The 204,384-nt window shown below is 42.0% G+C and overlaps 2 protein-coding genes and 2 long non-coding RNA genes across 17 annotated transcripts; 2 read left to right on the forward strand and 2 right to left on the reverse strand.

The window, feature by feature from the left end:
- Positions 1 to 9,180: 9,180 nt before the first annotated feature.
- BTBD16 (BTB domain containing 16) lies at positions 9,181 to 37,439 on the reverse strand. Its single transcript, XM_081863730.1, has 17 exons — positions 37,150 to 37,439; positions 36,324 to 36,390; positions 34,092 to 34,251; positions 31,096 to 31,213; positions 30,097 to 30,173; positions 29,850 to 29,993; positions 29,393 to 29,515; positions 28,668 to 28,782; positions 27,345 to 27,414; positions 26,311 to 26,441; positions 21,725 to 21,844; positions 15,471 to 15,562; positions 12,695 to 12,777; positions 11,463 to 11,540; positions 10,721 to 10,819; positions 9,521 to 9,709; positions 9,181 to 9,406 (listed from the first exon to the last, which is right to left on the reverse strand). Exons 1-17 carry the CDS (start codon positions 37,266 to 37,268, stop codon positions 9,338 to 9,340), a joined length of 1,854 nt encoding a protein of 617 aa, XP_081719856.1. The 5' UTR covers positions 37,269 to 37,439; the 3' UTR covers positions 9,181 to 9,337.
- Positions 37,440 to 44,971: 7,532 nt separating this feature from the next.
- On the reverse strand, positions 44,972 to 202,284 carry TACC2 (transforming acidic coiled-coil containing protein 2). Of its 13 annotated transcripts, none has more exons than XM_081863629.1 (25): positions 202,104 to 202,284; positions 197,956 to 198,068; positions 185,996 to 186,071; positions 176,746 to 176,963; positions 175,076 to 175,201; positions 164,082 to 169,679; positions 162,867 to 162,977; positions 145,045 to 145,170; positions 127,385 to 127,525; positions 94,119 to 94,267; positions 86,438 to 87,758; positions 80,591 to 80,651; positions 78,657 to 78,864; positions 72,041 to 72,102; positions 71,673 to 71,788; positions 69,923 to 70,079; positions 69,413 to 69,553; positions 66,762 to 66,851; positions 58,035 to 58,178; positions 56,659 to 56,735; positions 54,522 to 54,565; positions 48,324 to 48,484; positions 47,917 to 48,023; positions 46,778 to 46,898; positions 44,972 to 45,490 (listed from the first exon to the last, which is right to left on the reverse strand). In XM_081863629.1, the coding sequence occupies exons 3-25, from the start codon at positions 186,026 to 186,028 to the stop codon at positions 45,425 to 45,427; spliced, it is 9,378 nt and encodes a 3,125-aa protein (XP_081719755.1). In that variant the 5' UTR covers positions 186,029 to 186,071; positions 197,956 to 198,068; positions 202,104 to 202,284; the 3' UTR covers positions 44,972 to 45,424. The 13 variants fall into 13 exon arrangements, with proteins under 13 accessions (XP_081719755.1, XP_081719749.1, XP_081719754.1 ...); XM_081863623.1 differs by lacking the exon at positions 197,956 to 198,068 and adding an exon at positions 189,898 to 190,072 and having other exon boundaries at positions 202,104 to 202,283; XM_081863628.1 differs by lacking the exon at positions 197,956 to 198,068.
- On the forward strand, positions 145,053 to 175,060 carry LOC309342861. Of its 2 annotated transcripts, XR_014157017.1 has the most exons (3): positions 145,053 to 145,172; positions 151,776 to 152,952; positions 174,246 to 175,060. It is a non-coding gene; the product is annotated as an uncharacterized lncRNA (long non-coding RNA). The 2 variants fall into 2 exon arrangements; XR_014157018.1 differs by lacking the exon at positions 174,246 to 175,060 and having other exon boundaries at positions 151,776 to 158,250.
- On the forward strand, positions 193,729 to 195,808 carry LOC309341855. The gene is made up of 3 exons (XR_014156595.1): positions 193,729 to 193,869; positions 194,229 to 194,375; positions 195,031 to 195,808. It is a non-coding gene; the product is annotated as an uncharacterized lncRNA (long non-coding RNA).
- Positions 202,285 to 204,384: the final 2,100 nt, after the last annotated feature.

Consider the following 204,384-nt stretch of genomic DNA (forward strand, 5'->3'; position numbering starts at 1 on the left):
TGAACCATAAGAACTGATTTTTCACTGTTGCTGAGCATGTTTCAAAGCACACTGTGTTGGTCAAAGGACAGAAGATACCATGTGGTTGCAGTGCTTTCATTTATTAGGTCAAATTACATTAGGGTAGGAGTCTGCATGCTCTCTTGCATAAGCTGATGCAATAAAATGTATCAATGTTTAAACAAGTTCATAACTGCAGAGAAGTCTGAGTAAATATAATTTTAAAAGCTCTCCTTTGTTCTGTGTTTTAAGTCAGAAGTATAGTAAATTCAGGCATTACCTCATAAAGCTATGAGAGACCAATAATTGTTCTTTCCAATGGTGTCATAAAACCACTTTTACAACAATCAATTTTTAATTTTGCTTCCTCTGGAATATTTAATATTGTCCACTGTGGTGTAGTGGTTAAGAGTGGTAGACTTGTAATCTGGTGAACCGGGTTCGATTCCCCGCTCCTCCACATGCAGCTGCTGGGTGACCTTGGGCTAGTCACACTTCTCTGAAGTCTCTCAGCCCCACTCACCTCACAGAGTGTGTGTTGTGGGGGAGGAAGGGAAAGGAGATTGTTAGCCGCTTTGAGACACCTTTGGGTAGTGATAAAGCGGGATATCAAATCCAAACTCTTCTTCTTCTTCTTCACTGTGCAGTAGGGCTCCCCCACCCCCTTTTCAGGCTTAAAACAGGGGGGGGGGATCTCTAAAAGGCCTCTTCTATACTCAGCACTTGCATGAAAATACATCTTTGTTGTAAGGAGGCTTTCAGTAATCACACTTCATAATGAAACAAAAGCTGTAATCAGAATGCAACAATGAATGCTGAAGTCAGCTGTGAACAATGGTTTGCAATTACCATGGCAACATTTTCTACCAAACCCATGAAGGGTCATAGAGTTTGCTCCTTTCTCTGTGAGAAAGCAGCTTTTCATGCATTCACAATTATTCAAATATTTTAAATTATCTTTCAGTAAAAGCCCCAGAGTCACACCATCTAATAGTGTATCATGATTCATGAAGAAGTGACGAAACTTTCACCCACAATGTCTGTCGTGTGCCAGCAAAACTTGCATTGTATAATTTACACAATGGAGAATGCAGTACTCTTTCATAGTTTGATTACCGGTACATATAACTCAAGTTTGACAAGGCACCATCCTGATTCCTAAAGAGTGCCTGATAATGTCTCGGCAGCTACCATCGTGGCTGCTGATCTTTCATTCCTTCTGTGCACATTTTGTGAAATGCTCCCATTTGACTTGATTTGAATGTACTGTTCTGTTTCTGTTGAGGATGTCTGGGCTGCCTCCCTCATTTCACACATTTACAACATTTACTGGACATGTTTACTTAGAAGCAAGTCTTACTGAGCTTTCTAGTAAATGTGTTTTGGATTGAAGCTGTAGGCTACAACCCTATGGTGGGGGCATGGGCGTAGCCAAGGGGGGGCAGGGGGGCAGCTGCCCCCATCTAAATCAATAAAAATACATGGCAAACAGAGGTTCTGCCTCCCCCCCCCAACAAAAGGCCTGCCTCCCTAACAAAAACCCTGCCTATGCCCATGGTGGGGGGGAAGGGAGATGACAAATATTTAACCCCCCCCCCAATTTTATGTATCATTGGAAACATGTGGAAGGAGCAACTTAGATATGCACACAACCGTGTCTAATTTCCCCCTAATTTGGGATTGTGTCAAGGGACTGGGAGACCTTTGGATCTAAGCTGCTTCTTGGCACACCCATGGAATGTGGGTTGTGTGTTTTTTTTTACCCTTCTGACATCAGAACTTCCAACACTGGGTTCAGCAGAGCTTCAAAGGGTTCAGCGACTGAGCCTCTGACATCTCTATTCTATGGTTCCTGTGGTCCCCCACCGCATCCTCTAGGGGCCATAGGATTACACCCTGAGAGTACCTTTGAGCCCTCTCACAGTTTTCATTTTTATGATTCTGCATATAAGGAATGTGATGGGACCTAAGCAACTGGCTGTTTTTAATATACCATGAGAGCAGTGGTGCAGCTCAGTTACTTTTAGAATATCACTGGAGGCCTATTGGGTCCTTTGAAATATTTGCAAATGAAATTACAGATAGCCTGACGCAGAAACTGATGAAACACTCTATATTTATGCTGAGACCTAAATATATTCAAGCTTGTTACAAGACAGATTTGCCTCCAGGTGAGCTTGCAGGGCAGCTACAAATGTTAATACTGTTGCACACCACCCCATCTCCGAGCGGGGTCAGATTCCAAGGCTTCCAGGCATTTACCCAGAGTTTGTGTTTCTTTTGGAATGAGGAAATCTTTGTGATATATATAGTTTATTTACACATATATACAACCTGAACCTGCGATGGAGGGCTTTGCAGCGTTAACAGCCCAAGACGGCTTTACTTCGCCCAAGTCTGGATTCAGACAGAAATCAATCATTTCTCTCCCCCGCCCACACACACCCTGCTTCTCATCTTGCTGCTTTCCTTCTAGCTCACATCATTCCTACCCTCAGCTCTGGCTTTGTCCTTCTAACTATCCATGAGTTGAGGGAGGAGGCAGTGGCGTAGCGTGGGGGATGCAAGGGGGGGCTTGCCACACCGGGCGCAACATCTGGGGGTTAGGGGGCGCAAATCCACGGGTTAGGGGGCGCAAATCCACGGGTTAGGGGGCGCAAATTACTTGCCTTGCCCCGGGTGCTGACAACCCACGCTACGCCACTGGGAGGAGGCCCCACTCACTTGCCACCTCACACAGAGCCACTCGCTTTGTTCCCCTAATGGCCCACCACCTCACCAGGAAGCTAGCTTGGCTATTCCAAGAATTAGAAGGGTCTCAGCACGCAGCCTACTCCCCAGCCCACAAACTCCTAACACTGCTTTCTTTTCTTTTTGGCCACAGAGCACTGACTCGATCCCATAGGCTAGCCAGTTCTTAGGAGCTCTTGTTTATTTTTGTGGTGTCATGTACCACCAGGGGTAGGAAATAATAGCAGCTTATTCACTGTTGCTGCAACATGCATCTGAGGAGCACACTTAGCAGTGCTTTTTTTCTGGGGGGATGCAGGTGGACGCATACCCCTAAACACTTTGTGAATCTAAGTTTGGCCTCGTTGAGGGGCAGTATTTCAATATAAGTAGGAAAATGAGAGTACCCCTAAACATTTTTTTTAATAGAAAAAAAGCACTGGATAAAAGCATAAACTAACACCACTGCACTTCCTTCCCCCATAACATAGACATTCGTCTGGTTACTTTTTTGTTCTTCTGAATTTTGTATTCCCTTTGTTCCTTTCCTGTTGTTCGGAAATGTTTATTATTCTATACAGTACGATTCCGGTAGGAAGAGTATACATAGTAGCTTATCCTCACACAAGCAACTGTGACCTTCAGCTTAGCCATGTTATTTGTTTTGGATGGGAGGAGCGTTGCCATGTCATTACAGGTAAAGGGCTTCCCCAGGTCCATTCTTTTCAAACAATGACATTTCCTTGAGTCATTTTATGTCAGTGAAGTTCTGCTTATGGCCATTCTTTCTTTCAGCTCAGAAGTTCCCTCAAAGGGCACAGTCAATTCAGAGCCTGATATATGTGCATTTATATCCCATTGGTCAGGTTGCCTGCAGTTTTGGGGTTGCCTACAATATAGTGTTTCTTTTGTAGCAATATTACCACTTCCCTAACACTGAAACAACAGTATTTTGGGAAACAGAAAAGTGTGTTTACTTTTCCAGTACCACGACCATCAAATCATCTTCTTTTTATTTAGCAATCACTCGTAGCCGAGTAAGATTGTCTTCCATAAACACAGTTTTAGCAATGAGTCCGTAAGTGACTGTGGAGGCCAATTCTGGATCCATACGTCCTTCCACAGTGGGGACATTGGTTTCCAGGTGGGAGCTGACCATGGTGAGGGTTTGCCAAGCGTGTCTTCCTCTTAGCACGTTTCTCCCTTGCGTCCTGAGTTCAAAGCCCATGACACCTTTGGTAAAGGCTGTTCTCCAATTGGCGCACTCGCAGGCAAATGTTTCCCAATTGTTGGTGTTTATACTACATTTTTTTAGATTTGCCTTGAGACAGTCTTTAAACTTCTTTTGTTGACCACCAACATTACGCTTTCCATTTTTAAGTTCGGAATATCAAATATTATGACTCCAATAAAATTTTGCTTTTGGTTTAGTTAGTGACCAGCAACACAACTCCTCTGTATACTTGCACATTCCATTTTATGACCTTTGGACATGATCCAACCAATGTTTAAAAAACTGCTGTTAATACTAAAAGGCTCTGGTGTGTGTACAGTCTTTGTTGTACATCTCCAGAGATTAGAACAGCATAGGTGAAAATGGTTCAAAGAACAAATAATTTAGCACTGCAGTAAGTGTCAACTCTCTGTTACACAAAACTGTGATGTTCTATTATTACTATTACTATTACTATTATTATCATTCATGTATTTGACAGGACTTGTGCCATGGAATGGTATTAGGATACCTGCAAAGCTCATGTCCTTTGGATGAGAAACACTGAAGTTGCTGGCAGCCAAATATTGAGTGGCTGTCCCTTTGAAATTGATGGGGAACAACAACAACAAAAATGAAGTGGGAAAAAAGAACAAATGCAATTTGTTTTAAACAATGGAAACTTTTAAAAAAATCTGCTTCTGTAACGTACAATGTAGTTCTTAAATTCCACATTAAAAGCAACCTATAAGGCACTTAACATGCCTCTGAAAAATAAGGAGCAATACATTTAAATAAATGGCCATGTTCTTACCTATGATATCAATTTTATAAGGTTGTAATTGTGATCTGAGTACACCCTGACAAGTTTATAAAAATCCACCTGGCTTTTGCAACAAATATGACTCAGTGAAGGTGACTCATGGTTCAGTTTACCAGTGTTATTTTGGTGATAGACAAGGGGTGTGGTTTACCACAGCAGTTGTGAAGGATATGCCCCCCCCCCCCCGGCACACAATTTTATACTTTAAATGGTGCGATCCTATAAATGTTCATTCAGAAATAAATCCCAACGTGTTCAGTGGGGCCTTACCAACCAGTAAATGTGCATTATGAGGTTGCAGTGGGAGTTATTTCTAAGGGAATGCAAAAAGGAGAAACTACGGTAGTTCTCAAAAATATCAACTAATAAAACGAACTCAACATGTTTCCAGATTCATGCTCCTTCCTGACGTGCAGTCTTAAACTTTCAACTTTTATAGAGCAGCTGAAGCAGACTGCACCAATACTGCTGCCTATTTAGTTCCAAGCGGGCCTCAACAATTTGACTAAGGTTTAATTTCCACACAACCCCAAAAGGCAGTATATGAGTTTATTAACTTAATATATATTTTGTCACCACAGTTTCCCTGAGAAAGAGAATAGAAACAATAATGGAAATAATGAGATTTATTTCTGCAGAAATAAATTTATGACATCAACATTTTTCCATTTTGTTCTTTTCTTTTGGTGAAGCTCTGACATTGGGACTGAACTCTTTGTTTGTTTATAAATACAGAAATATCGTTGACAGCCGCCAGCAATTACATCATGTTTCCTATATTCACCCACACTGACATACTGACCTATGCTTCCTGTAACACCCACGTTTTGACTCTGTGGGTATTTGTATTATTAGCAGATGCAAATTGTGATTCTGACCTTTGCTGTTCTTGATGTGCATGTGCTTAAATTTAAAGGACAGAGTTGAAATTTGGTGGACAATGCAGGTAAGGGGGTTTTGGGTTGTTGTTGTTTTTTTTGCAGGATTTGTGATTCCATGCTGTTTTTCTTCTTTCATCTTTTTTCCTGGTTAGATTTCTTGAAATAACTTCTGTATCTTGAACTATAAATTATTAAATTTATATCCTTCACTTTTCTCCAGGGAACCCCAGGGTGCTTACACACACACACACACACACACACACACACACACACTTTTTAACAGTAGGACAACCATTTTACTGCCTTTGCACTTATTTTAGGCTTACAGGCAACTGTGCTCTGTCCTCACAACTGACCGCATGTAAAGGATTGTATTAATTGGCCATTAGCTACGGTTCTCCAAATGAAATAGTGTGTTTTACTCAGCCTTCCTGCACATTAGCTTCCAAACTGAGGTTGCTGCTCTTATCTAATGGGCCAGGAACACTTTGATATTTTACAACAAAGTATGCTTTATTCAGCTGGGTCATGAATAAGCACCAACCACAATCTTCTGTATTTTTCTGTAACAACTCCACAGAAGCGCAGGAAGGCAAACTGAAGCTTACAAGGCAGAATAATAAAATCATAGAACTGAGGAGTTGGAAGGGTCATCTAGTCCAACCTTTGCAGTACAGGAATCTACACGACAGGTGACCATCCAGCCTGTGTGCTGAAAAACCTCCAATGAAGAACAGGCTCTGGTGTGAGTCTGTTCCACTGTCAAACAGCTCTTACTGCCAGAAAGTTCTAGATACAGGTAGGTAGCCATGTTGGTCTGACGCAGTTGAAATAAATAAAAAAATTGTCCAGTAGCACCTTAGGTCTCTAAGGTGCTACTGGACAGTTTTTTTTCATTTTGCCAGAGTGTTCTTCCTGATGTTTTAGTCAGAATCTCCTTTCTCGAAGCCATTGATTTGGGTCCTGCCCTCCAGAGCTGGAGAAATCAAGCTTGGTCCATATTCCATGTGGCAGCCCTTTAGATATTTGAAGATGGCTATTGTATCTCCCTCTCCGTCTCCCCGGCTAGACAACAGGCCTGCCACTATGTCGTTGCTTGTATCAGCAATGGCATGTTAAAAGCAGGCACACATGCTGTGTGGGGTGGCAGAGAACAAGAGAGTGGATGCCACCTCCCAAAATGACCTTGACAGTCATTGACAAGATGACTGGTTAAAGCAGCTTCCAGGAAAACTTTCACAGCCCTGAAAATAATGAACCAATTTGGCCACACCGTACAACCAAATGAAGGCAAGGAGATGTGCTGCCAGACTTTCACATGCTGCCTTTCACATGCAGTGTGACAGAGGATAGTCCTCTGTTTGAATGACTTTTAAAGGACCTTCCTTCATTTCATGGTGCCTTCCAGATGTGGTTGGGCCCTTGACCAGCAAAGTTGGAAGTTGTAGTCCAAAGACAAAAGGAGGCAGCAGGGCTGGTAGCCACCCTAGTCACGCACCCATCCAGTTCACGTAAAGGTAGTGGGTAGGAGATCTTATGGGGAACATCAGGTTCGCTCCCGTGGGGAGAGTCTGGAAGAAATACATAAATGAACCCCACAGCCAATGGTAAGAAGCTTATTTAGAATTTTAAAAATCAGGAGGACAAAAGGAAGAAGCAGAACACTACATTAAGAAACCAAAAATAAAGGAAACATTGTTCATGAGAAAACCAGAAGCCTGTTTGTAAGTAGCAAGGTTAGGTTGGATAGCTTTGAACCAACAGGCTCCTTTTATTTTCCTCATCATGTTTTGTTCATTTGTCCTCTCTTCCTGCTTTATTCTTAATAAAACTTCATGCAATTTGACTGTTGGGGTCTAAAGTAGGTTTATGCCAAGCATTCTTGTGATCTCCCGTGTGCCTTGCCACTGGAAGCATACTATGTGGGTGAAAGAGTGGGATTCCAAGGGGAAACAACAGGCTGTGTTGAATTGCAGGGCGGGAAAGGCACCTGGGTGCTAGGCCTGTTGTTTCTGATAAACAGAGAGGGATTTAGCTGAGAAGTGCAGGGTGTGGTGTCTCCAAGTCCCTTTGGAAGCAGTTGCTTGACCTCCCAGAATTCACCTCACCTGGGAGTTGTCGGGTTTAATAAGGAGTGTGGTTCGGGTTACAACTAGCAACCGGCAAGGCTGGGCATAAACAGGCTCTCCTCGTCTCCCCCTTCCATTACCGGAATAACTAAAGGTCCCTCCAGAAATCCCTTTTCTTGTGCATTCAAGATGATTTATGCTCCTGATGCTATTGGGGCAGCTATATGCAACCCTACCTTCCACACTGTTTGTACCTGCAAAAGTTCTGAGGCAGTCATGCTGCTTCATTTCCAATCAGTGCACATCTCATAACGTGCTGATGATATCCTCAAACTTTTTATAGCACACTGTCAGGGAACTGCCATCAGGGCCGGAGGGAGAGAGCGGCTCCGGAGGGGTCCCAGAGAGCGTCCCGGGATGGGGAGAGGCAGCCCATCTTCTGGGAAAGAGAATCAGCGTAGCACCAGTGGAGAAGGGGGGCAGATGGGGGAATCGGTGAGGCGGTCCCATGACTCCTTGCCAGGGACCAGCGGGGAGAGTAAGGGTCCTCCGCTGCCTACACCCTCCTTGCGCAGAAGGCTTCCGCGCAGGGAGAGTAGGAGGAGACTAGGCGTCAAAGAGCTTCTTTGCTGGAAGAAGTTCAAGAAACGCCCACTGACGGATTCTGCCAGCGATTGAGGCAGCCATGGGTGAGTGGCTGTCCAGACAGAAAAGGTTCACTCAGGCAACCCAGCCAGGTGTTGCACCGGTTTACGCACGAGGAACCCCTAGAACCATTACACACACCAATGTTCTGGTTTGTTCTTGTCCTCTGGACAGTGAAAATGTGGTAGAACTGGAGAAGCATAAGAGAACTAAAGCAGAATACACCCACCACTATTGCACTGTTACTGTTTTCAAGAACATATTGCAGATTACAATAAAACACCTACCTGGTGGGGCTCTACAGGCAATTTGAGATAGAGCAAGAGCAAAGCTATAAGGCCATACATTTAGATTCTATCTCAGGATTTAGACAATGTTGGTGATTCTGGCAGAAGAATTTAAGTATAAACTAGGATTGCTTGGGGTGCTTGATCTCCAGTTTCCTGGTATGGAGGTGGCTCTTGCTTTTATTTGTACAGTAGCCTGTGAAATGGAATGAGGGCTAGACTAGGTGGGGTTACCTGACACTTTTATGTGAGCAACATTAATGGCTTCCCGAAATCAATAACGACTAGATGTGCTGTAGTGCACCTGGCTGAAGGCCAGCTGGGGAGAGTGGAAAAAGAAAGCTCTCTAAAATGCCATACACACGGCTGTTTGCATCCATGTGGGAGTAACGGTTTATGCCCTTCATTTGCTAGTGGGCACCAGATTGGTAATTTGAAGCTACACCTAAGCAATTGCAATCTATTTGCAGCATTTGCCACAGGAAACAAGAGTACAATGCAAATAGGGATTAATGTCTAAATGAGCTGAGCATGAGGGAAGGGTGCAGTTTATTCTCCTGTTATGCGAAATGTGATCACCTGCCTGACCAGTGCAAGCCCTTAGACGTATGATATTAACACTCCTATGCATATGCTAGGTGTCAAAATGAGTCCTTCAGCAGAGCTGCCCAGAGAGTGCTTGCTGTCTCTTACGATGTTGGGAAAAGAAGAGAAAAGGTCACGTAGATTGGAACCGATGGTATGCATGCTTTCAAAACCTGCGTTCAGAAAGAGGCAAGAGTTAGCACTCAAGTTTCTATCTATGCTATTTTGGAAGTCAATGTAACAATTTTGTTTTTCAAATGTACAAAGTGCTCCCTTCCCTGACTTACCATGCTTTTACAGCTGGGCTTCTTAACTCCAAACCTTTGAGTAAGTCTCTCTGTAGTGAACTCTTCCCATTTCCCATCTATCTGACACTGTGCTTTGATTTCATACTTAACTTCACGTGTCTCCTTTAAACTGACAGGACTCCGTTCGGCAGTAAAAAAAGATATAATTGGATCTGCATGTTTGACTCTCTGAAATGACACAGAGTTAAATTGATATTTGTCAGCGTCTGTGAGCTGAAGGTACTCAAAAACCTCCACCAAGAAAATCCTAATTCAAGGTACAGTGGTACCGCGGGTTACATACACTTCAGGTTACAGACTCCGTTAACCCAGAAATTTTACCTCGGGTTAAGAACTTTGCTTCAGGATGAGAACAGAAATCATGCTCCGGTGGCGCGGTGGCAGCAGGAGGCCCCATTAGCTAAAGTGGTGCTTCGGGTTAAGAACAGTTTCAGCTTAAGAACAGACCTCCGTAAAGAATTAAGTACGTAACCAGAGGTACCACTGTAGATCAATCTCTTTTTACCTAACTGATCTTCCTAGCTCCCATTGTTTTTCCTTTGGGTATGTACAGTACACATTAGTAGCTGCACAGGCAAGCAAGGTGGCCACTCCCATTCCCTTGTGCATTTCATGTTGCATTTGCTGTACACAACTAGAGAGCAGGTGATGGTGTCTTCATATTATCTGATTTGTTTACCTGCACATGTGGAATGGCTGTCTGAACTGTATATACCTCAACTAAGCTGTGACTTGCATTTTCAAGTCGGAAGGAAGTTGGTTTGAGGAGAAAGCATCCAATAGGAGAAGCTGCAGGATACATAAGAGTTGAAGCTAATGCCATGTGTTCTTGACTTCAGACACCAGAGGTGCGAGTGCAATGGAGCTGGAATGGCAATATATACATACCCTTTGTCTACACCTGCCGTACTGCTCAAGTCTACCTGACTATTAAAGGGGTAGGATCCCTATACTCCTTGGCCACCCTAATGGGGAGTTGCACAAGAGCACTTCTGCCCAGTTTTGCAAGTCAGCCTTAACACTATTTCCCTCCTCTTTATAGCAAAAAATGCCAGTGACACAATCTTCCTTGTGGAAATTTATTGTTTTCAGGGTGTAGCCTAGTTCAATGTTTTATTCATCTCCCTAAAGATTGATGGTGGCCCAAGTTAGAGAGAACCACAGAAATGCTTTTCTTACCTGCATGTAAAAACTGTAGGCTGAAGCATCATGTTTTACTGCTTTTATCTCAAAGAAGAATCCATAAATGGAAATTATTTCTGAATGGTACCTTGGCTCCTGAAGTAACCAAGAGATTATTTTTTAAAATAAAAATAAAAATGCAGCTTTATCCCAGTTGATTTCAAAGTTATGTCAGCAAAAAGATCTGTAATTATTGTGAGAGGGCCATTAAGAGAAGTCTGGATTCAACAGAGCAGCTGACCTAGTGACCTCTAAGAGGAAGGACCGTGGGAACCTCACAAAAGACTGAACGGTTGCCCATTGCTTGCAAGTTACTCTGTAGGTATGGACAACATTCACCTCACTAATTCTTGCCACAATTTTGCCTTCCCATCCCCCCAAGTTCAGTCTGTATTCATTCATTCATTCATTCATTCATTCATTCATTCAATTTATATACCACCCTTCCTCCTGAAAGACCCCAGGATGGCAAACACATCAACAATTGGAGGAAATGGTAAAAATGGTATAAGAACAGTTTAAAACGTTATCTCGGCCAGTGATTTCAGAGCTGACAGCAACAGGATCTTTCAGCCAATTTTAGCATACCGGTATATATTAAATCCTTTCTCTTTCTTTCTCTCATATTCATGCATATCCCTCCCATCGTCATGTTATGTTATGTGAAATGTTTTGCCAGCAGACGGTCTCCTGCCCTCCATCCTGTGTAGAAATTCTTCACGTTTTAATAGTGACCTACCTGTGTAAGCACCAGACCAAATCTCACTGCCTGAGTGTTAAAGTCTCTCTGAAATACCATGTCACCACCATTCTCTAGCTGAAAGGAAAAGAAAACTTCATATAGAGTTCAAGAGTTCAATTTTTTTTCAATAAAACACAGGTGCCAATTCAGTGCTTTAGCCTAACATGGGTGGTTCCCATGTCTAGGAATTAGGTATACAACCTGTTTTGAAGGGGTTGTAGTACTCCCCCTGAAGGAACAAGCTTGTTCTCAGGAAATGCTCCTGGATTCCAGCTAGACACTGGAGTATCAAGAGGATTCTGTGGCCAGGGATGCCAATGCCCAGCTTAGTCTGGTTCATCAACTATGACAGCCTGGACTCAGTTGTCCATGTTATGGTGACTTCCTGCCTGTACTACTGCAATGTATCCTACATGGGGCTGCCCTTGAAGATGGTGTGGAGGTCGGAGCTAGTACAGAATGTGGTGGCCAAGTTGTTCAGTGTGGCAGTCTGAGAACTGTGGCTGTTTGAGGGGAACAGAGTCTCTGAACAACCCTCGGCTTCCCTCAACAAACTACAGTTCCAGGATTCTTTGGGGGAAGCCATGACAGTTCACACCTGGGACATCATGGTTTTAATGCATTCATTTTAACAAGAGATGTCCAGGGTGTGAACTGTCATGGCTTCATCATTACTGATTCATCATTATTTCCCTTAAACAATGTTAGAAATTAGGTCCATGCTTCTATGTACACTTCTCCATTGTGTATCTGTTTTCAGTGTCCGACCTGAATGAAAAGCCTCTACATACTTCAAAGAAGGCCTGGATTTTTATAGACATACCTTATTTTTTGCTCTATAAGACACACTAGACCATAAGACGCACCTAGTTTTCGGAGGAGGAAAACAAGAAAAAAAATATTCTGAATCTCAGAAGCCAAAACAGCAAGAGGGATCGCTGCGCAGCGATCCCTCTTGCTGTTCTGGCTTCAGAGAAAGCAACACAAAGCCTTTTCAGCACAGTGAAAGCAGCGATCCCTCTTGCTATTCTGGCTTCTGGGATAGCTGTGCAGCCCGCATTTGCCCCATAAGATGCACACACATTTCCCCTTACTTTTTAGGAGGGAAAAAGTGCGTCTTAAAGAGCAAAAAATACGGTACTAGGAAAATATAGCAGAGAGGAAAACTGTGAAGTTAAAAAGAACTAAAATCCCCCCATTTGCTCAGTATAGTAAGCATACCAACTCACTGCATGGTAATGATCAGACAAGATCCTCGTCAGCCACGGCAGAGGAAGGAAGTTAATTTCCCAGAGTTCCTCCAGATGCCTGCCTTTGGGAAGAAGAGAGGAAAATGAATTATTATTAAATTTCTGGTAATCAGAAAACAATAAAGAGATGTCACTGCACCTGCTGAGTCTGATATTATTGGTGATGCACTTGCAAGGCTTTGCAGGCACAACACTAAAAGCAGGAAGAGTTTTTGGAAAGGGGAGACGCAGCAAGAATGCAAAAGGGAAGCCCAGGCATGTGAGGTGGGATTTTAAGGCCACACTTTGTTGAAGAATATGAGCAGCTAAGAAGCTGTGAGGTCAACGCAGAGAGAGGAACTGATGAATTTGTCAGGAGAGAACGGGTTGCAGAAAGACAGAGAAAGGGGTGGCCCTGACCACATCATCATGTGCCCCTTCAATGTATCAGCCTTATGGGAATGCAAACCCTCAACAGAAAAAAGAATCCTACCCCTGGTATGAGGGATGCGGGTGGCGCTGTGGGTTAAACTACAGAGCCTAGGACTTGCCAATCAGAAGGTCGGTGGTTTGAATCCCCGTGACGGGGTGAGCTCCCGTTGCTCGGTCCTTGCTCTTGCCAACCTAGCAGTTCTAAAGCATGTCAAAGTGCGAATAGATAAATAGGTACCGCTCTGGTGGGAAGGTAAACGGCGTTTCTGTGCGCTGCTCTGGTTCGCCAGAAGCGGCTTAGTCATGCTGGCCACATGACCCGGAAGCTTTTAGCCGGCTCTCTCGGCCAATAAAATGAGATGAGCGCCGCAACCCCAGAGTCAGTCATGACTGGACCTAATGGTCAGGGGTCCCTTTATCTTTACCTTTACCCCTGATATAAATCTATCCTCTCCCATCCACCTGTCTAGCTATGGCACCACTCACTTAGTTCAATGACTACTTTGTCCAAGTTGACTCTCCTTTATACTTTCTGCACAGTGCCACTTCCTGCTTTTGCTCAGCATTCCACCAAAATTAAAAACCATCAGATAAAGTTTTCTTTTTGACAACCATGCACAGATCCTCAATTGTTTCAACAACTGGGATGTTTGCAGGGGTGCCATTCTTCCTTCCCTGTGCTTCTGCAGGCCAGACACAAATGCCAAGAATCAGGTTTAACAACATTTGGCTGGGTTTTACATTAACCTGCTTTTTGAGATGCTCACAGCACAATGAGGAAGAAATTAATCTGGGCTCTTGTCTGTGCTACTGCTGCCGAAGAATGCAGTGCTGTTTGCGTATAGCAAAGTATGCATTTCAGTTTCATGGCCAGAAATGGCTTTGCATGATGTCATCACAGTATTCAGGCTGAAAGAAGTCAATGTAACATGGGCTTGCTATTGAAAGCAGCTATTGTTCCAAAACAAATGTACTGACAAAGTGGGTGAATCAAAAAGATTTCTTGTTAAATGTGGTTTCTTTTAAAGGGCGCATGACAATAAGCTTCCATTCTTCTTTCCCTCTCACATTGCAAAATGTACAAAAAGTGCCTTTCACGTAGTTGGTGCTGGATAAGCATTAAATAGTGAGAGGCATTACAACAGAAAGTAGAAACGTCAATGTCTGCACTTGGTTAATGCTTTTATTAGGACCAACCAACATGTCACAAAAATGTGGCAAGCCTTTGAGTTCTCCAAAACTCTCCAGGGATGGCGAGAGCCTTCTCCCATCCCTATCACCTGAACCAGAGCCTATCAGCAACCTTATAAGTTGTGATGAATTGCTACGCGGCAGGCGAAACCCAAATGTCAACAGCCAATCAGGCACGTGGGGAAAATTCCTGCTGTGCCTCTGTCCCAATAACAGACGACGTATGACGGCATAACAAGGACAAGCGCACAAGTCCTAAAAGTAGGGAGAGGTGGGCCAGTGTTCCGAATGCACGCGCCGAAAGAGGAAGCTCTGGGTCACGTGCATGGGCATAAATAGGTCCCTCGAACCGTTTGGACTGCGTCCCATTGGCCAGATTGTACCCAGCTTCGAGGGACCTACCAATTGAGTGTTGTGGCTGTCCAATCGGACCCACCCACAACACAGGGTGTTGGTTTTCCAGGTCCCACCGCAGTACGTACCCTCTTTTAAGGGAGGACCCAATTTCTAGTATCATGGAATGTTGAATTTGTTTCAAAAAAGAGATAGCTGCAATGGATTTTGCTGAAACGAATGGAGGAAACACATAAAGAAAATATGCATGGAATGTTTTGGATACATGCGTGGTCTCCAGTGCTACATCTACTCAGAGTAGACCCAATGTGCATGGCTAATTTAGTTTAATTAATTTCAGTAGGTCTACTCTAAGCAGACCTTAGTTAGAAATGACTCTCTATTTGCAGTTATATACATGCATATACTAGTAGTTTTGTGTCTGTGTGTTATATGCGTGCATGCACGCACGCACACGCACACACACTCCTTGTGCATTTCCTCCAAGTATTTAAACCGTCTTATTGCAACTAAGCCCAAGTATGTGTAATGGAAGTAATCACATGCTCTTCCCCTGTAAACTCCTGCTTCCAGTTCCTTCCTCTGCTCCTTCCTATATCTCTATTTTAAGATTATAAGCCCCTTGGGATAGAGACTTCTGAAACCTGTTATTTGCAAAGTGCCATATGCATATGTAATTTTATATTAAAGAAGGCAGAGCAGACCTATGGAGTGGGGCACACAAAATTTGGGAGTGCATTTTGATTTGAAAAACTGATTGTGACAGTAGGTTTAGGTTCTAAAGAAAAAGTAAACTTACTTGAAGTGATGCCATGTAAACGGAGGGACTGAAAAATAGCTATGTATCGCTGTCCTACTTCCCTTTCCAGGAAGGCACATATCTTGGGTAAGCTAAAAACAAAACAATGGAGCAGAAAACTTTGTTTAAACCCAGCATGATTTCCTATCCAAGCTTAGTATTGCTACAGCTATTATTCATTTTCTACATGGAAAGCATCTGCAGACATTACAAACGCAAATAGATTATTATGTGAGGTTTCTGTGCACATGTTGAAATGCCAAAATGTGTCACTGCAATGAGTTATGCATGTGATTCTCATATGCAAGGCAAGTGAGATTCTACATGCATTTATTTCAGGCTTTGCCCAAGACAAAACTGATTTCCTAGTATGGAAGATACCAATGGTAATGCAACAGTAAGAATTAACTCTGTATTAAAGTACCATTTTTATATGTAACTGTGTATTTTTGTAATATTTTGTTTTAAGTGCCTGTTGTTGCTTCAGCTGTTTTGTACACTGCTTAGAGATATTTTTAATATATTAAGTGGTAAGGAAATTAAGTAATAAATCAATCAATCGTTTCCCCAGGTAGGTTCTCCAAACATCTACCTTGATGTTATTCTTAATCAGGACTCACTCTACCCTGTCTTCTCCCCACCCTCGCCACAGACACAAACACACTAGCTTCAGTCATTTTTCTTCCCCCTGCCCTCTTTTCCACTGAGTCTGCAAAGAGATCAGAAGTTTTTATTCTGTTTTCAGCTAGCCACAGTTTAGCGTTACATTCACTCTGAGGTACAGTGGGCAATTGTAAGTGTGGTCTAATGAAATAAGCCAGCTTCATAAACCAATCTTTGAGGTTGGCTTGGTTCAGTAAATCATGGTTGTCCTGGTTCAGACATAACAATAAACTGTGGTTAGTTAGAAATGGAAGGAAATGTGTCTGATCACACACACCGTGAAACATGAGGGGAGGTGTGCAAGCTCAAAGTTCACCTAGACAGGCTCATTTAATGATAAACCATAGTTTATTATTACGTCCAAATGTAGCCAGCATTCAAGCATATGATTTTACAGTTGGGGGTGGGGTGGGGTTTTTTTTTTGTTTGTTTTTTGCACCTCAAAGTTTTATATGAGAGTGACATACAAAGAAGAATTCACTAAAAAACCCCAACCCTCTGAAAGGTTATATGAAAGGTTTCTTAGAGGTTGTTTCAAAGGTTGACTGCATTATTAACAGCCGGAAATATCTAACCAACCATTTAGGTTATATAATGATTAATAGGAAATAGGAGCTGTGTGAGGCCAAATCCTTGCCAGGGAGGAGGAAGCCAGGAACACAGAGCTGGTAGACTAAACAAAAGGCTTCACTGATCTAAGTGGAGTCCTCAGGTAATATTTGATAAACAATCCAAATTTTTCCAAATGAGTGAAGCAAGCCAGTGTCATTGCTAGTTTTCTGTTTTGCTTTGTATTGATTTACACAAACTGGTCCAGGCTACCTTGTTTTTAAAAGTGCCTAGCATTAACCATTCCCAAGAATCCATCTTCATCTCCCTAGGGAAGTGTCAATTATAATGTTTCTGTCATTATGCTTTTTCTTATTCTACTGGGGAAGACATATAATAACCCTTGGTGGCAGAGGGAAATGCCATGCCATGCCATGCCATGCCAAACAAAACAAAACAAAAAACCCACCCCCAAATCCACATGCAGATTACAAAGGGGAGGGAATCCTGAAGCTGGAAAATTTGGCTCACAAGGTGGCATGTCCTACCCTTGAAATTTTTGAGTTTTGTCTTTGAACAGCTAATCCCCCTATGCTGTATCACAAGCATGTCTACTCAAAATTGAGTTCGATAGGACTTACTCCCATGAAATTCTGCACAGGCTTGCATCCTAAAGGCCCTTTGAGCCCATTGAACTAGTTCCACAGTTTGGATCCTGCCTAAATCTCTGCCCATTCCTGTTTATGGATCTTTGCTGGACATTTTTCTCACTACTGTATACTTCTTTTCATGGGTATTTCTTTGCCGAAGAACCAAGGTATCCCACAATAGACCCAACTCTAAATCACAGTCATTCATTAAGGAAGCTCTGAATGAAACGACTCCTCAACCCCCACCTTCACTCCTGGCTTCTTTTTCAGCGTTCATTTGCAACAGTGCTCTCCCTAGATACTTTGAATACTTTATTTTTATAGATGCAAGGCAACCGGAAGTAAGTTCTCTGAAATCGAAGCAACCCACACCCTGCCTTTGAAAGGTCAGAGAAGAATCAGATGCCTGTTGCTGCAGTTCACTTCCAAAGCAGAAAGGAACTGCAAAGTGGTTTTTTCCTCTGCTTTACACAATAGATCACTTTCAGCGACTTTACACAGAAAACAGCTGTTTTCTCTGCACATTATATTTGAGCTGAATGCACTACTTAAAACACACAGGGATATTCACATTCTAATTATTGGAAGGCACTCTCTTGAGTAAGCATATTTGAACTAAGCATATTTTTATATGAACTATTTGAACTAAGCATATTTTAAAAGACTTATTTGCCTTCTAGAATACCGCTGTGCCTCTATTCTCCATTATCTTGCAGTGTCCAAAAGTTTGTTCAAACACTCAAAAAGTTAAGGAATGCTTGAGCACTGAAATACAGCTTTATAATGTTATTTCAGTTTATTTCAGGAATTTCCACCCCACACTTCAGGTAACAGACTGCTCCCAGCAGGTAACAGGGTAAAATATTTAAACAATATTAAGTACATTTGTTTGGCACCTCACTTCCCATCTGTGACTGAACCAAGTTCACATTCACAAAGCAAGCTTCCCTTAACCTCTGCAGAACCCTACCTCTCCTCCCTGAAATTTATCCCTAGGAATTGGGGGATATTTGGGAATGGGTTATGGCATGAGTGTCTATAGATTGCATGTTTGTGTGTGTGGTGGGGAGTTAGCAACTTAAAACTCATATGGTTGGAGCTGCGTGGTTAGTGTCAGAATAGGACTTTTGGGGGGGGGCAGCTATCAAAGTCCCATTCAGTCATGAAGCTCACCAGCTGACCTTGGGCCAGTCACTATCTCTCAGCCTAACCTACCCCCATAGGGTTGTTGCGAGGATAAGTTGAGGAGGTGGTTAACCAAGTACACCACCTTGAGCTTCCTAGAGGAATGTATAAATACAACAAACAAACAAACAAACAAACAGATTTATACAATTATGAACTGTTTGGAGAAACCCAAACCTTAAGCTCCCTTTGGCTGGTGGAATTAGCTTTATGGTTCTTTGGACAATGGCCAATAACTGGGAACTGGCAGCCGTGTAGAGATTCTCCTACAGCTGCATGGGTAAAATGTATGAGGAGTGGCTTTAAACTAGCTCAAAGCTACCTCATTTCTGGCTGGTGCAGCTGCCGAACAATGCTAAGCTTTGTGCATCTGCTTCTTTTGTTGTTCTTTTCTGGAAAGGCACGTGCCAGCTCAAGGGATTCCCCTTGATTTGATTCAGCAATCCTCTTTAGCAGACTATTTTTGTGCAAACTGAAAACTGTGCTTGGAACATTTGCACCTGTTAAATTATAATAAATAAATACCACTGTGCTGATCGTAGGATTTCCTCCCTTAAAAAAAAAGGAAGATATAAAATGGTCACACTTACTAACTTGCTGGATTGGGCTTTCCAGACCTACTATATATGACTGAAATCCAAAAGAGAGATAAGCCCATTTTCAGCCCAAGAAACCAATGTGCTAAAGCATGCATAACTCTTGTGTTCAACTGCAGTCATCAGATGCAAGTAAGTCCCACTGAAATCAACAGGACTTACTTTCCAATAATATGTTTAGGATTGGGGAACTATAAATGTTGTGTACTGAGTTGAATAGGATTCAGACTGCAGCAGTCTGATTGGTCCTAGAACAATAGGATTCAGAATGCAGCAGTCTGATTGGTCCTAGAACAATAGGATTCAGAATGCAGCAGTCTGATTGGTCCTAGAACAATAGGATTCAGAATGCAGCAGTCTGATTGGTCCACAGGAGCCACCCAATCCAGCTCCAGGTGGAAGTGAATCTGCAACCTGATTAGCCTACATGTGAATCCCGGAATTAGCCAATCACGTGGGTCCCATTGTGTAAATAATGTATATAAAGCAAACATTCTGGAGGAACTTCCATTCCTCCTCACTACTATGAGCTGAATAAAGAGCATGAAATCCACACTCAACTCCAAGTATATTTCAATAATTGTCCCTGTTTCAACACACCCTATTGGTTTGATTCCCATTCATCATGTTTAAAGGGGTCTCACTGAAAACTAGATAACCAACAGCGGACTTCAAGTTCCAGTGTGTCATATTGCTTAATGCACAAATGCAGCACGCTCCTTTTCTGTTTCCAGATGCCAAAGATAGCAACAGGTTACATAAAGTAATCTTCAACTAAATAAATACAGATGTGTAAATGACAAAACATTTTAAACTGAAGGGAACTTAAGTAGGAGTGTTAGAACAGATTTAGTGCAAACTGGGGGTGTAGCTAGTTAACTCTGCAACTCCTGACTGCAAAATCATTGGGAAAACAGAATGCTTCAGCACAGAGGATGTTGCAAAGCGATGCATGTTACTTTAAATGTGAACAGCGTAGTTGTAACCTGGCATCACACTCAGCTTGCACATGTGTGCATCGTAAAATTTCTCATTTTCCACTAGCTTTTCATATAAAAAGTATTTCTTGGGTAAAACTAGTAAATACTGATTCACTCACAACTCATTTCCTATCTCCTGGTGAAACGAGAGAGAGAGAGAGAGAGAGAGAGAGAGAGAGAGAGAGAGAGAGGTTGATTCCAAGCGGGGAGCTCCATTTTGAGCCAAACAGTGTTTTCTTTATACTGATAGATGACTCATAGGAAAGAATGTCTTATGGGAATAGTAACAACAACAACAAAACAGCAATGTCAAGAAGATCTGTTTGAGGACAGCGGGAAGAATGAAGATAATGAAAAGCATTTTCATATGAGAGGCTTGAAATCCATTTGTTGCTTATTATTTCAGTCTAAAAGGTGAATGTGGGGACTACCTCAGCCAGTGTATTGGTTCTCCTGACTGACCCCCTCCTCTCTTTCTTCTCCGAAACCTCCTTCTGCACCCTCAAAGCAGTTTCCAAAATATGTGATTGAATCCCACCCCAAAACAGTGGCGCCTAGAAGTGCTTAGTGTCATCAGCTGCTGGGTTTTTCCAGATGACCTATTTATTGAGCATTCATCCTCGTTCACCTGGACAAAGTGTATGCGGAGGTCAGATTGTATTTGGTCTTTGTTGAGCATTTGTTCTGAATTGTTTGTGTATATGTCTTCCTGTTAACTACTGTTCATGCCACACTTTTCAGTGCATTTCCTCATCACTTTCCTAACCAGAGGAAATCTTTTTAAGTGGATTTGTTAGGCTAGGGCAACAGAGTGTTTTCATTCACTCTAAGGGTGTGCACATAGAACATTTTATTCTAAAATCAAAGGAGACTAAGCTCTTGGTTTTGTTTTTTCTAGGTAAGCCACACACAATTTAGGGCTATTGCTTACTTTTTGCCCCTGAAAAGCACTTCTTGGGAAACTGGTTTCATACAAAATAATAAAAGCTCATTGCAGATTGATTCTGCATTATCTTGGTCTATTTGAAGATAGAGGTAGGCAGCAGGGCAATGTGTGTATCCACACCTGTCCAATGAAACTGTGGATGGGTGTATACTATGATGCAATCACCACTTCCTTCTTCATTCACCTGTGGTATGCTCAGTGATGGGAAGGTGGATAATCTCACCAAGGTGAGGATTTTTATATACGTATCCCAAAAAACACGCCAACCCTTGTGGATGGCAGCATCTAGAATTAATCTAGAATGCAAGCAGCATGATGAGCTTGAGCATAAATGATTCCAGATTGAGAAAAACTACATTTCCGTGCCACAAACAGATTAGTACCTACACAGCCTAATTATGCAAACCTAAACTTTTGGTAGATGCTTGAATCCCTCCTGCAAAATACTGACTGTTGAGTGGGGCCCTCAAACTCTCTAGTTGTATTTTTATATTTTGGGGTTTATCCCCTCATACATGTGTGTGTTTAATGCTGTTTCTTTACCATATTGGAGGACAGTGTCTGCAGCTGAAGACTTTCTGCTCCGTGAGCGATTTTGCTTTTAGACTTTATAGAAATTTTAAAATATGTACAGTTGATATGAACAGGTGTGTAGAGTAGGGATTTTAAAAATACATTTAATTACCTGCTAAAATATGTGAGGACAGTATCGTAAGATGGAATTATCTGAATTTTGGGGTTCTGTTGTAGGAAGACCCAGCATAGTGCAGTTCGCAGGAGATGAAATTCATTGAAAGTAAATAACCTGCAAGGCAAAACAAAATCTTTATGAACTACCAGTTTGTATGGTGTCTGTATTTGTCTAAACAAATAGTTACATCATTATTTTTAAGTGTAGATATTAAGTGTAAGTTTAAGTTATTTTCCTCAGATGACCATATTTTCCTGTTTTGCTTATTTTTAAGAACTGGATACAGCCACTTCAAGTTAGTTTAATTTACTTTAGCACATTGATCAGCATGTCATCAGGCATATTTTTTAACTGCAGTTCCACACAGAACACTTGACATGACATGTAAGTTACAAGTCCCCAAAATGGCAAAAACAACCATTTCAGTAGTATTGAAAGACACAAATGCTCAGTTTTTCATGGGTACATTTCAGATTTCTGTTGGGACCAGGACAAGATGTAGCAAAGTCAAAAGTCCCAAGCAAACCTTGGCTACATTCAAAGTTAAATTGTGAAACATCAGTACAATATTAATATTAAAGGTGCCCTTGCAGAATGAGATATTGTCTGAAACAAAGACAGTGTGTGTCCTGTCACTGACACTGCATAGACACTGTTTTTTCTCAGGCCATTGGGTTTCCTGTACTTCTGCTATTGGTTTATTCCTGTTTCATGCAATGATGCACCTGCTTTCTTGGGTGTTCCTGTGTTCCTGACCTTGTATTTTAGGTCAGTGTTTCCTTTACCTCTCCAGTGGCCTACCTGATGTTCAGCCTATTCAGTTTGGACCTCTGACTTGCAAACTTCATGGTTTTTGAGCTAACATAGTGAAAACCCATTTTCCTGGCTTCATCCATCTACACATTAGGGGCTAGGAGATGTTCAGCAGAATCTTACTTAACTAGACAGAAGCTTTTGAGAAAGTCACATGGCAGCGAGGAAACTTAAGGACAGCTCTTAAAAACTTTTGTGGGAGGAAGCTAATTGCTTTCCAAGAAGGGCAAAGTTAATGAACTGCTCAGATAAGACAAGAGTCTATTTAAAGACAAGAAGCATGGAAAATGTGTCTAGCTTTCAGCAACATTTTGGAAGTAAAAGCAGGCAGTCTTTAAAAGTCATTGGGAAAGGGATCTTTGCAAAAAGCAGACATTCTGTCCAAACACTATAAATAAATCTGCAAAACAAGGAGCTTATAGCTGCCCCTGGGAGCCACCAAGTGTTTTAGCGGAAGCAAGAATCTAAAATGGATGGTGGTGGGAAAGCAGCAATAATTTATTTCTCACCCCTTCATCAACCCTCAGTTTTGATATAGCACAGCTCTCGGATATCTGATTTTGATTACCTTCAGGAACAAGGAACAGATCTTCTCCACTGCCCACCCACAGATATTAAATGTGCCCATAGGTGTGTGATCAAGTGGGAACTAGGAGAATGACCTTGACAGTGGGATCTAGGGCTGGAAAGGTCTGTCGGTTCTGGTTCTCTCTGTTACTCATATAAGTTATAACTTAAATGTTCCACATTTTGCAGCAATTTGCCTTAAAAAACATATTAGTGTGAATTTCTCCTAATAAACACATTTTAATACGCAGTTTTGAGTAATGTATACATTTTTTGAAAGCAATCCTCCCTAACAGACTGCATTTTTGTATGTATTTTCACTCGTATCTTCATTTCCACACACACTTTCCTACTGATATATGCATTTTTGTAATCATTATTTGCTTGGAGAACTTCATGAAATTTGAATAAGTGCATGTATGTCCCTGTTTACATATTGTTCTGGAAAGTGCAAATTTTAGAAGACTTTTAGAAGACACCTGAAGGCAGCCCTGTTTAGGGAAGTTTTAAATGTTTGATGTTTTGTCACATTATTATTATTATTATTATTATTATTATTATTATTATTATATTGGGAGCCACCCAGAGTGGCTGTGGAAACCCAGCCAGATGAGTGGGGTATAATGTTGTTGTTGTTGTTGTTGTTGTTGTTGTTGTTGTTGTTATTAAATTTGATAGATTTGACTTTAAATGTCTACTGAATTTCTCCTCCATCCCTAGTGGGTGTACATCTATACTGGTGGCAAAAGGTCCCAGGACCCCAGAATCTCCAGGTTGTGCTGGGAGAAGCTCCCTCTTTAAAACCCTTGGGAGTTGCTGCCAATCATTGTAGACTACTGTGCTGGATGGACCAATGGTTTGACTTAGTATGAAGCAGCTACATTCTTACTGAGTTCCTATGTTGCTGTGATAGCCTTCCCTGTAAAACAGCACAGGAACTGGCACCTGTGCTCACTGCAACTGAACTGTCATGATGATCAAGCGTTCTTTGCTGACCCTACATCTTATTTTTTTGGGGGGGGGGTATTTGCTAATATGCACTGTTTGACTCCTATCTAGCTCCAGACCTCCATCACTAGAATAAAACAAGGGCAGACACAGTGTTGCCACATCTGAAACATTGTCAAATGTACTGTAGTTGTTTTGACAAATGCACATCCTTCATTTCAGAAGCTCTCTGGTAGATCACATGCTTTGCATGCAAAAAGCCCCCATTGCCATTTCTGACAAAATCTCTGGGCCTTAATAATTATGTGATTAGCAATCACACTGTGTGCTTAAAAAAACCAAAACAAGGTGAATAGGGACAATTGTTCTCAGGAATGCAACATGCGAAGACAAAATATTTAAGCCTCCCCCACACCACTTCTCCTATCGGTGAAAATTGTGCCTCCTTCAGTGCATCAATGAGCATTAGGGGAAAAACCTTGCACTGGACAGCCACTGCCAGCCAGGACTAGACAGTGGACAGAGGTGAGCCAAAGATCTCAAGCAGATTCAAATGATACCTGAAATCAGAGGAAACCTGTTGAATCCACATGAGAAACCTTTAATGCCCTAGCAAAGCTAAGTCACACACAGAAAATCTAATTCACATGGCAGGCTCTTACTCCCAATGTGACATGTCACTGATGTAAATTCCCAGTGTAACATGTCATAGGCGTAAAAACAATCTGTTTTGCTCAAGTTAAGTAAGACTTTCCCCGGAATTAGGTTGCTGCTTCATAACACATCCGCTAGGACAGTGGTTTTCATAAGAGAGCAATTACAGTGGCCATAAAACAGAGAACTTCTGGTCAAGTCAATATTAGGTTTCATTTTAAAAACAACTTGTGGAGTGGCAGAATCCAAAGAAAACCAACCGTCATGTCTGCTAAATCCTTTGCTCACAAGAGTCAATAGCCTTCATCTGATGGGCATGTTCCCTCTGTACTAAAAGTTCCTTCTCCAAACAAAGGTTGCACCTGATCATTCCTGCTTACCAAAATGAATGAGGAAATAGCATCCATCAAATCTGAGATTTTGAAAAGCGAACAGTCCTTCACAGCACATAGCTTAGCACCTGGACCTTTCCAACATATTGCTTGGGAAGATTAGGAGAATGACTGTTTATAGACCTCTTAAGAAATGATGGTGGACAGTCAAAAATATTAACCAATTATATCTATCAGCAGATATTTATGTGGATGGGAGGTTTAACCCTTTCCTCCCCTTTCTGTGGAGGTGACCGAGAGTAAACTGGAGGCCCAGCCAGTGCCAGCACCACCTCCGTCTCCAAAGACAAGAGAGACGCCGACACCAACATGAACAAACCTCGCAGACCCAGCCCACTCAAATGAGTGCCCATTTCCTTGTCCAGTCCCAAGATGCCAACCACTTGTTGCACTTTGAGTTGTGCCTGCCCTACTCTTCAAAAAGAAGGTGCAGGGAGCTTGTTGGATCAATGTCTTAGCTTGCACTTAGCCACATGCTTATACCTCTTATGTACCTGCTGCACCTTATAACCTGTGCCTTGCCTATGTCCCAACCTGTTTTATCCATTAAAGCTATTGGATGGGAGTTCCAGAACTGGGAGTTCAAATTCCTCATCCAGAGCCAAGACACAGAGAGGCTTATTCACAGTGGCACTTAGCCTATCAAATGGCCTATCCAGGGAGGTTCAGATTTATAAATGGGCTGCTATATTTTCACTGCTGAATGGGGACCTTTTGATTTCTCCTGGATTATTTTTTTTGAGGAGAGAGGGAGTTTTATGCTGCTTTATCTGCTGTTTTATAACTCTTGTTGCAATGTGTGCATATTATTATATTATTTTAATGTGAAAGCCACATAGATTTTTTTTATCTGAAAGGGAGGAGGGTTATAAATATATGAATAGTATTACATAAAGCCCCAAAACACTAATGCCTATGATGTATATAATATCTGGCAGAAGGCAGAGCTGCAGAATATATATTGGCAGGACCATATCTATTCCCGATATATACTGAATTGCTATGAAAGCATTGTATCCATTTGCCCTCCTCAGAACTCCTGCTCTCCATTTTCATCAATGAAAAGAACCCAACTGACTTGTGATCCCACTTCCTGTAGCTTCCTAGACAACAGAATCCTTCAAAGACCTGTTTATTAAGCCTTCGTTCTGATTTGCCTGCACAAAACCTTCTTTTATAGAACAAAGTATAGCACGTCCCTCTGACCTTGAAGATCTGATCACTTTCTGCAGTAGTTCCAGGGGCAGCTGCCGCAGGTGAATCTGAGAGCCAAGCTGTGCAACAAGGTTCACCTCTATCCATCTTTCACATTCGGTGATCAAGGTGGGCTGCTGATACTGATTTCAAGGGAGGGGAGAAAAGTGTCAAAGAAATTCTGAACTCTGGGACCATCTTGTGGTGGAAACTGGAAATGGAGACATCATATGCAGATTGAAACTAAAAGCACGAAAAATATTGGATTTTAAGTGCACACCTAAAATGTATAGTGTGAATACGATTAAGTCACATATTGTACAGATTTGCTGCTGTCAGGGGCAATGCCATTTGCTGGGAATCTCAAGTACGGAGGGTGTTTTTACAGTCCAGTTCCGCTTGGAGGCTTCCCTAGGGATCTGGATGACCACTGTGAGAAGAACAGATTGCTGGATTGGGTGAGCTTTGGCCTGATCCAGCAGTCTCATCCTAAATTCTTATTTTCCTGCTGAGTCTGCACTCAATGGCAAATCCGGTTTTGTTCCTCTGTCACTGTTCTGCAGAAGATTACCACCTTCTGTCTTGGAGACAGGCCATATTTCTTTAAGAACTTCCTTCCTGCGCCGCTAAAGGGGTATTCAGACACCCACAGCCCACGCACCTGGGAGGGAGGAGAGAGAGATTGTGTCCCCAGTGGCTACACAGTCAGTGCAAACATGTAGCCTCCTTTTACATGAACACTGAACATGGAGCTCTCAGTGGGCATGGTCAGAGGTCGAAGTGAATGTGTGTGGCAAATAGTGTCCTATCAAACCTCCATGCATGCATAGAAGCAAGTTGTCTGGACACCGCCCCGCCCCCCCAAGAGGCAATCAGAGGGTGAGGGAATGAGATCAAGAAAACAGAAGCCCAGTTGCTACAGAGAAACGACAAGCCCTGCACAGAGGGCTCTAGAAAATGGCAGAGGTGCAAATGTCAGCAACAGGAGGGTCCATGAACATTCACCAGGCTCAGTTAAATGCAAATCCATCAGGTTTACAGCTCACCTTGCAGCCAGCGGAATAATAGCTGCAGACACTGGCTGGGCAAATGCTTCTTCTCATAACCTGCACACACCTTGGGAGGAAGGAAGAGAGAGTTGTGAGCATAAGGGGAGAAGAAATAGAGAAAAAAGAAGCAGGAGAGCAATTCACCAATCTCCTGGGCAACGCTTCAGCAATATCATTGCTACCACACCTGGGTTCTGCCCCCAACCCAACCCAACCTAGTTCAAACAGCAGCATCTTTCCCAACAGTAGTGCTGTAGGAAAGGACCATCTTAAAATAAATATTTATATGGCCAATCACCAAACAATTTAATTATTTATATGGCAAAGCCCTTGATGAAGAGCAATGTTTGTCCCCAGAAGTCCAAAATGGATGTGACCTATATTTAAAACAATCGGAGGGTTGGTACCAATATGACTTGCAAATAAATAAAAACACACAAAAAATGAAGCAAAATTAAAAATCATTCTGTGAAATTCAGTATATGATCTTGTGATTCCTAGGCAACACTCCTTACTTCCAGATACTCTGCTATGCATTTTGGAAAGTTGTTTGCCTGTCTGCTATGCGTTTGGGTATTGTAAGAAAATTCTATGCTCAAATTCTATGCTCAAATTATGTGGATATGTCTATATGGGTATGAAAAAGAAATATGACTGTGTCCTAAAAATATGTTGATTTCATCAGCTACTGAGATAAAATGGTCTTTGCCAAGACTTGCATGTCAAGCTCAGTCAGAACTCTTTTTTTTTTTTTAAAGGCAGTTTTAAAAATATAGGCGACTCTTCCAGTAAAACAACAACCCAGATGATTCATTCCACATCTCTTGGCAGGCTCAGGGCGTCAACTTGTGCTTTTGCCGGGTGACAGGAGGACATTTTTCTACCATTCTCTCACTCTAATAATGCCTAATTTAGGATGGTCATGCCAAGAGACACAGAAAATTCTGCCAAGAAGAAATGCTATAACGTTGGCTTTGAACTTGGGCTACAGAGAGGTGCAAAACACTGTTACATCACCGGAGTCACTAATAATGGCCAGAGGTCCTGCTCGACTGATTTATTTGTGCAATGTGACTAGTGCCACAATGCTCTGCAGAGCAGCAAATGTCTATGCAAACAGTTGGTAGGGAGACCTACAGCTGAGTTGCGCAAATGTTTCTTTGTACATGACTTCCAGATGCACAACACCAGATGCTTGACAAAAACCGACATTTCACAGAACCAAGTCATGAGGGAGGGAGGCCAGTGTTTTGTACTGTTATACAACCCAGTCCCCACAGCTAAAGCCAATGACAGGATGGTGCACCAATGTCTACTTACTTCTGGAACAGGCTAGGGAACTGTAATACCTCTGCAGTAGCCAGGACTCCCAGAACATCTTCTTCATTCACTTCGAGTTCAGAGTTGTATAAATTCTTGAGCGCAACAGCAAAGGCTTCATTCACATCAACAGGAGATGCAAATAAAGACATCAGTAAATTCATCAAGCCTTAAAGGCGCAGGGCAATGCTTCCCTCTTGTCCCCTCATCTGAATTCCCATACAGTGAAATGGCAATACTGTGCTATGGACTTAGCATTACCTGTGGGCCTGCCCCCTCTCCCTATAACAGGCAAGCTGTTCAGTGTATATAACTGTAAACAGCAGTGTAATACCAAACAAGTTTAGGTATTGGCAGAAGTGGCCAGCCATTTCTCGTGAGCCCTCTGTCCTGTCCCCTCTGTTGGACCACAGAGCTGTGACCTTCCCCACCCCCTAAAGTAGCCTGCTACTTTCCAGCATGGTGGAGGATGTTGATCTGTCACCAGTCTTCAAGCTTTCAATGGAGCCAATGTGGAAAGGAGCAGGGCACCAGCTTGTCCTCCTTCTCAGTCAGCAAAAGGTATCCTGAGCCACTCCTGCAGGTGCCCTAATGAGACTCCTCACCTATTTCCTCAGCTCCTCACGTAGCCTTTCAGGGCAAAATCTTAACACCTACCGAAAATGGCCAACCTATATTGTTTTTATCTGTAGCTAGTGTCCATATCGAAAGTAAAAACAGATTACCAAATCGAGTGACATCTGGATCATTAACCTCCAATGCAATTGTGACTCTAGGCATCGTTTTCTTCTGTTTGAGTTCTTTGCTTTTGTGCCTATTCAAGAGACGCTGCTTATAACATCTGGTTTCTGCCAAAAGCATGAGAAATGAAGGAAGACTAGTATGGGATTTATGTCATGAAAGACACAATAAGCATAATTATGTTCTTTCCACCTCAGTTTTTCTAACAGAAAAAGGGAGGGGGAGTGCTGCTGAGTGGTAGTTTTCAGTTTTAAATTTTTGTAGTCATGGTCTTTTTATCGTTTGTTGTTCTGGATTGGAAGCCACTTTGGACAGGCATTTGCCCAGAAAAGCGGCCTAAACATATTTTAAACAAACACACACAAAAAAGATGTGACTTATATGTCGGGCTCGATCGATCGAATGGCTGAATAAACACATCTCTGGAATGGCTTCCAGTACCTTTTTCGACTTGGGGCTTGCTTTCTGTTATTTGTAAGTCGCATTTCTGAACAGCCGCAGCAAGAAGCTGTGAGAGGACCTGAGATTTGAAGAAGTACATGCGATGAAGTTCCCATTGGAAGCCCAAGCACTCCAGGGTTACATCTGAGGGCGGGGAGAGAGAGACAGATTGGTGAAACTGGAGCTGCTTCTGTGGAGACGACAGGCCACTTCCAGCAGCCTGTGGGCCTCAAGCAGTGCTACCCACCTGCCTCCATGCCTTCTGTGATCTTTTGCGTGTAAGAAAACAGGCTCTCATTTGGAGTTCTGTGCAGGGATGAAACCCTCAATGGAGAAAGAGAAACAAGAAGCCAAGATTTAAGTCACTTAGAATTGTTCCGTTTTCATGCATATCAAATGGTTGCATCTGTGGTTACAAAATGCCAGCTAATCGACATGTTTCAGTGAATTTGAAAGGAATGTTTTCTTTCCACTGAAAAAGGCTTCCAGATGTTGGTACGCCTTCCAGATGTTGCAGACAACAGCTCCCACTTTCCCTGACCATTGGCCATGCTGGCTGGGGCTGATGGGAATTGTAGTCCACAACATCTGAAGGGCACCACTTGGGCTACCGCTGCTGTAAGTTGAAATGTACTGGATGAGGTAGCAGAGGGAGGCACTACAAACATAGCCCCCTGGCAGTTGAGTCACTGCCACTTTCTTGTGGGGAGAAGAGGGAGATAATTGAGAAGTTGGCAGATCAGCAGAACCAAATCAGTGCTCCCACTGGTACACCCTTGATGAGACTTCATTGGCTCTTGCTGGTGCTGTTGTATCGGGGGGTGGGACAGGACATTTATTTATTTAGTAGCTTTATATTCTGCTTTTAAACTTGAGACCTCAAAGCAGCCAACGACATTGATGAAACTCAACAGCTACACCAAGTCTCGTACGCTCACAAAACAAAACAAAACAAAACAACCAGTCCCACAGAAGGCAGATGACCCTGACTAGTGGGAGAGGGAAAAGTTGAATGGAGCAGCCCCGGGTGCTGCCTCTGCCTGTCTTCCTCTCTTTCCTCTTCCTTCCCACAGGGCAGATGGTGTCTGTTGGGCCTGTGGAGGGGTGGGGAAGTTCCAGAACACATGCATGCATGCACACCATTTATTTGTTTACAGCGGAGATGCAGGTGGTTGACAGAATGGGGAAATTCCACTTTGAAGGCCGTTTACCAAGTTTCAATATGTCAGGAGCATTTGGCAGTTACCTGGGTCTATGCTTGTGCTTTGGAGTGCTTGGCAAATGCTTCAAATCATACGCATTCTGAAAGTCTCCATTTTCCTTCTGGTCCTCTCGTTCTGCACTCACAGACATGGGGGTGTCAGCTGGAGGATTAAAGAAACAAAACAAAACAAAAATGCTATGTATTTTTGCCCATGGAAAGCAAGTATCAAATGGTTCATATTATAGCACCAGGTAGAGACCTTCCTTCCTATTGCCCAGGCATTCTAGTGTTTTCACATCGAAGATTATTTGTGTTTCTTCTAGTTTTGTCTTCTGTCGTTTGGGTTTTGGCTTTTATCATAGTTATTTGCTGGTTTAAAACTGTGTCTATATATTGTATGTGTGTATTTCAATTCACACTTTTGTATACCATCCTGAAATAGTTTGACAAAACATGGTTAACACATATTTAAATAAACAGGGTGGAGTCCAGTTTAGTACAAATTGAATGATGAGACTTCTTATTCTACTCCCCCTGCAGAACTCCCAAAAATCTGCTTTGCAGAATTGGGAGACCCTTGGGAACAGGGTGTAGGGCTGGGGTTGGGCGAAGAAGAAAAATGGGAAGTCCTGTTGCACAAGTGGATTTCTGCAGGTAAGCAAATATCATAGGATGTCACCCATTAATACAAAAATTTCATGTATAGAAAAGGAAAGGTAAAGCAACTGCTTGACATGCTTGGAGTTTAGGAATCTATTGTAGGATTGTTGAGTTGGAAGGGCCTACCTGCCTGCCTGGGCCACCTGCCTGCTCTTCTGTCATCCAGGTTCAGCTCACGTGTCCGCCGAGCTCCTTACAATTTTATTATATAGTAAGATATATAATATTTCTATATTTGACATTTCCATCTTTAGAGATCCTAGAGCAATCTAACATGTAAGTGCACATCAGAGGAAGGGAATCTCTTTCAGCTCAAGGGCTGCACTCCCACACCAAGAACTTTCCAAAGGCCACATGCCACTCGGGGGCAGGAGCAGATACAAAAAGTGATTGCAAGTTGAGGTGGAGCAACAGCTATGACTTACTTTTGTGCAGTAAGCTACATTCCACACACAGAAAGGTCAGCGATGTCTAGATACACCCACCCACCTCTTCATCCAGGGAAGCAAGAGGCATTATTGTAGTTCACGAGCACATTATAGCCACGCAAAAGCACTTAGGGATGAAACTGGTATTTGGTGAGATGCGATCCTGAATGGATAGGCAATGCTTTATAAAAGGGGTGGAGAATCTTTTTGGTTCCAGGGGCTTTTTATTAGTATTGGTCGAGCCAAATTGGACAGGTGGGCAGGGGCAGTGACTTGCCAATCACATGGTGTCATTATCAGATGTCAAGGAAATAAACAACTATCTGACTTTTAGAAGACAGCTGAAGGCAGCCCTGTTTAGGAAAGTTTTTAATGTTTGATGTTATATTGTGTTCTTAATATTCTGTTGGGAGCCACCCAAGAAGAGAAGAAGAAGAGTTTGGATTTGATATCCCGCCTTTCACTCCCCTTCAGGAGTCTCAAAGCGGCTAACATTCTCCTTTCCCTTCCTCCCCCACAACAAACACTCTGTGAGGTAAGTGGGGCTGAGAGACTTCAAAGAAGTGTGACTAGCCCAAGGTCACCCAGCAGCTGCATGTGGAGGAGCGGAGACTCAAACCCGGTTCCCCAGATTACAAGACTACCGCTCTTAACCACTACACCACACTGGCTCTAGAGTGGCTAGGGAAACCCAGCCAGTTGGGTGGGGTATAAATAATGAATTATTATTACAGTGGTACCTCTGGTTACATACTTAATTCGTTCCGGAGGTCCGTTCTTAACCTGAAGCACCACTTTAGCTAATGGGGCCTCCCGCTGCTGCCGCACCGCTGCCACACGATTTCTGTTCTCATCCTGAAGCAAAGTTCTTAACACGAGGTACTATTTCTGGGTTAGTGGAGTTTGTAACCTGAAGTGTATGTAACCTGAAGCGTATGTAACCCAAGGTACCACTGTATTATTATTATTATTATTATTATTATTATTATTATTATTATTTGGAGGGGCAATGCATTTTGAATGTGAATAAAGGTTTGGTGTGTACTCAGCCTTTGAGTCTTTCCTGGGTAGTTTCTTCAACATGACCTGTCTATCGCATTAGGTGGAACCTTTCCTCTAATCCCAGTCCCTGGTATTTGTTCTGGACCAGGAACTGAGTCCTGAGTAGATGAGACTCCCAGGGCCTCCCTGCCTGCTCCACATTTCACACAAATTAGGGTGATGACAGAGAGGCTTTCAAGGAATGCAACTGCAGGGATTGGATGTTCTAGTGAGAGCTGCAATAGCATGCAAAGAATTATGGAGAAAGCCATCCAGGTCAGAGATAGGCAGCAAAGAAGGCTTCATACTCCAGAGAATGTCATAGCAGCAATAGTGGAATTTCATATTTCTGCAAATTACAGAGGATTTGGGCCCATTCCAAAATGGACCTGGGAATAAGATGTCAAAATCTGAACCTCACCCAAATACATATAATTTATGTGTACACACATACATATAGAATACGTGTCTGTCTGGGTATGCCAATGCAGTAGACTTCAACAGTAGACTTCAATGTATATCAATTAAGAAAGAGAGAGAGAGAGAGATGATTAACAGAATAATAAAATGTGCTTCTCTTTACATTTGTATACTTAAAGATACAGGGCTTGTTCAGTCAAGTTCTTACAGATGCATAATCGCTCTCTAGTGGAAGAGTTTGGAAGTGCTAATTCCAATCAGACTGCTCAAGAGATTAATGCTACAGACTTGTAGAATACAGGTAGATTTAAAACAATCTTGATTCTAGAAACTGACACACTGTGGAATTACCTTTACTTTTCTATGGGCAGCAGTGCCCTATTTTCAACCTTACCAAGAAGCTCAAAAGCTTTCACAGTCACCCAGCAGAAGCAGAAAGAGAGGGTTTCCAATCAAACAGTTAGTCAATGTTCTCAGTTATGACCATACCTGATATCATTCTCATCAAGGTCTCATTGAGACCAACCCGGGTGGCCTTATTCGCTTGTGAAATTCCCAGGAGGTCACAACTTGGGCTGAATGGAAATTGCCAGCGATTGGTGAGCCCGGCTTGCTTGCGGAAAGAACGATTTTTCAAAGGTCCTGCAACCTTAAACAAAGACATGAATGTCTGTGGTGTAGATGGTTAGAGTGTTAGACTAGAACCCAGGAGACCAGGGTTCAAATCCCCACTTATACCTGAAGCTCAGCTGGTGGCCTTGAACTGGTCGCTGCCTCTCAGCCTAACCTGCCTCAGAGAGTTGTTGTGGGGATTACCGGTAAATGAGGAAAGGGAAAACTATGAATGCCATCTTGAGCTCCTTGGAGAAAGGGTGGGATCCAAATGCAGTAATAATTTCCCCATGCCTCATAAAAGGTATAATGTGAATAAATAGCTCAATGGTGTGAGTGTGTAGGTTGCCCTCGTGTCCTGTTGGTTTGTAAGGCTATAATTATGCTATAAGGCTATACATTCCTTTCTCCCTAGACGAACTGTCAAGAAAATACAGTGGTACCTCTGGTTACAAACTTAATTCGTTCTGGAGGTCTGTTCTTAACCTGAAACTGTTCTTAACCTGAGGTACCACTTTAACTAATGGGGCCTCCCGCAGCCACCGTGCCGCCACCATGCAATTTCTGTCCTCATCCTGAGGTAAAACCCGAGGTACTATTTCCGGGTTAGTGGAGTCTGTAACCCAATGTGTTTGTAACCTGAGGTGTTTGTAACCCAAGGTACCACTATAATCACCTTCATTTGGGCTTGAAGGAGTAGATACATTAGAGGAATAGGAAGAATGAGATGAATTACTAGTAGTATCCAGGCTGAGAGCCCACACAGCTGAAAGAGGTATCAAATCAAGCTGCTGTCTATACTTCAGTAAGTGATCATTTTAAAAAGTACACCTTTCACCTAAATTTGACACCAAAATATTGCCCAAAGCAATTTGAGAATTCTCCCTGAGAGTGGAAGAGTTTTGAAGGGAGCTAAAAGAGTTTCAATGGGACTTGTACAATTTCCCAGGTGATATCAACAAGCACACCTCTGCTTTGTAGAATTAATATTATATTGGTCTCTTTCTTTCTTTTAAAATCAAACCAAGAAGGCCCCCAAATACCTCATCCACCCACCATTGAGCTGGTGAAGTTCTACATGGATTTTTTGATGAAAATTTGGGGTAGGGACAAGAAGTATCACAAACCTGTCTTCAGTCCATCTTTTTATCTGCTGCAGCATAATTTATTGTCCTTGTGGTGTTGCCATTTCAACGTTCCCCCCCCCCCACACACACCAAAAAAAAACAAACAAACCTCACCATGCAATGCACTCCTCAAACTGCCAGATTTTGATCCGTCAGTCAGCTGAAATGGCTATCAATTGGGGGTTTTCTTCAGAAATTATAATCTGGTATCTCCTCAAAGGTTAGCACTGTATCTCCCATATGCAGTCTGTGTTTACATCAGCCCACCAATGGAATGACTTTTATGTGAAGTTGCAGAATGTTAATAAACATTCTCATTTCTAAAGGTGAAAGGTCATGTATAAAATATGATTACCCCACACAACAGTCGGTGTGAGAGGAACTGAAAGACCAATTTGACCAGGTCAAACTTTACAGAGGACTTCAGATCAGTAGAGGCTGTGAGCAGCTGGGTGGAAGGAAAGATGAGAAGCACAGTCACACAGTGACAAGTGGGAAGAAGACCGTGGATTAAGAAACAGGAACCTGAAGGAAGCAGTGGAGGAAGCCAAAAGCATGTCAGGAAAATCTCAAATGAACATAGGGGAGGAAGAGATGCTATGCTACTGGTGGGAACTGGGGGTAGAGAACACTGTGGGATTCTCTGCCTTAAATATCATAATAACTTGGCTGGCTCTGCGCTGTGACTTGGAAGAAGGATGTGGCACCATTTGCCACTCTGCCTCATGCAGCAAAATGTCTTGAGCCAGCCCGGCAAAGAACCTGGGAGGTGATGATGAACCCGAAGTATTGTCTGTAGTATGCTCTAGCAAGACTACGATTATCTGTGTTTCATTAGAGTTGTAAGCCAAAGTCCATGATTTTACAATACACAGACCTGTAAAGTAAGTTAAACCAGTAGCTTAGATTGGCTAGCCAGCAGCTTTGTTCTGCTCTCGAAGTCTTAGTCATCCAAAGCTATCATAAACACCCACACACCTACCTTAGCTATCTCCTTCTCATTTGGTGAGAGTCCTCCCAGAGACACATAGGGAGCTGAGAGCAGGTAACTGGAGGTGAAAAAGACAGCATCAATTTTGTATGCATTCAGGAAGAGCACAAAGACAAAACTAAAATGTTCCTAATGTCACATTGTCCCTTTTTCAAGGAGGAGTCTGATTCTTTTCTTTCATGTGTATATAGAAAAAAACTAAGTCACCATTTCCCTTCCTTTTCTTTTCCCAACTTGCAGTATATCTTAGTTTTTGGTAGCGGTAACTAGTAGTGTGCTGCCCAAACTTCCTTTGGCTTTTATGGCAATGGTGGCATAGTTTTCTGTGGGCATGAATTGTAGGTGTTTGTACGAGAATGTTAATGTTTTATATGAATTTTTATTGGTGTATTGGTGTATTTTTTGTTTTTGTTTTTAAATGACAGTTAGATAACTAGTGACTAATAAATCTAGTAAAATAAAACAATCATAATCTGAGTAAACAGCAGTAGCCAATGACATGCTGTCGCCCCACTTCCTTTTAGAACACAGCCCATCCCTTCTAGAATGCATCACATGTTCTGGAATCTAGAAGCAAAAGAGGTCTCTTTAGCTATTTCCCTTCACCATTCAGCAATACCACCCATTATAAATATGCAGTGCTTTTCTTCTAGAAAAAATAGGTGCCAGTACTCACCATGATGTTTTTATGGTAAACGCCACACTTTTAATCAGTGCTTTTCTTCTAGAAAAGAAGGTGCCAGTACCACATACCTTTGAGGACCCCCAGAAAAAAAGCACTTCAGATACATCTCTCAAAACGTTAGCCACTACTTACAGGTGTTCTTTATTATCTAAAGCAGGTGTTTCAGGAACAAAAGAAGTTAGCTGAAGCAATTCCAGGGAATGTCGGGTTTTCCCATGGAGACGCTTGTAGCGAGTCATTTTTGTGGCCATGTTCAGGAATGCTGCTCTGGATTCCTGTCAAGACTCAGTGAGAGATGATTAGGGGCTGCTGAAAGAAGGCTTATAAATTCCTTCCCATATCCCTTCCACCTTTCTCCCAGAAAAAGCATGACTTCAGGCCCTCAAAAGCAGCAACAAGTGGCAATGTCTGCATACATACAGAACACTGTTATGTCATCTCATTACGACTGTGGCATCACAATACGGGCCTAGGATATCTTCATTTCTGGATCAAAACTAGGGGAAAGTGTCTGCAAAAAAATACTTTTCAGAGGGAAGTATGTTGCCATGAACTGGCAGGGGAGGAGGAAGACAATCCCAGCAAACGATGTAGCTGGGACTGGGACACACTGGGGCAAGCTGGAGATTGGGGAAGGAGGAGTTGATGTAGGAAGTACTCATGGGATGATGGAGGGCTTGGGGTCAGTGCACAGGAACCAGAACAATAGGACCCATCACCAGAGCCAGAGGGGCCCCTGTCTCCATGAACACAGTGGGCTCTGAGGTGTAGGGAGCAGCAGGCAGGGCACTCCAGGAGGCTGAGGCAGGCAAGATGTGTGATTCCTCAGCTGGAATAGGCTCAGAACAGGTGAGGATCACAGGTCTCATGAAGCCCAGATGCTGCAATCAGCATGCAAAGTACAAAATGGCAGCAGAGCTGAGGTGCTGGGTCTACTCAACTGTCCATGTTGATGGAACTCAGCTTGGATGCACCAGGATATCTGCAGGACTTTGGGCACGTGGATTGACCCTGAACTGGGGACTTGATATACTGACTTGCTGCCAGGTGGACCAGGGGTTCAGGACAGTGTGGCATCTCCCAACTTAAATTCTAGACCCAGCAAGCATGTGCATCCAAGCAGCCAACCAAGCCTCCTTAGATGTCTGCCCCAGGGACTACAGTCTCATAGTCCTACTTGCCAGAGTACCTGTTTCAGAGCATGGGGCACTTCTTACAGAGAGAATTCAGTCCCTTCTAGCTCGGACCTTTGTTGGAACAAGTTCATCACATTGAAGTACCAGCTCTAGTCAAATTGGCTTCTGTTCCCAGCAACCTATTACATTGACCAATGACTGCTATCTGAGTGGCCCAAGACAGCCGATTTTCACAGGAATTTTGCCTTGTACTGTGGAGGCTCACCTGAGGCAACAGAAGATCACCTTCCTCTGGAAAATTTCTTCCTTTTGCACTGGAAAGGGCACCTTCTAAGAATCTGAGGTTGGGTGGTGGAGGTTGGGATCTTTCTTAGCCAAACAACTCTGATACTCTTCCGTCAGAGATTCGGCAAGCATCCTAAAATTTCCAGGCATCACTTAGGCTGACAGGCCTCCTCAGTTGATTAAACTTTTAAAAGATGAGTCTGTCATTTTAATGAGTATTTTATGTTCTGTTGAACTGCATATTCTGTTGTACCTTAGCTTGATATCTTATATCTGTGCGTGGTCTATAAATGTTTGTGTAAATAAAATTAGAAAATACACTAGGAGGGTTAGGCCTCCAGGGCAGTTTGGTTTAGGAGTACTTTAGGTAGCAGAAGCCATGCAATTATTAGCATTCTCAGGTCAGAAACTGTACAGCTACATTTCATTTCTATTTAGAGAACACATTTATTTCCACCATAAACAATAATATACATAGGCATAAAGTTAACGCTTCAGTACAGATGTGCCTTTATGTAGAACTCTACCCAAAGGGAAGCATGGCGGCCAATACACACAACACAATGAAACCATGTCAAAAGGAGTCAACGATCAAAAGCTTTAATAAATGGCTGTGGGCTAATCATAGGGGCACACAAGGTAACTGGTAGGTCTGTTCACAAGCACAACTCTATACATAGAGCTAGATCTTCCCTATGAGGGAGGGGAGAGTGATCTTGTGCTTGAGTCAGGCATCTGGTTGGTTGCTATGAGAACAGGAGGCTGGACTAGGTGGGCCATTGGCCTGATTCAACAGGCTCTTCTTATGTTCTTAATGTCTACTCAGAAGCAAGTCCTATTGGATTTAATAAGACTTACTCCCAGGTAGGTAGGTATAGGAATACAACCTAAGAAGCCTAGTGACCAGAAACTGTGTCATTGCTTAATCTGGATTTGCAGTTTCTACCCTAGGGATCATCCTAGATAAAGCTGTACTCCCTTCGCCCATCATGTTTTCGTAATATCCATCCAATGCCACAAGGCCATTTTAAGGACTTGATTTTCCAACAGTCGGCTGTGAAATATGCAGAATGGTACCAAAGCTACTCAACTAACTCTATAAAATCAGGCTTTAGGTATATTTTCAAATCGTTTTGTTTATTTCTTCTCCACTAAACCATTCATCACAAAGAGTTCCTGTTAGGAGAGTTCCTTGAGAAAGAGTTCCTGGAGGAGGATTGCTAAGCACTATTGTTCCATAAGCAAATTTCCTGACATTGCTGGTCACACAGAGGCTCTTCACCATTGTCAGATTGTAAAGCTTCACGTACATCATTACAAGGCTGCTGTTGGCAGCTATGTTTTGCTTGTTTGTGGGATTAATTGCCAAATAAAGCCCAGTTCATGAGAAATGTTCACATGCTGAATTAACAACAAGTGAGGAGGGGGGGGATGATGATGTACATAATGTTGGTGAAAAATTGGGCTTATCAGCCCAGCCCAGTTTACACATCGATTCAGCTCATGGGTTTTTCTTATGGACAGAACTAACTCTAACTAGATTATCTATTTTCAGTACAATGCCATTTGCCGGTCTCCCCAAACCTGCTCTTGCATTATCCCAACATAGAATCATATTAAAACCAACAATATGGTTGAAACACATCTGGTTAAAACAATAGCATTGAAATACTCAATGACTGAAAATACATAGGATTGAGACTGAACTGTTTCAGGGTTTATGTCTGCTTTTCTGTGCCCTCCGCTCCAACCAACATCTTTAACTGCCACTGATTTTTTTTAAAATGTAATGTCCTATGGTCATAGGAGTGCTCATTTGGGTTTCCTGATATCAATCCTTCAAATACAGTATTGTAGCTCTGGTTGAATAGCTTCCTTTCCATCTTCCGTTCCTGTTCAAATTCTGTTCTTCCGGGTTAAAAAAAGAAGTGCCACAAGAGAGCAGAAAGAAGTAAAGAGAAGTAGCAGGAGGAGGGAATATGTCTTGTGCCCAGGCCTTTGGCATTGCAATTATTTGAATAGCAGCAGTGGACACTCACTCCGGGTGCCCGTGAACCTTCCCTCCGCGCTCGCTCACAGAATGACCTATACGAACACGACTTCATAATGCCACCTAGAAGAGATTCAGAGACAAATCCAGAACATATTACACCATCCATGCTTAACTGCTTCTTTATCTTATTAGCTTGAATCAGAACATCTAGGCTCACATCTTCAAACTGCTTATCCTAGGTGAAAGCACTGCCATTTTAAGGAACATTAAGGAACATTTTAAGGAATGTTACATTGATTTGGCTTTATAGAATGCATTTTATTTTATTTGTCAGTCAAGAAGTATAGCTACAAATTTACATGCCTATTAGAAGCATCTAGACTTCCCTTTATTTAGTTGCCATCCAGAAAAAATTATTGTGGATGTTAGAAAAACATAGACTGATGTTCTAATCCCAAGTTTCTGCTTGTTCCTATTCTAGGCTTGAAGCCTAAATAGTTCATTATTAATCTTTGCTTCATTGCTGGCTTTTATCTCATAGAAATATTGATAAAGGGTGACAATGACAAAATGCTAGTTCACCTGCTTTAGTTTCATCTCCAGAAGAGGAAAGAGAGAACTTTAAGGAGCTTAAGAGAAAGCAACCTTGGTTGTATTGCTGGTATTGTTTATACTGCTTGCTAATATGATATGATGAACATGTGATGGAAACGTTTTTCAGGCTTCAGAGAAGATAGATCAGACAGAGAACTCAAACCTTGCCTAAAGTCAAGTGTCTTGTCTGTGGAAACTCATTGTTTAGGAAATGCTGACATGTAAGTAGGAAACTGAACTTTAAGAGTAAATTCAAGAGACAATAAATGAATGTTCCGAAAGTCCAAAAGGTTGGTATAATCAGGAAAGAAACATGAAAATAAACCGAATACTTATCTTAATTTGTCATAACCTGAAACAAAGTAACTCAATTGTTGAAGTGTTTATCAAGGACCTTTTAAAGAAAGATATTACTAGCCAAGTTCACGAGTTTAAAGGTATATTAGACAGAAACTACAGTTTTAAGTTCCCCCATCTGAACTTCCCTGACTTTGGGTGTGCAGAGCTCCTACAGGCGTCTCCTCTTCTCCATTGGAACAGCTGAGAGGGACATCATTTGGGCAAGATGCTTATTGAAAGGCTAGCTCCAGTTCCTTAGGAAGCTTCTGAAATGTGCTTGTGATTATTTCAACTATTACTGAGACTTTTGGAAATATTCTATGCTTTCAGACTATATCTTGGTATCTTGTCAATATTGATAGATATCTCCAAATTAATTAGTTAACATCAAAGTAACTTGATATAGTAATCTTCAGGTAAATTAGTTAACATCTCAAGTAACATCAGGTAAATTAGTTAACATCTCAAGTAACTTGCTATATTATTATCTGTGCAATACCTGCTAAAACCCACAGGAAATACAGACCTTCAACTATAGCACATTTATCTTTCATCTCCTTATAGTAGAAAATCTAGTTATACTTCTGATGGCATGAAAGTTACTCAGTTACCGGTAATTGAGAGTACAGTATTTAACAAGATAAGGAAAAAGAACAGAATAAAGACAACATTCCCATAAATTTAAATTATCTGGATTAAACGGCCCTTCAAAATTAAGGATTTTAAATGCTGTATTTATGGATATTTGAAAGTTCAGTACAAAAGTGGACTGAAATGTAATTTATCAATAATGTTAAAGATAAAATGCAAATGGATTCTGCTTTCTCTGTGTTATGGCCTCTCCCCCCCCCCCCCCCCCTTCTGACTGGCAAAATTCTCAGAAGTTTCCATTGCTTGAAATTAACCAGAAATAGTTTTGATTATGACCATTATACAACCACTTACTTGACTGTCCTCTTATGATTGCGCAGGCATCAGAATTCCCTGGACATTGCTCAGTACCTTGTCTGTTACATTCTTCATCACTTGTACCTACACACGTATAGCATTGCAGTGCTTCGCCTGTCATCAATTAAAAACAGATGAAGGCCTTATATGCAAAGAACTATGGAAAATCAGCTCTGATCTCAGCTTCAAATAAAAAGGGCAAGTTGACTTATATTTCACACAAACATTGCCAAAGAATAATGGAGAATCTAGTAAGAAGTCATTGTATTGGGTTTTAATTCGTGTGAAGAGGCAGATCAATTCACAAACATCTTGGGCTTGTTTCTATTTACCCCACACTTAACAGAGTTAATATATTTGAGAAGTGTGATGTCTACTTTGCCTCCTAATAAAAGTGAGATCTTGCAAGAAACTTTGAAACAGTAGCATGCAACTTTTACTATTCACATTATAATGCCAACCAGGAAAAGAAGAGAAATTACGAATTCCAAATCCTGTAAATTTCAGTTTCAGCAAGGTACTGTACTACTTTCCCTTGCTCGTGTCTGCAAATCTGAATGATGATTTAAAAACTAGATATTCAGCATCTAAAGAGACACATTTTCAACATGAATGGTTTCCGAGCTTCACTCAGAGGAGGGGGTTGTTTATCTGTTGTAGCAGATCAGCAACAGGAACAACCCTGTGAAAATTTAATGCTGATATTTATTTATTTTTCATTTATTAAATTTGTAAACTGTACTTCATCTGAAGGTCTCAGAGCTGTTCACAGCATAAAATATGCAATAAAAACTTAAACAAGAACAAAACAAAACAATAACCGCCTGCTCCCACAAGCACATTTAAAAGGATATAGGATGTTAATCAGCCATATGCATTTGAAAGATAACTTAAGCAACCTAACTAAAAATTGATTCATTCCCAAAGATGTTCTAGCAGGCACCAATTAAATATACATCAAAGAGCTGGCCATTACTGTAACTATTGCATCAGAAAGCTATGCAAAAAGTATTCCCTAGTATTAGCAAACCCCCATTCATGGAAGCAATTAGTGCTTTTTTCTGGGGGTACTCAAGAATATGCAGTACCAGCACCCTTTTTCTAGTTGAAAAGCATTGGTGAAAAGCATTGGTGGTGCACTTACTGTAACATCTACCGGCACCTTTCTTTTCTAGAAGAAAAGCACTGGAACCAACAAAATAATGCATCTGAGATGAAGAAATGCTAAATGTGCCAGGTACCATAAAGCAGAGAGAACAAATAGAGCAAAATGACTTACTTTGGATGGTGAAAAGCAAACTGAGGAGGACCAAGCTGGCAAATGGCTTCATCATGGAGAGCCAAGAAATGTATCATTAGACAAAGCAAACTGTTTGTCATTAAAGCTCTAATGCTTATTCAGCATAGTTAATCCTCTATAGAGGATGATGTCGAGGATAAAGAGGTGTGCAGAATGCTGCTTATCTAGTTCTTCCCAGTTGTCCTTCAAACCAGATGTAATTCTTCACTACAACTTTCTCAGGAAATAAATTTTAATCATCATCTAGAAGAAAATGTTTTATCTGCCACAACATCAAATAAGTCTATAATTATATTTAATTAGAAGCAAACCTCATGAATGTAAACTATTTGATATCTGTTTTCCTATTACTCAGGGATGGATTGGTGGAGATTTGTCTTTCAGATTAAACTGGAAGTGGGGAAGACTTTTTCAGATTGAGGGCTGAATTATTCTGTGGGGCCAGACCCACACACAATCCCACTCACTTAACATACACATGGCTGCTTGTATCCAATGAAGTCATCCCTGCCTGCACACTGGGACTTTCTCTCCCTGCAAACCACGCCCTACCCCAAATGTGCTTTGAGGGTTCTCCCAACCCTCTGGTGAAGATGCAGGGGCCAGTGACAGGACAATTTCATTGGCTAGAAGAAGAAAAAGAAGAAGAATTTGGATTTGATATCCCGCTTTATCACTACCTGAAGGAATCTCAAAGCGGCTAATATTCTCCTTTCCCTTCCTCCCCCACAACACACTCTCTGTGATGTGAGTAGGGCTGAGAGACTTCAGAGAAGCGTGACTAGCCCAAGGTCACCCAGCAGCTGCATCTGGAGGAGCGGAGACGCGAACCCGGTTCCCCAGATTACGAGTCCACCGCTCTCAACCACTACACCACCCAAGCTCTCGTTCTCCCACCGCTGTATCCTTTCCCACAGAGGATAGAAGTGACCTTACAACAAAGGTAGCTTCACTTTGTGAATCAAAGTGGTGATGATATCAAAGATACACAGGTGGTAATTCTAGGAAGTTTCAAGTTACCTGTGAAAATGCCACTGCAGAAGTCTTAAAGGCAAGATAAGCAAGATCAATGAACAGTGCTGGTCACCAGATCAATGGTTAAACCCCTAAATATATTTACTGCTTAGCCTCTGGGGATTAGTGCTGCTTCTTTTGGAAGAAAAGAAAAAAAGGAGTCTCATCTCTTGAATATATAGAGGACTTGGATGCCATGCCGTGTGTTAAACATGTGGGTACCCCTCCATCAGGGATCTAGAATTCCATTTAGAGCACGCACACAAGTAGTGGAATGAAGACACACCTATTACCAAGTTGGAAATGAAACTTCGTTGATAATAACGACTTGATGGGACAATCCCCTTCGTTTTTTAAGTTTTATTTTTATTTTACAAATCAGCAAATGCAGATAAAATGTACATTCCTTAAGGCAAGAGTCCCCATGCAAGTAATACACATTTATATTAAATCAAAAAAAAGAAAAAAGACATCCAACATGGGAACTCATGTACAAAGGGAAAAGGCTAGGATGAGCAACTGCAATTTATTAAAGAATCTGACAAATCTCCCTGATACAGGAACTTTTTGAGATCAACTTGCTATGAATTATTCTACGGAAAAAAATGCAAACAATAGCAAGGAATCTGATAGTCTTCTTAGTACTGCATACAATCAAATCAATCATTATTAAGAAAGAAAAATCCAGTAGTGCATACAAAAAAGTGAAAATAGATCCTGTTCACATCAATGTGTGGACATCAGTGTGCCAATGGTCATATTGCACTCAAGGTTGAAATCCAGGATTTTGGTTAAAAGTTAGCTTTTCCCCATTTTGGCAATCAGTTCATCGCAAATCTTCGTCAATTCTTCTATTTCTTTATTCTGAAAAAAGAACACATAACAAAGCAAGGAAACATTTGTTAGTGAAAAAGCTGTATTTACATTTCGAGTAGTCACTGCACCAGTGGAGAAGTTGATGATGGCGCTGGGAGCATAGTCTCAGCATGGAAAGAAGGGCACCATGCATTTGTCATGATGTCAATATGCGACCTTTCCAACAGTGAAACAGTAGCAGCTGCTGCTGTATCAATGCCTCCAAAGGGACTTTAGGCCAGGAGTGGGCAAAAGGTAGATCTCTGGAAGATCTGCAGACGATTGCTGCAAGATTTCTGACTCCCAATTGTTTAGCAACTGCAAAATGGCACTTTTTATAAGGTTGCCGAAATGAAGAAAGTGAACCAGGAGTGGACTTTTGTGGGAAAGGACTGTGAGCTCCAGTTTTGGTCTTGTAAACAAATGTCTAGGGTCAGAATGTGTTCAAAGCACATTTAATTCTAACTATGTATCTTTTGCGTTTAGCTCTGTTTGGTGGATCTTCGGCTTCTTGTCAAAAAAACCAAATTAAGTCCAACAAGCGTCAATTTGGCTCATCCATGCTTTTGGTATGTTTTTATGACAGGATCTTTACTTAAAGGTGCAAGTCTGTTCAAGGTGTCAAGCTCAAAATGCAGCCTGCAGCTTTATCAGTTTTTGTACCTGCAAAGGGAGAACTCTACAGTTTTAAAGCCAGTGATTAATTTTATGCAGCCCTGTCTCTAAATAACGGGATCTATGCAGAGCCCATTTGGATTTTTAAAAAGGATTTAAAAATAGCTGCCTTTCATACTATATCCATATACCATATGTGCAATCCAATTGTTATGGTCACCATGTGCAGTTCATATAATAGGCATATCACTTACAATAGGAAAGCAGAATTTTTCCAGATATTTTAACTTGGCATTCAAAGGTGACTTCTTGTATTATGTGATGGCAGCCTACACGGTACATACGACCCATAAGAGATTCCATGGACAATGATGATAAACTTAATATGGCGCCCTTTGATCCGGTGAACTGTGAGCTCCAGCTAGGTCTCTGTGTTCAATACATCATCCTATAATTCACAATGGTCAAATCCCGGCTCCAGTTAGAATACTCAAGCTGGACAACAAACACATTAACTACTGGATCATGAAGTGTGACATCAGAAAGAGTTACTCAGTCGGAATTCTCCTGTTCTTAATTTGTTTGGGCAAGTAAGTACCACATCTGACTCTAGATGCACAGATACAAAACACAATACACCCTCTAGCAGCAGCTTTATAAGACAATTCACAGGGAGTTTACCTTTTGTTCCAGTGTTCTTTCCAATGCATCCACCTTCAGCTGCTCTTTACGGAGACTGGCTTGGTAAGCTGCCTGTTCTTGTTGAGCCTTGCCACGGACTTGTGCAATTTCAGCATTGGCTCTGTGAAAACACAGCTCATTAAGAATGCAGGCCATGGAGGGTTTGCCTTGCTTTTTGTATACACTCTCAACATTGACACATGGAGGCTCACTAGTGGGTCCATGTGCCTGCTTGCCCTTGGAAAAGTCACACTTGAGAGCTACTTAAACATGACAACATTTCACGCACAATGTTTATAATGGAGGGAGCTGGAATTTGCATCATTGTGACTCATAACACACAATCATGAGTCAATCTGAAATTTATAATAAAACAGGGCTGTGGTTATGCAGTGATCATACTACGCAAATACAAAACTTGCCACTGAATGCAGAACTGAGTTTGCACAATTTGAAAAAAGGGATTTTTTTGGCTGTGAAAATGGTCCTTCTAATCATGGAGACAATGTCTAGTGAAACCTTAGAAGCTGAAGATGGAACAGAAGGCAGAGCAGGAGTCACAGGGATTCAGCAATATATATGGACCTCCTCCACTCATGACTTTCAGAATAAATAATACAAAAGAGGCAAATATATGAAAATTAGCTGAGGCTAGAGCAGGGAAGGGGAACCTGTTCAGGCCAGATTCTTATCTCCTCTACCCTTCGTGAGTCAACTGTGACAGATGAGCAAGGTTGCCAATCAGTTGACATCATAATGACATCAGGTGATGATAGTTGGAACTTCAAACCACTATGCAGGGCTTGCAAAGAGCTGCTGATCAGCAGGCTTGAAGTCATTGCCTACCAGCTGTTGGGTGGCGGCTTCAAGTCCTGCTTTCTGCCACAGGTGGCTGTGTGATCCAGTTCCCCACAGGGAACTCAGCAGCACAATCAATCTAGCTGCATCTCCACCTGCCCCACACCCGGCAGCACATACAATGGTTTTGGGGGGTGGGGAAGAGGCCTTGTGGATCAATTTGGGATCAATGTCAGGCCAAAACTGGCCTACGGGTTGGATATTCCCACCACCGGGTTAGAGAATTAGACAGAAGCTTTTGGTTGACAGACCAGGGCTCCTCTCATCCACTACCAAAATACCTGTCCAGCTTTTCCTCTGCATGAATTTTGAGGGCTTGGTATCGCTGCTCTTCTTTTTTTACTCGTGATAAGTACTCTTGTGCGCATTTCTTTAATACTTCTTCATTCTTAAGTGAAAAGAAAAAGGAGAGTTAATAGGAGGGCAAGAATTATTTTACTGGATTTTTGTGATCAAACTTCACGGCTTGGAAGGCAAGTCCCTTTCCCCTCACCCTCAAGCGCACCTCCAGTCATTTCCATGGAGGAATTGTGATTTGCACACAAAACAGGGATGAAAATCAGGATGTCAATTAAAAGGAACACAGAAGCCACTGGGTGCAATAGACCTCTCTATCTGTACATCTTAGTTGCATGTGGACCTCCAGGCTGAGGCACAAGTCTACAAGTATTTATTCACAGTGACTTACCTTCCTAAATCCTTCCAGAACCTCTTTCATTTTTTCATATCTTCTAAAGAGATCTGCCAGTGATTTTTCCACAGAGTTCAGATCTGATAATGCTTGCTCTTTTTCTATAATCAGCTGCTGGACTGTGTGGTGGGACATGGATTTTTCTCTCTGTTCATCCTCTGTGGGAGACAATTACAGAAGGATCACAAGTAAGAATAATGAAAACTTTTTACTTGGTATTATCCACTGTGCTTCATAGGGAATATTAAACATTAGCATGAGATACTGCAAGAGCATGATAGAGGGGACATAAACTGGGCTCCTTTGGGAGGGAAGACTGGACAGAAATTTAATAAAATAAACTTGCATTGGAAATTTCATCTAACCAGAAGGTTGTTTTTAAATTTTATTTTGTTTTCTGATGCAAGAACTAAATTGACCTCATTTCTCCTCATGATACATTCTAAACAAGCGTTTCTCAATCAGGTGCCCTCAAACTGTTTTGCACTATAACTCCCATCAGCCCCAGTCAATGACCAGGGATTATGGGAGTTGTAATCAAAAATATGTGGTGGGCACCTGGTTGGGGAAGCAGGTTTTAAACAAAGTGAAGAAGTGCAGTTTGGCTTTTCTCCTTTGGAACAGAAGCAGGCACTAAACACAACAGAAATGTTTCTGCCTGGGAATTGCCTTCCGTTCTCTAAGAAACTTGCTTATTCCAATGCAGTGCAGTTATTAATTCAGCAATACTGATTAGGCTTCCTGTTGATAGAAAATGAGCTCAACTTACATCAACCTGAGGCAGCAAACTTAGAATTATTACGTTCGTGGAAGTGCTAAACACAGCAAACAACACACAGATCTTCACTTTTAAAAGTGGTTGCTCCAAACAAAATAACAACCCCCACCCCAAACAACACTATGCACAAGGTTGTTTCCACCTGCCACACCACACCCCCTTGCCCTAGAAGTCTTCATGACGGGACTGTTACTATTAACTATTGACTTCTTAGTGTTATATAGCATATTTTTTTTACCATGGTCACCATATGATCGTACTTAGGCTGTTTATTTTCTGCAAACGCTTTTGAGCACAAATGTATCCGTGGAAAAAGTGGTAAGTAAAACCCTCTATGACTATGATTGCCAAAAATGGGATATACTTCCTGCATCTCAGAATGTGGAGATTTGCACTCTCTTTTCCTACACTTCTGGGGAGACATCGAAAGTGGGAACTCAGACACCAGCACTAACTACAATGAAATGAATTTGTTGTCCCTGCAACTAAAGCTTGTACATCTCACTGATGGATATTCCAGCTGGCTAGAACCCAAAGAGGAGAAACATGTGCATTAAAGAAGGTTATATGAAATTGGTCATGGGTGGAAGAAACAGTTTCTGTATATAATTTTATGTACCGTTGCCACTGTACACACGCTGAAAACGCTGAAACACAGTCTGCTGGTAATGACATATTTGTCGTTATACCCTGTTTCGGAGGTTAAAATGAAGCCTGCTATCAGAAATCTGCCAATCCTTTCAAAGGACATTGGCTATCATTGCCTGGTATTTCTAAGCAGATACGGCAAATACACAGAAAAAGAAAGAAAAGGAAAAAAGAAATGCCATATGCAGGTGCCAAAGTTGGTGAAAGCATTACTTACCAGGCTTGCCTTTGTTTTGGAATTGCAAGCAAAGAACAAGAAGCAACAAAAATGGAAGCAAAATAGGAAAAAAAATCAGGGAATTTAATCAAGAAAGCAGAAAAAACTTAAATGCAACAATCTGTAACGCAAAGAGGGCAATATCCCCTTATTTCAATGTTGAAGAGGTAAATAGCATAATAATCTTGAATGAATGAATGTAGTTTCAATTGTCAATTGAAGCAATGAGAAGCCAACATGTGAATGAATGGTTCAACAAGGGAGCTGTGGGGGGTCTGTAAACATGAAAGCATAAGAAATGGGGAGGGCTATATATGGAATTGATACTGGCAAAACGTTCAGTGCAAGGGGCCATTTGAAAAAAAACTTGCATAATCTGTGGGTGAAGTGTTTGCTTTCAGATTTGGTGATATTTTACTTTGCAGACTCTCCTGCCAGCCTGTACTTGGCCTGTAGAATGCATGGTGCCCACAATATTGCAAACACAAAAAACAATGCAACACAAAAATTAATTTTGGAATGCAGATGAACATGCAATAGGGGCTGAAGCAGAGGCACATTGAAGCGATTTAACAAAGGAGATTATATGAAGACAGACAAGATCTGAAAGGTACACACCAAAGGATACTGAGGATATAAGCTCCTGCCTCACAGCTCCTATTCATAACTGCAGATATATTTTCATCTACATTTCTGGTAAGAGTTGCAGTACTGTGTTCTCCATTAGTTAAGACACTTCTTTAGAGCTTTCTCAGAACTACTTGACCCAATTCAGTATTATATTGAAAGGGATTAGCAAAATACAGTCACAGCTGCAGATTTATAAAGAGCTCAGAAGGGTCTCTTCAAGCTATAAGTGGAAACCATTCTGATGAGCTGTTTTTTTTTTTCTTACTTTTCTTCTGCAGAATACTAATGTATGTAACTCCATCATCTGTATACTGCAAAATCAATATATTTTTATATACACACCGGGTGATCTTGCCGCATGTCTAACCAAGCAAGCCACCAAGTAAGCAAAATTCCCCATTCCCAAATTGGAATGTGAAATCTTCCTGTTACAATATAAAGTAGGAATGGGGGGTACCTTTGGCCCTTCGGGTGTTGCTGAACAACAATTCCCATCATCCCCTGACCACTGGGGCTGATGGGAGTTGGAATCCAATAACACCCAGAGGGCCACACGTTTCCCATCCATAATATAAAGCATCCTGCCATAGCAATTTTTAAGCCACCCTAACTTTTAAAAATAATAATAATAATTAATGTTAGTACAGTTTGGCATCTTGGGCATTGAGTCTTGAAGCCACTGTGGAACATGTGAAGATCAAAGTCATAAGGAGTATGTGCCAAAGCATTTCTGATCTCCATGAGCTGGCTTATCCTGTCCTTGGCCTACATTAGTTCCACCTAGGGGACTAGTAAGGAGGATGCAATGCACAGTGCACAGTATTAGAAGCAATATTAGCACTGGTTTGTAGAAGGTTTCCCCCTCTCTCCTATATTTCTTCTAGGATTCACCATCTACGCAGACTCTCAGGAACCTTTCCAAGCACATGCCTCTCTGCTCCATCACACACCTAAAGAAATGGATAACTTATGTTCTCCACAAAGAGCCACTTAGAGGAGAGGGTTTAATTTATGTGATTATTCCATAGTGTCCAAAGGCAGGGGAAAATGTGTCTTGGGACATTTGCACAGAAATAATGTAATTTAAGGTGTATGGAAGAGGGGACACACACTCACTTCTACCATGTGACAGTCAGCCAATGAAGCTTATGAACTCTACCTGCCTACAATAAAAAATGGCAGCAAAGTCCACTTTGGGTGACTATCACAAAGGTTTCATCCCAAGTTTGCATCTTCACCAAAGCACTTGAATCCCTATGGATACAACCCTATGTACAGTACGTTTCCCTGGGAGTATGTGCCACAGAGCTTAGTGGGAATTAGTTCTTAATAAATATGCCCTGTAAATTCAGTCTGTAGTAATTTCATCTTAACTTGAGGGGGGGGGGGGACAGAGAGAGAGCAGGGCTCAGTTCAGATTCTGTTGCTCTGGTGATGAAATTGTATATCTTTTCAGAAAAATTAACCACCAAAAAAACACAAAGCTCTTGAGTTAAAAGGAAGAAAGGGAACAAGAGTCCTGACTTCAAAGTCATATCTGCAGTGAATAGTTCCGGTATCCACAGCACCAAAGATGACACAAAAGATCATATGAAGCCATATGATCAAATTCAAGTGCTACAGTTAAGTGGGTTTGGCTTTGAGCACTGCTTATAAGGAAGGCAATCCAGGAATTATACCTAGCCAGTCTAAGTTCTTCAGAAGAAGAGGATGGTACAAGTGTAACAGACAAAATAAATGAAGCCTTTTGAGTGTGGAATTTGGCATCAGCAAACTGTTCTAGTGACTCATTTCTGTGAAAGAGAATAGACTGGGAGATGCCAAATGGAATAAATTCATCAGAAACTATCAAGGTATGTTTCTATCTATCTCTTTAATTGGGAAAAGCTAGAGCTAAAAAGCAAAATGCTAGTGATGAGCAATTTTTAGGATGTTATGAGGGACTACCATGCTTCACAAGCAGACACAGATGTGTGCAATATGCATTGGAAACTGCTAACAATAAATGTATAATGCTGATGCTGAATGATGTTGACGGAGGACAACAGAAGAAACAGGCCAGGAAGTATTATGAAGAACAGACAGACACAAATTAACCCAAACAAGTATGAATATCATATTTTAAATCTATAAACATACATTTTAATGGGTATATCAAACTTACCCATTACAAATTTGTAACTGAACTGTATGTGCACATATGGTACTACATTCCAGAATTGTACTCTGTACTCTGAATAGCTGGGCTCTGCTACAGAAAACAAACACTTAGTACTCCTCAGTAGACTGAGCTGTGCTAGTCTGTTTTATTTAAACCTGGAAGTAGATGAGTGGTTGCTCCATTGCTATGTTAATATGATCTCATGAATCTACAAGATTCATATTAGCACTGTACTCACCGGGCAGCTTTTTAAAATTGCAAATATGTTACTTGGGTTATGGGAAAGAAAGACCAGAATTATATGGCTTCCAAAAACAATGTACATATTTTAAACCCTTCAAAGTGATGTTCCTTTATGTGGCTTTAGTCTGTTATTCCAAATGAAGAGAACTTTGTTTTTAGGGACTTAAATAATACTTCCAAGCTGCTGATAGTCTAAGCCCAGCAGCATTTTTAAGACAAACTACCTTATAAATAATAAGAATTTATATGCTGGAGCTTATGCTCTACTAATAACATTTGTCTGTCTTAAAGGTGTTACTAGATTCAATATTATAAAAAGTCTAGTGCATTTCAAGCTAATGACTGACAAATGTATGCCACAGAGTTGAAGAGCTTCTGACTAATGGCCAAGCTGGTTTGGAACAGAGTTTCTAAAAGAAATATCAATGATGTCCAGGAGTGTTAAAACATTTTCAGATCTAAAATTTTATAAACATTTATTTGTGAAATATTTATGTAGGTATTTGAAGACAAAATACTGGCCTGCAATCAGATAGAAAGGGACTTTTCCTTTTTTATTCTCTTATTCTTTTGCAGAGTGAAGTTTGTTAACTAGACATCTGCCTTCTTACGCCCATGTTGGGTCAACTGCCATTAACAAAGTTGGCTTAGATCACATTTGAAGTACCACACATAACTATGGCATCTGTCCAGATTTCCTTGGGAACATTCTAATAAAAACCAGCTTTCAGATGAACAAGGGATTGGTAACAATCGCCAATACCTTCTTTAGGAAGGACCAAGTTTTGTGCACCAAGTTTAGGAAGGACCAAGCTTTGTGCACTAGATCATAGACTACTTCTGAGACTCTCAGAATGAAGTGGTACCTTTAGGAAAAAGAGCCATAGATTCTGTTGTGCACACAAAACTACTTATATTGTGCCTGAAATAGTGCCTGGAGTACTTAGGATCAGATTGCCAGTTGCTAAACATTTCAATATCTAATCATTTGTTCTTGTTTGAATAATTTCATGGATCAGCGTAGCCCATGTGGTGCTCTCCAGATCTTGTTGGACTACAACTCCCATCAGTCTCAGTCCCCTTGGTCAGTGATCAGGGATGATGGGAGATGTAGTTGAACAACATTCAAAGGGCACCATGTTGGCTTGCCCTGCTACAGATCACCCATGGAGAAGTAAAGACATCACCTTTCGGCAGGAGTAATTAAGCAGAGAGCTTTGCCATTCTGATAAAAGTAATACTGAATAATGAAAGGACTTTCTGAAGATGGAGCAATAGATTCTATCAAAGATGCCTAGGCAAAATCAAAGTGATGTGACCAGCTATGTTTCAGATCTCTGTTTCAGGAGAACGCGAGACTGGTTTTCCAGGGCTAATTAGTAGATTCTGCCCCCCTAAGATACCGTCACAGTTATTGCTTATTTTTAAGACTAAAGGAACCCAACTTTAAATAAGTTTTTATATTCTCTTATCAGAATGAGGACAGAGAAGTTCATCTTTCATGACACCACCACCTACCTATCATTTGGGCAATCGTCTTCTCATACTCTGAAACAATTTTCCTATACAAAAAGAAGAAAAGATAATGAACATACATGAACAGAAATTAATTTTTGCAATGGCATCTCTTAAGGAAAAGCTTTATTAAATACCTTCAACATACTTAATAAGATAAATGTAGCTGAGTAACAACAGGGCAACACTCCATCAAAGCTTAATTGATACACAGCACAGCACACAGCGTGGGGATATTAAACTCATGTCCTCATCAAGATATGCAGTGTCATGTATTGTGGCCTGTCTAGTATTAGATTAGCCTTCAAATTGGTGCCCTCTGGATGTTTTGGACTGCAATTTCCATTTTTTCCAGCTGGCATCTGGGAGAGTCAGTGAAGGGTGTGCTAGATACATTCCCTCTTTTGCTGTAGACTTGATCAAGGGGTTAGAGAACACATAAGTTATCTTCTTATGAGTAGGCTTCCTTGTCAGTCTTTAAGAGACCCTTTTGAGTATCTTACTCAAGGGGACTAATAAATCTATTACTGAACAGATGGAAAGATATCTGAACGTCATAATTTTTAGACCTGCCATGATCGTTAGTTTCCAGCTTGCCATTGTTAATCATCGGTTCTACTGAGGATTTGATTTTTTACTTTGCATATTGTTTGATAGATTGTAATAAATACTTGATTGATTGATTGATTGATTGATTTGATTGATTCTTTGCTTCCGTAGTCCAGATGGGCCATACACAAATGAAGGCCTTTATCAAACTACAGCTGACTGCAATCTTGACAGGCCTGTAATATGGAATATTTGAACTTGCCAAAATTTGGAAGCAATCTGCTGGTTAATTTTTTTGTTATAATTAATTTTGTAAGCATCATCACTCTGGAGCAAAGTCATATCTACCACTCCTCTGGAACACCAAGTGTCTAAACCACAATAAGACTTTTGAAGCAAGTCATCTACACAATCTGCAGTGATGATGCACCAAAGACTTCATAATTCTACAACACTTTTGGGGATTGATCCAAGTGTATTAAAAATCAATGAAGGTTTTGTCAAAGGCTTTAACCAAAGACAGTTTGTTCCCTTTTGCTATTCCATATGCCTAACTGGTGAATTCTTAACATGCAGAATACAGTTCCTCTTGCCAGGAAGTGCATACTTGCAGAGGGGTTGTTGCAGTAAAAACAGCGGCTTGCCTCATATTATACCAAATCTTATATACTAAAAAATAACGAGGACTTACATTCTTGTTTGGGGGAGAAAAAAAAATAATAACCTGTGATGCCATGACAAATCCATAATGTTATAATTTTATGAAAAAGTCATAAAGCTGTCAAGCAAAATGACAATTTGAAAGGTTTGTCCTCATTTTAAAAACACACTCGCATCCTATTACATCCTCATTTTAAAAGCACACCTTTGCATCCTATTTTGGATTTGTTCTCAAAAAGAGGCTAGCTGGAATAAGCAGATTAAAAGTGATTTAGGAAGCTGATCCTTGCCTTTCCAGAGTGAAATCAGGCTAATCAAATGTGACTAGCCTTAGTCTGTTATGTTTGAGTGATGAGTCATAGTTTGCCAAGTGAATATTCAAGGCAGTTTGCACGTCAATCTGTACTGCCTGGTAAAAAAATAATAACCTGATGCTGTTGGGAATTCAAACCCATATTAGGCATACTCTGTGAATGTGAATATTGCTGGCATATCTGCAGGAGATTCTAACAGCTAACTGCAAAGGTTCTCAAGAATCCCTTGCAAAAGGCATTTTTTCTGGTTTGTGTTTTTTGGTTCCTGTTTTTATTGTGCATTTTGTGTTTTTATTATTGTATCTTTATGTGGTGAACTGCCCTGAGATCTATGGATGAAGGGTGGTATACAAATTTAATAAAGACATAAATAAAACAAACAAATAAATAAATAATAAAACAGTACAAGACTAATAGATAGGATTAAGCGGTATTCTGGGCATTTTGTTCGTTGTCTCCATGTTACTAAAGATCTGATGCAAAAAATAAATAAATCGCAAACAATTTTGAACAGCAAATAGCAGCAATGTAGAAATGCTGTTTTACGTATGGATGCTTTTGTATGTTATAACAGCAAGTCTTCCGAAAGCACAGGCATAAAAAGAATAAGAACACACCGCATTTCCATGACTTCCCTCCTGCTCTCTTCGTATTTGTCTTTCCATTCTGACACCTCTCTTTCCTTAGCTATGATCTGTTACAAGAGGAGAAAGAAGCCTGTTAAATCATCTTAAAGGCACAAAGCATCTTGCCATGTAACTTCTTAAATCATTAAGAGAATGGGAAGATTTTCAAATAAAAATGTTTAGGCATTTCCTGCTTTTACCGTTCCAGAAGATGTTATGACTAAGCAGAAATACCATATTGGCCTGAATATAAGCCACACCTGAATATAACCTTTAAAATGGGGGGGGGGGGAGAAAAAACACCCGAATATAAGCCGTTCCATTCCTCACTGCTCCTGGCTGCATACTGGGCCGAGGGTGTCGTTGCCGGCAGCCTTTCCCTTTCCTCGCTCTCTCCATTCCTGACCTTGGGATAGGATGGGGGACTACGTGCAGGGTGGACACCACTTTACTGCACTCCTGGTGCTGTTTGTCCTGCGCTCCTGGCTGCATACCATAAGGTCACAAATATAAGCCACACTTTAACTTTTCACGATCAGAATTTGGGAAAGAAGTGAGGCTTATATTCAGGCCAATACGGTAAAGTGTGCCAAATCTATATCCGGGTTTTGCTCTAGCCAGCAAATTGTCACAGAGATTGGGCTGGGATCTTTCACTATTGTTGTACATGTAGAAAACTGGTGTGAGCCATACTGACACCTTCATTTGGACTCCCATTCTAGCTAATATACAATGCTGCTCTAATCTTCTGAACCTTCTTGTTACCTTTTTCAAGCATACATGCTGTATCTCACACCATCAGAGAGAAAATTGCGCAACTGTCGCTCCTCACTTTCCTTTTACGCATGTAGCACTGATATAAGACAATCTGCTTGGCTAAAATTTGGCCAAAGCTTCCAAGCGCATAAATCCAATATGCTAATGAACATGGTGCACCTGCTGTATACGTTTCTCTCCTGGCTAAACAAAATAGTTGTTCAGAGATACATCTCATGCCTCAACTGTGTAAGTTTTCCCCCACAAACAAAAAATTATCACCCAAAATTTGTTGGGGCCAGCTTTCTATTATGCAGAGCAGAAAAAGGAACACTCCAGGGTTAGGGTTAACCATGGGACATCATGCTGAACTGGAGGTAAGGGTGTTGAGAGACAACTTATGCCTAAGTGGAATTATTCATTGAAACATTCCACTGTGAACCATGGTTAGGAAGCCGCTGGCATTACAACTGTACTAGCCCATTGCTTCAACACCCTAACATAGTCATTCTTTTTGCACACAGGTAAACCTCAGAACAGCTGCACTTAGGAAGGCATACTCATTAAAAAAACAAACAAACAGAATTTTATCATTTAAGATTATGGGTTACCTCCTCTCTGGCAACTCTCAAGGCAGAATCCAAGTCTTGCTGCTGGTAGAGCAAACTGGAGTTATTCTCTCCCTCCGAGCTGCTTATCCGAGAGTACAGTGCACTTTTAGAGATGGAGACATCAGCTGAGATGGCAGGGTCTCTCTGTTCATTAAAAAAGAGAGGAATAGCATTGATCATTAACCATATGCTCCACTAGTATTTCAGGTATCCATAGTTGTTTTTTTTTGGGGGGGGTGGACAATGAGGAAATGTGAGGTTAAGATGAATGGGAAATGTTCATCTGTATATAGCTTAGATGCTGCAATACAGATGAGAATGGAATTGAAAAACAGAAAGTGCATATAGAAAGGTGTAGTCAATGATATTTTACTCAGAGTGGACCCATTGAAATTAATGTCAGGGACTAATGTAGGTCCATTACTTTCAGCGAGTAAGAGTTTGTTGACTACAGCTCACTGTGCTATTCCGTTCATTGTATTTTCTGTTTTTATACTTTTATATCTTTTACTTGTCAAAGCCCTGGTAATAATTGAATGGCTCTGGAGTAATTATTGAACATAGCAGAGGCTACTGGAAATTCTGATCTTTCTAGATGAAGCACAGTCAGGTTGAAAAGTTCATCAGTGCCTAAACATGAGCACCACACAGTCTTTCTGCACAAGGGCCAGTTGGAGAACTCAGTGTCCTGGGGTTTATGCCTCCCTGCTTTTCCAAGTTCTAGAGTCACAATCTGCTGAAATTCACTACTTCTCTCCTAAGATTGTTATCACCCCTTTAAGACTGTTATCATCCCATGCCACGCCCAAGACTGGCACCTGCTGAACCATGCACTACACCAAGCCAAGGCAACAGAAGAACAAATGCACATGAAAACTAAAGTGAAAGCTTCTGCATGTGAAGATAGGCTAGGGTCAGAAGCAGAGAGGCCATCAGGCTTTCCCCCGCTGGTCTGCCCAACTCTTCAACATCTTTTCTTTTTTCTTTTAAATTTTCCAGCTTCTGCAGACGAAAATAGCAGCAGGATTGTCAGACATGCAGGCATGTTTGCCTGGAAGCAGTCAGGTTTTTGCTAAAAGATGTATGCATGCAATGTCATAAAAGCAAAACAGTGATAAGACCATCAAAAGCCATTGGCTAAGATAGTCTAGGGATACAATACTGATTACCAGGTTATGTCAGAGAACGTATGGCAACCCATGTCCGAAGGATAGATTTTGGCAAATTTCCATAAAAATAGCATAGAGCGAGGAGACTATTCCAATAGCTTCACTTATTTATTTAATGAAGATCCAAATATTGTTGGACTTCAGCCCACAGCTTTTATATACCCCTGGTATAAAATAACAACTTATGGTTCACCGTTTTTCATTTTAGTATTAAACTTATTATCACTAGCACCACTAGAGAGCAGTAACTTAAGGAAGGTTCTGCAGATGGGGATCATATTCGCAGACCACATGAAAAGAGAATATGATCACAATACTTATTAGGTAACTCAGCTGTACACAACAAATTCACAATATTTATGGATGATCATTAAGCATGTAAGCAAACCAAGATTAATCTAGAGTCAAGCAAGGTAAGTTTAACTGGGAAACTATAAGCAACAAGAGCTATTGTGTACATGAACATACTAGGAGGCTGGCTGAACTATTTCTTTGCATAGGATAAAGGAATTTAGAACTCTTACTTTTGTTTTTTGGGAACCAAACCTGTTTCTTTTCCACTGGCCACTTTTCTTGTATCAACACTGAGAGCCTTATACAAAATAAGAGAGGCAGATGACCAAACCCAGCAAGGCTACTTAGAGCTAGATATATAAGAGACAGGAATTTTAGTTCATTTCCTTCACTCTGCAAAAAACTATTGTGCAATACCTTGAAGGCCAAACTCCACAGGATGCTAAAAGCATGTTTGCATTTAACAGCCAAGGTTTTTAAAAATGCAAATACCATCAGCTGGATGGAAGCTGATAATTATCAGGATATCAGAAGGCCTGGAGGGGAGACATAATCCCTTCCTTCTCTGCTTTAGTGCTGGCACAAGACCTTCCTCTGAAGCTGCAATATGCCCTGGGAAGAAGACTCCCACTGGTGCCAATGCTGTGATTATCTGCCTCCTCCTCACATGTGCACAAACCTGCATGTTAAGTCAAAGACACATTTAGCATCACATCTAGTTCGGCCCTTAATCAAAGGTCCTTCGAATGCCTCTGCTATAGCAAGAATCTCTCTTACGCTGTATTCAGAATTTGTTAGTAAGGCAGGGGTGTGATGTTTTAAGGTACAGTTTCTTAAAGGTAAAGTGACCCCTGACCATTAGGTCCAGTAGTTGCCGACTCTGGGGTTGTGGTGCTCATTTCACTTTATTGGCCAAGGGAGCCGGCGTACAGCTTCCGGGTCATGTGGCCAGCATGACTAAGCCGCTTCTGGCAAACCAGAGCAGCGCATGGAAATGCCGTTTACCTTCCCGCCAGAGCAGTACCTATTTATCTACTTGCACTTTGATGTGCTTTCGAACTGCTAGGTTGGCAGGAGCAGGGACTGAGTAACGGGAGCTCACCCCATCACGGGGATTCGAACCGCCGACCTTCTGATCGGCAAGCCCTAGGCTCTGTGGTTTAACCCACAGCGCCACCTGCGTCCCACATTTTCTTATGAACTATTAATTTACAGTATCAATATCAACGAGAAATTTAAGTATGACCACAATTCCTCTCATGGAATTTGAGCAGGTCTATCAAAAGAGCAAACCATATCAACAATGGCCTATCTGAACTTTGATTCACAGCGTGCCTCATCCAACAAGCCAATGTATTTCGGAAGTGTGCAGCAAGGCCGAGCAGAGCAAGAAGAACATAGGCTTAACCATTGTCACTTTTTGTTCCTACACTAGCTGATGGCTAAAAGGTGCTTGCTGAAGGAAGCAGGCCATTAGTCCAGGGATTTTCCAGGCAATTGTATTCATTGTAGATGAAACAACTAAAACATACAGCTCTATGATATTCTAGAAAAACTCAGTCTAATTTCTACCCTCTATCGAGCAGGATTAATGTTCCTGCAAAGTCACCCAGTAGATCCTATTATAAGTAATCTCCACTTAGCTACTGTAAGACACTGTAGCTTCCAAAGGATTCACCCATTGCTTCTTTAGTTGACCTTGGCAATGGTGGCATAAAGTGGAAAGTTAACCAAAAAGTGTGCTTCCTATCCTAAGATGACATCAGAAGAAACTATCAAACTCAGATTAAACATGGGGACTTAAACTTTCCAGCATCAAATTTTCTGGATTATCCGTCAAAATCAGAGATCTAACATCTCTTGATTGCACTTAATTAGCTGCTCCTCCAGTTTCCCCATTATCATGCTAATCCACCCAGGAAAATATCTGAACATTTCATAACTATGAATTAAAAAGGAGTTTTGAACTTTTAACATTACAGAGAAAAGTATTTCAAATAATGTTCAGCGTAACACTTAGCAGTGGCTTTGCTCACACATAACAACGCAGTCAGCAGAGCATGAGACTCTCAGTCTCTCAATCTCAGATTGGAGCCCCACACTGGACAAAAAGATTCCTGTATTGCAGGGGGCTGGACTAGATGACCCTCATGGTCCCTTCCAACTCTGCAATTCTATGATGCTATGATTCTATGACTAAACAATGGATGCTCCTTAACAGCTAAGTGTTAGGTTCAATCCAGAAGCCCTGGTTTAAAAGAAACCCATGCATCATTCCCCCCATTATGTTTTATTGTAATTTTATTGGTGTTAGCCGCCATGAGCCTGGCTCTGGCTAGGGAGGGCGGGGTATAAATAAAAAATTATTATTATTATTATTATTATTAGGCATACTTTGAAGTTGGCTTATTATGAAACTGACCATAATGTGGTTTAAATTGAGATTCCTAGCCAGGGCCGGATTTAGGTTTGATGAGGCCTTAAGCTACTGAAGGTAATGGGGCCCTTTATATGTCCAGCTGTGCTTTGTCAACAACAAATTGTCACTGTTTTTTGTGTTGAATATATGCTATATGGTAATCTATGGACCTAATAGGTATCTAAAGCCATTTGCACATAACAAAATATGTATTTAATCAAAGTAACTGTTGAACTGAAACACAGTTAAGAAGAAGTATATTAATAGTGAAATACTTTTAAAAAATTTTTTTTGGGGGGGGCCAAGGGAGTGGGGCCCTAAGCTATAGCTTGTTTAGCTTATACGTAAATCCGGCACTGTCTAGCTCAAGTATAACACTAAAGTGAGATTCTACAAAAGTGAAAGTAAATTCTTTTGAAATTCTCCCTTTGGGCATGTGGGTAGAGGAATAAGGAACTGTGTGCATGTTGAGGCTCATCAACATAGCACTAAAATATTGTTTAGCATTATATGCAAAGCTGCCTAATGTTATATTAGTAAACTAGGGCTTCGAGCTTTATTTGGTAGATTATTAAAGATGGTCCTTCTTTCTAACAAGTGCATGGTTTTGATCCTTAAGTTTCTTACATTTTGCTAAAGCTCTCAAATGTAATTAACTGATTAAAAGTAAGATCATTAATCAACCGGAATCATTTAATCACTTGGCAGCTCTGCTGTGAACACATTCCACTATAGGTGCTTTCTAATGCAAGGTGTTTATGTGTGTGTTAAAGATGGCAAATTCCAAGGCTAATCCTCTCATAATGGCCTGGTTTTCACATCTCACTAAGTCAAGCCATGCCTACTTGGGACAAGATCATGGCTGCTTTACTCCTGGTCATTCCGCTACCATTTAGATGAGTGTGTGTCTGATGGTCTAGCTCTCTCCAGAATAAGCATGAGCTGTAACCAATATATGTCTTATATTTTATGGCTCATGGTTTGTCTGTGAAAACCCTCTAAGCCAAACCATAGCTTAGCTCAACCCTGTGCAGCAGCAGAATGACTGGGGAGATGCAGAGAAGCAGTAATTTACTCTGTGGGAGCACATACAACTTGCTCATTCATGCTAAGCCATATTTGGTTTAGCATGATGTGTGAACTAGGCCACTGCCCATCTTTTACAGCAGAAATAAACAATACTAGTGCGCATTAACTAAAAGGAAGTTTAAAAGAGTACTTTTGAACCTCAGTTATGGGAGGGACACAGTCATAATTCAGATAATCAGAAGTCCAGTCGTACAGCAATGCTAATTTACATGGATCCATATGAGCTGGATCTAGACACATCAAAGCAGCGTTTCAGTTAAATGAGTTGTAAATTTAAACAGGGAAAACAGGTAGAGAAAAATGGGACTCCAAGGCACCATCTGGTGGCACAATGCTATATTGCACATACAAGGCATATACCGTATTTTTCGCCCTATAGGACGCACCGGCCCACAGGACGCACCTAGATTTTTTGGGGGGGAAATAAAGGGGAAAAAATTTATTTCCCCCCCCAGGCGCGGGGCTGGGGCGGGGCAAGCCCGAGCTTCCCCCGCCCCCAGAAAGGGTCCAAGAGCGATGGCGAAGGTGAGTGCACCTTCGCCATCACTCCCGGAGTTTACGGGGCTGGGGGTGGGGGAAGCCGGAGCTTCCCCCGACCCCAGCCCCCAGTACAGGTCGGAGAATGGCAATGGTGCACGCACATTCGCCATCGCTCTGGGAGCTTGCGTGGCTGGGGGGATAGCTTCCTGAAGCCTGGAGAGCAAGAGGGGTCAGTGCGCACCGACCCCTCTCGCTCTCCAGGCTTCAGCGAAAGCCTGCATTCGCCCCATAGGATGCACACACATTTCCCCTTCATTTTTGGAGGGGGAAAAGTGCATCCTATAGGGCGAAAAATACGGTAAATTGTTTTTCCTTTCCCAATCTAGCTGAGACCATGGATACCAGTCTAAATGCAAGATGCGCATTAAGCTGGAAGAGATGCTACCAGATATCAGATCTTCAGTATTAAAAAAGGATAACAATATCAATTTTACCACATCCTATTTCCTTGCTCTATCATCTTGCTCTACTATTTCTTTTTTACTTTGCTTAGTGCTGACAATGTACATAATCTTGAAAATATTTTTTTTTGGGGGGGGGGGGTTGTGGATACTATCTATCCAGTGCTTTTTTCTAAAAAAATGTTTAGGGGTACTCTTATTTTCCTACTCGTATTGAAATATTACCCCCTCAATGAGGCCAAACTTAGATTCACAAAATGTTTAGGGGTATGCATCCCCCTGCGCCCCCACCTGAAAAAGCACTGTATCTATCTATCTGAATGATCTAAATGACTATTTATCAGTTCCTCTGCTGCCACCTTTCCCTCAAAGAGAATAAAACATTCCCAATGTCTTCAGAGTTCAAGAACACTCAGAAAGTTTTACCACTTTCACTTCAAACTGTCCTTTCAAGCTTTTTGACTTACCGCATTTTTCGCTCTATAGGACGCACCCGACGATAGGACGCACCTTGTTTTAGAGGGGGAGAACAAGAGTAAAAAATTCTCCCCCTCTCTGCGCAGCGCCCCTTCAGCGAAGCGGCAGGAGAAATGGAGCCCCTTCCATTTCTCCTCCCGCTTCGCTGAAGAGGCGCTGCACAGCTCTCCCTCTCCTACATTGCCTTCACCTTCAGTGAAGGCAACCCAAAGCCTCTGGAGCGCAGCACTCCCTCTGCGCTTCTGAGGCTTCGCATTGCTATCGCTGAAACTAAGGAGCCTGAATTCACCCCAAAAGACACACACACATTTCCCCTTAATTTTTGGAGGGGAAAATGTGCATCTTATAGAGCGAAAAATACAGTATCTATTTTGCTCCCCTTTTTCTAACCACAAAACGGCTGACTTACAATTTTGTTCAAATGGAATTTAACATGCAGAATTATTAGTCTTTTAAAATAATATGGGTTCAGTTCCCATGCACTTATTTATACATACACAAATTTCCCTAAGTAAAGTAATTTTTAAAACCCTGTTCATAGCATTCTGCAAAATAAATCAACCCAGCCGCACCATAAACTGATGGAAAATTTGCCATTGGTTTTAATAAGAAGGGGATTACACTCATTGTGCCCACTGAATCAGCAGCTGAGCTTCAGGTTATGTAATTAGGCTGAGCAATTCATAAAAATGGGTTGTGGGGGGGATAAACCTTGCATTTGCAAATCAGCTTGCCCGTCCAATCCACACAAAGTGCAGTTATAGTGCTATGGTGCAAGGGTTTTTAAGATGGCTAAAATCACCTTGCGATTGGCTCCACAGCTGCCCCGTCCAGTTGTGTACATGTGGTGCATGCGTGCTACAAAACAAAAATGAGTTCCAAAAGCAGATGCATACAATATGCTCAAAATTTGGAAATATATGTTTCCTTTAGGGCAGAATATCAGCTAAATGCCATATGCAGCTGGCAGTAAATAATAAAAAAAGGGACTGAAACCACACACGTACCCCGCTCCAGTCAAACCCCATGAGCTGTGACCTTTGCATTAACACCACCGCAAGGGACCCTGCAGAGCAGCTGTGCACATCAAACGCACTCCTTAAGAGCTAACATTTCACTCTAGTCGAGACCACATGCATCACAGAAGCAACCCCACACCAACATGGCAACAGCCAGCATGCTGTAGGCGTTATCAGGAAGGAAACACTTTAGATCGCAAAGAATAAAGAAGATTTGTGTGTAGGGAGGTTTTCTCCCCTTGCTTAGAAGCTGTCAATTCTCCTCCCCCTACCCCACCCTATTTAATTTTATTTTTAGTCCTGTTGCTTAGAAGGTTGAGATGTGGTTTGGCTGAACTTTTAACCTTCAAACACGTAAAGCAAAACGGGTTAAGATGTTTAAAATCACTCCTCAAACAGCAAAAATGCTCCCCCATGCAGTTTATAGCTAACTAAGCACCAGCCCTTGGGGTTTTATGTATTCACTGCTTTAGACAAAATCCTGCTTCTATAAAACAAGCCTCAGGGCTCAGTTTGAGTACAGATATTGTGCCTGGCTATTACTAATGCTATTCATTCACAGATATAGACAATTAAATTTTAAATTAGAATTTAATTAGAGATGTCACCTGTTTTAAGAAATACACTGCTGGACACGGATGCTTAAATTAGGTGTCACACTTGCAGGACATTTTCAAACAATAAAATTCTATAGTGAATGCCAAAAATTTGGTGAATCGTGGCCTACACAAATGAATGCTAACAATGCCAGGTCAATTTTGTGGTTGCTTAAAAAAAGAGCTACACGTTTCCCCACTTTTGGACACACAGAAGTGAGTGCTATCACACAGTGCAAGTTAATTGTGAACATTCATCAATATATCCAAGTTCTGGACATTCACAGCATTCGTCTGCAATTTTCAAGATTTCCACGTGAAAGCTGACTTTCACCAAATTGTGGGATATTGGTCCATTAGGCGTATTTTAATTGAATTTACTGTTTTGATTAAAGCCTCCAAACTGTAAACTGTGCCGTGATACTATAATAGTTAATTGACCAAGAAATCCATTAATTTGTGAAAACCAAAGCAGACTGATGGCCAAAGTTGTATCTGTAGCCAAATACACGATAGTGATATTTAAAACATATCTGCAAGTGAAGGTGATAGAATTTGGGATTAGAGGAAGACTCTTGGCATGCTTCTTGATGTCCTCCTAAGTACGAAGGTGCCAGAAACATCACGCAACACCACTCAGAGAAACTTTTGTTAAAAGAAAACGCATTTGGGTTCCTTAAGCTGTGATCAGTTGCACACAAACTGCAGGCAGGTCACAGATACCTCCGTATCTGAGGAGCTGAAAGAAGCCAGGGTAATTTGTCTGGCTAGCTTCAGGGCTTCTATCCTCATTGCAGCAAACTCTAACTCCTCCTGTCAGTGGGATGGTTGTGAGCGATGCACAGGGAAAATGCATTAAGAACATGACATAAATGAATGTCCACATTCACAAAATGAATGCCATATATCAGTCTGTTACGATCACCATTTGGGGACAACATAGACATTAACTCAGGGTTCGACTGAAACATAAGCAGTACGTGAACAAGTACTTCTAGCAAAATAGGGCCAACAAATGCTTTCTGGTTAAGAAAGGAACATTAAAAATTACTTAATGAAACAAAATTATTTGTTTTAATCTATTTTGTATTTCTCTTTTGCAGTTATATGTTGCTTTCTCCTTCCATCACTCATAATTCAATTGCTTTCAGTTACTTGAAAAATAAACTAGAACTGAATGATAAAAATTATCATACATCTTGAACCAGCCTTCTCCAACTTGGCGCTTTCCAGATATTTTGGACCACAACGTACATCATACCTGACCATTGGCCATGCGGACTAGGACTGATGGAAGCTGTAGTCCAAATCATCTGATGAGCACAAGATTGGTGAAGGATGCCTTAAGACCACTCACTCCAATTTACTTATTAGAAAATATTGCTAAAAGATTTACACGCTAGATAAGGTGGCATGTGCTACTCCTCTAGCTGTGCAGTACAAATCATTTTGCAATAGTTTCACCCATACAAAGATTTACTTAGAAGCAAGTCCCACTGAGCTCAGTGACTTACTCCTAAGGAAGTGTGCCCAGGATTCCAGCCTTAGAGAATCACCCTCACAAGACTGACAAGAGGTGAGCCACTGAGGCAGTTCTTGTTCCTGTGTGTGATCCTTTCTACTGGCCGTAATAAGTGAGTACTTAATTCTGCCTTGCTTTATCTGGATCTTCATTAAGAAAGTATGCATTTAAGCCCAAAGCTAAGTGCATTTGTGGAACTGACATTTTAATTTGAACTGCAATTCCGCAAGTTTGCTGTTCAAATACATTATAAACAGAAGGTGATGTGTTTCCTCCTCTTTCTATGCTTTATTTGTACAAGACAGAAGTGTTCTCTGCGCATGTGTATTTCACAGTGCGCGCGCGCTGAGCATTTCCCTACGCAAATGACTGTTCCTAATGTTTTGAGGATTGGTCGCCATGCCTTTGGCTTTACATGTACCCTCTTCCACATTGTGTTTAGAACTTCACATGTGACACGGGAGTATACATAAGCATGCACTGCATGCATGATTCATCAATAAATAAAGGCAGGAGGCAGACCCAATGGGTTAGGATGTACACTTATATGGACATATATGCATACAGTTGTACCTTGGTTCTTGAACGCCTTGGTACACGTACGTTTTGGCTCCCAAACCCCGAAAACCCCGAAGTGAGTGTTCCAGTCTTCAAACATTATTTGGAAGCCGAACGTCCGACGCAGCTTCTGATTGAGTGCAGGAAGTTCCTGCAGCCAATCGGAAGCCACACCTTGGTTTTCGAACAGTTCCGGGAGTTGCAGTTTGACAACCAAGGTAGCACTGTATACCCAGTTCACACACTGGGCTCTAAAAGAGGGGGGTGTACAGGTGTGTGGGTGTGTTATAGACTGTAAATTGGTCTGGAGGATATTATTTTTATCATCAGGGACATGACTGGTTCAAAGTCAGTTTCTTACAACTGAATCCTCAACACCACTTTGTGAAACCATTTGCCTCCTGCAAAACTCCCCCCCCCCCACTTCTGTATGTGTGATAACTTTAATGAAACTTGAAGGGCATGTGAGGATTTGCTTCTGGATCTTAACATTAAAATCATCATGAGGTTGCTGAATATTGTAAATTCTCACTCTTATTAATCATTTTTTTTATTGTACGGTAGCTTTGTGCAGGATTCTTGGGTAGTTTATCAGTCTCCTGACTTCTTGGAATGCCTGTTCAGACAATGCTACATCAGGATTATCTCCAGAGGACTTTAAATGAAGTGTGGCTGGCCAGGAGTCTTCTGGAGGACTGATTTCTTTCTATTTTTTTAGTTAGACGTGTCATTTATTATTATTAATAATAATAATCTTCCACTGCTCTCTAATAATAATAATAATAATAATAATAATAATAATAATAATATGCAGTGGAATGCTTCATTGTTCTGCAAACAGTCTTCTGGTCAGTCACACTTTGTGGAGAAACCCCTGAAAATTGTCCTGATGTAATGCCATCCAAACAAGACGTGTAAGATGCTGGAAGATCAATAAGACAATTGTGAACCTGGCACAAAGCTACCGGGGGGGGGGGGGAATAGTTAAAAGCAATAGTATACACCATTCAAACACCTGATAATGATTTTAAAGTAAGAGCCAAACCCCTGCATGCCATTCCACCCACACTAGCATGTGACCAAATTTCTCGTGCGGACTTTCATTTTCTTTTTGCCCACCCCTCACATGAATGGTTAAAATAATATCAACAAAAAATATATATTAGCATAGCACAACTTCTCCTCGTAGGCTTGCAGAAGGTTTATGCTGCACATCCCTTTTCAGACAGAGGCATTAGCCTTTTACTGGCATTTACAAACACTGAAGGAACACTGACAGACTTCCATTACAAACCTGAAGTTTCTGAGCAAATATTGGGGGGTTCTTTTCTGCTAAGTCAGGCTCTAGATATTGAAGCTGATCACACACTGAAGGTGGATGAGATATCCTACTGAGAAGGGCATCAGCAGAGACAAAGGGGTCCTCGGGTGTGGTCTGAAGAGCAAGCAGGATACAGAACAAATAACAAAAACTGGCAGAACCACTCACGGTTAAAGTCATGCACCAGCTTTCATCAATATATGCTTAATCTCTAGGGAACTACCAACAAAATCTGTAGTAAATAATGCTTTCCTTCCACCATATTACAAGTGCTGGCATTTGCCCCCAAAAGAGAGCGAGAGTGAGAAAGAGTATATAACAAAAAACTGAACATTTGCTGTGAGTTCTTGCAGAGAGAGAAACAATAAAAGTTAATATATCTTAAGCAATTAAACCCTTTTATATTTTAAAAGCGATGGCCTACTAGGATCTGCGCTCAAGCTACTTTGCCCAATATACAGGGCATACAATCAATCAACTTACTATGTCAATGTTGTTTGGAGTGGGCTCCAGTTCTTTTGTTTTTGATTTGTCAGGTGGCTGTATTGATGTCTCTTGGCTCGCAGCCAGTGATCGTGAAGCTGGATGTTGTAATTTCACTCCAGAGGACAACTGGGCTTCAGTTTCTTCCAAGCTTGACCTGAAATACAATAAAGAACCATGCTTTCAGTTTGCTAGCAAAACCGATACATAGAGCAATGGAGAGTTATGCCTACCTCACAGCCTATACTTTTGGCTTCCAGTACATTTCCGGGCACAATTCAAAGTGTTGGTGCTGACCTTTAAAGCCCTAAACGGCCTCGGTCCTGTATACCTGAAGGAGCGTCTCCACCCCCATCGTTCAGCCCAGACACTGAGATCCAGCGCCGAGGGCCTTCTGGCGGTTCCCTCATTGCAAGAAGTGAGGTTACAGGGAACAAGGCAGAGGGCCTTCTTGGTAGTGGCACCTACCCTGTGGAACGCCCTCCCTTCAGATGTGAAGGAAATAAGCAGCTATCTTATCTTTAAAAGACATCTGAAGGCAGCCCTGTTTAGGGGAGTTTTAAATATGTAATGCTGTATTGCTTTTAACACTCAATTGGGAGCCGCCCAGAGTGGCTGGGGAAAGTCAGCCAGATGGGCGGGGTATAAATAATAAATTATTATTATTATTATTATTATTATTATTATTATTATGCATTAAATCACATTCTAATCCGAAAGCTCTTATTAATAATGATTAATTCTTATTAATAATAGTAAACATCACATACAATGAAACAATTACTTGCGTAGGGTGGTTGTCACGGCTACATGGTCTGGTTCCACATGACACTGATGGATGACTAGGGAACCACACAGGTCAGAAATATGACCCCAGCAAATATATGGGGAACTGTAACACCGGCACAGAACTATATTTGTTTCTTTATAAAAAATTATATCCTGCCTTTCATCATAGCTGGCCTTGGGGCAAGTGAAAAGAATCCAGAAAACAATAATATAGAAGACATAGTCAAATCTACTCATATTTTTAGTGGGGTGGTTTGAGATGGATCTGCCCTTTTATATGTAATATGGATGAGCATTTTAGGATCTTATGCTATTCTTGTTTTAATACTGTGTTTTAACTTTTGTTTGGTGGCTGGGGCAACCCAGTCAGATGGTCAGGCTATAACTACTACTGCTGCTGCTGCTGCTGCTGCTGCTGCTGCTACTGCTACTTCTTCTTCTTCTTCTTCTTCTTCTTCTTCTTCTTCTTCTTCTTCTTCTTACTACTAGTAGTAGTAGTAGTAGTAGTGCCCTGCCTCCACTATCAACAACAACACAACAACAAGGTAGAGAATCATTGCTAGTAGCCTTTATAACCTTATCCTCTATTAATTCATCTAATCCAGCCTTTCTCAACCTGTGGGTCCCCAGATGTTGTTGAACTATAACTCCCATCACTCCTAGCTAGCAAGGCCAGCACTCAGGGATGGTTGGAGTTGTAGTCCAACAACCTCTGGGGACCCACAGGTTGAGAACCACTGAAAAGCCATCCAAGCTGATGGCCATGACTGCATCTTGTGGGAGCAAGTTCCATAGTTTCACTATACACTGTAAGAAGTAGTGCTTTCTTTAATCTGCCCCAAATCTTCCAATATTCAGCTTCATTGGCTGCTGTGTGCACCATCATGTCCATAAGAAGGCCTAGTTCTAGTTGTGATGATTACTACAAGTAATTGTTCTTTTTGATTATGCAGTGAAGTACCCAGAACAAGGAGTTGTAGAGTCTGATAATCGGACTGGAGGAGACTTGACTGGACTCTCCTGCTGTGCATCAAACATAAGGTACAAAGATTGCTTTGTCTGAGCGTCATCATCCTGCTGTCAGAAAGAAGAGAGAGAGAGAGAAATTACAGTGCATCTTCTATAAACCGAAGCTTTCAGCCACCTCCGTACCCCAAATGAAAAGTGATGAAGTGCTAAAATTTCTCTCCCAATTTTCAGTGATGCCTCAAAATAATTAAGAAATAAAACTCAAGTTGTTCAGTTTGCTTGAATTTACATGATCCATGAGACTGGGGTGACTGTGTTCATCTAGGAGCTCAAATAAGAAATCCACAAGTGGAAACTTACAGGTATGGAGGAACCAATCTTCTCCATATATTCTATTTCATAGGAATTGCCATACTCCAGATCTGCAATAAATCGAAAAGTGTGCTTGTTATGGTGGTAGAAGTACTCTTTGAGACAATAACATAAGCCTAGAGGCTTGCCAGCTGATGCTTTCCTAATGAGCACAAAAATCAAAATTGGCAGATACAACTCAAAACATGCGGAGTATTGATCTTTGCCTGCATATCAATCAGAGCCCAATGGCACAAACAAGGATTATCCAAGTTGTTCATCGTGTAGGTCCTAATGTTAGATATCTTCTCTTCATCCCCTGCTTTCTTCTTCTCTGAAATGACCAAACACTTAGATTTTATTTGCCCAGAGTGCTCTTCCCCTCTCTTAAACCATTAAATTAACAATGATGTATACTTGATTGAACTTTCTGTTCTGTACGCTCAAACGGAAAATCATATTCACAAGCTGATGTATTCAAATTATGTCACTTCTATAAACTATGGGGCTTTTATCTAGGAATTGTGGTCCCATTATTATTTCTCTTTTGACATGAAAATGACTGAAGTGATAGCCTGTGAACACTCTAACATGGCAAAGGACCACAGAACAGCCTGGCTGCCCTTAATAATTATGTAAGGCACGGGCTTTCATGTCCTTTCAAAGCAATGTTTTTAATAGGTGCAATATATCAATCCAATATAAGGCAATGCCATAAGACCCACATATTCAACAGTGGGAGGAGAGGTGTGGAAAGGAAATATCTGACTGATGCATGGAAACAGAGTGATTGTGCCAGGCTTAGAGCCACTTGTTACTTAACAATATGTACCAACCACAACTTCTTTATATTTCACTATGACCGTCATTTAAATGAGGACGTGCCAATTAAGATAGATTGTACATATATTTTGTTCTCAAGTATATATCTTTGGAAGCAGGAACACCTTAGAATAGTGGCAGATGGACTTCATAGTTGTGAGAGCTACTTCTCAGCCAACCGAAGTCCACCAACTAGAACAAGGTGCAAAATAGGAGCTCAAAAACAGACAGGAATTGCTTGCCTGATGGGTCAGAGCTGCAACAACATCATATTCTGGTTACCAAGAAGGGGAGGGGGACGCAGTGGCAGGGTCAGGTCTGTGTGGACACACTGGTTTGGCTCTGCCACTGACCCACACAAACCCTAATCTCACTGCTGCCTCAAGCGTTCTCCTTCCAGTAAGTGGCAGAGACACTGCTGCTGGGAGGTTATTGTTGCTGCACAACCATCACCAGGCGAATCACTCTTGGAAACAGTTACAGATAGGTAGCCGTGTTGGTCTGCCATGGTCAAAACAAAATAAAAAAATTCCTTCCAGTAGCACCTTAAAGACCAACTGAGTTAGTTCTAGGTATGAGCTTTCGTGTGCATGCACACTGGTATCTGAAGAAGTGTGCATGCACACGAAAGCTCATACCTAGAACTAACTCAGTTGGTCTTTAAGGTGCTACTGGAAGGAATTTTTTTATCTTGGAAACAGTGTGCCTCACAGGACCCTCTCAGTCCAGCTAACAGTCCTGCCACACAAAAATCCACTCCTAGTTTTCTCCTATCTCAAAGTTTTCTTCGTCTCAGGAAATAATTTAGAAGAGGGGTGAAAAAGTATTCTTGTGTTTGCAATCAGGAGTCAGAATCCTCACTGGACTACCACAAAAATCACACAGATCTACCTAACATTAGATCTTGATCTACATTCTGCCCACTGGAGAACTACCAGTGCTATTAGGAACTTCAATTCAACACTTAAAAGGGCACAATGTTAAGGATGAAGTACGCAGTGGGACAGCTGAAAGCACAAGGAGTTTGTTTAGCAAAATTACATTTTTGGCAGCAGGACTCAAATCTGGATGAAAATGAGCCCTGTTCAGATGTTCATCATGGGGCATGATTAAAAGAGGAGGAAAGAACTTGGAGGAGGGCACTAGCTCTCCTCCATATGTTCATTTCAGCCATATTAAGAATGCCTGAAGAGGGTAGTCTTGTTTGGTGGTAAACATGGATCTAGGAAGCCCAGCTACTGCCAAACAAGCTTCAAGGCAATGGGGTGAGGACAAGCACGGGAAGGGTTCTTAAACATTACCTTGTCCGCCATTTCCTCTCTACAATGTCCAGCTTCTTGCCCCTCAAGTATGGTTTCTAGATGCTTGTTTGCCACAGTGAAGGCAAAGCTGATACATGGGAGATGAAGGATTGGCAAAGGTGAAGAGCTAACCATTTCTCCTACGGATCTGCTGCTGAAAAACCCTGAAACCACACCATCACCCTACGACTTTTCAGCTGTTCAGCAGAGACTGTCTTGCTCCATCCCACTTTGAATTCCACAGCCTAATTCTAAAACAAGCAGCTAAAACCTGGGAGAGGAAGTCCCATTGTATATACGGTTAGCCCTTATAAGTAAATAATGGGCCTCAACAGTTTCCAGCCATTGTTTGGAAGCACATTTCCCTGAAATCAATGGGAATGACTTGTTTTAAGTTTAGAGCAGCAGTGAGGTTTGAACTGTGGTCTCCATTGCAAAAAGTAAGCTTGCATATTCTCCTGCAAGCGAACAGAGTCCAGCATATCACTCTCTAAACACTATGGGGTTCCTTGCATCACAGAATCAGTTCCATACTGGATCTACAGGGGGTCATGTTTATGCCAGGAAGACACCCTGAAACTGCAGATGCACAGAATTATGGCTGGCATCCATCAGCAGACCAAATTTATTATTACTGTACTCATTTCCGAATACTTTCGTCACCATTCATGACACTATTTGTCACTTTGAAACACATGTTTGGGAAATCCAGATGCTGTGCTATTTCATGCTTTCCCTAGAAACATTTGGTAAATTGCTTGTGTTTCCTCATGCAGGACACTTCAGTTCTGTGCTCGAGTTACAGAAAATCACACATGGCACAAGTAATTGCACGCTCCTATAATTCCAACCCCTAATTTGCCCTGACCATTCTTAGGTTTCTGCCTTTTAAAGGTTCACATACATAAACCAGGTGTGAAACGAAAGTCCCTGACGGATCTGTCCAACTCGAAATGACCAGGATTCATTCCCTTCCCCCAATGTGTATCAATGACCAGCAACAAAACATCTGCTACATTAAAAGCACGAATGAAGATTTTGACCACAATCTAGCAGTACTGATTCATATGTGGCATTCCATGGACACCACAGGTTTCCTGTTCTCATTTGTGAGCAGCAGAGCACTCCTTGTGCGAGGGGGAGAATCCTGCTTTGTGGTGCAATTTCCCTTTGCAGAAGGGAACAAGAAGCCATTGCATTCGGGGCTCTGGATCACATCCTTTGTCTGAAACTTCCACACATTCGATCACCAAGACGTTTCTGTTAATTAAAGGCCTTCCCTTCCATAATCTCATCTAAATGTGCTAATTATGATATTTTGACGTGAGAAAATATGTCAGCTCCATACGCTCAACGCACGGCAGATGAAACATTTCCTGAAATGTTAAATGCCAACATGGCAGTGGTTAAAGCTTGAAAGATTCGACATGGATTTTATCTCTCATGGAGAAATTCACACTTGATCTAGTAATAAAATCCAGATAGCTGGCAAAGCTATCATGGTTTGTGTGTGTGTGTGTGTGTGTGTGTGTGTGTGTGTGTGTATACAAATGTACAGGGATTTTAACATATAAAATAATTTTAAAAATTAAAAATGAAAGCAGATATTATTTCAAAAGCAACTTTAAGGTCAAGACTAAAAAAGTCAACCAGTTCTGAAATAAGCTGCAGACTTGCTTAAGACTATTCCTTTTCTTTTTTTTAACAGCAGTCTTTTGGGGACCTCTTCTAATTGCCTCTGACATCTTGTTATCTGGAAGACACAGCTTTCACGCCCTCTTTGGGTATATACTATTATTACATCAGTCTCAGTCCTTGCGCTGTCTCACCGTAGATGCATAAATCATCTCTTCCGGGTTTGGGGTTGATGAGTATTTCATCTTACTTGATTCCGGAATCAATTTGGCAATTCCTAGCTCTGAAAATAAATAAATGGCGCACCCTATTATAGAAATGGCTTGGGATTCGCAGAAGATTCAAATGCTTAATTATCCTGAGTAGCCAGATAAGAAGAATTCTAGTGGATTAGCAAATAAACAAACAAGGTGACAAGTGTCATACTCAGTTCATGACAAGTGCCTATTGAAGGTAGCCTTTGATATCAGAAAGATATTCAAAGAAAAATCACAGGTGGTGCAAATGATAGTCGCAGAAAGAATCCTTTAATTACTCTGAAAACTCTCACTGTAGCATGAAGAGGAGTCCAGAGGGAAAGTGTGATTATATTTAAATGATCCCAATAGAGGAAACATTATTTGCTGTAATTAACAGGTAATCTGGGCCACATGTTACCCTGTAGACACAAGAGGCAGGAAAATTAGTATGTAGAGTAACTCTGGGTGCCAGTCTGTTTTGAGTTCAAATCTTGTGTTAAATCATTCTAATTCTGATTACAATAATCTGTTTTTCTTTAAGGAAGAACCTGCATTCTTTCTTTCTTTTCTTATTCCAACAATATTTTAAATTACAACTTGAGTATAAGCACCTCAGTCTACACTCATTTCATTCATCACAGTTACATCCTTCCTTTCTTCCAGGGAGCTCAAGGTGGTATGTGGGTTCTCTTTCCCCTTAACCATATAATGCCCCATAACAGCTCTGGGAAGTGACTGGACCAAGGTGACCTAGAGAGCTTCACAGCTGAGTGGGGATTTGAATCTGTCTCCCTGATCCTGGTCTGACACACAAGCCACTATATCACACTGACTTTCCTTGAGAGAGCAAGACCTAGGGAAGCAGAGTACGGCAGCTGTGAAGGGAACAGCTGGGTGAGACAAACAGGGACTGGGGGAAGCCTGAGGTTACAAGCCAGTTGCAAGCCAGATATATCAGAGGGAATGTACAAGTGCTGCATGTTACAAAAGTGACTCTGTGATGAGAAGGGTCCTTTCCACTCAATGGAGTTGAGGAGCCACCAGGCAAAATCTGAAGTTAAGCTACCACTATGGGGTCCTGAGGGCTCTCAGGATGGGTGTGTATGTTATTGGGATTAAGAAATCTGACAAAAGAGCAGGGCCTTCTTCATGGTGGCACACTCCTTACAGGACCAATTACTAAGGCAGCTGATCAGGATTAGGCCTTTCAAAAATTAATTAAACCTGGTTTTCTTCCAGAAGGTATTTTGGCTGTGTGGAAGAGATACTTTCAAGGCTGTTGTTAAAATAATTTCTTAATACTGTTTTCGACTAGCGTTATAAAATGACCTTAGTTAGTTTTATTCTTCTATTCTACTTTCATGGGGTGCTCTGGGGACCCTTCAGAGCCAAAGACTGTGGTAGAAATGTAAGAAACAAAACCAAAACACAGTGAATTGTACCTAAGCACACTGAATTGTAAAGAAACAAAACCTGCCCTATTTATAGAAAAGACAGCTGAGTTTATCAAAATACTACCTACAGCATCCTTTGTCCACCTGGTGCCCTCCACATGGCTGGGGCTGATGGGAATTTCAGTCAAAAGCATCTGGGAGGGCACCAGGTTGGCAAAGCCTGATCTGCAGATAGATGTCTATGTTTATCCATGTGAATGGTCCCTTAACTCAGTCAATGTTACGTTGTTTTACAGGGCAGAGGCAACCCCCCCTCCAATGCTATACCTGTTATTATCCAGCAAAAAACAACAATCCCATTTTGTTAAACTGTTCAGTGTATATTTCATAAGGCAGGGATCAGGCAGACACACAGAGAACCAGTAACTGACACTAATATTTTGAGAAGCATAAAGTTATGAGTAAAGAAAACTGCAAAACACGAGCTGCATTTATTGTCCCAGTGATCACAACACAAAGATTCATGTTAAGTAAGTTAAGCACAAATTTATATGTCCCTCTTTATTATGAGCTAATTGGGTTAAATGCACTGTGTATATCTGGTTAAAGACTATCAGGCTTCCACAATGCTTAGATCCTACCTACACTTTCATCATAATCTTATGGCAGTACTCTGCACATGAAATGCTGCATGGTTAACCCTAATACACCCAAGCTTACATAGTGCACCAGGGAACGGGTGCTGTTAAATCTTTTCTCCCTCTTGTACTATCTTCCAAACACATTTTTAATAATATATGTCCGACGACTGATGCTTACAAGCAGTAGCTAAAAAAATCCCAAGAGCCGGGCCAATTAATGGAGCATAAATATAAAAAGCAGAATGTGAATGTGGGAGCTCCAACAATGCTGCAGGAAACTGCCTAGAAATAAAAGATTTCATACAATTGCTACCAAAGCTAATTACAGTTTGTTACTGACGGCAGGAGTTTTCTGGATCACCTCCAAACATCCCTATGCGGAAACCATATCAGGCAAATAAAGCACTTAAATAGAAGCGAGGCAGTGAATTAAGCTAGATATGCTGGAAGACAACATTAAATGGGATCATTCAACCTGCACTTGAGCAAAGGTAATCAAAAGGCACATTTGCTTCCTTCATCGCTCTCCACATCTGTTTGTTTTTCCCATCTTAAGGAGGGGAAATTGATTCCACCTCATTCTGCCAGCTTACCTTCTGTAGGAGAGCTGAACTTGGTTTCATTTACAAAAGTCGACAGATCCGAAGGCTGGGGATAATCCTGCTTGTCAGAATCTAGATCCACTGTCATGCAAGTCCATTTCTGGTTGCCCACTGAAGAGGCCAGTTTCTCTTCATCTGTTGCATGAACCACAGTGGATACAACAGAGGGTGTTTCGGTTGTAGGCAGTGGCGTAGACTCCTGAGAGTAGGGGGAAGAAATGTTAAATAACTATTGTGCTGTAAAGAAAGAAACAATTGTCTCTCCTCTTGTATCTGGCTTCCTTTTACTTTCTTTTTAACTACTTATTCAAGCTTCATAGAGCCTGGGGCAGTGATGGCCAAACTTGGCCCTCCAGCTGTTTTGGGACCACAACTCCCATCATCCCTAGCTAACAGGACCAGTGGTCAGGGATGATGGCAATTGTAGTCCCAAAACAGCTGGAGGGCCAAGTTTGGCCATCACTGGCCTAGGATTTCAGCCCTTAAGACACTGTGGTATGGACAGAGCCAGCTCAATATATTTTGCTGCCTGAAGGACATGATGATGTCACCTCCTTGTTCCATATACAGAAGCCAAATGGAGTAGAAGTTGAATCCTATTCAACACAGCTGATGGGAGAGTGCCCTCCATTAGTACCTGACACAGCAGGCTAATTCAGAGGAGCACGAACAGGCTGTACAACATATACAGCTCTGTCCTCAAACACAGGCCAGGGGGCCTTAGGAGGAACAGCAGGAGGGAAGGTCCACTATTGCCACTACCATATGCTGCCTGAGACAGTTATCTCACCTTGTCTAATGGAGAAGAAGAAGAATGGTAGGGCTACTCCAGGCAACTAATATGAATGGACTTTGTTCTCCTACAGATACCTGAGAATCATTACTTCAATCAATGCCAGGATAAATGACAGGTGAGATGAAGCGGGGCATCATTTGTTTTTGTGATTCGTTCAACTATGTTATCTAGTGAAGAATTCAATTCTACACAAACTTACTTAAAAAATAATAATCACTTGTTTTAGACCACTCCATACACAGAAGCATGGTAGTCCCCTTGTAAAAGAACAGGGTTGATGCTTCCCCCAATAAGGGAATTTTGCTATGCCACAGAACACTCTCACAGTTTGTGGTGGCACCGCAATACTTGCTTTATGAAACAGATTTTGTTACAAGTTGTGACAAGTCCATCAGTTGACTGTGTGAATCATGACCAAGGGCTCAGCAACAGAAGAACTAGGGCAATATGCAGTCGGTACTGGGGCACTGAAGAACTTTGGAAGCCTTTCTCTCTGTCAAACACTATTTCCATTTAATTGGTGACATTTCCAAATGATCTAGTCTGCTTGGGATTCCCCACTCTTTATGGCATCAGGTGTCTTTTGGCTTTATGGTACCAAATATGGAAAGATGCCTTGCAATCTAGCTCCTCTGCATTTGCTTTTCTTTTAGACTGCTTTTCTATAATATATTTATTTTTTAATTTGGTCTCTGGAGATGTTCAGCCTTGCTATGCCATTAAGCAAGCTAATCTGCAAATCATTTGCATTTCTTCCCCTTAAGTGCATTCATGTTTACAAGGTTTTAAATGTCTTTTTTTCAAGTTTATCAGAGTAAAATCAACTGTACCAGAATCTGTTTCATTTGTTTTTCATTTTTGCTTTGAATACCTATGCTTGAAGTGTTCAAAAGCTTGGATTACAGGTTTTGACTGCTAACTGTTTCAGTAAAAAAATGTGTATTTCCATTTTGTTATCAAAAAATTATATTAGGTCTGTGATTTTACTTGAAGATGCTGGTTTACTTTCCTTACTGAATGAGTCCCCAAAAGAGAATTGGTTGCCAGACAGTTATCAGGAATTTGCACTGGACCAGTGTTAACAAAAAAAATCATTTAAATAAAAAAAAAGCTTGTCAGTACTCTTTACCTGTGAAGGTGCATCAGACAGCGGAGATCTTTTCGGTGACTTTTTCACCCTAAAAGTATCACTGGAAAGAAAATGGAAATTTTGAGTATGGTGTGCTGCAGAAAACCAAGAGTGTTTAAGAACAGTGCAGAGTTAAAGAAAATACCACCATGTAAAGCTCTCCTGCTGCAGAAAGCTTAAGCATTCAAGCATCAAGGAGGAGCATGCCATGACCCTCCACTTTTGTGTCATGCACTTTTGGATTAGTCCACAGCATTCTGAGCCAAACATTGCTTCATAAAATGTTGAAATAATGGAAACAGGAGCCTTCAATTACAGCAGTAAGAATTCGTGATTTTCCAACACAGCAATTCTGCAAAACCTGGGCCAACACTTACAATTTGATCAAACAGCAATGGATTAATTTGCATCAGCATCCTGTGCTAGCAAACATACAGCTAGTTCTTTTCTTAAAAAACAAACAAAACAAAACTATCCACCCATTCTCTGTCTTCCTTAGTTTTGTCCCTAAATCAATCTGGCCAGAGTTCACTTTTATTCCCACTTAACAGATGAGGAAACTGAGGTTGTGAAATACTGAAGGCCATGGAATTTGGTCGTGACAAAGATGAGACAATATCAAGTCTATATCAAATATCAACTCTCCAACCCTGGCTGTCATGGATATTTATTTATGAATCCCTTTTTATAGGTGGCAATGTTTTCCTTCACTAAAAAATCGACTATAATAAATACATATATCTAATTTACCTGCTGGAATAACATGTTGTTCCAGCCTAAAACAACTAACTGTGTCACCTTACTCATCTTCCTTCAGCAGGCACTACACACATAAGCTTATGAAGAGGGTAGTCCTAGACAGAGCCTAATCTTTCAAGTGAAGACAGTGCTTAAGATTCAGGTTTTAAGGCCAGCTTTTGTAACAGGAAGAGAAAAGAAGGGAAATTAACCAGGTACTATAGAACGGTCATACATACATCACTGGCTGAGCAAAACTCAGCTATGTCCCACTTAGTGGCAAGCCAAGGGCTTACCTGGTTGTACATGACACACACTGAATAGCAGTGCATTACTTATAAAAACATATTTACTACACCTCTTCACTGTCATAGAAAGCAAAAAAACAAAAACAAAAAAACTCACCTATTGTTCTTCATCTTTAAAAAGTGTGAATGTGCAACAAATGCAAAAAGTGTGATTTGCCATGGCTCCATGGATCAAGGCAAGTCATTGTGGTGGATAACTGGCAGAATCCAACCCCCTGCCTAATTTGCAAAGCTGTGACACGCCATTTACGGCCTGCTAACTACACAAATAAAATTTTTAATAATTAAACTGGAAACATGGAACGGGGGGGGGGGGGTGAGTCATGAGTTTATTTAACAGGAATAATTGTTTTGTTCAAGCTTATCCACAAACATGCAGCTTCCCTTTCATGTAACAAATGTGATGCAAACTGGTAAAACCGTTTAAAACAGTTTAATTGATTCTGAAGCTATGACGCCCAGCAATACCGAAGGAAACCCACAACCCAAATTAGCAGAAATGAAATGAAATGAAATGAGGCATTCCTGTCCATAACAAGCACATTTAGGGTTAAAATTACTTACAACAGAGAACATACAGACATCACATCTTCAACCATCCTAAGACAAGTAAGACAAAAGAGAGAGACAGACAGACAGAAGGAACTGACTGACACAAAGGAGACACTCTATTAATTGCATTTGTGGAAAATCACCATGGGTTGTTTCTGCTTTAGGAAACCCACACCTTGCCCTAAAACATTGGTAGCAAACCTTCCAAGGTCATAGATGAAATCAGGTGAACTAAAACCCCTGTTAAAATGCTTAAATCTGATCAATGAGGCTTGTTGTTCTTGGATTATGCCCAACATCCAGGGGTGGGGAGAGAATGAGAGAGAGTCTTTCCCCTTTAATCCAAATGCTTTCTTCTTCCATAAAAACTACTTTTCAAAGCTGATGTCTATCCCTGCCACTTCAAACACTAGCAGTGGGTTACCTTCACATGGTTCTGGGTGGCTTAGCTTAATTGCACGGGGTGCATAAATGAGAAAGGGCACCGATAAAATTTCAGGGAAAACAAATCGTGGTACTTTGTTGCCATTGACATAGACAAGCTATACTTGTAGAAAGCTACAAAAGGGTGACAGTTGCAGTCACTTGTAACTTTCTTTTGAGCCGAGCATTCAGAGGGTGTGGGAGATGCCCATAGGCTGTTTTCCCCCCTCTGCTCAAGATTATCAGAAATGCTTTTCCTCATGCAGAAGCAAGGAAGCTGGGATGAGAATTTTGAATTGGGGGAAAAGATTGCGTGGGGAATTAAGCAGATACACCTCCCCCGCTGCTCCACTTAGGATTGCAACTTCCTTTGGTTATTTCCCCTTTTTAAAAAAGAACCCATTAACAGGAAGTTGCACACAAATGAGAATTTACTTAACCCTGCATTTAAAATATATATACACAGACACAACACACACCTACAAACTAACATACTTATGAATCAGAAATAAAGAATCTGTGGGCCCTCCAGATGTTGCAGGATGGTACCTCTCATCATTGTTGACCAATGGCCATGCTTCCTAAGGCTGGTGGAATCCTGCTGCACCTAGAGGTTCTCATCCCTGTTCTAAATCTTCATAGGCCTTAGCTACTGTGGAATTTGAAATCTTGACAGCTCAACTTAAAAAACACACACACACACAAAACCAACTACTGCATTTTTTGTGTGACAAAAGGTGTGAAAATACAGCTTTACTCTCCTCAGCACTTGTCAGCCTGAATGCCATCTCTTTTCAGCAACATGATTTTGAAAGCTGACACCACTCACATCAAAACATATGTCCCCTGAGATGCTTCCTTGCCATCAAACAGCTTCCTAAGACTGAGATCTAAAATGGGGCACTGTTTTTGAAGCTAGATCAGCCTAGATGCTTTAAATTTTGGATAAAGGCCATTGGATCCACTATTTAAAATGTTTGAATATTTAAAGTAGAAACATACATGTAAAATGTCCTCAACAGCAATTGGCTGATCCCTTAACATTTCTTTTCTTTCTTTTAACAGTAAATGTAAATAGAGCATATTTCACTTTGTTACTTGTAAGGAAGGTAGCTGGTTATAACTCCAACTGCTGTGTCCAAGAATGATGCACAAAAATCAGTGAAATATGATATGCACATATACTTTTATCTTGATTTAGCTACACTTCTGGCATACTTGCAAATTGATGGTTTACCTATTTTAGTTAACAGCTTCCTGTCTTATTTTTCCTGTTTAAACTGGACAAAGATTGCAATGAATTCTTCAATAGCTCTTATGAGACACAGCTTGCAAACTTCTCATTCACAAACATACATGACTTTGCAGAGTGATCAAGCAAGGTTTTGTCTGGCTGCAAATCCTCCTCAGTGCTGTTAGCAGGAGGCAAATCTTGGTGAAACACAGAGGTTAACCCTTTGGAAATGTAAAATGTCACAAAACATAAACTATTGTATATTTTGCATACTGTGTGTAAGAATAGAAGCTTAGTGTCACAGTGGGATTCTGTAAGCAACAAAAAATATTGATAGACCCATCTCCTCACAGAGGCAGTATGAGGTTAGCAACATCAAATCTCCCAGCTGTTAACACCAGTGAACTAGTCTGACATTTGGCTTTTATTTGGGAGTCAGGGATTACTTCCTGGTCCTTGTCTACTGCTGTATGGCAGCTTCAATGGCTAGTCTCCCTGTAGTTCTCTCTTTTGGACAAAGCCGAACACTGTAATGTGAGCTAAATCCACACTCAAGATCCCTCAGGTCACCAATTCAAGACCCACTGTGGAACAATTGTTCAAGCCCCTCTAAGGAAACGTAATAGCTACAACATTCAAGGTGTGTGGCACTATGGAAAAGAATTAAAAAGAAAGGTTGGGGTGTCCCAGGAAGGGTGCCATTTATCTTGCAAGACCCTGGAAACAGCAACCTTAAAGAAGCTGTATTCTTGAGAAAACAATAGGTTGCTCTCAAAACTGTCTAACACTTCTAAGTAGGATGCACAGTTATCTCTATGGTGGACTCAAATGGGAAAATGAGCTAAGAATGGTCACATAGCATGGTCTGTTGCAGTAACCAACTATATGAAAGCTAATGAGGAATATAGGGAATCTGGTCATGGTCTGGGTAGGAGATTTCCCCAATGTACCCCATCTTGCGTTCCAAGATGGAAGAAAGGTGAAGCATAAATGAAGTAAGAGTTAAAGAAGGTCTCACCCATAATCACACCTTGTATCTTGTAGAATAGCCTTGTACCATTAAAGAAATCACATTCTTATCATACTTTCCACTTTACCAAGCCCAAACATATATAATCCCAAAATATTGCTCAGGCTTTATTTTGACAACCAGAGAATGTTTTGTGCCTGAGGAGTTTCAGGGAATTCAAGGTACTTTTGAAATGTCATAATGTTTGATGCATAAGACCCTGCACACGCCATCATCTTCAAAAATCAAGGTTGCAGTCCTTTACACACTTAATCCCATTGAACTCAACAGGGTTTTCTGCCCATTCACATTAAACCATAGTTTAAACTAAACCATGGTTTAAAAATGTGATGTGCAAACTAGCTATTTCTCTTGCCAAACACACTATAATACAAATGTAATCACCAAAATGTTACCAACAGTTTCATATTTCATTAATAAAGGTAAAATCCCCATCTGAAACAATATCCTACAGTCTGAAGTGAAACCTCCAGGAAGTATTCCTCCAAACCACTAACCCAAGAGCAGCTCTACTTAAAGAATGGCATGAACTCGCAAAACAGAATAAACTCACTTCAATCGCATTTGTGGTTTCTTGGTTAAACGATACATCTCCACACAATATGGCCGCCACTAAAACAAGCAGAACTACTCTGGAGAGAGACTGTCTTTTGATTATGTGAACAGCTTCCTTCAAGTTCAATTCTGCATAAATTTTATCCACATGATTTAAGGCTTTACAGATTAGCCCTTAATCCCGAGAACAGTTCTTATTATTCCACTGAATTGATAAACTGTATCACATACCACTGCCACATGAAATCTGGAAGAAAAGTATATTTTATGAAAAATTATTTGAAGGTCTTTGCTGAGCATGATGGGATTCTGGAAGAAACCCGTCTGAAAAGTATTGAAATTATCTCAGCTTTAACTGCAGGTCTGAGTACCCATCATTCATTTAAATGAAGCAATTTCTGCCAGACACCTTAAATCTCATTGGACACAGACATAGTTAAGGAGACAACTGTTCTCTGAAGTGGAACACCTTACACATTTGGCAAAATTAAAGCCTCATTTCTACATGCTGTGAAATGAACAGGGGTTGAGTTGCCAAGCCTTATCAAAACCAATAGAGGAAGACCATAAAACAAAAGAGAACAAAATCGTAATGCTTCCAACACCAAAGATTGCTAGAGAAGGAGGTGCTGAAGTAGCAATGAAAATAGTTCATCACTAGTTTTGTTCTCTTGTAATATACTCATAACACAACATGGTGCATAAATGTAAATACAGTCATACCTTGGAAGTCGAACGGAATCTGTTCCAGAAGTCCGTTCGACTTCCAAAACACTTGGAAACCAAAGCACAGCTTCTGATTGGTTGTAGGAAGCTCCTGTCAGACGTTCGGCTTCCAAAAGAACGTTCAAAAACCAGAACACACACTTCCGCGTTTTGACCGTTCAGGAGCCAAGGCGTTTGGGATCCAAGGAACGACTGTATAAGAAAGTGTAGAAGCACTATCATTTTGGCGAGGGGGGGGGGAATCTTATACGGCATATGAATTTTTCTACATTCTGACTTACGTCTTGAGTGGGGTCTTCTTCTTTTTTGCTGGTTTATTTAGGCTGTCCCCTTCCATTCCATTGATCTCGCTGGCATTAGCTGGTATCTCAAAGGAGGCTGGAGACTTTGTGGGAGAGCTAGCTACCTTCAAGGAAGGCTTGAAAGGGTCAACAGAGTCCTCACACACATCTGGATTGAAACTGTACGCCGCTGTTGTTTGCTGAGGCAATTTAGGAGAGTCTTGCATTTTGCAAGTGGAAGAAAACGGGTTGAAGTTGGGATCATCCCATTTGTCGATATCAAAAGTATAAGAGCCTTTGGGAACAGGAATCTCATTTGGATCCACAGGGGCCTTGGTTGGGGTGGTGGGGGCATTGTCAAGTTTCTCCCCAGCCTTTTTAGTCTTTGGCCTCCGCAGTGGCATTTTGGCACCAGGCTTTTTGCCCACTTTTTTGGGCAGAGGCGAGCCTTCGTGTTGCTCTTCGCCGCTGCCTTTTTCCTCAGAATAATCGAATTCCAGCCTCACAGATAAGCCTTTCACTGGAGGATCTTCCTGTCCCCCAGTGTCTGATGGGGTCACCTCCACAGCTTCCAGTGCCGTCGTAAGAGGTGGAGGTTTCTTGCTAGCAGGAGGAGAGTCCTGTATTTTGCTGTCTCCAGCACCAAATGTGCTAATCTCATCAATGTTAGTTGGGTCAAACGGACAAGCTGCTGCCTGGGCCTCAGAGGGCTCCTCTTTTTCGGCAGCAGTTTGGACAGGCTCTGGGCACTCAAGTTCTGTTGGCCCCAACCTCTCCTCAGACACTTTTTCTTCACTTGAGGCAACGGAATCTTGGTTGATGTCAGATGATTCTGGCTCTTTCACCGGTGGGACATCTGGAGGTTTTTTGGCCAACGGTTTTTTCTTTAAGGAAGCTGGCCTAGGCTTCTTTGTGCGCTTAAGAGTACTGGAAGCACTGCTTGAACCGGTACAAAACGTATCTGTTGCTGAACCTGCTGCCTCGCTATTGCCAAGAAAAGATGATCCATCAAAATCACCAGCTTGCAAGCTAAGGGACCGAGACAAAGTCGACCTGGAAATTGGAACGGAGTCTGTGGATTTTCTTCGAACATGTGACTTGGTGTCACAGCTTCTTGTGTCCAGAGAGCTGGAGTCAGCAGTTTGCAAAGAATCTGCAACTTCGATACTATCAAAGTCTAAGTTGTAAGTTCCGCTACTAGCGATGGGCTTGTCCTCATCAAAAACAGTAGAAAATGAGTGGGGAGGAGGATGGAATGGACTTTCTTCGACCGATTCGCTATGTGAAACATCAGCTACTGAGACTGTATCCGAACAAAACCCTAGGGGGGGGGAAGGAGAAAGTGATCCGTCAGGAAGGTCTAACTTCAAATAGCTATTGGGTAGGTACACTATTATCTCTACACAATCATATATTGTAGCCACACCTCCATGGGCAGAAACAATTACATTTCTACTTCCATTCTACCACCAAGCAGAAAATAGGGCATAAAGAACAAATTTCTAATGGTGATTACTAGCTGTCAGCATTTGAACACCCAGTGGATAAGATGCCCAAGTTTTCCCTTCAACACTCTGGCAATTATTTTACTCTGCATGGGGTCCAAGGAAGCCCATTGGACCCCATGCAGAGCAAAGCCAGAAGAGTATTAACAACTTATTTCAATATTCCAGTAAGCAATTGTGGTTATGTGAATATAGCTGCAGATTAAACTTTCGGTTTCATTTATTTACATGGAAAAGATGACAAAACTTAGATAAATTTGAGGGTTAATCATAGGGTCTAAATTCAACTGAAAGAAGAGAAAAGGACAGATGGAAGTTTTAGCCAGGGCACAGTTTGTGGGCAGATGAAACAGCAGCAGTCTTGCTAAAGCTCAGCAGGTCTAGGGCAAGACCTAAGCTAAGGGTTCAATGCCACTTTAGAGTTCCATGATGGATGAGAGGTGGCATAAAAATGTACTAAATAAATTAAGTAAAATGCATGCAACTGCCTGTCTGCTAAAATGGTTTGCTGCCACTTTTATTCATTCACAATTATTGGCAGCTTAACACATGTTTCTTAAACAATATCTTAAACACTGCTTTTCTGAAAGTTAGGCTACAAATGGTGGAAGCCTCCATTTGAGCCAAGACAAGCTTGAATTGGGGCCTGATTCAAATTGGGGCCATTTTATATGAAAGATTTGGAAACACACCCATCCTGCCCCCCCTTTTGAAAACCTGCTCAATCGTTAAAAACATTATTTGACAAAACAGCCATTATTATAATATGAAAGATGAGTATTAAACACTAGTCATTTTCTTGCCCAGACTTGTTACTTAATTAAGTCTTCCCCCTTCAAAATTATTTCCAAAAGTGTGATCATCAAAGAAAAAACAAGAAAAAACTAGTGATTAGATTAGTAGAGTATCTCATTCCTTCCCCACTGTGTGAAGTATATTTAAGAACCACAAAGCTGAATTATGGGATAGATGAGACCTATGTGGAATCAGTGTATATATTTTAGGAATTATCAGGTTCAGAGTCATATTGAGCAGCTTTTGCATACTTTATACATCATGTTCATAAGAACTAAAGGCCAACAGAATGTCAGGAAGGAAGCCTAGGCCTCCCTCTGAGAGGCTAGATCCTCATTTATTTTTTAAAAAGAATGTTTTAAATCATTTCCACGGGATGGTTAGGGAAAAACAAGCCTTAAGTCTTGCATTTTACTCCTGGATTGTGCGTATATACTAAGATCATAAACAGAGAATTTAGCAGGAAGATAAACACAAAGAAGATTTCACAGGGCTGAAACTGATGGAAGGGCACAAGTCATAGTTATCGGTCCAGACAATGTGGAACTGCTGTACACATGATAGCATATGTGAGAGGGACAGGAACGCTGGAATTTTGCTCAGAAAGATGCCAAACTGTGCACTCAGAAAAATGTGCCAAACTACACATGAAGCGCATGACATATGCATTTTTGTGTGTGTGCAACACACATTTGTACATTCCAAAATACAGAAGCAGTTGTTGTAAGTTCACATTATTCTGCACACAAAAATAATCCAAGTTTCCCATCAAATGAATCGTTAATAGGGTTGGTGCGGCTTGATGCAAGGGTGATTTTCCCACTCTGAGGGTTGTGTTTGGCTCTGCTCTTGTTGTGTGCTTTTTAATTAGAGTTACTCTTGCCAGCTGAACTGCTGTTCATTTTTCACACAATGAGCTCATTTTTGGACACTGATCCAGCTCCTGTTAAGGAGACCCTAACAGATCTGTGTAGCTGCTCTGCTTTAATTTAAATGTACACAATGCAATGCAGCTCAATTTTTAGCATACCCACAGTAAGGCTACAGACCTTGGCCCCAAGTAAGCATGCATGGGATTGTAATCATGTAGCATGATCCTAGACACACTTACTCAGAAGTAATTCCTTCTGTGTTCAATAGAACCTACTCAAACAGTGAGGCCTTGGGCTACTATCCTATGTAGCTATCTATCTGGGAGTACATTTACTGAATTAAATAGGATTTATTTCTAAGGAGATATGCATAGAATTGTGTTATTAGTAAAGCAACACAATTTGAATTATTTAAATCAGGTACAGTGGTGCCCCGCAAGACGAACGCCTCGCAAGACGGAAAACCCACTAGACGAAAGGGTTTTCCGTTTTGGAGGCGCTTCGCAAAACGAATTTCCCTATGGGCTTGCTTCGCAAGACGAAATGTCTTGCGAGTTCCTGCGGGTTTTTTCCCCTTCCCCCCCTTTTCCTAAGCCGCTAAGCCGCTTATCAGCTGATCCGCTGATAAGCCGCTTATCAGCTGATCCGCTAAAAGCCACTAAACCGCTAATAGCACTAATCCGCTAAGCTGTCAATGGGCTTGCTTCGCAAGACGAAAAAACCGCTATACGAAGAGCCTCACGGAACAGATTAATTTCGTCTTGCGAGGCACCACTGTACATTGACTTAAATAGTGCTCTGGATATGGAGTGGGCTAAACAAATATTAAATGGTATCAGCAGTCACGACACCTGTGCCAACCTCCCAGCTGCTACAGTGCTGCTGCTTTCTAGGATTGGAATAGGGTGGGGAGGCAGCAAGGGCAGGAGAAGACCAAGTTATAGCAATGAACACTTGTGCCCAGTGCCTTCCTGGTGCTCCTCTCCCTTTGCTGGCCCCCTGCCCCACTACAGTCTGGGCGAGTGGGAAGGTGGACAGTAGCAAAGACCCACCTTCTGGGCAACTACTTCTTTCCACATGTTTGCTGATGCACTCAAAAGAACTTTTTAAGGCAGGACTTCCCCTTGTAGAAGCCTTGATGCTTTTCTTCAGCAAGACTTGTTCTTTGATACTTGATCAAAGAACCTTTAATAATGCTCTTCACCAGTTTACCAATAAAGGATGTTAGGCTAACTGAACTGTACTTTCCTGGATCCCCTTTAAAAAATCAGTGTTGGCTACCCCGAAATGAAGACCAGTTTTAAGCTACATATTTTTGTTAGAACATAAGCAATTTAACACTTCAATTCTTTAACATCCCTGGGTGGGTGTTTTCTTTATTTCTGCATTATTTAGTCAGCTGACGCAGGGGTGCAAGCCCCAAGTCCTGAATCACTAAATGTCTTTTTAGCCTCGCTCCCTTTCTGAAATCCATCCGTTGTGGCTCATACATTTATAACTTATCTTCTCATGGCCAGAAATGTTAGGAGGAACCTTTACTGAGGATAATGAGTGAATTAATATGTAATGGTATTTCTGGACAGCAACTTATCAGCCTGGATAGCTCAGTTGGTTAGAGTGTGGTGCTGAAAAAGCCAAGGTTGCAATTTTGATCCCTGTATGGGACAGCTGCATATTTCTGCATTGGACTAGATGATTCTCAGGGCCCCTTCCAATGCTACAATTCTATGATTCTGTGATTAAGCCATAGTTTAACATAAGCTTTGTCCTTGGCTTACCACTCATGGTTGGTTTGGAGGAAACAAACCCTGATCCTGGGCTTCCACAGGGCAAGCCAGACTGTGGCTTGTTTCCTCCCTTACACAGTCAGCAGCGTGAGAAGAGCGAAGCGTGTATATGCATTAAATCATACTTTTTGTTAAACTATGGATTAACCTAATGCAAGAGTGAGTGACAATTTTGGCATGGCAAGCCAGGTCCTTTTCACTCCTCTGTGAGCCAACTTTGACAATGGGTGGAAACTATCCTCCAGACGATCACCCAATGACCTTATGACATCAAATGGTTGACAGGTAAGCTGTGCTGCCCTACCTGTCCAAGTCCCTTGCTCAGTGCTTTCCAACTGCCTGACAACCAGCTTAGAGAGCACCAAATTTGGCCCAAACCAGCTGAGTGGCTCCCCATTCCTGCCAGATGAAACAGGCAAAAATGTGCCTTCTCAAACCATTCCCCCACACTCGCAACAGGTTACTCAAATTATTACTAAAAAAAGAAGATACAAATCGCCCAATTCTATGTCATCTACTAGCCTATTACAGAGTCATTCACGGTGTACGTAACTACAGCTTTAGGAGTGCATGCAAGGCTTAGAAAATGTGGGCTTTTGTTAACTATAGCATTATGACACCACCGTAAGAACCCTGTGACATGTATTAATGTAGAGAGGAAAATCTGGCAGAAGGGCTATTGCAGGGAGACTCAAATGATCAAACAATGCAGCTTTGTGGCTATAGAAAGCTTCTTTACACCCTAGCCTTTTGACACCAGAACTGAGTCAGAAATGAAAGGAATGTTGCCCTTTAACTTCAAAGCAGACTCAACAAAGGCATTTTGCTGCTCATGACATTTAATTGCAGAGGCTGGAGTTTTGCTGTTGCATTAAGGAACATATACATCTTACACATAGAGTCTGGCAAAGACCATACTAGACTTTGGGAACTGAGATGGTCACCAAGGCAAAAACATGAGTTCGTCAAATGCTGAAAGTACAATTTATATTTCTCACTTTCATGCTAACTTTTGTGGTGCCTTTTTGCATCAAGAGCTTTGCAACAGAGCTGCCTTCAACGTGTGACTCCAAGTGGGCATGCCTGAGATTAAGAGTCTTATGCTGTACTGTCTGCGCTATTTAACCTATTTAACCAGTAATAGGAGATCCTCCAAAAGGACCACAGGTAAAGGTAAAAAATAGGAGTGTTATAAAGCATAACTGCAACATGAAAACATTGTGCTTTGTAGAGCAAGTCCAGGCTACTTCCTTTATCTCAGGGGAATTTTCAAAGTATACAACTATGAATATAGCACAGTGCATTATAGTAACTACAGGCAGAGGCACCTTCCCCTAAGGGTGGGTAGGTGGAATGAGAGGAGAGGGGGACTGAAGAAAAAGAGACAGAGGGGAAGCAAAAAAGGATGTGAAGAATCAGGGAGTTTAGAATGAATTACAGTCTAGTTCTGTAATTAAAGACTGCACTCCAAATCCTATTTAGCATATGTGATCTTCCTTCCTCATTTACATTTCTCTGGCAAATGGGGGAAATTGACTTCTTTTTTGTTCAGATAACAATAAATACAAAGCTACGTGAAACAGGGAAAAGACAAATGAAAAGCAGGGGGTGGTATGTACATCCTGCTGGAAAATCCCAATAGTAAAAGGCCTCTTCACACTTAGTATGTTTGCATGCCACCGCTGCATGTCTTTCTTGTAGTAATCATATAAAATGTGAACAAATGATGCTGACCCTTAAAAAAGCCTGTGCACACGCATCAAGGAGATGTGACCAAATCATGTACAGCTGCCTGCTTTGACTAGTTTATCCTGACTTCCTTGAGCTTTATGGGGAAAACTAAGGATATCTGACTAGGACCATTAGCCTTCTCCCATATCCCAAGAAACTGAGATGTGCACAGACATTCAGCGCTACCTTCTTGAGTGGCTTCTACTGATATCAGAGGTTTGCTGCTGGAATAAAGAGCTCAACAGGGGCCCCACAATTTCTGGTGCCTTATCTTTACAGCCACAGCTTGGTCGTTCTAAGTAGGAGATACCAAAATTACTGTCCTGAGACTTCGCAAGTTGATATAAGCTTGTACAACACACAAAATACTAGTAGTGTGGTTTGCAGACGCTGTGCTGCAAGAAAATATGCAGGGACTGACTCCTTAGCCTCTATTCTGTATATCTACTGAACAAGCCAAGTAGTGAGTAGTGAGTGGGGTCCTATGGTGGATTAAAATAGTATAATAGCTTAGAGACCATATAGTCACTGTGGCACAAAAGGGATGGGAGGAGAACTCCAGTTCAACAGAAAAACCAGCAGCTGGCTTCATAGTGTTACCCTCAGGGGTGCAGCATGAACTCAGGTTTCAGTTTCTTTTAGAAGGGGTTCACAGAAGGTTTGTGTCAATTTTGTGATATATGGTTTATTTAAACATATATACATATATACAGGCTGAGCAAAACATGGAGGTTTATACCATTAACACTCCAACAGATCCTCCTCCACTATTGGATTTTTTTTGGGGGGGTGCTACCCAGCTCCTTCAGAGCTCCCAAGAAATTTTACAGCTCTGATCCTTTCCTTAGAGACTGTCTCCAAACTTAAAACGTGCAGCTTCATCTCAAAAAAACCACTAAATGACATCATCATTTGCAGGAAGCAAAGGGAGCTATGCCCTGGTGACCAAAATACTCTGAGAAGCCCATCCCATGCACTATATAATTGTTACCTGTGTCCTCAGATGGAAGCTGAGGTCTTACTTCCTGTTCCTCTATGTCAAACACTGCAACTTCTGGCGGTGGTTGTGGTAGCACGGGTGCAGCCTTCACGGGAGTTGTAGATTCTGGTGTCTCAAAGGCTTCTTCAGAGTCTGAACTCCTGGACACAAACAAACAAATACAGGTGTAAAAAAAGAAAAGAGGGAAAAAGGGACATACAGGCTACTTCTTCAAAATCACCTGCACAAAACAGAACACAACAAATGATACTTGGAAAACGCAGAGAGCTCTATTTGAGGCCAGAATACCTCTGCATTTCTCAGAGATATTGAGCTTCCTTTTGCAGCATGATTTCTGGAACAGAATATCATGTTTCCAGGTTCACCCTGAAGAAATACTGACATGAAAGATGTCATGGCGTCACAAAAGCAAACATGCACACAGGATAAAGAAAATACTGCCTGGAAAAGCCTGCCTTTTCAACATAAAGGAGGCTTCAGCCCAGGCAAACTAAAACAATGCCAATGGGACCTTTCAATGAGATGTTGGAATTTTCCTTGGCACAAGCGCAAGCAAACCTAATAAGGAAATACCCTTAAGAGAGTTGCATAAAGCTCTTTTAAATCCCGGTTCAATCTACCTTGATATGCAGCAGAGTGTGAGTTCCTACAAAACAAGAGAACACAGGCTTTGAGTAACATTGGGTGCTGCCTAGCCTTTCAGATGGGGTGGGGAGGCACCATTTAGGGAGATGGGGAATTCCCATTTTTCACACTAGCCTCCTTACTTCATACCACAAATGCTATCTGTATTTCCAGCTCACTCGCAAGTTGTGTACTATCAACAGCTATTCAGGCAAATTAAACAAATTCCTTTCCTTAAACTGGGAGAGAGGTGCCTGATTGCACTGGTGATACTGTAGTTAGAATCACAACAAATGCTATTAATGCATGCAGCTCTTCTATAATGAAACTTAAAATATTTTCAAATGCAGATTGATGGATCTTCCTGAATCTTGCTTCCCCTCCACCAACCCTCCTCCTGCCAAAACCTCTGTGCCCATTTCACTATCTGAAATGATACCCCATCTCCCTTCAGAATTCAATCATTCAAGGTCTTATTTTTAACCTATGTACCTTGCTATACAGTTTATCCAGATCACACTTCCACCAAACACATTGTCCCAAACTTAGACTGTATACACACCATATGTTTAAAGCACCCCCCCCCCAAAAAAGAACCCTGGGAATTGTTGTTTACCCCACAAAGAACTACAACTCCCAGAAACCCTAACAAACTACAGTTCCCAGGATTCTTTGGAGGAAAAATGTACTTTGAGTGTACCGGAGGTAGGCAGCCTAACAATAATAATAATAATTAGTAACAATAATCCAGAAGGAATAGGATGACAGCAAACAAGTGAAACATGAGGATGCAAAGTGGAGCCTACGTTATCATATGCAAGGCAGAACAGAAACATTGATATAATAAAGATGTGATGGATTAATGGGAATGGTGAAATACAAGTCTCAACTGAGTCTCTGCTGCGTAACAAAATTTAAATAAGCAGACAATCGATCGAGGATGTAGTCTTTCTAGAATTAAAGCTGAATGGATCTTGTTTCCTTTAATGAACTGGAATGGGATGGGGAACACTGAAATACAAATATATATAAATGGAGATTATATATATATATATATGGATATTTTTTTAAAAATCCAGTCAAACAATGTAGTACACTATTGCCTTGAAAACTGCTTAGGCAAGCATTTCAGCTAGTCAAATGGCAGCTTTTCCTTCTGGCCTTTGATAAAATGAATTTAATGGTGTGACAGTTTCCTGAAAGACAGGACTAGGGCTGACTTGCCTATTTCCAGCGATTCGCTGCATGGCTTGGAGACTGTAGTCTCCGCTGCTTCTCACAGCTGTCCACATCCAACGCGTCCACTGCATGGGGGACAAAATTTGCCATGAGGTGAAAGCCATTTCCTCCTGAGGAAGCAGTCTAGAAGCCGTCCAGATAGATGCACAGTAGAGAAGAGGAAGGTCTTCCCTGACTTCGCCAGACTCAAAAGGAAAACGCACAGATCCTTGCAAAGCAGCAAATTGCTAGATTTACAAGAGAGGGTTTCCCTTAAAGCAACGAAGTGCAACTGCTGGATTTGCATTCCTATTACATTCACTTAAAGCGCTTTCTCCATACAATAAAGCCTGTGTGGGCTGCGGGTGAAAAGCCCCCAGTGTTGCTCCTGACAGCTCAAGTGGTTTGATGGACCGGATTCGCTTCTGTTATCTCTGCAGAATGCCAATGAGGTTTTAGTCTTCCTGACTACAAGGGGAAACAGCATGCAGCTGCTTAGAACATACCTTTCTCTCTGGAACTTATTTGCCTATTACTACACCTGGAGGCAGCCAAATGATTTCTACTAAATACTGTTCCCCGGTTATTATTTTTCTGCCAAGCTTGTTGCAAATAAAGTTATCTCTAGCCAGGGACGGGGACACCAACATGAACAAATGCTTTTGACAGAAACACTCTAGCAGACTATTATTGCTTCCCCAAACACGCCTTTGTCTGCAGGTTCAATCTACGTCTATGAAGCGTGCAAAGGCATCAGTTACCTTTTTTATTGTTATTATTGCTTCTGACCTATGCCCATCCCCCGCCCCACTTCCCAATGCATTAAGGCTGTGAATCAGTGTAACAAAGGACTTCTGTAAAAGAAAAATAAAATCCACAGGTCTTGGCAAAGAACTCCTGTGGGGGCATTTCAATCTCTTGAAATATCACGGGTGAAAACCATGTTGACTCTAGCATGATTGGGATTCACCTCGCTGCCCTCCACTAAATCAGGAAAAAGAAAACATTTCTGCTGGAACAGGGGGGAAAACCCTACATTGCTGTAGCCAATAAAAATAGTTTTTTTTTAAAAAAAATGCAGTTTTCATTAGGGATGCTTCAAATATGAGTCTCCAGCATACATAGGCTGACCAGCTCAATATCCTGTTTCAAACACTTGCCAGTGATGTGTGGCTCAAAAATGGCACATTTATGTCACCCTTTATTTCACCAAACAACTTTGTCTAGAATTTGTTTTTAAGAGGCTGCAACATGTCTGAACTGTCCAGTCATTGTGCTCTTACTTGTACTGAGGACACGCCACAAAATCCAACTAACATGCCTGAGATGCATTACTTATTCATGACTCTTTTGGCTCCTGAAAGCTTGGGCCATTCCCTCCCTCTCCAAGAGCAGTGACAGCATGAACTCAGCAGCAGCTCTATGAAGAGGCAAGGTGAAAATGTTGCCTCAGATGTCAACACTGTCCAATGGCGCACAGCTCTCCACCAGAAATCAAACAGGCACAAGACTAAAATTCAGTTGGTGGGTAATGTGGAAGGTCACCATTTAGATTTTCATTTAGTTTACTTAAAATCAACTATAAAATACAATTCTGTTCCAAAAATACTATCTAGCTATCTAATACATTGTGTATTTATACAGACACATGGTATGACAAATGGTCCAACTTCTTCCTAGCAGCAGCACTTTAATGCATTTATGTATTTTAAAATATGCTTATGCCATTCATCAAAATGGTGTGCAGAATGGTTTACAAAAAGGTATGGTTGCGCTGGCAGGGGATGGAGGAATATCACAAATAAAATTTATAGCAGATAAAAGAACAGAAGTAGAACTTGAAATGTCTGAGTGAATAAAAAATATTTTCCCTGGAGTCCAAAAGAGTGGTGTTAGCCCCCAGGTGTGCCTCCTTTTGAGATGAAATTCCACAGCTAGGAGGCTACAGCTGACAAACCTTTTCCCTAGAGGACAATGCTGGAGGAACCTGGACAAGGGCATTGGCTGGTTATGGGAGAAGGTGCTTCTTTATAGGTCTGCAGTTGTTTAGGACCTTTACAAGCTAAGCACTGGCACCTAAGGGACACATTCACTTGTGGGCAACCTTGGGACCACATGGGTGGGTGGGGCCAGAAGCAAGGTGGGTGGCACAATGGATGCAACTCTCACCTTTGTACAGTAGGTTACATTCCAAGCACACAAAAATCTGAGCCTACTCACACTGCCTTCCATCTACTCAAGCAAAAAGTGTTATTACAGATCAGTGACACATTACAGCCAGTCAAAAGCACTTGAGGTGGCTACATAGTATTAGCTCATGGATAATCATGGCTAAACTATCTCCGTGCAGAAGCAGTTGCAGCTGGTGGACCAGTTATAGCTGCTAAGGTGCTGTGTGCCTCAGAAGCTACAAAGGACCTCAAGAGACAGAGCAGGGTCTAGCCGAACCTTCAGGTAGAGGACCTGCTGTTTCAGGGCAAGGTAATCCTGCCCAGATATGGAAGTCTTTGGTAGAGGCACGCATGACCAGGTCAGGTAACAGATTTCACAATTGTCTGCACAGCAGACATGTTGACCAGCATAAATTTATTTATGTTGGGTGAATTTTCAAGCAAACGTCTTGTATCAGTCTCTTCTAGATTGTGCCCTAAGAATTAAGTATATGAAGAAGTCGTCCATGATCCTTGGTCTGAAAACTATGAGGAAACATTCCTGACAAATATGGGAAAGCTGGATTAACAGTGACCAGGGTGCTTTTCAGCTTTTAAAATCCTATCCAACCGTCTTGTTTGTTCATTGCTTTGAAGATCAAGAACCCATGGCACTATTATAACCTGAGTGTCTGGAAACTGAATGGTTTAACATTAAAAGCTGATGCACAGAACAGCAGCAGAGACACAGAGGATTTTAACATTTCAGAACACCTTTGAGAGCTCCCAAGTATGAATAAAAGCTGTGAACACACACACACAGTGTTAGCTCTTTTTTAAAAAAAGGCTGACTATTTGACTCTGCCAAACTTAACTTCTGTATGGCAAGCACTCCTGTTTCGCTTGCTCTCTGCAGCTTCCTTTTTGCAATAACCCTATATCATCTGTTAAGAACTGAAAAATTGGATCACCTCAGAAAGTTATTACTCTTTCATCCTAGATTTTCTCCAGAGAGAGATCAGGAGCAGCCCTCAGATTTGTATGCTTTCCCATGCTATAACCCCATTTACATTTCCCCCCACATGGAAATAGATTAACACTCAACTAGGAGTTCACATTCTGAACTACTGAAAATTAAACCCAGGCTCATTCCCTACCCCTCCCTGGAAACAATTGGGCAGGGGGAGGGGATAAGATCTATGTAGGTTATGTGAAGTACAGTAGTCTAGTAGAGGATAAGAGACTGAGCTATGAATCAAGAAGTCCCATGTTCAGATTTTGCCTCCACCATTTATTCACTAGGCCACCTCAGACAAGCCTCACTCTTTCAGTCTCATCAGCAATATAGGAGATATAAATACTTAACCTTACAGGGTTATTGCAACGATTACACTCAAATAACACATGTGAAGGATTTGAACACTTGGAAATGTTTAGAGGGACGCGATGGCGCTGTGGTCTAAACCACTGCGCCTTGTGGGCTTGTAGATCATAAGGGAAGCAGTTCAAATCCCCATGGCGGGGTCAGTTCCCGTTGCTCTGTCCCAGTTCCTGCTAACCTAGCAGTTTTAAAGCATATCAGTGCAAGCAGATAAATAGGTACTGCTGCGGCAGGAAGGTAAATGGCATTTCCGTGCGCTCTGGCACTCGTCACAGTGTTCCATGTGCCAGAAGCAGTTAAATCATGCTGGCCAAATGAGCTGGGAAAGCTGTCTGCAGACAAACGCCGACTCCCTTGGCCTGAAAGCAGAGATGAGCACCACACCCCACAGTCGAATTCAACTGGACTTAACCATCCTGGCGCCCTTTACTTTTACAAATGTTAAGTATATTATATTTTAATGATTTCCCATGAGAATCTGTGTTGCTGGGAAAGTGCTTTAAGGGCCAGAATCCTATATGTATGAGGAAATGGAAAGCAGGGAAAGTTCAGTTTATAATGGTACTGGCAGATATCTGTTCTTGTGGAACAACCAAGCCACATTCCTTATGCGCAGCTCTAGCTCTGAGAACAATCCTATCACAAGCATTTTCACTGATTTTCGGAAATTTAGAGACTATGGAGTATACTGGCATTCTGTCTAGCAAGGGAGAGTGTTTAAAGTCCCCCCCCCCCACAAAGATGGATATTTTCACAGAAACTAAACTTCGTCCTTTCTAAGAATGAAAATTTGCATGAAACCCTGGTCATCTCACCCATGCTGAGTGATACAATTGCTCGGTTTGAGGGTTCTTGGTTTTTCCTCGCCGCTGTTGTACAACTAGTTGAATCCTTTAATTGCAACAGATACATTCTTATTCAAAAGTAATAACTTGCACAGTACACATCTGCTGTGCACTTGGTCTGTGGCACACTGTAATGACTGGCACTATTCTATTGAGCACACTAATCTTTTGAAATGTGTGAGACTGTGTTCATGCGGAGGCCAGACTAGATGGCCTAATTGTACAGGGCTTGGGGTTGCTGAAATCGATACAAATTAGGTCAGTGACACAAGCAGCCAGGATGGTAGATGCTGGGGGGGGGGGGAGCCTTGAAGAAAAATGTTATTGAAAACGTGTAATAGTAAAGTGGTTCTTAAAACAAAAAAAGTTTTAAGAATTCTCACTGCTGTGCCTTATCGTGAAGCTATATGCTGAAAACCCCTTTCCCTCTAATCACATTTATTTCCTTTTAAAGTATTTGGGTCAGGAATATTAGCATGAGGACAAAGAAATTCATTCAGACGTTTTAGTATCCTGTTGGGGCTATGAGGATCAAGCCAGGCAGTGTACATATGGCTTTTACAGTGTGACACAAAACACATTCCTTTAGTGTCAAAGCCTTGTTCACCTTTTAGGCAAAAAAGGAAAAGGGGGGGGGGAAGACACCTTACTGTACAAGAATAATATGCTGAAACCCAGTCTGTGTCATGAAAATACATAGCTCCTTTACTCCAGTAATCAGCTGTATATTAATATTTTGTTCTTAAGTTAGTTTAAGACCGTCATAGAAGTACAGAGTTGAAAGGGATCACAAGGGTCATTCAATCCAACCCCCTGCAAATGCAGAAATCTTTTGCCCAATGTGGGGTTCAAACCCATGACCCTGAGATCAAGAGTCTTGTGCTCTACTGACTGAGCTATTTGTCGTACAGGAACAGGAGCACAAGGAAGCTGTCCTTTATCAGATTATTGGTTCATCTAGCTCAGTACTGTCTACAATGACTGGAGCAGACAGGGACCTTTCCCCAGGTCTACCTGGAGATGCTGAGGAATGAATCTGGGACCTTCTGTTAATTTGCCCATCTAATTATTACTATTGCCATTTGTATTCTGCTCATCTTCTCAGAGAAGCAATGGATTACATTCAAATCAGGACTCCATCATGATGCGTGAAGCACGATATACATGTTTTTCAAGCTGTGTATCACATGCATTGGGCTGCTGAGGTATGCAAGGGCTGCCTGATCTGACCAGCTGTAATTGTAAGTAACTCCAGCTCACACCACCAGGGCAGCTGCACAGCAACAGGAATGCACATCAGAGCAGAACTGAAAGAGTCAGCAATTCAGTTATGGGGAGATGTGGCAGCCCAGCTCTGTTGGACTCAGAAAATCCATAAGCTCAATAGCTTTGATGACTTCCCAAAATAAGTTGTGGGCATCTGAAAACCAGAATGTCAACCTGGCCCCATCTTAGCCATCATGGTGAATATGCATCCGGTTCCCTACAGGGAGAATTCTGGAATCCAAAACCCCTTGCAAGGAAAAACACGCAGACAGTGAATTATGAGTCTTAATTATGGGGTGGTATCTATTACTCATTTCTGCTGCATCTACTTTGTGTCCCCATCGTGCACCAAATTGTCCATAGCAGCTGCATCATAAAACAAGACTACAATCCAAGTCTATATTTATTGGATTCCTTTGTCAGCCATACACCAAGAAAGAGCAAATATTTCAGTGTTCCCAACAGTACCCAAGCTCCATTATAAAAGCTGGCCTTTCCTACAACTCTAGAGAGAAATAACGGACAAAAGGCAATAAATCCTGTTGTCTTATTCTCATTTGTCACTTTCAAACTTGATTCCTCCTAAAGATGCATAAATTAAAAATGGGTTCCCAGAATCCATTACAAATAATGTTCAGCCTGTGTTCATCTTTGGATGTTGCTGGTGAAGGGTAGCAATATATGCAACAATATGATAGTGGAGAAAGAATTAAATGCAGAGTTGACATTTACAGTGACAACACCTGATTTAATGTTGCATGCAGTTCCATTCTTGTAGCCCAGAAGTTCAGAGTTTTTGTGCTTTTTTAAATGCTATTGGATTAGGCTCTCCAATTAAAAAGATGCAGGCACACAATTATTTATTTGAGAGAAACAATATATAAAAATTTACCATCCCAATAGTGATGCTGTATCCCTTGATAGAGCAATATTTACCCTGTGACATCCTTTTTCACCTCATGATGAGCAGAAGAGCTGACCTAAGTCTGACCTATATAAACTGATGGATCAGTAATTTATCAGGTGCCATTTAAAGCCATGTGATTAACTCATTCCCATTCTTCTTGCTTGGAACTGCCTCACACCCACCTTTTAGCAGCCACCCTCCTTCAGAAGTCGGGGAAATATATTCATTTCACCATTATGGCACAGGAATCCATTTGGCCGATAGGTCCTTCGGGGCATTTTTTTTTTTTTTTGTCTTTACTATTAACTATTAATGGCCTGCTATCATACCATTGTAAGGCTTTTCAGTGACAAGATCATCTATCCTATGATTAAATCAAGCGTCGCAATGAGCCCACACTGTGAGTGGGAGACAGAACTGCAAAGCCAGCCACAATGTCTAGACAATGGTGGTAAGAAAAACAACAGCAGAAAGGTAACAAAGGAAATGCCTGAGCTTGATGGTAAAATTAAGGAGTTTTTTCAAATATTATCCATGCTCATGCAATTCCTTTCCATTGCAAGCAAAATCATTGCTGGGTTTTGTACATTTATGCATTTCCTTGGCAAAATAAAACATGGCATTCATGCATATTGGAATCCTACAGTATTTGTTACATACCTCTCAAATTGTGTCAAAGCTGCCTAAAAATGGAGTTGCCGGAGTCGTTTTGCTCAAAAAGAAATTAAATTTTAGGGCAGACCTTTGAGCAATGCTTAAGGCACCTGACTCCCCAAATTCAAGAGAGAATTAGGGGTGCATCATCCAGAAGCCATGAACACAGCAAACTGCTATTTACAGGTAATAAGGTGAAACTTGTTTCAGGAGTATGAGGTGTGTTTTTTTAATGACATTGTTATGACAAAGATGGCACCAGGTGATCCATCCTCTGACGAGACACATAATTCATTCAGTGAAACACTTGCAAGCTCTTCTTAGACCCAGGCTGCAAGTCTGTTTATAGCTTGCTTTCTTACCAGTTTAATTGCTAAAAAGCAGCTGTGGTTGATCTTATCAGAGAACAATTTCATTATGGTTTAATCTGGTCAGCGGGCTTCTCTCTAGCCATGAAATACAGGCACTCTGGTATAACAGGCCTTAGTATAATTTCCCTGCTTCTTTTCTTTCCAGAGCTATATAGCATTATTTGAGCTGAAGATATTTATATCCTATTAGCAGCTTCAAAGAATTATGACACTGCATGCTGGGTAAAATGCACACCCAAGTACATTCGATAAAGTCTCCAGGGGTATTTATTCTTATTCTTTTAACTCCAGTTATCCCCCTACTTTTGGATTTTCCCAATTACATTTTAGAAGCTTTATTTTAAAAGGACATATTTATTAGACTTATCACAACAAAGCTAAATAATAAAAGGCTCTTTCCCTTCTGTTGTTTCCTATGTCTGATCAAAATAATAATCAGGCCTATCTCTGTAGTCCTGGGTTTAAAAACTGGCACCATGAAATGCAAGAAGCATGTGCTTCCATTTAGCACATAACTGCCCTTCTACTACAAGTTAATCAGTCCAAAATACCTACCACACCCTTGGTCATATTCATAGAATTTAGAATCCACAATGGGAAAAGGACAGAGAAAACCTCATATCATTACCACCCTTAATGCATACAATCCAGGTGGCTAAAGGGCGGTAAAGCTAAAGGGACCCCGACATTAGGTCCAGTCGCAAATGACTCTGGGGTTGCGGTGCTCATCTCGCTTTACAGGCCGAGGGAGCCGGCGTTTGTCCACAGACAGTTTTTCTGGGTCATGTGGCCAGCATGACTAAGCTGCTTCTGGCACAATGGAACACCGAAACCAGAGCAGTGCATGGAAATGCCGTTTACCTTCCCACTGGAGTGGTACCTATTTATCTACTTGCACTTCGTGCTGTCGAACTGCTAGGTTGGCAGGAGCTGGGACCGAACAACAGGAGCAAACCCCGTTGTGGGGATTCAAACCGCCGACCTTCTAATTGGCAGGTCCAAGCGGCACAGTGGTTTAAACCACAGCTCAGTAAGTAGCAAGAAACTCTTCAGTACTGAACACATTGAATGTTTACACCGCCTCTTTTTTCTTTTTTTTTAGACAGGAAATAATCCCACAATAATCAGCCAACCGTAAGCAACATCTTCTTCGGTTCCCCATCTGTTCTAAAAATGGGAAGCTCCTATGTTTCATAGCAAGCTGCTGCCAGAGGCTACCCATGCTTAGCTTTCATAGGCAGTCTTCCCAACCAGGAAGAGAACATAGGAAAGCAGATCCTGGCTCTCCTGCTCTTTCGATAGGCTCTTGTGCTAGGAAACATCAAGTTTTCAATGTCCAAAGTACATGAGGCATTAAAGGTGTGATCACATTTAAACATGTTCAGGGGTTTTGTTTGTTTGCTTTTTTAAGCAGCTGCTGAGCAGGGAGATGATCAGGATCTGGAGCATGATGTGTAGGAAAGAGAAATGCTCCACTCGCTCCCACCCAAAATTGTGCTATTTCCCATGGTGAGGAAGCTGCAGGGGTGGTTTTAATTGGATTTTATATCCCGCTTTATCACTACCCTAAGGAGTCTCAAAGCAGCTAACATTCTCCTTTCTCTTCTTCCCCCACAACAAACACTCTGTGTGGTGAGTGGGGCTGAGAGACTTCAGAGAAGTGTGACTAGCCCAAGGTCACCCAGCAGCTGCATGTGGAGGGGCGGGGAATCGAACCCGGTTCACCAGATTATGAGTCCACTGCTCTTAACCACTACACCACACTGGCACAGGAGGAAAGGATTAAGCCCATGTCCCTAGACATCAGTCACAATCCTGTTCATGGCTCTTAAGAAAGAAAGAAAGAAAGAAAGAAAGAAAGAAAGAAAGAAAGAAAGAAAGAAAGGACAAAATTTAAAAAATAATAGACAAAAGAAAGAATGAAGACAGACACAATAAACCATACACTTAACATTATGTGTAGTTTGGGAGTAACCTCCCCACTGCCATCCAAGACCATAAACTTGGTTCTTATGGCCACTTCTATAGCATCCCTGCTAGTCCCCATATACAGTGGTGCCCCGCAAGACGAATGCCTCGCAAGACGAAAAACCCGCTAGACGAAAGGGTTTTCCGTTTTGGAGGTGCTTCGCAAAACGAATTTCCTATGGGCTTGCTTCGCAAGACAAAAATGTCTTGCGAGTTTTTCCGACTTTTTTTCCTCCCCCCCCCCCTTTTTCTAAGCCGCTAAGCCGCTTATCTGTTTATCCGCTAAGCCGCTAAAAGCCGCTAAGCCGCTAATAGCGCTAATCCGCTAAGCCGTCAATGGGCTTGCTTCGCAAGACGAAAAAACCGCTAGACGAAGAGAATCGCGGAACAGATTCTTTTCGTCTTGCGAGGCACCACTGTACAAGCTTTATATAAAAAAAACCCCAAACTCCTCACCATTCCAATGACACTTTACCCATGTCTTCCATTTCTCAGTTGAGTATGTAGTTCTGGCAGATGTATCTGTCTGGATCTGGAAAAGCTACAGTGAATTATGTTTCTGGGAGTCAGGAGGTTGAGAGACCACATTCCGATCCCTTGTTCTTTGAGACTTGCTGGATAATGATTCTGTGTTTTCTACAGAGACCAAAAGGAAATCCTCTCTAAATTCATTTCAGAATGTGTTCCTTTTAGGAAGTATGTAACTACAGAAGGGTGTAGCTTTTATCTGTTTTTACAACTGCCTGCAAAATTGAATTATCTTTCCCTTGGAAGCAGCCAAGCAATTTGTTTATTTGAGATAAGGCTGAAGCAGGGAGCATGGCAAGAAGTCTCTTCCCCTTTTGTCCATTAATTCCCCCACCGCAGTTTGCACCTGCATTGCTCCCGCAGTAAGTAGCATATCAGGTGACTATTTAACAGCTTAAAGTAGAAAGCAAAATGTGCAGGGCTTGCAGTTTTCCATTCTGAGGGGAAAGGGGGCTCTCCTCAAATAAATCAAGTTTTACTGAGATAGGAAGGAGAGGCGTATTTTACTGCAATGCAATTATATTAGAAATAGCACTGGCTTTCTTGTGCTCAACAAAGCAACACAGGCGCTGGTCTCCAGAGAAGGCTTTCTATATAATTTCAGCATAAATATGCTTGCGAGACATGGAGATATCACAGCTACCCAGAAAAAAACAACAATCAAATTCTGCAATTAAACTGATGCTTTCCCATCTATAAATGATATTGGGGGTTTAAACTGGTGAACTCAAGGCCATGTTAATGTGCCGCAGAAGCAATTTTTAGTAGTACTCCCCCCCCCCAGTACATCTGCTACAATGCAACAGTGCATTTCTCTCCATAGCCAGCAGTTTGAGAAATAGTACGCTTGCAAGTCCAAACTCTGAAAGAGCTCCTGTATCTGTAATTGTAGCCTGCAGAAGAAAGAAGTGTCTTTGACTTTTGGAAGGGTGCCTGGCAGTGGTGGGGAATGTTGGACCCCTCAGTATTGGGGGGCTGGCCCCCTCTGCTTCAAAATATTGAGGGGGCTGAAGCCCCTTGAGCCCCATATACCCAGACCCAGTGTGGTGTAGTGGTTAAGAGCGGTAGACTCGTAATCTGGTGAACTGGGTTCGCGTCTCCACTCCTCCTCATGCAGCTGCTGGGTGACCTTGGGCCAGTCACACTTCTTTGAAGTCTTTCAGCCCCACTCACCTCACAGAGTGTTTGTGGTGGGGGAGGAAGGGAAAGGAGAATGTTAGCCACTTTGAGACTCCTTAAAGGGAGTGAAAAGAGGGATATCAAATCCAAACTCTTCTTTTTAACTGGCCACTTTTTACCTGCTCTTAACCAATTAATAGACATATTTTTACCCTGCTATTGCTTATTTATGTTTACTGTTGTAGTAACTGGTTACTTTTAATATATATACATATTTCTGTTGCTTTTTATTATTGGCAATGAGGATATGACAACTTTAACGCATAGCAATGTGAGTTACACCCTATCATGTAAGCTACTTACTAATACAGATGAAAGAGTATATACAAACCAGAAGTCAACAGAATTGTTTTTCAACAGTCAGGAAAATCATTAATAACCTAAAGTAGGAAAGGCAGAAAACTGAAAAGTAGGTATGTTTTTAAAATATGCCTGTGCCCCTCAGCTCTAGAAAGCATCTTGATTGCAGCTGAATGCTTCAGGAAGCGAAGGAGTGACTTTGAAATCTCAACTTTTTTTGTCACCTTCCATGCTGTTTCAGAGTCTGTAGCCTCTAGAACAGATTGGATGGTGCAGGGGAGGGGGTGGTAAAAAATCTTCCCCAACTGCAGACAAAGAAGGCTCCGCTGGATTGAAGAGGTTTCCATGGGTGGAGGAACACAATTAGATACAACCCTACGTTTCAGTTTTTCTAGGATTTCATGCCATGCTTGCTTTTGAGAGACAGGATGCTATTTGGATTCCATGTTGCACTGCTCTTATTAAACAAACTGAGCCCTGTTTAAAAGCCATTGAGCTGAAATACTCAACACATAAGTGGGCCATTCGCACAAAACACTAAGCCATAGTTCAGCATTAAATGCACAAACCTCAGGCTCATGTGCTGGCTCTCCCTTGTGGCTACACCAGAGGAGGACAGGTGAGTGGCAGTGTGCAAGCCTGAGACTCACACAGATAATGCTAAATCATGATATAGTCCTGGCCCAATTCACATGTCACGTTAAACCCTAGTTTAAAAATAAACTACGGTTTAATGTGAACACCCAGCATGCTGCTGAAAAGTTCTTGCCCTGCTCTTTCCACACTCTTGCACCACCAGGAATAAAGGCAGATTCTGGATTGTTGTATCATCCAAACCTGGCTCCTTCTTCACGCAAACCACAACTAGTAACTGAGGGATGTTTTTGCTTATGGCTTGTGGTTTATTTGGAAATAAACCATGCGTCTATTTCTGGACAACAAAAGAAGCCAGACTCTGGCTTGTTTGCCAGCAATGCAAAAGCGATGAAGGACCAGAGGGATAACTTTTCAGCTCATTCACATCGAACCATACTTTGTTTTTAACTTTGTTTTTAATATGGCATGTGCACTTGGTGAACCACTACTTTCTGCTGCTCCTGTGTGGTGTTATTTGTTGACAAAAATTCAGGCGCTATTTAGATCCATATTTCAAAAGTCTGTTTGGGAAATTATTCTGAGCACTGCAGCATAAGCAACGCAACAGAGCTGCCGTGCAAATCTCCTCATGGCATTTTTCATATTTCCTGTGTTTGTAAAGCTGCAACAGTATACATGTGATTTCTTAAAAAAATTCCAGATTACAATTTGATAGGGCTGTTCCAAGTTTGGCGAGTTTCCTATATTTAAATCACTTCAGTGTGGGGGGAAATAGTAGCAAACACCTGGTGGCATGGATGGTTTTATTGGTATGCTGTCTTAATATATACAGTGGTACCTCTAGTTGCGGACACGATCTGTCCCGGGGTGCCATATGCACCCCGAAAAGTACACAACTAGAGAGGCGCTTCTGCGCAGAACGCTTCTGTGCATGCGTGTGTGGTGAAACATGGAACTATACACTTCCGGGTTTGCTGCATTCGCAACCCGAAAAGCCGCAACATGAAGCAAACACAACAAGAGATATGACTGTAACATACTCCTATCTCCAGAGAGGCGTTTGTGTTTATGAATGCACATTTAGCTATATTAATAAGATCTGATAGTTCCCTAGCAGTGGGACTACCTCAACCATGGTTTCCTTGGTCTAGTCTAGCTGAACTAAAGTTTTATAGCTTTTAAAAATAATAATAAAAATGGTTCACACAAACCCATGTCAAACTTCTGTATATTACATTGACTAAAGACCTGAAACAAGAACAACTGATCAGCCTACAATATGGGACTCCTAATTATCTCAGTTGCCGGATGTGTCTTTGTCATTAAAGCCGCAGACACAATTTCATCAACAGACATTCATCTTGATGGCAGCGTGACAACAGCTGCAACAATGGACCACTGAAAAGCCATCTCTCTCTAAAATATGCAGCACATCTGCAGAAGTCTCTTAAGAGATGGGAGGAAATAACCAAGCTATATTTAGAATATACATCAGTGTCCAGAACAAGAAAATACTCACCAGGAGGATACTTAACCACTCGTTCTCCATATCTTTACAAAAATAATATTCAAGGGCCCTTGAGTCACAGCAGCATTCTGTTAAATGAACTGCAACAATGAATCAGATCTCTCTCAGGATCTGCTTTTTCGAGTTTTAACCTAATGTACCTCTTAGGCCTTCTGCTTCTCAGCCTGTTCCCAAAACAAGAGGAATTTGAAAGAGAAAAAGTTTGAACCTTTCACAACAGAATGAAATATACAGTGCTAAAGTACACCGACTAATTTGCACTCCTTTGTAAGAGCTAAGAAAGGCATCTTTTACTGACAACTCTGACTTTACTTTTCCCCATACCCAAAACACTTGCAGCATTACAGGCAAGAGCACTGAACTAAGATGGACAGCTGTCCATGGGATAACGAATGGGATGCCTAGTTCCACCTCTGCTATCTTAATTTACCTTGCCCAGACTCTCTTGCCACTGACATATCTGTTCCAGAAACAAGCTGCAATCTTAGTTTTAGATATATTTGTAACCACACGTAGTTATTAGGCAACCATCTAAGCCTGCCATCAAACATTCCAATGGAGGGAAAGCCAGACTTAGGTTGTGCTTATACTCCACTGAAATAAATGGGCCATTTCGCTGTGCCTAAGGAATGGGGAGTGGGAAATTTATGGGAATCAGGACTGGGGAGGGAAAGAGACAAATTTCGTCTCCTCTGATTCCAATATCAATTGCACACAAACACCCTGCATATTAAAGGAAATCAAGAGATGTAGATGCCTTCTGCATATTAAGTGCTTAACTCTGAAGTGTCTGCCCCAAGGGGCAGGAAGAATGGGATGCAGTAGTGCTGGAGTAGGAGATGATGATGATGATGATGATGATGATAATAATAATAATAATAATAATAATAAACCACTCACAAGAGCAGGTTGCATTTGTGTTTTTCCCCCTCTTCTGTTGGCCACAGAAAGTGGCAAGTTTTGCTCCCCCCCCCAAAAAAAATTATCCAAATTCAATTTCTCACATAAACATAGTAAATGCAACCACAGCCAGCAAGTGATGTACTCAATGATCTTTAGACTTTTGGAGGCGGGGTTTGTTTCTACAAAGAAACAATGTTCAATTCATTTACAGATGCCTCTCCACTAGTCTGGAGTAACAAAACAATTAGCAAATGCAGCAATGGCTGCTGGGTTTTTTTTACTAGAATACATGAAAGCCCAGGCAAGGGGTTTCTTTGATCCTAACTGCGCTGGAACTAAACCTCATTGTATTTACCACTAGGAGCCTTGTCAAGCTGTTACAGAAGCTTAAAACTACCCACAGGAGGGCAGACTTCCAATTTTAGATTTTAAAAAAATCATTTTAAAAATCAGAGAGAAGCTTAACAATCAAAAAGATGTGCCCTATTGTCATGGTTCCCAAGACTTCCCTTATCTTGAGTTCCAAGATCATAACCCGGTAGACCCTGTATAACAGAAGTTCGCTTTTCTAACAAATTATTATTGTTTACTTCTCTTATGAATTTAACCCATTAATGGATTAAAAGTTAACCCCTGTACTCCAGTAGTAAAGTGAATGACAGGGAGAGTCTTATTATGAAAATGCAGAATCCTCATACATGGATGCTGAAAATAGTAACTGAAGCTTAGCCAAAATGTACCTGAGTCCTATGGCATGTAGTGACTTCCTTACACACCAACAATAACAGTTATGGCATTGAAGTAATTGTATAAATCTGACTTTGGGAGAAGGATTACATGAACAACCCCTTTATCACGATGTAGCTCAACAGTGCCACCTGGAGCTTATGAGATTTTGGACCTCTACCTTTAAGCATAAACAAGCACATTCTGGCATTTGTCTTTGAATAAGCATCCAGGAGGAATTCAGCTCTTTTACACAATGGTCTGAACCGGTCAGGAATTTTGTAATGAAATGTAATGGAAGTGGAATGAGCCTCTTGGTAATTTTCTGGTTGGCCAAAGAGAACATGGACATCAGAGATGGGGCTTCTTTTGCCATTGGGCCAAACGACAACGCACCAAGGTCTGAGCTCAGATAGCTCAGTTAGCAGAGCATGGGACTCAGGCCCCACATGGGGGGCAAAAGATTCCTGCATTGCTGGGGATTGGACTAGATGACCCGCATGGTCCCTTACAACTCTGCAATTCTATGATTCCATTTCCCATAAATAAGGGAGGCTTTATTCTCAGTCTTCCTGGAGAAATCTGATCTTATATACAGTGGTACCTCGGGTTACATACGCTTCAAGGTTACAGACTCCGCTAACCCAGAAATATTACCTCGGGTTAAGAACTTTGCTTCAGGATGAGAACAGAAATTGTGCTCTGGTGGCGTGGCAGCAGTAGCTAAAGTGGTGCTTCAGGTTAAGAACGGTTTCAGGTTAAGAACAGACCTCCAGAACGAATTAAGTTCTTAAACTGAGGTACCACTGTACATGCTTTAAGCCACCCAGAGTGGCTGGGGAAACCCAACCAAAAGGGTGGAGTATAAACAACAACAACAATAACATCAGGAGTCTGTATATGAACAGTTGTCCATTTAAAGGAGTCATCTGCTTGGTCCAATTCTAACTTAAAGATCCAGAGTCATGAGAAAGGCAGGCAGAGGCCATTTTGCTGCCCCATCAACAATTACGGTAACACCTGGAGAGCAGACTGAACAGGCACAGAGGTCACAGTCTTCCCCACTATGGTGAGATGTGCTCTATTTCTAATAAAATTATAGGATTATTTATAAACTGGATTTATTAGCATATGCAACCTTTATATAAGTGTCTACCTTCTTTTGTCCTTTTTTTTTGTGATGCAGAAGTGGTCAGAAATGAAACTTTCCTCTTGGATAACTCTTGGCAGTGGACACTTACCCTAGGGTGAAGTTTGTTTTTCATAGGGCAATTGCCACAACAAAACTTGTCAGTTATGCAGCATTCTGGGAGACAGGAGAAAACGTCATGTGCATGAATGAAAAAGGCACAGGAATCTGCATCACAACCAGAACCTCGGGAGTAGCAAGAATGAGACAACTTGATGTATCAGAGTTTTCTGTGCACAAGCTTTCATAGGGCGGTTGAATAAGGCAGCTCTTGTGTCATGCATATTGTGATTTATCTAAATGGCTAAGATAAAATACTCCAGCCCAGGATGACTCAGGAAAGCCTTTAGATCAGTGGTTCTCAACCTTTTTTGGGGTCATAGAATCCTTTGAGAATTTGATAACAGCTGAAGCCCATCCATAGACCACAGGTTAAGAGTGTTTTTAAGAACAAATGTATTTTTCTATACTACATAGATCAGATGTTGGACTACAACTCCCATCATCCCTGACCATTGACTATGCAGCTGCAGCTTGTTCAGAGTTGTAATCCAACATCTGAAGGACCATAGGTTAGCCACCCTTGACACAGAGGTGTCCTTTAGTCTAAAATCAAGACTTCAGCTTTTGTAAGAGGGCCTAAATAGATTCAAAGGTGAAGAGAAAACTTTCTTTCCCTCATGTTGAGCATCATGCTTTAGCATCACAATATAATTATGATTTGTTAAGAGATGTAAATAGTAAAAATGAGGCTGCTTTAAAATTCCCAGCGCTTGTCATTATTTTCGGATATACAAGAAACCAATTACTTATTATAAATAGCGGTAAGGTGTTGTGCACTGAAGGCTCTACACAAACATTAATAAAAACAGCGGTCTTTTGACTGCTGCCCTCATATTGTTCTGGTGCTGAACACATTCATTCAATATGGCTTCTGCTGGCAGAAGGCGTCAAATAAGTATGTGAGCCTTTCACTGTGGAGGAAGCCCTTTGATAAATACTTCTCAATGAGTTCCCAACACAACTGCTAAATTAAGGATGAAGATGAAAAAATGTTGACCTTCATTCTGATTCTTTACACTGCTCAGAATAGGCTTATGCTAAAGGAAAGGATTTCAAAAAAAAGTAGCAGTAGTAATTTGGCACATTTAAAGTTACACAGACCTTGCTGAACAGCTACAGTACTCCAGTCAGGCTGTTATCATCTTGCCTTTAGGATACAACTGCACAAACAGTATCTACCAGTACTCCCAACTCTAAAGATTCTTCCCAAGTACCGTGAAAAAGAAAGGAGTCAGGTTTTTTAAATAAAAAAAATGCAATAAAGTAGGTGTTTCACTTAGAATGAATTGATTGAGCTCATCTTTGGCACCAGGTGACATGGATTAAGACATCGCCCCAAAACAATGCATATTGAAGATGCACTAATTGCAGGACATACTGAGTAATCCAGGCCTATACACCTGAAACAAGAAAAGGCCCTTCTAAGAAGTTCAATTAAAAACCAGAGTCTGGTATATTTGATTAGATTTCAAGCGTTGGAAAACAGATACTTGGCAAAATGAACTGATAAATCCATACGTGTGTGTGTGTGTGTGTGTGTGTGTGTGCCCATCCAAACTAAAGATGACAAATCAATTTAAATTCTAGGAAGTATAAGCCTGCTTTTATATTCATGAACAAAACTCTCTATTTTACCCTTGCTGAGAAAGTTGAATATATCATTTTGAAGGAAAATCAGAAATTGTAAGGTGTTGAAAAAAAAATCATCCACCAATGATCTAGACACATGGGATGTGAATGGAGAGAAAGCTCAGGGTGGAGGGAAGGAAAGCCCTGGAAACACAGTGAAATCAACCTACATGCTGTGCATTTTAAATAGAGGCATTTTTCACTGAAAATGGTGATGGGCTTGATTGATTATGTCTGCAGAATGTATAAGAAGCAAACAAATGGGTACACACAGCAACTGCACTGAACAATATAAAAGGACTCAAGATGCATTCCTCCTACCAAAATTCCTACATGCTACCCAAGCATTTTTAAAAATTAATTAAAAAAAAAATCAGTGTTGAAACCGGATGAAACCTGAGCTGTGTCTTGAATCAGCCAGAATGCAGAGAATTACACAAAGACTGTCAACGTAAGGCAGCCTCTTTAAACAGATCCCTATAGCTACTCGCTAACGTTTCAGTCCCTGCTGCTGTACTGGAGGAAGGAAAGGTGGAAAGCAATTCCATACTTACATGGCCTCGGATGGCTCCCGAATCAGGCTACTTGTCTGTGCCTGCTGCAGAGACTGAGACCCTCCCATCCTCAGCGTGCCCTTGTGCTGGAGCTAGCAGCAAGCCGGGCCAGCTTCCTTCTTAATTCCACCAGCAAAAAGCCCAGGGAAATCGGACCGTAGAGGCTGCAATGCTGCAGTGCAGATGAAAACAGCTGCTTGCATCAGGGGCAGCAGCAGCCGACACACTTTAAACGGCAGCTTCTCTTCTCTGAACTGTTGCCAGGTTCCTTTCCTGACACCCCCCAACTCCCCCCGTCCCCGTCCCCTGCTTCTATTTTTCTTCCTCTTCGCTCAAAAGAAAATCGATTGAGAATAAATAAATGTGCCGGCTATTGTGTGATGCAACCAGCAACGTTGAGGCTAGATACTGGGCAAGTGTCTTTTAGAAAAAACAAGGAGGTCTATGGCTATTCCAAATGGCTTGAGAGAGATGGGGGGAAGAGAAAAAGAAAAATTAAGACCCTCCCTTTAAAGCACACATTGTCAGCTACTGTGGATCCCTAAGGACTCTCAGGCAGGACCATTGCATTGTGTTGACTCAGCTGATTTGAAATGCAAATCTGTTTGCATGCCACGTCCTGCATGTGCCTCTCTGTTTTGACAGCAAGCACCCGCATATATTTCGGAACAGTAAACAATGGAGGAGATTCATATGTAGGATTGTTTAAAGCCTTGTTTCCCTCCCCGCATTTTCAAACAAAAGAGCTCATCCCTCTTTCAGGAATGGAATCTTCCACCAGGAAAGTAGGGAGAACATGAAGAGCCAAAGTAAACAAGGCAATGTGTGAGTATAGAGGGGAGCAGATTGGTACAGAGATATTATTATATTTAATCTTGCTTAAAGGCGAGATGACAGGGTGACAAGGAACTGGGGCTGCGGAGGGGGGGAGATACTGAGTAAGAAGATTCACTGATGAATTAATCTAGTGAGTGCAGTAGCTGGATAGTCAGAAGGTTATGAGAGCTGAATCTTTTAAGAGAGCAGCCTAATTTCACAGAGACCATGACCGTTTGATTATTGTTTCCATGCTTCTCTCTCTCTTGTCGAGTTTGACAATAGAAGATACCACTGAACATTTCATGCTACCATGTCTGGCCAAATAAAAATAAAAATCAGGTTCTTCTTCTTCTTCTTTCTTCTTCTTCTTCTTCTTCTTCTTCTTCTTCTTCTTCTTCTTCTTCTCTCTCTCTCTCTCTCTCTCACACACACACACACACGTTCATATATTGCAGAGTAGAAAAAATATCAGAGGCAAGCTGATTAATTGACAACTCCAGTGACAAAGCACAGATACAAACACAGCATAGGTGCAGCAAATTTGCTAGAGAGAGAAAAAAAGGGTGAGGCACACTGAAATAAATCCCCAAACCTTCTAGGTTTAGAAGTACAACTTGAGAAGCTGTCTCAGTCCAGACACCATGCCAAATCATAGTTAAGGAAACTTCAACTACAGTTTTAAACTATGGTCAGGAAACCACTACCAACAAGTCTGATGTGGGTCAGCAATCTATCTTTTGGACTTCCTGCTTCAGTTGCTCAGTTTTACTTCTATGAAGCATCTGAATCAGAGAACACCTGAGACCAAACAAGTTCTAGAGCAGTGTCTGGAGTAAGTGATGGGCTGGGTGAGGGTCAATAAACAGAAGACCAAAGCCCTGTGGGTGAACAGTGCCCAAGTTCAGGAAAGTGGCAGGTTCTCTGTTCCTGATGGGGCTGCACTCTCCCTGGAGGAATAGGTACGTAGCTTGGAAGTACTCTTAGATCCATCACTGTCGCTGGACCCCTAAGTGTTCTCAGGGGCTAACAGTGCTTTTCCACAACTTCAGCTGCTATGCCAATTACAGCCTTTCCTCAACAGGAATAGCTTGGCCACAGAGCTGCAGTCCTTGGTAACCTCTAGACTGCACTATTACAAGTCTAAGTGAAGCTACCCTTGAGACTGATTCATAAATTGCAGCTAGTGCAGAATGCTGCAGCCTGACTTTTGACTGGAATAGCTGCACATCAGCATATTATACCACATGCTGAAAGCTATGCACTGGCTGCCAGTACATTACTGACCTAGGTTCAACATATTACTATTAGCACATAAAGCCCTAAATGGCCAGGGACCAGGTTAGCTGAAGGACCACATTTCTCCTTTATACACCAGCCAGAACACTGTGAGTATCTGGAGAAGTCCTCTTGACTGTCCCAGGTAGTTTGGTTTCTAGGTGAATGATTTGGAACTTTATTCCTACTGAAAACAGACAGGTGCCTACAATCTCAATATTCCATTGCCTGCTGAAAATATATCTGTTTCACCAAAGATTTTTGAAGAATTAATTTGATTCAGTTGTTCAGTATTTTATGATGTCATAATTCTAAGATTTTAATGGTTTGCCCCCCCATTTTTAAATGGGTTGACAGCTTATATTCTTATGTACGAATAAAAAGTTATTGTTTCTGCTCTACCTTTAGGTCCATATGCTCAAAATGGGCCTTTAGAAAATTCCACTATCAGAGGTTGTCTCATCCTGCTTGTTACAGATAAATTGCAATACTGAATAACCAGTTGGTGCTTATTTCAGTGTCAGAAGAACTTACAAGTGCATAGGGATTAATGAAAGAGGAAGTATGGATAAACCTTATCATGTGCAAAAAAAAAAAATATTAGAAAGGATGAGAAGGTACAATAGTGTAACCCAAGTTGTATTCTGTAAAGGTAAAGGTAAATGACCCCTGGATGGTTAAGTCCAGGGGAAAAGGTGACTATGGGGTTGCAGCGCTCATCTTGCTTTCAGGCTAAGGGAGCTGGCCTTCCCTTCCTTCCACAGCGGTACGTATTTATCTACTCACACTGGTATGCTTTCGAACTGCTAGGTTGACGGGAGCTGAGACAGAGCAACAGGAGCTCACTCCGTCATGGGGATTTGAACTGCTAACCTTCCGATTGGCAAGCCCAAGAGGCTCAGTGGTTTAGACCACAGCACCACCCGTGTCCACTGGTAGTCCCCAGCAGTGGAACCTAGGGTCCAGCACATAACATAAGTCTCCCATTTAAGACTACATGAATAAAAGCAAAGAGCTTATATTTTCTGGCTAGTTTCATCAAATCTATTACAAAAACACACCCAAAATAAACCACACTGGTTTTATTCTGCGGGGGAACAATCCTACTCTCAGACATGCATAATTTCCCTATAACAAGAGGTTCAAAAGGCCCTTAGAGAATTTTACTTTTCAACCCCAACGTGCTTGGATATAGCAGAAAAGGATGCAGTTATAGTCCCATACAACATAAATTCCACACATCAAAAAACAAAACAAAACTATAGCTTTCTAGCATACACTGCTAGAGCAGAAGGCAAAACAGGGCCACTCCATTGTATTATTGCATATTGTTCCTAACTGAAAACAGCAACATAAACATTGGCATGAAGAAAAACATATTCTACAATCTTCCTTTTTCACGCCCATTTTCAACAAAGCGCTACCAGTACCATTTATTTGCCCTTAAACCTTCTATGCCTATTGATGGCGATGAGGGTTTTGTTTGTTCCTTTTGTTCTTGTGCTTAATTCACAAGCAACACACATTCTAACTGAAAACACATATGTGTCATGCTGTTATTAGTAAATGGTCTACTGGAACAGTTCTTTAGAGCTAGGTCTAGTTCTTGTGTAACACACATTAGTAAAAGGAGAGAGAGAGCTGAAAGAAGAGAAACAGAATCTGGTTATCATGCAGCAGAAAAAAATATTTGCTCATAGTCTCTTCCTCCTCATCCTGATTAGAGAGGAGGCCAGCTCTATACCCAGTACCACCAAAGAGCTAACAAACATCAGATACAGAAATCTGACAGGGATAGTCAGGGTTGTTCATATGCATTTATGGTAAAACAAATGGAAGTGGGGAAAGCTGCCAAAGCTTGCAATGAACAATACGGCAAATACAATTCATAATATTCTCTTGTCCAGCTAGGTTTGGCTACCAGTTGAAAACCATAAAGAAATCATACATTATTTCCAGAAAACTGTGTTCAGTTACAAGGATGAAAGTCTACAGCCAGCTTGATGCAGGAAATCTAACTATTACAATGGTACCCTTCAGGACTTAAAACACGAATCCATGAAATTGCCACGTGGAAAGAAATCTAATAGGTCGTGTCACTTGCTGACAGAGTCCCCTAGAAGATTGCCACCGCTCCAAGGCAGGTCCTTAACCTGAGAAACATTTTTCAACACTGGAGTTACCACAAACTGCAAGAGAGCTGCCAAAACAGATGCCCACAGGTCTAAATTTGTTCTGCTGGATCATGCCTGGCCATTAAGGAATAAAAGTGAGCTCAAAACATTCGTTTTATAGACTCAACAGTTATACCACCAATATTGGTGCTTGTCTTGTTTGCTGCAGCCTTTGACCCTCTACTTTGTGCTTCTCCCAAACGTTGTTTTGCACATCCCTTCAAACCTGACAAATGGGCTTATTTTCACTGGGTGCATTGCTCAATACTAAGAAACAATAGGCATGCTCACACCTGTCAAACTAGGATACATTGCACAAATGTTATGATCGACAAAGTCACACTCTCATTCCCAGTGATCCCACCACATTCTCCCAATACTTGTTTCAACGTAACTTTGGGAGCTAAGGTTGTTGTTCAACCTTTATCAATGACTAACAACAACACCAGAGGGACACTGTTAATATTTAAAATAAACTACCATCCCAGAGTTTAAACATTTTGCCTCTTTGTGTCAAAGAACAACCCCCCCCCTTTTTAAATATCTGAAGGCTGCTGTCACATCACCCTCAGAGCCAAATTATATGTGTCAGTGGCATATCTGTAGGTTTAAACACAGAACTGTCCCAACCGAAATATGCACTGTGGGCTTCCACTATTTTAAAAAGAAGTCTGCTAGTGATGACTGCAGAATGTGGTGTGCAGATAAGCCCTGCAAACTTCTCCCCTTCTCCACAGGCTACCATATCAGAGATCAATAGATGTACACAACATCTATTAAAATAGATGGCCATGGATGCAGAAAAGCAATAGTTCCTAGTGATACAAAATAGATCAGCCTTTACCAATCTGGTACCCTCTAGAAATTGTGGACATGGATCAGTGGCCATGTTGGTTGGAGTAGATAACAGCTGTAATCCAACAACATCTGGAGGGTACCAGGCTGTGGAAGACTGATATAACCTATGTTTCTATTGTACCAACTCTAAATTATTTTGTTCCATTGTTACTCAGATCAAAAAGCTGCAAAAAAGGGAGGATTCTAGCAGCATCAGCAAGAACACACAGAGAATGATACCGCCACAACACAACCTTCAACCATTTGGGGAGAAGCACCTGCTATCTGTCACAAGAGACCTCTAACTGAATTCAACTCTAGTGAGAGATGTTTAGTTCTAGTTTTTGGGTTTTTTTAAAAAATCATGTGTAGTAATGCACCAGTTTAGACTTATGTCCCCAAGTCACAGCAAAGTAAACAAGACATGTGAAAATGATGCCTTCCGGACATACCTAGTGATTTCAATCTTCCAATGGAGACATTTTATTAGTTACAAATGAGAAAGAAAAGGGATGTTATTTTTTAAGCACTGCTGTTTTAATTGCAGGTAGATGACTCTTGTAAAATTGTTCCTTAATGAATGTTATTATTTTACATTATATATGTATTCACTCAATTATTGCAAACTGTTTCATGAATACTCCCCTTAAAAAGAGGGGTCATTAAAAAGGATCTCTGTGCTCCTCACCAATTCTGTGGGCTTTCTCAAACCCCCCCCAAACCATTTGAGGGAGGTGGAGTGGCCCAGGGTGTTGCGCAATTGGAAAGCCCTGTGGCACACATTTAACTTGCATGGCCACAGTTTAGATGGTAGCTGGCTAGCCGCAATCACACAAATTGAATGCATACAAGGCAGAGACCTCTCGCATGGACTTTGGGAGGCTCTTGCAAGATCTCAGATGGTTCTGTGAGATCTCACGAGAGACTCTAAAGCCCATGCAAGAGCCTTCCAGAGCCCAGGAAGAAGCCAGTGCTTGCAAGGGAGGTAAGATTTGTTTGGCAAGCTGGTTTTTGAAAAGGTAGAGATGCACATATGGGGGGGCATTACAGGGTTTTTCAAACTACAGTGGTACCTCGGGTTAAGAACTTAATTCGTTCTGGAGGTCCGTTCCTGAAACTGTTCTTAACCTGAGGTACCACTTTAGCTAATGGGGCCTTCTGCTGCTGCCGCACCGCCAGAGCATGATTTCTGTTCTCATCCTGAAGCAAAGTTCTTAACCCGAGGTCCTATTTCTGGGTTAGCGGAGTATGTAACCTGAAGCGTCTGTAACCCGAGGTACCACTGTATATTGAACTTAGAATTTCTTTCACTGCCATAGAACCCAAACCTGGGATGAACTGTCCCGTTAATAATTCCCCCTTGTCAGCAGTCCATTGACTGTTTCAGTTTTCTTCCCCCAAATACTTTTGCCACACAGAGCTTTGGAGTTGGTAAAAGATTATGTTTCCTGTGTCTAGTTTGAGAGAATCTTCATGCCAACTCCTTACAGAGTTCTTGTTTCAGTGGAGTGGGGCGCATTCAACATGGAGTCTATCAAATGAAAATGCTTCTTTTGTAAACAGTTTAAAAAGTATTTTAAACCGATGGGTTGTTGTTTTTTTGCAAACGTTCAGATCTGACAAATGGCTGATGTGGATGGATCATACCCTGAATTCAGCGTATGCAATGCCTCGGAATGAATTCTGTACAGTTTCAAAGAATATAAATATCACATTCTTTTATCCAAACCTTCCGTCAAAGAGCTCAAATGGCATAGATGGTATCCCTTCCTCCACCAGCCCTACCCTCTGCTCACTAGGTCACTCAAAGAGCTTCATTTCTCCATGATAAAAACAAAGAACATTGTTAAAAATGTTAAGAGTGACACTAAGAGATACTACACACTGTACAAGAAATTATTGACCGGTGCTGTTGCCCTATTCAGCACCACTACTGCTTAATGGTATTTTTAAACCTTGCTAATTAATCAGGGTCATTAACAAAACAAGATGCCTCCGCACACAAAAACTATCCAGCCTTCTGCTATTGAATACCTGGAAAGAGTGTCATTTCATTACTGATATGGAGCGGAGAATAGAAACAGCAGCCCTAATTATTCAAGGCATCCTTTTGTACCTTTCCGTTCTCTTTAACCTTTGATTATTCCCTTGACATGGTAAAAGGGGCAGGGAATCAATGTGATTTTTGGAGTGAAGTCTTTGGGATAATCATTGTGCAAACAAGAAATAAAAACATGAAATAAACAAGAAACTGTGCAAACAAGAAATAAAAATGTGAATGAAAGTGCATTTAAGTGACAATCTGCAAAAGATTCCTTTGTTGCTAGTAAGATCGCCTGGCTGAATTTTGAGTTTTGCTACCCATAGGAGGAAGGATGTTTTATTGTTTCATTAAATTGGATTGGTGAAGACCAGGGATTAAGGGGATTGTTCCAACATTGTTGGAGACCTTTTTATGGCTACCAGAGGCCCAGTATTTCAAAAGGATATATGATCATTCAGATTGCTTTCCCAATTCCAGCATTTATCTGAAACGGAGACCGCACAGCTGTTGCACTGCACTATGCAAAAAGAAATGAGTGGACTTTACAAGCCAGTTTCCCAGAAGAGGGGATATTAACTGCACTGACATAGTATCTTCTGCTAAGATCACTAGCTCAACATCCTTGCCTATTTCCCATGGAGTTTCTTTTCTTCAAGTCCACAATCCTTGATTCAGTAGTGTGTGGGGAGAGATGTGGTTTTGGACACATGATCACCATGACTGTTTTTTAGTGGTATATTACTTGAAGTGTGTTACCAGAAATGAGTACTTCAAAAACGCTACAATATGTGGACAACTATAGCTGCCGTAAGTCCAGGAAAAGGGGCTAAATCCATAGTTTCTGTTTTCATGCAATGTTAAACTTATAAAACGTGCATGTACGCATGTGTGTGCACATGACGATGATAATCATTATTAAATCTATATAGCTCTTAATTGCCAAGTTGGCTTTTAAGTGGTTTACAAGTATAGATCAATTACAGAAAATACAAGCAGACACAATTCAATTGAAATAATTTCAATAAGGTATTAAAACAAATTTCTACAATTCACAAAAGACAAGAGCAAAAACATCAGTTTAAACTATTCAAGCTGGATATTCAAAGAAAGGGAATGCTTGTCTAAATAGCTGTGTCTTCAAGAGCCAGCAGAATGCCCATACTGATGAGGCCTCTCATATTTCCGCAAGGACAAGGTTCCAAAACACTGGTGCCACCAGTGGGGGGGGGGGGAATCCTGTCTCTGGGTTACCACAAACAGACAACCATCAGGCTGAGGAGAAAGGAACCAGGTTCCATTTGTTGATCTTAACGTCCTTACGAGACCACCTTTTAAAACAAGAATTTATTGTCTGCTTCTGAGAGGACAAGCTGAGGGGGCTTAATATAAGATGAGACGTTCTCTTCTGACAGGCATCCCTATCATTTCTTTCATGATTTATACATGTAACCAAATGTGGCTTCACACACATGTGTATACATGAACAAAGACATGTGTTTCTCACAGCTCCCCTCAGTGCACAACTATGGAAATTCTAGAGTTAAGCAAACCTGTAGTAGTATGTTGGAAACATAAGTATAATCCTGAAAAGAAACTGACCCAACTAGACAAATAGCATAATAGAATCTTAGGTCAATACACCCCACCCAGACCCATATCTGGCAGAGCCCATTTAAAATAAAAATTACAGCTTCTATGGACACAAACCATTGATGTAACTCTCTTTCACACTAATGCAAGAGTCACAAAGGCAAAGCTCTTTGGGGATGGGGCTGCTGCTTCTAAGTCTCATGTAAAAACCCCCACTACCACTATACTTAATATATGACTATAAAATGTCTTCAGAATACGAAATAGTTTGCAAAAGGTTATCCCATTCACATGCCAGATTGCCCTAGTTACAAATGGCTCTAAATGTGAGACATCTACTTTCTATGCAATTACTTTGAATTGCTCATTTGACAGGATGGGGAGCACTTCCACATTTTTCTGCGAAATGCGGAATCTTTACCAGACAACTTTGATTATAGTGGCAAATAATCATTAGGCTGTAATGTATTTGCTTTTCATGAGAGTGTACAAATGTTATTTGATATTTTCACCCTTTGGGAAATCCCAGTGGGGGAAACTACACACACACACACACATTTCATTATCATCAGTAACAATCTGGCTCAAGAAAGAATGCATACCAATATATCTCTTCATTCAAAAGGAGATTATTACTGGCATGACTTTTATCTCACTGAGATCTTATAGTACGTCCAATTAGAGGGGAGGATGCTGACTGTGCCCTCTCTCTCCTTGCACTTTCTATATTTGCATCCTCATATTTTTTCATTCTGCAATTACTAATCTGTCAACACTGAGGGGGCCAGGCCCCCTGCCAGCAGATATTGAGGGGTCGAAGGCACCTCGTCCCCCTGGAGCTGGCATGACTGGAGGTGGGGGTGGGCTTAGAGAGAGCATTCTCTGTGGCAGCTCCTTGTTGCAGGACCCCCTCCCCACAGAGGTGCGTCTCGTAACTTCAAAACACCGATTTCGGCAAATGCTGAAGACACACTTTTTTACCCTTACCTGAGATGTGTATTTTTAGGGTTTATCCTATTTTTGTGGTTGTAAGTTGTTTTGAACTGCTTTTAATATTGTATTTTAAATTGCTGCAACCTGTCCAGGGACCTTAGGATGAAGGGTGGGTAATAAAAATAAAATAATAATAATAATATAGCAGCAAAATATTTCAGGCCAGCCCTGTGTAGTTTTTGTCCCTTTCCTGTCTTGTTTATTGAGAGTGTGATGACAAAATGATGGTTTCTAAAATAGCATATAAGAATACAAATATTAAGAAAATGCAGGGGTTCCTTCAGGCCTAAATGGCTGTGAAACTTACAAAAGCTCAACAAATCATTTAATCCTGCCACCGCTTTTGAGATCACCATATTCTTTTCTCCTACCTATTGTATGCATTAGATCACGAAGAGGGGAGAGAACGAAATCCAGAGCGATACACAGCAATCTCTCCAGAAAGGCACTTGTGTAGAGGACAGAGTATTAGCACTAAGTGCTTGGAAATACGGATCAATTCCCTTTAGAAAAACGACACTGGCAATGAAATCCAATAGAATCCCCCATGACGCTGTCGCACTCTTCCCGCTAATGTAGAGCAACATTAAGCACAACATGACCGAGAACAAGCCACTGGTGTTTTCGGTCTGCTACAGCGCATTTCAGGGGACAGTTTTAACGCATACTTCACATAGTCAACATCATTCATGCAGCCCTGAGATATCTGACCTCCTGCTGCTATTCGACGAATTGGAAGCAACGACAACCTATCACTTTTTTAATGTGCGATTTCCATTTCTGCTAATTGAGGCATGATAGATGCATGCATTTCTTGCAGATTCTGGCAACACATAGGGCAGTTGTCACAAGCTGCCAGCTTGAATTGGTGGGGTGGAAGAAGACATGTCCTCCAGGGAATGCGTGGCTCAATATTCTCCATTCCACCGCATGACCTTTCCATTAATAGGGGTGTGAATTCATAAGTCACATAGCCGTTAATCAGCATCAACACTGATGTTCTCTTTATTTATTTTTTTGCACCTGACACAGACGTGAGCATGTGTCTCATTTCAGCCTGGTTAAAGGGAAAATTATAGTCAAAGCAAAGCCCTTTGATTCCGGATTAGAAAATCTTTCAACACATCCTGATTCATAGCTGGCTTTTGTGATCACAGAAAACATCTGGACAAGGGTTCCATGGAACCAAAATGAATGGCTGTGTCGGCAACTGATGTGATGTAATGCTGAGGTCCTGCATGTTTGGGTTATAATTTGTACTCTTTGTTAGATAAAATGATTTAGGGTGAGGGCGGGGAGAGTCTATTTCAGTGAAATTTATTCCAGGTGGCATATATAAACAAGGGTAACAATTTCAGATTTCAGTTGTTAACTGACTGCTAAATAATTAAAATATGTTTTTTTTTAATTTGACATCAGGCTTTGAAGGTTGCAGTCCTAACCCCTGATTTATGCTGCTGGCGAATGCCAGTTGGCACGGATAGGAGGCTCTTCCATGAAGCTCCCACTGCAGCTGTGTAAAGTAAGGCATTGTGGGGGGGGGTGAGGAGCTGGGTCAACTAAGGATCTGCTACATCTTGGTGGAACGCTCTGTCACAAGAGACTAGGGCCCTGTGGGACTTGACATCTTTCCGCAGGGCCTGCAAGACACAGCTGTTCTGCCTGGCCTTTGGTTTGGACTCAATCTGACCCTTAGGTTTCCCTCCCCTTATGGTTATGATCTATGGGCTACTTTTAAAATGAGGCTGCATTTTAACCTGTATTTTAAATTGGGTTTTTTTATTCCTATTATGTTTTTATTGTAATTTTACTGATGTTAGCCCGGCTCTGGCCAAGGAGGGTATAAATAAAAAAATATTTATTACTACTACTACTACTACTACTACATCCTAAGAGTTCAGTTTCTAGGGAGAGTCTCAATTTAGGTCCCGCTTCTGCAGCAGTCTGGGCTTGGCATAGCACACAAACCATCTAAAAAAAAAAAGCCCCAAACCTCTGCCCTAATGGCTCCGTTTTGCCCTGCTGCTCCCCAGTTAGAGCTGTGATTGCTCTGCTCATAGGTTTTTCACAGTATTAACTGTGAAATATGGGGTTGCTATTTTTTGAGCACATTACACAGTTTATTAGTTATTAAACTGAAAGAGCTTCACTGTTGACAAGAAAACTCTTCTTTAGTATTTTTCTTTCCTGCAATCTCTGCAGCAGTAATACCATCTATTGCAGTAATGCAACAGAATCAAAATAACAACAAAACAAACAAGTTCAAATCCTATCAAGGTTTGTAATCATACAATCTTGGCAATGCATTTACTGTACATGAACTGACTACAATCATATTCAGTTCCCTCTCTTCTTATTGCTAGAAGGAAGCCCATAGCAATTTAATCCCACAATACAAACCATCTGTTTGGAAACAAACTTGTAGGAAACTTCATCTTTATTTTTAATTTTAATTTTATTCAAGTTTGGCAGAGGAGAAGGTAGCCAGGGCGCTTGTGAAACCAGCACCATTTCCTTTGGTCTCAGACCCACTGATTAACATTTGAACCAAAGTTAACAAACTTTAGTCAAATTGTCTGCCATCTACATCTATTAAAATGCATATGATTGTTAAGCATTGGCTATCATCTTGAGAAGGAGAATTCATTTCTCCGCACTTGGCCAGCCAGAAAACCGTTCAATATCTCAAATAAGAATACGAATAAGAATCATCCTAGCGTCGCAGCAATCAGACCGCTGGTATATTTGCAAAGCTAAGCAGGGTCCAGGATGGATTCAAATTGGATGGGGAACCACCTGTTAAGATTCCTGCATTGCAGGCGGTTGGACTAGATGACACTTCCAACTCTACAGTTCTATGCTACATGCCATCATTTGCAACACACACACACACACACACACGAAGTTTGGCTAAAGAAATCTCTGCTTCAAGGGCTGCACATTACCTCTTGATTTCTTCTGTCAGGCTTCTGCATTCTTGGGGAGGCTGCTCTACGTTGGTAGCTGGTTCAGAAGTCAAGGATCTTAAGTCAGGAACAGATGTGCTGGGGCTATTCGTCTCTTGGCAACTACCAGGCTGGGAAATGCTGCAAAATAATTAGTCATTATTATTATAAAAAAACAGTAACATATGTAAAACATAATAAGTGCACATATGTTTTCAACTCTACGGGATAATACCAGAGAAACTAGATTAACATTGATTCCCATGGTTGGCACCCAGTGGAAAGCCTTAGCCTGATGCAGCTAACTAAACAGATGGTGACCTAAACAGAAACTTAACATTTATTTCTATCCCACTTGAGTGTGTGTGTGTGTGTGTGTGTGTGTGTGTGTGTGTGTGCATGTATCTCACTGTTCAATGTGAAACAAAACCAATGGCACACAAACACAAACTCAACCCTCATGATTAAAAAACCATCAGTAAAAATGTGCATCTCAGTTTTCTTTATGAAATAAACTCATGACAGCTTACAGAAATAACAATAAGCAAAATAAAACCGTTCAGTTTATGATAAAAATAACCCATATTGTTTAATTTATTCTCATATACAACTGCAGGATAATAATAATAATAATAATAATAATAATAATAATAATAATATCAGTATAAAAACAAGGAGACAGAAGTTTAAACCCACACTAAAACATCACAAACTAATATGCGTGTTTCAATAGGAATTGCTATATACTTTATTATTGTTGCATTTTTTGGATTATAAACCATATGGAGTTCCATTGACAATTAGATGGTCTTAGCACTACACCTGAATGGCTGCTGTAGGGTCCAAGAGAAATCAGCAAGATTGCACTCCTGCTGTCTATTTCTTGGTACAGGTCATGTATCAGAGCAACCAAGGCATTTGCAGTCTCAACATCCAGGCAGCTCCCAAACTGCAAAGGGTCTAAATAATCAGTTTCATCCAGAAACACTTGGATTAATGAACTTGATTCACATAGGTCCATTAATTTCAACAGGTCTACTCTGACTACAACTTTGTTGACTGCCACCCCAGGATCCTAAGTAGTGTCGCTACTGCCTGTTTAAAAGCAGCAGGAATGACAACCTCTCTGAAGAAGGCACAAAGTATTTCTGACACCCACTGAGTTGTAGTTAGACAGGATGCAACCAGGGTCAAAAACACAAGTGGTACCCCAGTCCTGTAACAAGGTTATCCACATCCTCAGGCTGAGAAACTAAAAGGTACTCATAAAACCTGACCAGATGGTACCATCGTCACATCTGACTCTAGTAACTGTGATGTCCAAGCGCGGGAGGGGGGGCAATTTATCTGTACAGTACAACATACTGCTAATTGTTCACAGAGGGCTTCGAAGGATTATGCTAATTACCTGTCAGGAGTCAGAGTCAGGTGAAGGTCAGCAATAAAAAAATTACACGTATCAGTGCAGCTAACTCTTTATTCAAAGAAATCAAAACAATACAGGCCTAGTGATCCCACCAACTCTTCCTAGGAGGTCTTGTCCCAATGAGGCAGTTGTGAGGACTGAAGGTCCCCGCATTCCCACAGCTGCCTGTCCCCTCGTCTCCAGGGTTTTTTCCAAGCAATTGGAGACTGTGTCTTCATGCAACCAATCTCTCTCCTCTGCTCTTTTCACTTCTCTGCATGTTCTGGGAGACAAGGGGAGAGGGGAGCTGGCTGCGTCAAGAGGGGGATACTCCCTGGATTCTGCAGCAGCCTATTTCCTCTCTGTCTCCTGGTGCCCCTCCTCTCCAGCCTCTTCCTGTTCACTAAACCCTGTTGCCTCTTCAGCTTCTAACACCTGCTCCTCCCAGTCTGCTCCCTTTTCTCCCTCTGACTACTCATCATTGTCTCACTACCAATCCCCTGGCCCTAAGCCTTCTTCCCCTGGGGGTTCCCTTGGGCGTTCTCTAACTGGTGCCTCCCATCACTCCTCTGTCAGTCCATGACATTACCTTTACGGTGAAAAGTGTGCCATCATTAAAGAAAGCTCCTCTGGCCAACACTGCATCTGCGCAAAACTGTCAGAAAAAACCTTGTCCGCTGCTATCACCATATAGACTCTTGCCCATTCTTCCCCAACCTAGTACCCTTCAGATGCTTGAGCAGTTGACTCAAGTATTTCATTGTCCTAAGCAATTTAATATACCAGGGAGTTGCACCAATTGCAGAGTTTTGGTGATGATACCTGGAAGTGATCTGTTGCAAAGGACATCTTCTCATTCCAGAGTGTAACCAGACCATTGACAGAATTGACAGACTTAACTGTGGGAAACAGTGTGAAAGACATAAGGAATCCATCAGGATCCATAAACCTTTGCCCTTGAGAAAGTTGGGGTAGCCAGCAGCCCACAAAATAGAAGCCCATCCCCCCATATATATATATATATATATATATATATATATATATATATATCCAGAAAACAAGAGTTTGGATGAATACGAATTCTTTATGGAGCAGAGTCAACTATATTAAGAAGACGCTAACATCTGAATAATTTTAAATGATGGCAATTCTTCTAACACTTCTCCAAATAACTGTGGGATTGCATTGTTCTACAGTTCCCTGTTCCATATGTACTTCAACAAGGGAAAACAAAGTTTTTCAGGTTTCAGTACAAGACAGAAAATGGAGTTCCCTGTAAATGAGGCTTTATAGGTGTATTTTGATACTTCAATTTGCAAGAATCAAAAGTGTGAAAATGCCTCTATTTGTAGGTCAATGAACAGGTGAGTACAGGTGGAGAGAACGCCATGCATGCATTTTTTGTTATAGGAGTGCCCTCTATTGTTCAGAGAGCAAACATCACCCTGTTGATAATTTGTAGTCTGGTCATTGCAGCAGTTGTGGGAGGCTGAGCGACAGCAAAAAAAGAAAAAGAAGGAACCACAGGAAACCACCATCAAATGGGTAAACAGAACAATCCTCTTCCACTTAGCTTAAGAGCAAACACTCTGAACAGAAATGTGCTGTGACAAATATGACATTCAAACATGGGCAAATTCCAGAGGGGAAATAGTAGCAGAAGCAGAAGAAAAAGAGTATTGTGTGGCACCTTGTTTGTGGCACCATCAGGAGTTTTACCTAATGGAATGAGCTAGTCTGGGCAAACTTTGCTTGCCTGACATTACAAATCATTTAGGAATTTGAAATCGGGGTGAGAGGGGGGCATGGGAAGCCGCCTATTTAATTCTTTTCAGGACACAAAACTGTCAGCACCATGATTTATGCTCCAGAATGGACATGTGAAGTTTATAATGTGCATACTCCTTTAAAAAATTCAAAACAGTGCACCAGCACATATGGCACGTATAATTCAACTCATGAACAAAAACCCAGCTTGTTTTGCTCTCTCCATCTCAAGACCACCTGTGCCACACAAATGTTCTACCCAACTCCAAGGGCAAATTGACCATGATTTACGTAGTATATGGGCATTCTGGTCCGCCTTGTCCCTGATGGTGATGGTTCATTTGTAACAGATAGTAGAAATATAAAACATATGCAGATTTGCATATCTGCATACATTTTTTTTCCTTTTGCATAACTGACTATGCACTGAATGTTTATATTTTGAACTAGCATGGAACATTCTTTTTTATTTATAAGGAAGGCTATGATAGAGGTAAGACTACAGTTTCTCCCTCTCAACCATGGGAGCTAGTAACCTGCTTCTTAAAAAATGAAGAGAGTCTCCAGAGGGCAGAATTACACTGCAGAGAACAAAAGCCTCTCTGCATGTATGTCAAATATGCAGAAGGAAACAACACATATAGCCCTGTTATCTGATCTGCTATCTATTATAGCAAAGCAGGGGCAGCAGACGTGCAAGAGGCTGCTATTTAACATCAGACAAATGGACAGAAGGTTTCTCTGAAATATATTTCCTTATTATATACCACTCTTCAGAGTGGGCAAAGCATGCTTTCCTGTAGGTGCCTTTTGAATTCTGGACCTTTAGGTTGTGCTGCAGGCATGGTTTATCTAAACAGGTTTCAGGGATAAAATTTTGTGTACAAATCTTTTTAAAAGGTTACAAACTAGTGTTTGGTGGAGTAGGGGAAATATCCATCCTTCGTCACCAGTGATGTTGCAGGCATTATCCAGCCAGGTGCTTGTGAGACTCAAAACAAATCTTCACAACACCAACAACTTTGATACACTTCAACTCAGTGAGATGGTTCAGAACAAAGGCCAAACTATAGTCTGTCACGATTTCCAAACTGATACATTTTGACAAACCCTAGTTATCAAGTGGCCTCACCAGCATCTGAAACTACAATTTGACACAGATTTGCAAATCACAGTTTGAAGGAAGTGTGGTTTGGGATTATATCCTAACCAATAAATAATGGTTTGGGACATTGCCTCACACTTAGAAGCCACGCTTCAAGAGCGCATCCAGGAATTATTAGGAAAGGAAGCGCAGGGGGTGGGCGTGGAAAGAGAGATGGAAACTGCAGAAACTATGGTTTGCCTATACAGTATGTCTAACCATTACGGGGGGGCCACTAGGGGCGCATTGGAAGACGGCCAACAATAACATCTCTCCGACCAACACGAGGTAATTATGAGGCTTTTATGGGAGTATGCAGCCTCCCTTGCCCCCCCCCCCAAGGGAATGGGGGGGACTGCCCTTGCCTGCTGTGCCCATAAATCACCCCTGAACTCGAGGGGGTAGGAGCACTAGGCAGAAAGCCCTTGTGTGGATTTCGGCTCTCCTGGACGCTGTCTCTGATCGCGTCACTAGCTGCAGCAACTTGATAATAAATAATTAGGAAGAAGCAAATGCACATATTTCAAGTGAAGAATGGGGAGTAAAGACTGCTAATTGAAGGGACCTCTGTGAAAGAAGAGCGGCGGGTTGGATCAACAGGAATATATCATGAGAAGACACATCAAGGCTCGGTATGTTGGCAGTGGGACTGGATGGGGGGGACTTTTTTTTTCTTTCTTCTATGTGATTAACCAATAATCCCCCCCCCCCCCATAAATCAGAAACGTCGCTTAAATGACCTAAGCTGGATGATTTAAGACTGTGTGAAAATGAACTCTAACCAAAAGCATGTTTTAAGGAGATCGAGGAAAGTACAAGAGCTTTTGGGATGACGCAGTAAAAAACAGCGTCCCCATTTTGGCAAGTTCTGTTGAAAGATTTACGACTCGGGAGGAGGAATGGATTTGTTTTCATACTGCGGGTGAACCTCCTCAGAGGACTAAAGAAGGCGACAAATTTGTGAAGATTAATGATGGAAAGAGTGCTTTTATTTATGGAAGCGATGATATATGGAAACCATCTCGATATGGTTCTTGAACGAACGGAAAAATTCACACAGGATTACAATTGGTTTTTATCCGGCTTATGGAGATTATTAGAAGAGGTCACAAAGAGAAAGAAAAAATATATGAAAATAACAAGATGAGATGTGGGAAACAGCAAGATAGGACTGGATAGAATTATGAACATTATTTGGACAGATTTGTGGACATTAACGCAGCAGCAAGAAGATGATTGGATCCCCTTCAGAACTTGAAATATGGGTACCCCCAACAAAAATTTAAAATTCGGCTTTGTAATTTGGAATTTATGTGATGTGATTTGATTTGATTTGATTTGATTTGATTTGATTGGTCGGTTAATAAAAATTATTTATAGAAGTATGTCTAACCATTACATGTTTTGAAGTCTGAACTACAGTTTCTGTCAAACTGTGGTTGCACTATGTCTGGAAGGGCTGGTTCAGATGTAATGGAAAACATTACATAAGTCACAGAATGCTACAGGCTCGGCCCTCTGTCTCTTTTGTCATACAAGAGATTAAAAACACCCATTTTCAATTTTAAACTAACCACAGCTCCCCATTGCATGTGAACTCTAGTTAACTTCAACAAGAGAGGTTCACACCATGGCCGTGTTCACCATCTAAAGTGGCTAAGCAGAGTTTTGATGCAGTAAGAGACTGTGGTTCATTTAAAATCAAAAGTGGCAGCTTTTAATGCTTTGCACATTAATGAGGAAGATATGGGGGGAGCGCATGAGCCTGAGGCTCATGAATGTAGCAGGAAGCCACAATTTCCTATTTTATCCAGACCAGAATCTCTGAATCAGAGGCACCTTTTCAAATAAAAATATTTGGATCCAGCTCAGCAAGCAAGAGGAAACTGCTCAGTTGCCATTCGGTAATCTGGAAAGGCCCTAAAATGCAATGAACTCAAGACATTATTCCTCTCGCTGACCTTTGCTGACCTTATGCATAACTACTAGTATATTTGTTCTCAAGGTATTCATTTCTAGGACCTTGAGGCCACTTCTGAAACCAAGCCCAATGATTAGCTAATGTACATGGCCATACGTATGAGAAACATGCAATTATTCCCTTTACAGTTGCATCTACTGCTTATTTCTTAGTTCCCTTTGGCATTTCTGTTTCTTGGCCAAATTTTCCACTGACCTTATATGGTAATAGCATGAAAGATACTGTAAATAGCCATACTGCAGGCTGCATAACACCAACATTACAGCAACTTCAGGCAAGATGTATGAATTTCTAAAATTAAATGATGGGGAACAGATTTTGGAATAACAAGCTGGGCATCAGAAAACCAGCAACACCAGTGTCAAGATCTCTGTAGCTGAGATTACAGAATGATTCTCCCTCTCTCCTTTTTTCTAATTATAGGGTATTTCATTTCCAAAACAGCAGAAATATATGGGGTAAACTAACAGGTTGTTGTGGAACATTAACAATAAATACAATTACTGTGACACAAACATTTGTCGGCAAGGGAGCAAGGAGAGATAGATTTTGTGGCCCAGTGGCATCAGAGCAGAACTTACCCAAACTACTGCTTTGCTGTAGCCATCTCCAAATTATCATTCAGTTCATATATATAATATAATGTTCTTCTATCAGCAACCAGGTACTGTTTGTTCCCAATATCTTAAAAAAGAAATAGGGCAGCCAGCCTTTTTTTTTTAATCTAAAAAAAGTACACAAATCAATGGTGTCACCTAGAAATGAAACTGGGCCCACAGCATGCAGATCAAGTTCCTGCATGTGCAGAAAATATTGGAGGGCATTTTGCAGGCAAGAGCCCATTGCCTGCCCCAACGCAGGCCTTCTATATGCCCCATATGATGTGGACGAATAAGGGTGAGTGTGCTGGCTCTGCTCTCCTGTCCCTCTTTTGTGCCTTTTCACATAGGCTCCCCTGCAATATAGAACCCTGATTTTCTGGGGTCCCAAATCATATTTCAGAAGTTCTCTCTCAAAATCAGGGAGGGCAATAGCAAGGCAAGGCCAGCCTTCAACATATGAGGTATTTAGAATGCCATGGGGCCACATTCCCTTCTGAGCAAGCTTCCAAGGGCCATATGCCACTGGTGGGCTGGGCTAGATGCTAAAGTGGATGGAGCAAAAATGTAAATTTTACCTAAGTACAGTAGGCTGGTTTCTACACCCTTCCACACTTCTCTCTCTTCCATCCAAACAAGCAAGAGGCATTACAAGAATTTGAGGACACATTCCAGTCCGGGGGGGGGGGACTATGTGCAAAGCAGGGCCAGTGAGAGTTATGGGCTGTGGAGAGTTCCCAGCCCTAGACAGGGAGGCCTAGAGGTCTGCATTCAGACCCCTTTCCTGAGGTTCCCCACCAGCAGCCAAAGGTATGATACGTAAATGCATCAGAGCATGCACAGCACAGTCTGGCGGGCTACATGACCACAGCCAATGGATGGATGAGGGAGGAGGGCGATTCCAATTCCCACTTTCCCCACCAAACTGCTGATTGGCAGGAATGCCCAGATCAAACCAGGGCATTACAAGCACCACAATAGCCTGCATCTGTCAGAATTATGCCTCAGCCCAGATGGATCAGAGTTGAGGGTTTAAGGCATCACAAGACTATTTGCCGGTTTTGCTGCAGCCAACCAAAGGGCCAAACCATGCACAGTGGCAGTGGATCCATGTGCTTAACTATGGATCCATTGCAAAGGAACATGTGCATAACTTTCCTGTAGCCTGGTCAACATGGGGCTCTTAGATGCTGCAGGTCTACAGCTCCCATCATCCCTGGTCCTTGGCCATACCTGCTGGGGTTGGTGGGAATTGTAGCGTTTGGGTTACCACTAGCTTATAGCTTATCTCCCCACAGTCCTTCCCCTCCAAAGACTTCATTTGTAACCAGCTCACTTCTGGTATCAGAGCCCTGGCTGGAAGCAAACGGCCTGAGAGAAAGGAGATGCAGGGAGGCACATCATAGGCAGAAATAAAAGCTTTCCAGTCCTCACCTGTATGTCTTGTTGCTTCTTAAATCAGAGCCTTCCCCCCCACACACACACACTCTTTCTATGCAGTTGTGACAGAATAAGGTTTAAACATACAAATCTGCGGCTGTCACATCTAAATACAGCTGCTCTTTTGGAAATAAACCTAGTGCAACAACCAATTATGCATAACATCCACACATGGCCTTTTTGATTCATCACTATAAGAAATCTCCTTCAAGCCTCCACATCAAAGAAAAATACTTTAGATGAAAGCAGATTTCGGGGAGGAGAGTCACTTCAAAGGATTGGTTATAATGCATCATTCTCCTCTGTGTAATTTGGAACAACACCTGAGCAGGAAGCAATGTAGAAAAATTATTCCAGTGAAGTCTTGACTCCTGCTAACAGATATGTCCCCCCAAATCCCTGTTTTTCTACATTCCATCATACAAATCACTCCAAACTACTCTTGTGGAGAAACATGATCACCAAAATGTGTTCCTAAAAAGGAAACAAGTGTGGCTTTCCACATGCTAAAACCAATTTGTTTGTGATATAGGCATCATGAGCTTGTTCTAATCTCACTTCTATATTATGGGTTCACTGGTCTACCTCAGTCAAATCGGTCTCACCAAAGAGTAGAGCCATTGTGACTAGGGTTTCTGTGCAAACAAACAGTGATGTGGTTCTAAAGGACTCCACGTTCTTTCTATTTTACATACTGATTCTCAAATATTTGGATCTGGGCACTTCCTTTTAAATATTCCTTTGAGGGTTACCCACAAGGGGGAGGGTGCTCCCCCTCCCCGGTACCATGCTTATGAATGCATATTGCTTTGTGGGAAAACATGGAAGACAACTTATGTACCACCTTGTAGGTAAGAGCCCACAATAACAGTGGGCCCCTCTGAGTTAGAGCAGGTCTCCACTCTTCCAGGTGTGAGATGGGTGGGTCAGGGTTCGTGAATGTCTGAAGACAGAAAACAGGTGGGTTATGTAGGATGTAGTGATGGTTTATATGCCACTATTCTATTTTTGTGCTGTTATTATTCTCTCTTCCCTTTGGCTTAAGTTTTCACATTAGGTTAAGCTAGTTGTATTGTTTTATATAACCCAACTGCTTTATATAACGTCATTTAGGCTAAGCTGTTACCTTAACTTATTTGTATTGTTTTATACAATGTTGTATGGGTTGTTGTTGGTGGTGGTGTTGTTGTATCTGCTTATTGATATTGATATTGCTATTTCTAATTGTTTATAATATGTATTTTCAAATTGTTATTGTCTATTGGATATGTTATGAGCCCCTTTAGGCACAATTTTCTGGAAAAGGAGCATACAAATAGACATTTTAAAAGAAACAAGCCCGTTTTCTTCTATAGAAACTTCAACCAAGTGCCAATCATCTGTCTTGGCTGTTTGATTGGATCCTCCTGTGCATGCAGAATTAAGGTCCATGGATTGAAGTGAATCAATATTAGAATAGGAGCACCCTTTTATTTCATTCCACTCTCTTGCCTGGCTTGAGTTCTGCTTACTCACCCTCCATAGGAGGAAACAGGAAGAGGTAGTTGGCCGGGGCAGGCAGTAATATCATGTCAGATATAATGTCTGCACTCCCCTTGTGCCTATAAAGGTGGCACCCATGCCTCCACCTTGCCTGTCCAACATTCTGACAACTGAAACATTAGACCATCTCTCAACCCATTCGTATGTGTGTTTATTCAGAAGTTAAGCCCCAGCGACTCCAATGAGTTGGACTCCCAAGTAAGCAAAGCCATGCATGAATACTCAAAAGTGTTCCCTCAAGATCAATGAGTAGAACATTGGAACCATAGTCTCATTGAGCATCTCTAGAGATGTCAGTTTGAGAGTTCCATTCATTGTACCTTGAGTAGTAAGCCATCAACCAACAAAACACCATTTTTAAAGAACACTCTCACACTACTCGGGCAGAGCCAAAAATGCTCTCCACCTTCGGGACCCCAGTGCAGCTTGCCTTCTGGATTACAGGAGGCACGTTCAGTGATTAGAATTCAACTTTAGACCTTTTTTGTTGACAGGGCTACTGGGGGCAAGGCTTATGTGCATCACCCAAGTCCCCATTCACACATTCTCTGAACATGAGAAGACGTAATGCCTGAATGGTTCTTCTATCCATTAAACATTTTTGTATCTAATAATTGCCTTCTTTTGCAGTTAAATACCATTGAGTTGCTTCAAAAACGCCAAGGGACCAATTTAGAAGCATGCAAAATAAGTGCTGGCCACATTCATGCTAACACAGTTTGCCACTGCCTTAGAAACCCCCTTCAATGACAGTCTAATACAAAGAAAGAGTGGGCAGGAAAAGGAATGCAGTGTGTGCCCAAAGAGGAATGATAACCATTTCCCAACAGTTGCTCTCATGCTCGAATGGAGGGTGGCTAAATAAATCTCTGAAGCCAACAACCTTCATCATTTGGGAATTCATTTTAACAACTGACTTTTATTGTTTTCAATAAGGCAAAAAGATGCATACGAAGAAACTGAATGTATGCCCATGTTGATTATTGAACTTTCCCAGGAGGAAAAAGCTTCAGCTTCCTTTGGGAAGAAGGGCAAAGTATAAATTGGATAAATAATAATAATGATTCAAGGAATAGTTCTGTGGTGGCTTAAGGAACAAGTCCTTCCAGAAGGACCACTGTGGTTACAGTGGGCTGTGCCCCATGTGCTAATATTCATATACACTATGAAGAGGAACCTCACATGGGCAAAATAGGATTCTGCTCTCCATATGGCCCTCTCTTGTTGTATCAGCTTCTCCAAGGATACTAATGGCCAGACTTTTCCCAGACATTCCCCTATACTGAAGTGGGAACCAGTCCACCAGTGATGCACAGTTTCAACAAGTGCCACTGCTGCTAAAAGTACAATTAAATACTTATGACACCATCCCTTGTGTTGGCCTCCGAACAGAATCAGTAATGCAACCTCCAGCTCTGAGCTCACTGGCTTGGCAGTGACTTCTGATATTACGTGAAACACCTCCTGCCAGAAGGATTGGACCCAAGGGCACCTGCACCAGATGTGGGAGAACAGCTCTCCCTTTTAAAAATAGGTTTGGATCAGATGCTTGGACACTCTTTCTACAATGTCTGCCGATAGTTTCTAAAGCCGCTAGAGAAATATAACCTAGCACAGAGACAAAGCACACATATAATAAGACAGCGTGACTAAAAAGGCTCACACAAAGGTCTTCTTAATAGGAACACTTAATATGGGACACACACACACACCCTGAAATGTTTGGCCCTGCTCATATAGGACTTTGCTAAAAGGGGACCCACTACCCACCCAGATCACACTGTCATATACAGCGAAGTTTTGCTGGCTGCTGGCCTGCCTTCTTATCTAGAAACTACAAAGTGATACTTATATTTAGCATCACTAGCACTGCCTTACCGTGCATCTTCACAATGTCTAATCAATACTGAACTTGCAGAAATGCCGAGTCATACAAGACTGTTCCTTTTCAAGGATACCTCAGCTTCAGAGGTGAACTGGAGTACATCCTCATTATACTCTACAGCAGGGGTAGGCAACCTAAGGCCTTCTCAATCCAGCCCGTAGACGGTACAAGAATCAGTGTGTTTTTACATGAGTAGAATGTGTCCTTTTACTTAAAATGCATCGCTGGGTTATTTGTGGGGCATAGGAATTCATTCATATATTTTTTTCAAAATATAGTCTGGCCCACCACATGGTCTGAGGGATGGTGGACCAGCCCACAGCTGAAAAAGGTTGCTGACCCCTGCTCTACAGAATACCACAGCTTTGCAACAACTGCCTACTACAATTTTCTTTACCTAAGGGAGCGAATACGATGTGGGTGTTCACGTACCTCCCCCCACCTGCCAGCTAAATACTCTTAACCTTCAAGATCAGCCTCTACTGTGAAATCTCAATTTATTGCTGCAATCTCGACACCCTTTCCTGGAATCAAGCCCCACTGAACTGACTTACTTCTGAGTAGAAACATAGGTCTGAACTTTTAAGGGACATGGGAGTTTAGGTGGGGTTTACTTCCAGGGAAACACGCTTCGATTCACTGTGTACTGTCCATTAATTTCAATAGTCGATAGGTACACCCTCTAAATCTGTTTGGACCTATAAAGGTTTACCACCCAGAAAGAGACCACAAACCTCCATGTCCTCCCAGGATAATAACTATGCCCATGTCTATATTTAAATTAGGATGCTGTGGGAGCCAAATGGAGCACCTCCAGGCCTCTCTTTTGAGCCTCAGGACCTTTGTCCTGGTTTCTGGATTCGAACCTATTCAAGTGCTTTTGGCCTGGCTGGAATGTGTAACTGAACTGTGAAAATGCCTCTTGTTTGCCTGATTAGAGAAGGGGGAAATGGGTGTGCCAATGTCTGGCTTTTGCATTGCTGGAATGCAGCCTACTGTACAAAGGTAAGAGTCACATACAGTGCCAGATTTACGTATAAGCTAAACAACTATAGCTTAGGGCCCCACTCTCTTGGGGACCCCAAAAAAATTTAAGGGGAAAAAACTAGATGTACATTTCCAAAATATAAGGTAAAAAAACAAATAAAATAAAACCTACATACAGCAACAGTGCTTTGTGTTGTGTATGAACCTATTAGGTCCATAAATTACCATATAGCATATATTCAACACAAAAACAGCAACAATTTGTTGTTGACAAAGGACAGCTGGACATGTAAAGGGCCCCATTACCTTCAGTAGCCTTAGGGCCTCATCAAACCGAAATCCGGTCCTGGTCACCTATGTTGGTCCTCTCATTTTTGCCTTTGACCACGCTCACTAATGACATTTGGCCCCATGAGGGAATGCTTCCCTCAGGTTGAAAAAGGGCCCCACCCACCACTCATGCCAATCTAGCAGACCAAAATTCAGAATATCATATTCTTTTTGTTTATTTATGTGCAGGTTGCTTCAGAACACCGTGAGAAAAAGAAGGAATGAGGGGTGCAGAAAACAACCATTTGCAATCACTCAGAGGAACTGTCGCCATAGCCAAGGAAGAAGGGAGTCACCCACCTCAGTTTTAGCCCTATATTCTTATGTCCAAGCATGGTGGTTGTTGTTCCAAAAAGCAATCAATATTCCCATAGCACAGAGTTTAGTTTATAAATATATGCTTTTGAGATTTAAAATACTTATTTCAGGGCAGGGGAAAGAGAGTTTTGAGAACTTCTGCTGAAATGTTAAGCTCTTCATCACAGCACTTGAGCAAATACATCATTCCCCCCCTGTCAAAGACTGGAAGATTAAAAAGATTTTCATGGCCTGCCATGCAGAGACCCCATATTGTGCTGAGCATTGTGTTATCACTAGGGGGTTAGAGGGATGGAGCTTGAGACAGTTGCCCTTGAGACACAAAAACAAAGATATAATATCTTGACTGGACAGATGGAGGGTTGGAATCTGAGCTCTTATTACACACTGCCATCTGGAATACATTTAACGCAAAATGACCCGATTATTACACACATGCACACCACCTATCAGAATTGGAGGTCATCTTTCATGGGCCAGCAATCAAACCTAACAGTAAAATACGTCTGAGAAAAGGGGGACTCAGATATTCACTTTAAGGCAGCTACAGATTAGAAGTTGCTGAAGGTGATGGCCTGAGATTTAAAAAACTAAAAATTAAAAAGCACAAGAGCACACATCCCGGCAAGAGGCAGAAACGCCAAGGAAACAGTGTGTGGAACAAGAACATTTCCAACATAGTAGTGGCAAAACAGCATTCCAGTAAAATAATGCAAATTTTCTGTTATTCGTAAACAGCTTGTGATTACAATTGCTGTGAAAGATCACTTCACATGTGGCGATTTTACTGGTAGGAAAATCATCCTGTGATCAAGCATTGGTTTGTACTTCTGCATGGTTACTCAGTATTTCTCCAGAATGAGAATGACAGCTTTCGAGTCATCAGCCACTTCATTTCTTTTTATGTTCCACAACTGTCACTCAAGAATCTAGCAGAAGTGTATCAGTGGGCATGTAGAGCTTTACATAACTGCCTACAAATCACCATCTAGTAAGGGTGCTTTTAAAAATATCCTTCTGGAAGCCCAGTACAGTGGTACCTCAGGTTACATATGCTTCAGGTTACATACGCTTCAGGTTACCTATGCTTCAGGTTACAGACACCGCTAACCCAGAAATAGTACCTCAGGTTAAGAACTTTGCTTCAGGATGAGAACAGAAATCGCACAGCAGCGGCGCGGCAGCAGCAGGAGGCCCCATTAGCTAAAGTGGTGCTTCAGGTTAAGAACAGTTTCAGGTTAAGAACGGACCTCCGGAACGAATTAAGTACGTAACCAGAGGTACCACTGTATTGCTCAGATTGGTGATTGACAGACTAGGATAAGTAGGGAACTGACCCATCCCAAATTGGCCCTCTTCCTCCAGGACTCACTTGGGATTTCTTTACCACAACAGATCATTGCCAACTGGCAACAGAGATAATGCATCTGACCAGAGTGGCCGGAACTAAAATAAATAAATCTGGGAACTGATGCAAACAAGAGGGCACTGTGTTCAAAATCTGCACTAGTCTAAAGAGAGGTGAATTTATCAACTCAGATTTATTGAGACACACAAAAAGCATCACAACTTGTTGTATTTGTTGCCTATCCCTGCACCTTTCTTTCTCCATCTAAAGGTGAATCTTAGGAGGTGCCAGAACTAACCATTGGCACAAACTGCACAGCCACAGAAATTAGCCAATTCTTGACCATTTATTCTAGATTCCCTGTAAGCAGTCATGCTCTAACATGGGCAGTGAAAAGGCACTTCTTTTTCCTACATGCTTGAAAGCCACAGCTCTTACATGCTTGGAAGTCAACACTGAAACATGATCCAGGAGATGATGGTCCCTGGAGACTCATGAGCATATGGTATACTAGAAGATGGTATATTTGAGTTGCACAAAGGCAAAGCCTCGCTACCATGTTGCAGAAGCGATAGGCTCGGCAGATTGCATTGCTAGAAAGATGTCCTGTTTTCTGCAACTTTCAAATGGTTTTTCTAACATCTGCCGTGCTGCTTCTTTGGTAGCGAGGCTGCTGCAGCAAACAGTAGCAAGGCTGTTCTGCTTAACATAAATACCTTTAAATCTCAGAGATTTGCAGCAACATGCATGCAGCAATATTATTTTAAAGTGTATACAGTAGCAGTTCCTAGCCATTTGAAGGAGCCCTTGAAGGAGACTACTGTATGCTCATATACTGTATAATCTGTAATGAGCTAAGGTTTTTTAGCAAATAGTGTTGTGTGGAGTGGGTGAGGAGACATAGTGGACCAGTTTGGGTATGGATGCGGAAATACATATGCAGAGGAACTGTAAACATTTATGTTAAAAAGGAAATTAAACAAAGAAAAGTACAGATGATGATAATTGCATTCTCAACTGGCCATTCACCAAGATAACACAGACATCCTGGTACTAACTAACTGAGAGCCAGTGTGGTGTAGTGGTTAAGAGCGGTAGTCTCGTAATCTGGTGAACTGGGTTCGCGCCCCTGCTCCTCCACATGCAGCTGCTGGGTGACCTTGGGCTAGTCACATTTCTCTGAAGTCTCTCAGCCCCACTCACCTCACAGAGTGTTTGTTGTGGGGGAGGAAGGGAAAGCAGATTGTTAGCCGCTTTGAGACTCCTTAGGGTAGTGATAAACCAGGATATCAAATCCAAACCCTTCTTCTCTTAACAGGCCAGTTCACTTGTGAAGTGATAAAAAACACATTGTACCTGTTTAAACTCACAAGTGACAGCACTGAACCTCTTGATGATTGTAATTTACCCGTTTAAACACTGCAGGCTCACTGTGAAAGTTACTTAGATCAAGGATGGTCACCTTAAGGTCACACTAGGAAAAACTGGGAATGGTAGAGCGATGGAGGAAAGCAGTGATGTTACTGTGATGATGATTGTTTTATATATATATATATATATGGGAATGATAGATAGATATCTCACACTAGAAGATGAGCATATTAATGAACCTCTGATGGTGGTATGGGGGATCATATCATAGTACTGCCAGAGTAGATATGGGGACAGGGTTGGCATCTGGGTCTATCACAAGCTCTGGCCCCTGTATCTGTATCCCTATTGTGTGGCCTTTTATTGCTGGTGAATGGTTGTTTTAGGTTGCTGCGATGTCTGAATATTGTTGTTTTTTGTGAATGGGCACTGTTAATAAGGACATTATCACTATCTGTAGTTTTCTGCATTTCTTTTCTTTCTGATCCTACTGCTTACAACTGAACACCCCCCCTCCACCATCTATTTATGTACCTGCAACTCAGGAGAACCCTTTATGCATCTGATCAAATGGACTGCCTGTGGCTCACAACAGCTTATGCTATAATACATTTCTTAGTCTTCAAGGTGCTCTTCAATCATTTTTGCTGCAAGGGATTAACATGGTTACTGTCTAGAAATTAAGGTTGTAATAAGCTTATTTGGGCTGCTGATGGTACCTCGGTAATGCAGCACTCCCTAATTTTATTAATTCAGTAAAGGGCACACTATTTTAGCAGCTTTCTGGAAAATGGGAGTAAGTGAACATGCCCTGAGGCAAGCTTTGCAGAAACTTCACAAAGAAATAAACACTTTTGGATAGTGTGGCTTCTTCTCAGTTTGCTAACTCTGCTGTGAGTCAACAATAAGCAGGATCAAAAATTAATAATTAGGTGGAACAAGACATCCTAGCCATAGCCAAAACAAACAAACCAATAGCCTGGGCTCTCACAGCCTGCTGTTTAGTAATCCAACTGTAAGAAATATGATTCTAAAGGGTAATCAGCCCTCTGATCTGCAGAACACAACAAAAGCTACGGTTCTGAATGTACTCTTAACTTGCTGCCAAGTATGATTTTTAAAAGGTCTAAGCATTGAGCCAATTCACACCCATTTTCCCACTCATGAACAAATGGCACTTCTTCCTACCGAATGCCAAACTCTATCATTCCCCAAGACAGTTCATTCTAATTCAGGGCAAATGCCACTCTAGCTAGAAGTGCCCCCCTGAGACAACAGCCTAACATTCACGATTGCTTTGTGCCTGGATCCCAACTAACAAACAGCACTGAATTAGAACATTCAATATATGCCGTATTTCCAACCCACTCCAATAAAAAAAAATAGACTACCACTCATTGGTACATAGCCACTTCCAACTACTTAGTAGCCCATAGGACAAGGCCATTGTCTGTCTGTAACACTGGGAACCACTGAACAGTTGGAACTGCCCCAATGGCAATTGGTGGTAAATCGTATATCTGCAAGTGATTTCTCGCCCTACCTTGTTGCAGTCAGCTCAGCAGACTCCAGAACAGTGCTGTGTCCATCTGAGATAACAGTGGTTAGTGGCTCTTTGGATGAGTCCACATCAGGCACCAATTTGATGGCATCATCAGGAACAGAAGAACTGTGTGAAGTAAGACAGGGGAAAATAGTAAGACCACCCTTCTGAAAAAATAGTCCTTTTAGGAGCATCTATCAAGTATACATTTTGGACAATTAGAGCTAGTAACAATTCCAAAATAGGAAACCTTCCCAGACTTATCTAACATTACTTGCTTCCCTCACAAACTTCTTATATGTTCTGAGTCTCCAAGTCATCTAAAAACTCCTGGTTGAGACAGTTCCTGAGCATGACAATCCACACCAGCAGGGAGGCACTGGAGAGATGTCGTTCAGGTCCACAACAGACCATGTTCACCAGAATCATTTCACATTAGTGTTTTGATGTCTTCTGATGTTGCAGATAAAACTGTGAGCTTTCCTAAGTCAAGGGAATGACAACCTGAGCTTTGGTTAACTACAGGAAAATGAAAAACTGTTGCTGTGTTGCTCAATCCTCTAATTGTCTGATAAAAATGAGGAGAGAGGGAAACAGATCGAGAAAGGCCAGGCTATGAAAGCCTGTAACAGCAAAGGAACCCGGGAAAATGTAAAGCTGGAAAATACAGACTCCCCACCTCCTAATATCCTCACAACTGGCATTGAGGTAGGCCACCTAGCCCAAGGAACACAAAAAGTAAAAGCAGCCATTTTGGCCCAATTTCCCAAATACCACAAAATATTGTAAAAGCTTTCAAGGTCTCCAGAATATGCCACCAGGCTAGTTGTTAAACAGCATTCATGAGGGCAGGCAGGGAAGGAGGGAGGAAGCATAAGAAATGTTGACTGATATTTAAGCCACAGAGACTGCATCCAACATCCAGTCACATCTTGAAGATGGAATGTGGAAGTAGTAGCAGACATTCAAATAAGCTCCTTCAGGGTGCAGGTATCAGGTTGCATCTGGGAACAAAACCTAGAACAATAGCTGGATTTTCGAAATGGGGATTTGGTCATTGTTATACTTCTTGTTCTAAGCCAGGCCTCAGTTCATATCTTAAATATCAGCCAACCTTTTTCTTCCTCTTCCTGCTCTCTCATCATGCTGTTGACCACCTAGTGCAATGAAGAGTTTTCAAGAACTAAAAAGCTTTCAGAATATTGTGTGATATTTTGGTTGGCCTAATAAAGAAATTGCCCCAATGAATGTGGATTTTGGCCCAAGGAGCAGATCTCTTGGAAGGGACTTGAACCTGCATCTTCCCACTCCTAGGTTCAACCCTCTTGACACCACACTAGCTCTCTTTGAGGACTAGTAATAGCCATTTGGGAGTGTGAAAATGCGTAATCTTCATGTTATGTATGAAATTTCACATCCTTTGGGAATTTTACCTTCTTAGAAGTCACTTTTGGCAACTTCCTAATACATAAAACAGAAGATACTATACTTATCTAAACCCTGACACTGAAAATACCGAACAGCTGGCTTAAAACTCGTGAACAAAGTGACAAAAACCCTGGTGTGTTTCAAGTCCAAAAATTAACAGAATTTTCCTCACACGGATGTAATTGAGAAATCTATCAGATCTGACATTTGTTTAAAATATTTGGATTCACTCCATTGAAAGAAACAATATGCCTAACTGAAAACTGCTTTGACAAACAGCTCCATGAACTCTCACGCAGATGTGAAATGTACTGAGCAAACAGAGTTTTCAAAACAAAGCAATCTCTAAGGTAACTTTTGAGGAGAGGGAAAGGGCCATCGCTGCATAGAAGGGCCTCTGCTTGGCACGAAGAAGGTCCCAGATTCAACCCTCAGATAAGGCTGTGAATGCCCCCTGTCTAAAACCTGTACAGCTGCTGTGGCTGCCAGTCAGTGTAAATGGCACTGGATAAACCAATAGTCTGACTCAATATAAGGCAGCTTCCTTAGTGCCCAGAAGTGGTGAATAAGAACATCCGTTCCTATCTACTATATAAATTGTGGGGAATGCTTGGAAAGAAAAAACGACTTCCAATTGTGCTCAAGACCGTATGCCTACTTAGGGGAAATGTTTCACAGCTTAACAACCAGCTGCTTGACAACAGCTGCAACACACACATTGTAAATGCATTCAGAAGATCAGCGGGCTCAGCCTGCAACCAGCTCATCAGCGGAGTAACGCTTTGATCAGCAACAACACACACCCTGCTTACCAGTTTGCAGGTATCTGGGTCATGCCTGCTGAGACTGCACATACAAACCAATTTGATGGTACATGTTCAGCAGGTGAGGGGAGTGAATAAATAAGAATAATAAATATGGGAGCTCATCACAAGGTTAAATCTGTACTGTAAGCAAAGTTATTTGCGAACAAGCTACTTCCTAGGAATCTTTTAAAGGCAGAAGTGGCCTTACTAAATTTGCCAGTTCCCTTGTGTAGACCATGTGTACTATCCAGTGGCAGGCATACTCAGAGTAGACCCACTGAAAACAATGAATTTCAATGAGTCTGCTCTGTGTATGACTGCACTGGATATCACTTAACTCTGTGCACTCTCATAAATAACAAAAGGCAGGTATTCCTAAATTTGGAGGTGCAGTTGTTTATTTGAGACTCATATTAATCCCCCCCAAACACCATAAAGATAAACTTTATGCCTCGAAGTTGTCTTTATGGTGTTTAAATAATCAATTTGAGGTTCAATATTTATTTTATTCATAAATCTAAATAAAATATTTATTCCAACCAAAGTTTTCAGTCAAGAAACAAATGCTTCTAAAAAAATGACTCTGTCATTCTATGTAACCAAACTACTCTAGATTATAAACACAAGATTGAAGTGCTGATTAAACAACAGGATAAGTGAAACATAACTTGCCTTCAGTTACTGAAGGAAAATATATGTTTAAATGGAGCACTTTGAGTATATTGACTTTCAATTTTTCATGAAACAATTTCAAAGAATAAGTGTATTTTTCCCAATCCCTATCCTGAAATCACTACCCTTCAAGTAATCAATAGATCCTTCTTTTTTTACTGAAATAAGCTTGAGTGCCTATGTTGTAAGGGAAAATAAATGTGAGATGCTCTCAAAGCCTTAAGCGAAATGTGCTGAAGCAGGATAGCTCTAGCTTCTGATAACTACCAAATAAGAGATTACTGAAAATCCAAAGCTTTCAAGAAAAAAAACTACTGAGCCCAGCAATGTAGCCTTTTTAAAGTATTTGACATTTTGTTTCAGAAGTGACAGTGTTATCCAACCGAGAGAGTTCAGATGATCATATCTCCATTAATAAACCAAGTTACAAACAAGCCTCTTGCTTACCCCTTCACATGAGCTGGAAAACAAACCAGGATGTATTCCATTAAAAATAGTTCCCCACTTGGTCTGAACCAGTAAACAGCTTCAGACCAAGCCAGGTTATTAACCCAACTTCAAAGCATGGTGTCTTGGATTTAGACAAAATGGGAAACATTTTAACTATAGTTAATGGAAGTTTGTTGGATCCAGTGGCGTAGCATGGGTTGTCAGCACCCGGGGCAAGGCAAGTAATTTGCGCCCCCTAACCCGTGGATTTGCGCCCCCTAACCCTAACCCCCAGATGTTGCACCCAGTGCGGCCAGCCCCCCTGCACCCCCCACGCTATGCCACTGGTTGGATCACTTGCCCAAAGGGTGAAGCAAAGGGACCCCTTAAACAGCATGAGGTAACTAGTAGAGCACTTCTACAGCCATCAAAATTGTTGTTTCTTTTCTTTTTACCAGTTTTTGTGGTAAGACAGCAGCCTCACATCCACACTAGACATGAGTGAAACCCTTTTCCATCACATCTCCATGCCAGTAAAAGCTTCACATGCTGTAAAGTTGCACCCAAGCTTAGAAGCACTGCTAGAGACACAGAGCACAACTGGAAAACAGGTGGCAATCATAGCCAGAAAAGGGCTGCCAGTCTGAATCCTTGCAGAAAAAATGGATATCACTGAATAGTGATATCAAAGGCATTGTCCATCCCAAGAGAACAAAAAGGGATTTTCCCCTCAAGGACACAAAAGTTATTGATGTGCCTAGAAACCTGTAGATGTACTATGTATAGCTACCCAAATCATATTCTCTTCCCAACATTTTATTGACTTTTCTAATAACCCTAACTCTGAAGGAGAGAAAGAGAGAGAGAATGTCACTCTAGAGAACTTCTTAACAACATAGCTCACTACTCTCCCTATAAGTAAACACAACATATTCAGTCAGGACTGAAGCAGGCAAAAGAAAAATCAGACATCTGCAGATGAAAATATAATTTTACAGCAACCCTATGGAATCTTGGCAAGAAGGGAAGATCTTTTGCCAGGTGATGAGATTAGTCAGAAATAAAGAACTCCACCCCTGTGGTCCCCACATTCCTTGTACACACCTTAAACTGTAAATAACTTAACCATTCAATCTCAAGTTATTACAGTAAAAACCAGGGAGAAGGGGTTCCCAATTCATAAATGTGAGTCATCACTAAATATAAGAGAGAAGGACAGTTTATGGAATGGCCTATATGCACTGCAGCTTAGTCCATCCAAACCAGTCAGCCTGTGCATTTGCTGAGTGAAAAACCGATGGCTTGATTTTTTTATAGGGTAGGCAACAAAGCCTAAAGTTGTACCTAGCCCAGAGTAGTCCAACAGAAGCCATCAGGAAGCCATAATGAAGAAATGCTGCGTAACACAATGGGGAGGAGGGAGAATCAAACATATGCTCCATATGTGAACAGCTCTCTGCTTTGTGCTTGCATTTGTCCAAAAATGGTTGCAAATCTATTCCAGTGGAACAACTTTGCCTTTTAATACTTTGCCTTCATAACAGGCAAAGATTCAGCCCTGACTCTCCATGACAGCAAAAGGTTTCAGCTGGTTGCGTTCTCTCTCACTGCTCTTGGGTAAGATTCAAAACATGGATGGGGGCGGGTTAGGAAGTCAGCAATACAAGCCAACACACTGAAACTGTATTCTGCAAGTCAAGCTAGGATTTGACATAATTATGAGCAACAGGAAGAGCCAAAAAAAGCATAATCAAGCGTAATCATAATGCAGGCAGGACCATCCACCATCAATCACTGCCAGTACGGAACAGTAGCTACAATCCCCACTTTGACCATAAGGGACTAAGTTCAAAACGCCGCCCAGCCTCACCAAGAGCATTGGATGCTACTGCTGCAGACAACCTGCTCTCAGACCAACTTACCTCATAGGGTTGGTTTTAAGGATAAAATAAGATGCACATATACTGGAACTGGCCTTGGACTTAGATGCACATTAAATATAAATCTGATCACCCACATAATTCAAACCCATGAGTGTCACAAGCAGAGAGCAGGTGCACCCTAGTGCTTGCAACAGAACAGGATTAGGAGGCTCGAACCACTTTAACATCAATGGGAAAAAAGTTAGAACGAAGAAGATTTATGTTTTCTTTCTCCTCTGTATTCACAACATACACAAACGGTACAGAAAGTGCAAGACAAGACTCTGTGTGAAAGCAGCTCTACCGCCAGTTTAATCAGAAGCTGATCCTACTGAGTTTTTACAGGACTTCTTTCCAAGTCGGCGACACTGACATCATTGTGGCAAATTTCCAAGTAATGCTCCAATCCAAGGTACATTGATACAAAAGGAACCAGTGAGTTCAATAGGATGTACTCCTAAATAAATCTATATAGGATTGCCACCCAAGGCAGAAATCCTATACACTTACCAGAAGGTAAATGTCACTGAACTCATTGGAAGCACCTTGGAGGAAGCGGGATGAAAACATTTTTCTTAGCTGTTCCTTTTGTGTTATTTTAAACCAATCTTCACTTGTTGCTGTTTTGCACTGTCTCAAAAACTATTTTTGTGGTATGTTTGTAAATCACCTTGAGAAACATGTAAAAGGAGTTTATAAACTAATACATAATAGTAATAGTAATAGTAATAGTAATAATAATAATAATAATAATAATAGTGGGTTTAGGATCTGGACTGTCAGTCTTATCATAAATGATATGGAATTTTATTAAGCTTAAATGCAAGGATTTTGGGTTAAGTTCATAAATCGCAACTTCGGATAAGATCCTATACTGTATATATATATATAATAGCTTCATTGTGACCCACAAATTACTACCAAACCTCCCAGAAAATTATGAGCATGGGTCACAATGAGTTAAACTGAACCCATCTGCCCTTTTTTAAAAACAATAAATGTCAATCCCGATAATTGTCAGGCATGTCTGTTCAGTAACAAAAGCACTTGCTCTTCCTTGTGTTGTGACTACTCCGGGTTTTTTAAGCTTCCAATTTACAGCTCATAAAATCAGAAGCCAGAAGTTTCCCTGCGTAATAGGACCAAGCAACCCACTATGTCTCCATGGAACTGGTAAACATATCCTATGAGTCAGAGAAATTCAGGCACATTTCACAGCAATGTGCACAAACGTCTTCAACTGCCAGGATGTAAAGATTATGTATTCCCCTTTAATTTGTGCTGCGTGTCTGAGCGATTCAAGAAGGCACCTAAACTGTAAGAGTTATTATTTGGTACAATTAGCGGGGGGGGGGCATCATTAAACTACTTTTTAGAAGGGCACTTTTTGATATAGTTATCTAAGAACCTCCCACTTCCCCAGAGTCATTTACTGGCAAGATCTGTAAAGCCAAACAATTAACACTTACCAGAGCTATTGGGACGGGGTGGGGCATCTATTGGACTATTCACCAGCTTTAAGACAAAAACTAAATTCCAGAACTTCTCACCATCTACTGCAGAGCTAATTCCATGTCAGAAAGCGTTGGCTTCTTAGTAATTATAAAACATCCCAGCTTTCCAGTCAGAAACAAGGCACGCTCTGAAGTGGAATCCAGCAGAACTGAACGCTGATCTCACACACGAGGGAATCAGCCTAGCAAAGTATCTCCAAACTCCTGCGTTCCGGGCTGCAGATCCCCCTCTGAACGGAAAGCTGCTGGGAAATTGAACCACACAAAAGGCCAGTGGCTATTAAAAAAAAAAAAAAAACCACTGGAGGAGCCCAGCTTAAGAAGCTCCTCCCCCGATTCTCCCAAAGGAGAAGGGAGTATCTCCAGCGAACAGGCAGTGGTCCGAAGGCATCCGAGGCTGTCCCTGGAATGTCGGCACGCCTTGGACGCCGCGCGCCCCAGTCACTGCGTCTTCCTAAACTGTGCGGAAAGATCCCGAAGGAGATCCAAGTGTTGCTGGATCCCTAAGAGTTCACACTGGCTCCCCCCTCCTCCTCGCAAAAGCAGCGTGTGGATGTGCCAGGGAAAACCAAACACGTGGGTTTCTCCCTCTTTCTCCACCCTGCCCCTCCTCTCTCTCTCTCTCTCTCTCTCTCCAGCGCCTACAGGAGTTGCTTTCCAGGACTTTTTGAGTCATGACGAGCAGATCGCTGTTTTGAATTTTCGGCGGCGGCAGAGAAGCGCTTTCCCCACGTACAGACAGAGTTGCTCCCTCAACAGATTATACCAAATGACGCCATTCCAACCCGGGGCGGGCGGGGGAGTTTACCTCTGGAGCGTTGTCTTTGGAGGAGGAGAGGGGAAACACCACCATTTGCCCGCCCCCGCGGTTATGATTAGAACTGCTCTGGTTAACAGCTGGTGGTGAGGAGTTGAGAGAGACGCGGGAGGGGAGGGAGCAGCGTCCCTTGATTGCGGCTGACAATGGAGTCCCCGGTTGGTGGCGGGGAGTTTCCCCGTCTGGCCGCCTCCTCGCCCTGCAAAACTCTTGACCTGCCATAAGCTGGGAAAGGGCCTTTTTGCTAGTCGCACAAGTGGGTGCTACGCCTCGCCAGCATATGAATTCGGTCCTCTTTCCGGCTCCACAAGGATTTTAGGGTATGTTTGTGTTATTAATAACAGCCTTACTTCTGTGCATCTGTATTCCAAAGGAAGCCCCACGGACTTCAGGGAGGCTTACTCTGAAGTAAGGGGGCCTGCTAAGGATTGAGGCCTAACACAGCTGCTCCCCTGGAATTCAGAAGGGTTGGGAAGCAGTGACACTTAAAATATGACATCGTTCCATTCACTACTACTGGGGGAAAAGTACCTGTGGACATATGGGGATGGGCCAGGGTTTGTTGCATATATTTAGGCGCTAGGTGAAAACATTTCACTTCAACCAGGCCTTGGGCTAATTAACATTGGATGTCCTTTCAAATGTGCTTGTGGGAGGGAGGTTTTCGGTTTGGTTTGGTTTGGTTTGGTTTGATTACGCGTTTTCTGTTCTTGTTTTGTATTTTTATGTTGTGAACCGCTCTGTGATCTTCAGATGAAGGGCGGTATACAGATTTAATAAATAATACAAAATAATATAGGTTGACCAATAGTAGTTCAGACTAAGTGTAGCAGAAGTTGATTTGTATACTTCAACAGGACACATACAGACAAACACGCACACACTTTGGTTTGTAATGTATGTCACTATCATTAGGGAAAGCAAACTGTTTGTGGGGTAGAGTGGGCAGAGAGTTAGACTTGCATTGTAGAGGCCTGGGTTCAAATCCTCATTCAGGCCTAAAACTCACTAGAAGACCTTGGGCCAGTCATCTTCATTCACTTAAACTTGCCTCTCAAAACCATTTTGAGAATAAAATGAGGGCCATTCCTAAGGATGCACCCCTTGCCTCTTAGAAATAGAGTTTACACAAACATAGCAGAATTGAAACAGTCAAAGAGATAGTAAAATAGTACAAATGCTGTATCTAGGGTGGATATGAGAGCTTGGTCTTGTATTCCATGGGTATTCTGGAGCAATCCCCATCCCCAATCCAGAAAATCAAAGAGAGAAGATTGGATGAATCACCTTCCTTTTGCTGTATGTTGCCTTGTCTCTAGCTCTAAAAAAAATCAGCACTGACTCTGGTATGACAAGAAACAGAACTCCTAACAAAGCAAAGCTGTTACTGCTGCTGGTGGAAACTATGATTCCCTCACTTCCTCTAAGATCAATAAGCACTAGGAGCTGGAAAGAAGAGCAAAGTGAATCAAACTTTTGTTTTATGCCAAGTTTCTTTTGATATTTTAGAGCAGGGATGGGGAACTTGGGGCCCTGCATGTGTTGCTGGCATGTCCCCCAAAACCCATGGAAAGCCACAGTTCACCTCTGCTCTGGAGGAAACAACCTGACTGTTCTGTACTTGATTGCTATACACAGTCAGATGTCCTGTGACAAGAAAGAGTCAGTCATCTGTACTAAAACTCTTTCTAGAACTAGCCCTGCCATAGAGCAGACAGAAGCACCATCGGGTATGGTTAGATGAAGGCACAAACAGATGTTTAATAGTGTAGCAAAACTTTTCTTTTCAAGTGTTAGGCCTAGATAACACATGCATTCTTAATATACTAGTTAGCTGGCACCTGAAAGACAGAAAAATAAGAGGATACACTTTACAGAACCAACTTACTTTGGCAAAAGGCTTAACCGATAAGTGAGTGATCTGTTGGATTACAGAGAACACTTTGTTGGCATGGGAGAAAAGTAGCTCTTAATGATTAGCTACATAGAAAGCGAAGTTAGCTAACAGTGTTTCCAGTCCCTTGAGGAAGATAATAGCTCTGTCAAAAAGAAAAGATCTGAATTGTCAATGCATTGCATTGTTTGTAGTATAGTCTGCGATGATGACTCCTCTTCACTAGGCATTTTCCTCTATAAAACACCCTTGTGTATTGAAGGACTTTTAAGCTTCCATATCCCAGTGTGTGCACCAAGAAGCCTTTATGCTGTGATTCTTGATCTTTGGGTATAAGGGACATTCTGCACTTGATTTCTACTTTACAGCATGTTACGTAGTCTGTACTGATATGTTAAGCTTTCTGGGGCAGGGTGGGAGCTTCATTTTGTAGAACTCATGCTTTGCATGTAGAAATCCCTGGTTCAATCCCAGCTTGTGCAGGTAGGCCTTGGAAAAGCCTCTGCCCTGTAACCTTGACAGTCAGCATAGATAATCCTGAGCTAATACTGACTAAGGCTCTCTGACTCAGTAGAACACAGCTTCTCATGCTCCCAGGATCACCCCTATGATTCTAGGGTGGCTTGCAGGCATCCCCTTTGAGTAGTAGTATCTGAGAAGTTATTGTCAAGCCCTCAGTTGCTATGATACACACGTTCATTTTTCTGCCCTCCATGAAGCCAAACCAGTTTTGTAAGTTTCTGTAGCACTTCAAGTACTGCACAGCACTTGAAAAAAAGCCCAAATTATCTTCCAGCAAGAGAACCAAATAGGCACTTAAATGAGTACTTTGCGGATAGTTCCTGTGACATGACTCATCTATCAAAGTGGCTCTAGCCCTTGAAATTTATGCCCTAATATATTTGTTAATCTTTAAGGGACTAAAGGACTCTGTTTTTAAGATGTTACTGGTGCCCAGAGTTTCACCGCCTGGTCTGCAGGTGCTGGATGGCAGGCAGATGTTTGCAGCTTGGAGGATAGGAGGAGAATCATGGTCCACTGTGTGTGCAGTCAAACATGGCATGGGCATAGTGGAGGCTATATAAGCCTGCACCTCCGCAGTTTCCAGCACCCACTTTACCCACCCTGGTTCGTAGTATGGACTTTTGCCAACCAAGTAGGAATTTTGGGCTCACTCGCACATTGGTCTCTGTAAGCACATTTTTTCACCTATTCCATACTGTAGTCATACCAGTTTGGTTTGTAATTGTTAAGTAAATTCAGTCACTTTGGCATTTGTGTGGGAATTTGGGTTTGGGAATGGGAAATAGGGGCTGGGTGAACACTCTTCGGCACCCTTTGGGTGATGGGTGATCCCAAAGCCTGCCGCTCTGGCACCTTTGGGGCCAACCTATATCATCTGCTTTGGGGGCCCAAGCTGAGAGGGGACAGGAACACCTCCCCTCTCATCTCTAGAGGGATATCTTGCTGCCCCTCCCCTTTGAAAGGGTGGGCACCCTAGCATACTGCAGGCCAGGGCTACCAAACTATTTCCCTCACTGTTTTGGTTTCTCTTGCTGCTGTTAAGCATTACAGTGGCCTGCAGTGGTTAAAAGGTAAAGGACCCCTGACAGTTATGTCTAGTCGCAAACGACGCTGGGGTTGCGCTACTCATCTCACCTTACTGGCTGAGGGAGCCGGCGTTTGTCCACAGACAGTTTTTCTGGGTCATGTGGCCAGCATGACTAAGCTGCTTCTGGTGAAACCAGAGCAGCGCATGGAAATGCCATTTACCTTCCTGCCGGAACGGTACCTATTTATCTGCTTGCACTTTGACGTGCAGTGGTTAGACTATGTCTATTGTTTATTGAACATTCATTATGTTTAAATGACAGTTACACAGCAAAGAGCATTCATTCTGATTTGCTTGTGGAGGGTTTATGTATCTTCCTGTTATTCATTCACCAAATGACAAAAAGTCTGCTGCTTGTTTGTTTTTAAGTGCATTTGTTGCACTAGAGTGACAGCTCACTTTAATCTGATTTAATTATGCAAACCCAAATTTCTGCTATGTGCTTGAATCCCTGCTGCAGCATAGTGGCAGTCTGGAGGGGCACCCCTAGATATTCATGACCTACCCTTTTCACTTTGTACTGGGTTATTGAGGAAATATTAATTTCTTTTTTTGATACTATACTATTTAGCCTCATTCCTCAACTTAGCAGCTATGGGTGTCTTTTTGTAGGCCAACAAAATGACTCAAATAGTGCTATCTTATGCATGATTAACCAGAAATAAATTCCAGTGAGTTACAAGGACTTAATATTCAACTGTAGCTCCAATTTTAGCTGAGCATATATGTCAATTTTCCGATACAATTTCTGAAAACTGAAGTGGAGCCTTATATTTAAAACCACTTCCTGCTCATGAATTTAAAACTCCTGGGAGTCATTTGTGGTGATTGAAAATTAGAGCCATGCACATATCAGGAGCCGTGGTCTTGAGGGTTCTTAAGAGCTTTCCCTTTCTGTTCCAATTTGTATCAGTGTGATTCTGGGGTTTTGAATCCCTGAGACATATAAACGCCGTACAAACCTAAGCAATGAAATGTTCCATGAAGCCACCAAAAATCGACTGAGTGCTATGAAATCATGACATTTTGCATAGTTTCCAGCTGAAAACAAAAATTGGCTCAAGACAACTTGAAAGACAGCCAGAACAAGAAGAAAGGATTTGTCATCGTCATCCCCCCCACAAAAAAATAATAATCAGTAATCAATCTGCCTTTTTCTTGGGCTTGGTGACAAAATCCAAGAAGTATTTTTTTGCATTCCATTCAAATATTGTCAATTGTTTATAATATACTAATATGTCAAACCAATAAAACCCCTAATATGTCCCTTTATCGGCTCTTCACGGGGTATGGGATAATGACCTCCTGGTACAGGCTAGCATTTGGCTTTGATTTAAGCTAAAGAACAGGGCTTAGGAACCTACAACCCTTCAAAAGTTATTGGACTCAAAGTTGCATCAGCTCCAGCCAGCAAGACAAATGGTAAAGGAAGATGTTAACCATAGTCTGGCAACTTCTGGAGAGCCACAGGTTCCTCATCCCTGCTAGAGAAGCATTTGGTCCTATGTATGAAAGCTCTCTTCCTCTCCACTTGTAATTATACTGCATTTCGTCCTCACCTTTGTTTTCTCCTCCTACTTTCACATTTGCGCCTGCAGTGAAGATTCCACCAAAAGCCACATAGTATCGTGAAACCTTTGCATAGCCACCCAAACCAAGCAGATGGCAGGGGCCATTAGAGCACAGCTAATGCAAATCTTAACTCCTGGATTTGGTGTAGAGCAGGCATAGGCAAACTCGGTCCTCCAGATGTTTTTGGCCTACAACTCCCATGATCCCTAGCTAGCAGGACCAGTGGTCAGGGATGATGAGAATTGTAGTCCCAAAACATCTGGAGGGCCGAGTTTGCCTATGCCTGGTGTTGAGACTATGGCCATCCCTGAAGGCAATGATGGACCATTGGGCCCAGCTAAGGTGTGATATCCAGCACCCATGGCTAGCGTTAGCCTGCTTCTACATTACTGCTTGCTTGTTAACCATTTTACATCCAGAAATTTCGAGCTGCACTTCCTGGATGAGTGACCACCTGGGAGCCATGTGTATCTTGAGTTCTGTGATGGAAGAAAGGCTAGGATATGAAAGCAAGGAAATAAATATTTCTGTTGAGCCCTTGCTCTGTGCTTTGTTTGACCAGCTGCTGTTGCTGACAAGCCTTCTTGCATTTCTTCCTAACTTGCTTCTGGCATGCATTCTAGGTTCACGTCAACTCCCTGGGAACCAGCCCTACCCCACCCCCATTTTGATTTCTGTCTTCCCTAGACTTTGAAAGACTGGTTTCCTGCCTTCAGCCTTTTTTTCTTTTTTTTCTTTTCTTTCTTTCTTTCTTTCTTTCTTTCTTTTTTTTTTTTTTTTTTTTTTTTGCCTAGACAGGCAACCATGCTTCATTCGTTTTGCTTCAGCTTCTTTACTTGTTAAGATCTCTGGCTTGGATTAAAGTGCGTCCATCCTGGTCCTGTCATATTCCCAACTAGTCGTTCCTGACCCAAGTTCCTAATATAGGTCCATCACACTGGAAGCTGGTGGAGGGCTATCCACCAGTTCCAAGCACTCTTTTTATAAATTAGCTCAAACTTTTGCCTGTAAATGTGCCTAAATAAAACTTGTAGTCAACAGATAATCTGCCTTTCATTGTGAGGCTAACCCACTTGTTAGAAAGTTTCCTTTGAGAAGCTAGGGCAGCTTTTCTCTGCATGCTGCGGAAGCTATTATTAGCTGTGGTATTTCTTGCAGGAAGGGAGTGCCTAACAGACCTATCACTGCAGTGAATTTCAAAAACTTCATCTAATCACAAAAGTGCCCTGAACTTGAAAAGTATTATACTGATAATGCCCGTCACTGATCTACAAAGGGAACGAACGTAACGGAAGTGTGCAGACTCTAGATGAGTTTCTACGAGATGAAGATGTAAAGCAAGCTTCTTGCATTATTACAATACCTGCAGCATTGATGCATCACCTGCTGCTTTGGGGGCCTCTAGAAGGCCAGGAATCTAATTTAACATACACACCCAAACAACACAGAGATGTGCTTTGAGGTGCTGAATATAGGATTGCAGTCCGAATCTGCCCCATTATATTAAATGGGACCTACTTCTGAGTGGGTCCAATGATCAACAAAGAGGCCATAGAGGGGGGAAATGGGCAGGTGGGGCTCATCAACCTGGAAGGTAGCCCATCTAGGAGAAGGAAAAAACTGACATTAAACCTCTGTGCTATTGTGAGACATCTTCAGGAGAAAAAAAGGCTAAGGAGTAAACCCTACAGAAATCCGGAGTGCAGTCCCTAAAGCAGTTGGATAGCGCCTTGTCTGCCTCCTTCCAGTAACTCCTGCAGCCAAACACAATGCTCTGCTTTTCTTTGGAGCACACCAGCGAAGCTGAGAGTGGGTTGCTCTTGTTGTCTGGGCAGCCCAGGACCTCCATATACAATGCCCATGTTTTTTGCCACAGCGGTTTGACTTCACTCCCCAAGGTGTACTTCATTGTCTCAAGACAGACAGATGCCAACTTTTGAGTTGACATGTACAGGATTGTACAGTTAGTGTGATAGCTGCATCTTCAGCTGCAACAGTTAAGAGCACTTTCCATGCGTACAAACCTGGAAAAATTCACAGTAAAATGCTGATAATTTTTCACGAGGGCTTCTTTTTGTGGGGTGGGGGGTGGGAATCACAAACTGATGTGGAAATGCAGAGAACTGAACTTAAGACTGAGGAAATGAGAGATTTTCCCGTCACTACCACAAATCAGGTGCAGCAGAGGATACTGTCCAGCTGCCAGCCTGGTTAGAGGCTTCATTTTGTCCTTCACCTCAGGCAGCAAAATGTCTTGGGCCAACCCTTGGGAGGCTACATTTGAGTGTAAAAGGGGTGCATGGAGGGAGGCTGCTTACCCCATTCAATTCCAATCCCTTTTAAAGATTAAAGTTACCCACCCAAAGTAGTTTTTCTTCTCCACCTGTGGGGGGAGAAGACTTGGAGTGCCTGAAGCTTTCCTGTGTCTTTCTCCAGACATGTGAAAAAGTAGCTTGGGCAGGTAAATCTGAACTGGGAAAAATGCCAGAGAGGAAAGAGTTAAGCAGCCGCTCCCTGTCTGCCTTATTTCCACTCGGTACAAATTTGGGTTTGTTTTTTTTTTTAAAAAAAAAAACCCACTATGGAGGATAGAATGACAGAACACTGAGTAACACAGAAGTTTGAACCTTAAAAAGGTAATTTTCACCTGAATCAGACTAATTACTTGTTTGCATCTCCCTCCCTTCCTCCCTCTCTGGCTTGAGTCATTAGGAACTCTTTGTTCTAGAGGTGTTCCTTCTCCCCTGGACAGGTCCCAAGCTTTGTGAAATACTATGCCAGCAAACAATACTCAGTAGCTGCTCTGTGTTTTAAGCAGGCCTGATGAGTCACACACCAGAAATCTCATGCATGCCCCAAGTGTACTTGCCCAAAGTTTTAAAACAGGCAGCTTTTGCCCACACATACCTAAAACTGAACACACTCCCGCTGATGGCTATTGAAACACCACCACCACCAGGTGGAAAACATTGGATCCAAATGACAGAGGGCACAGGATAGCAACAATAAGAAAGAAGAGGAGGGAAATTCCAAGGATGGTCTGTGGCCAACGTTGCAACATAACATTAGGGTGCCTATAATACTTCAGTGAAAGTAACCCTACGAGTGGGCTGCACAGAGCACTATAAAAAGCAGGAGTGGGCAAGCTGTTAGCTACAGCTACTCTTCCTCCTGTAATAGTGCATTCCTGTAATAAGCAAGTCTGGGCAAAGAAAATTTCCCCTCTTAATTGCCTTGGGTAGTCCTTGATTCTTGAATCTCTGCTTCACATTCTATATCCCTGTCTCTGCAGCATACAAAACGTACATATCCATAGGCGTGGAACATTTTTAAAAAATCTGCAAAAAGCAACAGCTGCTGCCACATGGGACAAATACTCAGACAGAAAAAACAGGTGATAACAAATTCTTGATGCATGTGCAAGCATGAAGCAATGGAGTTATGAATTGCAGCTGCTGCACAAGATATAGCCCAGTTTGCCACAGGTATCCAAGTATGCCACCCATTATTTTAAAACGGATGCACACTCTGCCCTTTATTCTCTCTGTCTTGAGCAGATACACCAGGCTTCAGCAACCTTTTTCAGCAGGGGGCCAGTCCACTGTCCCTCAGACCTGGGGGGGGGGCAGACTATATTTTTTTGGGGGGGGGGAATGAACGAATTCCTATGCCCCACAAATAACCTAGAGATGCATTTTAAATAAAAGGACACATTCTACTCATGTAAAAACACCAGGCAGGCCCCACAATTAACCCAGGTGCATTTTAAATAAAAAGGCACATTCTACTCATGTAAAAATATGCTGATTCCTGGACCATCCATGGCCAGATTTGGAAGGCAATTGTGCCGGATCCGGCCCCCGGGCTTTAGTTTGCCTACCCATGAGATACACAAACCAGCTGTACCTTATTCAGAAAGGAAATGCAATACATCTACCATATAATACAGCAACGAAAAGCAGGGAGCCAAAGAACAATGCACAAGGCATTTTGAGTTACAGATAGGTAGCCGTGTTGGTCTGCCATAGTCAAAACAAAACAAATTCCTTCCAGTAGCACCTTAAAGACCAACTAAGTCAGTTCTTGGTATGAGCTTTCGTGTGCATGCACACTTCTTCAGATACACAGTGTGTATACACAGTGTGTATCTGAAGAAGTGTGCATGCACACGAAAGCTCATACCAAGAACTGACTTGGAAGGCATTTTGAGGCAGTCAAAAGCTTCAACCTGCATATTTTTTCCTAATGCATCATTTCTCATAAATCTCAGAATTTCTCCAAAGCTGCCAGATATTACCCTTATGAAATGTCACAGCTTCTCCTCTAAAAAGTAGAAGCACAAAGGGCAATTTGTTTTTGAAGCAGCTATATAGTATATTCCATGTATGTCATACATGCTTACTAAGCAGCTGTTTATTACAAGCCCAACTGGAAAAAGCCACACACACCCCACGTATGTGACAACAGCTAAGGCTACTGTTTATACAACCTGCCTCATACTGTTTATATGCTCTGCCAAATGCACCATATTAATACGACATGAACAGTACTGCAGGTAGGGCAATTCTTAAGTGAGAGGTAGCAAAGCTCACATCCCTCTGGAATGGCTTCTGGACACCCAAAAGGTGAGACATTTCCCACCAGCATATAATCATGCAGAAAGGTTCATCCTATTAAAATGTTGTATGCTAGCTAGCTGTCAATGGTGCAAGAAGCTCTTCTCCCCCTCCTCTCAAAAGTTTTGTTAACCCATTTGGAAGTCACACTATCTAGCCTGGAAACACTTGCCTTAATTCCAGATGTGTAAGAGCTGCTATGCTTACTTGGGTGGGGAAGGAAGGGAGGAGAAGGAACGCAATGTTGCATTAAAACACGCCCTATTAATAATCTGCATGACCCAATGCTGAATCCTAACACTAAAAAAGAGAGTCAACCTTGCTAAACCTTGCTAAATGTTGACTTAAATAATAAGTACCAGTTACAAGCTGTAGGAACCCCTCCATTTCCTTTAACATTGTTAATTTATCATCACTGGTGCTACAAAGTGGCAGTGAAACCAACATGCCATTTTAGTGTCTGATACGTGCACCTGCAAAGAACAATTCTTTAACCAGAGCAGTACCACCCTCTGAAAGAGTTAGTGCTGTTCACTGTACCTTTCTATTCGGACGCCTTCTCTTGCCTCATCTGAGGTGCCTTTGGCTGCTAGCTCTACAGCGTCCTTCTCAGGTACAGCAAGGAGAGAGTGACAGAGCTCAGGATAATTGCTGAGGTTATGGAAAAAGGAGGGACACTGTTAGAAGAGAGGAAGGCCATCATGTCATAGGCTTGAGAATTATTCATACAAAGCTTATCCTAAAATTTGGAGTACATATATTTTTTTAACCTACAAAATACACTTAAGTTAATAATAAAGGTTAATCGTTGGTGCAATATACACTTTGGCTATCAATGGGATTAGATTTAAAAAAATAAAAATATAGCTTTAGGAATGGAGATAAAAGTTAACGACTGTATCCAGTGACTAACTTAAATCAATTAAACCCCCCCCCAAAAAAATGTACTCCAAGAATGAATAATAAGATGCAACCCTAAAACTTCTTCCTCACTTCTGATCCTCCAAGTTTGGGAGGAGGGGTCAGAGAGAGGCACACTGAATTTCTCCCTGGCCTGCAGCTTTTAATGGCCCAGGTGCTCCCTCTGTGGGAGAACCAGGCAACCAAAATATCCTGGACATGCCAATCTCAGATGAAAAATCCCACACATCTGAGCACCTGTTTTGACTGCAACAATACAATATACCAACTGAAATCCCGATTAGTCAAATGAAACACTGGTTATGTGCTATTTGATAATAAAGCATTACATCAATGGGGCATTTCAGAATACTAGAGCACCTTGGAATACAAGTTTGAGTATTTCAGGGATATTTTACAACAGCAGAGTAAAAAAACTCTGAAGGTTATACTTTTTCATGTATATAAGAGCAGGCACCTACAAACAAGTCTACACTTCTCAGTACTGCAAGGCTGCCTGATTTTTAGGTATTAGGGAGGGGCTGAAAACTAAGAAATCATAGCATGTCTGGGCTAATAAATAAGTGGATGGGGTTGCTGAAACTCCAGCTTTGACAGGTCCCAGACTATGTCAATACTCCCAACAACAATGCGCATTTTCCCTAACTAAGACTAACATTTCCTGAGAATAATATTACAGTTTTTCTCCAAGTAGACTGCAAATAAAATAGAAACTATACCCAGCTTAACTCTATGCAATCAGTAAGTGAATCAATCTACCTTCAAGTTATCTTACTTGAACTTCAGCATGCAAATAAATCTCTTTTACGGTTAATTTTAATTTAAAATAGGTACCTTTTAACAGGTAATTCTCTAGGGAGGCTGTGCTCAGATTCGGTGAGTGGAGTGGTTGATCTTTCTTCCTGGACATCCTGAAGGGGCTTCTCATCTGCTAAATTCTCTTCTCTGCATTGATTTGCAGAGGCAGTTTCAGCAGCATCCGTACACACATTTTGCTCCATCACTTGAACAGCTTCTGAATGCTTTTTTGCATCGGTCCCTTGATCACATATGTTGGATTGCAGAGCCGAGTCACCTATATCAGTGACTGATGTGCTGGTAATACCCGTTTTAGGGGTGTCAACAGAAAGACGTGCTTCTGTTTCTGCTGTACTCAACATGATGTCATTTGCTTCTGCCACACACCCCTCAAGCACACTGGGTTCTGCTTTGCAGTCGCCTGAAGAACCACCATCAAGATTTACTTCATTTTTTAAGTAATCGATTAGCCCATGTACTGCTGTGTCTGGTCCTTTCTTTTGCTCCTCAGCATCAGTTGGTGCCTGCAGGCATTTTGTACTGTCCATGGCATCCTCCTGCTGCACCACAGATGCTTTGTCCTCAACTGTATTCCCATCCCAAGGATAGTTGCAGCTGGATTCCTTCTGATTTTCACCAGGCAGCATCCCAGACTGTTCCATTTGTTCTTTCTGTACACAAAGGTCATCTAGAAGAGATGACAATACTGACATGTTCTGCAGATCAGTGGCACTCTCTTGGTTTACCTGGTCTTCAGTTGGCACTGGGTCATGGCATTGGTTTCCATAATGTATTAGCTCTTCTTTAGATAAACCTGGTTCTGCATTACACAGACTAATCAAATTACCTTCCTCTGCCTTTGCAGTGGTAGTTCTGTCAAGATCACTCTTAGGGACGACTTCTGAAGAGGCAGCAATCATTGCAGGCAGGTCATTGTCAGAAGGAGAAGGCAGGTTACAAGAATCTGCAGGTTGCTGCTTCCCTGCTTCCAGACTCATCTGATTCCTATCAATGTCTCTGCTTGCAGCACTAACACATCCACTTTCCTCTGCCTTCAGCGTTCTACTGCTTGAGCTCTCCACTTTGCTGTCAAACTTTGGGGAACTTGTCAAAGGTTCTTCACTGAAACCAAAATCATTGATAGGGATCTTTTCTGAAAAGGCATCTGGCAAACTGTATTCCTGAGTGCTTGCCAATGGTTCTTCCTTCTCTTTAGCAGCTTGGTTGGAAAACCCAGCCTCTAAAGGCAACACACACCCTTCGGTTTTCTGATCACTCTCTGGTTCTCCATTTTTATTGCTTCCATCCCCTTCTTCCAATACTTGCTTAAACTCTGGCATTTCTCTAGGTGCTGGGCTGTCCTTGTCACTGGCACTGCTTTCAGCTGAAAGGTGGGGTCGCTCTGTAGTCAGAGCACTGTGAACTGTATTTTCAAATATTTTGCTGATATGCTTCCTGAAATCAAAAAAGCCAATGCCGAAGGACCTGGAAGTCGAAGAATCATGCTGTTTTTCAGAGGTCTCTGCAGGCTGCATGGGAGTCTCTGTTCCCATCTTGGGGATGCTGAAATTCTCTACAAAAGCACACTCGCTCCTTCCTGCATTTTCTCCTGTGTTTTCTACTATCTCATTGTGCTTGTCATCTACACAGGTGATATTTGTTGCAACACCCTCATTACAGCCTGCTTGCTTACCGAGAGATGAAAGGCTCAGAAGCCGCTCTTCTAAGCTTGAAAGGCTGAAGAGAGATTCTCCCGAGCTGTCAAACTGCTGGGCTTTGAAGCTGACATCATATTCTGCTCCTTTTGTTTTAATTGCTGAGATCTCGGCCTGCATCTTCTTGAAATTAAACAATGACAAACTTCCTTTGGACTGCCCGGCCCCAGCAGGGTCCTGTAAAGTTAAGGCACACTCTTCAGAAAAGAAACTTGGGTTGGGAATCACAGAGTCTTTTCCTGGGGCTGTCCCTGTGAGAATATTGTCTGAGTGTACTGCTTTAGGCCTTTTTGAATCTGTTGTTCTGTTGTCTACTGAAGTACCATCTAAGTGTAAGGCTGTAGCTGCTGCTGCTGCGACCTGCAAATCAGGACTGGACCCTAACAGCTTCTGGCATTCTGTAAGTTCTTTTTGTAATTCATTCACAATACCATGATGCATGCAGTTCGTAGGCTGTTGGCTCACTCTGGTGTCCCAGTCACTTGAAAATGCCGGCAGAGCTGTTAAATCTGCTTGAGAGCCAGCCAGCAAAAAGTCAGCCTTTTGAGTACTGTCTGTATTGATGGAAGCAATTTCTGTGAGCTCAGGAGTTATAGGAGGATATTCCTTTGTTCCTGCTTTTTCAGCAGCCATGAAAGTTAAGTCCTGTTCGTCATTTCTTTTTTTTACAAGTTCATCTTTCATGGTAATTCCATCTAATAAATTAAAGTTCTCTTTTATTTCTTCTGCCTCTGAGCCTTTTTCTGCCAACTCTGTAACTTTAGACGGCAGGGCAAGATCAGTCCTGTTGCTCTCAGAAGCATCCTCTGCACTTGGTATTTTAAAATCCACTAGCAAAGTCTGTGGCTGTTCAGCATCAGCAGTGACAGTTTCCTGCACCCCTGGGATACATTCTGAAACACCTGTGTTGTTTTTACCTGCGCTGTCTTTCAGCCCACATAAACCACCCAACTGCTCATTTATCATGTCATTGGGATCTGCTCCTTCATGAAGACTGTCTGAAATCAAAGAATTCAAATTAGGGAGTTCTTGCGTAGATTTGCTTGCTACTTCTTTGTTAAGGCAACTTTCCTCCACCTGTGGGTTTATTAGAGTTTTCAGGTTGCTGCCTTGCACAATATCTCTCATGGATTCAGAAATACTTGGCAAAGGTGCGTTTTCATCTGTGACAGCTGTGGAATCATTTTTCATCTCCAGCCCGCAAACTATTGCTTGGGGTTTGTGCAGAATGTCTATAAATACTTTCATTTCACTTTCACACAGTCCCTGAAGGCTGCTGGGTGCATTTAACTCCAGTGAATGCTCTCTCTCAGATGTTTCCCTGGTCTTTTGTTCCTCGGGACCTGCCACAGTTTTAAGGTTGTTGCAATCCAAGTTTTGGAGTTCTGCATTCAAACTATGCTGTTGATCGCTGCAGAAAGAGGGAAGGGACTGTGAGCTGTCTTTCAGGTCCACTTGTGGAGATGGGATCAAAACATCCTCCACTTGTTCCACATCCATAACCTTGCTGGGAAGAGCTTCTAGAGATGCTTCACCCTCACTGCTATTTAGTGGATAATTAGGCTCCCATATGCTGCCATCATGTAAGTTCCCCAGTGTCTGCTGCTGGCAATTAATCTCCACAACCCCTGAGCTGCCAGAATAATCCTTTTTCATACTTTGGTCATTGGCTTCAGTCACTTGTTCCTGCTGCTGGGAGGCAAAGTTGCTTTCGAGTTTCTGTGCCAAAACGGTATCGGTTGCCTGACTTTTCATTTCTGTTTTGTATTCCTCATGCCTGTTTTCATTCCCCTCTTTCTCATCTGCAGTACTGCTTTGCTCAGCAACAATCACAGGTACACAGTCAGCATCACTGCCACCTATCTGGCTGGTTTTTTTGTTTTCAGAATGGGATGTGTCCTCCTGGTTTCCTGCTTTTCCTAATGCAACACATTCAGCAATAGGTGCCCATTCATTTATGTCCAGAATTGCCAGCTCTGCTTCAGGAACTGGTGTTTTTTCTGCCAATGTTGCATTGCCCTCAGATGTTACGTCATGCGTAGAGATGCCTTCCAGCTCCCACACACTTCTTTCAGCAAGCGTGCCCTCCCAGGATCCCTCTTGCTTATTTTGCATAACATCATTGTCCTCAGACCGCCGCAGCAGTGAACCATGTGCCTCTTCTAAACAAACTTCCTCTGCCATTTCACAGGCAGGGAAGCTGAGCAGAAGGTCTTCTGCACTGGGGTTTAAAAGATCACAGCTCTGTGAGCAATTTTCCCCTTGTAAACTTGGTGCTTCAACAGACAGAAGGCTTTTATCCTCTTTGTCGCATGTGTCTGTTTTCTCTCTCTCTGAACCCTGACTCAGTTCTGGCAAATGATCTTTGGGTGCATTCAAACTATGTTCTGAACTGAAATCCTTCTCTGACGTGTCGCCACTGGCATCATTTCTGAAACTATTTTCTAGAGAGCTCCAGTAATCATTCCAGTTAGCATCAGGGTTGTCTCGTCTTTTGTCAGTATCAAAGGAGAGCAGCGTCCCTTGAGAACAGACTGCCTCTTCACCTGCAATCGGACTAGTTAAAACTGGCCTCTCCTGACTTCCACCCTCTCCCAAAGAGAGCTCTTTGTTTTCCTCAGATACTATGTTTTCTTTTTTAATGAGCTGTGGAAGCTCCATCTCACTGGTGAAGTCTTGTGCACTTCCCCCCAGTGACAGCCCTTTATCTACCGCAGAATCTTCCTTCATCAAACACAGAAGCTTTTCTGGGTCAACCACAGCAATGTTTTCTCCACATTCAGTTAGTAAGGTATCATTGCTGCTGGCTGGCTCTCCTCTGTTCTCAGACGCAGGGCTTTCTTTTTGCTTTTCACTTTCCTCACACAAAGGGGACCCACTGGAAGGCTCAGAGGCAACTAACAAATCCACAACACAACTTTCACTTTTGGTAACAAGTAGGGTTTGGGTCTCAAGACTTTGGGCTTGATCGGGGCATTCATTTTCAGATGGAGAACTCTTGTCCTTTTCTCCTATCATGTTTGTCAGGGGCAGATCTGAAGCATTAAATGACAAGCTGGGCATTGCAGGACCAGCCTCAGATTGCTCCTTCTCGTTCTTGGGGGAAACTTGGTGGGGTTCCTCTCCTCTGCTTATTGCTACATCGCTGCTACATTCACAAATGGAAGCACTGAACTCATCAGAACTCAGACCATCAACAACTGCTCCATATTTTTCAACGTGCAAACCTCCTGTTGTGTGATAATTTGGGATTAAGGTCTCCTTTTCCACTGTCAGGCTGTCTGCACCATCTGCATTCTGTCCATCTGGTTTTACCACAGCCTGCTCGTTGTGACCCACTTCCAAAACTCCTGTCTCTTGGCTGGTCTCTTGAATGTTACAGTCGTCTCCCTCTGCTTCCCTCTTGGGTAATGGGATGACATGTGCCTCTCTCTTGCCACCTGTCTGTTCGCTCTGCTGTAATGGGTCTAATTCAGTTGAGGTGGCTGGTGCAGTTCCAGCTCCTGGAATCCAGCCAACATCTGACAAAGGAGTCAGTTCCAAACCAGCATTACCTGGATCTCGCTCATCCTTTAGTGGAAGAGGGATAGTGGGGTGCTCTGTATCGGAGAGACTGTCCAGAGATACAGCAGGAACACTGCTTATGTCTTGGTCATTCACAGAGGTTGGGTATGACACAAGGGCAAGCAACCCCACATGGCTTCCTTCAAGACTTGGTGCAGTGTATTTTTTAGGATGCTCCACCAAAGGCAGGCTTTCGTCTTTTTCTTCCTTGGCCTGTTCCAACATATCAGACATGGCTTGTGCTCCTCGTTCGTGCAGGACATTCCCCACTGCTGTCACATCTGGTGGCATTACAAGTGCACTTGTGGTGGGAGATTCTTCAGCAACATTGCTATGGAGGCCTTCGTTACTAAGGCTGCCAACAATGGAAATGTTTATTTTCATTTCAGAATTGGCAATGGAGTGCAACACACATGAAAAAGAAAGACTCACACCACAGAGGTTTCAAAGCCATGCAGGCGCATGCACTGAAAAGCTGGGCTGTCTGCTTTCACGAGGCAAGAGACGAGAGACATCAACTTCAAGAATAATTCTGAGGGAATAGTTACATGGAAATATACTCCTACAGCATTTCCTGCCGTCTGTCACATTAGATATGTGGGTTAACTTTCTACAGATCTTTTTCAATCATTTAATAGATGCATGCTGCTTCTCTTCCTTTGCTTCATAAGAGGCATAAAATAAATCCTAAGACGAATGGAGGACATGGAAAACTCATCAGAACAGGGTTGAATTTCAGAAGGGAAACTGCAGTATGGAATGGCAATATTTTTTCTCAGGTTTGAAAGGTTACGAGGTTCAAGGTTAATCTAGCTATATATCTTGTTGTTGTTGAACATTTCTGGGAGAAATTCAATGTAGCAGTGTGGCAACTGTTCCATCAATGTAAGCATTTCAGTTTACCAAACAGAATGATCCCCCCTGTGTACTGTTCTGGGGTTTTTCCACACACCCCAAGTCATGGGGGGGGGGGTGCAGAGGGAGGGGCAAAGCACCGTTGCTTAGTGGATGTCCTTGTACGGGCTTCTGCTAGTGGGACTCTGTATTTCCCTAAATTAAGGCTACAGTCTGAAACCAACTTACTATAGAGTAAGACCCAGTGAACCTCGGACGACCTTACTTTGGAGGAAATATGCTTAGGATTCTTCAGAACTGTGCTCTGACCCAATCAGTTGGAGCAACAGTGCGGCCATGCCTCCATCAGTACCATTCTTCTGACATAGTGTGCTCAAGCAGCCAATGACTTCTCCTGGGTGGCAGCTCCAGCTGCTCCAGTCACTTTAAGCCCCTCCACCTGTCCTTGGAGGCAGTGGGGGAGGGGAGAAGAAATTCTAATGATCTGACTCTCTCTGGGACTGTCTCTTCCACCTCCGTGCTTTCCTGCAGCTCTTCCCCCACCTCTTCCTGCATCTCTGACTGCCCAGACTCTTCCTCTTCTCCCTGTCTCATGGGTGGCACAGAACCACACAAATCACTGGCCCACTTTGATGGACCATCCTCCTGCCCCCTGCCTCTTCTGCCCACTCTTTGGACCCCCTGCTTGTCCCTTACAGTACTGAGCACTGAAAAGAGTTAGTGCCTGCATATATCAAGGGGAAAGTGGCTCCACAGACTGGAAACTTCCATAGAAAAGTGTGCTCCTCTCCCCACCTGTTTGTCACCAAACCTGTTTTGGCAGGCTATCACACAAACAGAAAGGCCTCATCCTAAGATCATAATAGCTGAGCAGGTCTACATGAGCAAAGGTGTTTCTTCAGATAACCTGGTCCCAAATGGTTTATGGCTTTATAAACCAACAACAAAATCTTAAACGTGGTCTGGTAGCAAATTGGCAGCCAGTGCTACTCTTTCAGCAGGTGTATTACATGGTCATGGCAGGCTGCCCCTGTTACCAGTCAAACTGCTGGGTTTTACACAAACTTCAGCTTCTGGACCAACCATAAGGGCAGCTCCACACAAAGTGCATTACAGTAGTTCAGTCTTGAGGTTACCAGCACAATCTGTCTCTGCCCAATACCAGCCACAGCCGGTGTACTAGCCAAAAGAGGTTTTCCAGTGACCTTCCAGCAACACTGGTGGTTGAAAAAGCGCCTCCAGACTATGCAACTGTTCCTTAAGGAGGAGGGCAGCCCTATCCAGAACAAAAAAAGCTGCTATGTCCTAGGTCCAGAGGCCTCCAACCCACAGACTTCCATCTTGTCAGCTTCAGTTTGTTGGCTTGTGTCCAGCCCATTACTATGTTGGGGCATTTGCTCAGGACTGGCCCAGCTGCACCAGATTTGGCGGTAACCAAACCTCAACTGCAGTTCTACTAAGGAAGAAGCAAAGCCACAGGGACTGTTTTCTATCTCTTTCACTCCACCTATACCAATGTGACACTGATGGGTACTTGTACACTGATGGTGGTGATCAACAAACAAGATGTCGAAATATGTTTCTAGCCCCTAGCAAAGAGGACCATGAATTAGAAGTTTTATACAGTGCCTAGAAAAGAGTTGGCCCTTCCCTTCCCTTGGGGTCCCTTCCAACTCTATGATTACTTTCTTTCTGAGGGTTCATGTATCACAAATTAAACAAGTGTGGGGAGACAGTATGGTTTTCAATTTTGATAGCATAATAGCCTTTCAAATAATGCTTCACAGCTTCAAAGGAAAAGCTACGGGTGAAAAGCTCAACAATAGGGATATAAGAACAAGACTCCAGTAGACATAAAGCAAGTGACAAGTCCTAATAGAGTTCATGTTGTTAACTGCAAATCTTTCTAAGTCTCTGATCCTAATCAGTGGGGCTTACTTCCAAATAAATGTGTTTCAAGCTGGGATGCATACAAGACACTCTCTCTCTCTCTCTCTCTATATATATATATATTGATGGGCCACACTACATTTATGCTGCTAATTGCACACACCTACATCATATAAGATCCAACAGCTCCAAGCACATTAGGAGCACATTAGTGGGAGCATTCTCCTGAATGTAGAATTACAAGTTCATGACCTGTCTGGCCACATACTAATAGCAATTTGGTAGAGCTAGATTAGCAGACTCACTTACCAAAGCAGATTGGGGAGGGGGAAGGGGGGATTCTATGTGCTAAGTGGTTTACCACTATGCATTAATTACAGCACATTTAACAATACAAAAGTCCCCCTTTTATACTTTATTTAAATTCAGTCTTTCCTGCTGGTTACCTTCATACAAATTAAACTAGCAGAACTTAAAGGTGTTGCTGAAGTTGCATTAGACGATACCAGTACTTGTACTGGATACACTTATCAGGTTTATGAATAGTGTGAAAGATTGCAGATGAGAACTTTACCCTTCATTGGTTGATCCAAATGTTTTATTCTCCGCCAAATTAACATGGACTTGAAACCAATGGAAATCGATCCCTAGCAGTGTGTCATTACCAAACCTACTATTATAAGAGAAACCACAATTCTGTTCATGTTGCTTGGCCTGGTGAGCTCTTTTCAGGTAAACACATCATCTGGGTAAGCAGGGACAAGTGCATTACTCTACCCCTGCAAACATACATGGAATGTGTCCTTCCATCAGTAGGACACTCCCCTTCCAATCACAAAGAAAAAGCTTAGGATCTAAACCATTATTTGTTTAAATATTGCATAGCATTGAGAGAAGTTATATGCAAGACTGATTTGGGTTGGATTCAATGGCTGTTTTCTTTCAATGGGCATCCAGGGGTCATTGGATAGAGAGGATGTCCGTTTCAATGCATGGGAAGGAAGGGCTGCAGGTAGAGCAAGGTGTCTCTGTTGCAGGTGCAGAAATCTCCACCATCACCCATTCTGCTCTGCCATTCATACTCTACCATCAGTAACCGCAAAATGGGGGTATTCCAAGGGTGTTCCCAGGTTGAGGCTAGGCATCTGAGAAGGGCAAGTTTATGCATGCAGACGTCCACAGGAGCTGGAATCCTCCATGCTCAGGGTTCCAGCTCCCACAGGGGTCTTCACATGTAGGCTCCCCCTTATCGTGTGTTCACAGTCAATGTGTGGCTATTGGGGAACAGGTCTGGGAAGCCAAGTGATTTGGGAGATGAAGTCAGCAGCATGGGCTCACTGCCCCTTTCTATGTGTGCAATTAATGTAATAAGGGGGAATTGTGAGCCTTTAAAAAGTAGGATTTCCTTGCCACATCCTCAAAAGACTCCCCCCCACACACACCAAAGAATTTCAGGAAAGAGTTGAATTTCACCCTGTGTGGATTTGCTTATCAGAGTGCTGCAGTGCTGAGAAAAGTCATATTTTCTGGGATACTTCCTTTAACTCGCCTCTTAGAGTCTCTGCAGAGCATTCAGTTTATGGGCTGAACATATTGGAGCAGTGGGACCTCATGCGCACCCATGGTGAATTCACAGTGTCATCTAAATGTGAAGTACACTTTGCTTTCCTATGTGCATTTGAGAGCTAGGTATAATTGTAGGTTTCAGGCTAGTGGGAGGGGGCATTGCATCTGGGACCCATTTATTTATCATGACAGATCTGAATTATCTGCACAGAAATCCAATCCTGGTGCTCACACCTAAAGGGGCAGCAAAAGAAATGCTCCTATGTTAATATCTAAGTGGAATGTTTCCCCACTATGGTTTAATATGTGGCTTTGTGTCAAAAATTTCTCCCACATTATTGTACCCTTCTCCATCAACGAATGAGAAAATAAGTCACATTCAAAAAGGGGAGAGAAAATTTTGTTAAAACTCTCATAGGCATGGTTGAGGTTTTCTGTCTTGGTTACTTTACTTCTGAGGCTGGCAAGAGCTGTTTGCAGCTGACCTTGCTTTCATGACACCAGTGGTCTGAAATCTCCCCTGATACTCATAATGTAAAAGGGATATCAAGTGGGATATATTTTTAAAAAAATATTTAAATAATTCCTCCCATTATCCCCCCGCCCCCAGATAAGGCAGTGCAGGTAGCCAGGGAGACAGATTGCTGGAGGAAGGTTTAAAAGAAAGGAAGAAATACAAACTACCCTCAGCCATGTCACAATGAGAAGGTAAGCTCAGTCCCACACCACATGAGGTGCATCCCTTTTCGCTGCTTGAGGTACAAAATGGAACATTCCAGCTTAATTCCCTGCCCCCCTGCTGCCTCACTGCTGCCCTGCCACTGGAACTGCACCTCTCTCAATCCACATTGGCTCCTGTTTCCAGCAAAATCTCATCAAAGTCTTGTGAGATTTCATGCATTCCATGAGACCTTGCGAGATTTCCCCTCACCCTGCTTCATCAGTGGGCCAGGCCTGCCCCATGCCTACCAAAATTCTAAAGTGCCCAAATCATGAGTCAAGGAAATCGAAGCCTCCTTTGCAGAGGACTGGAAGGCAAATTTGGCACCATCACAGTTAACCATCACAGAGGCATGAAAGCTGGAATCTCAAGTTGAAGTCTCTGTATTTGTTCAACAATGTCTTTTGCCTTTATTGCTCCAAAATTAGAGATATGAAATATAATCAAGGATTTAAAACAGCCAGGGTTATAGAAACAAGCAGAACCCAAGCCATGCTCTGGCATTCAGAATACAAATCCCATAAGCAGCCTGAAACGCTATAATGTGATCTTTTGGAAAGCCAGAATAACCTTATTTACCAATGGCTGTGCTTTCTTAGGGGTTGCAAGCAGGCAATTAATGCAAGACTCCACGTATAGATGGAACAAACAAGCGTGTTTCCTCATGCTAGCTCTAAGAGCCCCACACTTGGTAGTTGTTCACAAGGCATATTTTGTACCTGCTGATGACTGGGGCTGGGGGCCTTAAGTCTTCATTTACATCAAGCCCAGCAAAAAGAAGGTTTGGGAGAAGCGATTGATAGGGCTCCCTTTCCTTCCAGTCAGACACTAAAGGGCCACTCCCTCTGTCAGAAAAAGGGTTGGGAAAAGAGAAACACACACACACACTCTCATACATTTTTCAGAAGGCAACCTTAAAATTAGAAAATCAGACCAGCATGCCGCAAATTGCACTCAGAGATTCCTCATTAAGTCCTTACACATGCATGTATCAACACAATTATATTTCTGAAGTTAACTCTAGCAAGACTAACAAATGCGAAACCCAGTTCAAATTTACTTCTACAATACTTCACTGACAACAGCTCCTGGCAGGAGTGAGTGGGGTGCCCTAAGGACCAAACCAGACGTTGCATCACATGCATATTTTTTTTAAAAAATTATCTTATTTTTACTTTTAAAGTAACAGCTGAAGATGTGTGTTTGTGAGAGAACAGGACTACAGCATGTAGGGAAGTGCTTAACAATTCCCCTTCTAGAGATCCCTTCTAAAAAAGCATTCCCAAACAATTATTTCCTCAAGGGGATAAGCTGCCATGCTTCCCTCCAAGGTAAAAGAGAAGATTTAATTTTGGAGGGAGCAAAGGGTTAATAGACCCTTCCCATGTACCATGGTCCCTGTCTTGATTGGGTCTAAATGGCTACTAAATGCATTCACATAATGCAACATCAAGTTGGCAGTAAAACATTGCTTGACACTGCTAGTCTTCCACTTTCCTTCTCAAGCCTCCTACCTGAAAGAATGCCAAAGAAAGAATGCAGCAAGCAAGTTGCCGTATTTTTTGCTCTATAAGACTCACTTTTTCCCTCCTAAAAAGTAAGGGGAAATGTGTGTGCATCTTATGGAGCGAATGCAGGCTGCGCAGCTATCCCAGAAGCCAGAACAGCAAGAGGGATTGCTGTTTTCACTGTGCAGCGATCCCTCTTGCTGTTCTGGCTTCTGAGATTCAGAATATTTTTTTTCTTGTTTTCCTCCTCCAAAAACTAGGTGCGTCTTGTGGTCTGGTGCGTCTTATAGAGGGAAAAATACGGTATGTATTGCAGAATATGCAAGCTTCACTCACTGCCAATCGGGCAGCCTCATAGACAAGGCCATCATATCCTCATACCCCACCTTGATGATTTTCATGCAAGAGTTAAATACATACTTTGTTTACCCAGACTTTCGGAACAGGAAAGGGATTTGGCAATGTTAGTATAGTTGCTTGTGTTAAGCTACGTTTCTGCTTTTCTATATGCTGCTTTTAGAGGTTTTAATTACTGCTTGTGATGACTGTACTTTAATGATGTTGTATACCGCCTGTGGGAAATGCAAATAATAAAAATCACCCACAAGAACCACCTCCTGGTTCTATACTCTCCATCACTAAAGTGGATCCAAATTCCCACTTCAACGTAATCATGCATTAAAAATAGTATGGTAAATATCTGCCTTGTAAGTATGCTAGCTGACAATGTCAGAAGGTGGTTAGTGGAGTATTAAGTGACTTTTGGTTTGCAATGCTAACTGGGTTGCTGGAGTGGAAGTTATCTTGGGCAACATCCTACTTCATCAGTTGCATTCTGTCACAAGCCAAATACAATACAGTAAAAAGCACCCTTTGCCTACCTCGTATCTGCTGCAGTTAAGGAAGTTGCACTATCTGGCAGTGGTAACGGAACATCAGCATCTAAAGGCGAGGTATCCAAGGTGACTTGTTCAACGTATCTGTCTCTGTTCTTTTTCCTCTGCCTTTTCTTTTTTACTGCTCTCTCATTGCTGGGTGGCTGAACTGGTTCTGGAACTGGAACTGGCACAGGAACAGGAACAGGAACTGGAGGAATATCCTAGAAGGTAGATGAGAGAGATGGATGTTCACTTAAAGAGCAAGCAGATATTTTAGAATTAATACTTAAGGCAGTTTTAATGCAAAGTTGCTTCTAAAAAAATAATAATACTTAAATGTACTATCAGCATTTCCCCCTCCTAATTTCCCTCTGACTAGTGGGAAACAGTTGAGCTATAAAAATGCGTAAAGAAAAATAAACTGTAGCAGGGGAAAATTGAAGAACTGTTCTTAAGCTACGTATGATGCTCTGAGCTGGCCCCTAGAGGGTATCCTTATCTCTTTTTCCAGCCCAGCAAATTTCCTTGTGGTCAGCAAATGTATCACTATTCCTAACAGAGGGAGAGAGCAAAATAGAACTTAAAAAGAAACACCCCACAATAGAGAGGCAAAACACAACACTGCAATTTTACACACACTCAAAATAAAGTGAAGACAGAAGGTATATTGAGAGTGTCAGGCAGTAGGTACATCTGTGCATGTACTTAAGGAAAACACACAAAGTTAAAGCCGTATGGAGAGCATGCAAGGACATATCAACATGTGAGCAGAATGCCTCTTTTCTCAGGGAACAGCTGCACATGGTACTTTAAAAAAATCATTATGTGTAGACTCTGAACACAGGTACAGATGACTTGTTGCCAGGTACATGATAACATGTTGAACACCCTCTGAAAGAGCCTTATGGCACCTTAAAGACTAACATATATGTAATACATTTGCATTTAGAAGGGTAAATTTGTTAGTCTATAAGTTACCACAAGATTCTCTGCTTTATTTGCTGCAAGACTACCTCTCTGGAAACTGTTAGAAACACAATTCTCTTCTTTTCCTGGTTTAATTAAAATAATGGTAAATTACAACATTCTACTAAAAAGAAGATCATGGGCAGGCAGTCTCCAAAGAGTGACTTTCTGGGTTTGCTAGGAACAAGGCTATTCCACAGGGTAGAGATGGACCACCAGATGTTGTGAGATGACAGCTCCAGGCATCCTTGAGCACTGGCTTTGCTGGCTGGGGTTGATGGGAGTTGGATTCCAACAAAATCTGGAGAGCCACAGGTTCCCAATCCCAGTTACAGTGAGTGCTTTCTTCAACATCAATTTTCAGCAAGATTTAAAGGCCCTTTCTTATTTATAGTGCAGTAACAAGAAACATATATGATCTTGTATCATAAAAGAAGAAGAACAACAACTTGACACAATGTGCTATTTCCCCCTTTAGATAATAGCCTCCTTTTTGGTGCAAGAATGATGAGAGTGTCTTCTGTTTAGTTTTTTTTAGAGTACAAAGATAAAGTAAACACAAGCAACTCCAACTAGCCAAAGTATTAATTTTACCCTGGCCTCAGCTGATCAAGAGCTAATGAAATGAGATATTCTCATCTGCTATATAAAAAGACTCTCAGAGCCAAAGAGTGAGAAGCATGTCAATAAAAATCTACTTGTGGACTGTAGCAGATGCAGTTCAAATTGGGCATTATGTTCATATTACGTAAGACTTCGCCCCTGCAAGTTCCTCCAAAGGCTAAGTTTCTGAACCTAGTTTTAAAGCCTTAGCAACAGTGTTAACAGTGCACTGCCACAATATTGGGTTTCAAACATTCCAAGCAGGCTGAAGCTTCTCCATTCGTCAACAAGCACTTAATTATGCATCTCTTTTAAAAGCAAACAAATCCGGTTTTGAACTACTTAGGAAGCCTGGAGGGTGGGTGGGAATGTTAATAAACTTTCTTAATTGGCTCAAGTGAATCTAGTTCCTAGGTGTGTGCACACAGAGAGAGTCTTCTTCCTGTGGTACTTTCCTCATTAAATGTGCAGCCTTTTAAGGCAGTTGTTGCAACATGCCACAGTTCTGGCTGAAAGTCAGCTTCGAGGAGTTACGCAAAGTTTCCATTCCTAATAACTCTGTGTTTACAGGGAGACGAAGTGCTGGAATCAATCTTAGCAAGGCAGACAATAAAGCTGTTCTTCTTACCTTTTATTGTCATCACATCTTCCATTGCACTTTTCTGAAGTCTGTGCGCGCATACGTACATAAGCAGAGAAACTCGCCTGGCACAAGCTTACGGGACCTTAAACCTTTGTCTGTTACACTCATCAGTAGACTGGCTCTGAAGCAGCCACTTCCTCCATAAGGAGCTTAGGAGGGACCTATCTGACTGCAGGTGAACGCTGGGAAGTGGACCAAAGGTCATCCCCATGGCGTCAGGAATCAGATTTCAGGAACAATTGCCAAAGGAGCCGAGGAAGGGAGGATGAACACATGCTAGCTCTTAAAGGCTGCCCAGAGCAGGCCACACAGCCATTCGGCCAAATATTATGCACATGTGCAACTTAGCAGGCTAGGAAAGGAAAAATAAGTGTGTACGTAACAGTCTGGAAAATTAAAAAAAGAAGAAGATTTAATTGTCCTTGTTTGCAGCAGCCAAGGAACCAGACTAAGCGCACAGGTCTGAAATGGCTCCTGGATTACAGTGTTTGAGTTTATTACTGCGGTCTATGCGTTCGGGCTGCAATTCTGCACACACTTACCTGAGAGTAAATCCAACAGAACTCAGCAGGGCTTACTTTTGAATAGGCATGTATAAGAATTGCACTGCCAGTCTGCCTCTTTGACTTGACCTTGGTGGAAAATTCTGTATCGTTGCCCCTTCTAAGCAGTAAGTCATGTGCAATGTGATCCCATGCATGCTTATTCAGAAGTAAGATCCTCTCTGTTCAGTGTGACCTACTGCCACATGCACACAGAATTGGTTTCTTAGGGGCAAACTAGGCAAGTGGGGTTAACCACATGTAGTTTATCTAGGCATCTGCTCAGATCCATATAGTAGCATGGGCAGGAGAAGAGTGAAGCAAAACTGACCCATTCATACCTCTCTCTCTCTCTCTCTCGCTCTCTCTCGCTCTCGCTCTTTGTGCTCCATCACTTTGAGCATAGAATCATAGAATCATAGAGTTGGAAGAGACCACAAGGGCCATCGAGTCCAACCCCCTGCCAAGCAGGAAACACCATCAGAGCACTCCTGACATATGGTTGTCAAGCCTCTGCTTAAAGACCTCCAAAGAAGGAGACTCCACCACACTCCTTGGCAACAAATTCCACTGTCGAACAGCTCTTTCTGTCAGGAAGTTCTTCCTAATGTTTAGGTGGAATCTTCTTTCTTGTAGTTTGGAGCCATTGCTCCGTGTCCGCTTCTCTGGAGCAGCAGAAAACAACCTTTCTCCCTCCTCTATGTGATATCCTTTTATTGATTTGAACATGGCTATCATATCACCCCTTAACCTCCTCTTCTCCAGGCTAAACATGCCCAGCTCCCTTAGCCGTTCCTCATAAGGCATCGTTTCCAGGCCTTTGACCATTTTGGTTGCCCTCCTCTGGACACGTTCCAGTTTGTCAGTGTCCTTCTTGAACTGTGGTGCCCAGAACTGGACACAGTACTCCAGGTGAGGTCTGACCAGAGCAGAATACAGTGGCACTATTACTTCCCTTGATCTAGATGCTATACTCCTATTGATGCAGCCCAGAATTGCATTGGCTTTTCTAGCTGCCGCGTCACACTGTTGGCTCATGTCAACTTTGTGGTCAACCAAGACTCCTAGATCCTTTTCACATGTACTGCTCTCAAGCCAGGTGTCACCCATCTTGTATTTGTGCCTCTCATTTTTTTTGCCCAAGTGCAATACTTTACATTTCTCCCTGTTAAAATTCATCTTGTTTGTTTTGACCCAGTTCTCTAATCTGTCAAGGTCGTTTTGAAGTGTGATCCTGTCCTCTGGGGTGTTAGCCACCCCTCCCAGTTTGGTGTCATCTGCAAATTTGATCAGGATGCCCTTGAGTCCATCATCCAAGTCGTTGATAAAGATGTTGAATAAGACCGGGCCTAAGACAGAACCCTGTGGCACCCCACTAGTCACTCTTCTCCAGGATGAAGAGCAATTGTCTCTCAGCTCTGGTCACTTCCTGTATCAAAACTGGACTGGGAGGAAATTGCCTAAAGCAATGGAGATGTAAGGTAGGGTGGTTGTGCTTGCCACCACCATGGTCTGAATGTAAAGGGAGAAGCCTTTTCTCCCTCTTTTATAATACTAGCACTTAGGGGTCAAATACTGGGAGATTCAATATGGGCAAAAGGAAGTCCTTTCCCATCCAGTGCATAGTTCAGCAATGATGTTCACCACCACAGGATGCAATAATGACCCCCAACTTGGGCAGCTTTAAAAGTTTAGGCAAATTTATGGAAGAATAATACTACTAGTCAGTGGCACCTGCCCTGTGGAATGCCCTCCCAGCAGATGTCAAAGCAATAAACAACTATTTTACTTTTAAAAGACAACTGAAAGCAGCCCTGTTTAGGGAAGTTTTTAATGTCTGATGCTGTGTTGTTTTTAATATTCAGTTGGAAGCCGCCCAGAGTGGCTGGTGAAACCCAGCCAGATGGGTGGGGTATAAATAATATATTATTATCATCACCATAATTATTATTAGGCTATTATCCAGGATGGCTATTTCCAGTATTGGAGGCAATATTACTTTGGAACACAAATGGCAGAAGTTCATGGTCTGTTTGTTTCCATAGGCATCTCGTTAGCCATTGCAGAAACATAATGTAGAACCAGATGGGCTGTTGGTCTGATGTTGATATGTTAACACTTCTGCCTATTTATGTTAAGCACATACATAGTTTCTATGAAAATGGGACAAAAATATATTTTTATATTTTAGTAAACCATGGATTGCAAAGCAACTTTGTTGTTGTTGTTTAGTCATTTAGTCGTGTCCGACTCTTCGTGACCCGATGGACCAGAGCACACCAGACACTTCTGTCTTCCACTGTCTCCCGCAATTTGGTCAAACTCATGCTAGTAGCTTCAAGAACACTGTCCAACCATCTCATCCTCTGTCGTCCCCTTCTCCTTGTGCCCTCCATCTTTCCCAACATCAGGGTCTTTTCCAGGGAGTCTTCTCTTCTCATGAGGTGGCCAAAGTATTGGAGCCTCAGCTTCACGATTTGTCCTTCCAGTGAGCACTCAGGGCTGATTTCCTTAAGAATGGATAGGTTTGTTCTTCTTGCTGTCCATGGGACTCTCAAGAATCTCCTCCAGCACCATAATTCAAAAGCAACTAGGATTCTATAATTTACTTGAATGATGCACTTGTACAAAATAAAGCCCAAAGGATCTAGATACATAGACAGTTGCCTTATGCTGACCATTGCCTTATACAGACCACAGGTCCACCTAGCTCAATATTGTCTGCACTGACCAGCAGTGAATTTCCAGGGTTTTCTAGGACTGAAACTGGGACTTTTTGCATGATACTGCTGAGCCCCGGCCCATCTGTCTCATGCTCTCCAGTCTTTGGCAGAGGAGACAAGTTTTATACTGAGCAAACAAGAGTCTCACAGTCTGGTGGTAAGGAAACCCAAGAACTAAGCCATTTACATGAAATCAAATATGCCCCATTAGATTTAAAATAAAATAGTAACTTCAAAATACACAGTTCTCAACACTGCAGAACTTCAGGGATAATCCCAGAGGCAGTAGCTTCCCCAAACATTTGTGTTTATGACCTTTTCGTGTTGCAATAGATTCTTCAAAGAACTTTACACTGTTTATCCTCCAAACAGGTGCAGCACAGGCTGTGACAACTTGACCTGCTGCTCAGCAAGCGTAAAGGTCCCAGTCCTGTACATTGCTTCATAGCTGATACTTTGCTGCAGTTGGGACAAATGCAGCAACCACCTTTTATAACATTAGGACAATTTGTATTCATCCCCTCCCCCTCTCCACAGGAGACACAGGGTAAATGGGCAGGTTTTCTGCTTGGAAGAGAATAGGGGAGATTTATGGAACAAACCTCTTCTGCCAATATTTGTTTGTTAGTAGTAAATCTAAAAGGAACACTGCAGGACATAGGAACAAGGACACAGGTGGGTGGTTTTAGATCTAAAAGTATTACCAGTATGCTACAAACCTCAGCTAGATCTCTGCAGCTGAGAAGTATGTAACTGATTTCTTCTAAAACAGGAGTAGGGAAACATTTTCAGCCCAAAGGCCACATTTGCTTCTGAGCAACCTTCTGGGGTTACATGCCAGTGATGGGCAGGGTCAGAGGCAAAGGTGGGTGGAGCAATGTATGTGTACCTTTGTACAGTACAGTGGTACCTTGGTACTTGAACGGTTTGGCTCCCGAATAAATCAGCTCCCGAATGCTGCAAACCCAGAAGTAAGTGTTCCGGTTTGTGAACATTTTTCTGAAGCTGAACGTCCGACGCAGCTTCCGCTTGAGTGCAGAAAGCTCCTGCAGCCAATCAGAAGCTGTGCCTTGGATTTTGAACAGTTTTTGAAGTTGAACAGAGTGGGAGGAACAGTGGGAGGAACCAGCTGGGGAACCCCCAAGGGAAGAAGGCTCAAAGCCCAGGGAGTGGTGGTGGGGCGACGATGAGTGGTCACAGGGAGAAGAGGGAGGTGGAGGTGTCGGACGCTGGGGAGGTAACAGGACTTAGTGAGCAGAGGGAGTCTGTGGCAGAGAGAAGTTCGGAATCAGAGGCAGAAGTTAAAGCTGGGGAAGAAAGGTCACTTGGCAAAGATGAGTCTGGCTGGTGAAAAGACACAGGTGTCTCCCCAGCCTGCTGTGACAAGCTTCGCCCCTGCCCCCGACTCCCAGAACCAGAAGAAGCATGAACAGGGCAGAGAAGACATTGGCTGCATGCAGATACAGTCTCATATTGCTTGGGAGAAACCCTGGAGTGGAAGAGACAGGCAGCTTTGGCGAGGCAGGAACCTTCAGTCTCAGCAGGGATGAGATGCTGTGCTCATTAGACCTGACCCTCTGCCAAGTCTGTGCAGATCGTGCTTTTGCTAATAAAGAGTTAACTCCAACTTGCTCAGTATGATTTACTGCCAGCTTGCTCTTGACAGTAGGACAGGTTCTATGCATACCACACATTCACACAGCCCTCCCTATCCTCCATCCAGGCAAGCAAAAGGGAAATCAAAGTTCAAGGACACATTTTAACCAGGCCAAAATACTCAAAGAGCGTGTGAAGAAAGGCAGGAGAGGAGTGTGGCCTAGAGGGAGAGGAGGTAGCCTCAGGAGAGTCCCAAGGGCCAAATAGAGGAGAAGGGGGGGCTGCATCTGCCAGGGGGGCCTGTTCTCCATCCTTGTTCTACAGTCACAGAAACCTAAGATGTAAGAAAAACCTCAAGTTATCAGAGCCAGAATGTTTACACAGTCCAAGGTCCATTATTTCCTTGACCTTCCTCTTTGTTTCCCTCCCTTCCTGCCTTCCAACATTTCATCCCTTCAGAAAATTCCAGCACTCTGTGTAAACAGCCTTGCAAGGGAAATGCATGTAAATCCAAGAGAACTTTGCAGTTCTCCACAATAACTTGGAAAGTTGGGTTCCAGTAAACACAGAGGGGCAGGGCACTGGCACAGGCACAGCATTGCAGGCTCCTCTGTTACCGCCACAGTCAGCTATTGTTGTAACAGAAAAGTGGCTTATGTAACAGCACTGACTTCCAGTAATAAACTCATTGCTGTGTTCTAATTCACATGCAAGAATTTAGTTTCTTCTCCACCCTTCCAGAGGGAGCTCGCTCACTGCTATGCAGTGGAAGATGCAGAGGAAACACTTCGCCACCATACACATGGTTTCCTTTCCTTTAACTGCATCACCTCCCTTGCAGTATCAAAGCAGATGATAGCCAGGCCTTCTGAGCTCTGTGCATTGCACTATGTAAACCTTACAGCCAGCTGATTGCCAGGGCTTGAGAGGTTCCCACATAAGAGCTATGATTGTTGATGCTTGCAAAAGACGATGCACAGGGCTTTGCAGGTGATAGCCATCAGACAACTGATGTTTCTTGAAAACCCCTTTAGACCAGCCACATCTTTACCATCAGGTGTAGGACAGATGGGAATGGCTTGGTTGGGCAAAACCACCTTGTTGATCAAATGGGGCTGGAGGCTGTGCAACCGCTACAGCAAAGGTCGGAGCTCTGTGGTCTGAATTTGGTTTTCCAGGTTTCTCTGGCTGGCCCTTGGGACTCTTTGTAGGACATTCACCCTTCCCCAGGACACACATCTCACCAGCCCTGATCTACATCCTTCTCAAGTGTTTTTCCTTTGCAGGAATGTGTCCTAAAAATGTGATTATGTTGTCCACTTGCTTGGATGAATAGAGAAATGGTTGGATGGAGAGATGAGTATGTGCAGAGATGGTGTAAAATCACTTACAGTGATTCATAAATAAGTTTGCAATTAGTGTCAAGCACATGAATGTCTGTCCAATCACAAACATCAGACCTAGAGGAAAGGTCCTCCTCTGTGGAACAGGCCACAGTTCACCTTGGCAAGAACTTTTTGTATCACTAGTACTACTTACCTGTGGCTTCTAAGCATTGTTCTACATTTTGTCACCCATTCTGAAGGTACCAATGCATTCCCATTCCCATTCTCTGCCATATCTCTTCAAGCCCTTGTTTGTTTTTTTGTCTAGCCTTCAGTACCAGTCCTTCTGGCTTCTTAGCTCTTCTGTCTCTGTGCATGGCCCAGCCCAGTCTCTTTGAGAGCAGCCTGCCCAAATCAATACTTAATCTCAATTGCAGGTAGGTAGCCATGTTGGTTTGCCGTAGTCGAAACAAAATAAAACAAATCCTTCCAGTAGCACCTTAGAGACCAATTAGGTATGTTATTGGTATGAGCTTTCGTGTGCATGCACACTTCTTCAGATCTCATCTAATCCAATTGATGGATTGCTGTGCTATAGCTGGCCTTCCTGAATCAGGCTCCTTGCTGGTGTGAATCTCAGACTGCTGCTCTAGGAAACTTCTCTTGCAAATATCAATATCCTCCTCCCTAATAATAATAATAATAATGAGGAGGAGAACTTGAAAGGCATGACCAGCACTGTCTTAACCCAATGTCTAATATGATTCCTACTAATTCAATTTTTGAGCTTTTAAACACTGAATAACATTCCTAAGAAGCTCTGGTTAGTTATCTTGAAAGTATCATCCCACTCACCTGATTTTCCGGACTGCTGTTTTCATTGCCCATTTTGATAAGGTCTTGAAATCACTCGCTACATTAAGGAAGCCAGCTGCAAGAAATGAACATCTGTGTAAATACTGTGGGGAAATAACTTTCAAGAAGACAAGCCTCCTGACCCCGCAGTCATGATACTTCCCTGAGCTGTTCCCAGTAAAAATTATTGCCAAGGCTTGCAGTGTGCCCTGCAAAGACAGTTTTTATGGCAAGGCTAGATTAAGTATGGAAAGCCTTGTGACAAATCAGATATTTGGAGCCTTAGTTTACTCATTCCCCCCACAGGGTCAGCCCTGCCATTGCAGCATAGTGAAGTGGCCTGTTTCAGGTGGCACTTTGAGCCAGGGCAAATGAAGACTGTGGTCTCTAGACTCCACATATGATGCTCTTGTGCCACATAGGGTTTCCCCAGCATTGAAGTAGCAGCTTCACAAATGTTGATAAAAGTATGTGCTCCCTATTGATAATACTACCCCCCTTTCCTCTAGTTTTGCATTTACACATCTGATTTGCTAACTTGTATTTGCCATTCATGCAGAACTAGACCAGATTCTTACACGAATCATTTATGCATCATTCTGAGTCCTAATTTTAGCAAAGTGACACAAGCAAACACTGAGTTACCCAGAGATTACATCAGAACAAAACCCTTGTGTTGTTTTGCTTATGTACATAATCACACACGCACTGCCTGGTCCACTGATGGTGGTGGTTATTGCTTTGTTAATATATGACTTTATTGGGAGTAAGACATGCACTTCTGAGTAGACAAGCACAGGATTGTGCTGTAACACTGTTATTCTAACCAGGACGCGTAAAAAGCATTAACATGATGAAATTCAATACCCATATGGTATGAGCATATGTCCTATGATGTTTTCTTTTCACCTAATTAGAACTAATCTCTTAATGTCTACTTTGCACCAATCACTATGCTGCAATGCTTTGAAATATTTAAAAACTCCCCTCCTTCGCTTTAGGCTGGAATGCAGAAGCTGGCCACACAATAATCCTGTGCATATTTTCTCAGGAATAAATCTAATGGAGCTTGTCCCCAAGTTATTATGGATAGAATTGCAACTTTGGCATTGCTGTTTAATTTTACTCCAGTGTAAAGGCACAAGGGGTGTTTCTCCCATGCGTTGTACCACTCTCATACAAAATGGCAAATTTATAGGTGTATGCAGTGTACACAGAATTAGGACCCTCTGCAGCTAAGTGGCCCCCCCTCAAGTTATGTGTATACATTGCTAGCAAAAAAGATACCTTTGCAACACCAAAAAATGAATTGCCATTGTTGAATTATAGTATTTTAGTATGCTGGGTTGTGTCTATTCTTCATTTCTCCTACTCCCTGATTAAAGGCCTTCATTGGTGCCACTGAACCAAACTGAGTATTGTGTTTCTAGCCAATGAAGTCAAAGCTGTGACTATTTGGACACTGGGAAACCGGAATCCCTGGGATCCTAACAGGGTGGGGTTTTTAATGGTGCAACTGGAGTCTCACCTTTCTTTTAAAAAAGAAAGAATGATATGGAACATATTGTGCAGGCTACCTTCTAAGCCAGGGGTTGCCAACCCAACCCAAGCAGAAGCAGGGCTTTTTTTCAGGGGGAGCTCACAGGAACTCAGCTCCAGCACCTCTCAGCTGGACACCATTGCCATTATAAGAGAACGAAGGAGGCATTCATGGTGAGTTCCGGCACCCCTTTTTCTAGAAAAATAACACTGAGCAGAAGGATGAGGATAATGCTTGATCTGGCTCTGCAGGACAGAACACTTGCTGGAGCTGGAAGGGCTCATTGACTTCCAGCTCTATTTGTCTATGATGCTAGCACCTCCTCTCCTTTCTGGAGGGAAAGATTTGTGTGGACAGTTGTGGGACACAGATGGAGAGGAGAGATAGGATGGGTTATTGGAGGGTGTTCAAGGATGGGTGTACTGCTGAGGCCTCCTCCTCTGCTTTGGCTGCCCACAGAAGGACTTTTTGAAAGGGGAGAGCTCAGAAGTGTCATACCTGTAGGCATTCTCTTTGCTGCCCATTGACCTGGTGGAGCAGGCAGCAGGCAGCTGCTCTGGCCACGGAGCAGTTTTTGGGAAGGGTGGGTGGGTGTGTAGCTCTGTGCATGGAGTTGTGATCAACCCACTTACTGCTCTATTTGTTTTGTGGTCATATGGAGCAGTAGTCAGGCAGCTACTTCAGGGGTCAGCAAAAATTTTCAGCAGGGGGCCGGTCCACTGTCCCTCAGACCTTGTGGAAGGCTGGACTATATTTTGGAGGGGGGGAAATGAACAAATTCCTATGCCCCCAAAATAACCCAGAGATGCATTTTAAATAAAAGGACACATTCTACTCATGTAAAAACATGCTTATTTCCAGACCATCCGTGGGCTGGATTTAGAAGGCGATTGGGCTGGATCCGGCCCCCGGGCCTTAGTTTGCCTACCCATGAGCTATTTTAATTTGTGTATTGGAGTGGGGGAAAGCACAGGAATTGCCTGTTACTAATTATGAGGGGTTTTTTTTAAAAAAAAATGGCAGTGGGAGAGTTGAAGGAACTACAATAATAATTATCCCACTACTGTTGTTTTGTTTTGCTGCCTGCTGGCATGTGGAGCAGGCAGCTACTTGAGAGGGGCCTCAGTTGAATATGATGGTGAGGGGGAAATGGCAAACTTTTCTAGTTTCTACTGCATGCCTTAGAGCAGGGGGTGCTCTGAAACTTGGGATGTGGGTGGGGTGGGGTGAGAGAAAGAGACCAATACAGAGGCATCATCACATCCTTTCCCCTTATTGTCCCCAAGTTGATGGGTGGCGGCAGCGCAGAGGCACTATCATTATCACCTTTCCCTTCATTTTTCCCAAGTTGTTGGGGGGGGGGGGCAGTTTGGGGTAAGAGCCCAGTGCAGAGGCACTGTCATTATTATGGTCATATTTTCTTAGACTGCTTCAAGTTGTTTGCAGGTGGGGCAGTGCAGAAGTTTTATCACCATAATAATTAGCATCATAATTAGTAACATGGTTTTTTCTGGGTGGGGGCACTCATTCCACAGGCATTGTCATTATCAGCAACTTTCCCTCCTACCAAGCGAACAGCTTGGATAGTTTCCAAGTTGTCTGGGAGAGGGGAGCACAGAATTATTGCTTTCCTCTCCTCACACACCCTCTTGTTTTGAAGGCGAAGGAATAGGCTCATGCGCACACACAATAAAAAAGGGTCAAACACAGGGCCACACAGACCATAAAGTCATCAATGCTTATACAACTTTTACTTAAGCACAATACCCTCCGTCATTCCTCCTCTAGAGCTGTTCACTTCACATGGGTCTATCCCAGCAACAGCCCCCCCCCTTTCTCTGGTTCCACCACTGGAATTCTTGACTCAAGAAAAAGGTAGACCCCAGAGACAATATGAGGCAGCCGACACACCACACCACACCACGTGGATGCTTTACCTATCTATGTAATTCCTTCTCGTACGCCATCCATGATGAATATCTCAGTATAAACTGTCACTGAAAATATCTCTGACCAAACATGAATACATTGCTTCACTAGACTCTTAATTAAAGCACAATTTTCTTCATTGAGAGATTACAAGGTTTTGCAAGGTTTTGCACTATGATCAGGTCCCACAAATAAGTGACATTTGCATACTGATTTTTTAAAGAAATAACAAAACCCAACCAGTAAATTTCATTTGTGTTTTCCATTGTTATTCCTAGATAACATACTTTTAAAGCATGCTGTTTTAAAATACAGTTTCATCTCAACTGTATTTTAGAATATAGTGCTCATGTAAACCTTGTCCCGTGAGAAACTTACTCTTTGTTGTGAGAAAGAAAAAGACTTAATAGGAAGAAATTCTTAGCACACTTACGTTCCAGGATAATTGTTTTTGTTGTCCCTCTGACCCCCCTTCTGGCACTTCAGCAAATTTCTTTGGCAGCTCACGCTTTCCAGCTGCACACCTCACCAGTCTCCACCTTTGTTTTCCTCCTCTGCCTTCCTCTCCTCCAAATCACATGCATCTGGCTCTCTTTTAAATGACCCACCTTGAATTAAGCATAACCAGTTGAACAAATAACTTTGACTCCACCCCAGGTACAGAGCAGAACCAGTCAGTTCCCCACACTCACTCGATAAGTGCTACTTAAGAGGGAGAGACAGATCCCCGAGGATATGGAGTTAAAGACAGACATCGCAGCGTATATCAGAAAATGGAAAATTTGGTTACCTTTCTCCTTTCCCATCACATTTAGAGGGCCAAGGCACATATGACCTGTGGGCTCTTTGTGGGTATCACCACACACACACACACACACACACACACACACACACACACAGACTGCAACATCCACAAACACTTTATTACCATCTCAGGACTCTCAGATTACATTTTAAAATACTGCATAAGGAAAACATAAGGGAAATTTTTTTGTTTATTATGTAAAGTATTTTCATAGCATCCTTCAAAAAAAATGGATTTAAGGGAAGATAGGTAAGGCAGAGGCGGGTGGCGCTGTGGTCTAAACCACAGAGCCTAGGGCTTGCCGATCACAAGGTTGGCAGTTTGAATCCCTGTGATGGGGTGAGCGCCCATTGCTCGGTCCCTGCTCCTGCCCACCTAGCAGTTCGAATGTATGCCAGTGCAAGTAGATAAATAGGTACCGCTCCAGCGGGAAGGTAAACAGCGTTTCCATGTGCTGCTCTTGTCCGCCAGAAGTGGCTTAGTCATGCTGGCCACATGAACCGGAAGCTGTACGCCGGCTTCCTCGGCCAGTAAAGGGAGATGAGCGCCGCAACCCCAGAGTCATCCGCGACTGGACCTAACGGTAAGGGGTCCCTTTACCTTTTTAGGTAGGTAGGTAGGTAGGTAGGTAGGTAGGTAGGTAGATGATAGATAGATAATACCCCACCCATCTGACTGGGTTGTCCCAGCCATCACTTTGGTTGTATCCACTGCTGTCACTTTGCCTATATCCCTCATGTTCTTGCTTTGGTACTCCAGCAGCAACAGACAGCATTGGACATAGCCCTGGAGAAACTAACACTTCCATCACATCAAAATGTCTACAGTGAATAATGCACAGCCCACACATCTGAAATATTGCTTATTATGGTATGTGGGGTACAGAGGCGGACAGATACTGCTGCATTGGGGGATTTACATACCAGTAACCTGCCAGTTTTAGGAGGATGTAAACTACCCTCCAACAGGGGTGGTTGAAGGGCAAGTACAAGTGAGGAAGCAGAACTGGGAGTGAACCAAACCCTATCAGGTTGAGCTTCAGCTGCCAGGCAACTGTGAAGTCAAGCCTCACCATGTGAAACGCAGGCAGTAAAATAAGTGGGAACCCTCATGTTGCTTCAGATGGGCAGGTACATAAGATCAAGAATGAATTTTTGTGTGTGTGTGTTAATGAATTCAGAGTTTCCCTTTGGCCTGTTTGTTTTCCCTGCTATCTTCAGAGAGCTTTGCTGCTGTCAACTGCCGACATGACCGTCTGTGCTGGGAATAATTTCCCAGTGATTCATATTTGATAGGTGGAGTCGCACAGACAGAAACTCTTTGAAATGAGGTGATGCAAGAAGCATGGGACCTGTTTATGCTATGAGTTAATAGTTATTATTAACCCTTAATGTCAGCTCCAGTGACTACAAGAGATTGCTTGACAGAGTCTGCTTGCATAAAACTACCAACTCCTAGGCAGACTTCAAGGTCTAGTGCTTAACATAATTCTGCACAGTGCTGTGGCATGTTAGCACAATATGAAGATATTCAGCCTGTTTCTATACAAATTTAGACACACCCAAACCCACTGAAATCATCAGGTTCAGGAGATGCACCAAACCCTGTGCCGAATTGTTGCCTAAACAGGAGTTCAGGCCAAAGGATTATTACCTTGTTTGCACCAGGATTCTGGGCAACTTGTATGCACGCAGCAGAGCTATACTGCTGTCAGTGCTTTTAAGGAGACTCTGTGACAGCAACTGCTCCACAAATGGTAGCACAACACCTAGAAACAAAACAGCAAGTATCTCATAGAAAGAGCACCTGCCTTCCTGAGTGGGATATTGAAGGAACTGTCTGCATGGGTTTCCGGGAGGATGGACATATCAGCCTCTTGCAGCAAAATGGTGAAGAGTCTAAAGGACTAACATAATTATTATGGCCAATGTTTTCATGGACAACAATCCTCTTCATCAAGTGCACAGAGTGTTATCCCAAGTTGCAGCTGTGGCTGTTGTATTTACACAGCTGGAAGAGGGAGTGTTCCAAAATCCAATTTCCCTATCTGCAGTCTGAAGTGGTTCAGTTCACTCTGCTATTGCAGAACTCTGCCAGTTTATATCCACCTCATTTTGATGTATGTGTTGACCATGCATATGACAGTATATAGCTCTCTCTCAAATAATCTGCAGGCCTTTTTATAGGTTGGTTGGAGCCTACCATCCAGGCTTCTATATAAAAGGCCCACGTGGTTGCCCCATTTAAAATGATCTTCCAAGCCTCTCTGAATAAAAGTGGTTCCCATGCAGCTCAGGTAACCTGTAAAGGACACAGCTCCTCCTGCCACTTCCGTGGGGAAGACCCTTAAAATTGGCCCGACCATGTGGATGAGTCATTCAGATGTTTCCCCACCTCCATCATGGATCTGCAGTTGGACAAGAAACTCCTAAGTCACATGGAGAATACTTAAAGGGCATCTCAATCAGAGATAGCTGTTGGAGGCTGTTCTTTTGAGTGTAAACAAGCAGCCAGTGACTCACACATAAATATCTGTTTTCCAAACAGCTGCAGGACCATCCCTATCATCAGACAGAGTAAAGCAGCTGCCTCGGGCAGCAGATACTGAGGGACAGGTGGGGAGGTATTAGAGAACAGAGCTATGTGCACCATGTGCTCTCTAAGCTAGCTTGCTGTCCTCAGGTGCAGAGGAGGATGGTGTCATTGTCGATGCACAATTCAACCGTGCTAATCTGGTTGGCTTCTCTATGTAGAATGGAGAGATTGCCAGCTTGCCCTTGCCCTCATACAGCAAAATGTATTGGGCCAACCCTGAACAGTAGTTATGTCAGTACATTTGCAGCCGTGAAAAGCAAGAGTAGAGCAACTTGTGTTTCTCTCCAAGTATCATTGGACTCCAACTCCCATCAGTTCCAGTCAGCATAGCCAGTGGTTGGGGATGATGGAAGTTGGAGTCCAGGCTTACTTAAAATAATAAAAGAAATAAAGTAAAAAAGGTGGCACTAATTAGTTTCTGGGTCTATTTTTACAGACACATCTATTTTCACTTTATTGTTGTGGTACAACTCCAGTTAGCCTAAGCAGGAAAAGACTCCCCCTGGAAGGAACACGAAGTCACTTAATGAACAAAGTGTCTCAGTTGCATTGCGACCTAGTAATTAAGGCCAGTCGCTAAACCATATTATCATGCTTTCTAACTGGATCATGAGGCTATGGAAGGGAGCTCCAGCAGGTCCTTCTGCTTGGCTGTTGAGAAGGGAATGAACAAAACCAGCTTCTGTTGCCCCAGATGGCATAATCCCTCAATGCTTCAAACAAACACCCAACCTAATCTGCTTCTCCTAATGAGAGAGCTAAAGTTGTGCAACACATGTGCTTTGCCAGCCTGGCTCTGGCACTATTTATACCTGATGTGATCATTTTCCAGTCACTAAAACAAACCCCCAACAGCGTGAGGCGATCTGTTTTCAGGATCTAGGGACACTTATATTTAAAGGTGCTTGTGCAATACCCAGTGAGACTTCACTACACTTGCAAACACTTTGGGGAACTTGGAAGACCAGATGGCCAATATGTAGCTTTCCATTTTGTTGCAGAAGGGTAGGACTCATATCTTGTAAATATCACTGGCAATAAGGTTCTAAGTTTTTTAAACAGGAGCTGTGAGCGTAGACCTTCTCCTTAGAAAATCTGCTCTGTAAAATTTGACATCTCAGTAATCATGCTGTCTGCCCAATGTGGGTGCCCTAGACTTTGGCTGACTCTGGCTTGTCTTTAAGATGTGCCTCCACTTATGCTCAGCCTGTACCTTTGTAAATACATTCAACTGTTGAAAAAAAGGGGGCATATGCCTCTGGTGACCTCCTTTCAAAGAAAAACAGAAGCCAGGGAACGGCTGTGCCCCAGAATTTCTTGCTTATCAGAGACATGGGGTGAGCGTGAGAGTATATTATTTCCAGATGCTGTATCCTATGGCTCTCACATCCACATTAGACGTGCTGCTTTTAGATCCGAAGGAGATCCTGCTGTTCTCCCTCCTGCTTTCTTCACCTGCCTTCCCACGCCCAAGCAGAAGCTCATCTCTAACCTGAAATGACCTTGTTAGGGTGGGTAGGTTCAGGGGTGGACTTTGGTAATATGGCACCCTGAGGACAAAATTTGGCATGCCCCTTCCAAATATTTCTTATTTTCACAATAATCCCTTTTGGTACGTTTACCTGTATATTTACCCATATAAATATAGTTTGTCTGTTGTTGTTACTACTACTACTACTATCACTTTTGCACCCCCTCAACTTGGCTCCCTATGCAGGGGAACTGCCCTAAATCCAGCGCTTGGTGGGTATCTTAAAACTGGAACAAATTAATCATGTACTTTCTTTGCGCTACCTCAGTATCAGACTGGCATGTCTCTGAATACTAGTGTCTGAGGGTTACAAGCAGGTGAGAACTATTTGACTCATTTAACTACCGCCTTCCAGATATGCCTCAGGGCGATGTACAAAATGCAACACAAATCTATGGAAACAGTTAAAAAACAACACAGAAAGTAACCACAAATATGTTTAAAAACAATACCAAATGCACCCGTGGCGGAGATCTGAATGGGAAACATCCAGATTGGGGAAGCGTGTCACATCCAGTTGATGGGTTTCCCATAGGTATCTGGTGAGCCCACCTTGAGAACACAAATCTGGATTCGATGGGCCTTTCCAGCAACACTCACATAAGGTGCGCTGTAAAATTTTTATGTCTTGGCAGGAATTGCTGCAACTCCCGTCTGCAAGTTACCGTCCAGAATGTCCAGGAATATTTCCTCCCAATAACATATACTCTTCTGGAGAGGAACTGGTATTTGGGAATACAGAAACCTTATCCCCCAGACCTCACTGTTTTGATCTGGAGTAGAGCCAAAGGTTGGCCAGACTCATCGGCTCTGATCCTAAAAATATCCACACACGTAGAACCCCAATTTGCAGCTAAGACTTGGAGTCTGTTACTGTTTGCAGAGCTGAGGCCAATCTATGCATAATCCTGGGACAAGGGTAAGGGTTTCGGTGTTGTGTTGTTGCTCACAGAAACAATTAATATGAAAGAAAACAACCCAAGGTTTCTTCAGTCTAGGTTTTTTTGGGGGGGGGCATAGTAGATATAATCACACAGTGTACCCCTAAAAGCCTCATGCACCCCCAAGCTAAGTGCACACTAGTGTTACACCTGTATGTATAGCACAAGCTAATTGTAGTTGGGCTGGAATCAAGTTATAGTGCATTGTACATAGAAACTAAAACCAAACACCCATGTAGACTGTCTTGTGCTGGAGTGTTCATTTTTTACACAGTTCCCTTTCTACGTGTTTGGCTCCTCCAGACTGGTGCTTGTTTGTTTGTTTGTTTGTTTGTTTGTTTGTTTGTTGCAAATTTTGTGTATTCTGCAACATGTCATTGGTGCTATAGCAGTGTGTTAGTGGTGAATGGTTAGTGGATTTATATTCCACTTTATTAGTTGTTCTTGAATGCTTCCCTGAGACCTTAATGATTATCTGTGGGTTTTTTTCAAATTATGTTTTAGGTTTTAGCGGTGTGCATCACCTTGCTACCTTATAATACAGTGGTATAGAAATACTTTTGTAAATAAAATAAATAAAAAGAACCTGCCTGCATTGTTGCTGGTTATTTTTGGGCTATAGCACAGCAAAAGCAGGACCAAACAATAACAACCACCTTGTAACATTTGTAGTATAAAGCACTGCAGGATTTCAGCAGAAAGTTATGTGGAAAGAATGCAGACTGCCCCTAGGCTTTTTGCAGGTGCAAACAACACTGAGAGCAGGGTAGTGTTTACTGCCCCAATACCACCATGAGTGCAAATAATCATGAATGCACAATAAAAAGGGTATTTGGAGAGACCCCTACATTGGTGCTAAAGTGATAAATGCAAAGAAAGCTGAGCATGCACGTGACTGGGGAGAAATGAAGTGTCACAAAAGTGGCTGCTACCTTTCTGTAGATAACATCAAATGAATGGGACAGGCCTTCATATTTTCCTGTCTAGAAATGCTAAGACAGCAACTGTCTGGCAGTTCTGAATAAGATTCTCCAGTACACATCCAAATCTCCATGGGCTCCATGCATCTGCCATGATACTCTCCCACTTGCCCCTTCCTGTCAGCATTGCAAACAAATTTGTAGTGCTAAAAGAGTGAAGCCTGGTGCATTGCAGTTTTGGGCTAACTGGAAAGCTCCCATTTCCAAACTTCAAGGTCCCATGTGCAGTGCGCTACATGGTCTATGTGCCACCACAATCTAGATGCTTCTGTTGTGCCTGCTGAGACAGCTGGTGTAAATCAGGAGACGCTGGGCATAACAAAAAATACCTGGTGCAACTTTGTATTGCTTTATGCTTTTTTTGAAAAGCTTGCAGCCCCCCCCCCCTTTTTTTTTGAAGTGGCTGATTTATATTTACATTAACAGAATTGTTGAGTGCTGCTGTGGTCAGAATGCCATCTGTGAGCCACTGGATGTATTTCGTCTTTAATAACATTGCAAACTAAGTTTAGCCAATTTTGAAGCTGATTTGAATGGAACATGAATTTTCCTTGACATTGGAAATATCACCATGATTACCCTTCAATAAACAAGGATTCTTGTCCTTTTCAAATAACTCAAGCTTCTGACAAAAACAAATGTTGACCACAGGTTTCATACAACTTTAACTTAATGGTGGATTTTGGCTCAGCGCAACTGCGTAATATTCCAGATCTGTGGGTAACAGTGACTAGCCTAATAAAGAAAGTGGTTAAATGTAGTCATCAGCCTGTGAGTTGGGAAGGACTTGGAAACAGTGAGCGATAAACCAGTCGGGATGTTTTGCAGACAGCTTTTTCCAATACATTTTTCCTTTTCTATAATATTTGCCTCGCGTAATAAGATAACTCAAACCATCTGCACTGACTACTTCTCTTCCACTGATTTGCAACTGTTCCAGTTACATTATTCCCCAGTGTGCATTTCATGCTACAAAAATGGCTGCAGTTCCCCATTCGATCCATGCTGTAATGAGGGGTGAGTCTACCCAAGCATACATACCACATGGCCACTGCAATGGCAAGTTTGCGTGTATATAAAACCTTGCAAACTATTATGGAATCAGTTTTGATGAAGTGGGTATTAAAATGTTTTAAGGAAACCTTTTTTAAAAAATGACATGCCCAGTTTACTGACACCAGTGCCCTACCTCGGTATTCAAGGTATATATACATTTGTAGTTTAAAGGGGAGGCGGGAATATACATGAAAGCTCCACCCTTTTCCAACATTCCAGTGTATGCCAGCTCCATGGCAGATGTCCTACATTCAGTGCCAAGGTCTGCACTTGAATGCCTTCTCCAGATTAGGAACCCTGGGGAAGTTTAGGGAAGGGCCACAACTCAGTGGAAGAGCATCCATATTGCATGCAGAAGGTCCCAGATTCATTCTCCAGGCAGGGCTGAGAAAGATTCCCCATCTAAAGCCCTGCCAGTCAGTGTAGACAATACAGTATTGAACTAGACAGTCCAATGGTCTGACTTAGGATATCGCAGCTTCTTATGTTAGGTTTCCAATTGGAGGGAAGCATTCAGTTGAACATGGTTACCCTAAACGCTCAGAAGACAAACGTGAAGCCAACATACTCAGGACTTACATACCATCTCCCTCCTCTCTTCAAGTCCACATGTGTTTCTCCAAATACATGAATGTATAAAGAAGTCAGAACAGGTTTCACCACAGCTTGCAGACAACAACTGTGTGCAATAAGTTCCTGTTGAAAGAGAAACTCATTCGCCACTGGAGGTAACATATGCAGAGCTGGACATGTTGTTTTATTTGGTTTCCCATGCAGCAACCTGTTCCAGATACTTACAAAAAACAACAACAACTGTGTGCATGCATCTTTTATATTGGCTCCCTCCCATGTTCCTAAACTGGGGTGCTCAAGTCTTGCAGACAACATAGGATAAAATCTTGATTCCTGTTTCCCATTGTACCTCAATCCAAAACCTGAGCGAGGCAAATGTGCTTGTCGAGTCCTAACATGCACCATGCAGTATGAAAAATTTAATTAGTCCAAGAATGCGCTTGTGTGATGTTTCAGACCTGCTGAGCGGTGCACTTGTAAACGTGCCATGATGCCTAATGTTCTTTTTCTCAAAGCAGCAGAGCTCAGCATGCAGATTCCAAAAAGAAAGAAAAGGGAGTTTGTCATTCATGTATAGCTTCAGTACAAAGCTTTACAGCAGTGGGTGTGTTCGTCGCCTCAACACTGCTCTGATTCCACCTTGGAATTAGCTCTTTCATGAAAAAAACAAAAACAAAACCTACATAAAACAAACCATAACATCCCATGATTTTGACATCCAGTCCTTATGACTAGGAGAAAATGGACATCTCAACTTCCTTGTCCAATTGACTATTTAGGTGCTAGTAGCAAGCAAAATACTGTAGTACATTTCTGTGATGGTGTTGAAATCTAGGCCTCTGATTCGAACTCCATTAAAGTTTTGGAAACTTTGCAGAATATTTTTTTCCAGAAGCTATTCTCTCTACCATCAGGAATGTCAGCCGCTTTTCTTTGTAAAGAATCCAGGTGGCCAACAATTAAGGCAAGAACAGATTGCGCTCAGTTAAAGTATATTAAAAGAATTTCTACTAAGCCAATTGAGCATTTTCCTGTGCTGTGCTATATGGAATTGGATGATAACCAGCTCTGGAGAGCAGCTTGTCAAGATGCTTTAGACAAGTATTCTTTTCCAGAACTGTGGTCTGCATTGACCAAAAAGAAGTGTCAAATAAATGATTGGCTCTTCTGGATAGAATCCAGAAGGGACCTGCAACCAATGAGAAATGCCCAATTTCCCCCTTGGTATTCACTCCTGAGAACAGAGCATTCTACAGCAAATTATCTGGCCAAACTCTCACCAATTTCCTTAAGAAATGCCTTTATTTAACTGCGTTTCCAAGTGAGGCCCACTCTAGTCTTGGATGGCTGCTGTTACAAGGTCCCATACACGGACAGACTTTGTATTTGTGGCCAACCTCAGGTGGAAGACATCACTCATTATCTGTTAGCCTGCTACTTATATAGAGACCCAAGAGATTGCTTTCTGAAACCTTTCTTCACAGAAACACAGGTACACTATAAATGGTTTAATTTCTTTTAAGTGACTATAATACAGTGGTGCCTCGCAAGACGAAATTAATTCGTTCCGCGAGTTTTTTCGTCTTGTGAAGCACGGACTTTGGAAAAGCTTCAAAAATCACCAAAGTCTTCAAAAACCTCAAAAAAGGCTACCACACCGCGTGCTATGAGTTGCTCCTCGAAGCGAATGCACGGTTTTAAGAAAAAGGAAACAAACTTGCAAGACAAAGGAAACAAACTTGCAAGACGTTTTCGTCTTGCGAAGCAAGCCCACAGGGAAATCCGTCTTGCGAAGCAGCTCAAAAAACGAAAAACTCTTTCGTCTTGCGAGTTTTTCGTCTTTTGAGGCATTCATCTTGCGAGGTACCACTGTAGCTTTGTAACACAGTAGCCCTCTGTCCACTGGCTGCAAAAAAAAATAACTAAAAAGGAAAAAGGAGTTCGATAGAATTGCAACAAATTGTTTTGGTAATTCAGAGGCTTAATCTGAAATCAGGTTAGACTTAAACTTGGTGTCTCTGGTATCTTCTCTCTCTTTCATCATGAATGTTGGCTTATTTTTTTGATGTATGTTCTGTATTATTTTATTAATACTATTGTTACAAGTTTGTCATAGCTAGAACAATAAACTTATGAACTTGGTACTTGTTAAATTAAAATTTTAGTTACAGAATGGTTGTAGTAAATACTTTGCAATACCAAACATTTGGAGTCCTTGTCAGTTGCACACTTCAAAACTGTTTTCACATTTAATCCAGTTCAAAGTTCTGCTTAAACTGGTTGCTATGCAATTCATCGACCTAAGAAGAGCCCTGCTGGATCAAACCAGAGGCCCATCTAGTCTAGAATTGTCTTCCCGCATTGGTCCAATCAGAAGGGGGAATGGAATGGAGTGTGCTGTGAAAGGGCATGCCTATCTGTCAGTCTGAACATTCAACACAGCAACAATTCATTGAAGTTCCCACTTGTTTGCTGTTGTTGTTATCTATAATGTATCTCATCCTTCAAAACACACACAGAGAGAGAGGGGGGGGGGAATTGATCCAGGGTCAGATCACCCCCCATCAGCTACGAAGCCCACTAGGTGGTCCCAAACCAGTCAATTATCTCTCAGCTCAACCTACCTCACAGGGTTGTTGTGAAGATAAAATGAGGCACAGAGGAAGAGAAGCATGCAGGGCAACTTATTTTTGTTGTTATTTATGAGATTTATATACTATCCTTCATCTGAGGATCACATGGCAGTTCTCATTACAAAAACAAAAAATACATAATATAATTACAAACAATACCCCCTACAGCTTAAAATGCCATAGATTGTTTAATTAGTACAAGGCCTGGGTGAAGAGGGAAGTTTTCACCTGGCACATAAAGATATGTAATGAACTTAAATTCCTTGGAAGAAAGGGGGACAATAATGTGAATATCGTAAAACTGGACCAAACATTTTCTTTCTTATAGATGCTCCGTATGTATACAATATATACACAGTAGTTCAAATAGCCTATGCTATTATAATTTGGTTTAAATCAAAATATAAATGTAAGTTGCTTAAAGGTTTCATTACAGTCAAGAGGTATATGATTCAATGACTTGAAAACAGACTCTATGCTCTGTTGGCACCCAATAAAATCATAATAAAAGCATAATATATAAAAATATATATTTTAAATAGATAAATATTTCTGTAGGGTGCAATGGGTCAGTGCACCTGTCTGTGAATCACCTTGCCCTACCACCTCTTTAAAGAGCAGAAACAGATCACAGATGCTGAAATTCTGCCCCTACATGTATATGCATATCCTAATGTGTCAGATGTTTTTAATCAAGTCATTCAGGTGAGAAAGGTGATGAAAAGAACAGCCTTCACCAATCTGGCAACCTTCAGAGGTTTTGGACTACAATTCCTATCAACCACAGCCAGCTGGAGCTAGGGCTGATGGGAGTTGTGGTCCAAAACATATGGCAAGCACCAGGCTGGTATAATATAAGGCTTGAATAATTGAAAGCAGCAAATACCATCCCCTGCATTCCTTTTTATACCTGAAATGTATGATAAATAAAATCAATGTATTGCATAAACGTGGTAAAACAAATAAATGCCAGCAAGCAGCATTTTCAAAGTTATGACAGCCTAGAATAAACATCTATGAAAAGTACACCTTTGGTGTTAATCTGCATCATTTAATCTCAAATTGGCATCCCTATTCTTCAAAATTCTGAATGTGTTTCCAGACAGCCACTATTTTGGAGTGTGATTCAATTGTATGTTGGCAAATTCAGGTATATGGAGCCGTTGGGGCTCTTGCTCAATAAACTTGCTTCCTCAAAAGAATGGACCTTTTGTAATAAGGCAAACAGTGGATAAATGCACTGGAAAGTGTGGAATGAAACTTGCTTTGACATAGCCTCCCCACAAACAAATAAGAATGAATGCTCAATAAAACCAGAAGACCTTTACACATACAATTTCAGGCTGTAATGCTGAAAAAGGAAAATCTCTTCACAACTTTCCAGGCTGAAGGTTATAAACCACTTCTGTAAGGAGGAAAGGAAATCTTTTCCTGTAATACTCTGCAAAAGCCCAGCTAACAAAATTATTCTAAGCTTTCTGTTGTCAAAAAGGATTTACAGAAGTGTGATTTAGGATTTACTTACCTCGTTTTCCTCCAATCAAAAAGCAAAAACGGTGCCCCTGATCTGACAGCGTCCTTCACTCCCTGCCTTTTCCTCCTGTGTATGTGGATCCCTTTCCCCCTGGATCACATGAAAGTGTTCTATTAATGTGAATTGGCTTAGGTTTGAGAACACTATGCTGGATAGCTGTGAAGTGTAAGGAATCTGACCCCGGGAGCTCAAAGCTACAACATGTCAGTTCTCTGCAGGAATCCCCCGTTACTGGATGGGAAAATAGCATAAAAGGAAATGCACTCCACATGAACACACCCTCCCAGGTGTTGTAAACTAAATGCAGAATGTTTTATTCCTTAGTTTATTACTAAATGCAATATTTATATTTTATGCCAGTACAAACCTTTGGGATTTTAACTCTGTGTATTTTTGGTTTCAACTTTAAAACACACATACTTAGACGCATAATACCTCTCTGCTTGCTCACTGGATAAAATTAGGACCAGGCTCAAATTGAAGCCCACACAGAAACTTGAAGGCTCAGATCCTAGCTGAGAGCAAAGTCCCACTGAATGGGACTTAATTCCAGTGGCGTAGCGTGGGGGGTGCAGGGGGGCCCGGCCGCACCGGGTGCAACATCTGGGGGTTAGGGTTAGGGGGCGCAAATCCACGGGTTAGGGGGCGCAAATTACTTGCCTTGCCCCGGGTGCTGACAACCCACGCTACGCCACTGCTTATTTCAAAATTTACATGCACAGGATTTGGCTGGGATCCTGTCCAGCCCTGTCCCCACATTCTCTTCTACAGGAGGATCAGCAAATGCAATTCCTAAACGATTAACAGCACTACTATTTCAACACTTCTTTTTCCCCCCAGAGAAGGCATTACTCTAAAATAAAAACAAAAGGTAGAAGCCATACTTATTTACAGTATTTATTTGTGAGGACTGGGGTTGCCTGTGTAGAGTCTAGCTTCTCAGCTATTGCAAAGAGACAGACAGCTGCATTTAACCCTTTCCTTGCAAAGTTTTCTTGTTTAAAAATAATGCTCCCACTCAACCTGCTGCCTGCCTGTCCCACACGGTTGCACTTCCACAACTGCCGTGCTGCCTTTGTTCCATTAGAGGGCATCCAAGAGGTCTTGCTTTCTCAGAGTTCACAGGCTAAGGTTTTGCCTTAGCCTCTTAACCAGGAAGACTCTGGCCTTAGCTGTCTAGGGGGAAATATCAGAGAGCTCACAGTGAAAATAACTTTAAAGCAGGGATGAAGAAGTGTTGTCCTCTGAGCATTGTTTGACTGCAGTTCCCATGAGTCCTCTTCACTGGCTATGCTGGCTGAGGATGATGGGAATTGGAATCCAATAACATTTGAAGGGCCTCACCAGTTTCTCACCCCTGCTGTCAGGCTGCATTCACCTCTGTTCATAGCACATACATGTAGGTTTTTTGCAATATGGAATCATTTGTCCTTAAAATATTGCTTTCAATCTAGACTGATTCTAGATGCTGCCATTCAGATGTGGGTGCAGTTTTCTGATGTGCTTGAATGTGTTATGCATACTTTTAGTTATTGTCACCTGTCTTAAATCTTCAGGGAAGGCAGGGCTCCAATTCTGCACACACATACTGTGAAGTAAATCTGAGTGTATTTAAGACAAGGCTGTGTATATGCTAAACATACTGCAGTGAGTAAGCCATGCCTTTTAGGGTTTTCATTTAGCTTTCTTGTTAAACTCATACTGTGGCCAAAAGTCTTTGCCTAGCAACAAAAACAAGCAGCCCTACATAGCGAACCACTGTGGCTAACTGGTATATTAGGGGGAAAAGTTTTTATTAAGCTCACTTGTCCTTGATTTATTTTATCTTATGTAAATTGTCCTGAGTGCTGCAGCTTAATAAAGCTCATTTTTGGGCTACTAATTGCAGCAGGCTCAGGTGATCATATGCTGCTACTACCCCCTGCTGGATGCCGCATCAGTCCTCTTCCTCATGTACCAAGCAAGAAATCAGAGTGTGAGGAGCGCTCTTTCTTATCACGTGCATTTGTTCTTAAATCGGAGTTTGCTAAACAGCATTCACAGTCACTCCCTGCGCATTTCTTCTGCACAAAAAAAAACACTAATTCAGACTGACCTCGATGGGGAAAAGACTGTGTTGGTGTTTTCCCGCACGTCCCCTCGCGGAACTTTCTTTGGTTCGTTTCACTGAGCACGCGTTTCTTCGAAGGCACTCGCGTGCACCCGCTTTTATGCACAACCAGGCAGACCCCGAGGAATCAGCTGATCGGGCTCTCGGCTTTAACTTCACCCA

This window comes from Podarcis erhardii (genome assembly GCF_964252035.2).
Source record: "Podarcis erhardii genome assembly, chromosome: 5".
NCBI classification, from domain to species: domain Eukaryota; kingdom Metazoa; phylum Chordata; class Lepidosauria; order Squamata; family Lacertidae; genus Podarcis; species Podarcis erhardii.

What these genes read in the sequence shown, in the direction of transcription:
- BTBD16 (XM_081863730.1), bottom strand. Translation starts at nt 37,268, where the DNA reads ATGGCCACAAAAATGACTCGCTACAAGCGTCTCCATGGGAAAACCCGA. An exon ending in TCCAGATGTCACTCGATTTG is followed by an intron (nt 28,783 to 29,392) that starts GTAATCTGTTTT and finishes ATGTGAATGAAG; the next exon opens with CCTTTGCTGTTGCGCTCAAG. An exon ending in TTCCCTAGCCTGTTCCAGAA is followed by an intron (nt 27,415 to 28,667) that starts GTAAGTAGACAT and finishes CTTCCTCCCAAG; the next exon opens with GTGTGTGCAGGTTATGAGAA.
- TACC2 (XM_081863628.1), bottom strand. Translation starts at nt 186,028, where the DNA reads ATGGGCAATGAAAACAGCAGTCCGGAAAATCAG. An exon ending in GCTTCCATCTGAGGACACAG is followed by an intron (nt 87,759 to 94,118) that starts GTAACAATTATA and finishes CCCCCCCCCTAG; the next exon opens with GGTTTTGTTCGGATACAGTC. An exon ending in GTTCAGCTCTCCTACAGAAG is followed by an intron (nt 72,103 to 78,656) that starts GTAAGCTGGCAG and finishes GATTTATTGCAG; the next exon opens with ATCTGGAGTATGGCAATTCC.